At 42.6% G+C, this 288,358-nt stretch overlaps 1 protein-coding gene and 1 long non-coding RNA gene across 2 annotated transcripts; one reads left to right on the top strand and one right to left on the bottom strand.

The window, feature by feature from the left end:
- Nucleotides 1-76,910: 76,910 nt before the first annotated feature.
- On the bottom strand, nucleotides 76,911-285,325 carry FAM207A (family with sequence similarity 207 member A). The gene is made up of 6 exons (XM_030209306.1): nucleotides 285,117-285,325; nucleotides 274,876-274,984; nucleotides 151,522-151,590; nucleotides 107,959-108,121; nucleotides 88,389-88,457; nucleotides 76,911-77,126 (listed from the first exon to the last, which is right to left on the bottom strand). Exons 1-6 carry the CDS (start codon nucleotides 285,297-285,299, stop codon nucleotides 77,000-77,002), a joined length of 720 nt encoding a protein of 239 aa, XP_030065166.1. The 5' UTR covers nucleotides 285,300-285,325; the 3' UTR covers nucleotides 76,911-76,999.
- LOC115474026 lies at nucleotides 267,764-285,497 on the top strand. Its single transcript, XR_003942798.1, has 3 exons — nucleotides 267,764-268,128; nucleotides 268,879-268,881; nucleotides 285,487-285,497. It is a non-coding gene; the product is annotated as an uncharacterized LOC115474026 (long non-coding RNA).
- Nucleotides 285,498-288,358: the final 2,861 nt, after the last annotated feature.

Genomic DNA, 288,358 nt, shown 5'->3' with positions numbered 1-288,358 from the left:
GTAGCTCAGTTCAGGTCTTGCCACAACATTAGGCCAATTCAAAACATTACATTTTTCTTTTTCAGCAATTCTGTAAGGAATGTTGTCTTGCTCTGTGACTCACTTTCAGCTTAGTTTCAGCCCACAGACGGATGGTCTAATATTCTATTCAAGAGGTTTCTGATATAAAATCTGTATCTGAATAGAACTGACTTTGGAAAAAGGCACAAGCTAAATGCATACATACATAAATAAAATAAAACAGAATTCATGTCTTCATCAAAGTGGCAGCCACCTATGTCTTGATGCTACCATGCAACCCTACACCATGATACCTCTACACCAAAACTGGTAGGATGAGGTTCTTACTTTGGAAGGCAGTGTTTAATTTTTGCCGAACAAAACATTGTCATTATAACTGAAAAGTTCAGGTTTATGACTATTTTTTTCCAGAGAACATTATTCTGTTCTGCCAATGTGAATATCAGCAGAATTATCCAGATAATTAGCACTGGAGAATGCTAGTTATCCCACTAGCAGCACTGCTACTTCTATAACCTAGCTTTGAATACGAGGCTCTTAAATTTCCTACAAAATAAAATGAAAATCAGAGTAAAAAGGGGAACAAGTTGATGAATTTGCAGTAGCCAACAGCTTAGTCATTTGAAATAAAGGCTCCAGTACTGTTGCTTCAAGATCCACTGACAATTAAAATATATTCACTCCTTCAGAGTAATTCATTTTTTATAAATTGGGGGGGGGGGGGGGATAATTATATAAAGTAGGGGCTAATATTCTGTATATACATGTTTAGATACTAGCATATACATGCATCTACATGCACATATATAACAAAATGCACCTAGGTGCTATTGCCTAACTACATGTCTATTTCTGGTAGTAAGCAGTTTGCAGGGGGGCATGGTCATTTATTTATTTAGATTTTGCTCACACCTTTTTCAGAAGTAGATCAAGGTGAGTTACATTCAGGTACAGTGGATATTTCTCTGTCCCAGGAGGGCTCACAATCTAAATTTGTACCTGAGGCAATGGAGGGTTACGTGACTTGCCCAAGATCACAAGGAGCAGCAGTAGGATTTGAACTGGCCACCTCTGGATTGCAAGACTGATGCTCTAACCACTAGGCCACTCCTCCACTCCTTTGTAGAGCATGGACTGAGTGCATATTTATGCACATATCTTCAGAACATAGACACAGACATTTAAACCAGTTCTAAGGCTGGTGTAAGTACTTGCCTCTAAAGGCATATATGTACATATATACGTGGTTACATTGGTATTCTGTAAAGGAATGCAGGCTCTTCTTTATAGAATGTGTGCCTGTCAGGTGCACTCTAGCCCTTGAATTCTGGATAGGTCATCCTAATTTAGGCGTGAACCCCAGATCTGCAAGTAAAATAATTAAGAACAAAAGAGTAGTCATATTGAGGCAGACTATGGACATTTCTTCCAGGAACTTGTCCAAACTTTTTTTAATCCCAGATACACTAACTGCTGTTACCGCATCCTCCAGCAAAGAGTTCCAGAGCTTTTCATTGAGTGAAAAAATATTTCCTCCTACTTGTTTTAAAAGTATTTCCATGTAACTTCCATGAGTGTCCCCTAGCCTTTGCACTTTTGTAACAAGTAAAAAAATCGATTTACTTCTACTCGTTCTACACCACTCAGGATTTTGTCGCCCCCATCCATCTCTTTTCCAAGCTGAAGAGCCCTAACCTCTTTAGCTTTTCCTCATATGAGAGGAGTTCCATCCCCTTTATCATTTTGGTTACTCTTCTTTGAACCTTTTCTATTTCTGCTACATCTTTTTTGAGGTACGACAACCAGAACTGAACGCAGTAGTCAAGGTGAGGTCGCACCATGGAATGATACAGAGGCATTATAGTATCTTTAGTCTTATTCAACATCCCTTTCCTAATTAATCAATTAGGCAGTAACAATTATTGGAGTTAACAAGATAATTGGTAGTAATTAGAAGTTACACGTGGATCTGCCCTATTCGATAACATGTGTGCCTAATTTTCATAGCGAGCAAGTCCAGAAATTAGGCACAATGTTACAGAATACCTGCATTTATAAACCTAACTCTCATTAGTTGGGTGTCAGCATTTATACCAGCCTTTGGCAGACGTAAATGTACTCAATCAAAGTTACATGTGAAAGGCCAGATTCTATAAATGGTGCCAAAAAACCCGCGCTTGGTGGTATTTATAAACCTTGCCTAAAGTTAGGTGTGATTTATAGATTACGTGTAGCAGTCGTCCGATGACTAAAATTTGGATGCAACCATTTATGCCAACTAAAACCTGGTGCCCAGGTCTTATTTAGGTGCGGATCGGGTACATTCTGTAACAGTGCGTGTAATTTTTAGGAACGCCCACAACTTGCCCATGCCCCTCCCATAAGCCATGCCCCTTCTGTGATCCGCATATTAGAATTTATGCGACCACTTTACAGAATACGCTTAGAAAACTGCACATGTAAATTCTAATTAGTACCAATGAGTGCCGATAATTACTCGCTATTGGCCAATTACTGGCGCTAATTAGCTTGAAAAAACAAGTTGTGTGCACACGAAACTTTACTTGCCATTTATAGAATCTGGGAGGAAATTTGTACTAAGCTAGTATCCTATAAAGAACACTCCACACAGAGCACCCTTTACAGAAAACCATCTTAATGCAGATCATCCCAGCTCCTAACTCTGGGTGCCGTGTACTGAATTTCCCCATAGGTGCCTTATATAAACACACTGCTCTAGAATTACTCCTTTTCTGTCTACGCTTAGCTCTCAACAAAGATGTCTAATTAAGGTCAGACAGCACTATGCCTCCTTTTAAAATGATTATATTTATATTCTCAATCAATTCTGTTTATTATAGAGTATGTAATTACACCTCCTTTGATAAGCATAGTAAACAGTGTCTTAATTATTTCCATCACCACCGCTGCACAGCTGCTCAAGTATACATGGGGCTGCTGCTTCCATGTTAACTGTGGTTATCAAGGTTTTTTTTTTATTTAAAATTGTAAAATGTGGCAGGGAAAGCAAATAGAGACTGATCTGTAAGCCATTCTCCTTATTGGGTTTCGGCCGCAGGAGCTGATATTTCTCATAAACACAGAGATGTAACTCAGATGTACTTTAGTTGTTTATTTTGAGATCTGGGTTGTTACTGACTGGCACAGTTGTGGAGTATCTTCTTACTGATTAGAACATTTGCATTCCTTTCCAATCAGCTTAATGCAATTCATTTCATTTGTTCTCAGGATGGACGTGTGTGTGTGTGTGTGTGTGTGTGTACATTTCGAGGTTACTCAGCCAATTTTCCTTTTTTTTTACAGCTACTGCATCCTTTTCTGTTTAACCTGGTACAAGACTACTTCTTCTACTGCCTTTTCCCCACCATGCATCCATCACACCTATTATTTTGGGGTTTTCCATTTTTACTCTTTCCAACCCAACAGAATGGTGCAAAGGAATTATACATAAGGGTTAAAAATGATTGTCTGCAGACAAAATGACTCATAAAACTTAACCCTAGAACGCATGACTTTAAAAATATACATATTAACGTCCATGCACATAATGTAGAAAAACACACTTAAATAACTTTCACAAGTTTATTTCAAAATTGCTCAATAAAATATGAATAGTGGACAACATTTTAATTATAATTTTTCACAGAAAACACCAAAAAATCTTTTTTTTCCCAAATTTCATGCAAAGACATGAAAACACACAAAAATGCATAGAAATCTATAGCAAACTAGCTGCAGCTACATTTTTATTCTAACTTTCTTTTCTATTATATTAGTCTTCCAAACAATTCTGACATGTTATTTTTTCAGAAGAGTGTTCTTTGCAAACAGTTTCCTTACAAGTGGAACAATATCGCTCAGTTTTCCTCTCTATGTTTCTTGGACACATGAAACAACGCTTTCGTTTTCTTTCTCCTGGCTCTGGAGTAATCTGAAACTGTACGCCACACCGTTTCATTGCTTCTTTAGTTTTCTTTGGCAAGCATTTCAAGTCGCTTCGCTCTATCATGTGAGGTATTACAAGTTCATGACAAAGGTCCTTCAAGAATAAGCGTCTCCTGTCCTTCCTCTGTGCATGAAATTCAGGATGAGTTTCTGTATAAATAATGAATGAATTTAGGGCTGCTACATCAAGCATATTTGAAAATAGTACTACAGGCCATCGTTTTGTTTGCCTCTTACACGAATATTCTCCCACCATCTCATCCATTTTATCTACACCTCCTTTTGTTGCATTGTAATGCAGGATGATTTCTGGTTTCAATTTTTGGTTATTGCTGTCAACACTGCAATCATGATGCATGGTACTGAGTAAAATTACAGATTTCTCCTTCTTTGCCTTGTAAGATACCAAAGTCGCTTTGTTATTGAATCCAAAGACACTCTCATAAAGTGCTCGCTGACGATTGTGTTTGAGTGCTGCTGGAATTTCTCGTCTGTTTTGCTTTATAGTACCAACAAGTGTAATAGCTTTTGCAAGCAGAAAATTGCCTAGTTCAACATTGGTGAAATAATTGTCCATGGTGATGTTTCTACCTGAATTGAATATTGGAACAGCAAGAGTTTTGACTATTTCAGACCCCAGATCCTTCTGTACTGGTGCACCAACCTCTTTGCCACAGTAGATTACGCCATTTATGCCATAATAATTTGCAGAATCACACATCCAGAAGATTTTTATACCGTACTTGGCTGGCTTGCTGGGCATGTATTGTATGAATTTGCAGCGTCCTCTGAACGGTACAAGTTGCTCATCTACAGTAACATTAGTACTAGGATTGTAAAGTTTTGTGCAATTTTTGATAAATATGTTCCAGATATAACTGATAGGGGCTAATTTGTCTGTTTCAAACCTCGCTGCACGAGTTCGCTTATCATCAAAGCGAATGATCCTTCTAATTTCCTCATATCTGCCCACTGACATTGTCGCCTTATAGTGTGGATCAGAAAGTGGGTCCAGAAATAATTCTCGTATTGGGACATCATACGATTTTTGACTCCCTGCCAGCAGGAAAAGTCCAATATATGCATAAAGTTCCTCTTTTGAGATATTTTTCCAGGACTTATTTTTTGCTGAAGCGATACGTCTTCCTTCTAGGTTTGAACATAATAGGACCTCTTCTGCAATATTGTCAGAAAAATAAGTACAGAATACATCTTTAGGGGTAAAGTAACTGGGACTTCCCACAGCTCCTTGAGCCTGTCTCACAATATTGTGTATTGGAGTACGTCCGACTAATGTAGGATTACTGTCCCAAAAAACATTCGTTTTGGATGTTCTACTTATCACTTCTTGAGGATCCACTAGATTCACTTCTTCATCATCAGAAGAATCACTGGATGAGGATGTTTGATTAGCTGGTGGCAGATATTCTTCATCAGACAAAGATAGTTCACTTTCATCATCGCTTTGAAACATAATCGCTTCAATCTCTTGGTCAGTCAGACACTTGGAGGAAGACTGTGCCATTGCTGACTAGATGTTAGAAAATGAAACAGATTTCCTCTCAACAGCTTATCTTATCACAGGTCCTTCAGCAATTAGCTCACAGTGTATACTGTCCTCAGTGTTCAGAGGACCTGAGGTGATGTCATGGCCTTATCACTCCCTCCAAAAATCACATGACATCCTCACATGTTATTATCCACACCCTGGCCCCTCCACCAGCATTACTGAGTACAAATAAAGTAACTTGAGACACAAACACTTCTGAGAACATGATAAAAACAGCGGGGGCCTAAAAGGCCCCCAATTCGTACAGATGTAGTTTTCACCAAACAAGCATTGTTACACCATAATGCCTATGAAAAAAAATTATATGAACAACTGGATATTATCAACAATGACATACTTGAGTAATACCTTGAGTTTCAAAATTCTAACTAAAGTAATTTTGCAGATAATAGCAAAAATGTAAGCATGGGGGCCTAAAAGGCCCCCAATATGCGTTCTAGGGTTAATGGAATGAGTCCAAATGTGGTGTGGGGGAAAAATCATGGAAAAGAAACTTTGAGTTCAGAATTGGGTCAGATTGAACATAAGAACATAAGAGTAGCCATACTGGGTCAGACCAATGGTCCATCTATCCCAGTACCCTGTTTTCCAAACAGTGGCCAAGCCAGGTCACAAGTACCTGGCAGAAACCCAAATCGTGGTAACACTCTATACTACAATTCCCAGGGAAAGCAGTTGCTTCCCATGTCTGTCTCAATAGCAGACTGTGGACTTTTCCTCCTGGAATTTGTCCAAACCTTTTTTAAACCCAGATACACTAACCACTGTTACCACCTCCTCCAGCAAAGAGTTCCAGAGCTTAACTATTCATTGAGTGAACAGATATTTCTTCCTATTTGTTTTAAAAGTATTTCCATGTAACTTCTTTGACTGTCCCCTAGTCTTTGTACTTTTGGAATGAGTAAAAAATTGATTTACTTCTACTCGTTCTACACCACTCAGGATTTTGTAGACCTCAATCATATCTCCCCTCATCTGTCTGTTTTCCAAATTGAAGAGCCCTAAGCTCTTTAGCCTTTCCTCATAAGAGAGGAGTTCCATCCTCTTTAAGTAGTAGTAGTAGTAGTAGTCACTCTTCTTTGAACCTTTTCTAATCCTTCTGTATCTTTTTTTGAGATACGGCGACCAGAACTGAATGCAATTTTCAAGGTGTGGATGCACCATGGAGTGATACAAAGGCATTATAGTATTTTCGGTCTTATTCACTTTCCCTTTTCTAATAATTCCTAGCATCCTGTTTGCTTTTTTGGCCACCGCCACACACTGAGCAGAAGATTTCAGCGTATTATCTACAATAACACCCAGATCTTTTTCTTGAGTGCTGACCCCTGAAGGTGGACCCTAGCATCAGGTAACTGTGATTTGGATTATTCTTTCCAATTTGCATCACCTTGCATTTGTCCACATTAAATTTCATCTGCCATTCGGACGCCCAGTCTTCCAATTTCCTAAGATGTTCCTGCAATGTTTTACAGTCCACACGTGTTTTAACAACCTTGACTAGTTTTGAATCATCTGCAAATTTGATCACCTCACTCGTCGTTCCGATTACCATATCATTTATAAATATGTTAAATAGTACCGGTCCCAGTACAGATCCCTGCGGCACTTCACTGTTCACTCTCCTCCATTGAGATTGGGTCATTTCCTGGTCACACACCCACACGGAGGCAACACAGATACATGCACACACAACCACCCCCATAGATACATACACCTACCCACAGACAAACTCTACAACAGATGGAGACCCACATTTACGTAAACACATACACAAAGAGAGAGTCACAGAAACACTCATAGACATAAAAATACATACAACGTACAGATACACATTCACACATACAGTGGGGGAAATAAGTATTTGATCCCTTGCTGATTTTGTAAGTTTGCCCACTGACAAAGACATGAGCAGCCCATAATTGAAGGGTAGGTTATTGGTAACAGTGAGAGATAGCACATCACAAATTAAATCCGGAAAATCACATTGTGGAAAGTATATGAATTTATTTGCATTCTGCAGAGGGAAATAAGTATTTGATCCCCCACCAACCAGTAAGAGATCTGGCCCCTACAGACCAGGTAGATGCTCCAAATCAACTCGTTACCTGCATGACAGACAGCTGTCGGCAATGGTCACCTGTATGAAAGACACCTGTCCACAGACTCAGTGAATCAGTCAGACTCTAACCTCTACAAAATGGCCAAGAGCAAGGAGCTGTCTAAGGATGTCAGGGACAAGATCATACACCTGCACAAGGCTGGAATGGGCTACAAAACCATCAGTAAGACGCTGGGCGAGAAGGAGACAACTGTTGGTGCCATAGTAAGAAAATGGAAGAAGTACAAAATGACTGTCAATCGACAAAGATCTGGGGCTCCACGCAAAATCTCACCTCGTGGGGTATCCTTGATCATGAGGAAGGTTAGAAATCAGCCTACAACTACAAGGGGGGAACTTGTCAATGATCTCAAGGCAGCTGGGACCACTGTCACCACGAAAACCATTGGTAACACATTACGACATAACGGATTGCAATCCTGCAGTGCACGCAAGGTCCCCCTGCTCCGGAAGGCACATGTGACGGCCCGTCTGAAGTTTGCCAGTGAACACCTGGATGATGCCGAGAGTGATTGGGAGAAGGTGCTGTGGTCAGATGAGACAAAAATTGAGCTCTTTGGCATGAACTCAACTCGCAGTGTTTGGAGGAAGAGAAATGCTGCCTATGACCCAAAGAACACCGTCCCCACTGTCAAGCATGGAGGCGGAAATGTTATGTTTTGGGGGTGTTTCTCTGCTAAGGGCACAGGACTACTTCACCGCATCAATGGGAGAATGGATGGGGCCATGTACCGTACAATTCTGAGTGACAACCTCCTTCCCTCCGCCAGGGCCTTAAAAATGAGTCGTGGCTGGGTCTTCCAGCACGACAATGACCCAAAACATACAGCCAAGGCAACAAAGGAGTGGCTCAGGAAGAAGCACATTAGGGTCATGGAGTGGCCTAGCCAGTCACCAGACCTTAATCCCATTGAAAACTTATGGAGGGAGCTGAAGCTGCGAGTTGCCAAGCGACAGCCCAGAACTCTTAATGATTTAGAGATGATCTGCAAAGAGGAGTGGACCAAAATTCCTCCTGACATGTGTGCAAACCTCATCATCAACTACAGAAGACGTCTGACCGCTGTGCTTGCCAACAAGGGTTTTGCCACCAAGTATTAGGTCTTGTTTGCCAGAGGGATCAAATACTTATTTCCCTCTGCAGAATGCAAATAAATTCATATACTTTCCACAATGTGATTTTCCGGATTTAATTTGTGATGTGCTATCTCTCACTGTTACCAATAACCTACCCTTCAATTATGGGCTGCTCATGTCTTTGTCAGTGGGCAAACTTACAAAATCAGCAAGGGATCAAATACTTATTTCCCCCACTGTATATACATACATTCAGTGTTGGGTACAATTATTTTGACAAAGATTTCAAATCAAAATCACTAAGTTTCAAAAAATATTGAAATCAATATCAGTAAGTCAATTGTGATTTCATATCGAAATGCATCGATAAACGATTTCAAATTAAAAATTGGCAGAGCAAGGTACTACTATTAAATTTAATTGACACAGGACAGGATTATAGGCAAATCCATCAATACAGATAACCATTGACGTGTGAATTACAAGTCCATATATGGCAACAAAATATAAATAGGATTTAAGGACTTTGGTAGCTTAAGCTCAAGTTTAGACCTCATCAGTGTTATTGACCATCACAGTAATAAATCCATGAATCCTAAGATTAAATTAATATCCATCAGCAAATTATGTTTGATTTAATAACTGAAAAAGATACAATATCACTTGAATATGTGATTTTAAATCTTAAAACAAAATCAGGCTGAGTAATTTCAAACAAAAATAAAAAATCATACAAAATGTTATTAAATTGTCATTCCCATTTACTTGATTTGAAATCAAACCCAACACTGCATATACTAGATACAGACAAGCACACACAGATAAACATGCAAAGACGGATACATACATGAATACACCCAGAAACATATATACACAGATGAACACACACAAGCAAAAGGGTTAGAAATAATTCCATAAAATATACTCCATATGCTCTCCCCACTGCAAAAATAGTTACCACACCCCTATCTTTCTGAATATTGTGATTCTGATGTGTATTTAATTAATTTGTTGTAAATTCTACTGTGAATCCTAGTGACTGAAATCATCTATCCGTCTTTATAGTTGCTACTAGTAACTGAACTGTGTAGTGTTTGAGTACTGCTTCATTCAAAACATCACTCCTCTTTTCTCCTCAAGGTCAGAGACACACAAAGGCAAAACAGGTACACACAGAGGGGTTGGAGGGTGCACATGCTTTCCTCCCTACCCCACCCTTTTTATTTTTTCCAACCCAAATGAATGTTGGAAAGAAGTTATATAAAAGTGAGTCTAAAGGTCCGACTTTCCAAGTAATGTATGCATATAGAAATACATAAGGAGCAGGGCATATGTAGAGAGAGGTGCAGCTGTCACTCCCAGTTTGTTTGTTTACTCATGTATTTATACACCACCTAAACTAAGGGGTCCTTTTACTAAGGTACGCTGAAAAATGGCCTGTGCTGGTATAGACGCGTGTATTGGATGCGCGCAGGTCCATTTTTCAGCGTACTACCTGCAAAAAAGGCCTTTTTTGGGGGGCCAAAAATGGACATGTCCATATTGTGCCTGTGACTAACTGCCACCCATTGACTTAGCGGTAAAGTCTCATGCATTAACCGGGCAGTAATAGTCAGCGTGCGTACACTGCCGATTATTGCCCAGTTAGTGCCGCGTGCCAGAAATTTTTGGTGAGCACTGGTTCAACAATTGTTAGGTAAATAACAATGAAGATACACTAGCCCAGTGGGCAAACATGTTGTCTCCTATTTCACTCTTCACACCGATATGAAAATTAGGTAATTGGCAGCTCTAAGAAAAATGAAAGAATGAATCCATTATTCAGTTCAAACAAAAGCATAAAGGAGGAGGTTCTTTACATGGTGCCTAAAAAAACATCATAGTAACATAGTAACATAGTAGATGACGGCAGAAAAAGACCTGCACGGTCCATCCAGTCTGCCCAAGAAATGTGCCACTTTTTTGTGTATACCTTACCTTGATTTGTACCTGTCTTTTTCAGGGCACAGACCGTACAAGTCTGCCCAACACTATCCCCGCCTCCCAACCACCAGCCCTGCCTCCCACTACCGGCTCTGTTATCCAATCTCGGCTAAGCTCCTGAGGATCCATTTCTTCTGAACAGGTCGGTGCTGAAATCAATGTATACTAAGCATATTCTGTAATCGGTGCCTAGATTTAGGTGCTGATTATAGAATACGCTTAGTTGATATCTCAAAGCCTAAAACTACATGCATGCATTTACACCAGTGAAAATGTGACGTAAATCCTGGTGCATAGATTTACATGCACTGGGCCATATTCTATAACTATGTGCATAAATTTCAGAATGCCCATAAGCATGCCCTTTTTTGCCTGCGTGTATTAGAAGCTTGATGCACTTCGTTACAGAATACGCTTAGCAAGTTGTGCATGTAAATTATAACCAGTGCCAATTAGTGCTCAGTATTGCTTGTTAAGAGCTGTTATCAACACTGATTAACTTGTTAAGCCAATTAAGTTATGCAAGTTGTTATAAAATCTGCACTGATTTCAGCACGGATCTCTAGATGCATTATATAGAATCCGGGGTAAGATTCTAAGGATGATACATGAAGTTACCACAAGCCTAACTGCAGGATTACTGAGGGTTATATGCTCACGTTGTTTGTCGAGCAATGCAGAGAGGGGTTGAGCATGGGGGTTAACTCCTGTGGAAGACATGGTAACACATTGTATTAAAAAATGTATGGTAAATGAGGCCATTAAGTATTCCGTGGCAATGAGGAGAAGGAAAAAGTGGTTTTTGACATGTGGACAATGCAAGACATTTTTTGGCCAGGTCTGTGGCAGCGTAGAAGGGTTAGTGAAGAGGATTTCATACCAGTTTTTGAGATTTAATGGCCAGTTGTGTCATCTTCTGCAACTGGAAAGAAGTGCCTGCAACTTTAAAAGACTGACAAGCATGTGTCTGAACAAAAATGAAAGTGCCAGCACACTTCGGCTCCTGCTCTTCCACACACACATATCAGCCTCGCAAAAACTGTATTTGGAAGAAATTTTTGCAAGGCTGATATTTATGGGTGGATGAACAGGAGGCAATGTGCATTGGCAGGCTTTCCATGATTAGCGCAAAGGTTCTGTGCAAATAAAGGATTAAATTCATTAAATGGCTACCAAATTTGTGTGTCAAAAAAATTCATGCACAGCGCTATTCTATAAACGGCACTCCGCGTTGCACTCTGTTTATAGCGATAGAGTAGTGCTTAGTGGCCATTTCTGTGCCAAATTTTGGGCATGAGGATTTACACCAACTGAAACCTGGTGTGTAAATTAAGTATGGATCCCCAGTATTCAGTAATACTGTGCACATCTTTAATGAACGCCCCTTCCATAGCCACACCCCCTTGAGTTGTGCACTAAAATATGCACGTAGACCTTTATAGAATAGTGCTTAGCGAGATGTGCATGCAAATCCAAACTTTTGTCAAGTAATGCCACTAATTGATAGCACCCAATTATTGGTGCTAATTGGCTTGTTAGCCAATTTAGTTGTGCACACATTTCAGAATAGTGTTAAATTTTGAGCATGTATGCCATTTATAGAATCTAGGGAGAAGTGTGCATGTCATTTGCTTTCTGCAAAGCACAGAATTAAGTTCACAGTAGAAACCACGTGCTCAGCCATCTGCACGTGGCTCTACCACGTAGCTTTCTCCATCAGCCCTCATCTCTGAGGAGAGGTGAGTGCTTAAATAATTTTGAAAGCTCCTGCTCCTTTCCACCAGTAAAAAATCAAAGTAGATCAGCCATTACTGTACTGATTCTTATCAAAACCCCATAGAAGAAGATCACTAATGCATACGTAAGGGAGTTCTCATTTCCCCCCTTCCCACTAGGTTTCTTTGTTGTGATTTCCTTGTGTAGATGGCAGCCTGTCTCCCCAAAGGGAAAGCTGTGCCTGAGACCTTTGTGTGGTATCTCCTCCCTCACAAGATTTGTATGTTAAGAGGAGTGTTTCATGTGGTATGTCCAAGGGGGATGCACCTTATGAATAAGATAAGGGAGTGAAACAAAAAGTCTCAGATGGGAGGGTTTACTGTCTTTCTGAAGCTCCAACGTGACTGGTAACCAAGGAGGGTGGGGGTAATAGTATACCACTGGAAACAGGACAACGTGCTTGATGGACCTTTGGTCTGACCCAGTCAGTCAATTCTTATAAGGGTCCAGCTTCAGCATTCGGTTCTGCTGGGAGGGCAGCAGAAACCTGAACCTTACAGTGAAGGGGCAGTAATCTTTGCTTGGCTATCACTGGTGAGAACAGCTCAGGTAACCATAGTGTTTCTATCACAGAGGCAGTAGAGATGAGAAAGAACATGCTGAGGAACTTAGGAAGGAATTATTCTGTATCCCCAAAGGTAATGAGAATGAACACTACCGGAAGAGCCAGAAGAGGAAGAAGAATACCATAAGAACGAGAAGGAAGAAGGAGAGCGAGGTGGCTGGAACTCAGTCATTAAAGATAAAGGAAAAGATTCAGATGACCCTACAGTGTTTTGCTTAGAAGATTTTTTTTTTTTTTGAACTTATCCCATTTTACTCACAGGCTGGCCTGGACAGTGGACTGCCTGAGGGGTGACAGAACTGGAGCAGCATAAAAGAATGATAGTTTCCATAAAGGCAGGGTAGAGCCAGAGGTTTGCCCCTGCTCCACAATGCAGGCCTCTTGAAATTAAAAGGCATTGAGTATATCTACAGTCTTTTTCTTTCCCACAAATTAGTTTGAAATGCATTCCATTTTCATTTCAAACATGTTCATGCAAATGCATTTGAAGTTCTCATGGAATGTATTTTCAAATTATACTGGGTAAGATTATCCTGCAGCATAAACAACCTAAGTATGATGTCAGGGATGGAGATTGTTAAAGAGAGAGAATGTTCCACAATGATTGTTAAAAGGAGAGAATGTTCCACAATGAAATGAAATGCATTTTGTTCTAGTAAAGTGTATAATATACTGTACTGAGACACAATAATAGAAGACCTAGAAATATTACTCAGAGGAAGCACTGACACCAAAGAAAAAATTTGGGGGGGGACTCTGGATAGTGTCTGAACCTTTAATATTGGGCACAGAATTTATGCTCTAAATTAGTATTCATAAAAGATGTGGCATACTGGGTAATGAATTTGAGGTGGCCTAATCGAAGAATGGTTGGCTACCAGGGGCATATTGAACATTTGGCAGTAGGGGGCCCCCTCTCTGCTAGCTTCAGTCTAGTTTAATCATTTTTGATAAATGGTTAGGGGCAGTGGCTTAGCCAGCAATTGTTTTAACAATCTCCCCCACCCCCCTGCGCTGCCCCCCCCCCCACAACACGCCACCCTGTCTCCCCTACTCCCACCTTAAAATCCTCTCTGCTACAGTCTATACCCAGGCAGCAGCAGCAGCACACATAGGCTGCCTGTGGCCTACAGCAGGACCTCCACCCTGATTTGTCCCACCCCTTCTGACACAACTTCCTGTTTTGTGAAGAGCGGGATGGTCCAGAGAGGAAGTCCTGGTGCAGGCTGTAGGTAGTCTATGAGTGCCACTGCCACTGCCCAGGTGAAGACTGCAGCTGAGAGGATTTTAAGGTGGGGGCAGTGCAGGGAGTGCATATGCAACAAACACACCTAGTTTAAATATGCCACTGTTCAGGGGCCCATGACCTGTAGTGCCTAGAGGCCTTGATCCTTGTCAGTCTAACCCTGGTGGGAACTATGCATTTTTCTCTGCCCCCTGCTCCCCCCCTCCATTCAACATAAAAATTCAGGGCCCAATATTCAGAGAATTTATGCTCCTACCTTTGAAAGTCATGCTCATAAATTAGCCTCTTTGAAGGGCTGAGTGTATAACCTTGTACTCAAAATGTCACTGAACTCTTAAATTTAGGAACATAAAAAGTGGGTGACAACAGGAGTAGATCGAAGGCATTGAAAAGAATTTAGCTCAGCTCTGATTTTCAGCATTAGACTCATAAATCTAAGCAAACTTTAAACTCATGAATTAGGATGAATTTTCACATGAAAAGTAATTCTAAGTTTGGCTGAAAATAGGTCTCAAATTTAGGAGGCTAACTTAGGAGCATAAATTTAATTGGTCAGTACCCTAGCTTCTGGGGATCCCTAAACCCCGAAATACTATAAAAATTATGTGAGATGTAAATAGATCTCTATAAAGACCACCTGTCCAAACATATAGCAGAGATCATACGAAAATAATAAGTATTGCTTTATATTTTAAATATTTCAAGTAATAATTAAAGGAGGAAAAAAGACCTCAAAGAGCCTCAATACAAGACTTGCGTTTGTCTTGTCAATTGTAATAGGCTTCCCTTTTTACTATCATCGGTCTTTAAAAAAATTCTCCTTCTATATATCAATTGTGCTCAAGTGTCCATTTTAGAAAACAATATTTGCTGCTCAAATGCAACTTCATTAAATCAATACTTATTTTTTCACCCAACGGGGCCCATTTGACCATTCAAGCAGGCTTCCTCAGGGGTAATGATGCATGGAAAATTTCAAATAATTGAACATCACAGATTTCAATATGCTGCTGCTGCTGTCAAAAGGATGGCGGCGCTATCTCAAGCCGATGCAAGCACTCCACCAAGCCAGGGGCTTAGCTATGGGGGGCCACAGGGGCCTGGGCCCCTGCAAATTATGTCCGGACCCCTGGTTTGGCTGGTGGGGGTCGCCAGACAAAGCCTTCTTCAGTAACGCCCGTCTCCGGTGCAGCCACGTTCCTGCCCTGCTCTTCTTTCTTCTTGCTCCTCCTGTCCTGTGCACCCTGACACTCCTCAGTTTCACGTAAAGGAGCGTCAGCGTGCACAGGACAGGAGGAGCAAGAAGAAAGAAGAGAAGGGCAGAAAAGTTGCTGCGCCGGAGACCGGCACTGAAAAAGGCTTCAGCTGGTGGGGGTTGGGGACCCCCGCCAGCAAAGGTATTTGCGAGGCAAGGGGGTGCGAGGAGGCACGAGGTGGTGGTGGGGGGGGGGGGGAGGTGAAGCGAAGTGTGGCGATGGGGTGGGCGTGGCGGCACTCAAAATGTGCCCCCAACCCGGGCTCTGGCCCCCTCCCACCATTAGGTCTGGCTATGCCCCTGCTCCAAGCATGCTCAGATTCATACATGCTTACTTGATGTGCAAGAACTGAGCATTGTAGGGTAGAGATGTTTTCAGCTGCTGGAGCTTGGGGATATCACCAGCTACCCAGAACTGCAATGATGCTGAGAGGGTCTGAGACAAAAGTAGCAGGCTCAAGTCCACCCATGACTATGCCTCTCATTAAAGAATGTGCTATCAAGTCATGTAGGGGTCTTATGCCATGAAAAGCTCCATCTACAGTCAATGAGACATGTTTGATGTTCAGGCTTTTATCTACATTGAGCATCATTATGGCTCTGCTTCTCCTACTGACTCACCTTGTGAAAGCCACATTTTTTAGGTCTAACTTTGATTGTAAGTTCACTCAGACAGGGAAATAACTCACCCTAAGCTTGGATTTGGTAAAGGTAATTTAAATCTAAAAATCTCAGATCCTTTGGATATTTTCATATCAGCTCTAGTATTCGGATGCCTTATTGCATGTTACTCTTTATTTTAAACCTTGATTTTCGACTCCCTTCAACAGACAGCAGCTTAGGAACTCCACAAACTCTTGCTGGCTGGAAGAAGGCCCTTCTCTAAGGCGCATTCTTAGGGGTCCTTTTACTAAGGTGCACTGAAAAATGGGCTGCGCTAGTGTAGGTGCATGTTTTGGGCGCACGCAGATCCGTTTTTCAGTGTGCCTGTAAAAAAGGCCTTTTTTTAAAGTTTTGCCAAAAATGGACAAGCGGCAAAATAAAAATTGGCGCGTATCCATTTTGGGTCTGAGACCTTACCGCCACCCATTGACTTAGCGGTAAGGTCTCACACAGTAATCCTCTACGCATGTAGAATAATGATTACTGCCCGGTTTCTGCTGCGTGTAAGAAAATAAAAATTATTTTCCGGCGCGTGTAGCGGACGCGAGTAAAAACGAAATTACTACACGGGCAACGCAGTGGCTGGGAGGTAACTCCAAATTGACACATGTAGGACGTGCTTATGCGCCTACACGGCTTAGTAATAGGGCCCCTTAGTACTGCTTCTTGGTCAGTAGGGATCATCACAGCAATGGAAGCCATCTTTCTTTTTGTCCTGTGCCAACTCTATCTAAAATCACAAGAATGAAATGCATGGGTTGCATAGAGTAGCTGTGCACTATCCAAACCTCTGAAGCTTTGCAACCCCTAACAACATAAAAATCACATCTAGGAAGAAATGGGCAAAATATTATTTCTGGTGCGAGATCATGTTGACAGAGGTGCATTGCTTTCCTGGCAGAGTACCTCACCTCTGCCTAGAAATTTGTCTCTACCCTGGTTCATTCCACAGTCATCTTACTCTGTATACTTGACTGTCCTTGGTTGCATTAAACAGGTGTAAGATTATATAAATACATTAAATAAGGCTCATGTACTATGTGTGGGTTAAGAATACAACATGTACTGTCAGTTTTACTGATTGCAGTGCTGTTAACTCATATCTGCTACATCCCATTGAACTCAGGCTCCGGCCTGAAAGCAGCACCAGCCAGCTGCTCAGGCCCGCACTGGTGAAGCAGGAGTTCTCAAAAACCAGTCCTTTTATTTAAATAATTCTCTTCCTAAGAACCTCTCAACAGTCCAACATGTAAACTTTAGCTATCTCTGAAAGGCAGGTGCAATCACACAGCAGCACTTCCCTTCCCAGCCAGTCAAATAACAACTGAGGCACTTTCTGCTGGACAAACACTGGCCCCTTTCCACAGCTGGTTCCGATAAAGAAAGCAGTCACATAGAGCCTGAGGATTTAGTGCCAAGAAATGTTTCCATTTTCCTCATTGTAGTTCCCTTTCATGCTCTGCAGATGCAACTGTGCTTACCACATTTAAGATTTTATATAAACAAATGGAGAATAACCCTTGTGCTAATAAAACAAGGCCAGTTGAATGGCCTGGTAACTCCTACATGGCACAGCAAACAGGAAACCTAAATTGGACAGTCAACCCCAGATTCTATATAGCGCACCTAGAGATCTGAGCCAAAATCCAAGCGGATGCTATAACCACGTATGTAACTTAACAAGCTGAGCGTTGATAACAGCACTTAAGCAATAATGCGCACTAATTGGCAGTAATTAGAATTTACGTGCACAACTCACTAAGCGTATTCTGTAACGATGTGTGCCAAACTTCTAATGTGCAGGCAAAAAGGGGCATGGTTATGGGTGTGGAAATGGGCATTTTGTGGACATTCTGAAATTTACGCACGTAGTTATAGAATATGGCCCAGTGTGCACAAATCTATGCGCTGGGATTTATGGCACATTTTCACTGGTGTAAATGGATGCATATACTTTTAGGCATTGAGACATCAACTAAGCATATTCTATATACATAATAACGTGGAGGGGAATAATCAAACGTCGCTGGCGAAATAGGTCGCCGGCGATCTATTTTGACGGCGGCACAACAGCTGGCCGGAACCGTGTTTTCAAAAAAGATGGCCGGCCATCTTTTTTTTTCGATAATATGGTGTGCGCCGGCAAAATGCCTTGGATTTCGCCGGGTTTGAGATCGCCAGTTTTGTTTTTCCACGATAATGGAAAAAACTGCCAGCGATCTCAAACCCGGCGAAATCCAAGGCATTTGGCCATGGGAAGAGCCAGCATTTGTAGTGCAATGGTCCCCCTCACATGCCAGGACACCAACCGGGCACCCTAGGGGGCACTTCAAACATCTTTTATAAACAACCAAATTAGCTTCCAGGTGCATAGCACCCTTCCCTTGTGTGCTGAGTCCCCCAAATCCCCCCCAAAACCCACTGCCCACAAGTGTGCACCATTACCCTAGCCCTAAGGGCTGAAGGGGGGCACCTACATGTGGGTACAGTGGGTTTTAGGGGGTTTGTGAGGGCTCAACATTACCCACCACAAGTGGAACAGGTAGGGGGGGGGGGATGGGCCTGGCTCTGCCTTTCTGCAGTCCACTGCAACCAACAACAACTGTTCCAGGGAACCTGCATACTGCTGTCAGGGTGCTGGGTATGACATTTGAGGCTGGCATACAGGCTGGCAAAAAAGGTTTGTATTTTAATAATTTTAGTGTGGGAGGGGGTTGGCGACCACTGGGGGAGTAAGGGGAGGTCATCCCCCATTCCCTCCGGTGGTCATCTGGTCAGTTGGGGCACATTTTTGAGGCTTGGTCGTGAAAATAAAAGGACCAAGTAAACCCGGCGAAATACTGCTTATCGCCGGGTTTTATTTTTCCATTATCCGCGAAAGCCGGCCATCTGGTAGCCACGCCCAAGCCTGCCCATGTCCCGCCTTCGCTTCGCCGCCAACACGCCCCTTTGAACTTTCGCCGGCGAGGCGAAGGGAAAGTGGCAAAGCTATCACAAATGTAGCTTTCGATTATACGGTTTTTGCCGCTTTTGAGAAATCGCCGGCCATATCCCGATTTGTGTCGGGAAATAGCCGATGATTACTTTTGATTATAAGCTGGATAGTAACATAGTAGATGACGGCAGAAAAAGACCTGCACGGTCCATCCAGTCTGCCCAACAAGAAAAACTCATATGTGATACTTTATGTGTATACCCGACTTTGATTTGTATCTGTCATTTTCAGGGCACAGACCGTAGAAGTCTGCCCCACCTCCCAACCACTAGCCCCGCTTCCCACCACCCAATCTCGGCTAAGCTTCTGAGGATCCTACCGTTTTCATCTCCACCACCTCCTGACATTTTTCTTGAGTCTGCCTCCCTTCAATCTCATTTCATGTCCTCTCGTTCTACCGCCTTCCCATCTCCGGAAAAGGTTCGTTTGCGGATTAATACCTTTCAAATATTTGAACTTCTGTATCATATCACCCCTGTTTCTCCTTTCCTCCAGGGTATACATGTTCAGGTCAGCAAGTCTCTCCTCATACGTCTTGTAACACAAATCCCATACCATTTTTGTAGCTTTTCTTTGCACCGCTTCAATTCTTTTTACATCCTTAGCAAGATACGGCCTCCAAAACTGAACACAATACTCCAGATGGGGCCTCACCAACGACTTATACAGGGGCATCAACACCTTCTTTCTTCTGCTGGTCACACCTCTCTCTATACAGCCTAGCGACCTTCTAGCTGCGGCCACCGCCTTGTCACACTGTTTTGTCGCCTTCAGATCCTCAGATTCTCAGATACTATCACCCCAAGATCCCTCTCCCAGTCTGTGCATATCACACTCTCACCGCCTAACACATATGTCTCCCGTGGATTTCTATTCCCTAACTGCATCACTTTGCATTTCTTCGCATTGAATTTTAATTGCCAAACCTTAGACCATTCTTCTAGCTTCCGCAGATCCTTTTTCATGTTTTCCACTCCCTCCCAGGTGTCCACTCTGTTACAAATCTTAGTATTATCCGCAAAAAGGCAAACTTTACCTTCTAACCCTTCTGTGCCTACATCTAAACACCACTTATAGAATATGCTTAGTAGGCACTGATATCCATGCCAATTTTGTAGGCGTCATATGTAGACTCTCCTCAATGCCTAAAGCTGACTGCTGATAGCATTCATAGGACTTTATTCAATAAGTACTTTTTGCATAAGCACAGAATGGGCAAAAATGCTTTTTTGGGAACTGCCCCTCCCAATAATCCTTATGGAAAGAAAAAGCCAGGCACCATTCTTACAATGACTCGTAGCTTCTGCCAGAGCAGCTTAGAAAATAAAGGGCCCGATATTCAAAGGATTTATGCTCCTAAATTTGAGAGCTATGCTCATAAATTGGTCTCATTGAAAATTGAGCAGGATTGAGTTCATAAATTTTTACTCAAATTTCACTGAACTCTTAAATTTAAGAGCATAAAAACTGGTTGGTAACAGGGGCAATTTAGTGCGGAGAAATGAAGGTAGGAGCTTAGCACTGATTTTCAGCATTAGGTTCATAAATCTAGGCAAATGAATGTCAGCCTAAATCTATGAGCATAACTTTAAAGCTCCTAAATGAAGATGAATTTTCAGCTGAAAAGTTATGTCCTTAACTTTGGCTGAAAATACGATACAAATTTAGGAGCTCAGCATTTTTTTGAATATTGGGCCTAAAGAGGGAGATTCTATATATGATATCTAAAACATCTGCGCTGAAATCAGTGCCGACTAACTTCTAATGTGCAGGCAAAAAGGGGCGTATTCTATAATTGGTATTCTATAATTGGTACCTAGATTTAAGCACCTGATCATAGAATATGCTTAGTTGATATTTCAGCGCCTAAATCTACGGCATCCATTTATACCAATGAAAACATGATGGAAATCCCGATAACGAAGATTTAGGTGCAGTGGGCCATAATTCTATAAGTAGGCATGTAAATTTCAATACGCGCATGAAACACCCATTTCCCTGCCCATAACCACGCTCCTTTCTTGCCTGCATGCTTTAGAAGTTTGGCGCACACATCATTACAGAATGTGCTTAGCAATTTGTGTGCCTAAATTCTAATCAGTGCCAATTATTGCACATTATTGCTTGTTAACTGCTGTTATCAGTGCTCATTAGCTTATTAAGCCAATTGATTTGCGAGCATTGTTATAGAACCTGTGCCGATTTTGGCGCGAATATCTTGGCACGCTATATAGAATCCAGGGGAAAGTGTATATTGCTGCAAACTGCTCTCGTGCTCTGTTTTTGTAGTATTTAGTCTATGCTGAAACAGGATTAAGTGAGGAACACATACGGAACATCACTAATGAATTCTTTCCAACCCTTCTGCATGTGTATACATATTTATGTGTAACAGTATGTGCACGTGAATCTGTTTTCTCAGCGTTTCCAACTTGAGGGACAACTACTACTAATACTACTACTATTTAGCATTTCTATAGCGCTACAAGGCATACGCAGCGCTGCACAAACATAGAAGAAAGACAGTCCCTGCTCAAAGAGCTTACAATCTAATAGACAAAAAATAAATAAAGTAAGCAAATCAAATCAATTAATGTGACCGGGAAGGAAGAGAGGAGGGTAGGTGGAGGCGAGTGGTTACGAGTCAAAAGCAATGTTAAAGAGGTGGGCTTTCAGTCTAGATTTAAAGGTGGCCAAGGATGGGGCAAGACGTAGGGGCTCAGGAAGTTTATTCCAGGCGTAGGGTGCAGCGAGACAGAAGGCGCGAAGTCTGGAGTTGGCAGTAGTGGAGAAGGGAACAGATAAGAAGGATTTATCCATGGAGCGGAGTGCACGGGAAGGGGTGTAGGGAAGGACGAGTGTGGAGAGATACTGGGGAGCAGCAGAGTGAATACATTTATAGGTTAGTAGAAGAAGTTTGAACAGGATGCGAAAACGGATAGGGAGCCAGTGAAGGGTCTTGAGGAGAGGGGTAGTATGAGTAAAGCGACCCTGGCGGAAGACGAGACGGGCAGCAGAGTTTTGAACCGACTGGAGAGGGGAGAGGTGACTAAGTGGGAGGCCAGCAAGAAGCAGATTGCAGTAGTCTAAACGAGAGGTGACAAGGGTGTGGATGAGGGTTTTGGTAGAGTGCTCGGAAAGAAAGGGGCGGATTTTACGGATGTTGTAAAGAAAGAAACGACAGGTCTTGGCGGTCTGCTGGATATGAGCAGAGAAGGAGAGAGAAGAGTCAAAGATGACCCCAAGGTTTCGAGCTGAGGAGACAGGGAGAATGAGAGAGCCATCAACAGAAATAGAAAACGGGGGGAGCGGGGAGGTGGGTTTGGGGGGGGAAAATGAGAAGCTCGGTTTTGGTCATATTTAATTTCAGGTGGCGTTGAGACATCCAGGCAGCAATGTCAGACAAGCACACTGAAACTTTGGTTTGGATGCAAGGTGAGATATCAGGGGTAGAAAGGTAGATTTGGGAGTCATCAGCATAGAGATGGTAGGAAAAGCCATGGAATGAGATTAATGAACCAAGGGAAGAAGTGTAGATAGAAAAGAGGAGGGGACCAAGAACAGAACCCTGAGGTACGCCGACAGGCAGAGGGATAGAGGTAGAAGAGGATCCACCAGAGTGAACACTAAAGGTGCGGAGGGAGAGGTAGGAAGAGAACCAGGAAAGGACAGAGTCCTGGAATCCAAGTGAGGACAGGGTATCGAGAAGTATGCTGTGATCGACAGTGTCAAAAGCAGCGGAAAGATCAAGAAGAATGAGGATGGAATATTGACCTCTGGATTTAGCCAGTAATAGGTCATTGGAGACTTTAGTAAGCGCAGTTTCGGTTGAGTGGAGAGGGCGAAACCCAGATTGTAGTGGGTCAAGAATAGCATGTGAGGAGAGAAAATCAAGGCAGCGGCGGTGAACAGCACGCTCAAGTAATTTGGAGAGAAAAGGAAGGAGGGAGATGGGTCGGTAATTAGAGGGACAAGTAGGGACAAGGGATGGAAGGTTTGAATGAAGCAGTTCCTAAATATTTTAAAGGATGGATTTTACAGTCTGACCATAAGGTGCCATCATCCAAACGAAGTAGTTACTGCCATGCTTCGCCTCAATTAGGAGATAGCGTAAATATTAACCAGTAACAAACTACTTGGTTCAGTCGCTAGGTGTCACTGTATATAACAACCAGTAATAAAGATTTTTGGCAGTGGTCCTCACTAATTTTTAAATTGGGCCACTTTGAATCCAAATGAGCTGAAGGAGAACAACTAAATATTTTCCTATATGGGGTTGCAATCCTGCTGACCAGTGTATGTTAGTAACATCCATCCTCACTACACCGTGTCTCTCTCAAAAGCTCACCTTTACCTAGGCTTATGCCACGAGTTTCTCTCTATCAAACCTCTCCACCCTATACCTATCTACCACCAGTCTCTCTCTCTCTCTCTCTCTCTCTCTCTCTCTCTCTCTCAAATTGCTGTCCAACCATTTTCTTTCAGCCCCCACTTTGCAATGAAAACAAAAGTTTATCCATCCTTATTGCTCTCCATCAATCCTCCATTCCTCATGTATCTCCCTCACCCAGTCTCTGAATCCATGCTTTTCCCCTCAGTCCTCAGCATTCTATCACCAAACCAAGTTCTGTTCTCCCATCCTTTCCATATCTGCCTAAAACTATACCCTGCCCAGTTTGGCATATCTCTGATTATATAGCTCCTATGCTGCAAAGAGAGACCTCATGAGTGACCTGAGGGTTGGCCTGGACAGAACTCATCAGGCATAACCATAAAATTCATTGAAATTTTCATATTAATGCAGACCAAATGCATTACCTCTATCAGATCCCAGATATGTCAAGGGTGGCCTGATTTGCCACCCAAATGAGTGAGATAATAGGCCAATCAATGAAGTTTGTTCTCATGGAAAGGGCAGCCGCAAAGAGGACTTTTGGGGTATAAATTTGGCATGGTCTAAGGCCTGAGGAAGGGTTGCTGGCTACACTTTTTGATGCTTACACAATATTAGAAATAACTAGCAGCTAGCAAAATACCACACCTTGGTAACAGACAGACCCTCTACAAATATAAAACAAGGTAGTAGAAAGCAGTAATAGAGAGATAAAGGCAAAAAATAAAAGTCTCAAATCAGACCCTGCATGTATGGCAACATTAGAGACACAGAGGCTTATTTGAAAGATATATTTCCCAAAAGTGACATATTCCAATAAATTCAGAATATAAATTTTTCTACCATTGTTGCGGAGCATTTTATTTTTCCATTCCCTTTCATCTTGTGGTTTCTTTTCTGCTTTTCTAAGTGTTTCATAACTATCTTTCCAGGATCTTCTGACCATTCAACATTTCTTCCCTTTCTATGTCCACCATCCATATTCCCTCTGTGTCCCTATCTCTCCTAGCCAGTAGCTTCCCTCTGTTCCCCTGTCTCTATCCTCTCCCTGTGTCCCTATCCATCCCAATGTGTCCAGCAATGTCCTTCTGTGTTCAGCATTGCCCCTCTGTGTCCAGCATTGCTTCTGTGTCCATGTCTCTATGCACCCTCCCATTCCAGCATATCTTCTCCACGTCTCCGTCTTTCCTCATATCCAGCATAGCTTCTCTGTCTCTATGCTCCTTTCTCATGCAGCATCTCTGTCCCACCCCAAAGCCAGCATCTCTCTTGCTCTCTCCCCTCTCCCCCCTCAAGCTGGCATCTTTCATGCTATCTTTCATGCTCCGCCCCCCCCCCCAGCTGGCATCTCTCACATAATCCCCCATCTCTTCCCCCCCCCTCCGAGCCAGTATCTCTCCCCATTTCTTCTCTTGTCCCTCCTAAAGGCTGGTCCCTCCATCGCATGTCTTGGCTCTATTTGAGTCCAACTCCCTCCCCCCTTGTGTCCAGAATTTCTCTATTTTCCTGCCATCCTCCCTCCCTCCCTCCCTCCCTCCCTCCTTCCCATAAACTCTCTGCAGGTCTTGCATTTCCTTCTACACTCCCCCTCCCCCCCCACAGGTCCTGAAAACTCGCATGCCTTCGCTGGTGATTAATGCAGGCTGCCTCCCAGTCCTGAGGCCTTCCTTTAGCTATGTCTCACCTGTGCGGCAACAGGAAGTTGCCATCAGAAGCAGGAGATGACAAAGGGAAGGTCCCTGGGTCTGCCAAAGTCTGCCTACATTAATCGCCAGTGAAGACAACAAGTTTGTTGACCGGGGGAGGAAATGCTGGCCCACAGACAGTGAGTGGGAGACAGGTTGAGAGACAGAAAAATGCTGGTCCCGCAGAAGGAAGGAGGGAGGAAGGGAGGGAGGCAGAAAGACAGAAAAATGCTGAACCTGTAGAAGCTGCCATTGGAGGAAGTATGCGATGACACAGGGATGGCCCTGGGCTGGTTGAAGTTCACCTGCATAAATTGCAAGTGCAGACAAGTAAAGTTGTAGGATGTGGGAGAGGCGGAGAGACAGAGAAATGCTGGACTTGCGGAGAGTGAGGAAGTGGGAGGGAGGGAGGGAAGGAGTGAGGGAAGCGGAGAGAGAGAAATGCTGGAACAGTGGAGATTAGGAAGGAGGGAGGCAGAGAGGCACAGAAGAGGTGGGGCTTGGCCTTCAGCCACATCTGCTCGTGGCATGCCGAATCAGTGAAAGACATATTGCAGTAGCCCAGGATGACAATTCTTATATCTTATGGGATAGAATCTACTTAAGATTACAAAATGGTTTAATGGCCCACACACAACAGAACATTTTGACAGATTTTAGAGATTCTAGGATGACTCCTACATCCACAGAAATGCATATTTACTGTAGGTGTTCCTGCCTATGCTGGAATACACACACCAGCTGAGCATCTTATAATCAAGAACTCAAGCTGCTGCTATTCTGAGAATATAGCATCTGCTCACAGCCACAAAATGTCTCTTTTTTTTTTACTGTCTTCCTATCTAAAAACATCACAAGATCTTGCTGAAAATAACCCTGTACTTGTGTTTATTTTACACCATTTATTCCTGGGAAAACCATCCAAAGGAGTGTACAAGCTTCCAAATGAGTTGCGTTAAAACAGAAATGACAAAACAGAGAAACCAACGTCCAGTACATACAGCATAAACAGAACCAAAAACAAATGACCTGCTGCCTGAAAGGAGTAATCTAAGGAAATACTTCTTTAATGAAAAGGTGATGACTGCGTGGAACAGCCTCCCAGTGGAGGTGAGGGAGACGAAGAGTATCTGAAATCAACAAAGCATGGGACCAGCACATAGGATCTCTAGGAAGAGGAAGAGATAGTAGATGGTATGGATAAGCAGACTTGATGGGCCATGTAGTCTTTATCTGCCATTATTTTCCATGTTTCTGTTATGTCTATTTTAGGCCTGGCAACTTATCCCTCAATCAGAACCAACCTCTCTTGGGCTAGGGTACGACAAGACTTCATTTGACACTAGCCAAAGAGTTTTTGCCCTATTCTATATCCTCTCTCAGGAGGTCTTTTACAAAGTGTCGGTAAGCCCAACGCGGGCATACTGAATGCTAAATCGGGACTACTGCCGGGACTACACGCATTTCTGGGGAAAAAGAAAACTCCAGGAAATGGCTTGCGTGGTGGCAATGGGTAGCGGTAAGGGCTCCCCGCTGCATGGCCAGAAGGTAAAAGTTCTCTTACCGCATATCCACATTTGTCTGGGGGCTTTTTACTTGCTGTGGTAAAAAGGGCCCTGGTGCGCGGGAAAAACAGCTCCCGCCGCTAGCATAGGGCCCTTTTTTCCGCAGCTTGGTAAAAAGACCCCTCAACTTACTCAACCCAGTTGTTACAGCAACCGTTTTTATCTGGGGCCCTGCACCAGAGCTCCTTCTAAAACCATGCAGTCACATGGCTTACATATGAATACTAGGTGTTGCCTTTGTAGCATCTTTAGTCTTCTGACGTGGAAATCAAAGGACCTCCGATCGTGGGCCAGGCTTAGCATTAATATGCACCAACAGGCAATTTTTAGAAGTACATGTATTAGCACATTTCAGACTGTGCAAGATTTTCAAAGTAGAAATGCGTGTTTATTTTCACTTTAAGATTACCTCAGAAAAACCATGTAAACCTGCCAAAAGGCAGTTTGATTTTCATAGGGAAGACATTAGTTGGGTGCTGCCATGCCAGTAGAATACTCACTAGTTGATGAGAACAACAGAGGGCCATATGAATTGACTAGATTGGGCCTAATTTGAAAAATATATAGCAAGACAGATTGAAATGAATTTGTGGTTTCCTAATTGATTCTAAAGGAGGCAGTTGGCTGTAATCTATACTTGATTCAGGTACAAAGTTATTTTTAGTATTTTTGCTAAAATAAAAGTGTGGCCATCATCTTCCAATATTGAATTTTAATTAACTGAACTCATTTGATTTTAGACAGTGTGGTGACAGGAATGACCAGGAGCATAGCATTAGAGGGGTGCAAACAGGGCAACTGCCCTGACCCCCTGAAGGATGACTCAATCCTGTCTATAAGAAGACAAAGCCTGCCAATGAATTTTGGTGCCCCTATGAAATTGCTGCGCTGGTAGCCCATGTTTACTTCAGGAAATTATTTATACAGGCTATTGTTGTTGGTAAAAGCATATGTATTCAGGCTACATGCATGTGCTTTTACCCACAAGGTAGAATTGAAGGGTTATTTCCAAAACCTGCTAAGTCCACTTCTAGCAAAAAAAAAAAAAAAAAAAGAGCTATAGTTTTGTATGGATAAAGGATATTGTTATCTACCAATGTAATTAATTGTTGAGATGAAAAGTTCAAGAGGATGTTAATTCCAAAACCAGTTAAGTTTTCTACATTGTAGCAGGACATGCAGTAACCAATATAGTGGAATGCCAGTTTTGTCACATGTAGTGACATATTTGGATAAACAGGCAACAGTTTAAGGGCCCTGTTTACTAAGGTGCTTTAGCATTTTTAACGTGCCTACAATTAGCGTGCGTGCTAACCGTGTAGGTGCCTATAGGGATATTGTAGGCACGTACACAGTTAACGCGTGTACATGTACACGTGGCTTAGTAAACAAGGCCCTTAATCTTAGTTCAATATTTTTTTAATATGTTGCACCTAATATTATCAGCCGGATTCTATAAATGGTGCGCAACTTTACACGCAAAATTGCATGCTGTTCTGAGATGTGTGCACAACTAAATTGGATGAGCCAATTAGCACCAATAATTGGGTGCTAACAATCAATTATTGGTGCTAATTGGCAGCAATTTGCATGCACATCTTGCTATGTGCCTTTCTATAAAGATCTGTACGCAAATTTTATAGCATGCAGTTCAGAAGGGGTGTGGCCATGGGAGGGGCATGGGCGGGTCAGGGTGTTGCTTAATGATGCGTGCAGTATTACTGAATAACGGAGATCCACTCCAGGATTTATACCAGGTTTCAGTTGGTGTAAATCCTCATGTCCAAAGTTTGGTGTGAAAATCGGCTGTAAGAGCTATTCTATAAATGGCGTGAAACTCAGAGCGCTGTTTATAGAATAGCGCTCCACATGGATTTTTTTCAGTGCCAAAATCTGGGTGCTATTTACTGAATCTAGTCCTATAAGATTCGATTTCAAGACTGGTATAGAAGAAAATGAATAGGTTTCTCTAAAATGCAACACTTTTTTTTTTTAACATATTGTAACTGGGTCACCCTTCCAGGTGTGACCAAGGCTGTCCCTGCTTAGCTTTGTCTGACTCTCGTGTGCTGGGCTCTCCTGTACACCTCACGGTTAAGACCGGCTTCTTCCCACTCGGTCTCTCCCTCCGTTGATCAGAGTCAGTATAGCTCCTAGTTTCTTTCTTTACCCTCTTCCAAAGACTTTCACACACTCAAAGTTCTTAGAAAAATCTTAGGCTTTATTGTTCAAGTTCTTCAAACAGAGTATTAGTTTTGACTTAAATTAGTTCCTCCAGCATGGATAGTTCAACTTATCATTAACAGTCATCATTTCCAACATAGTTCAGTCCCTCCTTCAGCATGTATAATTCAGCTTATTATTAACAGTCCTTATTTCCAGCACAGTTCAGTCCTATTTTCCACATGACAGTTGCTGGCTCTGCTTACCAACACAACCTAACCCACAGCACTATCTTTTATCAGCAGACAGTTTCTGGGTTAGTTGTTTCCACCAGCCTCCTCTCCACTGGCTCACTTTAGCCTCCCCCAACATCCACAGTCTTGGCAATACAGAGGCCACAAAAGCGTTTACCTTTTCCCCACGAGTCTGAGCCAAACCAGCCACCTCCATACACTCATCCCTCTCTTCCTCCCCCACTTCCTCTTTATTGCATTCCATCTCTTCCTCCTCCCTAATTTCCCTCAGCTGTTCCTCATCCCCTGGCTCAGAACTCATCTCCCAATCATTCACTTCCCCCTCCCCCTCCTGCGAGTCCAACTGACCCTGCAATGGCTTCTGGGGAGTGTAGTTTTTCCCCTGAACTAGAGATTTCACCGCTGGTTTGGCCACCAGAGGGCAAGCTGCTCGCTTAGCAGGTCAGAATGAGGAAGGATGCTATTAAAGGAACAACCACCCCCCTTTCTTCGTCCCAGTACTATAGAGTGCTCACAATATATAACACTTAACTCATGCAAGATTTTAAACAACATTCATAATTATGTTCTAGCTTTTTGAGAGGTCCTTTTACTAACGTGCACCAAAAAGTCGCCTCGGTTAGTGTCATGCGGTAGAAAAGAAAAAATATTTTCTGCCGCGCGTATCAGAAGCTCGTAAAAAATAGAATTACCGCCCTGGGCTCACGATAGTAGTTCTGAATTGATGCCTGTTGGACACGCGTAGGCGCCTATGCGCCTTAGTACAAGGGCCCCTGAATGCAGGAAATTAAAAATATTTATGTTTATATGAAAAATGGATTTTTCTCTGATGCAACTAAAATAGACTTACCGGGTTTGGGAAATAAGCCCTTGAATTGTAATTGTATACAAGGAAAACAGAGCACAAGGAAAGCAAAAGATTTTGAATTGTTAAATAATTTTATGCAAGCCCATTTCTATGGGTAAAGCACTGCTTTACCTGTGGAAACGGCTTTTAAAATTACCTTATAAAGTGAGCAAGCAGAACAATTAGGAATGTGCATTCATAGTGTACATCTGGTTCATTTATGCACCTAAAAAATAAAAGCCAGTTCAGAATCAATTTAATACATGTTTACTATGAATTAATTCTTGTATTCAGTTTCTACATTTTAAAAACTCTTACCACGTGTTTAAAATTGTATTAATAATAAAGGGGCCCTTTACCAAGTGGCAGTAAAAAGTGGCCCACAGTAGTTTTGGCATGTGGGATTGCAGTATACCAGGCCACCTTTTTACCGCAAAGGGAAAAAGGCATTTTTTTTGTTGCACTAATATCAAAATTAGCATGCGGCAATTTACTGCCTGAGCAGTTTAGGAAGTGATAAGGGCTCATGCTCTAAACTTGCAGTAATCAGGCAGCGCTCAGCAATGTGCCTGCACTGCGCAATTACCGCTGGGAATGCCTACTCCCCACCCCTGTGCTAGAAAATAAAAATGATTTTTTAATGCGGAAAATGGCACGTGGCAAACTCTGAACTACCACCCAGTGGTAGTGTTGTTTTGCCACACGCTACCCACGCAGTTGCCCTACCACCGCTTGATAAAAAGGACCCAAAGCTTGGAATGAACCCAAACATCGAATGAAAATTGGGGAAAAAGTCTAAAAACATGCAGAAAATGAACCAAATATACATCCCTAATGTCAATCATGATGTCAGTGTAGATGCTCATATCTTCTATGAGAGAAGTGGGAAATAGGATCTAGAAGTATTCATTGTTTAATATGTATATTCGATGACATATAAAAGTGAAAAAGTGAAGACTGTTTTCTCTTAGCTGGAATTGCATTTAAGCAGTATATTATGTAATCATCCTTCATACCAACAGAGAAATATCTACAGGAGATCAAAAGAGCTTTTACATAATTACATATAATAAGTTAAACAGCTGTAATCATATGGTTTTCAATTTCCAATTAGCAAAAGAAACATTTTCCCTTCATATCTGGGAACTTTTTATTATCTAGATGACAATACATGGGCATATTCTACTCTGCAGAGATGCCACCCACAGATTTTTGGTCCTAAACATTCGTAGGCCTTGCTGAATAGCGACCTCTAAGGCTATGAAGAACATCATGGATCTTGCTTACATTCATGATTCTATACCAAAAAAATCTGAAAGGAAGTGTTCAAGCTAAAACCAACAAACAAGCAGAGAGAGGGTCCAAAGTACAAAATAAAGTCCAGAAAACTTAAGAAGCACCAAGAGCCTTCAAAATCAGGACACAATTCCTTTAACGGTATGACTTGAAAAACAATCTTCCATTGATGACTCGACACTGTTTGATCGATTGAACCAAGGGAAGGTTTTAGCTTTGAACGCACTGAGAGACAACTCAGTAAAGTGAATGGGAGAAAGTTCTGTTGCTGCACGTTGATTCCATTAGATGTCACTTTACATTTGACCCCTGACACAGGTGCTGTGCGCTGAAACACGGCCTATGTTGGGTCATCAATGGAAGATTGTTTTTCAAGTCATATCATTAAAGGAATTGTGTTCCAATTTTGAAGGCTCTTGGTGCTTCTTTTTGTTTTCAAGCTAAAGCCCAACTACCACTTCCTAATTAAAAAAAAAAAACTATTTCAGTGAATGGAGAAAAAGACCTCAGTACCTCCACACAGCCATACTAAATCCTTAGGCTTAAGTGTGGATTATAGCACCATGGTAGGCCTGAAAAAAACTCCATATGAGCCTCAGTCCTTATAAAGAACCAAAATGTAATAAAGGTCCATAAACTGATGATCAAAATGTTCTGGTACAAAATGTGTGTGAACACGAATGATGTGAACAAATTTAAATCTACTTTTCATAGAAGGTATGGAAGTTTAAAAGTTCATACTTATACTTATTTGCATAAACTCTCTATTCACTTATCTGTGAAAGGCCATCTCCAATTCTTGTAAATGTTTCACCCATTCAGAGCTGCTTCAGAGCAAATCTGCCTCAACAATAGCACTTACATTCTGGAGCTTAAACCCATATAGAAGTACAATCAATGCTGGATGCTACAAAATATATGTATATAAAATAAACCCTACAGAGAAAATTTAAAACAAAAAAAAAAAAAACATAGGACATATCTTTTTGCAAACCAAAGAGAAAAACATAAGGGTAAAGGGAAGGGGGATGAGATTTGATATACTGTCTTTCTGTGGTTACAATCAAAACTGCTTGTTACCATTGACAATTTTAGTAAAATAGTTCAGTCAGTGGTCTATCCTCTATTGTAATGGGTTGCTAAAAGGTATTATAGGAGGTTCATTAAGATCTTTACAAATTGCTCAAAATTCAGTAGATCAGGGGTGGATCATGTTACGATCACGTGACTCCCATCTTATAGCCCTTTCATTGGCTTCCTGTGAAATTTCTAATTGAATTCAAAATTTTGCTGTTAGTTTTTAAAATCATGAATGGTTGTATTTCCCTGACACTTGGCACCACTCTTAGACAATATCAACCTGCTCGCTCCCTAAAATCTTCTCAGAAACAGTTACTTGAAGTGCCATCATTTAAGCAGGTGAGTTTAGAAGAATATAGATCTTCTGCATTTTATGTGGCTGGCCCTAAATTATGGAATGCGTTACCTTTGGAGCTTCGTTTAATGCATGACATTGCCCTATTTAAAATAGATTTAAAGACCTATTTGTTTACTCGAGCATATGGATTATTACAGGAATGATACTGTTTGTTTTATAGTTTGGATAAGTTCGTATTAATCAGCAATCAAGTATGATTTTGCTTTGTTATTATTTATTGTTTGTTGATTCAGATTTTATTATGTATGTTTTTTGTTTCCCCGCTTAGATTGTATTAGATACAATGGGTTAAAAATAAAGTTTTATTATTATATACAGGTACGTATTTTGTACCTGGGGAAATGGAAGGTTAAGGGGCTCCTTTCATAAAGCCACGCAAGCAATTCCAGTGCGGCAAATGCGACCAAGCCCATAGGAATTGAATGGGCTTAATTGCATTTGACACACTGGAATTGAAAGCACGGCTTTCTAAAAGGAGTCCTAAGTCACAAGGACCTGCATTGGGAATTGAACCCAATTCCTCTGGTTTTCAGCCAACTGCACTACCATTAGGGTAGATATTCAGCTGGCAATGGTGAGTGGTTGTTTTAGTTGCTATCCCCTGATATTCAATGTCAGGCCTCACCAGGCAGCGGAATTCAATATCCAGATTTGTGCAGCTGGCTATGCAGTTAAGTGGCGGAGTGGCCTAGTGGTTAGAGCACCGGTCTTGCAATCCAGAGGTGACCAGTTCAAATCCCACTGCTGCTCTTTGTGATCTTGGGTAAGTCACTTAACCCTCCATTGCCTTAGGTACAAACTTAGATTGCAAGCACTCCTGGGACAGAGAAATATCCAGTGTACCTGAATGTAACTCACCTTGAGCTACTACTGAAAAAGGTGTGACCAAAATCTAAATAAATAAATACAATATTCAGCACTTAACTGCCTAAGCAACACCGCACAAAGAGGCCCTTTTACTAAGCTGTGGTAGTGTGGGCACATGTTTTGGGCATGCGCTGGGCCATTTTCTTACCGTGGCTGGGAAAATGGGTTTTTTTAAATGGGCTGGGAAACTAGCACATGTCTATTTATGGCCTGAGCCCTTATTGCCACCCATTGACCTAGCGGTAAGGGCTCACGCGCTACCCACGTAGTATCCATGCGGTGCACGCCAACTGCTCATTACCACTGGGAACGCCCCACAGTAGAAAATGGAAAATCATTTTCTACCATGGGATTCGTCGCATGCCAAACTCAGAATTACCTTTGGGCGCACGCACTAGCCCAGCAGTAGTGCCGATTTGGCACTCGCTACCCATGTGTTAGCCCTCCCGCACCTTAGTAAAACGGCCCCTTAAATTGGACTGACTTTTATGCTGTCTGATTTGGCTATTTAACTTCAGCGGTTAAGTGCTGAATATCGGCACTTAACCCTGTAAGTGCCAACTCTGTCCCCGGACCACCCACAAAACAGCCAGCTTTAAATTTAGCAGTCTGTGGTGATATTCAGCGGCACCAACTGGTTAAGAGCTGATGAATATCCTTGGATAACCCCACACAGGTGATTTAACCAGCCAGGAGCCTTTCCTGGCCACTTAAATTGCTTTGAATATCAACCCCAAAGATGATATTTCTGGCAAGTTAAAAAAAAATCTACCACAAAGAATAAACAAAAACCTGTCACAAATTTCTGAAATAAAAGAACTGTGTGAAGCTACTATCTTTCAAAACAACCCCCCCCCCCCCTCAGGATTTATAAAGTTAACCTGGAAGAATTGAAGTGACAAACTCATTTTGTCTCCAGTATTATCTTTTCACGTTTATTCCCTCAGGTAATGCCTGAACTACTTATGTACATAAGAAGTTCTGAAAATGTGGAGCGCCTCCAGCAATATTGTGCCTTCAGGAAGCTTCACCTCTCATATCCTTGGGGAAATCCTGCAGGTATGATAAAGGATTCCACTCACCATGAAGAAGCCTGGTTATCTAAGTGCTCATTAAAATGATGGATAACTGTGTCAAATGGATGACAGAAAGAATTTTCAGCTTGCCTGCTCCAAAGAGGAAAAGTGCTACAGGTAGAAGAAGAAAGAGGAAAAAGAAATCATTATAGCTTTTCCAGCAGTTATTAATATCAGCAGTGCTTTTTGATGCTTAGCGCAGCCCAATGAAGTGTCTCGGGCATATTATTTGCCTGTTCATATTGACTAACGGACTGTTTGGGATATGGATAGACAGTGAAAGTGCATGCACTGATAGCAGAGACTGTTTAAGTTGGACTATTCAGAAGCAAGGCCACTGTTGCAATATCTGTGGGGCCCTTTTAGTAAGCCACGTAGGCGCCTACGTGCGTCCTACACGTGTCAATTTTGAACTACCGTGTGGCCCGGGAGGTAATTTCATTTTTTACGTGCGTCCACTAAGCACACTGGAAAATTTATTTTCTGGCGCGCTGCGCTAACTGGGCAGTAATTGGAATTGTATGCACGTAGACCATTACCGCCCAGTTAACACGTGAGACCTACCGCTAGGTCAATGGGTGGCAGTAAGGTCTCAGGCTCAAAATGGAGGCGCGCCAATTTTTATTTTGCTGCATGTCCATTTTGCCCCCTCCCCAAAAGGCCTTTTTTGCGGGTGCACTGAAAAATGGACCTACGCGCACCCAATACATGCGTCTACATCAGCGTAGGCCACTTTTCAGCGCACCTTAGTAAAAGGACCCCACAATTTGCTCACTCATACTTAGGACATGAGAGGTCATTCTGGAAAGGTTAGTCGGCCTTTACAACTGTAATAAAGTAGTTGACATGTGTAAGCAGTGATTTTAGAGAAGCTGCTTTTTATGGGGTGAATTCTATATATGGCGCCAATAAAAGCGCTATTCTATAAGCTACACTTAAAGCTAGGCACGGTTTATAGAACAGCACTTATGTCTGGGAATCACGCCTAACTTTAGGCGTGGCCATTTACACCAACTGAAACATGCAAATGAACACGCCTACAATAGGCACATATCTCCCTCATTCTATATCAATGCTTGTAAATGTTAGGAATGCCCCTGTTCCACCCATGACCCTTCTATTTCCACACCCCCTTTTTAAACCCTTGCTTAAATTCACATGCGTATATCCCAATTAAATCTAACTAGCGCCAACAATTGCTTGTTAGAAATCCAACTATTGGCGCTAATTAGCTCATTATTCAATTAATTTGCGCACAAAAGTTTTAGCGACATTTATAGAATTAGTATTATATGCAAAACTTATCTTAATAGTGTCGGGGACCAGAACAACCCCCCCCCCCCACCCCACCCCAGCTGACACTATTAACAAGACAGCATTTTAAGCATCTTTTAAAATATCTGGAAATATTTGAAAAACAAATGATAAAAAAGAAGACCGGTTATGACTTTGGAGAGTTGGTTGAGATGGTACAAAGTCTCTAGCCATCGTACCTCTCTGCTGAGGTCTTCAAAAAAAAAGCTTTTTGAATACTGATAACATAAGCCAGTTATTATTATTTGCATTTTGATGATGTGAGCTTATGTTTTAACATACTAGCCACAGTTGCTGTTTTCTATAACTTTAGACATGGCCATTTGCGGCAACTGAAACGTGACGTAAATGTGCACGCCAGGGACGTAGCTACGTGGGGCCACGAGGGCATGGGTCCCCATAGATTTGACCCTGGCCCCCCTGTCAACGACCCTCTCGACCCCCCTCCCGCCACCAACCTCTCCCGCCGCCGCCATCGGGTACCTTTGCTGGCAGGGGACCCCAACCTCCGCCAGCCGAAGTCCTCTTCTCCGGTGCGGCCGCGTTGCTGGCTGATCTGCAAGGCTTCATTCTGTTTCTGTGAGTCTCACGTCCTGCACATTGTACCCTCCCCACCGTCGCCTAATTTTGCTGGCGGGGGACCCCAACCCCCGCCAGCCAAGGTCCTCTTCTTCCTTCATTCTGTTTCTGAGTCTGACGTCCTGCAGATCAGCCAGCAATGCGGCCGCACTGGAGAAGAGGACTTCGGCTGGTGGGGATTGGGGTCCCCCGCCACCAAAGGTACCCGAGGGTGACGGCGGGGGAGGGTTGGTGGCGGTGGGAAGGGGGGGTCGAAAAGGTTGGCACCGGGGAGGGGTCAAAGTTGTTGGCGGCGGGGGAGGAGGGTCAAAAATGGGGGGGTGGCAGCGCCGGGGGGGGGGCTAAAATGTGCCCCCTCATCTCGGGCTCTGGACCCCCCTCCTGCCGAAGTCTGGCTATGCCCCTGCTGCACGCCTACATTAGGCACGTATCCGCCCTTATTCTATAACAATGTGTGTTATTTTAGGAACTCCCCCATTATGCCCATGATCCTCCCATTTCCATGCCCTTTTTTCAGATTGTGCGTAAATTTTAGGCACAGATCCCATACCTAAATTTAGATGCATAAATGCCAATTAAATCTAATTAGTGCCAATAATTGCTTGTTAAAAAGCCAATTGGTGCTAATTAGCCCATTATTCCATTAAATTGCACATACAAATTGGGTGCAAGTGCCATTTTTGGCAACATATAATTATGGGGACAGAGGGGAATTCTATAAATGGCACTCATAAATGGGCAAGCAATCTTTTATAGAAAAGCACTTAGGGTCCTGTTTACTAAGCCGTGCTAGCATTTTTAGCGCACACTAAACACTAGAGTCTTCCATTTGGGTAACTTAGTGTTTAGCGCGTGCCAAAAATGTTAATGTGCCCTTAGCGCTGATTCCTGTGCCCATCTCTGGGCGTCAGACTTACACTTGCTGAAATCTGGTGTAAATCTCGGCACTCAAGTTGGACGCAGAGATCCATTATTCTCTAGCACAGTGTACAATTTTTTAGAACACCCCTGATCTGATCATGCCCCTCCCATGGCCACGCCCCCTTCTGGGTGCCACACTATGGGATTTAGGTGCCCAGCATTATAGTGTGCAGTCAGATGTGCGCTCAGTCCTAATCGGTTCCAGTTAACATCAATAATTGGTTGTTTGCATCCAATTATTGCTCGTTAATAGTTCATTAGCCAATTAAGTTACAGGTGCATCTTAGAAGTGCGTACAAATTTGGGCACCATATATAGAATTTGGGAGATATCTTTACGTGTGTTAGTCCCAATTAAATCTCATTAATACCACTAGTTCCAATTATCAGCACTAATTGGCTCGTTCTTCTATTAAGTTGTATGTGCAAATCAGGAATGCGTCTAAATTTGCATGCGCAATTTTTGACAACCTTTATAGAATCAGGGGGATAGAGCGCAATTTTGTAACAACGTACTATGTGGAGCTTATTCTAAAAAGGAAAGGGGGAAATGGGGGTGCCTACCTCCTCTGGCTCCGTGAACTCCACTCCCCGTCAGCCGACGCTTGAAAGTTTTGGAATTCAGAAATTAGAGCTGCAGACGCCCACAAAGGATAGTCTCGAGGTTGGATCGTCGGACTGCAGCATTGAAGGGGCTTCGCTAAGCCCACCTTCACTTACTGCCCCTCCACGACCCGGATCTAGTTTGCCTGCTGTAGGTTCACAGCGCGACGGGCAGACCAATGTGTCTAGTGAATCGGCAGTGAGAGGAGGACCTACAACAGTACTAACCCCAGAGATGACTACAACCCAGAAAGACAGGGTGGAAAATCCCATCTACGCTGGCGGAGTGGTGTCTACGTCCAAGGATTTTCAAGGAGTTGTGAAACCAGCAGTAATTACTCTTGAGAGCCTATGGGACGCCATCCAGGGAATGAACAGAAACCTAATCCAGGTAACTGATGTATTAAAAGAGGATCTTCTTTCTGTTAAATCTATCCAAGTTCTTACGGCTTCTCAAGCTCAAAAAAATGAAGAAAAAATTGGAACTTTAGATGGTGAAATAAACGTTTTGCATAGTCTAACAAGTTCAATAATTAAAGATAAGGAGATTCTGGTAAAAAAAAGTTGAGTACCTTGACAATCAAGCAAGAAGGAATAATCTAAGACTTCTTAATTTCCCTAAGGTATCTTTAATACCTCCTATAGATATGTTAAAGAGATATTTCGAAGAGGTCTTGAACATTCCTAAAGAAAGTTTGCCTCCAATTGTCAAGGCTCAATATATTTATGGGATAAAATCTACAACGCCAGAACCACCTTCTGATTTAAATATCACCGCTTTTTTGGAGAATTCCCTTGAGATTGTGATGCAAAGACTGACTTTGTTAGTTTCCTTTGCTTTTGAAGTCGATAGAAACAATATATTTTGTCTATATTTTAAAAAAATGCAAACCAGTTTTGGGGGTGGGGGGGGATACAGATTTATCCAGACTTAAATAAAGACACTCAGAAGAGAAGGCGAGAGTTTTTGGTCTTAAAGCCAAGGGTTCTTGCCTTAGGAGGGATGTATGTATTGAAATATCCGTGTAGATGCTTAGTAACAATCGAAAATGTAAGTTATGTATTTTTGGATCTCAAGAAATTGGCTGAACTTATAATAGCCAAGGAGAAGGGAAATGTTCAACCCTGAATGGCCACATAGGAAATATGCTGTATGTTCCTGCTAGTGGGTGAATAACGCTCTCCTCTTTGATTGATTGATTGCTTTATTTCTTATATGTTTTCTATATCTTGTTCCCCAATTATTGTGGTCAATATGTGTATGATTTAAATATGGATGAATAATATTTCTGTTTGTAAATTAATCCTTAATCCTACATTTATATAAATATGAATGTATAATTTTGAAAAATTAATAAAGACATATTAACGGCACTGAATTTACATTTGGAAATGTAACCTTTTCTATGTTAGTGAAAAAATCAGTTTAAAGGTAAGAACTAAAAGCTAGGAACTGTAAAAATAGGGCTAAATATATTCTCCTGTTTACGGGGAGAGGAAGAAATGTATAAATCTCTTCGGCTTGTAACCTTGGAATCATCATTGATTCCTCTCTCTCCTTCTCTACGCATATTCAACAAATCGCCAAAACCTGTCGCTTCTTTATCTACAATATTAGCAAAATTCGCCCCTTGCTTTCTAAATACGTTGCCAGAACCCTTATCCACACCCTTGTCACCTCTCGCTTGGACTATTACAATTTACTTCTCACTGGTCTTCCGCTCAGCCATCTCTCTCTTCTCCAATCTGTCAAAAATTCTGCGGCATGATTTATTTTCCGCCAGAATCATTATACCCACAATAGCCCACTCCTCAAGTCACTTCACTGGTTCCCTGTCCGCTTCCGCATTCAGTTTAAACTTCTCGTACTGACCTTTAAATGCATCCACTCTGCAGCCCCTCATTACCTCTCCACTCTCATCTCTCCCTACATTCCTCCCCGTGAACTCCGCTCACTGGACAAATCTCTCTTGTCGTCCCCCTTCTCCTCCACTGCTAACTCCAGGCTTCGCTCCTTTTCTCTCGCGGCACCTTATGCCTGGAATAGACTTCCTGAACCTATTCGTCTAGCTCCATCTCCACCTGTTTTCAAATCTATGCTGAAAACCCACCTTTTCACTGCTGCTTTTAGCTCCTAGCCACAATTGCCCTCCCCTTGTCCCTTCCTTCCTTCTCACCCATTACTTCCCTCACCTGTAACTGTCTTGTCTGTCTGTATTATTTAGATTGTAAGCTCTTTTGAGTAGGGACTGTCTCTTTGTATCAGTTGTTCAGCGCTGCATGCATCTGGTAGCGCTATACAAATGCTAATAATAATAATAAGGTCAAAATAAAAGATCAAGGGGCCCTTTTACTAAGATGCTTAGGCGCCTATGCACGTACAACACGTGTCAAATTAGAACTACCGCCCAGCTACCGCGTGCCCCTGGCGGTAATTCTAGTTTCTACGTGAGTCCAATACGTGCGGCAGAAAATAATTTCTATTTTTTACCACGTAGCACTAACCGAGCGGTAATCGGCAGTGTACGCGCAATGGTGATTACCGCCTGGTTAACGCATTAGACCTTACTGCTAAGTCAATGGGTGGCGGTAAGGTCTGAGGCCCAAAATGGACATGCACTGATTTTTATTTTGCCGCAAGTTCATTTTCAGCAAAAAAGGCCTTTTTTGCAGATGCGCTGAAAAATGGACCTGCGCACATCCAATACATACGTCTATATCAGCGCAGGCCATTTTTCAGCGCACCTTAATAAAAGGACCCCCAAGATAGAAGGAGATAAAATGCTAAAGAAACGTACATAAATAAGGTATTAGACGCATGAGAGATTCAGAGAAAAAGACATTTCTATTTTAATTGTGGTAGTAGTGAGTAAAAGTTATCATTACTGGATGGCCATTGGATACTTTCTGATCATAGTTAACTCCCCAATGATCAGTTGTCCATCAGTTATCATGACCTTGACTGTAGCTAACAATCTCAGTAAAAAGGCCATGACACTGCTTGAATTTAAAACATTCTTGAACCAGTTAAGGCCTTTTTACTTAGAAAAACAATATATTCTGAGCTGCTAGCACTTTACTCCCTTGGATATCTTTGGTGTCAGCATTTTCAGCACATCAGAATCCCTTTAGTGTCCTTGAGATGTTATTATATCACCAGAAAAATTACTGGAATGTTTCAAAAACAGTGCTTAGAAAAAAAAAGTATTGATTCTAAGCTAGTCTACTTAGAGGTAACAATTTTCTACTGATGGAACGGGGCCCTATGGATTCATAACCAAGTTTATGCTCCTCTCACTGGTAGACTGTGAATGACTGAATGATGGATAGATTGAATGGTTTGGTATGGTGTATCCTTCTACCAATGGCCACAATGGTGTAATCCTGGCTGTTGGTTAGAGACCTGAGAGAAGCCCGAGTATGATGGGTTTTGTCCTGAAATATCGAGTACTCTGGGTTCCGAAATATGACATTGTTTTGGATGCAAGAAAAATGGCTGAAGGTCAAATGAAAGTTATTTACAAGAACAGTTTTTCAGCAAGTTATTTATTTAGATTTTGCTCACACCTTTTTCAGTAGTAGCTCAGGGTGAGTTACATTCAGGTACACTGGATATTTCTCTGTCCCAGGAGGGCTCACAATCTAAGGTTGCACCTGAGGCAATGGAGGGTTAAGTGACTTGCCCAAGATCACAAGGAGCAGCAGTGGGACTTGAACTGGCCACCTCTGGATTGCAAGACCGGTGCTCTAACCACTAGGCCACTCCAAGTTAAATTTCAAACTGTGTCCGACTGCCAGAAGTGTTGGGGACAGCCTTACAAGCACTAATAACAAGTGGTGGAGTATGCAGTGATTCTCAACCCAGTCCCCAGGACACTCCTAGCTAGACCAGTTTGCAGGATAATCACAATGAATATGCATGAGATAGATCTGCATACAAAGAAGGCAGTGCATACAAATCTTTCTCATGTATATTTATTGAGGATATCCTAAAAACCCAACTGACTGGGTTTGCCTCAAAGACTGAGTTGAGAACCACTAGTCTAAGGGTTAGCAGACTGGGCTAAGAACCAGGGGAACCCAGTTCAACCCCCACTGTGGCCCATCATTTAACCCTCCATTGCCTCAAGTACAAACATAGATTGTGAACCTACTAAAGGCAGGAAAAATACCTATTGTATCTGAATGTAACGTGCCTTGGAAAAAGATCGAGTTAAATACTAAATAAATAAAGTATCTTCTAATATAATAAAACGCACCCTCAACGTTCTGAGGACAACGTTCTGTGAAGCCATGAAGCCACCTGACGTCACTCCCAGGCTGAAGGGTTCGTGGATTCGTGGTGTGAAGCCTTCAAGCCAGCCAGCCGTCTCTGTCCCGCCCTCACGTCAAACCAAACAAATCCGGAAGCGAAGCGTCAGGGAAGGAGGCGGCGCTCCCGACGTCTAGCCTTCCCTTCGCTGTGTTCCGCCTTTGGCGGAACACAGCGAAGGGAAAGCTAGACGTCGGGAGCGCCGCCTCCTTCCCTGACGCTTCGCTGCACGAACCGCCACGGAGGTAAAGTTAAAAAGAAGAAGAAAAAAAAAAGGGATGCATGGATGCGAAGGGGGGGGGGCATGGATGCGAAGGGGGGGGCATGCATGCGAAGGGGGGGGGGGAGAAGATGGCGGGCCAGGCTGGGACATGGGAGAGAGAGGAGCATGGATGCGAGGGGGGGTCATGGAAGGGAGAGAGGGGACTTGCTGGAAAAGGATGAATGGAGGCGGCAGGGGACAGAGGAGCATGGATTGGGAGGGCAGGGCTCAGGGAGAGAGGGGAATTACTGGAAATGGATGAATGGAGGGGGCAGGGGATAGAGGAGCATGGATGGGCATGGATTGGAAGGGCAGGACTCAGGGAGAGGGGAATTGCTGGATAGGGATGAATGGAGGGGACAGATGGGCATGGATGGATATGGATTGCAGGGCAGGCCTCAGGGAGAGAGGGCAATTGCTGGATAGGGAAAAATGGAGGGGCCAGGTGACAGAGGAGCATGGATGGGCATGGATTGGAAGGGCAGGACTCAGGGAGAGGGGAATTGCTGGATAGGGATGAATGGAGGGGACAGATGGGCATGGATGGATATGGATTGCAGGGCAGGCCTCAGGCAGAGAGGGGAAATGCTGGATAGGGAAAAATGGAGGGGCCAGGTGACAGAGGAGCATGGATGGGCATGGATTGGAAGGGCAGGACTCAGGGAGAGGGGAATTGCTGGATAGGGATGAATGGAGGGGACAGATGGGCATGGATGGATATGGATTGCAGGGCAGGCCTCAGGCAGAGAGGGGAAATGCTGGATAGGGATGAATGGAGGGGACAGATGGGCATGGATAGATATGGATTGCAGGGCAGGCCTCAGGGAGAGAGGGCAATTGCTGGATAGGGAAAAATGGAGGGGCCAGGTGACAGAGGGGCATGGATTGGAAGGGCAGGACTCAGGAAGAGGGGAATTGCTGGATAGGGATGAATGGAGGGGACAGATGGGCATGGATGGATATGGATTGCAGGGCAGGCCTCAGGCAGAGAGGGGAAATGCTGGAAAGGGATGAATGGAGGGGCCAGGTGACAGAGAAACATGGATGGCCATGGATTGGGAGGGCAGGCTCAGGGAGAGAGGGGAATTGCTGGAAAAGGATGAATGGAGGGGGCAGGGGACAGATGGCCATGGATTGGGAGGGCACGGCTCACACTCTCTCTCTCATATACAATGTCTTTCTGACTCTCACTCTCACACACTCTGTCTCACACTGTATCACATTCACTCTCTATGTGCCACACAGTCACTCACACACTCGCTTGGTCTCATACACTCACTCTCACAGAGAATCTGTGTCTCACACACACTCTCTCTCTCGCCCACACACACACACTCTCTCTCACACTGTGTCTCACATACACACTTGCACACACTCTCATTCTCACACACACACTCTCTCACAAACACACTCACACCCAGACTCACTCTCTCTCTCACACACTCACACTTTCACTCTGACTCTCAAACAGTCACTCTCACATACACTCTCCCAAACATACACACTCCGAGGAAAACCTTGCTAGCGCCCGTTTCATTTGAGTCAGAAACGGGCCTTTTTTACTAGTAGATAATAAAAAGACACACTTTTAAAAAGAATGTGACTAAGCTTGACCAGCGGCGTTCCTAGCCTGGCTGACACCCGGGGTGGATTGCAGATGCACCCTCCCCTGGGGTGCAGCGCGACCCCCCCCCCCCAGGTGTATTTTTACCTGCTAGGGGGGTGCCACGCGCCTGTTAGCTCCGAGTCCGCTCATTCCCTCCCTGCTGCTCCCTCTGCCCCGGAACAGGAAGTAACCTGTTCCGCGCAGAGGGAACAACAGGGAGGGAACGAGCGGACTCGGAGCCAACAGGCGCGCGGCACCCCCCCAGCGGCGTGCACCCGGGGCGGACTGCCCCCCCTTGGTACGCCACTGAGCTTGACTAAAACAAAAGACACATAGATGCTCAGATTCTCCGCATGTTTATAGTAAACAAGAGAATCTGGGTATTCCCTAGGAGATACCACCTACTCTGAGATTTTCACACATTAGCCCTCAAGTACTGGGAAGAATGTTATTTGTGAGGATAACTAAAGGTCAAGCACTGCTGACTTCTGAAGTACATAAGAACATAAGCATTTGCCATACTGGGACAGACCAAAGGTCCTTCAAGCCCAGCATCCTGTTTCTAACAGTAGCCAACCCAGGTCACAAGTACCAGGCAAGACCCCAAAACAGCACAATACATTTTATGGAGCTTATCCTAGAAATAAGCAGTGGATTTTCCTCAAGGCCATGTTAATAATGGCTTATGAATTTTTCTTTTAGGAAGTTAGCCAAACCTTTTTTAAACCCCGCTAAGCTAACTGCTTTTACAACATTCTCTGGCAACGCATTCCAGAATTTAATTACACATTGAGTGAAGAAATAGATTCTCTGATTCGTTTTAAAATTACTACTTTGTAGCTTCACTGCATTTACCCTAGTCCTAGTATTTTTGGAAAGAGTAAACTAGCGATTCACGTCTAGCTGTTCCACTCCACTCCCTGTAATCAGAATATTCCTGGATCAGAGCACCTGACCTGCAAAGAACCATGTAACTAGCTGAGCCCATCAAGATCGAGAACCAGAAAGAACTAGTCTCAACGTTTTCAACTATATGATCAGGTTACCACACAACATATGACCTCAGAGTCTATAAGTTAACGAGAAAATTATATATATTTATTCTCATTCTCTCTCATTCACACACTTTCTGGTTCTTCACCTGGGAAGAAAGCAAGACCTTCTGTTTCCACCCTACCATCCACTCTGCAAGCAAGAAAACCTTCATTATGACAAGCTACAAGATCACCACTTACTTCCCCCCTGCAAGGAAGAAAGCATCACTGCAACCTCACGAGCTTACCACTCGCTAAAACGGAAGTACTGCTGAGCTACTGCAGCAGCTCAGTGGTAGTTCCCATCCCCAGCATGCGCCATTTCCGATGCTAGAAAAATATTTTTATTTTTGTAGTGCCAGTGTGTACCCAGTGGTAATTGGGCAGTGCCACAAACTGCCTGGCTACCGCTGGGATAGCACAGGAGCCCTTACCACCACCTCAATGGGTGGCGGTAAGTGCTCCCACCTAAAATGGGTGCATAGCAAGTGCTTGCTGCACATCCATTTCTTTTTTAAAAGCTCTGCTTTTTACCTGCTGCAGTAAGAGGGGGCCTCAGCACACGTCAAAAACATGTGCGGACACCAGCGCAGGCCCCCCTTTTGCCACAGCTTCGTAAAAGGATCCCCTTGAGTATTGTGTTCAGCTCTGGTCAGCATATCTCAAAAAAGATATAGCGGAATTTGAAAGGGGTCAAAGAAGAGCGACCAGAATGATGAAAGTGATGGACTTTCTCTCATATGAGGAAAGTAAAGAGGTTAGGGCTCTTCAGCTTGGAAAGAGACGGCTGAAGGGAGATATGATTAAGATCTACAAAATCCTGAGTGGCGTAGAACGAGTAGAAGTGAATCGATTTTTCACTCTTTCAAAAACTACAACTACAAAGACACTCAATGAAGTTACGTGGAAACACTTTTAAAACAAATAGGAGGAAATATTTTTTCACTGAACGAATAGTTAAGCTCTGGAACTCTTTGCCGGAGGATGTGGTAACAGTGGTTAGCATATCTTGATTTTAAAAAGGATTTGGACAAGTTCCTGGAGGAAAAGTCTACAGTCTGTTATTGAGATGAACATGGGGAAAGCCACTGTTTGCCCTGGGATTGGTAGCATGGAATGTTGCTGCTAATTGAATTTCTGCCAAGTACTTGTGACCTGGATTGGTCACTGTTGGAAATAGGATACTGGGCTAGATGGACCATTGGTCTGACCCAGTATGGAAAACAAAGACCTATCTCTAGAAACTCTAGAGAAATACAGTACACTGACCAGCAACAAAAAGATGAAAGAACATCCTTAATCAGAATGTAATAGTCTAACAATACTTGCTGCTTATAATGAGTTCACCCTAATCCAGTGTAAAAGAATTTAGGATTTAACATAGAAACATAGAAAATGATGGCAAAGACCATGTAGCGTATCCAGTCTGCTCATCCATACCAACTACTAATCTCTACTATCCCTTCATCAACCTTAGAGATCATCTGTGTTTGTCAATCCAGAGCTTCCTTTCAATGAAGAGGTGCATTTATGTCAATGAGGTATCTAAATGTCTCTATCATATCTCCTCTTTTCCAAATTAGATATACTGAGATCCTTAAGGCTCTCCCATTCACGTCACAATGACGACCACTGACTCTTTTAGTAGCTGCCCTCTGGACCAATTCCATCCTGGTTATATCTTTTTGAAGGTGCAGTCTCTAGAATTGTGCACAGTACTCTAAATGAGGTCTCACCAGAGAGTTATATAGAGAAACTATCATTTCCATTTTGCTGCTGGCCATTCCTTCTCCCTATGCACCCCAGCATGCTTCTGGCTTTTGCCATCACTCTGTCTACTTGTTTGCCACCTTAAGATCATCAGAACTTCTCCCCCTATACTGTAGAATTCCCTTGGGTTGTTATACCCCAAATGAACAAGTCTGCATGTTTCAGCATGAAATCTTAATTGCCAAACTCTAGATCATTCTTCAAGTTTCACTAGATACCTTCTCTTGTTATCCACCCCATCCTGAGTGTCTACCTATTGTAGATTTTGATATTGCTTACAAAAATGTTAAAGAACTGGATCAAAGACCAATCCCTGTGGCACACCCCTGGTAGAACCTTTTTCCTCAGAGTGAACTCCATTTACCACTAACATTTTTCACCTTTTACTCAGTTTCTAATCCAGTCATTTTAGGACCCATACTAAGGACACCCAGTTTATCTACAAGTTGCCTATGCAGGACAGTGTCAAAGGTTGAGTACACTACATCTAGCACTCTCCCTCAATCTAACTCTCTGGTCATCTAGTCAAAGAAATTCATCAGATTTGTAAAACCATGTTGTCTCAGGTCCTGCAATCTACTGGATTGCAGAAAACATGCAATCTTCTGTTTTAGAAGCATTTTAATTACTTGCTGATCACAGAGGTCAAACTAACTGCCTTGTGGAGAAGGACCACATCTGCCCTTCTCCAGTCTTCTAGGACCACTTCCACTTCTAAGGAAGCATTGAAAAGGTTAGAAAACTGAGCCACCAGAATTTCTCTAAGTTCCTTCACTAGCCTGAGATGCATCCCATCCTGCCCCATCACTTTGTCTACCTTTAGTTTAACTAGCTCTTCACAAAGTCTTCTTAATAACTGTTCATGATTTACCTCGCTTCCTTTCCTGTTTGTGTTGGTGTTCAGTGGTCCAACTCCTGGTCCTTCATCTGTAAACACAGAGCAGAAATATTTCTTAAACAACTCTACTTTGCCCTCATCAGCTTCTACATGTTCCTCCTCTTCACCTTTGAGTCTCTCAATGCTACTTTGGCATTCTTCCAATCACTAAATACTGTATCTAAAAAAAAATGTCCTCCCCCCATTTTACTGACTATTTTCTCTTCCATTTGCATATTTGCTTTCCTGACTACTAGCTTCTCTTAGCTTTTTTTCTCTTTCTGCAATTTCTTATAGTTTACGGAAGCTAATCTCTTTTTCCATACCTTTTCAGTGGCTTCTTTTGAGAACGAAAGTGGCTTCCTTTTCCTCTTATTTATTATTTACTTACTTTCCTAATGAAAAAGGTTACCTTAAAATAATTCCTTTCAGTTTTACCCACTGCATTTCTACTTCCCCCTGGAGAAACTTAAGTTTGTATCCTGCTCTTGTGAGCTATTCTTCCTTCAACAAATCAGTATAACTTTTGGAAGTTATTCACAAATGCTTTATTAGCATTTTTTAAATAGAAAGTTCTAGAAGGCTTTGATGTATATGCTGTGCATGGCCTTGAAATTGGATGTGTTCCCCACAAAAGAATAAATCTGCTTTCAAGGTGGTAAGTTGAAATAATAGAGATACCAATTATGCTTACTTCAACGGACTCATGTGCATCAGTCCATTTCACATTAGCTTGACCTTTAGAGTGAATTCAGGTCAAACACCTTAGCAATGATCTTGCATTTTTTTGGCTGTAATTTATATTATCCAAAGTGCATTGAAATATTCTAACTTCTATTAGGGTCTACTGGTGGTAGTACAGCTCTCCTCATATGATTTATGTATATCAGGCTTGTCCAACCTTTTCCTTCGGGGGCCACATTTGGAGGGACCAAAACACGCACCATCGTATTTTGTCACACGTTTCATCAAATAGTGACAAAATATGACAGTGCATCACCCCTCCCCAGCTTTCATCCAGTCTTGCTCTTGTTCAATTAACCCCCTCCCCAGCCTTCACCTAGTCTTGCTCTTGTTACCCGCCCCTCAGCCTTCACTCATGTAACCTCCCCATCATTCACCCAGTTTCTTTTCCCTCACTTGGTGTCAGCTGCAGAAGAAACAGTGGGATTCCTGCTTCCTCATCACAACTTGGCTCTCTGCAAGCTTTAGCCAAGCTGTGTCGGAAGTTCAGGTTGGTCTTGCAGTTTCAGTTCTTGCGAGACTTGAAACTGTGAGATCAACCCAAACTTCCAGCACTGTAACTCATGCTTACAGAGATCTGAGTTGCGGTGGGGAAGCAGAATCCTGCTGTAAGCATCACAAAAATTGCTAAGCTTCAGAGGGCCAGAAAAAAGCACTTGGTGGGCCAGGATTTGGCCCGCGGGCCGTAGGATGGATATGCCTGATGTATATCATGTGTGAGAAGCACAGCAGCTATGGGCTCTAATGATGACACTGCATTAACCTCCTTCTTCTATAAAGTTGCATGCTGAACTTTGTGGCTAGTGCATAAAGTTGTGCATGCAATTTATAGAATAGGGTCAGTTATGCATGTAACTTAATTAGCTAACAAGCTGCTAATTGATGTTAATTGGCAATAGGCAGTAATTAACAGTTACATGCATAATTGCCCCTAATCGTCTTTAACTACTGATGCTTTTGCCCAGAGCTTTGCAGGTAAGGTTCTTAAAATCACTCATGTGCACTTCCATCCTCCTGAGGTTCTCATACTAATCCTTCCACAGTACCTTTGTCTCCTCCTTTCCCTCCTTCTTCTACTGCTCCTGCTTTAGATTCTTCGTGGTCTAACTTCAATCTACAATCCAGCCTCGACATCTTTAAATCTTTTAAATCCCTAAAAAAGTCACATTGTATGTGTCACGTTTTCCAAAACGCAGGAACTAGGATTGTGAGCCCTTGGGCCACTGCCGAGGAGCGGCAGTGGCAGGCAAAACTACTCCACACAGGGATAAAGTAGAACTCTGACAGGGCCAGCTAGACTTCACCTGCACTTGACCACCGTTCCTCAGGAGTTGAGCCCCTGGGTGCAGGTGGCTGGCAGGACTTGCCGGACAGGCCGGAACTGGATACCAGCAGGATACACTCAGGGACTAGAGCACACAGGGAGGCTAGGCAGAATACTAGACTAGGACTCTCAGACAAGGGACAGAACTGAAAGCTGCAAGCAGCCACTGAAACAGGGAACAAACACTGGTAGACAAGAGACAGAAATGAAAGCTGCCAGGCAGCCACTGAACAAGAAACACAGACAACCTAGAACTAGATAAAGACATACAAACAAGAAACAAGACTGGGAAACAAGCAATAAAGTACAAGAAGCTACACAAAGACTAAACTAGAATCCAGCAAGAATACAGACTATAAACTGGACTAGGCAGAAGTGCAGCAAGCACCAACAAACCAGGGCCTTAGGTGAATCAAAGACAAAGCAGAGAGTTTCTAAATGGCTAATAAGCCCAGCAGCAGCTGAGATTCAGCTGCAGCAATCACCAGGCAGCTACGGGTGCTGTGCAGGCTCAAACAAGCCAAGCAAGTCTGGCAGGCCGGAAGATCCGGACTGGACTGGGCTGAAGTCTGGAACGGGAAACAGCACACAGACAATCCAATGCAGCCAGCACACAGAGACAGAACTAACTCAGGAAGACCAGACAGAAGCCAGCTTAGAAGCTGACCGCCAGAAATAAGGTAAGTCTGAGGGGGGTCATGACCACAGATGTGACAGTATGCTTGACCCCCCCCCCCCCCCCCCCCACACCTCCATCTTGATTATTTAATCCTAAGCATAAACTACTTCCTTTGATCTCCTATATGATTAGAAATAGTCCCTACCCCATGGAAAACCTCAGCTGTTCATCCAGTTCTAAAAAAACCCTCACTTGACAAGTTAGAACTGTCGAATTAGAGGCCGATCTCACATATACCTTTTCTTTTAAAACTATTGGACAAGATGGTGTTTCTCCAACTTGCTGATCATACAGAAGCATCCAATACCCTGTACCCTATGCAATCCTGTTTTTGACTGGGTCACTCTACTGAACCATTCTAGCATCCCTTCCGAATGACATTCATATAGCCTGTAAGCCTATCTCTGTGGAACGCATTGCCTTTTGCTCTTTGTACTGAGTAATCCTACCAAAGTTTCAAGGTTGCTCTGAAAACTCAATTATTTGCCATAGCTTTTTCTACTGAGCCCTACGTTGGTGGTGGCTGGCCGGCAGCCGTTTGCTCCTTATCTGAGCTTCTCTTTATTTACTAGCTCTGCTAATTTCTCTTTATCTTTTGACGTTGGAGTTGTTTCCCATTGTTTTTGTAGTTTGATTGTAAAGGCGGTAATCGGCAGTGGCGTAGCTATGAGTGGGCCTGGGTGGGCTCAGGCCCACCTTGTCTGGTCTCCTCAACACACTTCCAGGGTGGTCATGTGGCTCCCCTCGTTTCTTTCCCCAGATCTGGTCCGGCAACTCCCTCTCTTCACTACCTCACCATGTTTGCGAGTGGCAGCAGCAATACATATCCGCTGGCAGCGCTGGTCCTTACAGGCTTCCCTCTGCTGCATCACACCCTTGCTGACGCCACTTCCTGTTTCCTGTGGCAGGAGTCCTAGGATGCAGCAAAGGGAAGCCTGCAGAGACCAGCGCTGCCAGTGGATGTGTGTTATTGCTGCCACCCACAAACATGGAGGTACACTGGGGAAGGGGGGTTGCCGCATCGCAGGTGGGGGAAAATACTGGGTCCAGGGTGGAAGAGAGATGCAGGATTAAGGGGGAGGGGTTTCGAAGGCCCACCCAAAATAACAGTGGGCCTGCCTAAAATAACCGGTCTGGCTACACCGCTACTAGTTGGTATTCTATAATCTGCACACACAAATTCCAGAGAATGCAACCGCAAAAGAGGTGGACCTGGGAGGGGCAGGGACAGGTCATGGGCATGCCTAGCATTAAGCATGTGGATTATACAATACTTTCATTTATTTATTTAGATTTTGCTCACACCTTTTTCAGTAGCAGCTCAAGGTGACTTACATTCAGGTACAGTGGATATTTCTCTGTCCCAGGAGGGCTCACAATCTAGGTTTGTACCTGAGACAATGGAGGGTTAGGCGACTTGCCCAGGATCACAAGGAGCAGCAGTGGGATTTGAACTGGCCACCTCTGGATTGCAAGACCAGTGCTCTAACCACTAGGCTACTGCTCCATTTGGCTGGCATAAGTGCTCACTGCCAAAGTTAGGCGTTTAAATGAAGATTTATGCTAGCATTCTATAATAGTGATTGTGTGCACAATTGCTGTTATAGAATCCACACTTAAGGTGCAGCTTCCTGGCACTCAACTTTAGGCAACCTTTTGAGAATTAACTTCTAAGTGGTCACTGAAAGAAGCTCAGAGAGGGGAGAGCTCAAGCCAGGTAGATGTGAATTCCAAGATAAATAGGACATCCTCATGGGACACTTGATTTCCCAGCAAAGGTTATTTATGCTTTTCCTGTCAGGATGAGTAATGAATCAATGCTTTTTAGTATAGATTAAAATATGAGAAATAAAGATCTCTAGCTAAGCGTGGGGGAGAGCAGAACTATCCTCAGAATGTTAAAAGCAGTTTGTTTTTAGAAAAGCAGGTGGGTTGCATTGTGAATCATTCATCCAAACCACAACAGAATATATGTCTTTTTATTGTGACAACCCAAATAGTCCAAACAAGCAGCTGCAGAAAATGTGGAATTCTGCAAAGAATTCAATTTAAGGTACTGACAATTATACATCAGGTTTTGTTTGCTGAAGCAGGTTGTGACTGTTTACCATCCAAGGCATGCACTGAGATCAGAGACTGCTATGCGACTCTCGACCGATGTACTTATGCAGCTACGTTATATACATACACAAGCCTCGGCTGTTGTTCCCGCTGGAATCTTATTGTGGAATGCATTGTCTGGTTAGCTTTGGCAATGTGCTAATAGGTCACAATTCAGAAAGTTGTTGAAAACGCAACTGTTTGTATCTGTGTTTTTATAATTTTATGAAGATAGAATTTTAGTGTGGATTGTCTTGTTTGTATATGCATTCGTATTAAGTATGATGTAAATGGTTTTTTGTACACCACCTACAGCATCACAAGGCGAGAGAGTTCTTTCTTCTTAAACCTAATGGAAATCTACAGCAATCATCTGTAAAGCAGCAGAATTACCCACAATAACAAAAGTATCAATTTGTCCTTTTCTCTAGACTTTCTTCTTGCCTGTTTACTTTCCCTTATGCCAAAGGCATTGTATTAACTCTTTCATATTCAGATAATTAAAACTGCATCCCACACCCCAAACCTTTAGGCTACTTTAAGGGATTATTTTTTTAATTCATGTCGCATGCATTAGGGCTCATTGACCTCCTGTTCAAAGTTTAAACACTTAAATGACCTCAAAACCCATCACTGGGCCATAGAAGCAATTATTCACAAACACAAACTGCCTGATATTTAAAACCATTTAATTGGCCAGGAACAGCTCCTGGCTGGTTAAACGACACTTAACCGGCTATCCAGCAATATTCAGCGGGAGATCTCCTGCTGAATATTGCCGGTTAGTGCTTAGCAGATAGCTGGTTATATCGCACAATATAACTGGTTATCCACTAATATTCAGTGTATCATTGGCTACGTTTGGTAGCCAAATTAGGCCACCAAAATAGATATTTCTTTGGCCAGTTTAAACTTAACCAGCTAGCGCTGAATATCAGCTTGGCCAGTTATGTTTCAACTGGCCAAAAATAAACTGGATATTCAATGCCAGTCATCGGAAACAGCCCGGCATTGAATACCCGGGTTCAGTGCCGACTTCGGGAGGCAGCCTGGTTAAGTCCCGCAGTCTGAATATCGGGCCCAAAGACTGCATACCCTGTTAGGGTTTTAGGAACACAAATTACTTATGGCTGGGTTTTTAAACAAAGGTGCTAAGTTATTTTGAATACAATTTTAAAATAATATTTTAAATTATTTAGGGATGTGCATGGCCAATAAAAAAAAACACTTTGAAGAATCTTTATTTCAACAAAGCTTTTGTGATTTTCATGGTTTTGTGGTATGTGAATTTTATTTCCCCACGCATTTGTGTTTCTTTGTGTATACAGTATGCACACAAGAACATTTTTGCATATGCAATCAATTGTACACATTAATTTGTAGGTATACCTATGTACAAGCAATTTGCATGCTCTTTAACCGAATGCACATTTACAAATGCACATCTGCATGGAATGTCTCATGTGAACGATAACACTTTTGGCCTTTCAGTAGCGTATGCCGCTCTCTGGCAGGGAAGACAGCTCAGTGTTAACAATATTTCAAATTCGCTTTGCACTAAAAAACAAAAACAACCAGATTATTATCATCACATTGAAAGAAGAAAAGAATAAACTTTTTGGCAAATGTAGAGAGCCCTAACCAGTCCGTCGGGGGTTGGAGGGGAGGGTCTGTCGGATATGCCGGATGGTTGGATTAGCAAAAGTTGGATAATCAAGACTGTACTGTATGTACAACCATTTCTAACTGCATATCCTTTTTTTTTTTTTTTTAAAGTAGTTCTTATTCCATTTGACAGACCATTTTACATTCTGTTTCAGCTTAAAAAGAGGGGTCGATATTCAGATGCCAACAGTGAGCATTTTTTTTAGCCACCTCCATCGATGAATGCTGGCATTTAGCCACCTGAACTCACGGGCTGCCTACAAAATATCTAGCTTTGAGTTTAGTAGTCTGTGAGTCTGCTAATGGGTGGGAAAATGTGGGATATAAATGTTACAAATAAATAAATAACTAAAATATTCAGCAGCATTAACCAGTTAAGTGCTTCTGAATAGCAGTGGATACTCCAGAACATTGAATTTAACTTGCCGGGGGGGGGGGGGGGGGGGGGGATTGGGACTTGATGTACCGCCTTTCTGTGGTTTTTGCAACTACATTTAAAGCAGTTTACACGAGTGGAGTAGCCTAGTGGTTAGTGCAGCAGACTTTGATCCTGGGGAACTGGGTTTGATTCCCACTGCAGCTCCTTGTGACCTTGGGCAAGTCACTTAACCCTCCATTGCCCTGGGTACTGTAAGGGGTTACTGAGAAGACGGCCTCAAGGAAAGTGAGAGCAGCCCTGGAGAGAGATTAAAAGACATTTGCAAATCCCTTATAAATGAGGAACGCGCCCTCTGGTGGTCAAGAGACCGATTAGAATAAGGGATGAGCCTAAGAACCACGATTCCCACAATGCACCTGACCCAATACAGGACTCACAGGCAGTGGAGGGGGAGGAGCAGGATTGGGAGATGGACTCTAATCAGGGTGATGAAGAGCAGCTGAGGGGGTAGAAGAGATGGAATGGAATAAAAGGGCGGAGAATGAGGAGGAGAGTATGGAGGTGGCTGCATTTGCACAGACTGCTGGTGCTAAGGTGAGGAGTTTCTTGGCTAAGGTATTTCCTCAACTGTCTGGAAGGGGGAAGACAGAATTGATGCAGCTGGGAAGAAACCTGTGGCAGCAAGTGATTAAGAAGGTTAAGGGTACGAGAAGTTAAATACTGTGCGTTGTAAGGGACTGATGTTTAACCTGATGATTAGTGACTAACTAAGAAGATGGTGTTAGAGGTCATTGGTCTATGCTCAGCAAATTAACAGGAAATCTCTGTCTGGCATTGTGAACGTGAAACTTGTCAAAGACTTTAAAGTGAGATCGTTGTACTGTGTTGCTGAAGTCACTACAACTGAACTGATGTAAATAAAAGTGAACCCCTTTATTATAAGACTGCTGGAGTTTCTGTCCGTTTGTTGGGATTATCATTAAATGGCAAGCTAAAGGAGCAATCACTCAAGGAAGCTGTGGCTGAAGGGGCAGAGAACTGAAATTAACCGTTGCTGCGAGGGAGAAAGATCAGCATTGAAGCATATCTGCTAAGCAGGGTCAACCTGGGCCAAAGAGCGGAAGGGGGACCTGCTGACAGTACCAAAACTTAGACTGTGAGCCCTCTAGGGACAGAGAAAGTACCTGCAAGTGTACAACACTGCATACATCTAGTAGCGCTATAAAAATGATTAGTAGTAGTATATACAGGTACTTATTTGTACCTGGGGCAATGGAGGGTTAGGTGACTTGTCCAGAGACATAAGGAGCTGTTTCTAGCTGGTTAAATTGATCTGAATATTGACCCCAGAGGGTCTAGGGTGAATGCAACAAGTACCTCAGACTGAGCCATGACACTTCATGATGGTGGTAGCACTATTTAAAGTGACTGAAAAACAATTGAGGGTAATCCTGTTGAAAGAAAGAACGTTCAGAAAGGAACAAAGAAGAAATCTTTACTAGATGGAGAAGAATGACCAGTATAGATTCGCAAACGACAGAGCTCAGGTGCAACTATGTTAACAGTTTCAAGGCAAATCCAAGAAAACAGGAGGAGCCTCCACGGAGAATCAAAGCAAAACAGCAAAAGTAGAGGCTGACAAATGTGCAAACCAATAGGGAGATAATATCAAGAAACAGTTTATTCAGAATATTCTTGCTTGCTGATCGGTTGGCTGTTTCTTTGTTCTCTCTGTGGATCAACTTGTTTTTATAATCACATGTATGCATAAAGGATTTATTCAAGCCAATCAGCTTCTTCTCAGAGAAAGTTGCTTGTGACCCCTGAGGCAGGCGCTTTGGTGCTGAAACACGGACCGTGTCGGGTCCTTGATATGAATATTCAGAATAAACTGTTTCTTGATATTATCTCCCTATTGGTTTGCACATTTGTCAGCTTCTACTTTTACAGGTTCAAGGCACCATTAGAGATATATCTGGGGCTCAAGACATACTTATTTGCTTTGGAATGTAGAAATATCAATTCCTGTTTATGATATGAGAAAACATATGGTGGCAAAATGTAAGAGTACCTAGACACACAGGGTGAATAATGAGACTATTGTCATTTGTAACCATATTCATCAAAATGTATGTGGATCTGGTCTTAGGTACAAGCCGTAAATACAGTTCCCACAAGACAATCCTTCAGCGAAATTAAGTATTAATACTATTAGTGAGCTGAAATAATCTAATCTAACTTAATCACCCTAAATCGTTGCATTTTCACACGATACCAAGTTAGAAAAGTGGAGAAAAAGACCTCAGTAGTCACCGCGTGGCAGCAGATCAAATAATGTACTCAATGCCCGCATTTTTAAGACTCCATTATTATCATTGGTCAAAAAAACTCCACTTGTTCTTATAGTCAATCATTGATAACTCCAAATAAATGTGGGTTAGTTGTGACTAGTTTCCAGTATTACATAGAATCTAAATAATGTCATAGCTTTACATCTACATCATGTAAAGTTCCACGTTAGGAGTCACAGACCAAAAAAGGAATCTAGGTGTCGTCGTTGATGATACGTTGAAACCTTCTGCTCAGTGTGCTGCTGAGGCTAAGAAAGCAAATAGAATGTTAGGTATTATTAGGAAAGGAATGGAAAACAAAAATGAGGATGTTATAGTGCCTTTGTATCGCTCCATGGTGCGACCGCACCTCGAATATTGTGTTCAATTCTGGTCGCCGCATCTCAAAAAAGATATAGTGCAATTAGAAAAGGTGCAGAGAAGGGTGACGAAAATGATAAAGGGGATGGGACGACTTCCCTATGAGGAAAGGCTAAAGCGGCTAGGGCTCTTCAGCTTGGAGAAAAGGTGGCTGAGGGGAGATATGATAGAGGTCTATAAAATAATTAGTGGAGTTGAACGGGTAGATGTGAAGTGTTTGTTTACGCTTTCCAAAAATACTAGGACCAGGGGGGCATGCGATGAAGCTACAATGTAGTAAATTTAAAACGAATCGGAGAAAATTTTTCTTCACTCAACATGTAATCAAACTCTGGAATTCGTTGCCAGAGAATGTGGTAAAGGCGGTTAGCTTAGCAGAGTTTAAAAAAGGTTTGGAGGGCTTCCTAAAGGAAAAGTCCATAGACCGTTATTAAATGGACTTGGGGAAAATCCACTATTTCTGTGATAAGCAATATAAAATGTTTTGTACTTTTTGGAATCTTGCCAGGTATTTGTGACCTGGATTGGCCACTGTTGGAAACAGGATGCTGGGCTTGATGGACCTTTGGTCTTTCCCAGTATGGCAATACTTATGTACTTATCTGCCCAACGGGGCTCTCCGTTTCACTCTGTGGTTGAGCTTCCTCAGGAGGCCAACTAATAGCAAGTCACAATACCTTACGAAATGGCATCCACTTTTGCTATGACACCGGCAGTGAAAAGTGTTCTGTTCGCCAATTGTCCTGATCTAACACTAGCAGCGTCCATTCAACTCTGTTCTACCTTAGTCCCTTTAGTCCAGACTGTAAAGATATTAGGGGTGCTTCTGGATTCTTCGCTCTCATTCCTCCCACAAATCTCCACTGTAGTTCACCATTCATTTTTCAAGTTTCGTCTGATATGCTCTATTAAAACTCTACTTCATCCATCAGCAATTAACATCCTTATACATTCCCTAGTAATCAGTTAGCTTGATTACTGTAATGCTTTGTACAAAGGCCTCCATGTTAAGAATCTACATCGCTTGCAATTAGTCCAAAATACAGCTATGAAACTAATCTCAGGTCACTGTAAATTTGATCATGTTACCCCACTTCTAAAAGTAGCACACTGGCTCCTGATATTTCATCATATAACTTACACGTTGCTGTTGCTTGTCTATAAGATCAACCTGGCTGGTGAACCAGTCTATTTCTCTCGCCTCTTTAACCCCTACTGTCCCTCACACACACTCCGGTTTTCACAGCAGAATCTACTTATTTTTCCAGCTTTTCGTGAACTTAGGCACATCACTACATGACAATCCATATTCTCCGTACAAGTCGCCGCTCTTTGGAATGGACTACCAATTAACTTACAATTGCCATCTTCCCTGCAATCTTTTAAGACTGACTTGAAAACTTTTCTATTTTCAGATGCCTATAATTAGTCCTGTCCTTCCATGCTCTTTGGGAGTGGTGGTGCCCTGGAGGACACATTACCCTCCCCACCTTGAGCTTCCCTCGTGCTTTTCTGTTTAAATTGTAACTCACCCCCTCCTTCCCTGTTCTGCTGTTTCCCTTTCTCCTCTTTGTCCTTTCTTTTTTTTTTTTTTTTTTTTAATTTTATTTAGATTTTGCTCACACCTTTTTCAGTAGTAGCTCAAGGTTAGTTACATTCAGGTACTCTGGATATTTCTCTGTCCCAGGAGGGCTTACAATCTAAGTTTGTACCTGAGGCAATGGAGGGTTAAATGACTTGCCCAAGCCTTTAATAAACTTGAAACTTGCATTGTTATGCTGCTAACAAAATTTAAGTTATGTCAAGCTGTATCTGCTGTATACTGTCTTTGCTGAATCTCTTCATAAAGGTAGTTAATAAATCTGAATAAATATGTATAAAATATTTTATAAAGTCTTATGCTATGATTAGAATCAATGAGTATGAAGAAGCAGCAATTGCTTGCTAACTACACAAACATCTGCTTGCTGAAATGAGAAAATAAAAACCTTATAATTCCTGTCATCTGGAAATTTGCAGTTCATTTCTTTCATAGTTTAAAAGGGCACTTACGTCTTCCCGAACTAATTCTCAGTGCAAGAGCTGGAAGCTATTATTTATTCTGCTATCAATAAAGCACTGTGTGAAAGTTTTATATCTTCATGATGTGCCAAATGTGCCTTTGCAATTAAATAAGAATTCACATTAAAAAAGCACAACCCAGCTGTGAGTGTTATCAAGAAGCAAAGCAGGCAATGGTTAAAAAAAAAAATCACACTGGTGGCTGAAGTTAAAGCAGCAATTAGGCGAAACACCACTTTCCAGGTGTGTTTTGCAAAAGGCAAAATACCACCTATTGTTGAGGGTCAGTCTGTCTGTCTTTCTGTTTGTTCATTCCTCCACATCTATAACTAACTTTGCATACTTGCATGTGCAAACAGATGCCAGGAAGAGAGGAGACAGCAACACTAGAAGCATCAGGGCAGTCCCTGCCACCTGAACAAAGCATGGAGGCCACAGCACAAACAGGAGGAGGAGGAGCAGGGCACGCAGCAGCACAACTTGGGACTCAGGGGTGGGGAGGAATTTCTATAAATGGTGCTCAAAAATTGGTACTGGAAAAAATGATAGAATTGCTCTTAGTGCTGATTTTCATGCCTAATTTTTGGTGCCAGTCTTAACGCCTGCTAAAACTTGGTGTAAATGCTGGTGCCCACGTTAGGCACACTGAGGTAGCATTCTGTGAAAATACGAGTAATTGTTTGGAATGCCTCTGATATGCTCATGCCCCCCATGGTCACATTCTCTTTTGAGTTCTGCACTGTTAGAATTAGGCACCATCCCTTATTTATTTATTTATTTGTATCCCACATTTTCCCACCTATTTGTAGGCTCAATGTGGCTTACATTGTTCCGTCATGGCAATCGCCAATTCCCGAATGAGAGATACAAGTGGTATTACATTAAAGATCATGATTGACATGGTAGATTAAGCAGTCAAGTATAAAGAGTTCATATTCGGAATAAGAGATAAAGTGGTATTGCGTTAAAGTTCATTCGTGGTAGAGTAGACCTTGGTAGTCAAGCATAGAGAGTTAGGTTTTATCCAGTTCAGGCTTGAGTTTTGTTGTCTGGTGATTAGGATGGATCGTTGTGGCATGTCTTGTTGAACAGGCTGGTCTTCAGTGATCTCCGAAAGTTGGTTAGGTCGCGCATTTTTTTCACGGCGAGTGGTAATGCATTCCATAGCTGCGTGCTTATGTAGGAGAAGCTGGATGCATGTGTTAATTTGTATTTTAGTCCTTTGCAGCTGTAGTAGTGGAGATTCAGGAATATGCATGCTGATCTTTTAGTGTTCCTGGGTGGTAAGTCTATGAGGTCTGACATGTAGACCGGGGCCTCTCCGTAAATGATTTTATGAACCAGAGTGCAGATTTTGAATGTAATACGTTAAGTGGGAGCAAGTATAGTTTTTCTCTTAGGGGTTTGGCACTTTCGTATTTCGTTTTTCCGAATATGAGTCTGGCTGCTGTGTTTTGGGCTGTTTGGAGCTTCTTGATGATTTGTTCTTTACATCCGGCGTAGAGTGCATTGCAGTAATCTAGGTGACTTAGCACCATTGATTGTACCAGGCTGCAAAATATTTCCCTTGGGAAGAAAGGTTTTACTCTTTTGAGTTTCCACATTGGAACATTTTCTTTGTTGTATTTTTTGCATGGCTTTCTAGTGTGAGATTTCGGTCAATTGTAACTCCAAGTATTTTCAGGCTATCTGAAATAGGAAGGGTATAGTTTGGGGTGTTTATAGTGGCGGGTTTGTTCGTGTTGTGTTGTGATGAGAGAATGAGACATTGTGTTTTTTCTGTGTTAAGTTTTAATTGAAATTTATCGGCCCATGAGTTCATGATTTGGAGGCTGTGGTTGATTTCATTAGTGATTTCTTTTAGATCATTTTTGAACGGGATATAGATCGTGACATCATCTGCGTAAATGTAAGGATTGAGGCCTTGGTTGGATAACGATTTGGCCAGAGGTATCATCATTAGGTTGAAAAGGGTCGGTGAGAGTGGTGATCCTTGGGGTACTCCGCATTCTGGTTTCCATGGAGCTGATGTATTCGAATTAGATATCACTTGGTATGTTCTTGCGGTTAGGAGGCCTTTGAACCAGCTACGAATGTTTCCTCCAATCCCAAAGTATTCTAGGATGTTTAATAATATTTTATGGCTTACCATGTCGAACACGCTAGACATGTCAAATTGTAGGAGAAGTATACTGTTACCAGTTGCAATTGCTTGTTTGAATTAAGTTAGAAGAGTGATTAGTACTGTTTCGGTGCTGTGGTTGGATCAAAATCCTGATTGAGATTTGAGTAGTATTGAGAATTTAAGTAGTCGGTAAGCTGCTTGGTTACCATACTTTCCAATAGTTTGGTTGTCAGAGGGATAGATGCTACCGGGCGGTAGTTGGTTATGTCACTTGTTTTTTTTCTTTGAATCCTTAGGTATTGGGGTGAGTAGAATGTTTCCTTTATCCTTTGGGAAGAGTAAGTGTTGTAACATATAGTTCAGGTGTGACGTGAGGTCTGTTATGAATTGTTGAGGGGCGGATTTTATTAAGTTATTGGGGCATATGTCCAGTTTGCAGTGGGACTTGGCAAACATATTGATCGCTTGGGTGATGGTATCATCAGAGAGTATGGTGAAGTTTGTGCAGATTCGGTCTGCTGGATATTCATCGGGGGTTGGGTCCAGACAATCAATGAATTTTTCATAGTCGGTGGTATTGAGTTGTATCGTGAGTCGTAGCTTAACAATTTTTTCATTGAAATATTTAGCAAGGTTGTCTGCTGATGGGGTGTCTATGTTGGTTGCAGTAACCGGTGTGGTATCTAATAAAAGGTTTATGCATGGCTTTGTAGTCTGGGCCTATTTTAGTGTTGTAGTATGTTCTTTTGGATTATCTGATTGCATATTTGTATTTTCTTTGCGTTTGTTTCCATGCGTTGAGTGTAAATTTGTCTTTTTATTCCATGCCTGTTCAAGCCTCCTAACTTGTGTTTTTAGTTTTTTCAGTTCTTCGTTAAACCATGGTATTGAATTGTGTAGAATAGTGCACAGCCAGATGCGTGTGCAAATTTTACTGGGTGCCGATTAACAGCAATAATTGGTTGTTAGTACCCTATTACTGACTTTAGTCAATTAATTTGCACACGCATCTCAGGAGCATGCCCAAATTCTGGCATGCAACTCTAGGTGACGTATATAGAATCCAAGGGTATCCTGATAGTGAGGTTTCAAAAGAGACCGTAGTAGATCAGGTGTCAAATAAAAATAAAAATCAGACAAAAGATTGCAAATTAATACTGTCACATACTAAGCATGATGTAAATAGGAAAAACATAGTTTGAAATGTCTATATGCGAATACCAGAAGCCTAAGAAATAAGATGAGAGAGTTAGAATATATTGCACTAAATGAAAAATTAGATATACTAGGCATCTCTGAGACCTGGTGGAAGGAGGATAACCAGTGGGACACTGTCAGACTGGGGTACAAATTATACTGTAGCGATAGGGTGGATCGAATTGGTGGAAGGGTAGCATTGTATATTAACGAGAGCCTTGAATCAAATAGATTGAAAATTCTGCAGGAAACAAAACACTTCTTGGAATCACTGTGGATTGAAATTCCATGTGCAAAGGGGTTAAAGGATAGTAATAGGAGTGTACTACCGTCCACCTGGCCAGGATGACCAGACAGATGCAGAAACATTAAAGGAAATTAGGGACGCAAACAAACTGGGCAACACGATAATAATGGGTGAGTTCAATTACCCCGATATTGACTGGGTAACTGTAACATTGGGGCACGCTAGGGAGGTAAAATTTCTTTATGAAATCAAGGACAGCTTTATGGAGCAGCTTGTACAGCAGCTGACAAGAGAAGGGAAAATTCTACACCTAGTCCTTAGTGGAGCGCATGATCTGGTGCGGGAGGTAATGGTGCTGGGGCCGCTTGATAACAGTGATCATAATATGATCGGATTTGATATTAGCTTTGAAGTAAGTATACATAGGAAATCAAATACGTTAGCGTTTAACTTTAAAATGATAAAATGAGAAGAACAGTGAAAAAAAAAACCTTAGAGGAGCGGCTGCGAGGGTCAAAAATTTACATCAGGTGTGGATACTGTTCAAAAACACCATCCTGGAAGCCCAGGCCAAATATATTCCGTGTATTAAAAAAAGAAGACGGAAGACCAAATGACAGCCGGCATGGTTAAAAAGCGAGGTGAAGGAAGCTATTAGATCTAAAAGAAAATCCTTCAGAAAATGGAAGAAGGAACTGACTGAAAATAATAAGAAACAGCATAAGGAATGTCAAGTCAAATCCAAAGCGCTGATAAGGAAGGCTAAGAGGGCCTTCGAAAAAAAGATTGCGCTGGAGGCAAAAACACAGTAAAATTTTTTTTGAGGTATATTAAAAGCAGGAAGCAGCGAAAGAATCGGTTGGACCGCTAGATGACTAATGAGTAAAAGGGGCGATCAGGGAAGACAAAGCTGTAGCGGAGAGATTAAATGAATTCTTTGTTTCGGTCTTCACCGAGGAACATTTGGGTGGGATACCGGTGCTGGAAATAGTATTTGAAGCTGATGAGTCGGAGAAACTTAATTAATTCTCTGTAAACCTGGAGGATGTAATGGGGCAGTTCTACAAACTGAAGAGTAGCAAATCTCCTGGACTGGATGGTATTCATCCCAGAGTACTGATAGAACTGAAAAATGAGCTTGCGGAGCTATTGTTAGTAATATGTAATTTATCCTTAAAGTTGAGCGTGGTATCAGAAGATTGGAGGGTGGCCAATGTAACGCCGATTTTTAAAAAAGGTTCTAGAGGAGATCTGGGAAATTATAGACCGGTGAATCTGACGTTGGTGCTGGGAAAAATGGCATTATTAACATATTCAAAAGCGTGGATTAATGAGACAAAGTCAACATGGATTTAGTGAAGGGAAATCTTGCCTCACCAATCTACTACATTCCTTTGAAGGGGTGAACAAACATGTGGATAAAGGTGAGCAGGTTGATATTGTGTATCTGGATTTTCAGAAGGCGTTTGACAAAGTACCTCATGAAAGACTCCAGAGGAAATTGGAGAGTCATGGGATAGGAGGTAGTGTTCTATTGTGGATTAAAAACTGGTTAAAAGATAGAAAACAGAGAGTAGGGTTAAATGGTCAGTATTCTCAATGTAGAAGGGTAATTAGTGGGGTTCCCCAGGGGCCTGTGCTGGGACCACTGCTTTTTAAAATATTTATAAATGACCTAGAGATGGGAGTAACTAGTGAGGTAATTAAATTTGCTGATGACACAAAGTTATTCAAAGTCATTAAATTGCGGGAGGAATGTGAAAGAGACTGGGCATCTAAATGGCAGATGCCGTTTAACGTGAGCAAGTGCAAAGTGATATATGTGGGAAAGAGGAACCCAAATTATAGCTACGTCATGCAAGGTTCCAAGTTAGGAGTCACAGACCAAGAAAGGGATCTAGGTGTCGCTGTTGATGATACGTTGAAACCTTCTGCTCAATGTTCTGCTGCGGCTAAGAAAGCAAATAGAATGTTAGGTATTATTAGGAAAGGAATGGAAAACAAAATTGAGGATGTTATAATGCCTTTGTATCGCTCCATGGTGCGACCGCACCTCCAATACTGTGTTCAAGTCTGGTCGCCACATCTCAAAAAAGATATAGTAGAATTAGAAAAGGTGCAGAGAAGGGCGACGAAAATGATAAAGGGGATGGGACGACTTCCTTATGAGGGAAGGCTAAAGCAGCTAGGGCTCTTCAGCTTGGCGAAAAGGCGGCTGAGGGGAGATATGATAGAGGTCTATAAAATAATCAGTGGAGTGGAATGGGCAGATGTGAAGCGTTTGTTTACGCTTTCCAAAAATTCTAGGACTACGGGGCATGCGATGTAGCTACAATGTAGTAAATTTAAAATGAATCGGAGAAAATGTTTCTTCACTCAACGTGTAATTAAACTCTGGAATTCGTTGCCAGAGAATGTGGTAAAGGTGGTTAGCTTAGCGGAGTTTAAAAAAGGTTTGGATGGCTTCCTAAAGGAAAAGTCCATAGACCATTATTAAATGGACTTGGGGAAAATCCACTATTTCTGGGATAAGCAGTGTAAAATGTTTTGTACTTTTTTGGAATCTTGCCAGGTATTTGTGACCTGGATTAGCCACTGTTGGAAACAGGATGCTGGGCTTGATGGACCTTTGGCCTTTCCCAATATGGCAATACTTATGTACTTATGTTTGTGACAATCCTTATAGACGTCACAGTATTTCAAACTCCTGAGGCTAAATGCAAGGGACGTGATTCCTTTAGGAATACATTATAATACACGATGGATGACATTCATACCTATGTAAGAGTTAGAAAACATTTACAGTTTTATTGGCTGTTAGATTTTTTTTTTTTTTTAAAGAGAGTACCCAAAAGCACCAAAAATGCAGACTAACACCATTGCAAGTATATGTGCCATGTATTGGCTGCCCACCATTACTGGTTTAAGTAGTCACGCCTAAAATACAGATGCATATTTGCCCTGCTACCTAGTACTCTATAAGGAAAAGTAGGCACACACTTTTCTTTGTAGAATAGGCTTCAGAAAAGCATTTTTGGCACCTAAAAATATATGCACTGTTACAGAATTACCCTCAACATGTTCCATAATGAGTCAGAAATAAAGGTCCATTGAGCCCACCATCCTGTCTTTGATAGTGGCCAATCCAGGTCTTGTTGTGTTGATGTATGCTTTATTGTCTTTTAAAAATTGAACAGGGGTACAAAATAATGCAGTTAGCAAACAATAACAGGTAAGGATCAATTATAACACTAACTAAACATTTGTTACTTCCTAAAAAGTATCTGGGGAGATCAGGACATATAATTCACTGAGCCAACAACTGCTGGGTAATTTCAAACTCCAGGCCAATCAGACCCAGTCAACTAGTTTTAAAAGTATAGTGCTCACAGTACTGTAGATTCACTTCTTCACTAAGTGAAACTAAAAGAAGGCATGCACTTTTCTATAACAGCTTTAACACATGCACTACCTGCTGGCCAAACTAGATAAATGCAGTTCAAAGTTTAATAAAGGCAATTTTACAGGTTTAAAACACACTGTTCTGTCACAGTATGCACAAATCAACATAGTGTTTAAACTTTTATGCAATTTGGGCAGAGCTGTGATATATGTGTAAAAAATAGAAATGTACATGCATAGAGTACATGAACACATTTTGACATGCATTGAAGCATGTATAAATTTGTGGAAGAACATTTGTACATTATTGGGGATAATTCTTATATATATTGTAACCGGGTCACCCTTCCAGATGGGACCAAGGCTGTCCCTGCTTAGCTTCAGCTGCTTCTCATGAGCTGAGCTCTCCTGCACACCTCCGGGATCAGACTGGCTTCCTTTCATTCAGTCTCTCCCTCCATTGGTCAGGGTCAGTATAGCCCTTAGTTTCTTTCTCCATCCGCTTCCAGAGACTTTACACACTCAAAGCTCTTATAAAAATCCAAGGCTTTATTGTTCAAGCTCTTTAAACACAGTATTAGCTGTGACTTGCATCAGTTCCTCCAACATGAATAGTTCAGCTTATTATTAACAGTCATTATTGTCACATAGTTCAATCCCTCCTTCAGCACAGATAGTTCAGCTTATCCTTAACGGTCATTATTTCCAACAAAGTTCAGTCCTATTTTCCACATGACAGTTGCTGACTCTGCTAACCCCACAGCACTATCTTTTATAAGCAGACAGTTTCTGGGTTAGTTGTTTCCACCAGCCTCCTTTCCACTGGCTCACTTTAGCCTCCCCCAACATCCACAGTCTTGGCAGTACAGAGCCCAGAAAAGCTTTTACCTTTTCTCCTTGAGTCTGAGCCAAACCAGCCACTTCCATACAATCCTCTCCTCTTTCTCCTTCCACCTCCTCTTTATTCCAATCCATCCCCTCCTCCTTCCCAAGCTCCACCAGCTGTTTCCCATCTCCAGGATCAGAACTCATCTCCCAATCAGTCATTCCTCCCTCCCCCTCCTGGGAGTTCAGCTGACCCTGCACTGGCTTCTGGGGAGTGTAGTTTCTCTCCTGAACTAAAGCTGTCTCTGTCAGTTTAGCCCCTAGAGGGCGCACCGCTCGCCTAGCTGGGCTAAATGACCAGGGATGCTGATGGCTGAAAGAACCCCTATCCCCTTTTCCCCGCAACAGCACTCCAGAGGGCTCACAATATATATATATATATATATATATATATATATATATATATATATATATTGTAGGATTATATTGTAGTGTGCTTGCTATGTTGTATCTTTGTGGTTTTTATTTAGAAAGGTGAAAAGTACTCTATTTGTGAATTTCATGCCTTGCCTATGTATTTATCTTTTTAAATTATTGCACTTGTCTGCTGACATATTCTATTCACAGCTAAAAAAGAAGTGAGCTGAGCCAGACTGACAAGGCACAAGGCTTATAAGGAAGGTTTTCATTAATGATATCACTAGTGAGCACAATGGTTCTGTGTTAGCTAGTTATATATTACAGTGCTCCATATGGCATGGGAAGAGATTTTAGTGAGAAGGAATGGATCCTCAGAAGCTTAGCGGAGATTGGGTGGCAGAGCAGGTGGTGGGAGGTGGGGCTAGTGGTTGGGAGGCAGGGATAGTGGTCAGCAGACTTCTATGGTCTGTGCCCTGAAAATGGCAGATACAAATCAAGGTCAGGAATACACATAAAGTAGCACATATGAGTTTATCTTGTTGGGCAGACCAGATGGACCGTACAGGTCTTTCTCTGCCGTCATCTACTATGTTACTATGTTAGTGTGCACATTTATATTCCCAGTGTTTTCCACAACACAAAATTAAGTTTCCCAGTTGGTGGCAGTTCTTTTCCAAGTGTTCCCTGTATGCTGGGGTGACACAAATAATTTCTTTTACCATTAAACGTGTGCAAGATCAAATTGGTTACAGCTGCCCTCAGGCAGTTTTACTGATGCACCCCCCTTTTTTTTTTTTACAAAGCTGAGCTAACAGCAGCCACTGCAGTAATGCCGACACAGCCCATTCAAAGTGAATGGGCTGTGTGGCATTACTGTGTGGCTTTGTAAAAGCTGTATGTGTGTGGGGTGTGGGGGGGGGGGGGGGGTTAGTAAGCAAAGCTGTGGTAAAAGGGGGCTTGCGCTAGCATCAGCATGTGTTTTAAAGGCTGGCCATTTTTTGGGAAAAGAAATGGCCGTGCGGTGAACCACTTACCGCACGGCCATTTCAGTGGGGAGCCCTTACTTCCACTCACTGAGATGGTGTTAAAGGCTCCTGCACTAACCCGGAGCACTGCCCGATTACCACCGGTTAAGTTCCAGTGCTACAAAAATCTAAAAAATTACTGTAGCGCTGGAAATGGCGCACACTGGGGGTAGGAACTGCCACCAGGCTCCTGCGGTAGTTCCAGATTGGCACACAGCAAGCCTGTTGCTGCACGCCAATCCTTTAGTAAAAGGGCCCCTAAGTTTCTGGCCAGAATTCGTTTTCAAAGAATAAATACTGTGCTTCCTGTTTGTGTTTTTCAATTAATAAAACAAGTTTTGCCTTGATGCATCATCTCCATACAACATAACTGGAATGGTTTCAACATCTGAATGCATTTATAAATCTATACTGAAGCTCACATCCTGTCTGACCTTAGCCAAGTCCTTCAATGATCGTACGCTTTACACCCTTGTGTTTCGATTAACATTGCTTTCAATTAACTCCACAGTTGTCCTTTCTGTCTATTTCTTGGTGGAAGCTGCATCATACATTTTTCAAATACTGAAGTTTGGAACAAAGCTGTGTGAAAAATAATACAGGAAACATAATTCGTACCTTTTAATAGAAAATTTTCAATAATGTTGCAGTTAATTCCCATGCTTTGGATGCATTTATTGTTGGAAAAGGAAAGGAAAAGGTGGTTCCTAAGTGGTCCAGAAACCTCATATATATTATCATGTTTGGATAAAATTTTGTTGATCCAATAAAAGTGCACCATCTGAAGGAAACCCAGTTTCTCCAGTAGCAGTAGATCTGCTAAAAAATGGTACTATATCAGTTTGTATGAGTATTGATATAGCTTCCAGGCTGCTCTTTCAAGTGAAATGCCACTATTATATTAAACCTTCCTTTGCTACCAGCCTTCCTTTGAAGACCTGGCTCAGAACAAGGGATGTTTGGAGGAGGGAGTCCTAGAAAGCCTCCATAAATCTTGGAGTGGGGTCTATCACCATGAAGTGGACAAAAGGGGTACTTGTTGGCCTGACTTTGTTGGAAAGGTAGAAAGCTTGACCCAGGCAGGGGTGAGGGGCAGTTTCTGGTACTGATAGGGCTTTAGAGGTGGGAGCATAAACATGGTACTGGATTTGATGGGGGAGCAAATGTTAAATTGATGGGCCTTGGTGATGGGGTTTAATGTTAGGTCTTAGCTGCAAGGACTCTTTTACAAAGGATCTGCTTACATAAGGAGTTATGCAAGTAGATGTTCTGTATCCACATACAGGCAGATTTCAATCACATCAAAAAAGAAGTGTATCACAGAACCAAAAGAATTGCTTCAAAACAAAATATTATGCTCACAGACTTCAAGATTTCAATCACAAACAGATTTTCATACATTTTTGGTTAAAAAAAATTAATCTGTGTGGGTAAAACACACATGCATACGTTTACTCACCTTTATCTAGGGAAGTAATTTTAAAGGCAGGGTTTTGGCATGCAAAACACTGTTTTAAGTGCATTAACAGGCACATATAAACTGCCTAGAGGAATATATGTACAGCAAGAAATAGGTGTAGGCGTTGCTAGAAGAGGAACTGGGAGAAAGTTGCAAGGCACACTAGGTCTATTAGATTGTAAGCTCTTTGAGCAGGGACTGTCTTTCTTCTATGTTTGTGCAGCGCTGCGTATGCCTTGTAGCGCTATAGAAATGCTAAATAGTAGTAGTAGTAGTTTTAAAAATCAGGGGCAGCCTGGACCATTTGGCCACCTGAGGCAGGGGCCTCAGATGGCACTTCAGGGAACAGCATCTCCTCCTTCCTTCCTCCACCCCGTTTCCTGAGATTTACCTTCTTTCTTCATGCTCCGAAAGCTGGCGGCGGCAGTGATTCCAATACACTGCCCTACCACCGGCACCCGCCTCTTCTCTTTACTGCGACCACCTCTCTGATGTAACTTCCTGTTTCATCAGAGGCAGCAGCAGTAGAGAAGAGGCCGGTGCCAGTAGGAGGGCAGCATATTGGAATTGCTGCCACTGCCAACTTTTGGAACATGAAGAAAGAAGGTAAACTTGGCCCAGGGGGAGGGGCAGCTGTATCTTGGTCTGGGAGGCAGTGGCAACTCAGCCCTGCCTCAGGCAGCATCTTGCCTCGGGTCACCCCTCCCTCAGGCAGCATCTTGCCTCGGGTCACCCCTGTATAAAATACCACATGCATCTGCACAAAACTACTCTTGCCTTAACTGTGTGGAAGTTTTATGTTAGTCAAAAAACGCTTTTTCTTACTGAGAAAGCTACGTACTATTCGTAAATACTCTGGAGTAGTGCCTAGTACATGCATTATTAATGTCATACCTTGACTACTGTAATTCTTTGTACATAGCAACCCCTTTGTACAACCTAAGGAAACTCCAGACCGTGCAAAACATGGCTATACAGTTAATTTATGGACTTTCTAAATCTGATAGTGCTTCTTCATTTTATCTCAGACTTCACTGGCTACCAATCAAAGCCAGAATTCTTTTTTAAATTAGCCTCCTTTCTTCTTAAAACAATACAAGGTCTGGTCCCTGCTTATCTTCTTTTCCCATTTTTGCTTTGCAGCTTTTTCTAGATGTAGGTGATGTGATACAGCTCATTTTTTCACCTTCCCTTGTCAAGGGCAAGAGGAGAATACTGCTCTTTGAAAAATCTTTGCCTGTGCAAGTTGCTAGATTATAGAAGGATATTGCTGGAATATTTTCATTTTTTTTCTTATTTTTTTTTATTTTTATTTAAAAGGAGGGTCAAAACCTCTCTCTTTAAGAAATATGTACGATAAAGCTTGATGTTACTCTTTTAACTGACAAATGTAATTCCCAGAGGATTGTTCTGGCTTCTTGATGATTGTAACCCGCTTAGAACTGAAAGGTGGGTAGCGGGAAACAAGTCATGATGTTAATGCTAAAAGTGCACAGGTTCAATCCCACTGCTGCTCCTTGTGATCTTAAGCAAGCCACGTAGGGGCCCTTTTACTAAGCCGAGTAGGCTCTTACACGCACCCAATGCGCACCAATTCAGCTACTGTGTGGCCCGGGTGGTAATTTCGTTTTTTTTATGCAAATCCACTATGCATGCCAGAAAATATATTTTATTTTCTGGCGCTTGGCAGTAATCGGCATTGTACATGCACAATTACGGCTCAGTTAACGAATGAGACCTTACCGCTAAGTCAATGGGTGACGGTAAGGTCTCAGGCTCAAAATGGATGCGCATCAATTTTTATTTTGCCATACATCCATTTTTGTCCCCCCCCCCCCCCCAAAGGCCTTTTTTGCACGTGCATTGAAAAATGGACCTATGCGCATCTAATTTATTTAACACATTTATACCCCACATTTTCCCACTAGTTGTAGGCTCAATGTGGCTTACACATAACTGTAGGTAGGCTACAGTTCAGAAAGTACAATTAAACAATGTAATAGTAAGATAGTAATCAAATATGTATCATATAAAACAGCAAAGATAATAAGATAATACAAGATAAAAGGGTCAATGAATTTTGTTGAAACCAAGAAGAGGTAATTTATGTTGAGTCTGGAAGGTAAGCCTTCTTGAACAAGGTGGTCTTCAATAATTTTCTGAAATTTAGATGATTCTGAGTTGATACATGCATTTACAACAGTGCAGGCCATTTTTCGGCGCGTATTGTTAAAAGGACCCCTTAAAGAGCAGTCTATAACCAGGTGCCCACAATTACACACCCTTTATGCATCTGAATGCAGAGAAAATTAGTACAGATGCATGTAAGTGCTACCCTCAGATTCTATATGTGCACCTAGATATCCACACTGAAATCCAGGCATATTCTATAACAATGCGCATAACTTAATTGGTTTAACAAGCTAATCAGCTTTGATAACAGCTCTTAATAATAATGAGCACTAATTGACAATTAGAATTTACGCATAAAACTCACTAAGCACATTCCTGAGTTTCTGAACGTAACTCACCTAAAGCTACTATTAAAAAAAGCATTAGCTAAATCTAAACTCTTCTCTTTCTACGATAAGTTCAATGCATGTGCCTGTGTCTCTTCACTGTCTAGGTGCCATATTTTAAAATTTACTTCTTTGTTCACATCTCACATAGAGGACAAAGTAACCCAAGACAGGGTCAATTAAGAGGAACATGAGCATGTTTCATATCCACTGTTATTCTTCTGATGGCATATACAGGCTGTTTAAAAATATTCATGTCACTGTCTTCCATGATCACAGAACAGCATAATGAAAAATACAGGGAAATGCAAGTAGCTGATTAGATTCCTAAATTCTTAAAAACTACAAACTTATTAGTTTTTGGAACTAGCAGAAATGATTTATTTCTTCTGAGTTCAAACTCTTTATTGTCAAAACATAAACAATCGACATAAAATAAAATCCCAACGAACCAGTTTATACATCAAATGGATTTGGCAATGTCCTCATACATCAATCAAAGACTTCAGCCATTTAAATGATAACAACAACAACAATGATCCAAAGAAGACCAAACTTTTTTAAATGCTGGAAGACTCCGTCTCTTGACTGTGGCAACTTCTCCATATTTCCTCGTAAGACATACGACATTCCACCAGGCAGTCACCCTTAAAGCACTATTATTTCTAAGAATGTTAATGAGTTTTACAGTCTGATATTCCAGCATTCTGACTGAAACACTGGATTGGATTGTTTTTACTGTAGCAGAGGCTGTGTAATGTTCTAAACCATTTTCACGCATCAGTAGGATTTTATAACGTTAGGTCATGCCTAAAAGGACATGCAGTGCTTCTATGACAGCTGTGCTCAGGGTGAAGTTTGGGCAGAATCACAATTTGAGGGCATTTTATAAAATAGACGCAAGCGCCGCACCTGCTCACACACAAGTGTCATGTCTGCGTCTTCAATCTAGGCCCAAATTCTGCAGGATGTGTGTTAGCATTTTACAAAGACACACAGAGGGGCATTTTCAATATGACGTCTAAGTCCGACTTAGATGTTTTGCACAAAATGTCCAAAATCCAAATAGGAGAGGAGGCCATTTTTACAAAAAAGAAAAAAAAAACATTTTTTTTTTTTTTTTAAATACTGTTTCAAACAAGGTTTTGTGCTTTGGAAATTTTGTTTTTTGGTCCATTTTCAGAAAAAAAAATGAATAACTGCAAAATGTAGAGATTCATGCCATTGGGATGTAGGAGGAGCCAGCATTTTTAGTAGACTGGTCCTCCAGACATCCCAGGAGAGCAATGGGGCACCCTAGAGGGCACTTCATAAAAATGCTCATAGGTACACATCTCACCATTGCTTCCTTATCTTGTCCCCTGAGCCCTCCAAAAACCACCGTTCTCCACTGTACATCACCACAATAGCCTTTATTGGTGAAGGGGGCACAGTTTCTATCACAAGTGTGACAGGTAGAGAGAGATAGGGACCTGGGACCTGGGACCTGGGTCCCCCCCCCCCCCCCACTATGTACTGCACCAACCACTACACTACTCCAGGGACCTGCATGCTTCTCTAATCGACCCGACTTTAACATCTGAGGCTGTCATAGAGGCTGGTAAGGCATATTTTTATTCACCTTTCTGGGAGGTGGTAAGTGACCACTAGGGGGGGTATTAGTGGGTCACCCTTCATTCCCTCCAGTGGTCATTTAGGGCACCTTTTTGTGCCTTATTCGTTCTGAAAACAGGTCTCGTTTTGTTCTATTTTGGCTGTAAAACATCCAAGTATTAGGCACACCCTAATCTCGCCTTCAAAATGCCCCTCAACACTCCCCCTTGTGATTTGGACACACTGCAGGCAAATTGCATAGATAAACGTCTGCAAAATAGGTTTTGAAAAATGTCCAAATGGTGCTTTATGACACCTTTTCAACGGTTTTCTCTTTATTTATTTTTATTTTTTTCTGTTATTATTTATTAGTTTTAAGTATAACATCCATCCAAATTCATTACAAAATACAATATAACTTCCAATCCATAAGAAAAACCATATAATAAATCTGAAGTATACAACAGGTAATCAAAAATGGAAGAAATACAAAAATAAATGATAATTTGGAGGGAAAAACTAAGGACAGAGGGGAAAATTAAGAAAGGGAAGAAAGGGGAAAAGGGGATCAGATTATTGTGCTCAGATGACTAACTAGCATTATTTGATTCCAAATATTGCTGCAATGTTAACCCAACTTTGTTATTAGACATCTGGAAATGACCAGTATAGGCTGTACAATATTTATGAATTAGTAAAACATTATTCCACCAAAAATGTATGTTAAGTTGTGAATTATTCTTCTAGTTGGATAGAATATATTTGAGAGTTATTGCTATCAATGTGTCAAAAAGTTTAGAATCATACCCATCCAGAGAGTGATCCAATGTTATTGAACCAAATAGTATCTTTGTAGGGGTTAGAATTTCAGTGAAATTAAATACAGATGAGATAATCTGCCATACTTGGGACCAAAAACGATTAGTATAATAGCATTCAAAGATCAAATGGAGAAGAGTACCTTGATGTTCATTACATGACCAACATAAATTATCTTTCAACAAACCTGCAACCTTCATTTTTTTGAGGCGTCCATAAGACTCTATGATGTAGAAAAAAAAGCGATTGAAGGAAGGTTGAGGAAGCAATGGGTTTGCTTGTTTTAGCCCAAAAAGTATTCCATTGATGGTTAGTAAATGAACATTGCAAGTCAGATTCCCATATTGAACGCAGACCTATCTTTTCCTTTAAAGTGAACGGTTTTCTCTTTAAAATGAGCTCCATAGGCATCTATGTGTCAATAAAATCGGCAAAAAATAGACACCTTTGTTAAAAAAAAAAAAGGGGGACAATTTTATAAGACAGGCACTAAAATTCACGCACCCATTATGCTTAAATGTTTTAAATAATGGCAATTTATGCATGTATGTGTGTACCTACGCAAATAGATACCAGAATTCTGCCCAAGCGTTATTCTTCAAATCGCTGTTTAACTCACATAGTGCAATTTAGTAAGAGGGGGGTATACACAGGGGCAGCGCACACACTTACACAAGTAAATTACAGAATACTATCATTTACAAATTTAGCAATGCCAGCGCTTCCCAAGCCCAGTCCTGGAGTACCCCTTGCCAGTCAGGTTTTCAGGATATCCACAATGAATATACATGAACTTGATTTGCATATACTGCTGATTGGTAAGGGTTATTCGTATTCCTGGCCCAGACTTAGGAAACACTGATCCAGTGGCTCCCAAACCTGGTCCTGGAGGCACCCCAGCCAGTCAGGTTTTCAGAATATCCACAATGAATATTCATGAGATAGATCTGCATGCACTGCCTCCACTGCATGCAAATTTATCTCATGAATATTCATTGTGGATATCCCGAAAACCTGACTGGCTGGGGTGCCTCCAGGATTAGGTTTGGGAAGCACTGCATTGATCTATCCCATTAGGTGTTAACACTTACATCAGCTCTAAGGTTAGTGTAACTGCTCACGCCTAAAAGTTAAAGCAAAAAGAAAACCGCACCAAGGGCCAGTGTTTATCTCAACCTTGAAGGCCCTTGGTGCGGCTTTCTTTTTGCTTCTGTATTGTATACTTCAATTCTCTCTGTGTTGCTGTCATGACTAAATATTAAGCATGAATATATTCAGATTTCTATAAAGAAAAAGAGGCGCCTATGTTCCTTTAAAGAATAAGCTCCTACCAGGTGCCCTGTTATAGAATGACCTTCCACCTGACCATCCATAAAATGAAAATGCAGACACAATGCTGTACCAGTCCCAGGCCCACAACTAAGCATAAACTCTCACAGTAGCCAGAGAGAGGTGCCTTGCTGAGGTACCATAAGCCAAGATAAGTGTTCACAAAACATGGCAGGTTTTCTACGACTTCAGATGAAGGGGATTGTTTTACTATTTCATTTTACATAGAGTAAATTGAAGTTTTGCTTTGTCACCCTTTTCCGTGCCGTAGCTTGCTTAGGTGGCGTTTCCCTCCTCTTCCTCTTTCATTCTCTTGGCGAGATGCTCTCCAATGGCTGCTAGGGGATTAGCTTTGTATGAAGGGTTTACAATGACTTCACGAAACCTGGACACCTCCTCTTCTCTGCAAAATAGCATCAGAAAACAAATACAAAGTTGAAAGTATGTTAGAAGAAAGAAAAGGATAATAAAGGGGGAGGGGTGGCCTCAGCAAGAGCTTCTAAGAGCAAAAAGTAAGAGATACAAGGCAACATTGTGAAACACTTATATGAATGCAAAATAATAGACGCAAAATGAAACACTTTGGATGCATTACTTGCCTTTTCCACATTCAAGTTCAAGGCAAGTTACATATTCAGGCACGAGTGATTTCCTTGTCTAAACTGGCTTTTAATCTAGTTGTACCTGAGGCAAAGGTGAAGAAGCAGCCCAAGCAGCCACCACTACTGTTGTGCTGTTAGATTACTATGTTCATATTGGCAGTAAGTGGGGATAAGGAATGATGCGCTGGCTGGCAACAATGGTACTAGTACTGGTACTGATGCTGCTCATCCTAACCCTATCTTCTTTGCTAGAAACCAAAGTCATAGTAACTACAGGCGATGCAGGGCGCCACTCAAAGTTGGTTAAGCCATGGCTCTATGACTTATCTCATTCTTAGGCCTATGTAGCCTATGTAGTCTGCCCAGTTATGTTGTTCCTCACTGCAAAGATATATCCCAGCTGCCAGCCAGGGAGTATGATTGCTTGTAAGAGCCTTTTCCTTAAACAGGACAAGTTTGTGGAATAGAGGAGTAGCTTAATGGTTACAGCAGCTGGCTGAGAACCAGGGAAGCCTGGTTCAAATCCCACTATTGCTCTTTATGATCTTGGGCAAGTCACCTAACCCTCCCACAGCCTCAGGTACAAGCCCTCTGTGGACAGGAATAATATCTACTATACCTAAATGCAACTCACCTTGAGCTACAACTGAAAAAGGTGTGAGCCAAATCCAAACTCCTACCTCCATCTTCCTCATTTGCACTTTATCATCTTGGACAAATGAGTATACAAGACTACCTTCAGCACTTCTCCCTTCTCTGGTCTATCCACAAAGTTTTACAATGATCACGATAGCTATCAACCCTAGCAAGACCATAGTTTGAAAATACAGTTTCCTCGCTCTCCTACGCAGCTTGCTAGACAGACCTGGCTATGTGAGTTTCCACTAGGAAGCCAACTGCATGGTTGATAGTGCTTCCAGTAGGAGATCTAAGACTTCACATTACCTATTTTGTCCCACTTAAAAAACTTAAACATGGGCTGTGAGGTTCTGCATCTTCTAGCACTTCACTTTTTACTTCTAAGGATCCTTTGTGCATATACCATGCTCTCAAGGTTTGCTATTGCTTTATCCTCTGCCACCTTCTCCATGAGGACACTGTAAGCAACCACACTTTCCAACAAATATTTTCTAAGGTTGCTCCTGACTTTTCCTCCTCAGGGCTTCATATCATTGCTCCATTACAGTCCAAAACTATAAAGAAGGCTGCTGCCTGACAGAACTTTTATGGCTGACTTATCTGTAAAGACAGATTTATTGCAGGAATATACACAGCAATGTGACCGAGCCTGGTTAGGAATCCTAAATCAATCCAGGGCACAGAGCCTTAACAATTTGAGCCTAGAGCAAAGTTTAAACAGTCATGTTTACAACAGCATTCAAAAAAAAAAAAAAGAGAGAATAACTAGAAAGGAGGAAAGCCAAATGTAGCAATCTAAATGCAACCATGTCTTAAGTGAATAATTTGGTGACATGCTTTTTGACATCAAAAGCACATAAACATTTCCAAACATGAAAAAGGGCAATATAAGCACTGTGTAAGTCAGCCAAGCTTTGAAATTCCAGTAAATAATCAACTCCATATAAACTAATGCTTCAGTCTTGTTGGCTGCAACCCTTTTATTTATTTAAATTCCCTTTTTTCTATACCACTCATTTCCACATTAGGGCCACAGAGCAAGTGTACAAGTGTTGTAATATAATAATGCAAAATTACATAAAAATACATTCAAATAGCCATGCTTTACTGGAAACACCGAAGATCCTCCATATTCTTCAATTAAGTTACATTGTAGAATACTTGAACTGGATGGAATGCAAGACCCTACATAGGAAAAGGCACTCCGGTTTGTCTCCATCAGTTTTATACTCTGCTGTGATGAGTGCAATGTGCACATCAGTACTTATTTTTGATATTTGTATGCTTAGAGATTCTAGAGTTATGCCATGAAAATTTAAATTTTAAATTCTTTGGGAAACAAGAAGCCAATAATTCAGCACAGGATTAATGTGCTCATGGATAGTAGTCTTGGATATCAAACAGGTATCATTCAGGCATACAGTCATTTTGCTTATTCCTTTGCCAGCCTCTGACTCTTGATGGACTAATTATGATTGTGCATGCCTTGGATAGAGACATGGAAAGATCCAAGTTTGTATACCGCAAGTATTGCGTCCTCAAGATTTATCCAGGCCCAAATTATGTTAGATCCCCCAAGGTCGTGGCAATAATCTTTACACCTTGCAAACTACTGGACCACAAGTCTTGGGTCCAAGTGAAAGATATACGGGTTTACCCAGCCGCAGAACCAGATGTTACCAGCCCAACCATCTCAAGACCAGCCACTTCCTTCAGCAGGCCAGCAGTGACTGTCACTTCTACTGATTCCTTATCCAAGTTGCTGTGAAAATCCAGCCCTGTTAGATCTTTCAGATCGCCGTCCAGATTCTTCAGAGCTTCCACCGCCTCAACCACGATCGATGAAAGAATTCAGAACCAACTTGAGATTTACTGTTGCTGTTTATGGACATTATAGATTCATATTTTGTTTTATTTTCAGTTTAACAGTAATCCTGTCTATATATTGAAAAGGTTTTATTTTTATTTTCCTATTATTTCCTTTATTGTTCTTATTGTTTTTCTAAGAGTTTCCCCTGTTATGTCTGTTTATGTAATTCAAATTGATATTGCTTCAATCAGGATAACACCAAAACCTATAATACTATGGTATAACAGAGTAGATATTTATAGACTCGGTTGCATATCTTTCTGTAGGTTTGGCTAAGCTCCAAGTGGGGTAAGGGATATATAAAATGCTTCCCAGGTTCCCAAGTTATTATGTCAAGATCCATGTATGGCCCTTCTTAGTATACATTTTCCTAGGTTCTCTTCCCATACAGTTTCATAATCATTCCAACCAGCTTAGGGATTCTGGACATCTGCAATCTAAGACGGCCTACAATCAGAGTACTAGTCGTATGTTTGTTGAGTCCATAACAATGCTCAATCGAAACTGCAATTCCTTCCCAACACCACTGAGACAGAGCAAGTCTCAAGAGGGGTGACATCATGATTAAGGCTAAGAGGGTAATGAAGAAATATAATCATGTAACCAATACAAATGTATAATCAGCATATAATTAGTACATAACCTATGTATTAATTAGCTTGATGATTGTTAGCAATATATATATACATATGTAAGAGTATGATTAAACTTGCGTATTAATAGGTTAAAAGATATTGCCTTTGTAATTATAGTTTGTTGCTCAATCGCAGATATGGGTTAGCCCCAAGAGGGGTTAGAATAAGACAGAGATGATATCTATGTTGTGATCAGGATTCCAAAATCTTTGCCATACCAGCTTTAAATCAGACTCTCTAAATAGATAGCTTTACAGGATACCTTCTGGAATAGATGGTACCATGCAAGACAACCCTGGTGTCACCCTATGAGATAGGGTGAAGAGGGGAATGTTAATATGTGTCACAACTTGAGACCCATCCACTGGAATAGTGATGGGCCGAGTTCTATAACCTAAGCTGCTGAAAAGCACTGACTAGGCCTGAAAATCTGATGATGGCCTTGTAGCTGAGTACCTGCGGAAGCAGGACCACTTGGCAAGCCTTATTAGGATCTAGTGTGACATTCAAATACAGTGTAAGGGCCAAGATGGAGGAATTGATGGCAAAAATAGTAAGAAGTTTGGTTCATAAGATGGAGTCTGCTTTTGTAAAGATGGCATCTTGGTTTATGAGATATGAATACTAATCTCCGTATATTAGGAAAGATGTTTACAACTCAGGAAATGAGTTATGAAGAAATAGGTTAAAGGAGGGGGGAAGGAGGGAGAAGATGGGCACCTGATCTGCAGTTAAGCAAACTGTCAGAAAGTATGATTCACAGATGAAAAAAAAAATGTGTCCCCATTGAATTGAATGGACAGTAGATGGTTTATAAGGTCTGCAAATCTAGGCGGAGTTTGGAATTTTCCCCAACTCTACCCAGAGGGCAGAACTACGGTCGGTCCACCTGAGAATCTGACTGATGAGTGTGCCAGATTGAAGTTCCAATTGGTGAGAATAAAGATTATTTCTAACCCTGCTCTCCTAGTCTATGTCTATATTTCTTGAATGCCTATCTGTTTCTCTGAATACCCCTACACAAATAGGGTTCACATAAGTAAGGAAGCTCTTACTCCTTAGTGCATTATGTGGGAGAATAGATGCCCTAAGATACACTTAGGCACCAGGAGTCAGAAAGCCGAGGTCCTGGGGAACAGACTTAAAATGAGCCTTCTGAAACCCACTCTTCATCTCCGTGGGCATGGGTCCCCTGGAGGTCTTGAGAGGGGTAATTAAAACAGCACCCACTGGAATCTTGCCAAACAGCACTTAGGAGAGCCCATCAGCAAGGAATGAAAGTAATTAGCCACAAGGTAATAATAGGGTGGATCACTGTAATCAGATCGTCCTGAAACAAGCAAGCTCCTTATCCTCCAAAACTGGAAGGAAGTGGACTATTTATTTGAGGAATTATAGTTGAATGACAAGCAATAACCCCCATCCTCTTTGCCACATACATGATATTTTGCAAACAAACCTCTGGGCAGATATTCAAAGCCCCCTTCAGCAGTCTGCAGTTATATGTCAGCCCCCAGAATCCTTCTCCCATCCCTCAGCCCCTGATGTCAGCCTCAAGCTCCAGCTTCAGCTCTAGGGCAATAGTTTGGAGACCCTGGCACACAGAGCAACAATGTTGTAATTCTCCTCTCCCTCTTCCACATGATGCAACATTTCTACCTCCCTCACCCAGTGGTCTAGTATTTCTCCCTTTCATCCTGTAACATCCTCCCTCCACCTCCCAATTCAGCATTTCTCTCTCTTCACCCCGTTTTTCAGCATCTTTCCCTTCCTCCCTTCCATCCTGGGTCCAACACCTCTTTCTGTCTACATCTCTCCCCACTTCCCTTCTGCCCCAGCGTCTGGCATTTCTTCCTGTTCTCCCCCTCCTCCACAGTCCGGAATGTCTCTCTCCATTCCCCTCTGCCCTTGATCTGGCATCTCTCCCTTACTCTCGAACCACTCCCCTCCTCGTGACTACCTTGAAATCTGTCTTTACACTAGATGTTGCCAGCAGTGTCAGGGCTTCTCTAAGACTACCTGTGGCCTCCCCCAAAGCTTTCCCTCTGATGTGTCTCACTCAGACAGAAATAGGAAGTTGCATCAGAGGGGGGTAGGACGTGTCAGAGAAAAGGCTCTGGAGTAGGCCACAGGCAATAGTGGTAAACTCCCAGTGACCTTTAGCATAAAGACATTTCAGGGTAGATTTGGGAGGCGGAGACAGTCTGAGAGAAAGGGAAAGATGCCAGGTCATGGGCAAGGTGGAGGGGAGGAGAGATACTGGATTATGGTGGGAAAGCTGAGTGGTGACTTGGCAGGCCAGCAGGTCACCCCTATCAATGGGCAGCCCTGGGCTTTTTGCTAGGCCTGCTTAATGGTAGCTATGCCCCTGGTTAGTGTCAGTCTTTTACAAAAAGCTCTGCAATTTTGTTCCTCTTGGCTCCCTCTCTAGTCAAATGACCTTCTTGTGTTACATGGTAAATCTGCTCTCTCAACAATACCTTTTACCAAGGGGCATATGAGGATGGTGCCCCTGGGAGAAAACCACAAGCACCTATTCAAACTTTTTGAACCAAGAAAGTATCAACAGTCCCTCACTTTCATAAGTACTACAGAAGCGAAATGTATTTTATTAGTAAAAAGGTTTCTTTATAGTATTATTTATTTGCATTTTGATTGCCCTTCAGAAGTCTTTGCTCCAGAGACACATGCTGGAACTAGCATTGTGGTGGTGAGATTTGGAATGCCAGCCATTGCAAAATTTCATTTTAAAATACTTGAACTGGATGGAAATACAAACCAAAAGGAAATGAGAATTAGCCCTCCACCCACTGAACCAATAATTTTCTCAAGAACTGGAAAAGGTAGAGCTGAAACATTCCATATGTACTATTAAGTCTGTGGTTTCTTGTTCTAATAGCAATATGTGGCAAATTAAGGTCATACAGGGAAAGTCTGCAAGTTGTTTTTCTTACACTGTTCTGAAAAGCACATACAAAGGGTAATGTTATAAGGGGGTGAATACTTTAAGTGCTAAAGTACATACCCACTTTTGCAGTATTTTAGTCATTTACAAGTGGATGTGGCTACATATGAGCGTAAATAACTTAATAAAGTAGTCACTGGCGCATGAGTGCATGCTTTGAAATGATGGCATGTGCTTTTGCCGGTGGGAATGCACAGGGGTGGAAAGAGTACAAGTTTGCGGATATAGGACTAGCCCAATCACTAAGCAAAATTAGGCAGTTACCTAGGAGAGAAGCTTCTGAGGGGCGACAATGAGCAACAACAGTGAAAGCAAAACAATAGGTTCTGACAGCCAAACAAACTCAAAGCCATTACCCAATAGTTTTAAATATAGAGAGGGTGAGTACTGTTCAACAGAATAGGGAAGGGACTCGGGACAACCAAACCAGGCAGGACTCTAGAGGTAGATGGATAAAAATCTTTACTACCAAAGACCAGATACAATGCTGGCGCATTTGTGGCGGTACTCTGACGCCGTATGCGGTTATTTGTATCGATTATAGTATTATTGGCTTCATGCCTTTTATAGTGAATGTAGACGTTGAGAGGTAAATACAGTTACTCTGATTCCTGAAGCAGGCATATTATTGGCCTAACACGGGACCGTGTCGAGTCCATTGTATCTGGTCTTTAGTAATAAAGATTTTTAACCTTCTACACCTCTGGAGTCCTGCCTGGTTTGGTTGTCCTGTGTCCCTTCCCTACTCTGTTGGACAATATTCTTCCCGTAGGGAATCCTTCCTTGTGTTTTGGAAGAGTGTTCTGTCCCCCGACAGCCTTATACTACTTCAGTGATTCCCAAACCTAGAGAAGTGGAAGCGCAGTGGTCCAAGCTGAAGACTGCTATAAATACGGCGACTGATCTTTACACAAAGAAAGTAAACAAAAACAAGGGAAACAGGAAGCCTATATAGTTCTCCAATAAAGTGGCTGAAAAAATAAGGGCAAAAGAGGCTTCGCTTAAGAACTACAGAAGAATACAACAAGAGGATCACAGAAAAGATTACCGGATTAAACTCAAAGAAGCGAAGAGAGAAATATGGCTAGCAAAAGCATGGGAAGAAAAAATGGCTAAACATGTAAAGAGAGGTGACAAGACCTTTTTTAGATATATTGGGGAAAGGAGAAAAAATAGGAATAGAATTACAAGATTGAAAGATACTGAAAATAGCTATATGGAGAGTGATGAGGATAAAGCAAATGTGCTAAACAAATATTTCTCTTCAGAAGAAAATCCTGGAGAAGGACTGCGGTTGGTTGCGAGGGAATATCTTGGAATGGAGTGGATATTACGCCATTCACGGAAGAAAGCTTTTCCTACCATCTCTATGCTGATGACTCCCAAATCTACCTTTCTACCCCTGATATCTCACCTTGCATCCAAACCAAAGTTTCAGCGTGCTTGTCTGACATTGCTGTCTGGATGTCTCAATGCCACCTGAAATTAAACATGACCAAAACAGAGCTTCTCATTTTTCCCCCCAAACCCACCTCCCCACTCCCCCCGTTTTCTATTTCTGTTGATGGCTCTCTCATTCTCCCCAAGGCTCGAAACCTTGGGGTCATCTTTGACTCTTCTCTCTCCTTCTCTGCTCATATCCAGCAGATCGCCAAGACCTGTTGTTTCTTTCTTTACAACGTCCGTAAAATCCGCCCCTTTCTTTCCGAGCACTCTACCAAAACCCTCATCCACACCCTTGTCACCTCTCGTTTAGACTACTGCAATCTGCTTCTTGCTGGCCTCCCACTTAGTCACCTCTCCCCTCTCCAATCGGTTCAAAACTCTGCTGCCTGTCTTGTCTTCTGCCAGGGTTGCTTTACTCATACTACCCTTCTCCTCAAGTCGCTTCACTGGCTCCCTATCCATTTTCGCATCCTGTTCAAACTTCTTCTACTAACCTATAAATGTACTCACTCTGCTGCTCCCCAGTATCTCTCCACACTCGTCCTTCCCTACACCCCTTCCCGTGCACTCCACTCCATGGATAAATCCTTCTTATCTGTTCCCTTTCTCCACTACTGCCAACTCCAGACTTCGCGCCTTCTGTCTCGCTGCACCCTACGCCTGGAATAAACTTCCTGAGCCCCTACATCTTGCCCCATCCTTGGCCACCTTTAAATCTAGACTTAAAGCCCACCTCTTTAACATTGCTTTTGACTCGTAACCACTCGCCTCCACCTACCCTCCTCTCCTCCTTCCTGTACACATTAATTGATTTGCTTACTTTATTTTTTGTCTATTAGATTGTAAGCTCTTTGAGCAGGGACTGTCTTCTATGTTTGTGCAGCGCTGCGTATGCCTTGTAGCGCTATAGAAATGCTAAATAGTAGTAGTAGTAGTAGCTTGAAAATCTGAAAGTGGACAAAGCTATGGGGCTGGATGGGAAACATCCCAGGATACTGAGGGAGCTAAGTGAAGTCCTGGCAGGACCTCTTAAGGATTTATTTAATAGATCTTTAGAGATGGGAGAGGTTCTGCAGGATTGGAGATGATGTGGCCCCTCTTCACAAAAGCGGAGACTGGGAAGAAGTGGGAAACTACAGGCCAGTAAGTCTCATGTCGGTGGTAGGAAAAATAATGGAGTTGCTGCTGAAGGAAAGGATAGCTGACTTTCTAGAATCCAACGGGTTACAGGATCTGAGGCAACATGGCTTTACCAAAGGAAAATCCTGCCAAATGAAACTGATTGACTTCTTTGACTGGGTGACCAAAGAACTGGACGAAGGATGTGCACTAGATGTTATCTACTGAGATTTCAGCAAAGCCTTTGATATGGTCCCTTGCAGAAGACATGTGAATAAGCTGAGAGGGCTGAACTTGGGACCCAAAGTGGTGATTTGGATTGGAAACTGGTTGACAGTTGGCAGAGGGTGGTGGTAAATGGAATCTGCTTGGAGGAAAGGAAAGTGAGTAGTGGAGTGCCTCAAGGGTTGGTGCTTGGGCCGATTCTTTTTAATATATTTGTGATTGACATTGCTGAAGGGTTAGAAGGAAAAGTTTGCCATTTTGTGGATTACACAAAGATAGCCAACAGAGCAGATACCATGAGATAGGATCTCTAAAAGTTGGAAGAATGGTCAAGGGTCTGGCAGTTAAAATTTAAGAAACAAACTGATCACAGGAAACTAAACATAAAGAAAATATTAAATAAACCATATATAATATAAATACAATATTAATGATAAATAACAAGCAAGGAAGCAAAAGCGTTTACAAGAAACAAACTGATATCATGCACGTTTATTTATAATAAAATTTAATATACACTATTAAACCCCCTCATACATATAAACCATATATTTGAAACAGGAATGAAATCCCCCAAATTGTCACTTTGAATGGGCTGTGTCGGCACTGCTGCGCAGCTTAGTAAACAGGGTGGGAGGTAAATGTTTCTAAAACAGTAGCATGCACTTCAGAAACCAACAAGGCTGAAAGGAGCGTGAGTAACTAATGGCATAATTGTAAACAAGCAAAAACATCAGAGGGCAATAATCCATAATTTGCACATAATGAAACAAAGGAACAAGGTTTGGCCTCTACTGTAAGAACCTGATATAAGAAGGCTAAGCCTTTAGTACGACAGGATTTAATGACAGCAGTTGTAAGCCCCAGGGAAAAGGCACCATTACCTTGAAAAGACAATTGGGAGGCCAACACCAGGTTAAGCGCGTGGGCTTATATATGGGATATTTATGAAAGTAACTTGCAGAAGGACTGGCCCACATGTGAAACACATGGCTATGATGGTAGGGTCTACAAAAAAAAAAGTTGTGAAGCATTAAAAGGAGTTAGAATGCTTTACAAAAATTTTTGTTGCAGTCTTCTTATGATGTCTGTGATAATGCCTCAATACAAGAAATCTGTAGGTCAGCGACTTGGTTTTCCTCATATGTGTTTACAAAGCATTATTGTTTAGATAATTTTGAATTTGCAGGGGACTACTTTTGGGTCTTTAGTTTTAAAAGATTTCTAATTTTTAGGATGCTTAAGTTATGTTGCTGTATTCCCTTCGTTTAAAAAAAATCAGCTTGTTATGGCTCAACAGTACTTTTGAATTTGTACATTGTTGGATTGTTGCAAATATGTTAATAAATTTGGGTTCTTCAACTTGCCTCGTCCTCCTCCTCCTTATTTTACAGGTTGCTGGGAGTCTGGAATGTATAAGGTGCAACCCTCAGCTTGAGGAGTCATCAATCTTGCGGCTTTAAGATCCTCTAGAGAAAATGAAGTTGCTTACCTATAACGCTTGTCTTCCGTGGACAGAAGAATCCTAAGTCACACTCGTCCACCCAATCCCTCCCTAGTTGAAGTCCCCCAAGACTATTTATGCTTGGGACAGACTAATGACCTTAACGAAGGGGGATTCTATGGAGGTAAGTGTATGTGGGAAGGAAGCTTCATTTAAAATGGTAGCTAGGAGATGAGTTCCGACTGTGCTAACATAGATGACATCATCATCAGTATGGCTTAGAATTCCTTCTGTCCATGGAGAACAAGCATTACAGGTAAGCAACTTCTTTTCCTTGAAGTTTTATTGTTCATTTTATTCTTTTCCTTGACTTTCTAAATATACAAGCTGAACAGAGAAAAAGGCAAAAACAAGACAGCTGAAATCTGAATTTCATCACAGCAACTAACCTCAAACTAATTATAGAAAACTCAGTCCAAAAGATTAAAAAGCAATTGCCAGGTATTCCTCTACGTGTGTAAAGAATGTTCTAGATATGGCTAAATGAAATAAGGAGTCACCATACATGTGGTCGGCATATCTGTGCAAGGGCATAATCTCTCTCCTGAATATAGTGTGCATATTTTTTTTTATCAATCAAAACCCGAGAACTCAGAAAATGAAAGTTAAGCTGATGCAGGCATTGCTCTAGCTGAAATGGTTTCTCAGCTAAGTACTCACAGGAGTTTGCGTTTCTGAGCAGGCTTCATCTGGCTGTAGTCCGTTGGTAAGGCCTTCTTCTTCACATTGCTATTAAAAAAAATGGAGGGTACAAAGTTTTATAAATGCTAATTTTACTGTTAGCTCTTTCGTCCCTTACAATGAGTGAAACTCACTCCTGACTGCATTTGAAACAACAAAAGATCTGTTATACTGGAGGCACAAAGACTACTAGTTATTGAATTGTTACATAAAAGCACTCCTATGATTAGACAAGTACTGCCGAGTTTCCTTATGTTGCTCAGCTCCTGTACCTTATTTGATAAGACATCTTTCTGAATATATATATTTTTAAAAAGAAACAAAAAATACAAAACTAAACTGATCAGGCATCTAGATGGTTCAGAGAGGTACCAGAGCTTTACACTCCTGGGTTTCAACCCAGGCAAGATCAGTAATGAACGTACAAATAAATTTGTGGTTTCACTCCAGTATCTACTGGCTGGGGGCCACTTTAAAATCATAGCTGGTTCCACTGTAATTAGCATATGTGTTAGCAAATCTCAGTAGACAGTCAAAACACAGGAGCACAGAAACTACCCTCTAATCTACAGAGCTGATTCCTCTAGGTGTCTAGTACAACTTTTAAGGATAGCCTAGGAGCTATGGGGAAGCCAACATGGCCTGCCTGCACAAAGGGTATTCATTTTATGTTTATACAATAATTTAACACGTTCTACTTTTTCTGCACAACAACCTCATATGTAAAAATAAAAAAAGCACAAACTACTAAAATTTTTATTTTGTAATGCTACAAATAACTCTGATGCCCCATTTTATTTATTGTATTTATTTATTTATTGCATTTGTATCCCACATTTTCCCACCTCTTTGCAGGCTCAATATGGCTTACAATACATCATGAATGGTGGAAATATATAAAAAAATAGACATTTAGTATTCTCCGAGGACAAGCAGGCTGCTTGTTCTCACTGATGGGTGACGTCCACGGCAGCCCCTCCAATCGGAATCTTCACTAGCAAAAGCCTTTGCTAGCCCTTGCGCGCCGATGCGCACCGCGCATGCGTGGCCGTCTTCCCGCCCAAAACCGGCTCGTGCCGGCCAGTCTTCTTTTGTCCGCGCTCAGTACGGTCGTGTTTACGCTGTTTGCGCCCTTAAGTCGACCTCGCGCGTCTTTTTTCACTTTCGCTACTAAAAAAAAAAAAAAAACAGCATTTCGGAAGGAGACCTTTTCGGTCTTTTTTCCCTTCCTGTATTTCGAGTTTTTGCTCCGTTAAGTTTTCTTTGTCGTCGGGGTAGGCCCTTTTGTGGCCTCGGGTCGAAGTTTTTTCTTCCCCTCTTTTGTGGTGCCATCTTCGCCATTACGAGTTTTGATCTCGCCGGCGCGATTTTTCCGCCCATAACATCGAAGTCTCCCAGCGGCTTCAAGTAGTGCACCCAGTGTGCCCGGGTAATCTCGCTCACTGATAGACACGCGTCGTGTCTTCAGTGTCTGGGGGCTGGGCACCGCCCGCAGGCCTGTAGTCTGTGCGCTCTTTTACAAAAGCGGACTCAGGTAGCGAGATTGGCCCAGTGGAACGTTTGGTTCTCGGGCTCTTCGTCGGCATCGGCACCGGGAGTATCGAGTGCATCGACGTCGCCAGCATCCAGACCTTCGTCCTCGGCCGCGACTGCATCGAGTGCATCAAGGCATCGACCCTCTGCATCGGGGCTGAGACATCGGAAGGCTGCGTCGGCGTCGGTGGTACCGGGACCTCCACGTCTGCTGATGTCGTCGGACGGTGGTGCTTCATCTGGAGTGCAGGTGAGGGCTGTCCATTCCCCTGCTGGTGGCGGTGAGCCTTCGGGTGGGTCTCCCCCTACCCTGAGGGCTCCTGCGGTACAGCCCCCCCGAGACTGACCTTCTTTGGCCTCGGCCCCGAGGAAGCAACGGTTGGATTCTACGTCCTCCTCATCGGTGCCGGGAAGCTCCGGTGACATGCTTCGTTCCAAAAAGTCGAAGAAGCATCGACACCGGTCCCCTTCCCGTATCGGCACCGAGAGCTCTGGGTCGCCGAGGGAGTCGGCACCCAGTAGGCATCGGCACCGAGAGGACCACTCACCCTCTGTTCAGGAGGTGTCGATGCGCTCCACTATAGACAGCCCGGAACAGCCTCCACGCCCGGAACAGACTCTGACATCGACACCTGCATCGGCTTCCATGTCTTTCTCCACAGCCGCTCTGCACGAGAGTCTCCGGGCTGTCCTCCCAGAGATCCTGGGAGAGCTGTTGCGCCCTTCCCCTCCGGTACCGGGGGTGCTTGCGCCACCGGTACCGTCGAGTGAGGCGCCAGCTGGCCCCTTGCCCGGGGTGAGGTCTCCGACATCGGTGCCGCTTGCGGTACCGACTGCGGTCGCCTCCTAGGAAGGCTCCCCGACGACGTCGGCGGAGGGAGCTTCGCCGGTGCGGGCAAGGGAGTCTACCTCTCAACGCTCCCACCGTGGCCGTGGTTCCACGGAGTCGAGCCGGGCATGGCTTCAGACACAGGTCCGTGAACTTGTGTCTGATACCGATGGTGAGGCCTCGTGGGAGGAGGAGGAGGACATCAGATATTTCTCTGACGAGGAGTCTGATGGCCTGCCTTCTGATCCCACTCCCTTCTCCTGAAAGGCAGCTTTCTCCTCCCGAGAGTCTGTCTTTTGCGGCCTTTGTCCGGGAGATGTCTACGGCCATCCCCTTCCCGGTGGTTGTGGAGGACGAGCCCAGGGCTGAAATGTTTGAGCTCCTGGACTATCCTTCTCCACCTAAGGAAGCGTCCACAGTACCCATGCATCATGTCCTAAAAAAGACATTGCTGGCGAACTGGACCAAGCCATTAAGTAATCCCCACATTCCCAAGAAGATCGAGTCCCAGTACCGGATCCATGGGGACCCAGAGCTGATGCGCACTCAGTTGCCTCACGACTCTGGAGTTGTGGATTTGGCCCTAAAGAAGGCTAAGAGTTCTAGGGAGCATGCTTCGGCGCCCCCGGGCAAGGACTCTAGAACCTTAGACTCCTTTGGGAGGAAGGTCTACCATTCTTCTATGCTCGTGGCCAAATTCCAGTCTTACCAGCTCTACACGAGCATACACATGCGGAACAATGTGCGGCAGTTGGCGGGCTTGGTGGACAAGCTCCCCCCTGAGCAAGCCAAGCCATTTCAGGAGGTGGTCAGGCAGCTGAAGGCGTGCAGAAAATTCCTGGCCAGAGGGGTGTATGACACCTTTGATGTTGCGTCCAGGGCCGCTGCTCAAGGTGTGGTGATGCGAAGACTCTCATGGCTGCGTGCCTCCGACCTGGAGAATAGAATCCAGCAGCGGATTGCGGACTCGCCTTGCCGTGCGGATAATATTTTTGGAGAAAAAGTCGAACAGGTGGTAGAGCAGCTCCACCAGCGGGATACCGCTTTCGACAAGTTCTCCCGCCGGCAGCCTTCAGCTTCTACCTCTACAGGTAGAAGATTTTTTAGGGGAAGGAGGACTGTTCCCTACTCTTCTGGTAAGTGTAGGTACAATCCTCCTTCTCGACAGCCTGCGGCCCAGGCTAAGCCCCAGCGCGCTCGCTCTCGTCAGCAGCGTGCACCTCAGCAAGGCCCCTCGGCTCCCCAGCAAAAGCCAGGGACGAGCTTTTGACTGGCTCCAGCAGAGCATAGCCGACATCCAAGTGTCAGTGCCGGGCGACCTGCCGGTCGGAGGGAGGTTGAAAGTTTTTCACCAAAGGTGGCTTCTCATAACCTCCGATCAGTGGGTTCTCCAAATAGTCCGGCAAGGATACACCCTCAATTTGGCTTCAAAACCTCCAAATTGTCCACCGGGAGCTCAATCTTACAGCTTCCAACACAAGCAGGTACTTGCAGAGGAACTCTCCGCCCTTCTCAGCGCCAATGCGGTAGAGCCCGTGCCATCCGGGCAGGAAGGGCTGGGATTCTATTCCAGGTACTTCCTTGTGGAAAAGAAAACAGGGGGGATGCGTCCCATCCTAGACCTAAGGGCCCTGAACAAATATCTGGTCAAAGAAAAGTTCAGGATGCTTTCCCTGGGCACCCTTCTCCCCATGATTCAGGAAAACGATTAGCTATGCTCTCTGGACTTGAAGGACGCCTACACACACATCCCGATACTGCCAGCTCACAGACAGTATCTGCGATTTCGGCTGAGCACACGTCACTTCCAGTACTGTGTGCTACCCTTTGGGCTCGCCTCTGCGCCCAGAGTGTTCACGAAGTGCTTGGCTGTAGTAGCAGCGGCACTTCGCAGGCTGGGGGTACAAGTGTTCCCATATCTCGACGATTGGCTGGTGAAGAGCACATCCGAGGCAGGAGCTCTACAGTCCATGCAGATGACTATTCGCCTCCTGGAGCTACTGGAGTTTGTGATAAATTATCCAAAGTCCCAACTTCTCCCAGTGCAGAAACTCGAATTCATAGGAGCTCTGCTGGATTCTCGGACGGCTTGTGCCTATCTCCCAGAGGCGAGAGCCAACAACTTGTTGTCCCTCGTCTCGCGGGTACGAGCGTCCCAGCAGATCACAGCTCGGCAGATGTTGAGATTGCTGGGCCACATGGCCTCCACAGTTCATGTGACTCCCATGGCCCGCCTTCACATGAGATCTGCTCAATGGACCCTAGCTTCCCAGTGGTTTCAGGCCGCTGGGGATCTAGAAGACGTGGTGATCCACCTGTCCACGAGTTTTCTCAAATCCCTGTATTGGTGGACGATTTGGTCCAATTTGACTCTGGGACGTCCTTTCCAAATTCCTCAGCCACAAAAAGTGCTGACTACGGATGCGTCTCTCCTGGGGTGGGGAGCTCATGTCGATGGGCTGCACACCCAGGGAAGCTGGTCCCTCCAGGAACGCGATCTGCAGATCAATCTCCTGGAGTTACGAGCGGTCTGGAACGCTCTGAAGGCTTTCAGGGATCGGCTGTCCCACCAAATTATCCAAATTCAGACAGACAACCAGGTTGCCATGTATTACATCAACAAGCAGGGGGGCACCGGATCTCGCCCCCTGTGTCAGGAAGCCGTCAGCATGTGGCTCTGGGCTCGCCGTCACGGCATGGTGCTCCAAGCCACATATCTGGCAGGCGTAAACAACAGTCTGGCCGACAGGCTGAGCAGGATTATGCAACCTCACGAGTGGTCGCTCAATTCCCGAGTGGTGCGCCGGATCTTCCAAGTGTGGGGCACCCCCTTGGTAGATCTCTTTGCATCTCGAGCCAACCACAAAGTCCCTCAGTTCTGTTCCAGGCTTCAGGCCCACGGCAGACTGGCATCGGATGTCTTCCTCCTGGACTGGGGGAAGGGTCTGCTGTATGCTTATCCTCCCATACCTCTGGTGGGGAAGACTTTGTTGAAACTCAAGCAAGACCGAGGCACCATGATTCCGATTGCTCCTTTTTGGCCGCGTCAGATCTGGTTCCCTCTTCTTCTGGAGTTGTCCTCCGAAGAACCATGGAGATTGGAGTGTTTTCTGACCCTCATCACACAGGACGAAGGAGCGCTTCTGCATCCCAACCTCCAGTCTCTGGCTCTCACGGCCTGGATGTTGAGAGCATAGACTTTGCCTCTTTGGGTCTGTCAGAGGGTGTCTCCCGCATCTTGCTTGCTTCCAGGAAAAATTCCACTAAGAGGAGTTACTTCTTTCTATGGAGGAGGTTTGCCATCTGGTGTGACAGCAAGGCCCTAGATCCTCGCTCTTGTCCTACACAGACCCTGCTTGAATACCTTCTGCACTTGTCTGAGTCTGGTCTCAAGACCAACTCTGTAAGGGTTCACCTTAGCGCAATTAGTGCATACCATTACCGTGTGGAAGGTAAGCCGATCTCAGGACAGCCTTTAGTTGTTCGCTTCATGAGAGGTTTGCTTTTGTCAAAGCCCCCTGTCAAACCTCCTACAGTGTCATGGGATCTCAATGTCGTTCTCACCCAGCTGATGAAACCTCCTTTTGAGCCACTGAACTCCTGCCATCTGAAGTACTTGACCTGGAAGGTCATTTTCTTGGTGGCAGTTACTTCAGCTCGTAGAGTCAGTGAGCTTCAGGCCCTGGTAGCCCAGGCCCCTTACACCAAATTTCATCATAACAGAGTAGTCCTCCGCACTCATCCTAAGTTCTTGCCAAAGGTTGTGTCGGAGTTCCATCTGAACCAGTCAATTGTCTTGCCAACATTCTTTCCCCGTCCTCATTCCTGCCCTGCTGAACGTCAGCTGCACACATTGGACTGCAAGAGAGCATTGGCCTTCTATCTGGAGCGGACACAGCCCAACAGACAGTCCGCCCAATTGTTTGTTTCTTTTGATCCCAACAGGAGGGGAGTGGCTGTGGGGAAACGCACCATATCCAATTGGCTAGCAGATTGCATTTCCTTCACTTACGCCCAGGCGGGGCTGGCTCTTGAGGGTCATGTCACGGCTCATAATGTTAGAGCCATGGCAGCGTCGGTAGCCCACTTGAAGTCAGCCACTATTGAAGAGATTTGCAAAGCTGCGACGTGGTCATCTGTTCACACATTCACATCTCATTACTGCCTGCAGTCGGTTCGGGCAGTCAGTGCTTCAGAATCTGTTCGGGGTTTAGAATCCAACTCCATCCCCCTAGGCCCATGTTTATTCTGTTCCAGGCTACACTCTCTGTTAGTTGGATAAGTTGTTAGGTCAATCTCAGTTATGTCCTCGCCGTTGCGAGGCCCAATTGACCATGGTTGTTGTTTTGAGTGAGCCTGGGGGCTAGGGATACCCCATCAGTGAGAACAAGCAGCCTGCTTGTCCTCGGAGAAAGCGAATGCTACATACCTGTAGAAGGTATTCTCCGAGGACAGCAGGCTGATTGTTCTCACAAACCCGCTCGCCTCCCCTTTTGGAGTTGTGTCTTCCCTTCTCTTTGTCTTGCTACATATGAGACTGGCCGGCACGAGCCGGTTTCGGGCGGGAAGACGGCCGCGCATGCGCGGTGCGCATCGGCGCGCGAGGGCTAGCAAAGGCTTTTGCTAGTGAAGATTCCGATTGGAGGGGCTGCCGTGGACGTCACCCATCAGTGAGAACAATCAGCCTGCTGTCCTCGGAGAATACCTTCTACAGGTATGTAGCATTCACTTTACAGAAAGATCTTGGTTTCTCTCTCTCTTGCTGGGTTTAAATTTTTTGTAAGAATATAAGAACTGCTGTACCAGATCAGCTCAAATGTCCACTGAACCCAGAATCCTGTCACCAAATAAGTACCTGGCAAGATCCCAGAGACTAGATACATTCCTTATTGCTCATAACCAGAGAAGTCCGAATATTTAGTAATTTTTTTAATAGCAGCATTATAATAAACAATTGCTTAGGAACGTCATCATACACCAATGATACATCAACTTAAATGCCAAAAAACAAAGTAGGGGTGAGACAAAAAAAACTTCCGGCAAAACAAGTATGAAAACATTCTTTTATTAACAAAGCACCAACAGTTGAAAAGACCAAACACGGGGCCTTGTTTCGGCGGAGAGCCTCCTGCTTCAGGGGTCACAAGTGCTCTATCAGATATGTTTTCAAGAAACAGGATGTAATTGAATAAAAACCCAAATCTAGCATCAACGATAAAGTACAACTGGAATGAAAAGGAAACTGATAGCATAAAAAATTAGGTAGCTAAAGTGTTTTCATACTTGTTTTGCTGGACGTCTTTTGGCCCACCCTTACTTTCTTTTTTGGCATTTCTTACGTAGGGGTTTCTTTTCTCCTTTATGGTTGGTATTTGGTACATCAATTTAAATGCCATGATCTATAAATTCCCCCAATAATATATTAGTTCTTTGTTTAGGCAAATGTAAGAAATTGGTATCCCTTATTTTTCATTCAAATAACATTGTGGTTAGTGGGGGGATGGAAGAGATGTAATAGCAGCAGCGGCGGCGGCAGACTGCTTGGGGTGGAGGGGTGATGGGATGAGGGGTGATAGAAGTGGGCTAAATGAAATTTGAAGTGTGAGGACTGTGACTAGGGTTTGCCTAGAATTCTCAAGGGTTGCCTCAAAACTGAAATAAGAAGATAGTTACATTAGGTTAGTAATTGTTTAACGAAAAGGAGTTGCTGCCTAACGTTCAGAGCAGCAAGTTGGGCAACTAAGGAAGCCAGGTTCAAATTCAGCTGCCACTCCTTGTGACCTTGCACAAGTCACTTTGCCCTTCATAGTCTAAGGTACAAAATTAGGGGCCCCTTTTACCACACTGCAGTAAAAAGTGGCCATAGCATGTTCTCACATAAGTCATTCCCACGCAATAAGGCCATTTCTACTGTCGGGGTAAAATGGCCAATTTTTCTATTTTCCATATTAATGGCCACACACGAATTTTCCCATTAGTGCATGGCCATTAGCGTGTGACCCCTACCGCCACCTACTTTGCAGGCAGTAGGGACACACTACCTAACACTAATCAGAGAACGCCCACTCTCCGCCCCCAGAACTAAAGCGTGTGCACATCCAAAAATTACCACAGAATGCCTCAGTGCGCTCCATGGTAAGCCATTTTTTGCAGCAGAAAACATGCCTTAATACTTACCACAGCTTTGTGAAAAGGCCCTTTAGATTGTCCCCTGGAGACAGGGAAACACCTATTGAGATACTACTGAAAAAGGTGTGAACCAAATGCAAATAAAATAATGAATTATAATTAAACTATCTTTCTTTAGTGCTGTGATGACCAGGGCTCACTCTGCTTGTTGTAAATATAGACTATCGGCTGCCCTTGCAAAGCGCATTTGTTACCGTTCTGCTGCACAAGGTAAGATGTCCTTGTCAGAACGCTCAGTGACTCAGCTGATCAAATGAAACCCCCCACCAGGTGTCCAAGGATATTTCAGAGTCCTGTTATCAGTCATCAGCCTATTCATAATCTCTGCTTTGGTGTGAAAGAAACCCCCCGCAGTCAAAACATTATGGAAGTACACCAGGTGTGAAGGAGGGTAGGGGAGAGGACAAAATATTATCCACACAAAGACATTCCATTTCAATTGATCAGTTGGCTCTTTGATTTGCTTTTCTGACAATTTTTGCCAAAATGGTCATGTTTTACGCTGGTTGCGTGTCTACCGGAATACTGATTGCTTATCGGGCCTTTGTTCTGAGACTCATTTATTGACTGTAAATGATACAATGGTCTATAGGCAACTGATAATTTAAAATAAATTTGTTCTCCAGCAGATGAAAAGTATTCTGTCTAAGTAGCATTATTGCCCCTGTTAACACTTTTTGCCAGACAGCATCTTTGCATGACTTGTACCCATCCTGCTACATTGCAGGTTATAATTTAATATTGATCCTTTTACTCTCCTTAACCCCCCCCCCCCCCCCCAAAATCTAGACAGATTATAATTTGAGAGAGAACACACACCACCCTTAAAATGCAACATATCAGTACAGTAGAAAACCTTGATTAATATAGACTAAACCAACAATCTTGATTAATATAGACTAAAGCAAGAAAAAAAAATAAGGCTTCAAATAGCTAAGGACTTTGAAAAGACATTCTGCCACATTGCTAGAGTTCATTTTCCCTAGTGCATAACCCTGGCCATTATATTATACAAATATCATCATAGTAAATATTAGTCTGTAATGCACTGTGTGCTTCTAAATCCTTTAGGGCCCCATTTACTAAGCTATGCTAAGGGCACACTAGCATTTTTAGAATGCGCTAATTACCATGCACTAAATGCTAAATCGCCCACAGGAACATATGAGCAACTACAGCGTTTAGCGCACTCTAATTTTAGCACGCGCTAAAACGCTTGCACACCTTAGTAAACAGGTCCCTTAGTATTGCTCATAATGAGCAAAACCCAAAATACTACCATTAGTATCATCATACGTTAGGTGACCAGAAAAAAAGTGAAAAAATAAAAAGATGTAGAAAGCATCTGTTGTGTTTTCTTTAATGTATCCATCAATTTGACATATGTGAATTATAAAACCCATGTTTGCCAACATTGCAAATCAAAGAATACAGTGGAATCTTCAGAGAGAACTGATTTTTCTAGGGTTATGTGGGGTGATTTTCAGTATAGTTCGGTTTCTTTTTGCTCTTTTCTTCATTTGTTGATGGTTATTTGTTATTTATTTATAAATTTTTTAGCCTGCCCAACTAAAAATCTAGGTGGGTAACAAAAACATACATAATCCACTCACATAACATTAAAAAAACAACTTAAAACAAGGGTCTAAAGTTACCCTTAGCAAACTTCTTAATCTCTGAATGTCCTGAATGGACACATCAAGGCCATGGGCTGGTGTTGCCACTGAGGGAAGCAGTTAAATGAAAGGAGGGAAAAGTCCACTGCTGCGGCGGAGGAATGTGTGAAAAGGCCCAGGCTCCTGACTACCTCCATTGGGGAGGGGGATTATTAGGTTTTCAAAGGGGGGATAGGGGACTGGTTGGCATCAGATGTAGACAAGGGCAGATGACTTCCTAAAACACTACTTTACTGGATACCAGGAGCTCTTCTGAATGGTACTCTGCATTTACCATAGGACACTAGAGACAAAGGGCCAGATGCACTAAACTTAACGAGCCATTAACGAGCTGGCATGTACTAAATACTTCTCCGAGCCATTTTCCGACGACGGTAGCAGCTAACGAAAACGGAATGCAGATGAGCAAATTGTGTAGAAACCCTATTGTAATGAAATGCACTAACCTTTTCTGATTGCCTTAACGCTGGAAAATCTAACGAGAGGTCTGTACCTCTCGTTGGGACTGCGCGGGATTGAAAAACTTCTATAAAAGTAACTAAGTGCTCGTCAGGGACGTCGTTTATGGACATCCTTCACTCAAAAGAACAACAACAACAAAAAAAAACGCTCCACTTCAAAAAAGATGTCCTTTTTGGCCGTCACCCCCCCCCCCCCCCCCCCCCGCAATAATAAAAACGTCCTCCTCCATGGCGTGCTGCAAGAAGGCTCCGATCCTAGGAGAGTGCAGTTGAGGACGCCCATCGAAAAAGACGTCCTTTTTGGCCATCATTCCCCCCCCCCCCCCCCCGGCAATAATAAAAACGTCCTATTTGGACGTGCTTCACTCAGCTGAGAGACATGGAAGTCTCTAAGCCAATCACAACGCGTTTAGCCCAGTAATTTTGTGTGTTCCACATATTTGTGTTTCATCAATAATAGCAGATTCACTGCTCTTCAGTTTCAAGGAGAACCCGTGGAAGTCCTTTTCAAAAAGGCTACAAGTGAGCAATTGCGGGTCTGACATTGTAATTGCATTCTATTAGAACTTAGTGGTAAATCACTGAAGCTAAATGATATTCAGCCCAATTTAAATCTGTTTGAATGCATTACTTCTAAATCAGGTTGTGGTAGTGGTGGTGGAGTGCGGTTCACAGCAAGCTTTCCAGGGATCATGGTAAATTTAATATTCAAAAAGAGAAATGGCCATTATAGCGTCAGACATTAAAGTATTCTACTGAATGGAATTATTTTCCATTTTTCGCTTTGTTCACTAATCACCATGAACCAGTGTGATTTGTTCCAAACCTGACATACAAGCCATTATCTGAGGGGAAACTATTGTTCTAAGGTTGCAGTGAAAGATGAATGCCCTGTAAGCATATCAATGCTTTATACTGCTTATGAATGGAAGCCTTGTTTTATTATGTTTTTCCTGCCTTCATTCATCATACATACGAATAAAAATCCCTTACAGCAATACTCAGTACCCAGCAGGGCACCATATTCTCACAGTGTCAAATCTATTAATAGTCTTTACCAATATCTAAAGTATTTCCAATCATGTGTGCCACAATTATGAAATGGTCTGTTAATTATATATATTTATACATACACATACATGGATCTTGAATCTGAATGCTTAACTCCCTTAGCTTTCTATCATCAAATTATAAATTAAGCTAAATCTGTTATCCAGCCATCATTATGGCTCTAGGCAAATTAAACAAAAACCCATAAAATGCAATAATCAAAAATAATTAACACATATAAAATTAAAGCTACAATAAACAGGCATTTCCCATTCCGTATGAATAAGCTGTTTATCTATTTACTTTCAAGTTGGCTGCATTAATTTAAAAAGCCAAGCCACTATGGGAAGCTTTATTTTTCAGTTTGAAGATAGGCTCAGAACGCAGCTACTGGGCAACTGTTACAGAAACACACATTCAATGGGCCAGTGGTTATCTTCTACACATTCTAGTAGTAGGAGACTGGTTTAAGTTGCTGTTGGGTTAACTGAGCATTCAGTACTGAAGCAGCATTCATAATGTATAGGTGTGTAAGATGCTGGATAAGAAAGGTGTTTGGGGGGAGGAGGTATGATGTGGAACAGGGGCTGTGTTATGTACTGTTGTCATAGGGTAATTGGCCACAGCTTAGCAGCAGCTCCTGAGAAGTGCACTCTACTCTCCTAATCTCAAAGGCTCATGGCAGTATCTGGTCTATGTACTGGAATGGGAAGTGATAGGACTTATGCACAGACCCTACGCATGATGGCAACTTGCGGCCTACTCACCTACTGTCATTTTTCTTTGACAATTGTTATATTTCCACTGAATGAAACAACAGATAACCATCACTAGGCCTATCTAGTGCCTGGTGCAATGCCACAGACCAAAGTTATCACCTGCTTTCCCATCTCTTTTTTACAACTATGGATCCTTTGTACTTACCCAATATTTTAATTCCTTTTTTTTCTGTCTTCACCACCTCCTCTTGGAGGCTATTTCTTGAATTTACTAACCTTTCCACGAAGACAATTTCTAATATTGTTCTTGAGTCTGCCCCCTCATAACCTCATAGCGTGATATCTTGTTCTAGAGCTGTCTTTCCTCTGAAAAAGATTGTTCTTTTGCATTATTTATACTTTTGAATGCTTCTATAATAATTTTCATCTCTCCTTAGCTCCAGAAGGCTCATAAGTCTTATCTCATAGGATTTTGGTAGACACTCTGCATCATTTTCACCATGTACTACTACTACTACTACTTAACATTTCTAGAGCGCTACTAGGGTTACGCAGCGCTGTACAATTTAACAAAGAGAGACAGTCCCTGCTCAAAGAGCTTACAATCTAATAGACAAGTGAACGGTCGGTCCGATAGGGGCAGTCAAATTGGGGCAGTCTGGATTCACTGAACGGTAAGGGTTAGGTGCCGAACACAGCATTGTATACAAATTCACCCATTAGGCTCTGCTGCTGGTCATCCAACATTGAGTACTGATAGCTTATTGAATTAAGCTTAAAATCTTAGCTCTAATCTTTCAAGTGTTACACTTGAACTTTTTCTAGATTTCCTCTTCCTGAAAGTTTTAACACATTTAGGTGAACGAGGCTCCCCAGGGCATTCGAGAACCATGCTTGAGCATGATTCCATCATATAAGGGGATGGGGATGGGATTTGAAATACTGCCTTTTTGTAGTTACAATCAAAGAAGTTTACATATTTTATACAGGGGAAATCAAACCCAGTTCTCCTGGTTCTCAGGCCACTGCACTAACCATTAGGCTACTCCTCCACTCCACTGGGTACCAGTGTTTACCTCATAGAAACATGACGGCAGATAAAGGCCATATGACCCATCCAGTCTGCCCATCCTCTGTAACCCCTAATTCTTCCTGTTCCAAAGCGATCCCACATGCTTATCCCATGCCTTTTTAAATTCTGGAACAGTCCTCGACTCCACCACCTCCACCGGGAGGCCATTCCATGCCTCCACCACCCTTTCTGTGAAAGAATACTTCCTTAGGTTACTCCTAAGCCTATTCCCTCTTAACTTTGCCATATGCCCCCTCATTCCAGAGCTCTCTTTCATTTGAAAAAGGCTCTCTTCCTGTACATAAATGTTGAGATATTTAAAAGTTTCTATCATGTCTCCTCTCTCTCTCCTCTCTTCCAGCATATACATGTTGAGGTACCTAAGTCCCTGTAATTTCTTTGTTGTTGTTGTTACATTTGTACCCTGCGCTTTCCCACTCATGGCAGGCTCAATGCGGCTTACATGGGGCAATGGAGGGTTAAGTGACTTGCCCAGAGTCACAAGGAGCTGCCTGTGCCTGAAGTGGGAATCGAACTCAGTTCCTCAGTTCCCCAGGACCAAAGTCCACCACCCTAACCACTAGGACACTCCTCCACTCCATTCAAGACCGCTTACTAATTTCGTAGCCGCCCTCTGGACCGACTCCATCCTGTTTATATCTTTCCATAGGTGCAGTCTCCAGAACTGCACGCATTACTCCAAATGAGGCCTCACCAGAGACTTATACAACGGCACTATCACTTCCTTTTTCCTGCTGGTCATGCTTCTCTTTATGCACCCAAGTATCCTTCTGGCTTTGGCCATCGCTTTTTCTGTTTGAAAGCTTTAAGGTTGTCAGACACAATCACCCCCAAGTCCCTATCTTCCTTTGCACACTGAAGCACTACACCCCCTATACTGTACCGTTCCCTCGGATTTTTGCGACCCAAGTGCATGAGCTTGCATTTTTGGGGACTAAACCTTAGTTGCCAAATATCGGTCCATTCCTCTAGCTTCGCTAGATCCTTCCTTATGTCATTCACACCCTACAGGGTGTCCACCCTGTTTCAGAGTTTAGTATCATCCGCAAAGCGACAAACCTTACCAGACAGCCCTTCCGCAATATCGCTCACAAAGACGTTAAAAAAGAGTCAGCCATAGGACCGATCCCTGCGGTACTCCACCGACATCCTTTTCGTCAGCGCAAGCTCCATTTACCACCACCCTCTGTCTCCTACCATTCAACCAGTTTTTTACCCAATCAGTTATTCTAGGTCCCACACTGAGGGCACTCAATTTATTTATCAGTCGCCTGTGCGGAACCGTGTCAAAGGCTTTGCTGAAATCCAAGTATACCACATCAAACGCCCCTCCCACATCCAACTGTTTGGTCACCCAGTCGAAGAAGACAGTCAGATTGGTCTGACACGACATTCCACTAGTGAAGCCATGCTGCCTCGGGCCCCGCATTCCATGTAGTTCAAGAAATGTCACAATCCTCCTCTTTAGAAGTGTTTCCATTAGTTTACTCACCACCGAGGTCAGACTGACAGGTCTGTAATTCCCAACCTCCTCCTTACTTCTACTCTTGTGCAAGGGAACCACATCCACCCTTCTCCAGTCCACTGGGACCACTCCAGTTTCTAAGGAAGCATTGAAGAGGTCCGTCAGCGTTGAAGAAGTCCGTCATGTTGATACTCTGCTGCATCTCACTGGCTGGCAACAGATCACATGTGTCTTGCTTCTGGATGGTGGAGTGGAGGAATAGATTAATGAAGTGGGCTGTGAACCAGGGGACCTTATTTCCAATTTCTCTTTCAACTTTCCTTACAAATGAACAATGGAAAAACCTTTCAGATCCTCTCTCCACTTCTGTCCTGGGCCTGTCAGTACTTGGACTCTGGAGCTCAGCACCCACACAGTCAGTGTGGCAGAAAGGAGGCAAAAGGCAAGTTTCTTTCCAGTCTTTTCCTTTTAATAACTCTGTGAACTCAAACTCCTCCCCTGGCTTTCAACTTGGGAGCCAGCTAGAAAACGCCTTAGCTTTATACTTCATACTTCTATACAGCTGCAAGGGCAAGTGGTACCCTTGCTTATCAATTAGTATACAATGCAATACCAAGAGAAAATGATGAGTCTTCTTCAAACAACAGGGCACCTCATGATCACGGGGATCACACTTACAAGATCAATACAAAATCCAACATCCATGTCCCATATCGTGTCTGCTCATTTTGATGTTTATATGGATTAGTAGAGAACTTTGGTGATAAAAAAGTTATTGCTCAAAAAAATCCAGCCTATCAGTCCTCATTGGATTTTGAGTCTTAACCATGTTCACTCCACATAGATTACCCTGATGCCTTCTTGAAAGCCCACTGCTTTTTCCCTTGTAACTCGTCCTCCACTTAGAATTCCCCAGTGTCAGATGTATCATACCACTGAGTGATGGCTGGCAATAGTATTCATGGAGGTGGGGAGGTATCTATAGAATCCTCAACCCCAGATGACTCAAGGAGTAGAAACTGGCCTAAGAATTGAACCAGGTTCCCTGTATGATGGTGTACAGGAGTAGAAACTGGCCTAAGAATTGAACCAGGTTCCCTGTATGATGGTGTACAACACTATCATAAGGTAAGAAGTCCTTACATATGTCTGACTAATTCTCTTCTCAAATCTTCAGCCTCTTTTTGAGGTCTGTAGCATTAAACTGGTGAACATATTAGCGCCATCTCTCAAATCCAAGATCCATAGTACCTCCTTCCTTTCCCCATATCCCCTGCACTTCAGTTGCGACTGCAACCCTTGCAAGTCTGGCGACCTTCACAGCTATTTTTCTGAAGTGCGGCACACATGGGGCACAATTTCAAGGGGGCAACATAGGTTTAACTCTCAGGAAATTTAGGGTTCCAAGACAGAACCAATAAAACTGGAGGCCCAGGGCACCAAAATCCACACTATCTTCACATCCTCTTCCCCAAATAAAACAATCCAAATCAGATATTATTCTGAACCAATGATTTACTGCAAGTCTTAAGGGGTGAATAACAAAATCCAATAATGGCATAGTAGAGAAATAGCAAACAGAGTTTAACCTACTCCTGGACTCAATCCCTTCTCCTTTCTCCAAAGAATACTTTGTAGAGCAGAGCTGAATTCAGATGGGGTCACTCTTCTGGCTGCCAGGTCCTCCTTGCCCAGATCCAGGGTACATCAACTGTATCATCTCCTATTCTTCCAGATCAGTGGCTCCTTGGTGCTCTCTTATACTCCACAGATACCTTCTTCCTCCTTTCTTCATGCACTTATCCTACAGCAGTGGCTCACTGGCTTATCCAGCCAAACTTCCCTAGGCGTGCTGGGTCAACTCTCCCCAGCAGTGCACATCTGTAGTACAGTAGACCTGGCCAGCCAAAGACGTTTCCTCCTTCTTTAAAGTACAATGACAAGGAGAGCCAAAGACAAAAATTAAAGTGGGGTTGGGGTTTTATATCAGTCCCAGTTTCTCTTCAAAAGCGTTCTCCTGTCACCATTATTTCCTTGGTCTCTCAACCTCGTTCTGGAAATTGCAGGAGTATGACCAGGATACAATATAATACTTCAGTGGAGCCATTAGAGGTCTCTGCCATCTAAGCAATGCAGAACCCTAGGGGGGTCTCTACACTTTAATATTTCTTTACAAAATGATCTGCTCCTCTTCTGTTTCCCACCTAATCTGATCTTCCTAAACAGCTTATATCCCAGTGAAGAGACTCAGACCACATCTTTATGATATCTAAATTTTCCTCAGCCATTATGAATTTCAAGTCTGCAATTTTGTTGCTTAGACAATGTGTGTACATATAGCCAGGGCACACATACAAATCAAGAAAACGTGTGTATGTGTGGGAGGGAAGAGAACCTATGCAGCTGTATATGGAGCAACCTCTGAGGACAGTCTGATTTATATGACAATCCCCATCAGCATGAGAGAGATTTTTTGGTATTCCCACTCTTCTACCTCTCCCCTGTCTCCTGCAGCTGATTGGTTTTATATCGCTCAGGAGAACAAATGAGAGGCATAGCGCAAGATATTGGCACAGAGCAGACGTGGAGAGAGGCTGAAAGTCAGGAGGAAAGTGGGGAAGTCAAGAAAAAACAGAGAAAGCAAGCAAAAGCAGCAAAGAGAAGGAAAGGGGGAAGAGAGAAAGGAGAAAAGGAATGGTGAAGAGGAGAGGCAGTGTAGTAAAAAAAAAAACAGCGGGATTGTACAGGTGTAGTAGTAGAGAAGATTAGAAGAAGCACGGAATATATGAGGAAGAGAGGAGTAGTGATGGAAATGAGTTCAGCAGGGGGTAAGGAATATAGCAAAAAGGGGATGGGAAGAGATGGCAGTAGGGACGAGAGAGGAAAGAGAATAGGAGGAGAATCAGCAGAATAATGAGGAAAGGGAAGATCAGCTGAGGGAAAGTATTTAGGAGAAAGGAAAAAGAGTGCACTAGAGAGCAGGAAAGAAGGGTATGGAAGGGAGAGCTGCAGAGTGTAGGAATTTAGTAAAGTGGGAACAGGAACTAAAGTGGAGAAGGATGACCACAACAGAGGAGAGAGAATGGAAGACTAGAGTAGCTGCATCTCTTCAGTATGGGAGAAGAGTGAGTCTGTATCAGCTGCTGGGAGAAGATGGAAATGAGGAGAGTTTGGGGAAGAAAATTTAACTGAAGGGATGATGGACCGGAGGCAGGGAAGAAAGGGAGATGATGAAGCTGGCTGAGGTGGCAATGAACTTACTGTACCACTATACCTCATCTTTTGAAAGTGGACCCTCATAAGGAGGAATTGAAAACCACTGTTCTGAGATGCCACTGTGCACAGAAGCAGTTCTAGAGCAAAACAGAGCAATGAAATGGTGGCGGTCGGAACTCATCCCTCATCCTCACCTCAAAAACATTCTTCTGTGGTTGCTGCATACATTGTAGGTGGCAAATACATGCCCTTTTTAAATAAAATACATTATCTGTATTTAACAAAAGAAAACTCAGCAACTCATGATTGGTATTCCAAATCTCCTAGATTTTCTCTTGATGTTTGAGATGGTGAATTTAGCAATACTGATCTACTCCTTTGTTCTGGTAGCACCTAGCCCAGGGAAGAGGATCTGGGCACCTGATCTTATTGAGTCACTATGCCCAACTGTTCTGGTGAGAGGAAACAGTTTGGAGAACAGGCCTGTCCTGCTCAGTGGCTTAACTGAGTAGAGACAGCAGTCACAAAGGATGATGCATGTGAGCCAACATACTCAAAGGTCCTCATTTGCCCTGCCCCATACCTATGCAGGAGACAGGGCCATTGCACTGGAAGAGCAATTTAGGAATTTTCTTTGGACTATAGTTCATGTTTTTATATTACAGATATACATGGATATGGATTACAATAGAACCTGTATGGTTAATTCCATTCCCCATCATGCTGACTGGTCATTCAAAACTGAACTACCACAGATTTCTCAAGATGGTCCTGAAGTATCCCCTAGCTAGTCTGGTTTTCAGGATATCCACAATGACTCAGCATAAAATGGAGGTAATGCATGCAAATATCTCTCATGCATATTCATTGTGGATGTCCTGTACGCCAGATTGGCTAGGGGGTACCCCAAGACCACCTTGAGAAACATTGCCATTGGTCATCATTTAATGCTTGTCTTTTTCCTCTTCACCCACCTCCATTACTTCATTTTTCCTGGTGATAAAGATCTCAGCTCTTTCAGAAACCAGTACAACTGCTCACCTGAGATGTTTTTAAGAGGGGTTGGCTTTCTTGAGAAAATTCACAGAAAAAAATCATTTGATAAAACACACGCTAGTTTTATGAACCCCTAGATCTGAAGCAGCATGCTGGGCTCTTCTACAGTATCACAGTTTAGCATAAATAGAATTTACTGCTCTACAATGGAAGTGAATGCACTTGTAAAATTTGAAATCCCATTTCCTGTTTTGGCCTTAAGTCAGAGGGCCACGCACTACAATGGCATGTTCTGTGGCACCTGCTGCACCACCACACTTACGTTTTCTGTCGTTTCCTGGCATCTCTTGGCTTGCCGATAGTAATCAGCTCCGAAAGTTCTGGCAGAGCGTCTACCAGTGGCTGCATGTCTCCCACTACTGGTGTAGCTTTCCGTTTCGCCTGGGCTTTCTGTTTCTGATGGGCGAGCTTCAGAGCATCTATTTCTGGGTCAGACAAAAGATAGACGGAAATTACCAGTTAGTATTTTGATACCTGATGAAAGAGCAACATGACAAAAGTTTTAAGTCCAGCTGTGTTCCTGGGCAAAATGACTTAACAGCAAAACATATAATAAGCTAGTAGAAAGCCTGTCACTGTTCTTTCTCTAGCTGTGTTTTCAGATCCTAATAGAAGCCCTTGTTGACATTGAAGTGTGTAGCTGGCAAAATGAGTCACTTTGTAATAAGAGAGTTGTCAGCTTTTGAACTGCATCAGTCATGAAAATAAGGGGGCAGAGCAGAATTGAGGTATATTTGCCGACAAGTCTTCTTCTGGATCACATCTTCAAGAATCAGGTTGCAACAACTAAAGTCTGAATCATAATCGTGAATGCAGGGATGGACTCATCCATTTAAATGCTGGAAAAGAGTCCATGGATAACAGCTAGTTAGGAGGGCTGGATGAATACCATTTACACAAGTCTGAATTTGGAAAGAGACTGGGGCGCCTGAAAAGGTAACTATCTCATTCTTATGTTGAGGAATTTTGTGAAAACATATCTCCGAGGCCATAAGATACATGTCCAAGGCACAGTTTAAGAATACTTTGGGGGAAGCAGTAAATTCATTATCAGATGTCTAACTGCTATGTTTTTATTTTTTATTTATTTTATTTGAGGGTGCTTGATGTATGGCCTGAATGCACAAAGTGCCACTAGGTGGTTTACAATAAATATATCATAAAGCTTGAAAACAAATGCAGCAATTAAAGGACAGTAAGAAAAATTAAATTGGAGGCAAACAGAAGAAAATAGGAACAGAGATAGGAAACAGTGGAGTGGAAGGAGCGCATGCGTATTTTATAAAATATGCATATACATCACAATTCTGCCCCTGCTCTGCTCAAACTATACCCCCAGAATGCCTGTGTGTATATTCCGCCCAATTGTCAAAGCAAATTAAGCAGGAAGGAGAGGCTCTTTATCAATGCTTTACATCTAACTTGACAGCACTTAAGTTGCTTTTTTCTTCATCTGGGTCCTTTTTCCATTCATTGAAGGATATCCTTTTGGTTCTAAAAGCCTCTTTTACTTCACCTTTTAACCATTCTTGCTGTCATTCTCTCTTCTTTCCATCATTGTAAATATGTGGAATGCATCCGGTCTGGGCTTCCAAGCTGATATTTTTAAACAATGTTCATGTCTGATTTACTGTCCTAACCTTTGCAGCTGATCCTTTTAGCTTCTTCTTAACCATTTTCCTCATTTTTATCATAGTCACCCTTTTTGAAAATTGAATGCTGCTACAGATTTTCTTTGTGGCTTCACTCCAGATATTAGCTCTAATTTGATCATGTTTATGATCACCATTTCCCAGCAGACCCAACACTATTATCTCTCATGCTGTTGGGCCAGTAATGGTGTCATATGGTCAAATGTTTGCCCAATGGAGAAAACTAATGTCACGGCTCTCGCTATGACTTGCGCCCTGACTCACCTCCCGACGCTGTGGGGATGTTGCAGTTGGTTCCGTGCTGGCTCTCCAGAGCTCCTCTGGGCAGCGTCTCAGTGTCCTTCAGGCGGCGGCCCGCTCTGGTGTCTCAGCCTGGGGTGCCGGTCCTGCTAGGGCACCCATGCTGGAAATCCTCTTTTGTTGATCCAGTGACGAGAGTCATTGGGGAACGACTTCCTGTGACGTTGTCAGTGATGCCCTTGATACGAGCATTCCAGACTCTGCTGTGATGCCTTTGTAATGAGGTCTTTTTCCTTGTCTTGTGTTTCAGCTCCTGCTTTGTTCCTGTTCCAGCATTGTCTTGTTTCCAGACCTTGGACCTAGCCTGGCTACCCTGGGACCCAGCCTTGCCCTGCCTTGTCTCTGTGTTCCTGCCAAGCTCCAGTCCTGCCTTGTCTCTGTGTTCCTGCCAAGCTCCAGTCCTGCCTTGTCTCCAAGTTCCTGCCAAGATCCAGCCCTGCCTGGTCTCCGAGTTCCTGCCAAGATGCCCTGCCTGGTCTCCGAGTTCCTGCCAAGCTCCAGCCCTGCCTGGTCTCTGTGTTCCTGCCAAACTCCAACCCTGCCTTGCCTCCGAGTTCCTACTTAGCTCCAGCCCTGCCTTGTCTCCAAGTTCCTGCCAATACTCTGTGTTCCTGCCGGGCTCCAACCCTGCCCTGCCCCCAGACTTTGCCTGGCCTTGGACTTTTGTTCCTGCCCCATCTAGTGCTATCTTGCCTGTCCTTGCTTTCCTTCTTGTCTTGCTTTGCCTTTAGCATCTAGTTCTAGTCTTGTCTGTCTTGCTCTTTGTCTTGTCCGGTCTAGATCCAGTTCTTGCCTTGCCTGTCTGGACCCAGTTCTAGCCTAGTTCCTTGTCTTGCCATGCCCTGCATGGGTTCCAATTCTAGCCCTGTTGCCTTGCTTTTCCTTGACTCGTCTGGATCTGGCTCCTGTCTTGCCTTGTCCTAGCTTAGTCTTGCCTTGCCTTACCTTGCCCTGTCCCGCCTTGGTTCTTGTCTGGGTCCTCCTTGCCTTGTGCAAGCCCAGGGGACTTGTCTTTGGCTGTGGTCCAAGGGCTCACCTTCCCTGAGATTGTGACATAAATTTATTATTTATTTAGATTTTGCTCACACCTTTTTCAGTAGTAGCTCAAGTTGAGTTACATTCAGGTACACTGGATATTTCCCTGTTCCAGGAGGGCTCACAATCTAAGTTTGTACCTGAGGCAATGGAGGGTTAAGTGACTTGCCCAAGATCACAAGGAGCAGTGGGATTTGAACCGGCCACCTCTGGATTGCAAGACTGGTGCTCTAACCACTAGGCCACTCCTCCATTCCAAGGCAGTATTCCATTACATTACAGTAATCTAATCTAGAAATTACAAAAAGCATGAAGAATGCAAAGCCCTGAAAAATTCAGATGATGTGTAATAGATCGCAAGCAACCTTTAACCATGAAGACATACTACTACTACATTTCTATAGCGCTACAAGGCGTACGCAGCGCTGCACAAACATAGAAGAAAGACAGTCCCTGCTCAAAGAGCTTTCAAATCAAAGACATCTAGTTTTGGAATGACGGTCATTTCTGCTCCCTCTAAGACAGAGAAATAATGTAACCCTTTTCTGCCCAGGTTTGGAAGACTGCACCCTGAAGACCAGGGAGGAAATCCTGACTCCCTCAAATGCATAGAAGGGCAGAGACTGTTCAAGACCACTGATATGTATTGTGTATGGCTTTGCAAGCTTTGTATTCTGTGGAGAAGAGAATGCTAGATCTGATCCATTCTAGTAGGGCGGCTGCCTTTGCATACAGAATAAATGCCAAATCCAAGGAGGCCACCCAAGCGCTTGTAATTGTCTGGGCATAAAAACAGAAGTGCTATACAGCAAATCTACCACACAGTGAACTACAGAAGCCAGGCTATAAAGCTGAATGTCTGGCAACGTTAATTTACCTTCCATATAATCCACGCTTAATACCTTAATGAGCCTTGTTTTTTGCTATTCCACAGGAATTTAGCAAGCAATTTATTATATTTAAGGATCTCTCTTTTATGTATAACAATTGAACTTACTGTAGCACAAAATGCCAGGGGGACATTCAATTGTTTTGAACAACTGTATTTTACTACTTAATGCTAAAGGCAAGTTCTTACACAGTTGTTTAGTTTTGGCTAGGAGGGGACTGAAGATATGATTGTAAGTTTTAGATGATCCCTATGGATATGAATATTCAAGTACTGGAATTGGTCTTGAGCTCAACAAAAGGAAACGATACCATTGCCAGCAACATTGGAGTCTCCACCCCCCCCCCCCCCCCACCCTCTATTTCTTTTTATCTTTAGTGAGGAAAAGTCCCCAAATGCTGAAATCTCCTCAATGCCACTAACAATGAAGACTGCGGAGTGTGAGACTTAATAAAAGATCGTTAGCAAATGCACTCAGCTTAACCTCCTCATTCCCTATAGCATCTCTGTGATCTTAGCCTTATACAGAAACAGAAGAGGGGATCGGAGCATCACTATTGTGCACCCCACTTAAGTTCAAATGCTTGTATAGCTTGCCAGTTACATAAATCAGATAAGATCTCACTGTAAAGAATTTTTATCCAGTTAAGTGTGCCTCCCTCAATGCTGAATTTCTGAAATGCAAAGAATATCAGTACGAACTACCCTGTTAATTGCCGTTTGAGCATCAAAACTGACTAAAGTTAATGGAGTACTTTTTGTCTTCCTGAACTTTATGGCTACCATCAATTTATGTATGTTAGTTGCAGAAGTATGTTTCTGCACAAAACCCGTTTGTTCCACAGATATTAACTGAGGTATAAATAGCGGTCCATATTTTTTTTACACTACTTTCATGTCATAGTTTAATAATGATATTGAGCAGAACAAGGAGAGATCCAATATGTCCTTACCAGTTTCATGATATTACTGTGATAATAGCTGTCTGAAGCTCCTTAGGAAATTTGTCTAATGCTAGTACCTCAGACTACATATCTCTTAAGTGGGGCGCTAACTATCCAATGAGCATTTTATAATACTTAGCCTTACATCCCCCCGGACCTGGAGATTTATAAGTTTTACTCACTTTTATCTGTGCTTTGGGGGGGGGGGGGGGGGAAGAGTTATCAAGGCGCATAAAAAATTTGTCTTTTAGATAACACGATGCCATGCTAGGGAGAAGTTGCTGAAAACAGCCTCTCATGCTACCTTCTTCAAATTCCTGTTTATAGCAATTGCATTTTTTAGATATAGTGGAATCAGAAAAGGTTCAAAGAAGAGCAGTCAAGATGATAAAGGGGATGGAATGCCTCCCATATGAGGAAAGGCTAAAGAGGTTAGAGCTCTTCAGCTTGGAAGACAGACTGCTGAGGTAGGATATGATTGAGGTCTATAAAATCCTGAGTGGTGTAGAATGGGTAAAAGTGAATCGATTTTTCACTCTTTCAAAAAGTATAAAGATTAGGGGACACTCAATGAAATTACATGGAAGTACTTTTAAAACAAAATAGGAGGAAATATTTTTTCACTCAAAGAATAATTAAACTCTGGAACTTGCTGCCGGAGGATGTAGTAGCAGTGGTTAGCATATCTGGGTTTAAAAAAAGGTTTTGACAAGTTCCTGGAAGAAAAGACCATAGTGTGTTATTGAGATGGACATGGGGGAAGCCACTGCTTGCCCTGGGATTGGTAGCATGGAATGTTGCTACTAATTGGGTTTCTGCCAGGTACTTGTGACCTGGATCGGCCACTGTTGGAAACAGGATACTGGGCTAGATGGATCATTGGTCTGACCCAATATGGCTATGGATGGAGGTCTAAAGGGAAATATCTATTTGGAGGGCTAAGAACTTCCATGTATCATGTCAAAGAATAGTGATATGTTAAATTCTCCAATTGCTCCTGAAGTAGAATGGGTGATTAAACAAAGTCCTTAGCAAACACACCTGACCAAGATAGATAGCTTTTGAGTCAAATGTTACAAGTTCCTAGGTGAGGAGGTAATTGGACCCCTAACTAAAGTATTTAATCAGGTGGTGGACAAAGAGACTTTACCGGAGCACCTTAATTTAGCCAAATTATAGTGTTGCCGAAACCAGGTCGTGACCCCATGCTTCCTGAGTCCTATCATCTGATCTCCTTACTAAATTATAAGGTAAAGTTCAAGGTGAAGATCATGGCATCAATTGGAGCGGATGCTGCCCTCAGTTGTCCACGAGACGCAAATAGGTTTTGTTAGATATCAAATCACAGCATCAAAATGTGAGGAATTAAAAAAAAAAAACCTTATTGCAAAAATAAACAAAATATAGAATAAGGGCAGCAAAAATAAACAATGTCAACACAAGCAACATAGCTTAGAATTCCCCCCCCCCCCCCCCATTCCCCCAACTCTTTTCTCCTGAGAGGGCTCCTTCCTGGATCCTGAGCATGAGACAGTTCCCTAAGATGCTACAATGTATGTGTGTGAGGAAACTTTTTGACGCCACTGGAATATAGAGGTAGTTCTCCGCAATCTTTGGTGTTAGTTTCGATGCAGAAAAGGCATTTAACCGTACATTGGGACTTTCTATTTGCTACACTGGGAAGATATGGTATTACTGGTTGTGTTATGTCTCTGTTCAAAGCCCTATACACTTCACCTAAGGCTACGTTAATGGTGAATGGCCTAAGGTCAACTAATATCCCCCATATGTCGTGGGACTAGACAGGGGTTCCCTCTGTCACCTGTGCTTTTTGTTATTACTTTAGACCAGCTGATATGTGACATTCATTCTAATCCAGACATACAGGGTTTTCAAATAGGAACTCAAACTTATAAATTAGCGACATTCGCCAATGATATTTGAGTGCACTGACTAGCCCTCATGGCTCCCTGGATGCCCTTTTAGAGACTAGTAGGGAATATAGGGACTATGCAGGTCTTCAACTGATTCTTGTGAAGTCTGAGACCATGCAGTCCGAATTAGTGAAAAGAGCTTGGGGAGGGGCATTCCCTTTCCAATGGGCATTCCATTCATTTAAATATTTGGAGATCCAACTAGCTATCTCTACTAATAAGATGTGGAGGGGCATTTTTGATATGACGTCTAAGTCCGACTTTAGACGTTTTGCAAAAAACATCCAAAATCTGAATAAGAAAGAAGTTCATGTTCCAAAAAGAAAAATGTTATCTTTTGTTTAGAAAATACTGTTTCTAACAAGGTTTTGGGCTTTGGACGTTTTGTTTTTTGGTCCATTTTCAAAACAAAAACGTCCACGTGAAAAACGTAGAAAATCAAGCCATTGGGATGTAGGAAGGGCCAGAAGTTTTAGTAGACTGGTCTCCCAGACATCCCAGGAGTTAAATGGGACACCCTAGTGGACTTAAAAACATGCTCCCAGGCACACATCTCATCATTGCTCCTTTATCTTGTCTGCTGAGCCCCCCAAAACCCACTGCCCACAGCTGTACACAATAGCCCTTATGGGTGAAAGGGGCACCTATATATGGGTACAATGGGTTTCTGGTGAGTTTTGGAGGGCTTACAGTTTCCACCACAAATGTGACAGGTGGAGGGAGATAGGGACCAGAGTCCCGCAAGCCAGGGTGCACTACACTGACCACTACACTACTCCATGGACCTGCATGCTGCTCTAATAGACCTGGCTCTAACATCTGAAGCTGTCATAGAGGTTGCTAAATCATATTTCTATTCACATTTGTGGGGGTGGTAGGGAGTCAGTGACTACTGGGGGAGGGGGATGGGGGGCCACCCCTAATTCCCTCCAGTGGTCATCTGATTATTTAGGGCACCCTTTTGTGCCTTGTTATAAAAACAGGTCTAGCTCAAAACAACTTAGTTTTGGTCCTGGACAGTTTTGTTTTGTTCCATTATGGCTGAAAAACGTCCAAATGTTAGGAATGCCCAGATTCTGCTTTTAACATGCTCGTGACACTCCCCCTTGTGATTTGAACGCATTCTGATGGACTTCATAGAAAACCATCTAAAAATTGGTTTTGGAAATACCAATTTGGACGTTCTTGTGAGAAAAATGTCCAAATGCAGAATTATGCCACTTTTTGGACGTTTTTCTCTTTTGAAAATGAGCTCCATATTCTATTAACATTGTCAAACTGTTAGCAGCCACCAAGAGGCAATTAAACAACTGGAGAGATTTACCCCTATCCTTAGCGGGTAGAATTAGCCTTATTTGTATGATCATTTTCCCCAAATGGCCCTATGTGCTGTAAACTCTGCTGCTTCAACTGCTGCAGTAAGATTTGAGATGCCCCAATCAGCTATTTTCTAAATTTTACTGGGCAAAAAGAAAATCCAAACTGAAATTCTTAGTGGCCAATTGGTCACATTGGGTAATGGCCCCCCCCCCCCTAATATGTGCTTATATAATTATGCATGCTTTTTGAGAAACCTTTCATAGTCAGTGTTATACCCCACTAGCAGTGGCATAGCTACATGGGGCCAGGGGGGGCCTTGGCCCACGCAGATTTGGCCCTGGACCCCCCTGCCAACGACCCTCTCAAACCCCCCTCCCACCGCCAACCCTCCCCCGCCGTGGCCTACCTTTGCTGGCAGGGGACCCCAATCCCTGCCAGCTGAGGACCTCTTCTTCCCACAAAGGCTTTGCTCTGTTTCTGATGTCCTCACAGACTCACAGAAACAGAACGAAGGCTGATCTGCAAGGCTTCGTTCTGTTCTGCGAGTCTGACGTCCTGCACGTACAACGTGCAGGATGTCAGAAACAGAGCAAAGCCTTGCGCGGGAAGAAGAGGACCTCAGCTGGTGGGGATTGGGGTCCCCCGCCAGCAAAGGTAGGTGATGATGGCGGGGGAGGGTTGGCGGCGGCGGGGGGGGGGGGGGGGGTTGAGAGGGTCGGTGGCGGGAAGGTCGTCAAAGTTGGTGGTGGTGGTGGCGGCGGCGGGGTCAGCAATGGCGGGGGGGGGGGGGGGGGGCTAAAATGTGCCCCCTCACCTCGGGCTCTGGACCCACTTCCCGCCGAAGTCTGGCTACACCCCTGCCCACTAGCACTAGAAAAAGCTTACTATGCCCTTATAATTTTTTTTTCTTTATTGCAGGCTCTGAGTAATAAACTTCCCTATCAGCTAGGTTGTAGTATTCTGCTGTACCCTAAGAGAGGCACGGAGGATGCTCATTCAAAAAGTAGGAGGAGATCCTCTCACTACTGACCTGCTTCTTATAAGGAGAAATGTAGCATTTGAAGCGGGTCAGGATAACACAGCTTTTCTGGCATGGGAGGAGGCACGTTTGATAATGCTAGAACATCTTATTACTGAGGATGTTAACTTTTGAGGAGCTTCAACATCGTGCAGAGAAACAGATTTGCAACATTATGGGATCCTTTTACAAAGGCGCGCTAGCGTTTTTAGCGCACGCTAAATATATGCACATGCTAATCGTTAGAGATGCCCATATATTTCTATGGACGTCTCTAGCGTTTAGCGCTCGCTAATCATTAACGTGCACTAAAACCGCTAGCTCGCCTTTGTAAAAGACCCCCTATGTGCGATCCCTACATTGGAGCCTCGTAGCTCTCTGTATAGGGGACAAATTGAGAACTTTTTTTCAATGAGGTTTCGGGGAGAGTTGTTTCAATAACAGATTTGTACAAAGCGCTATGCTAGCGATATGGGGGAGGATAAGAGGCATTGGGAACAAAACCGCAGTAAAGGCATGGGTGATTGGGTGATGCTGAACAATAGGTATTCCAGGGCTAACACTGACTTAAGGGAATGCTACTTTCGTACTCTTCGTAGAGCATATTTTACTTAATCACAGTTATACAAGTCAGGCAGAAGACTGTCCCCTATACTTGGGCTTTGAAAATAATTTCATTTCGTTCATTTTGGGCTTGCCCCCCCCCCCCCCAAAAAAAAACAATTTTGGACTCCGATAGTTAGGTACATGACTATTGTTTTAGGATGTACATTTACATTACACTTCTATAACGCTAAACCTCACAGTTCTAAGCGGTGCACAATAATCAAGAGGCCAGGACAATCCCTGGGAATTACATAGAACCGAAAAATAACAATAACTTCCAGTTCTAAACTTCTCACTTCTCCCAACACATATCTCCTGTATAAACATGTTTTACTCTTCTTTCTAAATGTAATATACTGTGGGGGAACTACATAAAATTTACCAAAATCCTTCCAAAACCTTGCTGCTTGAAAAGCTCATGATTTCCCAAAAATTGCTAATCACTTCTTTCCCTTAGCCAAAGAAAAGATAAACAACATCATTTTACCCACTCTCCTAAGTCTTGAAACAGCACTAAAACAAAAATGAGATACAAAAAAAAAAAAAAGCTGGAAGCAAACCTTGTAATACTTTAAATAGAAAACAAACATGTTAAAAGATGTAATATCAGTAATTCACCAGATCATTTAATACTGAATAAAACAGGAACCTGTACAGGGAAAGCTAAAAGAGGTACACTTCTACTTCGTAAAATGTATCTTGTAGCAAGGAAATGTATTTTACAATCATGGACTGCTTCTGAGTCTCCTGCATACTGGAAATGGAGGAATCAACTGTACTACTCCTCGTTTCGAAGGCACGGGAGGTTCGAGGTGCTCCCAGACGTAAAAAAAAGTTTTCTGATCATCTGGGCTTGTTATAGTCAAAATATGACATCAAAGGAAGAGGTGTCTTTTATTAAATAAGTTATAGTACAATTTGATTAGCAGCCTAGTAATGTGATTGTTACCTAGTATTTGATCCTTTCATTGTGGGAGAGGATATTTTTTTTTGAGGGGGGGGATGGGAGTTGGGGGGGGGACTTTTTCTTTGGATCTTAATCAGTAGTCGCTGATAGCCATATGAGCACGGGCTGAAAGGTGACAGTAGATTTTCTTTATTTTTTAATTATTTATTTATTCATTTTCTTTCTTTAAACAAGTATTCCACTTGACAGGAAATACAGATAAGTAACAATAAATAAGAGGAAAAAAATTACAATTAGTAACAGTTACACTTCTTTAGACCACAGAGTTGGAGGGGGACCAGTCTTTAGAAAAACAAATGTACAATAAGGTATATATGTTAATGAAATAAGGCTTAGAACGTTTCCCTTATCCTAAATACAAATTATGGTCCACATTGGAAATTAACGGATAACCCAATTTCTTCAAACTTATAAATGCCTTTAGCTGCTCAGGTTGATAAAAAATATATTTTAAGCCCAAGTACTTAATAACATATTTGCATGGGTAATTAAGATAGTAAGAAATCCCTAATGCTAATGTTTCTGTTCTCATTAAGAGGAATAATTTCCTTCTTTCTTGTGTCTGTTTAGTAATGTCCAGATACATCCATACTTTCTTTCCTCGAAACAAAGAATGCAATTTTTTGAAGTAGATACATTTAACAGCTTCTAAGTCCTGTTGGAAAATAAATGAAACTATAAGCGTTGCTCTCTCTGAATCCGCATTTAAAGTTGTTTCCAGTATTTCAGAGATATTTAACTCTTCTTCTCTATTTTCTCGAGGAGAGGCTTCCAAAAGATTTTCCAAAGGTTTTTTACTTTGTATATAATATATTTTGTTTAATGGGGGAATAGTTTCTGGGGTAAAGTTTAATACTTCTTGAAAGCTTCAAATGGCTCTATCCCCATAGTTTTAGGAAAATTCAAAAACCTTAGGTTCAACCTTCAGTTATAATTTTCTATCTGTTCAAGTCTACGTTGCATTGAAAGATTGTCTTTTATCACCGAGGTTGAAATTCCTTGAAGTTGAGAGACATCTTGTTTAAGAGCATTTGTTTGTTCATTAGTTTCTTGTTTAGTAGTGTTAAAGGAGAGAGTAAGATTATCAACCGTACTCACGAGCTCAGTGATTTCTCTAGCTGATCTGGCAACCGTCATATCCACCCTCTGGAGAGCTTCCCAAATGCTTTCCAGAGTCAGCGCTGCTGGCTTTTGTAGTGGAGCTAAACGCTCAGCCTGGGACTCCACAGATTCCAGGCCTCCTTTAGAACTTGTCTCGTTCAGTCCCCGATCGGAGGGCCCGTCTTCACCGATTTCCGAATCTGGCGGGTCCCGCCTAAGGATATGGTCTTGGGGCAGAGGCGGCGGATGAACCTCCGGAGGGGAGAGTGACACTTCTAGCCCCAAGTCTCCCAGTATCTCCTCATCCATGGAAACAGCAGGGCCCCTCTCGGTGAGTAGTATAGGTGGCCTCGTGGCGAACCGCTCGATAGTTGGTTGGTGCAAGGAGGACGCTCTAGCAGTTGAGGAAACTGCTTTAACTATCCCCTTACATTTTGTATGGGGCATCTTAGAAATTGGGGAAAAAGTCTAATCAACAAACTTCAAGAGAGCTTAGCCATCAAACCTCAGCGTGCCGCCACCTTGACACGCCACCCCAGGCTCTGGACAACCCCTCCAACAGTAGATTTTCAATGTTTTTAGGGAGGGAGGAAGGGGGTGGTTTAGTCTGGTAGGGGATGATGTAACTTGTACTATATTTGGCTATTTGTTTTGTTTATGGATATAAACTAATAAAATGTTTTAAACTAAAACACTGCCTTTTACTGCACCTTGATTTACCACAATCAAACTGTTTCAATATCAGGTTTGTACAAAGCGCTATGCTAGCGATATGGGGGAGGTTAAGAGGCATTGGGAACAAAACCGCAGTAAAGGCCTGCATCTTATAATATTTCACAAAGAAAAAAACAGACTTGTCTTTCCTTCTCCCACCAACCTTTAAGACTGACTGCTTTCATCTGCCTCTTGGTGTTCTTTGCCAGTCTAAACAGAGACCCACCCACTAATAGTAAAAACTGAAAATCTGCACTCTTTACTCCCTCACCCCACCCCAATTGCTCATAATAGATTCAAAAGAAAACCTTTGTCTTTTAAAGGTAGTTGGTGTCCTGCTCTAGAAATTCTCTGGAGTCACAGTCCTGAACTACTGGGCTGGGGGAAATCCTGTTGTCTCTTCATTTGTTCAAGGGCTGTTTCTGACTCCAATGGCAACAGGACACCCTTCCCCTCTGGGGCTCTAGACAGTAGCTTATCTCTTTCCAAGGCCCCGTTGCTCAAAAGTAAACATGGCCACTAGAGGCCATTAGCGCTGTACTAGCACCTACATTTACCTGTGCTAAATGTTCAGAGGAGTCTAGTGCGGGAAACGAGCGCGCCAGGCACTAGTGCAGCTAGCATGCAAAATTAGGTAATTTTGTATTCCTTCCCAATGCTCAAAAAAAAGCACCCCCCCCCCCCCCAAAAAAAAACCTTCCTTACCGATGTAAAAAAAATAACACCAGGTCGGAGCAGGTATTAGGGTGTTGGAAGAAAGGATTTTTCATGATTCTCATGCTTCTCTCATGATTCTTTCTGCAAAATTTGCTAGCTCTGATTGCTTTTGGAAGCAGAAAGAAGCCTGTGAAAACTCTTAAGCGCTGGTTGTGAAAAACAGCAGACCCAAGCGAAAGCACACACTGGCGTCTGTTTCCTGTGTCTAAATAAGTGTGCAAGCTAAAAAAATAAATAAATTAAAACCTCTTATTTTTAGGCCGCAGAAAACAGACGCTTCACATTCAGGTTTTACCAGGCGCATGTGTACAGGAGCTGAGTTTATCGTGGAATTCTTCTGCGCATGTGCCAGCACAGTCCTCCTGCTGAATTCCCTAATGCTCGATGCTATGAGTGCGCATATATCTCAATAGCGTTGAGCATTAGGGTGTTGTTCTTCTGTGCTGTTCTGGCGGTATTTTTATGGCACTATTTGGAACAGCGCCGGAGTTTTGAGCATCAGGGCTCAAGGGAATTGTTGCTCCTCCTCTTTCCAACCGAGAGGTAAGCCTCTGGAATCAGCCTGACATATTAGGGGCAGGTCTGGCTTTGCTGCATTACATGTGTCAGCCTCTCCCCTCTCCTAGTCCCTAAACGTATAGTTCTTGGGAACTCTGTTTTACCTCTTAAAGTGACAGGGAACTTTCTTTGTCACCTCTGGCTACTACTTAGTCTTCCTGTCAGGGCTAGGTCCTGTTTCATATCACACAAGGTTCCCCCAAAGAAAGTCATAATGCACTGAGTCAAAGATCACCATTTTCCCTGAATTGGATATTGTCAAATGTGTGGGAAATTGCATTGTGAACCTCACATTCTGTAAAATAGTTCTGTATACAGTAGGAAAAACCTTTTTTTTCTTTACTTAGCTATTAGAGCAGTAGAACAGTCCCGAAAAATTAATGTTTTCATTGCATAGATTATGGTGCTTTCTGTAAGGGTTGTAAAATCTGTTCCTTTTGTTTGAAACTGAGTAGCCATGCAGTCATCACATGGGGCATTCTGGATCCACTGGCTTCTGGCCTATTCTGTACATATTCTACTTGCAGCCACCAGCCCTAGTTACCAAGGTAACAGGAGTCCAGCAGCACTGGTAAAGTCGACTTGTCCACCAACTCTAATATCCCTATGAAGTGCAGGTTGTTTTGGCATGATCTATTTTCTAGGTCTTTGATTTCACTTTCCAATCCCCTTCTTGCTGATTTATGCAATGCGACCTGTTTTTTTATATTGCATGCTTCTCTGTCTTCCATTGATGATACTTATTTTTTGACTAGCTTTCAGAGGCCAAAACCTTCTTCCTGAGGTCTGGACACTTTAATGACCTGAGAAAGGCTGTTTTTGGACTCTGGGAGCTAATAAAAAAAATTTATTTAGATGAATAAAAAGGTATCATCTTATTTTATGTTTTTTTTTGTTTTAATTTGTTTTATGTATTAACCCTTGAAGTGGACTAACAACTACTGTATTACTTCAACTTCACCCTAAAATAAAATTCTTTTTTCTACCTTTGTTGTCTTGTCATTTATGGGCCTTTTTTTACTAAAGGTTGTTAAGTATTTATCGAGCAGTTAGTGTACGCAAACAGGCTATTGCAGGAACATGTTGAAGTGCGTTGCGGTATTTTGGCTGTTTGCGCTCAGTAACCTGCGCATTACCACTTTTTGAAAACTATTTTTCGGAGAGGGCGGGTCATGGACATTTTTCGGAGAGGGCGGGTTTTCCCACATTATCCAGCTAGTGTGTTATGAGTAGCATGCACTAGCTGGATAATGCAGAAGCACTTAGATGGTAAGTGCTCACATGTTCATTTTTTTTCAGGTTCCATGCACATTTGGAAACATTAATGCATGACCTGTCAAAAAAACCCAAAAACCTAAAAAGTGCTCCATGAGATCTGGGCTTAACGTATGGGAAAGCCCTTATCAGTGCTTTGCATTTGACTTGCCATTCCTAATGCTTAGGCACGGTTTATACAATAGTGCTTTAGTCCCAGGGTTAGGTACGGATGCAAATATCCCGGCTAAATTTACATGCAGAACCCCCTTACTCTATAATTGCATATGTAACCCACAACCACGCCCATGATCCTCCCATTTCCATGCCCCCTTTTTTGGGACACATGTCAAATTTAGACGTGGATCATGCGCCTAAATTTATGCGTGTACATATTAATGGATTCCAATTAGCATCAATAATTGCTTGTTAAAAGCCAATCATTGGCACTAATTGGTTATTTAATTAAATTGTGTGCGCAAATTGGGTGTGTGCCCAAATTTGTGCGTGTAATTTTTGGCAACTTTTACAGAACTAGGGAGCTAATGCAACAACTATTGGGGCATGCCCAGCATGTTCCTTTGCAGGTCCCATGTTAGCAGTTGTATTAGCGCCCGGTAATCAGCCTGCAGTTAACACGGAGTCACTTACGAGGTAGTAAGTTGTCCCATGTTAATAGTGCATTACTTGCTTAGTATGCGGTGAGTGTGGCACATTTTAATTGCTATACATTCTCCATGACCATGCCCCACCTAGCTCCACCCACTAACACAAATTTCCCTTTACGCACAACTTACCCAGGGACTCTATATATGGCGCCCTAATTTCTGTGCAGAAATCAAAGCGTATTCTATAACAATGCACATAACATAATTGGTTAACTAGCTAATCAGTGCTGTTAATTGGATGTTAATCAATTATCAGTACTAGTTGGCATTAAGATTTACGTGCACAACTCGCTAAACATATTCTGTAAGGTGGTGTGCCTAAATTCTAATTCACATAGTTGAAAAGGGGACATTGCCATGGGCGTGGCATGGACGTTTCTAAAAATCTAAGCGCATTGTTATAGAATACACCCCACTCGCCCACAGGTTCTATATAGTGCGCCTAGAGATCAGTGCTGAAATCAGCACGGATTCTATAACAATGTGCTTAATTTAACAAGCTGAGTGCTGACAACAGCACTTAATAAGCAAAAATGAGCACTAATGGGCACAGATTAGAATTTAGGTGCACAACTCGCTAAACGTATTCTGTCGATGTGTACCGATCTTCTAATGCATGCAGGCAAAAAGGGGTATGGTTATGGGTAGGGAAATGGGCGTTTTGTGGGCATTCCGAAATTTACACGCCTAGTTATAGAATATGGCCCAGTGCGCCTAAATCTATGTGCTGGGATTTACGCCACATTTTCATTGGTGTAAATGGATGCATGTAATTTAGGCGCTGAAATATCAACTAAGCGTAATCTATAATCGGTGCCTAAATCTAGGCATCAATTATAGAATACTCTTAGTCAGCACTGATTTTTTAGGAGCCATATATAGAACCTCCCCCTCTGCACCTAATTTATACCAAGTAAAACAAGATACAAATCAAGGTCAGGTATACATATAAAGTAGCGCATATGAGTTTATCTTGTTGGGCAGACTGGATGGACCGTACAGGTCTTTTTCTGCCGTCACTTACTATGTTACTATATATGTATAAATGGCTGTGATTACATTTAGTCACGTGGAGAGACACTTGGCATTATTCTATATACTGTGTGGAAAGTTAAGCCTATTCTATAAAATTTAGGTGTACTTTACAGAATACGCCTAGGCATATTTTTCGTCTGCGTGGAACTTTCAGGCTTCATATATAAAATCTAGCCTTTAGTGTGTGGTAATCTTAAAAGTACTGCAAAAGCTGTTATGTGCTGAACCATGTGTTAACAACCTAACTCACTTTAGTAAAAGGCCCCCCAAAATTCATTAAAAAATGCATATGTACACAATTGTTTCAAAGCTAGATAAATTATACACAATTTGTCAATGCCACAATTGTAAAATAACAAAGTAGATCCATTCTGTAAAGCATGGTTACAAATTTGATTAGAGAGACAACAACCTATTTCCAAATGACAATGGCATTCTCACCTGAAAATCATGTGATCTTACTATGTCTACCATCATGGAGGAGTGGCCTAGTGGTTAGGGTGGTGAACTTTGGTCCTGAGGAACTGAGTTCAAATCCCACTTCAGGCACAGGCAGCTCCTTGTGACTCTGGGCAAGTCACTTAACCCTCCATTGCCCCTTGTAAGCTGCATTGAGCCTGCCATGAATGGGAAAGCGCAGGGTACAAAAGTAACAAAAATAAATATTCATTTCATTATTAAAAACAATGGACAATTTCATAATGTCTAACAACCCCAATACAAATTAAAACTCTGAGTGTTATAATTAATGAACGATTACTAGTGCTAGTTAATAGTAAATCACTACTATACTGTTCATTCTGGCTTTCCTCTTTCTTCTTCCCCCTTTCCCCCAAATAATATACATAAAGGGGCACTTTTACAAAGGCGCAGTACGATCTACAAGTGCGTAGCACGTGCCAAAATGAGACTACCAGCCAGGCTAGAACGCACCCCTGGCGGTAATTTTGGATTTGGCACACGCCCGTAACACATGGACAAATTATTTTTTATTTCCTATCATACATGGCGTTTCTGGCATTAATCGGCAGTTGGCACGCGCCAATCGGTCACCGCGCGTGGTTTTAAGGGCTCAGGCAGTAAATAGGCCTATGGGAAAAAAGCCCTTTTTCCCACATGCGGTAAAAAGCGGCCGAGCACGTGCCAAAAAGACATGCTCAACTACCACAGCCCACATTTTACTGCGGCTTAGTAAAAGGACCCAAAGCTTGTTTTAACTTGTCCTCATGCATAAGAAGGTGTTTTCCACAACTGCCCTTTCAAACAGGGCATTTTGCCCATGCGTAAGAAGTCACTTCTAAAATCAATCTTTGGTCTTTCATGTATATTGTTCAAGTACAAAGATTAGTTTAAAAATCACATCTGTGCCTTAGGGCATCAATGACCACTGATGCAGCCACCACAACCACACACACACACATTTGAACTATGATCAGTGATACATAAAAGCTTCTAACACAAGGTGTCTAGACATCAATTTGACTCAGACATAAAATAAGATGGGAGCACTATTACACTCCAAATAAAGCTGGTGGGGGCTGGCGAAATCAGATCCTCAACAGTCTCTGACTCTAACCACAAGAATTCTGCACATTAACCCATTTGTATTAAGGCACTCAGAACAGAAACAATAATATAGTTACTACAGCTGTGGATGAATCAAGTTAACACACACAATTAACTTGTAAATTTTTTTGTGTGATTAAACAGCGAAAATGAGAAGTACCATCACAGCTGAAGGAAGGCTTTAAGGCCAGCGGAGGAAGCCTGCTTGCATCACAGATGCTGCCCACGACCCAGGCAAGTACAGCTAAGTGAGGCCAGTTAACTCAAGATTAAAATTTTTTAATTGTGACATTAATCATGATAACATTTTTTACTCATCCAACAGCTCTAACAGATACAGAGGCTTATTTTCAAAGCACTTAGCCTCCCAAAGTTCCATAGAAACCTATGGAACTTAGCCTCCCAAAGTGCTTTGAAAATATGCCTCATAGTCTGTCAAGTTGTAGACTGCAGCCAGAGTCAAAACAAAGCACAAACTATTTTTAAAAAGGCAGGAAACCATATCCCTACAACAAGAAATCCTCAAGCACGTTCACAGCCATAGAAACCTGTGCAAAGCAAATAATGAATTTACAACAATCCTGTCTGCACCCAGCAATCCACCTGTGAGATGGTAAAGCTATCCTGAAATTTTTTGAGATCTGATACCTCTTCAAGGGGTCCTTTTACTAAGGTGCGCTGAAAAATGACCTGCGCTAGTGTAGGCGCATGTTTTGGACGCGCCCAGATCCATTTTTCAGTGCACCTGTAAAAAAATACTTTTTAAAATTTTGGCCAAAAATGGACATGCAGCAAAATGAAAATTGGCGCGCATCCTTACTGCTACCCATTGACAGCGTAAGGTTTCATACGTTAACCGGGCGGTAATGGTCTAATCGCGTAGAATGCCTTTTACCGCCTGGTTAGTGCCGCATACTGGAAAATAAAAATGATCTTCTGACGCACATAGAAAATGAAATTACAATCTAGGCCACGTGTTGGCCGGGCGGTAATTCCAAAATGACATGCGTTGGACATGCGTAGGTGCCTACGCAGCTTAGTAAATGGGCCCCCAAAAGCCTTATTGGAATCGTTAAGCACAACCCACAGCGTGGGAGGATAAACCGTAGTGAGTATTCAGTTGCTTTACTTATGGTGGCATCACCAGGAGCGGTTTGTGCTGTTGCAACATTGTTTTATTCAGGTCTGGAAGGATCAACAGTCTATTACCAGATGAGCTCAGAGCTTTGCTGCTTGAAGGATGGCAAGAGTATGCAGATATTTCAAAACTCTACCACAATAGGTCTCGAACATTTGGCTTTTGCCACTATGCACAATGGTGCCCCTATGTACTCTCTCCAGCTTCAATGGTCGATCAAAGAAGATCTCTAGAAACCATGACAGTAACTGCTCTATGAATGTAATCATATCAGAACCCTCCGCATTTCTGGAAGACCAAGGATTTGAAGATTGCTACCTTGGAACAAGACCTGGAAGGCTTAAATAATCGCAGTGGTCAAATCAATTTCTTTTTAACATTCCGCTGCAAGTGTTCTAATTTCTCAGCCTTTGTTGCCAATTACTGCTCCACCATCACTATGAAGAATCATATTTTCCATTTGCTGTTTCATGTAAACAATTTCTTCCTTCACTAGCAGTATCACTATTAGTTAGCAAGTCCTTAAGTCTCTTACATGAGCACGGAGCTATGGAATGCATTACCTACAGACTTGAAAGCAATCAACGAAACAACTATCTTTCAAAAATCTCTGAAGACATTCTTCTTCAACAGGGCCTACAGTGAGAACCTATAGCCCCACTAAGTCACCTCACCAATCCACTCAATGATGAACATCCACTGTCTATAACTACCCTAATCAATCTCTTCCTTCTTCTTTCTTCCCTTCCTTAATCGACACAAATTACTAACTGTATTTAATATCCAGAAATGACAATGTTAATCAAATCTATGTAAGCCATATTGAGCCTGCAAATAGGTGGGGGAATGTGGGATACAAATGCAATAAATAAAATAATTGTCCATAGAAATAGAGTATCTCTGCTTCAGGCTGATGCAAGGCCTTCTGCAGGTGCTAGTGATCTGATGTAGGTCTTTTTATTCCCAGCAGTGAGGCTGCAGAAAACTAACTTGACCAGTGTAATATTCACCATACTAATCAGTTCTATTCAAAAATTCCATAGGGAAAAAGTAGACTCTAATGCAGAGTTCAAGTTAAATTGTGAAAAAAACAAAAATGTTGTGACTTGGTCGTTTGGACCCTTCTCAGTATACTCAACAGTTCACTATTGACAATAACACTTTTTCTCTTGAATTTTCTTCTAAAATTTTGGGTGTAGAATTGGAAGGGTTGTTAACTTTTATCACTTATGTACATACTTAAGTGCATAAGTATTGCCATACTGGGAAAGACCAAAGGTCCATCAAGCCCAGCATCCTATTTCCAACAGTGGCCAATCCAAGTCACAAATACCTGGCAAGATCCCAAAAAGTACAAAACATTTTATACTGCTTATCCCAGAAATAGATTGTAACTAGATTGTAAGCTCTGTCGAGCAGGGAGTGTCTCTTCATGTTCAAGTGTACAGTGCTGCGTATGTCTAGTAGCGCTATAGAAATGATAAGTAGTAGTAGTAAATAGTAGATTTTCCCCAAGTCCATTTAATAATGGTCTATGGACTTTTCCTTTAGGAAGCCATCCAAACCTTTTTTTTAAACCCCGCTAAGCTAATCACCTTTACCACATTCTGTGGCAACGAATTCCAGAGTTTAATTACACGTTGAGTGAAGAAAAAGTTTATCCGATTCTTTTTAAATTTACTACATTGTAGATTCATCGCATGCCCCTAGTCCTAGTATTTTTGGAAAGCGTAAACAGACACTTCACATCTACCCGTTCAAATCCATTCATTATTTTATAGACCTCTATCATATCTCCCCTCAGCAGCCTTTTCTCCAAGCTGAAGAGCCCTAGCCACTTTAGCCTTTCCTCATAGGTTAACGCGCGAGACCTTACTGCTAAGTCAATGGGTGGCAGTAAGATCTCAGGCCCAAAATGGACATGCGCTGAGTTTTATTTTGCCGCACATCCATTTTCGGCAAAAAAGGGCCTTTTTTGCAGGTGCACTGAAAAATGGACCTGCGCACGTCCAGTACACGTGTCTACAACAGTGCAGGCTTTTTTTCAGCGTAACCCTAAGTGCTCATTGTTCTAACACAATACATAAAAAATCTATCTGTATTCTTCCCCCTTCATGCACTCATCTCAGCATGATGGAAATGAAATTCTAATTAGAGAAGACGTGGCTGCCAGGTATTGAGAAGAAAAAAAAAAAAAAAAGGACAGCTTTATTACCTCCAAGTTAGCTCTGTACTGCCTGAAATTTTTAAACCTACATACAATACAGCATAACATATTGAGACAGAAAAGTGATCATTTTTTTCCCACAAAAGCAATGATGTAAACAGATGTTTGCCATGATGGAAAATTTAATTAGACATTTCTAGCTCTATGTTCATTAAAGATTAACAGTTTTTATTTTAAAACAGCGGAGGATGTTGAAAATTTCCATTCTTGAAGGTTTTTTTTGGCTCTTTTTTTCCCCTTTTGTCTTATAAAATGATACATCTTGTCAGGTTTGCATCGGTGCATGCAGAATTTCTATTAAAATCTGTGATGCATATTTTCAGACAGTGTAGAAATGAGGTGTATACCATTGTGTTATAGCATGTCTGCTGGGATGGCTGTAATGGTTCTTCCTGCACTTATATAAGCCAGAGACACCCTTGGGGGTGGGGGTGGGGGTGGGGGGGAAATTCTATAAATGGTGCTCAAAAATTGGTGCCAGACTAAGCACCACTCTATAAAAAGCGATCCGGGCAAATTCCTACAGCTAAAGTTCAGTGCCAGAATTTACACCAGTTGAAAACTGGTAAAATATTGGTGCCCATCTCATGGCAGTTCAGCGCATAAATGATGCTATTCTATAATATTGAATGCAAATTTTTGAAATGCTGCCCATGCCACTCCCCTGGCCATGCCCCCGACTGCGTTGCACACTGTGGGATTTAGGAGCTCTCTGTTATAAAATAGTGTATAGGCAGATGCGTGTGCAAATCCAAATTAGTGTCAATTAACTTCAATAATTAAGGCCAATTAATTAGGAGTTAATGGCTCATTAAGTAATTTAGTTGCATGTGCATCTTGGATTCACATCAAATTTTGGTGCAATATATAGAATCTGTAGACTACAGTGTGTGTGGTGGATTCTGGATTGCTGTGTGGATTTCGCTGTGAACTGTGGTTGTCTGCTTAAGGCTTGTTTTTTGGCCTAATTCCCTTGAGATTTAAATTAGTGTCTTGGGTGAAGTGTGAGTAATAATCAGGAGGTTCTACCTGTTCCTCTGCCTGACAGGAAGAATGAATTGAGGACGTGAACCCCAAGCCGGTGGGAAAAGAGAGAGAGGCATCAACCAGGAGCTCAGCTACTGGAGAAGATTCCCTTCTTAACAGAATCTGTATGGAATAGAATTCTTGAATGGAGAGACTGAAGTATGACCAGAAGGGAAAAGGTTTGTCCAATAACATAGTAACATAGTAGATGACAGCAGAAAAAAGACCTGCACGGTCCATCCAGTCTGCCCAACAAGACAACTCATGTGTATACCCTACTTTGATTTGTACCTGTGCTCTTCAGGGCACAGACCGTATAAGTCTGCCCAGCACTATCCCCACCTCCCAAACACCAGCACCCCCCCCCCCCCCCAACCACCGGCTCTGGCACAGACCGTATAAGTCTGCCCAGCACTATCCCCGCCTCCCACCACCGGCTCTGGCACAGACCGTATAAGTCTGCCCAGCACTATCCCTGCCTCCCACCACCGGCTCTGGCACAGACCGTATAAGTCTGCCCAGCACTATCCCCGGCTCCCAACCACCAGCCCCGCCTCCCACCACTGGCTCTGGCACAGACAAGGTGTGACGGGGTTTATAAAACATTGCCCCTCACCCTTAAGAAAAGTCCCTCTCTAAATAGTCTGAGCCACCTTAAAAGCACTGATCCTACCACAAGAGGAAGTGAGCTGGGAGGGGCGGAGTCAATACCAGGGAGTTTAAAAGACAGGGCCAGCTGAGGTTAAAGAGGAACAGGTAAGGAAGAACTGAAATCCAAGTCTATGCCTTTGTGGGGGAGGGGGGGCAGCGGCAATCCGCCCTGGGTGGCAGCCGATCAAGGAACACAACTGTGTAGAAGTGAATAAACTTGCTCAGCACCCACAGAACAACTGCCTTCCAATATTTATTGAAAGGGATCACAGACACAGATAAAGGTTGGGAGAAGTATGCTCTACAGTGTTTATCCAAGGGCATAAGAACATAAGAGTAGCTATACTGGGTCAGACCAATGGTCCATCTAGCCCAGTATCCTCTTTTCCAAACAGTGGCCAAGCCAGGTCACAAGTACCTGACAGAAACCCAAATCGTGGCAACACTCCATACTACAAATCCTAGGGCAAGCAGTTGCTTCCCATATCTGTCTCAATAGCGGACTATGGACTTTTCCTCCAGGAATTTGTCCAAACCTTTTAAAAACCCAGATACACTAACCGCTGTTACCACCTCCTCCGGTAAAGAGTTCTAGAGTTTAACTACTTGTTGAGTGAAAAAATATTTCCTCCTCTTCCGTCTTTGTACTTTTGGAACGAGTAAAAAAATCGATTCACTTCTACTCGTTCTACACCACTCAGGATTTATAGACCTCGGTACAAGGGCAATTCTACAACTGTGCACCTCCAATAGGCACACTGAGGACATGTATCAACCCAAACTGAATGGACAGACTGCTTTAGTCTTTATCTGCTATGTTACTAGCAATAATTCAAAACTGATATACATCTGGATAGGATGGGATATGGTGTACGAACCTGCAAATAAGAAAATCAAGGACAGTAATTTGGTTTCAGGGTATATTAGCAGCTTTTAGACACTTGAAAAGTGATTGCCTGAATACAAATAGCTTATGAAATCTCAGTATTTTGAATTCTGTATAACAGCTATGTTAGAAATTGTGGCTAAGGTAGTGTGATTACTTATTTATTCCATGTTAATTCTTATTTTTCTGTTTTTGAGAAGAGTGAAATGTGTCATCTTTGTTATTAAAGGCCTCTTACTAATCTATGAAAAATATTCCTGGGCTAGTTTATCTACAAGATCCAAATGAACTCTTGAAATCATATACATCTGCTAGATACACTTTGCATGACATTTCTTGCATGTTCCTGGTTGTGGTGACATCTGGGAAATGAAAAAATAAAACATTTCCCCTTTGAACGATGATGGCCAAATTTAAAGGGCCTAAATTTGAGGTCCTTAGACCCCTCTCCTCCTTCCCCTTTTCTCCGATCCCTGTTATCTAGTGGGTATAAGTTGACATGATCCCTTTGGATCCCTATCCCCTGGGGGTGGGGCAATATGTAATGTAATATGGTTCTTGTATCCCGCTAACTCCCACAAAACAGTGATCCAAAGCAGGTAACAAAAATGAATGCAATAAAACAATTAGACTTATAACTTCTTAAGTAGGTAAGTCTTCAGATTCTTACAAAAACAGATAATAGCATGAAGAAGCCTGAAGATCCAAAGGAAGGGAAAGCCAAATATGTACTGCCTGATAACAGAAAGAATAAGTTTTCTTATATCTAACAGCAGAGAATAAGTGAAAAATTAAGTGGTATTGGTCTCTAGTCCTTAAAAAGCTGCTGCCAGAAGGAAAAGACAGTAGTCAATAAAGGTATTCTGGAGAGGACCCTTCAAACATCTTAAATACTAAACAGGCCAATTTAAGAGAATATGGGCCTGTATAGGGAGCCAATGAAGAGTGCAATAGTAGCAATGTGAAATGTTGTCATGTGAAATATTAACTTGGTGACAGTATTCTGGAGAATCTGGAGCTTGGCCCATAACCTAATAATGAGTCACAGGTAAAGGCTATTGCAATGATCTAAATGAGATAACACACATATCTGAACCAGACTAGCAAAATGTGTTTTGTCAAAATGACGACAAACATTACGTAATTGACGGAGTTTAAAAACCCCTATTTGGTCTATATGATTTACTTGTGTTTAAAGGGAAACTATAGGAACAGCTACAGCTGAAAGCAAGCAGATTGCTAAGAGCTGCAGGATCACCTAGTCCATGACCGATGAAACCTTCCAGAGGTACAACACATTTCTGTAGCCTATTGAGCAGAAAATGATAAGTACCACTTTAAAAAAACTGTTCTATACTTACTTATAATTGTATAAAATGAGTACATAAACTCAATGGAAACCAGAATAGCTCTGCCTGGAAGGTGCCTGATTGGGTCACAGGTTCAAGGATAGTGTGTACCTGATTGGGGTGGGGGGAAGGAACCAAGCTGGGAGATCGAGTAAGAAATCTAATTGGATGGGTACAACATTTTTTGAAGGCAGAAAAAAGGTGCCCACCAGAGGGTTGAAAAAAATGCCCTATTTCCGTGGGGGAGGGGGACAAGAGTAGGGCAATCCCAGATTATTGTATTTAAGGGATGGGGCTTTGTGGGGGTGAGGTGGAGTATCTTTGTATATTTATGCCCCACATCAAAGCTAGGGGTGGGGTTGGGGGGAGGGATCAGGCATCCTAAATCCTAATAAATAAAATAAGCAATAATGATCAGAGGTGTTTTTAAAGGAAATCTTTTAATTCATTTATGAAATGAGGGGAAGGATTGGGGTAGCAGGCTGTGTAAATCTTGCTGCTGCCATGTTAAAGGCTTCTTTTTCTTTGCAGCTCTGGAAAATACAACTATGCCTCCAGAGGTGTAGTGTTTTCCTGGCATTAATGAGCCGCATTAAATGAGTTTGCAATGTCACAGCTCATTAGTAGTACATTTAAATAAGTTTATATGTGAGCACATTTGGTGTGAAAGTTTACTACTATAAACGAGGTAAATCCATAAAATAGGTGCTAACATTTGCATGCCAGCTATGAACATAAATGTTTAGAATACTAATATATAAGCAGATATGTGTGCACTTTGGACAAAAAATAGCCTGCAATTTGGTAGCTTTGTGAGTTTCCAGATTTTGTGCTTTTTGTTTTGTTTTGGGGTTTTTTCATAAGAAGTACACTTCTGCAGTCATTTCACACTTTAGTAAATGACTGCCTATGTGAACATAGTAACATAGTAGATGACGGCAGAAAAAGTCCTGCACGGTCCATCCAGTCTGCCCAACAAGATAAACTCATATGTGCTACTTTTTGTGTATACCCTACCTTGATTTGTACCTGTCCTCTTCAGGGCACAGACCGTATAAGTCTGCCCAGCACTATCCCTGCCTCCCAACCACCAGCCCCGCCTCCTACCACCGGCTCTGTCACCCAATCTCGGCTAAGCTCCTGAGGATCCATTCCTTCTGAACAGGATTCCTTTATGTTTATCCCACGCATGTTTGAATTCTGTTACCGTTTTCATTTCCACCACCTCCCACGGGAGGGCATTCTAAGCATCCACTACTCTCTCTGTGAAGAAATACTTCCTGACATTATTCTTTAGTCTGCCCCCCCTTCAATCTCATTTCATGTCCTCTAGTTCTACCGCCTTCCCCTCTCTGGAAAAGGTTCGTTTGCTGATTAATACCTTTCAAATATTTGAACGTCTGTATCATATCACCCCTGTTTCTCCTTTCCTCCAGGGTATACATGTTCAGGTCAACAAGTCTTTCCTCATACGTCTTGTAACGCAAATCCCTTACCATTCTCGTAGCTTTTCTTTGCACCGCTTCCATTTTTTTTTTAACATCCTTCGCAAGATACGGCCTCCAAAACTGAACACAATACTCCAGGTGGGGCCTCACCAACATCTTATACAGGGGTATTAAAACCTCTTTTCTTCTGCTGGTCACACCTCTCTCTATACAGCCTAGCAATCTTCTAGCTACGGCCACCGCTTTGTCACACTGTTTCGTCGCCTTCAGGTCCTCAGATACTATCACCCCAAGATCCCTCTCCCCGTCCGTACCCTATCAGACTCTCCCCGCCTAACACATACGTCTCCCTTGGATTTCTACTCCCTAAATGCATCACTTTGCATTTCTTCGCATTGAATTTTAATTGCCAAATGTTAGACCATTCTTCTAGCTTCCGCAGATCTTTTTTCATGTTTTCCACTCCCTCCGGGGTGTCCACTCTGTTGCATATCTTGGTGTCATCCGCAAAAAGGCAAACTTTACCTTGTAACCCTTCAGCAATGTCACTCACAAATATATTGAATAGAATCGGCCCCAGCACCGATCCCGGAGGCACTCCACTACTCACCTTTCCCTCCTCTGAGCGAACTCCATTTACCACCACCCTCTGGCGTCTGCCTGTTAACCAGTTCCTAATCCAGTTCAGCACTTCGGGTCCTATCTTTAGCCTGTCTAGTTTATTCAAGAGCCTCCTGTGGGGAACTGTGTCAAAAGCTTTGCTGGAACCTAAGTAGATTACGTCCATAGCACGTCCTTGATTTAATTCTCCGGTCACCCAGTCAAAGAATTCAATGAGATTCATGTGAAGGGTAAGGAAGCTGCCATCTAGGGGCACAGTAGTCAATGTAGGTTCTGCTAAGAACAGTCTAAAATTTGCTTCATGCAATATAAATACATTTCTCTCTCTCTCCGTACATTGGCTGATCATTCTCTTCTAAAACGAATCTCACTGCACAGAGAGTCGTCCTCAGAATATGTTAAGAAAATATGACACTGGTTTTCTTCTTTTTCTCCCTGTTTCAACAGAGTTGAAATTTTCACACAAAGCGGTTACTAAATTCTGTGTATGCTGTACAGTCAGGGTCAGGGGTGTGGGAGCTAGAAACATGTGGGAAAGTCAACTCACTAAATCTTCAGCCATGCAAGTACACAGAAGTCCCAGAGGAATACAAATATCTGAGCAGCAGCTGGTGCATTACTGTAAGTGTTACTGTCGTTCCTTCCTTTCAAGTTCTAAATGTTCACTAATTACTGACAAGTAGTAAAACTGATGATAGACAGAAAAATAAAAACACAAATATTTCAGGGTGTTATCCTACTGACGATATATTTGTTGCTCAGCTGCAAAGCAGAACTATAACAAAATCTGTCTGGAAAACAGGCTATACACACTCACATTGACACACAGGAGAAAACCTTTATGACCTCCAAAACACTGTGCTGGACAGCTCGATGGGGGGGGGGGGGGGGGGGGGGGGGGGACAATCAGCACCAACTTTTTAAATTATTGTATTCATTTGTATAGTACATAAAGCTCTAAGGGGTCCTTTTACTAAGCTGTGGGAAAAAAGGCCCTGCGCTAGTGATGGGGGCTGTTTTTCCTGCGTGCAAGGGCCCTTTTTACCGCAGTGGGTAAAAAGAGCCCATGCACACATGGCCATGCAGTAACAGAACTCTTACCGCATAGCCATGTGATAGGGAGCCCTTACCATCACCACGCTGATAAGGGCTCCTGCGCTAACTTGGCGGTAACCCGGCAGCACTGAGTTACCGCTGTGCAAGCCATTACCAGGGGTTTTCTTCCCCCCCCCCCCTCGAAATGGCACGCACTCGGGGTGGGACTACTGACGGTGGCTGCGTTGGGCCAGCAATAGTCCCGGAAGAGTGACTGGTAATCCCATGTTGGGCTTACTGCCCTTCTGTAAAAGGGCTCCTAAATGATTCAAAACAGCCAACATAAAAGCGTATAAAAACAAACAAACATTATAAAACCCAAGCAAAACATAATCATTAAATAACAAAGCAAATGCGAAGACACAAAAACAACCTCTTCCAAAACCCCCCAAAAACTATTACTTAACGAGGCTCTGGAAAATAACTAGGTTTTAAAGTATTTGTGTCCTGAAGATCATCCGACATCAGATTTCACAAGTAAAGACCGAGTTTCAACAAGAGAGGTCTGTGACAAGTGCTGAGTAAACAACTGACCACTGAAGATCTAAGCTGACAGACAGGTTCATAAGACCTAAGCCTATCTGACAAAATACTGCAGAGCCAAACTGTTTAAAGCCTTAAACACAAAGGATTAAAAAAAATTGCAGCCAAAGCTCTTCAAAGGGCCAACTAATATAGCCCAATAATTTAAGCCCCATCAATAAACGAGCCATAGTGTTTTGTACACTTGGATGTACATTCATTAGTCCACCCTAAAAATTTTAGTCCCTGCTAAATTGATTTAAGGAACACTAAGGGGGTAAGTTATCAAGGTTCAGTAAAAGATCACCTACTACTGCATTTTTGTTTCCCATGGGATTCAGGAACTTGCTGTATTCTCAGTCCTACAGATTGCTGAATCCCCTTTTAAAGGAATAATGCTGCTTGAGAGCCACCTCACAAGTAGTGTTATTCCAGCAGCTCCCAGGCCAACTGAGTAGCCCCCCCCCAGGTCAAGGCCCACCCACCCCCACTCCTCCACAAAGTCTAAGACCTCCTACTCCTAAGGTGGCCCTCACCTCTTCTAAGGGTTGCCTTTAGAACAGTGGTGGTCCATAGGGAGTCTTCGGGCAGTAACAATGCCCAGTCTGGTGCCAGCTGCAAAATGGTACAATTACCACTAGGGGTTATGTGTCCTTATATTGAAATACGACCCCTAGCAGTAGTTGCATGAGACTACCACTAGGGGTGTCATTTTGTAGCATGCACCAACTGAGTAGGAGAGACAGGGCATCACTCCTGCCCATTCCTGGACCACCAATGTTCTAAAGGTAGCCCTTAGAGGGGGCAAGGGTTACCTTAGGAGTGGTTGTGGGCAGAGCTTGACCCAGGGAGGGGGGGGAACAGCAGGCCACTGTTTTGCTCCCAGGCAATGAAATAACCCTAGGAAAAAGCTGGGGTTATTTTACTGTCATGTTTTGGCCCTAACGTGACTTGCTGTGTATTACCACTAGTCGTATTAGGGTATCTGCATAGTATTGAGATACAAAGCATGGATTTGTATGTTTTGCATCTCATTATTACTTAATCCATGGCGACTTAAATATTGCCACAATAATTTCTGCAAAAACTTCACTAGCTACCAGTACAATACAGGACTAAATTTAAAACTCTATGTCTGATATTCAAGGCCTTTAAATGAAATGGCCCAGAGTACTTGGAGGTGTGTAAATGGAGATCCTGTTCTTCAAGGCCAATAAGGCCCTCCCCAAGGAGTATCTCTAACCACACCCTCTCCAAAGCCAAATGACATCAAATGATGTGACACCCGCCAGCGAGCCTTCTCCGGACTAGCCCCCACACTCTGGAATGCTCTCCCTGAAAGGCTTCGCTTAACACAAGACTATATCTACTTCAGGAAGCAAGTGAAAGCTTGGCTCTTCAACCAGGCCTTTAATGGAAGAGGTAACTAACTTGCTAGTCACAAACACACACACACACACACATAAGGAATGACAGACTGCACATACTATAGGGAGACATCCTGAAAACCCAGTCTGGTTGACTGTGCCCCAAAGACTGGGTTGAAAACCCTTGCTATAGAGGGAGATGTTTATCCACTCCTACCCTGAGATAATATTCAAGCACCTTTCTGACCCCCTTATTTTCTTACTCCTGTTACTCTGTATGTATGTGCCATCTTTGCTTACACCTTATGCTGTCTATTAAAATGTTTTATTGCGTATTGTGTTGGCATTGTAATGGACAGAATTTGATCTTTTCTTTACTTATAAAAATACAGACAGCACATTTTTTGTCTTGTAGGAAAACAAAAGTCACAAGTTTTGTGTACTTCCCCTATTCCAGACTGATCTAAGAACCCTGACAAGTCTAGGCTATCCACCAATAAGCCTGATGAATTCTGATCCCTATCCATGGGTTGAGATCATCTTGTTGGAATGAAGTAACGTTACTAGTAGGAGGCAACACCTCCATTGGTATATTCAAAACCTCATAGAAATACCTCTTGAACAAGTTTACAGAAGTACAGAAGTACAGAAAACTTGGGAATGACTTGCAGAAGTTTCAAAGTTCTCCAGTTTACGGCAGATATTCATTTTGTCTCTGAAATAACTCATAGTGGGCCTCCTGCATCTGAGCGACCTTTCCTTCCCAGCATGGTTAATTGTTTTTCTCAGGTCTGTGCCCCTAGCCTTTGAGTCTGTATTTACTTATATGTGTCAACAGTAAGCAACATAAAGAGACAAAAGACTGCTGTAAAACGGACACTGCATCCCAAAAATTGCAACACAAAACTATAGTTGATTTTTTAAGCTTACCAGCACATCAAAGGAATGCTGCAACCTTGCCTCAGGGTGAACCCCTTGCTCTCCACCAGTTCTTCCCCACGGTGAAATCATGCTGGAGTATCATTCCACACTCCTTAAAGCCATTGGCAGGTTCTGCTCCAGCACTTGATCCTTTACACCAGCCAAAGTGCCCCCCCCCCTCAGATTTTGTCATCCTGGAACCTGACAGGGCCCCAGCACCGAGTGATCTGAGCATGGAGGAACACCCTCTCTTGGAGTAGAAAGAGCAACATTATTGTATGGCCTTAAAGTGTTTCTAAATTCAGCAGTCCCAATTCTCATCCCAAGATCAGAGCAAATTTCTGCGATTCCAACTCAAGTAAATCGGCCTTTAGTGCTGAAAAACTAATTTGCACTGGAAAGCTGTCGTGGGTTCTGACAGTCCCACATATATTTTAGCTTTCTGCTTTCCTATACCATGGAGCATAATCAGAACCAAAAGCAGAGAACAATCTAGCCTCTCCTCAAAACATTGTCTTAGATCTCCTTAGTTTTTGTATTCTGACTTACTGGTTTGGTTATTTCTGGTCAAGATGGTTTTATGGGCTAAAATGTGTGAAAATGTAATAAAAATAAAGTTAAAACAATTCTTGCACATATATATACTTTTTGGCTTAGCAGTTTCCTCATGCTTCTTTGGGAAACCAGCTCATTCAGACTACATCTCCATTCACAACTACTCAAGGGTTCTTTCCATTTCATACCCAATCATAGCCAAAGGCCACACAATATGGCTCCTTCTGGAACCTGCTACATGCACATTCCAAGTCTGTCCAAAAGCCTACTGTTCAATACTTGCTCCAAGTATGAAAACTCAGCAAGTTTTTCATACACTATATCAGGTTCATTTTGGTTTGCAATAAAGTGGGCTGTAAAGGCGCTCTTCGGTTGTCTAGCAGAATGTCAAAATGTATGCTACTGAAATCATCAGAACAGTTATAACAAGTTGAAATCTTGCTTCCCAAAACAATCCTTGTATAGTATTTGCTAAACCAGTAATACTCTGCCATGACAACTCCCTTTATAACAATCAAGATTTTTGTCTGAATCTATTCATCACAAAAAAGGATCATTGTATTAGTTGCCCAAAGGCATGAAACTCTGGCAAACGACAAAGTCTGTTTCAATATATGTCAATGATAGTAAGAAGCATTAACTAAACATTCCACTTTTATGACATGACTACTCTGGAATAAATACAACCAGAAGTCATTGGGTTTGACTTATCAAAGGTTTTTCCCATAAGCACAAGATGGGAAAAAATCTTTGATCAATCAGCTTGGAATACCCTCCCGCGGGAGGTGGTGGAAATGAAAACGGTAACAGAATTCAAGCACGCGTGGGATAAACAAAGGAATCCTGTTCAGAAAGAATAGATCCTAAGGAGCTTAGCCGAGATTGGGTGGCACAGCCGGTGGCGGGAGGCGGGGCTAGTGCTGGGCAGACTTATACGGTCAGTGCCAGAGCTGGTGGTGGGAGGCGGGGCTGGTGGTTGGGAGGCGGGGATAGTGCTGGGCAGACTTACACGGTCTCTGCCCTGAAAAGGACAGGTACAAATCAAGGTAAGGTATACACAAAAAGTAGCACATATGAGTTTATCTTGTTGGGCAGACTGGATGGACCATGCAGGTCTTTTTCTGCCGTCATCTACTATGTTACTTGATGGACCTTGGTCTGTCTCAGTATGGTAATTCTTATGTTACCTTTCACAGCATTCACTTTACTCGTATCAAGCACTGTACATTCACCATGCATCTCTCAATCCCTGCCACCATGCACAGTTCCCTCTAAGCTGAGTGAGAGTTCGCCAATTGCATTGCTGCCAGTGTGGGGTGGTGGTTCAATATTCTGTTTTCAATTGCTAGGGACAGGCAGGTTCCCTGGAGTCCTGCAAAGCTTGCCTATCCCTGCTATTGAAAATGTGATCATGAAACAGCACCACCCACTGGCAGGACTGTAGGTGGAGGACTCCCGTTCAGCTTAGAGGGAATAGTGCCACCACAGTCTCATTACTTTCTTCCATACATCAATACAGAGCAGCAAATCTAAGGACACTTGAGCCATATTTAATTACAGTCAAGGGCTTAATCTGTACTGGCACTTTAGACCTTCTGCACTGCTTACACTGTCCTTCTACACTGGTTGAACTCTGATATTGTTATATTAAACTGTATACGGCTGCTGGTTACTTTAATATTTCTACTGGCTATTCAGTATGAAAGTATTAGAGACAGGCCTCAGAACTTCAAAATCTCTGATTTAAATCTGATTGTACATTGCTAAGCAGATATCTTTGCTAAAGGGTGGTCTTGGCTATTGCAGATTTTCTGGACTTGGTATAAATTAGACATTATCTGTGGCAGCTCTATTTAATTTTCTTTCGATGTTTTCAGTGCTAGCCCTCTCCTCCTTTAATATACCCATACCTGCAGGGGTCACTGGTCTTGTATACAGGAATTCTTATAGAAGGGGTGTTGTAAGGGGTTTTTTATTATATATAGGATTAAAGATTGGTTTCATACTAAACACACATCTTTGATACTTTATTTGGGATCTGTCCACCCTGTCCATCAGCCCTCCCACCCATTCCAAGGCTGGCACTTCCTACACTGCCTGCCTAATCCACTACCTATCCCTGTCAATTACTTCAACCTAATGTGCAGCCTATTTTGCGAGAACATCATTACTAATTGACATTTTTAAGTGGTCTACTTTCTATCGGGTGCTCCGTGTGATATATGTAAAAAGAAGGTTTCTTTCTTGAATTGTTATATTGCTAGTTTATGCTATTAAAAGTATAGAAATTAATGTAAGGGATTACTTTAGTTTATCCCTCTTCCTTTACAAAACTTGCTCATCAGCTTGATTTAAGGCTTTTTTTTTTTTTACCTCCACTTCAAACAGGAGGAAGCAAACAAATTATACTCTTTATATAGACTCAACATAGAACTATTCTGCCTCTAGCACTACTCAGATTGTTAGAAGCGTTTGATATTTGTTGGAAGAAAAATCAAAGTCGTCACTGAAGTCACATTTTAGCTACTTATTAAAAGTACAATTTTATTTCTGGGAGCTCTAATTAGTAAATTATTTAATCTTTGAATTAAGCGAACAAAGTGAACACACCACCACTACATATATCAGATACATAAAATACATTTCTAAAGCCCAAAAGGATAAGATAAACCACAGAATACCCCAATAACAGGTGAGGAAACAAGCAGAACTATACACAGGGAATCAGGACAGGTTTTTAGATGTTACATAAAAGTAGCTAGCTACTTCTTTTAATGTACAGAACAGCTGAAAAAAACGTTTGGACTTTGGCAGGTCTTTCTCTCTTTTCTATCAGCGGATACAAAAACTCCTACAGCAGAAGTATGGCTAGGAAGCATCATGCCACTCAAGCTGCTGTCCCCATTACAGCTTCTGCCTCTGTCCAGACTGAAGCTCTCAAGTCGCCACCCGAGTTCCTAGATGCATTTTATATACAAAAACCCATGGAGTCGGGCGCTTTATGCAGGAGGAAGGGGACGACTTGTTTTTTGGTCAGACTGAATTTTGTTAATGGCCAAATTGAGCCTGAACAACTATTTTGATGCTGGAGTTTCTACGGATTCAGATAAGTGGCATATTATAGGGCTCATTTACGAAGTGCTTAGACATACAAAGTACAATAGTAACCTGGTACTTTGTGTGTCTAAGTACCTATATATATATATATATATATATATATATATATATATATATACATACATACACACACACACATACATACATATACATACATACAAACACAGTACAATCCGCTTAAGTGCAAGGGTCTGGGACCAAAGAAATTCATGCAATTAACCGGAGCGTCCACTTAACCGTTGTGACCCAAAGAAGCTCGACATCTGATAAACATACGTACACTACTGTTTATTATTATACGTACAATATACAGTCTCCGTTAACTGACGTTAGGCTTGCTTACTTGAAGTAATCAGTTATAGTCCTCTGTACACTACTGGGTCTGCGAGTTCCATAGACTACGTCTGCCAGACGGTAAAAACGGTCATAGCACTGACATCCAGTGGCCTCCAGATAGGCCCGCACGGTGTTGAGACTCTCCAGCGCTCTTGCAAAAGTGACAGGAGGAGGTTGTTGAATTTCATCAACATGTGCCTCGCTGCTCATTTCAGCATCTGGTTTCATCATCAGCCGTTGTTGCCTGCGTGTAGGCTCATATAGCAACATCTGTGCTGTTGTCAGCTGTTTGTAGATCGTAATCAACAGCTACATAGCGATGAAACTACTCTTCAGTAACACCGGCTGGGATGTCAATAACCTGTTCATCTGACGCGTTTGCAACAGCTGCATCGGTTTTGTCCCTCTCCACATCCTTAACAAAGCTTGCCCGCTTGTAGCAATTCACAATGGTTGCCTGTGTAACATGATTCCAGGCTTCTTTCTGCATATGTAGGGAATCCAACAGTGACAGATTACGAGCCAGTTCATCAGCACGTTTATCCTTGCCAGACTGGCCATCCATAATGCTCATCAGACGACGTAGCACAAGAGCCCGATAATGTTGTTTGAAATTGGCAATTATGCCCTGATCCACAGGTTGGATCAGAGAGGTAGTGTTTGGTGGCAGGAAGACCACCTTGACGTTAGACAGCCTGATATCATCACTGTGTGCAGCACAATTATCACAAAGCAACAAAATCTGACACTTTTGTGCCTGCATTCTAGTGTCTAACTTCTTTAGCCACTTCTTCCAAATTTCCCCAGTTTTATTTTGTTTGATTTCTATTGATAACCTTAAGAGTGGACTAACACGGCTACCACACTCCTCTACCCCAGTCATCCACGAATTTGCGTTAGCCTCGTATGACACAGGAAGTCGCTTAACATTCTTGAAGCAACAGGGCTGTTTGCTCTTTCCAATGACGAGTGGTTCCAACGTCTCACTCCCATCCATATTGCAGCAAAGGAGGATCGTCAGTCGGTCCTTCAACGTTTTACCTCTTGTAGTTTCGGCTTGTTTGAATGCAAGTGTTCCACCAGGAATCGCTCGCCAGTAGAGACCGTTTTTGTCAGCATTGAAAATATCACGCGGTGCAAACTCGTTCAAGATGGTAGGAAGAACTGAAACAACCCAATTTTCAGCACCAAAGTCATCAGCGTCTTGTTTTTCACCATGCTGTTTCTTGAATTTTATGTTGTTCCTCTCCTTCCATCTTTCCAACCATCCAACAGTGGCTTTGAATTCAGTTAGTCCAAGACTTTCAGCTAGCTGGTTAGCTTTCTCCTTAAGCAGTGGACCACTGACAGGAAACTGTCTGCTCCTGACTTGAGAAAACCAACGAAGAAGAGCAGCTTCTACCTCCTCAGCTTTTCCTGCCCATTTTTGTTTCCGGTGTGGATTTGTATTGTTTTGTCAGTCATCCAGAAGCTGGTCTTTCTGCTTCAAGATACGTGAAATTTGACTGGGACTGACACCATATTCTTTAGCAATAGATGCTTGACTTTGTTTGTTTTCTAATTTTTTAAGTACTTCTATTAGTTCAGTCAGTGTTAAAGTCTTACAGTTGCACGATGACGACCCCAGTGTACATTATTTCGCTTATTCTGCCTGTGGCAGTTAAAGGGGCAGTACATTTGAAATCTCATTGGTTGTCACATGCCAATCGGCTTCCATATTCCATGCACGCACTTATGCGGAGTCTTTCCTGCAGAGAAGCGGTCTTAAACCATGCATATAAGCAAATCTTGTACTTATCAGTGGTGCACTAAACCGGTTTGTTGCCATAGAAATTGATGGTGCCAAAAACGGGACCAAAGTAATATAGAGAGAGAGAAAGAGAAAGAGAAAGAGAGAGAGAGAGAGAGAGAGAGAGAGAAAGAGAGAGAGAGAGCGAGCACTCTGTTGGATAAGCGCATGCTCTGTTTAACTGCATACCGTACTTCGGTCCCGTTTTTGGCGCCATCAATTTCTATGGGGACAAACTGATCAGGCTTGGGCTTTTTCAACAAGGGTCTAATTTCTGCCTGTTATAGTGTTCATTGAATCAGGAGCAGTACAATGTGCAATAAAGCCCATTTTCCCTTATGCAGTTGTGAATGAACTGTAACACTGGCCACCATCGGAATTAAGTGGGCATGTATGCTAACATTTGAACACTAAAATTAAGTGGAGATTGTGTTTAAAATTTGATTTAAGTTATGAATAATAATCCACATTTTTATATATGTAGGTTTTTATGGCAATGATTATAAGCAAATGAGAGTGATGAAAGTGGTGCCGATTTCACCTTCTGAGGCTTTTCCTTCTGCTTCACACGTGGTAATTAAGATTAGTAGTGACACAGCTTTAGTAAAGTAGTTTTGTTCATTTTTTTTGGTATTGAACTTCACTCCTCTAACCTCTGGCTTGTGTTTAAGGCTGAACATAAATAAGAGGACCTCAGAGAGGTATTGTTAATGGATTTAATTGCCACAATTCTATCTCCCAATCTTTAAGTAAGGATGTGGGATAAAAGTTTAACAGAAAAGTTGGATAAGGTCTGAAGTTTGTGATGCCCCTTCATAAGTTCCATTGCTCTCTTGGCCTTATCTCCAAAGAGATTACTAATAGTGCATGACACGTAAACAAACCTTCCATTTACATCTTCTCTGAAGCCTAAAGGATGCATCTATAAAAGTCAATAGGCATCAGTGGCCATGGCAGAGGTACTGTGTGAGTCTCAAAAGCATTCTAGATTATGTGGACCAGATGCTTCTGACACTCCCTCAGTTGTCTCCATCAAGTTACAGAGATTTGCCTCTTTCTTGAGGGAGAAACTGGGTGAACTACTGGGCCAATGCTAGGATTGTGTGCAAATATTGCATCATGTAGACTTGGTAAGATGTTATATGGGACTAGAGAACAGTTATAATGCTTTTTACCTAAAAAAAAAAAAAAGGTGCGAGTCTGATAACCTTTTCTAGGGACATCAGAGTGATTTTTGTTTTCTTCTGGGCTCTTTTAAGAGCTGATTCAACCACTACACTTTGGCTTGTTAACTGAAAACTATCAGTTCCATCATCTGTCCACCTTCTTAACAGTAAATACTGTGTGGAGTTTCCCCACATCATCTTCTATACATCCTGAAAGAGAGTGGAGGAATGCTGCTGCCAGTGCTTTAAAGGCAATCAGATAGTTAAAGAGGCAAAGGGGTAGCATGCTGAGCTCATCTTCAACTTACAACTCAAGGGGTATGGACTTAGCCACATTCTCTACAGAAGTTGGTATCGACATATCTTGAAGGGAAGAATCTGTTCCATGCTTGTTGTGGAGATGACCCTGAGGAAAGTCTGAAGCACCAACCTTCTTGCCCTAGAGGATGAGCCTCTCGTCAACACTTGGCTGTTTTGGATGGTGCAGGTCCTACTGTACCTTCATGTTCTTGAAGACGTGTCAAAGAGGCACACAAATACTTCAAGGGACCCCTTGCTAGGATACAGGCAGCAACTATAGATGGTGCCCCTCCTTGCTGGAGGGGGAACCCTAACCACTAACTGAGAACCGAGTCCAGAGAACTATATAAAGATTAGTTTATTCTTTACCATACCTTCATAGCATATGAACTATCCATGAGAAAACAAGACAAAGAAGGCACCATCAGCAATTACAAGGTCCAAAAAACCAAGGCAAAGAGGAACATATGGCAGATAAGGGCTGTTACAGCCCAATAAAGCACAAAAATAGGCAACAAAGAAACAATGAACTAGTAGGGACATAACCAGAGACGTGGAAGAAATATCATTTCAAATTTGGGTTCTCTCACACTGGGCCTATCAGAACACACAAGCATGTAAGCATGCAGTATATGAATCGGTCACCAGTAAGCTGGCTTGAATACAATCCCCAGGAGACCAAATAGCTACCTTTGGGACAAGATCAACCCATGCCTGACAGCATTGGCACCAGTCCTTTTCAATTCCACACCTGAGTGCCCAAAGTCTTGGTATCATCTTGAAAGGAGAAGATGAGACTTGTCTTGGTTCCTAGCACTGTCTTCTATATGAGGAACCAAAGAGGGCACCAGTGCTTCATGTGGCCCCTGGGGCTTTGCATAGAACCTTCAGTGTCAACTTCAAGGAACTGAACTTGTGCCTTTGGCAAGGTAGATGAGGAGCTTAATTTTCCAGGATGCATTTTTGTGCAGATACTGCAACCCAAAGGGTCACAGCCTTGCTCCAAACATGTGTAACAAACTTTGATGATGATCTATAAGGGACACCTTCTGTTTGTATTTAGGTCAAAACTTGAAAATCCAATATGAGGAAAAATAATGTTGTGAAATGAAACTTTTTTTGGCAACTGAAGACTCAAAAACTTAGACAAATGAACTGCTTGGTGAAGCCCCAATGACGAGAAGAAAAAAACTCATGTGCAAACTTGGCAGATGACAAAAGAAAAACTTGGAAAGGGTTTTAAAAGCAACCTTGAAAAAGGCAATTACCAGACAGCAGCTGAGCCACTGAGTAAAACATTGAAAAACCAAAGACCTCAGTGCTTCTAATGTCTCCAACAGACAGAAGAAAACTGAGGAAATCCATGGGGCCACTGCAGCGCAGGAACTCTGCTTATGTGGGAAAAACCTTAACATTTTTCCAGAAAGTTCTGGAATGATCAGTCATTTGGTGCAAAGTACAGTCACATAAATCACTTGCCTTCAGAGAACAATAAACATTTTGCTCTGACAAGAATGTTAGCCACATGGTGATAGAAAAGCTGCCCAGACATGATTCTACTTCCAGTATTTGAGATGGAAGCTTCATCAAGCTGCATATCTAGGTGAGCGACTAGAGGAGACAGATTCCTTATACTCTCTGATATTGATCTTTTCCTCTCAGATGGGCCAAATATCTTTGTTGCAGCCCTCTGAATAAGTTTTTCGACTATTATGTGGATGGCAAATGTTAATGGGGTAATTTTGATATCAGGCTGCATAAACTTTGTACCAGTTCTCAAAGGGAAGCATGAATTTACGTTCCCTTGAAAAATAGTCCTAGGAAAAGATTATCACAGAGATATGTATCTGCTTTTTCTGTAGGTATTTTCCCATTCGAAAAAATACACACAGATTTGAAAATGTAATCCATGCAAGTTATTTCCCTTCCTCCACCTACTTATTCTTTGCTACTTATTCTTTGCTTGGCAATAGTATGTGTGTTGCTCATCTCCAAATGTATTTCTACCGACATAATGAAGGAGCAATTTTCAAAAGGCTAATTTACTCAGGTAAAGCTGCATTTCCATAGGTAAATGGCTTCTATTAAAAGCAGACAATCCACATTCTTATTTCTGATGTAGCATTACATGATTGTAGAAAGGAATGACTACATCTGATTAGCATATTCTGAAAAATTAATGGGCCCTTTTAATAAAGTGCGTTAAGTTTTGGGTTTACACATTTTAGCACAGGATTTGAATGCATGGCAAGCCAAAAACTAACGCTGTATCAAGAAGTAGCATTATTAGTATTTTTTTAAATTGCAGGTCATGCATTAATATTCAAATTTGCACACAGTACCTTCTGGGAGTTAATGCGGGGCACTTACCACCTCCTTTTACAAAGCTGTGGTAAAAAGTGGCCTGAGGTAGTGTAGGCACGTCTTTTTGGTGCACGCTGGGCCACTTTTTACCATGGCTGGGAAAAAAGGCCATTTTTTAATGGGCCAGGAAATGGGTGTGCGCAAAAGTTAAAACTAGCGTGCGCCTATTTATGGCCTGAGCCCTTACCACCAGCCATTGACCTAGCGGCAACCATGTAGCACACGCCAACATGGCCACACTGCTGATTACCGCCGGGAATGCACCCCGTGGTACAAAATAGAAAAATATTTTCTACCACGTGATTTGGCAGGCTAAACTCGGAATTACCGTTGGGCACACGTGCTACCCCAGTGGTAGTTCCGATTTGGCGCACGCTACCCGTGTGTTACGTCTTCCTGCGGCTTTGGAAAAAGGCCCCCAAGTGCTCCCATGTTAACTCTGTGTTAGCCAGTAAGGACCAGATTCAATATATGGTGACTAAAAAGAACCAGCACTGAAAAAAAAAAACAGCACTTAGCACTATTCTATAAACCTCACCTAAAGTTAGGCGCAGTTTACAAAATATACGTAGCGCCTGTCCCTGTGACTACAATTTAGCCGCGACCATTTACCCAACTAATACCTGGTGTAAATGCCCACGCCTAATTTAGGAGCGGATCTGGCATATTCTGTAACAGTGTGCATAATTCCTAGGAATACCCGCAACCCACCCATGTCCTTCCCATGGCCACACCACCTTTTGAGATCTGTGTATTAGAATTTACCCACAGCACTTTACAGAATATGTTTAGAAAGTTGCACAAGTAAATTCTAATTAGTGCCAATTAGTGCTGAAAATTGCTTGTTAGAGGCCAATTATCAATGCTGATTAGCTTGTTAAATAATTAAGTTGTGTGCACAACTTTACTTGTCATATATAGAATCTGGGGGTTAGTGCGCAGTAAGTAACATGCTAACTGGCTAATGCTTCCATATCCACTCTCTGCACATGCCACACCCTGATGGAAAAGTCCTGAAAAACTTGGTAACGCATGGTTTAATGTGCAGTAACAGGCAAACTACCACAAAACTAGTTAACATGGTTACGTAGTAGCTAGTTTCCAGGCATTAACCATGTGTTAAGTGCTTAGCATACTTTAGTAAAAGGGCCTCATAAGAGAAGTCACTTTTATTTTGTATTTCCCCTAGAGCACTGTTTTCATAATTTTCTTATTAGAAGTCTAGCAGCACTGGCATTAGCACGGAATGAACTTGGTCTAAGTTCACGGACGCTATTTATTTAACATATTTCTATTACGTACAATTCTACAACTCTCAGTGGATCAAAGAATAACATACATAATAGGGACCAGTCAGTGAGAAATAACAGATCTGGGATTTGAACTGACTCATAGAAACATAGAACATGACGGCAGATAAAGGCCATAAGGCCCATCCAGTCATCTTTCTACTTCTGCTTTTTTTCATTTTGCTACACAGTACATACTATTTTTGGAAGGAGGGAGTTCTCTAATAAAGGTGTTTTATTAAAATATCCCCTCACTCCTAAACATAGAAAAATGTAGGCAGATAAAGACCATATGGCCTATCCAGTCTGCCTATCCATGCATCTATTCTCCCTATCACTCCCTTGAAGATCCTATGCACTTGTCCCAATCTCTCTTGAATTTAGATACTGTTTTTGTTCCTACCGTTTCCAGTGGGAGGCCATTCCAAAAATTCACCACCCTTTTTAAGAAAAAGTATTTCCTCAGATTACTTAGGAGTCCCCTTTCACTCTCATCCTATGTCCCCTTGTTCCAGAGCTTCTTTTCAACTGAAAGAGGCTCGTCTCCTGTGCATTTATGCCACATAGGTATTTAAATGTCTATCATATTACCTCCTTCCCACCTTTCTTCCAAAGTATACATATATTTTGTGTTGATTGAGTCTGGAATTTTCTTTTGAGTCAGTTAGCGAGGGCCATGGTCCCCACCCATCACAACCTCTTTATTTTATACTTTATCTATCTTTTCTGTATATCTTCTGGGACAAAACCTCACCCTACTGAAAGAGGGGGTAAATGACGGACCTTGTGAGCACACATCAAGAACGGTCTTGTTTCTGAATATTGAAAGGTTATGGTCACATGACCAGAGCGGTCTGCACCTTTAATTTTCCACTACAGGTGGTGGTGTTGTTGTCGTTTGTTTCTATGATATATTTGGGATTTGCATTTATTCTACTATAAGTATTTCTGAACTTATGATGTATTATAGTACCTATTGTGTTCTCACACACTTGAATATTTCTACTGGTAGAAAAGCATGTAATGAGCCTAAAGGCTAGATCAGAAGACCTCTGTAGAATATTTGAGTATTTAAGTTGTGAGTTTGAATATGGAATGAAATGACATGGCATGGCATCTGTGATATGTTTCCCTTTTTACTTCCCCTCCCTATAGGCAGAAAGGCATTCCTTCAGTGAACCCTTCAATACTGCTATAAGACCTTTTAGAAATACTTAGGAAGCATATGAACAGCAGCCCTTCTGCAGGGTTTGAACACATCACTGTACAAAGTATTTAGACCGTCAGTTCAACCACCACATGACAAGTCAGGTGTGCCACAGAGTAACCAGCATCTGAGGCCACCCCACCGACATCACTTATACAAGGTTAATTACTTACTCTGCAGCCATTTCTCCCGTCTAAGCTTCATTTTCTCTTTCTTTGGCAAAAGAGGTTTCTCGATCACGCCTAAAAGAAAAAAATATATAAAATTAAGAAAATGGTTCCCAACTCACAAAATTATGAAGCATTAGGGGTAAGACACATTGGGGCCCTTTTACTAAAGCTTACACCGAGGACAGCTGTATGCATCCTTTATGAATTTTTTTTTTTAATGCAACATTTTCCTCCTGGTTCTTTAGGCATCACCCAGAACTAGGACTAAGATCTGGAGCCATGAAACTTCATCTGCAACAGTGACTGGCTTTTTTCTACTATTTTTTGGATTCCATCTCAATTTACCTTAGTTCAATGCTTCTCAATCCAGTCAGTTGGGTTTTCAGGATACCCACATGCATTGCCTCCTGGTATACAAATCTCTCTCATGCATATTCACCGAGGATATCCTGAAAACCTGACTGGGTTGTGACATACTGCCTTAGACTAATCCAAACTGGGACAAATGATGAAACTAGCAGCAGTTTAGCCAAGAAAATGCCCTGATTTGGTTATTTGTGAGTGCAGTGTGCTTGAATGTCCCATTTTATTTACATAGTCAATTTCATATTTATGTATGTTGTTAAAATGTTTCTTTGAGGCTTTGGTGTTCCTCTTTGGTATCGACATACTAGTTTTTAGCTCATGACCAATGTGCTATGATTTAAGGCAATCATCTAATGCACACAGAGAAAGTCAAACCTGATTATGGACAAGGCAGCTTGTACTAAAGCCCAATAAGAGCAGAAAACACCTTCCTCCAAAAAAAAAACCTGAACAAAGGGCCCTTACTAAGCCGCGTTAAAACCCGTTAGCGTTTTTAACGTGCGTTAACCATGTACGCATGTTAATTGCTTATGTTTGATTTACTCTTACGGTACACTGCCCTGAGTGAATTCTTTCAAAAAGGCGGTAAATAAATCAATAAATAAACCGTGTACATGCCTACAATATCCCTATACGTGCCTACAGGGTTAATGCACGTGCTAATTGTAGGTGTGTTAAAAACTCTAACACGCCTTAAAAAACAGGACCCTAAGTTAAACTTTTATAAGAATCCTGGTTTAGGTTGAAACTGAAAAATGGTTATGATTTATTTATAACCTTCCTTTCTCAAGGTGAAGTACAAAAAAACATACCTATTAAATATAAAAACTCACAAAAACAAAAACATAATAGAAAAGGGCCTACAAAAGGAACACTACAAAAAAAGGCAATAAAATTAAAACATTAAGGGGTCCTTTTTACTAAGGTCACTAATGGATTTACTGCTGATTCTACATGTTGCACCTAGCATTCCACGCCTAAATCTAAGCATATTCCATAACAATGTGCATAATATAATTGGCTTAACAAGCCAATCAGCATTAACAGCACTTAAGAAATAAAGAGCACTAATTGGCAATAATTAGAAATTATGTGCATAACTTGCTAACAGTATGCTGTAATGAACTGCATCTAAATTCAAAAGCGTGCAGATCAAAAGGGGCGTGATTATGGGCTGGGAAATGGGCATTTTGTGGGCGTTCCTAAATTTAGATGCAATGTTTTGGAATATGGCCCAGTCCGCATAAATCTACGTCACATTTTCGTTGGTGTAAATGGATGCATATAGTTTTAGGCGCTGGGATATCAACTAAGCCTATTCTATATACCACAGCTAAATCTTATAGAACACTCTTAGGCGAAAATGATTTCCATGCGGATTTTCCAGGTGCCATATACAGAATATCCTCCTTAGTGTAAACTAACAAATCCGTATGCATTAAGTGCCATACAGCCCATAGGTATACAATGGGCTGTGCGACATTTAGCGTCCACTAATCCTGTTAGTGTGCCTTAGTAAAGGGACCTCTAAATTACAAGTGCAACAACTGCAATATGAATGATATTATAGGTGCCTCTCCCTAGTCTGTACTATACTATACATTGCTAGAGGCTTGTATCCCACCAAACCCCTTAAGAAAAGGGAAAGGGAAATGGGACTTGATATACTGCCTTTCTGAGGTTTTTGCAACTACATTCAAAGCGGTTTACATATAGTCAGGTACTTATTTTGTACCAGGGGCAATGGATGGTTAAGTGACTTGCCCTGAGTCACAAGGAGCTGCAGTGGGAATCAAACTCAGTTCCCCAGGATCAAAGTCCACTGCACTAACCACTAGGCTACTCCTCCACTCCGGTGAAGACTGGTAACAAAAACGACCCATGCATAATAATACAAGTCCAAAAAGAAAAAAACAAACTTATACAAATCAATCTCCTAAATTCGCAGAACATACTTTTCAAAAAAGATAAGTTTTCAGTTTATTATGAAACAACAAATAAGAAAAAGAACGCTGAATATTCTGTGGAAGAAGATTCCCAAATTCTAATGGCACGGAAAACTAAAGACTGACCATATGCCAGCTGAAACAAATGCCCTTTCAACACTCTCTCTATCAGATTGTGTCCTAATCCTCAATGGAAAGTGATTCCACTCTCAAAATCCAGCAAAAAAAAGTACACTTTTCTGTATCAGCAAAACAAATACACAAGAATATATATACTACATAAAGGTATATATTTTAAAATTCATACTGCCCTAACTACTCAATATCAAAAGAATCCTTATAAAGCTATTGGTATGGTATTATTTTCCATCACTTTGCACTCAGCTTTGTTCTTTAAACGTACCTATGTAGTAATAGTCCATTCTTAGGAAAGATGAGTGACTGAGTTTTGCCAAATAAAGAACTACTGTATGATTACACACTAGAAAGGGAATCTGCTGGCACTCTCAGAGCGACTCTGCATCTGGCAACCCATTATTCCATGGAAACAGGGACGAATGCTTAGTGCAGGCAGCTCTCCTCCTTGTTCCTCTATGCTACTGAAGTGTTCATGATCGATGACCAGAGTTACTTGAGACACATATCTTGATGGTTGTCATTCAACTCAATAAGTATGAGCACTGAGAAATTTGTTTAAATCAGAGCTCAAGCTGTACAACCCAATCCTTCTGCATTAACACTAAAGTTGCCGTTCTTCTTTCGGGTACATCCTCAAACACATTTTTCACATTTGTTTTGAGGAAGCACATCCTTCTCCCAAATATGGTAGCACCCCAGGAATGCTCGACTTCTCTGTGATCCTCTGCATTTATAATATTGTATATTAGAGTTCAATGATCAAGAAGCAAAAAAGGAGTTCGCTGAGTTATTCAAGCAAAGTTTTACATTTTCCACACCAGCTTTCAAAAGAAATGAAAAAAAAAAAAACCTCATGTTTGATCTCACCTAAATACATGAATAAAGTGTGGTTGTCATAGTTGTCCACTTGAATGTAAAGAAATACAAAGCAAAAAAAAAATTCATAAAGTGATATCCTACTACATATCTTGACTAGCTTTTGGGAACTAATACTGCCCCACTTGGGTTGTTCTGTTCTGAAGACTGAAAGGCTATGGCAGGGATTCTCAACCCAGTCTGGTTTAAGACATCCACAATCAATGTGCTCGAGATAAATTTGTATGTATTGCCTCTATTTTACGAAAATCTATCCATGCATATTCATTGTGGACATTCTGAAAACCTGACTGGCTGGGTGTGTCCCAAGAATTGGGTGGAGAACCCCTGAGCTATGGTCACATGACCAGAGTATTCAAAACCTGAGGCAGGGAATGCTAGTTCCCGAAAGCCAGGCAAAAAATGCATTGTTAGTCCAATAAGAAAAAAGGTGTCACCTTATGTTTTTGTAAACTTGTTTTTGTTCATCTTTATTTCTGTAGGTTTAGGTTTATTCTCTCAGAGTTTCCAAGCTACCCAATGCCAGGATTTCTGACAACCTAATCCTGAAGCATTATGGGGGATAATTCTATAAAACAGGTGTTACCATATACACGTGTTGCATGCATAAATGTTTTGAATACTATATGCCAATGTGCCTCCTAACTGCTATGCTGCAAATACATGCTTAACTTACATAGTGTATATTTGCAAGCATAGGTAGAACTTAAGCGGGGCTCCCACTTATGTGTATAACTTACAGAACATAGCCAGTTACGCAGATAGCTGCTGCACTAAGGCACTCGCACTTACACCATTTCCATAGCTGGACTAAGTGCCTGCGCCATTAGTTGTCTATCTACTTGGTTGGGCCTGGTTAGGCTGGTACTCCATCAAAGATGGTGGATACCTACTTTCCTTTATAGACTAGCAAGGGTTGAGGGTGGGCCAGTGAAAAAACAGAGCTGGACAAAGGGATATAAAATGAAAACAAGTGTTTATTTAATTAAATCTTGAGGCCTATTACATCACAGAGCCAGAAACACAAGGAAAAACGCCTTTGTAGTTCAATAAACACAGTCTTAAGCGGGCCTCTGGCTGGTAGGCCCAAAACACAATCTGGAGCTGGTGGAGCTGCCACACCCCAAACACAGCCTGTAAGTCCTTATTGGTTCTTCTCCGAGTTATGGGGTCTGGTTCCAGTTTGACCTCAGAGCAAGGCTCACAAGTCTCAAACAGGAACAAAAGGGACTTACCTCATCCAGGTCACAATCATTAAACGTCTGCTGTAGTGGCAAATGATGGGCCTTCAATTCATCCTTCCCCGGGCCTCCTTAACCTCAGTCTGGCCCTGTCCTTTATACTTCCGGTTCTGACTCCACCCTTCCCATCTCACTTCCTCCCCGGGTGGGACTAGCATTCTTAAGATGGCTCAGGCTGTCTGAGGGACTATTCTTAAGGTTGAGGATCAGTGTTCTATAAACCCCCTCACAGACTCCAAGGACACTCTTTTAGAAAACTGCCTTTTACAGGTCCTGCAGCATTGATTTCTGTGTAGAACCAGGAACTAAAAATACCACATTGCTTAAAAAAAAAAAAAAAAAGGAAGAAGATCAAAAACAGGCATGCTAAAAACCAAAGAATCCAAAAACCAGAAGGTATGCTTTAAATAAATTTTCTTTTGTTTCTACAAATGACTGGATTCTAATTTGTTATGATTATTTTTGTTATATATAGTTTTACCTCTGAAGAAGATATTTTGAAACACGGCCATCTCAGGTTTCTGTCTTGTTTGATCCAGTAAAGTTATTTATTTATTTATAGATTTTACATTTACATCCAATGACATAAATATGGGCAATATCAGAAAATAAAATACAAAGAAATTTAATTATATCCAATACTGGTATAAAAGAAAAGAAGAACATATTTTTAAATTTGTCCTCAATAAGTTGAATCAAGATACTAGGGAATATATAAGAAAAAAGGAAAAAAAACTTATAACAATAAACTAAGTTATTATAACGGGAGGGACAAAGCAGATATCCACAGCCAACGTAACAGCGCTCTAATTAGGGAGGCTAGACATCAGGAGGTTTAACACTTTCCTTCAATACTATGAATTCTAACAACTTTGAAGGAGTAAAGAATATATAGTTAACCAATTCATAAGTAACATAACATTTGCAAAGAAATTTTTAACAAAAAAGTGGCACCTAATTTTAACACTCTGCATTTATATAATAAGAATTCTTTACTCCTTGCCATGTCAGGGAAAATCTGAATCTTTTGCCCCAGGAAAATATCATTTAAATGGCGAAAATATAATCTTAAGATATTGTTTCTGTCAAGTTCAAGAGCGAACGTCACAATTAACGTTGTCCTCTCTGTAATAAGTTCCAAGGTGTTCTCAAGAAATTCAGTCAGATTTAAATTTGAAGTAGCTTGAGATTGCTCTTTTGAAGATCTCACTCCAGAGATGTATTGGGCCCGTGTTATAGGGGGATAACCCTCTATTGGAATTCCCAATATATCACCAAAATATTTTTTAAGCATATCTATTGCTGTAATTAAAGGCGATTTAGGAAAATTCAATAGTCTCAGGTTATTTTTTCGCCCATTATTTTCCAAGTATTCTAATTTTTTTTCCTGAATTTCTTTTTCCTTAATCAAAGTCACTGTTAGGTTTTCTTTTGTTTCTATGAATGACTGGATTCTAATTTGTTATGATTATTTTTGTTATATATAGTTTTACCCCTGAAGAAGATATTTTGAAACACGGCCATCTCAGGTTTCTGTCTTGTTTTTTTTAAAGCATACCTTATGGGTTGTTTTTTTTTTGATCCTTCAGTTTTTTCCTTCCCTGGGCAAATGGATTTTGCTTACCTTCCCAGGACATCTGGATGGATTCCTAGGTCCTCCTTTCTGCCACATGGTCTGGCCTCTGGTCCCCCGGCAGCCGGTACAGAGTGCCTTCAGTGGAGAGTACCAGGCGGTTTAAAGAGGGACCAGAAACACACCATTATGGTTACACAGAACAAGCCCTGCCTTATGCATTGGGAGTGCAGGATGACACAGATTTATGGCAAAGCGTTACTTACACATGTGGCCTACACAAGGAAACAGGGTATAATGCCACCACTTGAACATGGATGTGACCATGAGATACTCTGCTATTTTCCACAAGCAAGATGGTGTTATGCTGAGATATAACATCCATATCCAAAAGGATATGTAACTGTACATTTGCTGGGTAATTCAAGACATTTGTGAGTGCAGTCCCTTGCGCTGAGATTTTTTCCATATCAATCTCTAGGGGCAAAGATAAACCTCTTTTAGACTGGCATCCATGTTCACCACTGTTTTTTGTAAAATGCTATACTCAGCCTTATGTGCACACCTAGACATCTCTTTCCTCACAAATACATTTGATCTAAAATGTGGCTTCATATATATTATGATACCAAAGTTTTTTTTCTTTTCCCCAGAACAGGTTAGATATATGGCATGGTGCTAAACATCCAAGTGCTTTTTGAATACCGACTTTTAGAGAACAGAAACAGGCTTTAAGGAGGAAAATCAAAGTTCTATAAAACAACAAAACAGAGCGTCCCACCTTAAAAGGGTTATTCATAAATCTTTAACATGAATGATACCTCTGAAAATAGCCCAAATGAGCATCCTATTCATAACACCAGGTTAAATTTTTAGCATTGCTCAAACTGCTTTCTTACAATCCCTGAATTTATTCAATATACAACTTGTAAAACAAAACTCAAGATGGTTGGTTTAAAAAAAAAAAGTCTATTGAAAGAAAAACCCAACTGGCAAAATTCTAGTCATAACAGAGCGATTCGTTTTAATAAACAGCTGCAGAGCAGCCAGGGAGAATGGAAGTGCGGAAGTGCTGGTGATCTCCCAGTGAGGCAGCAATCCAGTGATTCTTGGCAGCCATTCTGAATGTATCACTAAGAGAGGATTAGGGAGAAAACCACAAAATGGCCTTGGAAATAGTTATCTTAAACTTTGTACCTATTCTTTTAATGCATATGCTTATTACACTCGCACTCCAGTTGCTGCTATCTCGTTGAACCAGATCATGGAACGTGGTCCAATGCAGATTTGCAGCCCCAGCCAAAACAACTTACAGGTACTACCTGCTTCTGGTTGGGGTGGCAAGCCAAGTTTTGGAGTGGCACCTGGCACTGTGGGTACTCCATAGCAATGCCTACGGCTATAAGGAAGGTGGTATAACACCAATTGCGTGGTAAGGTGAATCTTAGAATAAGCAAAGTTTAAAATAATTTCCGATACTGAAATTACTTTAAGTTTGAAAGGTCAACATTAATCAGCAATGTCTGTGTGTTTCATATGTTTTTTTGACCACAGGTATTCATACCCTTGACTATCCATGTTTATTCCACTTAGCCCTCCTTCAGGGCAGCTGAAGGTTAAAGAGGATGCCTTTACTATCTAGCTTTTGTGCAGCCTGTACCAAGGTACTAGACAGATACTATGCTGTGGGTGAGTATGAAGAAAAAACTAGTGTGCTGAGCAGGTCCGTGAGAATCCAGGATTCAATTAATAGCCACTCATTTTTAGTATTAAGGAAAAAATTATGATTTGCTATTTTTGAAATAGACATGAAGTAATAGTTATTACCATAGTTACATTTTTGTTTAGGGACAACTTGTATGACTCAGGGGCAATATTACACTGTGTCATACAGACCATCCAGATTTGTTTTCTGAGTCCAGCTCAGCTTTTGCTCCTTTGACCTGTTAGGACTGGAAAGAGCACCCTAGGAAACATTCAACATTGATACCTACTGACCAGGCTCACTGTATACCAGTGAGAATATAAGTATTGCCATACTGGGACAGACCAAAGGTCCATCAAGCCCAGTATCCTGTTTTCAACAGTGGACAATCCAGGTCACAAGTACCTGGCAAGATCCCAGAACAGCAAAATAGATTTTATGCTTCTTAACCTGGAACATGAAGTGGATTTTCCAGAGTCCATCTTAATAATGTTTTATGGACTTTTCTTTTAGGAAATTAAAGTGAGAGCTGCAATCTAAAGCCCTGGCCAAAGATTAATCACAGAGATGGATCCAGAGGAGAAGAGGATCATAAACTGCTTGGGAGAAAGAGGAGAAGGCACTGGATCAGTCTGCTTGCCAGAGAGACTTCCATATTCCTGGTTCCCCCATGGCTGCAAGCGGAAATGCTGTTTCAGGAGGGTAGAGTCACCCACTGATGTCACCACAGTGAGACAGGAAAGATCTATTTAGCATTCAGTTGAAAGGAGAAGGCATTAGGTTTGCCAGAGAGGTTTCTGTGTTCCTGGGTCTCTTGTGGCTGCGAGCGGAGACCCAGCCTTTCGAGAGGGCAAAACCAGACCTGAAAGCACCATAGTGAGACCTGAAAGCTCTATTAAAGATCCAGGTCTGCAGTGTGAGCTACAGGTGTGCAGCCAAAGGTGGGGGGGGGGGGGGGGGGGGGGGGGAGCGAGACCTTTTAGAATCCCTTTGAAGCCTGCAGCCATGAGCCATGGGACTCAGAATTTTTTTTTTTCTATATTACCGCTGGTTATGGACAAGCAGAAAGCTAAATCTAAGTGTCTTGAAGAGCTGTTTCAACTGAAATCAGCCCAACATATAGATATGTGGTATCTGTTAATGGAGGAGAATCTTTAGAAGGCCAATTTTCGAGCTCGACCTTGGGATTAGAAGTAATGGTTATGGTAACAGTGCTTGTACTCCGCCAACTCCCAGTCAAAGGTTCAAAGTGGATAACACTGAGTTCTGGCCAGCATATCCCTCTGCCCCCAGCAATGGTGTCAGTTAGGGAGTCTTTTACTAAAGATTAGCTCAAGTTATCTGCAGCAGGGCCCATTTTATTCCCATGGGCCATGCTGCAGATAACTCGAGCTAATCTTTAGTAAAAGACCCCCTTTGTAAGTTCAGTAATTTAGTCAATCCAGCCTCAGAGGGATAGATTTCTACAATGATTTAATTTGCTTCTGAACCATTACCTAAATCTATGTCACTGTCTCTTCTCAAGAACTAGTATTGGTTCCAGAACCTGTTTCATTCATGATCATTAGGAACGTGGCAACTAAAAGTGAACTCTTGTTGAAGAGCTCAGCTGTCCAACTCTGCGACTTTTCCAAAGATACAGTTAAGAAACTGCAGGAAATGAAGAAAACGTTCAGTGCTACTGATAATTCTGTCAAGGCACATGAATCTCAGATACAAAGCCTTCATGTCTTGGGTCTTTCTGCTATTAAAGACAGTCTTATAAGCACATCTTAAATTAGAAATGTTATGAGAGTCTCAAACTTAAAAAAGAATTTGAATTTTCTTAACTTTCCTATGAAAAGGTTACTTTCACCTTATTCTTTTGAAAAAAGGAAATTTGGGGTCTCCCGAATGTTGAGGATACTGGAATATCTAAATGTAAGGGGGACCCTGTGTATGCCTGGAGATTGTAAGGTAGGACCTCTCACATAAAGAATTTATTTAGGGCTCCTTTTACAAAGCCATGCTAGTGATTATGGTGCGGCAAATGTGACGAAGCCCATTCAATTACTATGGGCTTTGTCGCCATGTGGGAATTGCTAGTGTGGCTTTGTAAAAGGAGTACTTAGTTTGGGACCAAGACCAGGGCAGACAGTTGCTGGGAGGCTGTAGGCAGTCAGTTATTCTTCACACAGTTAATAAGTCAGACCACTGAATCAACTCTTTCATTAAAAAGTCTCTTGGTAAATAAATGGGACAATAACATTAGCAGAGGCAGTAAACAAGAGGAGTATTTTTGATATGACGTCTAAGTCTAACTTTGGACGTTTTGCACAAAACGTCATTTTCAAAAAAGAAAAACATCTATCTTTTTTTTTTTTTTTAATACTGTTTCAAACAAGATTCTGTGCTTTGGACATTTTGTTTTTTGGTCCATTTTTGATTAAAAAAAAAAAAAAAAAAAAAAAAGAACAAATAAGTGCAAAACGTAGAAAATCAAGCCATTGGGATGCCGGAGGAGCCAGCGTTTTTAGAAGACTGGTCTCCCAGACATCCCAGAAGTACTCTAGGGGGGGCACTTCTGTGTACTTCATAAAAATGCTCCCAGGTACACATCTCACCTTTGCTCCCTTATCTTCTCCCCTGAGCCCTCCAAAACCTACTGCCCCCCCCCCACTGTACACCACTACAATAGCCCTTATGGATGAAGGGGGCACCTATATATGGGTACAGTAGGGTTTTAGTGACTTTGGGAGGGGGTCACAGTTTCCACCACAAGTGTGACAGGTAGAGGGGGATAGGGACCCAAGTCTCCCACTCCATAGTGCACTGCACCAACCACTACACTACTCCAGGGACCTGCATGCTGCTCTAATAGACCTGGCTCTAACATCTGAGGCTGTCATAGAGGCTGGTAAGTCATATTTTTATTCACATTTTTAGGGGGTGGGAGGGGGTCATCCCTGATTCCCTCCAGTGGTCATCTGGTCATTTAGGGCACCTTTTTGTGCCTTATCTGTTATAAAAACAGGTCTAGCTCAAAACACCTTAGTTTTATTTATTTGGATTTTGCTCACACCTTTTTCAGTAGTAGCTCAAGGTGAGTTACATTCAGGTACACTGGATATTTCTCTGTCCCAGGAGGGCTCACAATCTAAGCTTGTACCTGAAGCAATAGTTTTGTTTTGTTCCATTATGGCTGAAAAACGTCTAAGTCTTAGGAACACCCAAACCCCACCCTTAACACACCCCCTTGAGATTTAGACACACTGCAGACGAACAGCATAGAAAAACGTCTGAAAAATAGGTTTTGAAAATATTGATTTGGATGTTTTTGTGAGAAAAACATACAAATTATATTTTATGCCACTTTTTAGCGTTTTTCTCTTTTGAAAATGAGCCCCAAAGTCTTTTTCTTTCTCTTGTAACCTCTCCTCCTTGTAAGAATAGTAAATATCCTCTCTTTTCTCTCCTTATAACAGAGTAGCTACTAGCATTAGTATGTTTTAAAGAAGATTATCAATTATAGTCTTTGTTATTAGAGATGTGGAGAGACTTAAAAATACTGTACAGGAGCCTCAATATTCCTAAGTAGCTTGATCCTGGTTGGAGGTGTAAGGTTCTCCACGAGGCCTGGTGATGTAAGTAGTTTGTAATTCATTCTACAGCCTCTGGAGGTGTTCTAGGAACCAAGTGATCTTTGTTGCCCTGCTGGAAATATACAGCTGATTTAAGCTTCTCCTTTACTCCTCTTGTCCTAAGAGTGGGGTGCAACAAATTCCCTGTTCCCACTGTCCCAGTCAGAGCGCATAGCTTAAGCAGCTAGTGTCACTGTAAATGCTCTTAGATTTCTCCTTATAGATGATCCTGACTAGGGTAGCCAGGTATTTCTTTCCTGGGCTTAAATGGCTAGGGTCTTTGGGCTGGATGGCTCACTCACATGTAGGTTGGGGAGGCTAAGAGCCAAAGACAAAGATTTGACTGCTTTCAATATTTTGTACCCCTAGACAGTTACTACTTAACACTTCTAAAGCGCTACTAGGGTTACGCAGCGCTGTACAGTTTAACAAAGAAGGACAGTCCCTGCTCAAAGGAGCTTACAATCTAATGGACAAAATGTGTAGTCAATCAAATTGGGGCAGTCTAGATTTCCTGAATAGAGGTATAATGGTTAGGTGCCGAAGGCGACATTGAAGAGGTGGGCTTTGAGCAAGGATTTGAAGATGGGCAGGGAGGGGGCTTGATGTATGGGCTCAGGAAGTTTATTCCAAGCATAGGGAAAGGCGAGGCAGAACGAGCAGAGCCTGGAGTTGGCGGTGGTGGAGAAGGGTACAGAGAGGAGGGATTTGTCCTGTGAGCGGAGGTTTCGGGTAGGAGCGTAAGGGGAGATAAGGGTAGAGAGGTAACAAATCTCCTTCACTCATTAAAATACTGGTCATTGGGAAAGATACTTTACTCAAGCAACTAAGTATGTTACAGCTGAGTGAAAGCATATTATTTTGGTACAGCTTCTAGGTGTCACTGTTTTTGTCCCTAAGCAGGACTCTAGAGCCTCTACATAAATGTTATTAAATATTATATAGTAGAATTATATATATAATAGTGGAGAAAGATGTTCACCAACCTGCATCTACAGATAATTTGGATTTATCAGTATTCATTGAATTATCTCAAGATGAAGGTGAGAATGATCTACTCTTTTTAGGTTTCTTTTTCTGAAACAGGCAAATTACTTAAATTAAAAACTTATTTAAACAGAAAGAAATAGCTTTTTGTGGTCAGAGAAGTATTCCCTGATGTAACTCGTTTTACATAATTATGTAGACATTCTTTTATGCAATTGAAGCCATTGTGTGCTTATTTTGGGAGTGTCTTTCTATTAGCATTTCTCATGTGAGCACTTGATAACCTTTCAGGGAAAAAATATATATTTTTGGATTTCTTACAGTCAGAGAAGTTTCTAGAGCGGAAGGTTTGATTCCTACTGCTTAAGCCTTCATTTTCTTTGATGGGTGTAGGGTTTAGCACACTGATCTTCTTTATTTTTGAAGCAGGGGCCACGTTGGCAAAAAAGACAAGTATGAGAACCAAGATCAGTGCTGGGTAAAGTGGTTGGTGCCAAAGTAGTTCCTCTCCAACGATGTAGTCAATCCAGCTGCTCAGGCACACTTAGAGCAATATGTGTAAGTACACATGGAATTGATTCTCCAGACTTACTCTCTCCAACACATCTTGTCTTCCCAACGCTGATTTTTCCTAATGCTCTCTTCTCTCAATACACATTCTCCCCAACTCCATCCTAGTCTTAATTCTCACCAATCTCTCATTCCAGTCAGCTGCCATAATTCTATCCCCAACCACTCCAACCCACCCACCCCACTCTGACCTCTGGGACAGTTGCTATGTTTCCTTCCAACATCATATGGCTCTTCTCAGTAAGCTTGTTCCACATCATGTCCAAACTTCTTGATTGTTTATACAGGCTTGCAATAAGTTCATAAGTTGTATAACTCAAACTCACTGAGATATGCAAAGTCCTGAAGAATTGTTCTGGAGACAGTGCAAACAGAAAGCCTCTGCACAAGGTGAAGAAAGTATTGAGAGAAGAGAATTAGGAAGCCACACTGTCCCCCCCAGTCCTTGCAATGAACAGCACAGGGTTTGCATATTATATTGTTAGGGGAATGGTACGATTACCACCTTTCTGTGGTTTTTGCAACTGCATTCAAAGCAGTTTACATATTATATACAGGTACTTATTTTGTACCCTTGGGCAATGGAGGGTTAAGTGACTTGCCCAGAGTCACAAGAAGCTGCAGTGGGGATCGAACCCAGTTCCCCAAGATCAAAGTCCACTGCACTAACCACTAGGCTAAGTGTGAAAATACGAATTCTAATCTTTAACTTGGGTTAGTTTTTCTTTTAAGATGGTTTTAGCCTTTCCATAATGTGACTGAACAACAGGTTTTGTTTTTGCTTTTCTATGTTTTATATTTTTCTAAATTTCTTTATTTGTTTAGAACTGTGATGTAACCTCAGTGGAGGCTGCCTCCAATAGTGCCTGAAGAAACTACTCAATCAAAGAAACTGCTTTTAAACTGGTTGACTTAATTAGGAACCAATTTTTTTTTATTTTTTAATTATGATATCTTTCAACAATTTCTTCTGTGTCTGACTTTGGTTTTGAAACATTATTTTCCCCAGGTGCTTTGTATTCTTTGCCAGAACCTAATTTAGCTGTTGAAAACCACTGCAAGAAAGCTTAAAGGTATAACTACAATTTGGAATTGTACACCTGATACTGTATTTGTCTGAATAAAACTTTTGATTGACACTTCTGGAACACTTCTTCATTGGTCACCTCCGCCTTTTCTGATCTCTCATGCTGCGATTTGTGGAAGTGCTCAGTTTTTTCCTTTTTTTGGACATAGCAGGTACCCTCTATGCACTCAAGGAGGAACATTCTAAAGTCCCTGGCTCCCAATCTAACCCCTTTTTAAATAATATGAGATAAGGGGAGGCCAGACGTCTGTCAGCCACTGGGAAGGGGGAGATCCCTCCTCATTTTGGAGGGGTATACTGTATTCAGGGCCCTGCTACAAGGACCCAGGGTCTTCTTTCCTCCAAAGGTTGTTGGTACATCAGGCATTATACCATTTCTCTTATTATTATTTGAAGTCACCATTACAGGTTTAGCGGCCTGTATGTTCTTTGCATTCTGAAACTACTACTGTGACTTGCTTGTAGTTCCTGATTTATGATCTTTCTTGTTGGAAGAGACTAGGGAGCTCATTTTCAAAGCACTTAGACTTTCAAAGTTCCATAGGTTATGTAACTTCGTAAGTCTAAGTACTTTGAAAATATGCCTCTATGCGAAGTACTTTCTTTATCACCGCACCCATGGAGTAGAATTATATACCTATGACATTGTGGTTGTTAAAAGATGTTTCAACATTTAAATGAGCATTAAAATGTCATCTGTTCAGAGTGGCATATGGAACAGTCCTTTGATAAACTGGCTTTTTTGGCTGTATTTTTTTCTGTTTCAATTTGTATGTTGTTTTCTTTTGGTTTTTTATTTTCACATATTTATATTTTATTGAATCCTGCCTTGGGTAAAGGGATATAAATAATAAAATTCTAAAGAAGTTTGGGGAGCAGGAGTGCTGTGCAGCCTGGGGTTCTCTAGCAAAGAAACCTACCTAAAAGTCTGCAGTACACCCACAAGTCAGCTAGGCCTGACCCAGCCATGTACTGAAACAAAGGGAAAGGACACAAAGATCCAAGGGGATCTGGACTGTAAAGGTCAGCCTGCTGTATCCAGTACCACAGGAATCCAGTACAGAGGAATGAAGTGACTCAGGGTAAAGCTGCCAGGCAGAGTAAGGTAAAATTATGTATCATACCTGATAATTTTCTTTCCATTAATCCTAGCTGATCAATCCATAGACTGGTGGGTTGTGTCCATCTACCAACAGGTGGAGATAGAGAGCAATTCTTTTGCCTCCCTATATGTGGTCATGTGCTGCTGGAAACTCCTCAGTATGTCGATATCAAAGCTCCATCCGCAGGACTCAGCACTTAGAGAATTACACCCACAAAGGGACACTCTGCCCAGCTCACCACCGCCGAAACGGGGGAGGGGAATTAACCCAGCTCATCCCCACACAAGTGGGGGAGGGGAATCCGTCCAGCTCATCCCCGCGGAGCGGGGGAGGGACACCACACCCGCCGATGCGGGGGGATCTGGCTTATCCTGCAACCGCAACCGCGGAAGGAGCTGACTGACCATAACACCGCCGAAGCGGGAGGGGTACAAAGCTGCCCTATAGCTGCACGAAGTGGGAGGGAGCGCCGGCAGAATTTAGGTCTCAATCCAGCCCCGTAAAACGGAGGGGAGAGGAATGCAGCAGCTCACTGTAACACAAAATCGTCTCAACTCCTGAAGAATCCAATTGAAAAAACTTGAACACGAAGTCCTCCTGAACAGGAACTGAAGACTAAACTTGAATGTGAAATGCAACCAGAATATAAACAGTACAGATATCTGGGAGGGGCTATGGATTGATCAGCTATGATTAATGGAAAGAAAATTATCAGGTATGATACATAATTTTACCTTCCATATCATCATGCTGATCAATTCATAGACTGGTGGGATGTACCGAAGCAGTACTCACCCAGGGCGGGACACAGAAATCCCTGACCGCAACACTGAAGCTCCAAACCGGGCCTCCGCCCGAGCAGCCACAGTCAAGCGGTAATGTCTGGAGAAGGTATGAGCCAATGCCCAAGTTGCCGCCCTACAAATCTCTTCCAAGGAGACGGACTCGGCCTCTGCCATCGAGGCCGCCTGTGCTCTAGAGGAGTGAACCTTCAGCTGGATAGGCGGCACCTTCCCTGCGGCCACATAAGCCGCTGCAATGGCTTCCTTGACCCATCATGCCACTGTAGGCTTGGCAGCCTGCAGACCCTTATGAGGACCTGCGAACAGCACAAACAGATGACCCGACTTCCGGCATCATTGGTCACTTCCAAGTATCTGATGATGACTCGTCTCACATCTAAATATTTGAGAGCAGAGTACTCCTCTGGGTAGTCCTCCCTACGAAAGGAGGGTAGACAGAGCTGCTGATTCACATGGAAGCGAGGACCAATCTTGGGCAGGAAGGAAGGCACTGTGCGAATAGACACTCCTGCCTCAGAGAATTGCAGAAAGGGCTCTCGACATGATAGCGCCTGGAGCTCGGAAACTCTTCTGGCTGAATTGATAGCCACAAAAAGACTGCTTTCAACGTCAATCCTTTCAGAGATGCCCTCGACAAGGGTTCACAAGGCGGCTTCTGCAAGGCTCTTAGCACCAGATTGAGATTCCACGCAGGTACCACTACGTGCAGAGGGGGGCGCAGGAGAATAACTCTTGAGAAAGCGCACCACATCTGGCTGAAATGCCAGGGAAACACCCTTCAGGTGACCCCTGAAGCAAGCAAGAGCCGCTACCTGGACCTTAAGGGAACGGAGCAACAGGCCTTTTTCCAGACCTTCTTGCAGGAACGCCAACACTGATGAAATTGGAGCAGTGAAGGGAGAAGGTGAGCCTGCCTCACACCACGATGCAAAGGTACGCCAAACCCTGGCGTAATCAGTAGAAGTAGAGCGCTTCCTCGCTCTCAGCCTAGTGGCGATGACCTTGTCTGAGAAGCTCTGCTTGCTCCGACGCTGCCGCTCAATAGCCAGGCCGTAAGACCAAAGGGGGAGGGATCCTCCATCACCACGGGACCCTAATGCAACAGGCCCCGCTCCGCTGGCATCTGCAGAGGTCCGTCCACTGAGAGTCTGATCAAGTCCGCATACCAGGGATGTCTGGACCAATCCGGACTCACCAGGATTATCCGGCCCGGATGCTTTGCCACCCGGCCTAGCACCCTGCCTAACATGGGCCAAGGCGGGAACACAAAGAGGAGCTCCTGTGTCGGCCACTGTGGGAGAAGAGCATCTACTCCCAGAGATCGAGGGTCCCGTCCTCTGCTGAAAAAGCGCGGCACTTGGCAATTGGCTGAAGACGCCATCAGATCTAGGCTCGGCTGGCCCCAGCGCTTCGTGATGTCCAAGAACGCCTGAGCAATATTCATGACTCCCGCAATGTGGGCCGCCGACAGCTGTTCCAGGTTGCTTCCACCCACAGGCATAGCTTCATGGCCTCCTTGGCTAGAGGGGCGCTCCTGGTACCTCCCTGGCGATTGACATAGGCCACAGCCGTGGCATTGTCCGACAGGACCCGTACTGGCTTCAGCACCAGGCCCGGGAGAAACTCCAAAGGCGCCAACCGAATGGCTCTGAGTTCCGGGAGGTTGATAGACCACTCTGCCTCCACAGGGGACCAAAGCCCCTGCGCTGTCCTTCCCAAGCAGTGGGCTCCCCAGCCCCACAAAGAGGCGTCCGCCGTGACGAAAACCCACTCCGGGGTCACAAGAGGCATTCCTGCGGACGGCTTGTCTGACCTCAGGCACCAGCTCAGCGCCTTGCGCACCGCTGGATCCAAGGGAAGGCGCACAGCGTAATCCTCCGAAGCTGGAGTCCATCGCTGCAGCAGAGAGAACTGTATAGGTCTCATATGGGCCATGACCCAGGGCACTACTTTCATCGTGGCCGTCATAGAACCCAACAGCTGCCCATAGTCCCGAGCCCGAAGAGAAGAAGCAGCTAGGAACTTGTCCACCTGAGCCTGAAGCTTGACAATCCGATTGTCTGGCAGGAACACTCTGCCCACTTGGGGGTCGAATCGAACTCCCAGATACTCCAGGGACTGAGTCGGGCGCAGCTGGCTTTTCTCCCACTTGATGATCCACCTCAGGGAGCTCAAGAGAGCAAGCACCCGGTCTGAAGCCCTGCCGCACTCTGTATAAGAGAGGCCGCGGATCAACCAGTTGTCCAGATAAGGATGGACTTGTACTCCTTTCTTGCTTAGGAAGGCCGCGATGACCACCATAACTTGGAGAAGGTCCGCGGAGCAGTAGCCAACCCGAAAGGGAGGGCTCTGAACTGGGAGAGTCCTCAGAACTGCAAAACGCGGAAAGCATTGATGAGGAGGCCAGATGGGAATATGCAAGTAAGCTTCCTTGAGGTCCAAGGATGCCAGGAACTCCCCTGCCTGCACTGCCGCTATAACAGAGCGGAGAGTCTCCATCCGGAAGTGCCGAACTTCCAAGGCCCGATGGACCCCTTTGAGGTCGAGGATAGGCCGGACAAAACCTCCTTTCTTAGGTACCACAAAGTAAATGGAGTAACGTCCCTTGCCAGGGTAATCTTCTGGCACCGGAACGACCGCACCCAGGAGGATCAGATTGTCCAAAGTCTGCTGCACTGCCACAGCTTGACCGGAGACTTGCAGGGAGAGTGCACAAACCCGATTCTTAAGGGTCGGCAGAACTCTAGCTTGTAGCCGTCTCTGATGACTTCCAGCACTCAAGCGTCTGAAGTTACCCTGGTCCACACGCCCAAAAACGAGGATAGGCGTCCTCCAATCTGCTCTGGGCCATGGACCAGCGCCCCGTCATTGGGTACGAGACCCTGGGGGAGGACCGGAGGAGGCACCTCCGGGACGGCGGTCTCTGCGAAAGGAATGCTGCTTGGGGGAGAAATTCCTTTTGATGGAAGAGGGGGCAGAGGAGCTCGACTTGCCCGGGCAATACCGACGGGCTTCCTGAAACCGTCCTTTGGAGGAACCGGGGTGGGCATCACTGGCCCGAGCCCTGAGCTCTGGTAACCTCTTGCCCTTAGACGTGCTGAGATCGGTCACAATCTTGTCCAGCTCGACCCCAAAGAGCAGCTTGCCTTTAAAAGGCAACTTAGCCAGGCAATACTTAGAGGCGTGGTCAGCAGACCAATGCTTCAGCCAAAGCCACCGCCGTGCAGACACTGTCTGAGCCATACCTTTAGCCGAGGCTCTCAAGACATCATAAAGCCAGCCTGCCAAGTAGGCCAAGCCCGATTCCAGGGCTGGCCAATCAGCCCTCAAGGAAGGATCCGAGGGGGAAGCCCGCTGCGCAAGCGTAAGGCACGCCCTGGCCACATAGAAGCCACAAATTGAGGCCTGTAAACTTAAAGCAGCCGCCTCAAAGGACGACTTTAAAGCCACCTCCAAACTCCTGTCTTGGGCGTCCTTTAGGGCCATGCCACCTTCCACCGGCAACGCCGTTTTCTTAGTCACCGCAGTGATTAAAGAATCCACGGTAGGCCCAAGAAAGGCCTCCCGTTCACCTTCAGGCAGAGGATAGAGGCGGGACATAGCCCTAGCCACTTTAAGGCTCGCTTCTGGGAAATCCCATTGAGCCGAAATCAAGGTGTGCATTCATGCACGTGGAAGGTTCTAGGCGGGCGCTTAGTCCCCCGCATAATGGCAGAGCCAACAGAGGCTGAGGGAGAGACGTCCTCCGGAGAGGAACTCTTCAAAATGCTCATGGCCTGCACTAACAGGTTGGGCAAATCCTCTGAGCGAAAGATCCGTGCTGCAGAGGGGTCATCCGTCTCCTCCAAGGAATCCCCAAAGGACCGTTGGGAGAACTCAGATACGCTGCCCTCATCTACATCAGAAGAGACCGAGTCCTCTAGGGCCCGGAAGTCTACCCGAGGGCGCTTGCTTCCGGAGGCCTCAGCCCCTTGATCAGAGGGGGGAGCCGGGGCAGCGTTTATCATAAGAAAAGCCTGATGCAGCAGCAAAATGAACTCAGGGGAGAAACTCCCTAGACTGCGCACTTCTGCCGCCTGGTCCACGGCCCTAGACGCGCCCTCAACCGGCGCTCGCAAAGGCGGGGGAGGAACATGCTGCGCATCCAAAATGGCGTCCGGCTCGAAACTCCAAGAAGGAGCCGCGCGGGAAGAACGGCGCTTACACTGGCCGCTTTCTGCCGTCACCCGAATCAAGGGCGACCATAGCATTAACGTCTCCCAGCTCGAGGGCGGCCCAAGAAGAAGCCGTCCGAGCAGAGTGGCCAGTCAACATGGAGTGGGCGAGCAGCGGGGGATGGACGCTTATGGCGGGAAAAACCGCCGCACCGAAGGAAGAACCGGGACACTGACCGGACTCCAAACTGATGTCCAACAAAGGCAATTCAGGCTTTGAAAACCCCCGCATCCCCGCTAGACGCACACACGCGGTCTGGGGAGCGAATCTTCGCGCTCTCGCCCTCCGACACCATAAGCCACGTGGAGACCGAACGGGGAACCCCCTGCCCGCTATAAAAAGGTAAAATTACCTGCTTCTCGCTCCGAGCTGTAACGAACTGGTGTCCCAGTGAGCAGCTGCAATAAACGCTGATATCAACGTTGAAAATAAACGCCCTTAAAGGATGTTCAATATATATATATATTTTTTTTTAACGGAGCCAGCGGGAGGGGGGGAGAAAAGGAGGGACCTGGCACCACCAGGTTTGCACTTGCTCAAGAAGAGCCCTCAACCCCAGGAACTCAACAAAACCTAAAGATTAGGCTTGGAGACCTAGCCAGAGCTGCTGCTATGTGTGACCACCACCTGCTGAGATAGAGAACATACTGAGGAGTTTCCGGCAGCACATGACCACATATAGGGAGGCAAAAGGATTGCTCTCTATCTCCACCTGCTGGTAGATGGACACAACCCACCAGTCTATGGATTGATCAGCATGATGATATGGAAAGAAGAAATTCTCTCAGAAGCTGAGTGGGGAGCTGTTACGCACGTACATCCTTACTTCGCCTCTGACAGAACCTGCTGCTGAAGTGAAAGAGACCTGTCTTCCAGGTGCATCTCTCACCTGCTCCAGGGCTATATTTTGATACTTTAGTGTTTTTATTATCTGCCTTTTTGGGAATAGAGCAGATGCTCCCCATTTTCCTATCACCATCTAAGGGATATACCTCTTGATTGTATTATGTACTAGACTTCTACAAATCTAAATTTTGTAACTGCCTTTTTAGCAATATGTAAGCCACATTGAACCTGCCATACGGTGGGAAAATGTGGGATACAAATACAATAAATAAATAAATTGTTCAGGAAATTTAAGAAATAGGAGGTACTTCGTGTCCAGAGCTAATTATTATACACTGAGGATGTTTCTCTCAAATATATGGGTACCCAAATTTCTATAGCCTCTAACTTAAGGAGGACCGATTCAAACTGAGAGGAGTGATGTGCCCACAGGTTAACAGAGATGAAGAGAAGTGTGTTGTGAAGACGAGGCTTCTCCTCCCACTCTCCAGCAGGCCTCACTGGCCTCTGGCTCCCGAGCAGGACTCCAGCCAGTCTCTTCCCAACATCCAGGGTTGCCAGGTGGAAAAATTTTTTCTCACCCAATCCCGCACAAGAAACAGCCCAAAACCCGCCCAAACACAAACCCCGCCCCTGACACCCCCACCCCCGCGGTCATCAACCCCGCCCCCGCCGTCACCGGCCCCGCCTCCCCCGTCACCGGCCACGCCTCCCCCGTCATCGGCCCCGCCCAAAACGTCACTAACCCCGCCCCCCGCGGCCGAAAAAAAACCCGCCCTGAAGCCCAAAAACCAGCCCAAAAAACCGCAACCCGCCGCGGGCAAAAATTTCCCGCGGCGGGTCGCGGAAAACCGCCCACCTGGCAACACTGCCAACATCCTGAACACTCCAACCTCAAGATCCTGGGCCCTTTTTTCACTCAGGGTGAGCTCCAGGGAATATGCAGATTAGATGCAAATTACTCAAGTTCAATACAGCATATTCATCAATCAGCTCTATATTCCAGCACCCTGGGGCACACTCCTTCCAGCTTAAAACACTTTCCTTCTTCCAGCTTAAAACATTATCACAAGCTTCAAACACGTTCACAGATCTTCCCACTGAGCCTCATACCCATAGACACCTGGGCTCAGTGCTAGCAGCCTTCTGTCCTCCAGTCCCTGGCTGCTAGTTCCTTGGTCTTCTTACACAGTTCTATATACAACAGCTTAACACAACAGTCTCTCTAGAGCCCAGCCAGTACCTTCAGGGAATCCTCTTTCCTCAGCTGCCAGCTCTCCAGTTCCTTTCTCTTCTCCTTCTCAACCTCAGGCAGGTATAAAATGGGTGACTAGCTTCTACACCCCTTTAGGCTCTTCCCCCTAAATCCAGGCAGTACCCAGCCCATAACAACCCTCACCTGTTTCCAACCCAGGACTCTCCCAGGTCCTAGCGATCTCCATCTGGACCTTCCCCTACTGGATCCCTCTAGTGACTCATCCCAAGTATAAGCATTTCCCCCCATTCCTATGGGAACAGCACCACCTAGTGGCCTACCCAGGATAGGACAGCCCCTTATTCTTCACAGTGTCTAAGGACTTTGAACTCCATAATCCACTTTGTTTTTTTATATGATTTTTTTCTTATTTATGACATTTACATCCCGCATTAGCCCGAGTAGAACTCAGGTTCAATGTGGCTTGCATAATTAGAAAAGCATGAGCATGCTCAAAATTAGAGAATAACACGGGGACGGGGACAAACTTTGTCCCTGTGTCATTTTTACTTTGAAGCCTGTTAATGAATTGGACTGTTATTTAAGTTTGAGTAATGCAGACAACGATATTTTGATTTTTTGGAAAAACAAGCAAACATTCTGGCCACAACTAGCAAAATTTGAATGGGGGGGGTGGGGGGGGGGGGAAATCCTGTACATCCTGCTACCAGCACATCTTCTAAGAAGACATCTTCCATTGCAGGAAGAACTGTGGCAGGAGAGCTAGCCTGAATACTGAGATTGTTGATGACTTCTTATTCATACACAGATTAAAAAATGCTTGGGTAGTAGAAATCAGTTACTGTTGGGGTTGGAAAGGTAGAGGGTGGTGGTGAGGAGGGTTATAGCTGCTTGCTATTATTATTGTTTTCTATTTGTAATTTATACACAATAGTAGCACAGCATATTGTTCCTTTTTATACTTTTGTAAAAAGATTCAAATATAAAAATCATAATTGTTCGAGGCTTTCTGCAGATGAGGCCAGAGTCCACCGGGACGGGGACAAACTTTGTCCCCGTGTCATTCTCTATTCAAAACTACTACTACTACTACTTATCATTTCCAAAAGCGCTACTAGACGTACGCAGCGCTGTACACTTGAACATGAAGAGACAGTCCCTGCTCGACAGAACTTACAATCTATTTAGGACAGACAGAACAAACGAGATAAGGGAATATTAAAGTGAGTATGATAAAATAAGGGTTCTGAACAAAGTGAATAAGGGTTAGGAGTTAAAAGCAGCATCAAAAAGGTGGGCTTTTAGCTTAGATTTGAAGATGGCCAGAGATGGAGCTTGACGTACCAGCTCAGGAAGTCTATTCCAGGCATATGGTGCAGCAAGATAAAAGGAACGGAGTCTGGAGTTAGCAGTGGAGGAGAAGGGTGCAGATAACAGAGATTTATCCAGTGAATGGAGTTCCTGGGGAGGAATGTAGGGAACTTCTCCTGGGCTTCTCCTGGCAGTAGAAGCCCATTTAATTAAACCTTTAGAACCCAGTAATGTGTTGGATACAAGGGATGACAGAATTCATGCAGGGACTAAGAATTTGTGTGTTGAATGTACATGTATACAAACATTTTTGCTCGATATATGGGCCACATTAACTGATAATTTTCATTTCTCTAGCCCTATGATGTATAAATATATATTACTTAATGATCAGTGTTTTCAGGACACTTTAAAAAAAACATGATTGTAAATTACATCATATAAAGTTAGACTAGTAAAACTTGAGTTAGGAACAGATGTAATTAAATACTTGGGGCCCTGTTTACTAAGGTGCGCTAGCATTTTTATAATGTGCACAAAATTAGCACGCGCTCTGTAGATGCCTATAGGAATATTGTGGGCGTCTACACAGCGCAAGCTAATGGTTATTGCGAGCTAAAAATGCTAATGCTCCTCTAGCGCGGCTTAGTAAACAGGGCCCACAGCGATTTAAGCTAGATAATTGAAATATGGAGGAAAAAGGTAAAGGCCTAGGATTAACTGGGATAAGTAGGAGGTGGGATGAGGTAAAAATTAATGCCATGAATTTGAGAAGAGTGCTTATTTCCTTAAAGGCTAGACTGAAGAAGTGAGTCTTCAACAGACTTTGGAATAACAAATAATCGTCGGTGCATTTGATGGTTTTAGGTAAGGAGTTCCAAATTTTAGTGTCTTGATATGAAAAGTTAGCAGTATACCTTGCAGGCGTCATTTGTCTTTAAATGGTCAACTAGATCCATACAATACCTGGGGGTACAGATTCCTGCGGCTCAGTCGGAATTGTTCTCAGCTAATTACCCGATATTGCAGAAAGAGATTTATAGAGACTTGGACAGATGGTCCCTTATCGGACTCTCCTGGTTGGGCCGGATAGCGGCAATTAAGATGAACATCTTGCCTCGGCTAATGTATCTTTTTCAGGTCCTTCCCCTGAAGGTACCCCGGGCTTATCTGTCTAATTTGCAGGACCGCCTGATGCGGTTTATTTGGAATCAAAAGAGACCCCGCTTGGCACGGGCAATTCTGTATAGGAATAAAAACCAAGGAGGTCTATCAGTGCCGAATCTGTGTTGGTACTATTGGGCGGCACAGGCTAGATCGGCGGTAGAGTGGTTCAGAGGGGAAGATCATAAGCTTTGGGTACAATTGGAACAATCCATGGTGGGATCCCGTAAGCTGGGTCATTTGATGTGGCTACCCAACAAATATAGAGGGCGGGTTGAGTGCTTTCCACCAGCGGTACAAGCCACCTTTTATTATTGGGATCGGATGTTTATTGATCGGCAACCGCCTGTCTCGGGCCTGGCGCCCATAGTTGACAACCCGTTGTTTGACCCGAGTGTGGGGAACCCCGTGTTGGTACGCTGGGCTGAAGCCGGACTAGACATGATGGGCCAATTGCATGTAGGAGGAGAGGTGGTTTCCTTTGAGGCTTTGAGGGATGATTTTGGGTTGCGGCAAAGTGACTTTTACGTTTATTTACAATTGAGACATTTTCTGAAAGGGTCTGTTTATGTAACTTGTCTTAAGAGGGAAACGCACCCAATGGAAGAAGTATGTGTGCGATATCACAGTACACGGGGGATGATCACCTATCTTTATGCAGTGTTAGCCGGGCACCAAAAGCCATCTTTGTTACATAGGAGAAAGTGGGAGCAGGAATTGGGTTTCACCCTAACGGATGAAAAGTGGTTACAGCTGGAAAAGGGGACAATGCGTGCAGCGAGGTCAATACCTATGAAAGAGAATGCAATTAAGGTCTTCTTCCGCTGGTATCTTACTCCGGCGCGCTTGCACCATATGTTTGGGCAGGTCTCAGATAGATGTTGGAGGAGATGTGACGCTATAGGTACAATGGGCCATATATGGTGGACCTGCCCAAAGGCTAGAGCGTATTGGAGAGCAGTCCAGGCGCGCCTTCAAAGATGGATAGGGGGACCTGTACGGTGGCATCCATTAATATATATATTGGGACAGCGACCAGTAGGCCTCAAAGAACATGAATGGCTTCTGACAAGGGGAGCCTTGCAGACAGCCAGAGCGAATCTGGCTCAGAGTTGGAAGTCTCCATTGGTACCACCATTAACACGCTGGCTTACCAAGTTACGATACGTGTGCGAGATGGAGAGATTGATTGCAGTTAAAGCCCAGGTTCTGCCTAAGTGGGAGAGAATATGGGCCCCTTTTTTGAATGCTGAGTAGGGGTATTGTCACCGGAGCGTCTCTAAAACAGGGCTTCATAGTTGGACACGGGGAGTGGGAGAAGGGGGGGGGGGGTTGGAGGGATGGGTTGGTTTGGATGGGAGGGAGAGTTTTTTGTACAAAAATGAAAAAGTTGAAGTTACTTAAAGAGTTCAGTTTGTTCTGATACAAATTCAGATCATAGTTTACCTTTGTATTCCTATTACCGCTATAATTTTGAAATGTTTCTCGCTGTTACTATTTTGTCATGTATCTGAATAAGTACAATAAAGACTTCTAAAAATTAAAAAAAAAAAAAAAGTTAGCAGTATGGATTGTTTTTATAGATTGCTTTCTTACAATTCGGGAAATGTAGGATAAGATATTCTCTAGATGATTTAGAGGCATTACGTGAGGGTAATTCAATGAGGTTGTTCATGTACATTGGGGCCGAACCATACAAAATTTTGAATGAAGGTACATAGCTTGAATGATATTCTATCTTTTATTGGCAGCCAATGCAAGTCGTAGAGAAGGGGGGCTGCTTTGGTGAAGTGAGGTAGTTTGAATGAGATGTGCGGCAGTATTTTGAGTGGTTTGTATTTTTTTAAAGTCCTGCGTAAATAGACAAAGTATTCAAATTTTGTTAGGACTAGGGATTGAACTAGGGTACGGAAGACTGATTTTGTGAAGAATGGTTTTAGTCTCCTCAGTTTCCATAATGAATTGAAGACACTTGAGACCACTTTGGAAATTTGGATATCTAGAGTGAGGAATTGGTCAATTGTGACTCCTAAGATTTTCATAGTTGTGTCAATGGTGATATGTGATGTTCTCAATGGTAAATTATTTAAGATTTATAGCATGATGAGGATTGGTAACTATCAAGAATTTAGTTTTATTGGTGTTGAGTTTTAATTTGAAATTGGATGCTCTAGATTCTATTAGAGAGATACCTAATATTTTTCTCCAGTAAATTGCCTAGTGGAATCAACATGATGTTAAATAGGATGGGGGACTATGGAGATCCCTGGGGCCCTCCACAAACAGGGGATCATGCTGATAAAATTGTGCCTAATTGTTTCAATTAGTATGGTCACTCCTTTCTGCCCCTGGATCCAACATCTCCTTCCTTCTTCCTCCCTCCTGGGCAGTATCTCTCCTTCCCTCTCCTCCACCCTCAAATCCAACATTGTTCCCTCTCTCCCCATTTGTCCACTCTCTCTCTCTTGTTCCCTTGCATTCCAAGTCTAACATCTCTCCACTCCCTGCAGCATCTCTCCAGCTCCCCCTCCCCTCTTCCACCATGTCCAACATTTCTCCCTCATTCCTCTCTCCCATGTACAGAATCGCTCCCTCCTAGGTCCAACATTCCTGCCTCTCTTGCCCTTCACCCCCTCCCCGTGCAGCATCTCTCCTATTCTACCCTAAATCCAACAATTATCCCTCTCACCTCATATCCACCAATTATCCCTCTCATCTACCCACACCGTGCAGCATCTCTCCTTTTCTTGTTCCCCTCCACCCCCAACAATTTTCCTTTTCCTGTCCCCATGCAGGATCTTTTTCTCTCTCCCTCCCCTCCACTCCCATGCTCAACAATTTTCCCTCTCCTACCCTCCATTCAGCATCTCTCCTTTTCTCTCTCCCCTCCACCCCCCCATGCTCAACAATTTTCCCTCTACTCCCCCCATGCATCATCTCTCCCTCCCCTCTTCCCCCATGCCCAATAATTTTCCCTCTCTCCTACTCCTCCCCCTTGTGTAGCATCTTTCAAAGGGCCGCAAACAGTGTACAAGAATTGTTATCGCTGCTGCCGGCTGATGCTGAAACCTTCCTTCTGCCACGTTCTTCCCTGGAAATTGATCAGAGTTGGGAGAGAAGCAGGAAAGGGAAGGCTTCAGGGTCAGCCAGCAACAGCAGTGATTCTTACATGCTGCCAGTGACCCTTTAAACAGGCGCTGAGGAACATAAAAAGAAGCGTGAGCCTAGCTCGCTCCCTAATGCCAGTGTTGGCAAGTGTTCGCCACTGCTGGGTGGGCCTGAGCCCAAACTGGGTGGGTCCAGGTGACCACAGTGCAGTTGAAGGTCATTTGCCTCAACATGCGTTTGGTTTATTGTGCACTAGATTCTTTATTTAAATGAATGACAGACCTGTGGCATTGCTAGACCTGCTATTTTGGGTCGGCCCTTCCAAAACTCCCTCCCTCCACCCCTTTCTTGCATCTCTCTCTCCCTCTTCTATACCCCTGGATCCAGCATCTTCTCCTTCACGCTATCTCAGAACAGTAACCAGCAGCAAAAGTGATCCATATCCACTGCCTGCGCTAGCTCCACTGGCTTCCCTCTGCGACATCCCACCTATAAAGAAACAGGAAATGACATCAACAAGGGCAGGATGTGGCACAGGAATGCCAGTGGGGCTGGCGCAGGCAATGGATATGAATCGCCACATTTTGCTGATACCTTGTTTGAGTTGGACACCTTCATCCAAACAAGACCGGAGAAACCATCTGGACCCTCTTCTTATGTAGAGGTCTACATGGGAGCACAGCTTGAAGGAGACCGGGCTGGGAGACATCAAGAATCCACTGACACATATTGCAGAGATCTGTACAGCAGTGAAGGTCCTTTCACTGCCTAAAAGCCTAGCCAGTCTGTTGGTGGCCAGCCTGGATCTGAAAGTGATGACAGAACTTCCCACCAATGAGGAAACAGAAAGTGACGCCAGCAAGGCCCACCCATTTTGTAGGCAGTGACCTCCCCTGCCCAGTTCTGGGATGTACAGTGTGGTTTCCCTACCATATAAGGGAGAAACTCCCAGTGCATCCATGCTTATATTTTCACGTTATTAGCGTTAATCATTGGGATGTTAATTCCCTATTTTTTAGAGCGCTGTTTTGGAACAGAGCGTGGAATTGATCATTGGCCTACTAGTTCTTTAGAGGGCAGGGAAAATTGAGGAATCTTTGTTGTGTGGTATTTTATTAAGTTTATGTGCATTATACAAGCATTTTAGGACTGTGAACCACTTGATAATTTGGTAATGATTAGTAGTAGATCAAGTAAATCAAATCAAAAAATTGTCTTCTGTCTCTTGATACCCCTCCCTGAAATAAGATTTCTTTTCTTCCTCCCAACCTCATGGATGCCTCTTGCCTTCTTCTCTTTTCCTATCCTATCACTGCTTCCTAATTCCGCCATCCTACCCTCTTATTACACTGCATCCCATCTTCTACCTCCATCCTTCTGTTCCTCTTACCCAACATTCCTTCTCCATTTCCTTCCTCTGAGATCACCTCTCCCTTTCTACCACCTGGATCCCTTTCCTTATTCACTATCCCCCTATTCCAATCCCCTCTGCAAATCCTTATCCCCTTAAAAATAAGACCCAATAAATTAAAAGGATACACAAGAAATGGCAGAACATAACTATTTTTAGTAAGTAAAAAAATTAATATGCCAATAAATGCAAATTTATAAAAGCATGCCATGTAACTGCCATAGATTTAGGAAACATATCACAGAATCTTCAAAACTCTGCCACAGGGAACTGTGAGCTATGGGCAAAGTGAAGGATGTATACAGGGAAAAATGTAGTTAGAGGAACAGGTTCAGCAAGCAAAGAAATACAGTGATTAGAGGCATATGGGAAAATGAGAAGTTAAAGAACCAAGACAAAATATAAGCATATGGGGGGGGGGGGGGGGAGGTTGAATACCTATGAGAAAAGGAATGAAGAGATTAATGCAGAGGGAATGCAGGGTGTCTGCAAATCTCTGATTTGTGATGTCAAGAGGAATTTCAGGTTATGGCTGCCATGGACACTCTTACAAACACATGTCATGGGAAATTCAGTATGTTGACCTATTACACTAATCATAACAGTTTCTGTAATGAATTTCCATGGGTAATTTTTAACCAGTTCCATTTCCTATTGAAAGCCAAAGAAGAATCAAATACCCTAGCCAAAATAAGCAATATAAAAATAAATCCAAAAGGACAAAGCAACTCCCCCCCCCCCCCCCCCCCCCACTCTTTACACAGAGTAGGAGCACACTGCAACTCACTGTGATCTTGGGCAAGTCACTTAACCCTCTGTTGCCTCAGGTACAAACTCAAATTGTGAGCCCTCCAGGGACAGAAAAAATACCTGAATTGCACCTAAATGTACACTGCTTCAATAGCTTTCAAACTTGCAGGCAGTATATATGAAATAAAAAAAAAAAAAAGGAAGAAGAATAGCCTTACTGGGTCAGATCCAGTGACCCAGTATCCTGCTGCCAACAGTGGCCAATCCAGGTCACAAGTACCTGGCAGAAACACAATTAGTAGCAGCATTCCATGCTACCAATCCCAGGGCAAGCAATGGCTTCCCTATGTCCATCTCAACAACAGACTATGGACAAAAGACTACAGGAATTCTGTTAGACGTGGACCCAACTCTATAATAATCTGATCAAAACAAAGTCATAGGACAATGCCACTTATGCTGAAGGCAGAATAAGCAGGCAGAGAAGATGTTTTCATATGCCAGTAGGAACCATAAATGATCCTTCAGAGATATAGTTGTTGGAGGTGACTGAATAAAAATACTACAAGTGCCATAAAACCTACTGGAAATTAACAAGACAATGACCTCAAGTCCTCCTTGGGTTTTAAATCTTCCCCAGATAAGGGTCAACTGGAGAAAAAAAATATCAACTTACTGAATGGGCTTAGCTGTTTGACTTAATATTGTATACTGCTTCAGTGTGAATTACTACTAATTTCTAAAGCACCTCTAGGCATATACAGCACTGTACAAACACATATGCCTATGTTTACTAAGGTGCGCTATAGGTGCATTAGCGTTATTAACATGCATGTGTTAAACGCTAATGCATCCGTAGAAATTATAGGCGTGTTAACGTTTAATGTGCCTTAGCTTTAAAAGTGCATTAAAATCGCTAACACACCTTAGTAAACATAGCCCTTAGTCCTTTCTCCATAGAGCTTTTAATCTGCTCAATACATGACTAAGATGAGAGTGAGTTTTTAGTCTGGTTTGAATATGGGCAAGAGATCCATGGAAATACCCACAGAGCTGGTATGCATCTCAAACTAATAAGAAAACACGTGGAATATCTATTTTGATCTCTAAAGATCTTTGAATTAAGGTGCTACAAATTCTCGCAGATCCAAATGGCAGTTACTTAGCCCCCTGGGTAGAAATTACAGTGAGATATATAATTCGGTATCTATTTATGCTCCTAATGAAGGCCAAGGAGAATTTTACAAATTTGTGTAAACCAGCTGCATATAATAAAAAATGTAAACAACGTTGTACCACAGAAAGGCGGTACATTAAATCCATGACCCTTTATCCTTTAGCCCTTCACCGATGCAAGCAAAACCCTCCCCGTGATAAAGAGCACACCTTGAGTCAATCTGTATGGTCACCAGTAGTTGGCATCAACTTGACAGCCATTAATCAAATCAATCACACTGAGCTTATTGGGTATGCCAGCTGGACAAGATACTCGCTGTATAAGGTATATTTGTATTTTCAATGTGCAAAGCACACAATGCATGTGTTTAACTCCTGTAAAACTCACTCAGCGTTAAACTCTGTTGTACATTTCAGTTTAGGTATGGGAACATGATTAAACTGATACTTTTTGGTTTTGCTGTTCACATCAGCCAGCTGTTTTATTACTCAGTATCTGCTCACCGAGAGGTGAAGTTTTGTTGATACAGACCTTGAATCTGTATGAGTTAAATTACACTGTTTCAGTGTTTATAAAACAGAATCGGATGCACTGCAAATATTTCCCTTGACTATATTTTATGGGATTAATACTACATATCATGCACACTAATTTCACTGTCTACTACATTTTCAAAGCTGTTCTTTCTCTCTCCACTGTGCTTTCTGCTAATTTTTGTCCTTTTTCTAGTTTATATGTTGACAAACGTAAGTAGTGCTTTATTAAATGTGTATGGTATACCCTCACCAGTTAAAAGAACACTAACACCCCCCTCCCCCCTCTACTAAGCTACGCTACCAGCTATCAATGCGCTAATGCCAACACTGCCCATTCACTTTGAATGGGCTGTGTAGGCACTGCCACGCAGGTTAGTAAAAAAAAGGGGGGGGGGGGTAACTTTACAGTGCTTACATTCAGAAAGAACCTAAGGGCCCTTTTACTAAAGGGTTTCTGCAGAGCAATGCAGAAATACCGTCAGCCCACTGCAGCCACTAGTGGAAGCTCCACCTCAGTGCACGGCATTTCCAGTGCTGACAGAATTTTTTAAAAAATTACCACCGCAGGGGGTTGCCCAGTGGTAATCAGGCAGCGCATAACCGCTGAGTTAGCACGGGAGGCCTTACTGCCCCTTAATGGGCGGTGGTAAGTGCTCCTCCTGAAATGACCACGCAGGAAGTGCGAACTTACTGAACGGCCATTTATTTTTTCCACCTTTTTACCCACTGCGGCAAAAGGGGATTAATGCGTGCGGCAAAAACTCACGCTGCTACTAGCGCAGGGTCCCTTTTACCACAGCTTAGTAAAAGGGGCCCCCAAGATAGCTTATTAATATTTTTATAGTAAACACATCTGTTTCAAAATGGGCAGAGAGCAAAATACAATGAGACTTATTGGGTCTAATTTTTGGTGCCATATAATTTTCATGGGACCTTTTTCATCTCAATCTTGCAACTTAACGGTGATCCAGGAAGGCAATATGCTACACTACAGTGCTGGCTTCATTTAAAATCTTTTTGTTGGTTGTTTTAAATGGGCTGAATATTTGGCAGAACATTTTAGCATAAGCGTTCTGCTGCTCTTTTGAGGTATGGGATTTCATTACTGGAGGTGACTGGAATGTTTTAATTCCTGCTTAGATAGAGCTGGCGGCACTGCAAAAATAGGCCCCACTAGGGGATTAGCAGATGTTTCAGCTAAAGGATACTTGAACGCAGCTGCAATCAAGTTACCATTTCTTTTTCTCTGTCATAAAACTTGTAGTATGATATACATTTTATGTGTGCAATCTTGACTATGAATATGGTGGATTTGTGTAACACTCTGTACCACATTACTTCCATCAAACCACTCTGCTCTAGATTTGATGTTTCAAAATCTTGAAATTTAAAAGAAAACAAAAGTTTTAACCATTTGATTCTAGTTGGCCAAAATTTAACAAGTCTCTAAATTAATTTATTCCTCCTTTAAACTGGGAAAAATTGAAGGAAGTGCTTGGGGCAATATCATAGTTCATAATAGTTATATTCCATGTAAATGTAATATTGCTAGCGTAGTACTTCCCTGTATCTGGTAAGGGTTCACATGATGGGTCTATATTTGATATTTTGTTTATGGCTTTGTAAACCTTGTCTGTTATTTACTGTTAGTGACATTGAACTTGAGAAAGACAGAACTACTCTGGCTCTCAAAACAAAAATTTGTTTCTTTACCTGCTGAACATTATCTTCGGTAAACTATAATTAATTTGAAACAATATAAAACCAGTACAAAAAAAACACAGTTGCTAAATTTCAACAATCCCAAGGTACCAAGATAGACACAGTTTAGAGGTCAAGGAGCAAAGATTTCAGCATACAACTTCTTATTTCACTTGAGTAAAGATGCAAGAAAACCAACTTCCCTTGGCTGGAACTGCTCTTTTTATAGACCTGGCAGAAATCCTTCTCTCCCACAGTCAAATTAAGAAAGTACCTGACTGCGCTCCTGGATGAGTCTCTCTATCCTGCCACCCAGCGTATGATAATAAATTATATATTATTTGATTAGCATAAGATTATTATATTTCCTTTTTTTTTTTACCTTACCTTTTTGTCTCTATGTCCCCTTCCCTATTATTTTTTTCTCTTTTGAAATTATTAACCACTTAGATATACTGATGATTTTGTGGTATGGCAAATAAAAGTTGATGAATGAAGTCTGTACATCTTTCCTAAAACCAAAATATAGAGAAGGAGGGCACTTTGCTCTCTGAAGCCTGGACAGCTTCAGCTTTACCCAGCTTGTCACGATCAGAGGTTTCAACCAAATCCTTAGGGAGCACCTGGCCAGTCAGGTTTTCAGGATATCCACAATGAATATGCATTGCCTTCTTAGTATGCAAATCTCCCTCATGCATATTCATTGTGAATATCCTGAAAACCCAATTTGCCAAGTGGGCCTAGAGGATGAGTGCCCTAGTGAGCCCTGACGCTATTTAAAGAAACCTGGCTTAGAAGAACCGACCCTGGGGGAATAAACACATTACTCAAACTAGTAGAGTTTCCCATTGCTGGAAACTTCCTCAATTTAATGGTTGGCAACCCCTAGCATCTATACATAAGAGACCCATATCTTTACTTGTTAGGAGCCAGAGTGTAAAACATAAATCACAACACACTGTAGGTTCCTCATGTTGAAATTTATTTAGCGACCCTTTTACTAAAGTTTAGCATGTGCTAAATGCTAAGAAACTCATTTTATACCTATGGGCTTCTTAGCATTCAGCACATGTTAATTCCGTTATGAGGAGTTTTAGTAAAAGGGCCCCTTAGTCACTAGGTCAAAACTTTCTGATAATAAAGTGGTCCTGTTGCTAAGGTGCACTAAAACTTTTGCCTGCGGTAGTGTAAGTGCATGTTTTGGGTGCATGCAGAATCATTTTTCAGAGCACCTGCATAAAAACGCCTTTTTAAAATTTTTATCAAAATCCAAAGTGGTTTCACGATGTATTACTGTATGGCTGTTCTTATGAACTTCTTCTGAGATAATGTACAATCTATTTTTCATACAACTCTATTTTTAACCACAATTGTCTAGAAAGTGGATCCACAAAAGACTTTAAACTTTATGGCAATTTAAAAGATTTTAAAGAGACGAGAATTCTTAGAGCGGGAAAATGCCTCTGTTCGTCAGTGGACTGAATCTCTTTCAACTTAACAGACTCGCTGAACTGACTCTTCATTGGCAAAAAACCCCCAATATGCTTGCTTGTTTCTCTTTTCATTTTTTATTTCTTATTTTGATTTTTGATTTTTTAATATTGGAAGCAGATCAAGCTGAAAGCAAAAAAGACCCCAAATTTTACTTATCTTCAGGTCCCAACCAGCCTACGGGTCCCATTTTGCCTTTGTATCTACGTCAGCTTCGTCAGGGAAAAACTTTGTTGTTCAGATTATACTTCCAACATGTCTTGTAAGTGTCCTTTCCTGTATCGTTGTTACTTCTCTTCAGTATCCCTCTTCCTTGTTATTGGTGGAACGAAGATGGAGATTCTCACTGTTTCTCCTATCTGGTGAAGGAATGGCTTAATGGTTAGTGCAGCTGTTGATATCCTGGGGAATCGGGTTCAATTCCCTCTGCAGTTCTGTGTGACTCTGGGCAAGTCACTTAGTCCTCCATTGTCCCAAGTACTCTACTTAAATTGTGAGCCCATTAGGGACAGTGCAAGTACCTGTACAATTGTATGTAAACTACCTCAACTTGTGCTCAACAGAAGTGGTATATTTATTTATGTATTTATTTATTCATTCATTCATTCTTATATCTCACAATTATCCAAAAACAAGTTTCAGTTCAATGTGGCTTACACTGATTATATATCAAATTAATAAATGATAAATGGCTTTTTGTGCCACAGCACAGGACTATAACATCTTTCCTCAAGAGAAGAATCTGCAATTACTACTCAGGTTTAACATAAGTTGCTGACAAATTTCTGGTATCATGTCTGGACACTAAAGAGGCTTTTGAGAGGTTGTCTAGATTGAAATTTATGTAACATATATCAAGGAGAAGTAATTTCCCACTAATGTTACCACGTGGATTTACTTCTGTCCTTACTTTTTTAAATCTAACATCTGGCCCATGTACTTAAACATCTACAAATTCTGGCTTATACCAATCATTTGCAGACAATGTACTATTTCATTTTTGATTAATGTACATAAAAGTTTGCTCCAACACTTCTCCAAGTTGTCCATCTGGAAATAAGATTAACTATTTAAAACCTGAGCCATTTTGGATGGCTCCCAGGATTCCTATCCCTTTTTGTCACCCAGGCCTTAAAATAGTTTTAATGGAATCAAGAGATTTGGGGCTTAACATGATATTGAATCTGGAAGGCTTCTATAAAACAAATGCTCCTGTTATAATAAAGAAGCTGAATGATAGGAATAAATGGATGCCTCTCCCCATATCTTCAATGGGAAGAATTTGCTGAAAACGATGGTCTTCTTGAGGCTTCTTTACATGTTCTTATGTGCAATGTTCCATGAGGTGTTTGCTGAGATCTGGGGTAATGTGTGCGTGCATTAAATTCACTCCTTTATAGCTATCACAGGATTGTATTGAGATTGATTTTCCTAGTTCAGAGCTTCAGTGGTCAGTGGCTAGTCTAACTTGCTTGCACTGCAAAATAGACCCTGACATATCACAACGACATGTTTCTTTAGAGAGGCATCTGTTGGAAGAGTTGTGTGCAATATGATATCTTTTTCTTAAATTATTTATAGGTTTCATTTTTACATTCACATTACATAAATGCATTGAAATATGGAAAACAAAATTAGAGAAACTTTCTTTTAAATTTAGTAAGGAAACAAACTAATAGCTTTGTCCACAATATTTTTGACAAGATACTAAGAAATAATAATATATAAAGTAATTCTAAATAATTTCAAACTAAGAGAGGGAATGCAAAACGTCTGCAAGTGATTTTCAGCATTTAAACTGTTGGTGCGTCCAGGCTACGAGCAACACCCCCTCTTTAGATTTATAAATTCCTGCATTTTTGGGGGGTCAAAAAGACATAATTAATTGAATTTAAGGATACTAAACATCTACAGGCAAATTTTAGAAGAAAAGTTCCATCCAGGGCGAGAATTCTTGGTTTCAAGTCCATGAATTGCAGCCGTCTTCTTTTTTGAGTTTCCTTATTCAAGTCAGGAAATATTTGTATTTTAGCACCAAGAAATTGTGCAGAGATATATCTAAAGTATGCAATATGATATCTTAAGATTTGTTGGACTAGATTCTATTATCATGCCTAAAAAATCAGAACTAAAACAAAATACGTCTAGGTGTATTCTATAAAGTACGCCTAAATGTAGGCGTACTTCATAGAATAAACCTAAATTTCCATGCGGTTTATAGAATACGCTGAGCGCCCGTCCACACAACTAAATTTAGTCAGGGACAGTTACGTCAAGTAAAACTTGGTGTAAATGCCGACACCTAATTTAGGCGTGGACTAGATGTATTCTATAATGTGCATAGATTTTAGAAAGGCCCATGATCCGCCCATGCCACACCCCCTTTTCAACCATCCAACTTAGAATTTACGCACATTACGTTATAGAATACGCTTAGATCTGCGTGTAAATTCAAATGCAATTAGTGTCAGTAATTGCTTGTGGCAATTAGCACCGACTGACTTGTTACCTAATTAAGTTGCATATGCGAATCCAGAATACAAGTGGATTTGCACACGAAATTTATGTCGCGCTATATAGAATCCAGGGGACAAAGCCTGAATTTTCTTCCAACACTTCTTGGGAATAATTCTAATTTTTCTTCTGTCACTTTCTTACTTGACAATAGCAGGTGCAGGCTGATCTTATTTCTGGGCTGGCAATGACAGGGTAGTAGCCTTAAATCTTTTCAGGATTTAGCTGCCAAATTCAATATAACTAGACACATGCCCTAGGTGGCCAATCTTCAAAGCCTTATTATAATGAACGGCTTCTATCCATGGAAAATGCCTCACTGAAATCTGCTCTCTCCTCACTATGGCTGAACAGAACAGATGCTTGTACCTGCATGCAGGTGGGAAAGGAGTAAAGGTCAGCGAGTGAAAAGAAAAGCACACACAATGCTAATTTTAAAACACCCACAGACACGTCTGCATCTGCTTCAAAAATTAAACAAAAATAAAATGCACAAATCTATTTTGGTCCTAGGAAACCAGTAGCCCTCCACCAGCTATATTTCTAAAGACAATCCACCTGCAGGTCTAACCAGTTTTCTTAAAGAGAGGCTGGAAGAAGGCAGAAGCAGAAAAATAGCCAATGTTTAGCGTTTTCTGCTGACAAGCCATCCTCCAGACCAACACTGATGCCCAACCCCACAAATCTTTTACTTTTGAAAAAGATTTTATTTCAAGCCTGATCGAGGTGGCAGCAGCATAAGGTGGCTCGCAGGGCTGGGAATAGAGTCTTTGTGTTCTGCCCTCCCTGGCCCTGCAGTTATCACAGTCCTCTGTGGAGGAGTCAGGACCTGGGAGAAGAGAACACAGAGGGTCCATCCCCAGCAGCCCAAAGCAGAAAGGGGCTGAGAGCAGCAGCAACACAGAAGACTGTAGTGATGGCAGGGAAGTGAAAGGCTCTGAATGAGAGATAAGCTTGAGAGACCAGTAAGAGGACTGATCTGGACAGGCTGGGGTAGGTGAGAGAGAGAGAGAGAGAGAAAGATTATTGGGAATAGGTTGGGAGAACAGCAAGAGAATGGAAATTAAGCTGAGAGAGCCTAGTGAGGACTAACTACTAGAAGGGGATGGAATGGAAAGTATGCTTATTCAGGAAGTGGTGCATTTTGGCGATCTTACGTCTGGGGGAGGGAATGAGGAGATAGACTGTGTATTTTATTTCATTTATTTTATTTGTTGCATTTGTACCCCACATTTTCCCACCTATTTGCAGGCTCAGTGTGGCTTTACATGGTATCATAAAGGCATTCGCCAAGTCAGTTGATAAATACAAGGTTATATAGTGGTCGAATGAGGTAGGTGTGAATCAGGCACCATGAGGGTCGAAAGGAATAAAGATTGTATATTGTCCAGTATGATCATTGGTTATGCTGTGTTGCTGGGTGTGGGGATTTACGTTGGATCGGTGGGGTAGGCCTTTTTGAACAGATTGGTTTTTAGTGATTTCTTGAAGTTTAGGTGGTCATGGATTGTTTTCACAGCTTTTGGGAGTGCATTCCATAGTTGTGCGCTTATGTAGTTGAAGCTGGATGCGTAAGTTGTTTTGTATTTAAGTCCTTTGCAATTTGGGTAATGTAGGCTTAGGTATGATCATGATGATCCGATTCTATTTCTGGTTGGGAGATCTATGAGGTCTATCATGTATCCTGGGACTACGCCGTAGATAATTTTGTGGACCAAAGTGCAGATCTTGAAGATGATCCGTTCTTTGATTGGGAGCCAGTGCAGCTTTGCTCGAAGGGGTTTAGCGCTTTCGAATTGTGTTTTGCTATATATCAGCCTGGCTGCTGTGTTTTGGGCAGTCTGGAGTTTTTTGTGAGTTGTTCTTTACATCCCGCATAGATTCCGTTGCAGTAGGTCTGCATGGCTTAGGACCATTGATTGTATTAGGTTTCAAAAAGTTTCCCTCGGGAAGAAAGGTTTTATTCGTTTGAGTTTCCACATTGAATAGAACATTTTCTTTATAACGGAGTTTACTTGGCTCTCGAGAGTAAGGTTGCAGTCGATTGTGACTCTGAGTATTTTTAGGCTGTCTGAGGTAGGGAGGGTGTGTCCTGGGGTATTTATGGTTGTGGGTTTGTACTTGTTATGTTGAGATGAGAGGATGAGGCAGTGTGTTTCAGTGTTCAGTTTCAGTTGGAATGAGTTTGCCCAAGAGTCCATGATGTTCACGTCATCACTGATTTCATTAGATATTTCTGTAATGTCTGAAGGGAATGTAGATTGTAACATCTGCATAGATGAACAGGTTGAGGCCTCAATTGGATAATGACTTTGCCAGTGGGATCATCATCATCATGTTGAAGAGTATTGGTGATAGTGGTGATCCTTGAGGTACTCCACAGGCTGCTTTCCACGGTGGTGATATGTTTGAGTTTGATTTTACTTGGTATGTTCTGCTGGTTAGAAAACCCTTGATCCAATTAAGTACATTTCCATCAATCCCGAAGTGGCCAAGGAGTCTTAGTAATATATTGTGGTACCATGTCGAATGCGCTCGATATGTCGAATTGGAGGAGTATGCTTTTACCTGTGGCTATTTCCTGCTTGAATTTGGCCAAGAGAGTGACTAGGACAGTTTCAGTACTATGGTGGGAGCGGAATCCTGATTGTGAGTCATGTAGTATTGAGAACTTGTCCATGTATTCCGTAAGCTGTTTGATCACTAAGCTCTCCATCAGTTTTACTACTAGTGGGATAGACGTAACTAGATGGTAATTTGTGAGATCGTTTGTGTTTTTCTTGGTGTCTTTTGGTATTGGGGTGAGTAGGATGTTACCATATTCCTCGGGGAAGAGACCTTGTTGTAGCATGAAGTTTAGGTAGGATGTGAGGTCTTCTGTGAAGTGGTCGGGGGTGGATTTGAGTAGATGACTGGGACATGTATCCAGTTTGCAGTGGGTGTTGGCGAAGCTATGAGTCACTTGTGTAACTGATTCAGTGGTGAGGAGATTGAATGTTGACCCGATACGGTCAGCTGGGTATCCACCAGGGATTAGGTCCAGGTCGTTGAAGAAATTTTCGATGTCAGTGTTGTGATGAGGAAGTGTGCTGTGTAATTTTATTATTTTTTCGTTAAAGTAATTAGCTAGTTTGTCTGCGGGTGCGATGTCTGTGTTGGTTGTGGTGATAGGGGTGGTGTCTAGTAACTTGTTTATGAGTTGAAATAGTTTCTTCAGATCTTTGTAATTGTCACGATTGTGGTCGTGACCCCTCTCAGACTCACCTTATTTCCTGCGGTCAGCTTCTGAGCTGGCTTCTGTCTGTTCTACCTGAGTTAGTTCTGTCTCTGTGTGCTGGCTGCTTCCAGCATGGCTCTGATTACTCCACTATACTGCACCTGTGTGTGTTAAGCCTCTCTGTGCTTCAGTATGCTTTCTGCCTGTATCTTTGTGTTCCTCTTGCCCTCTGGTGGCCAGAACCGGTGGCTGCCATAGACTTTGCAGACTTTCTTTCTGGTCCAGTCCAGATTTTCCAGCCCTCCAGACTTGGTTTGAAGTTTGGCAGCTAGCCTCACCCGTAGCAGCCTCATGATTCCTGCAGCTGAGTTTCAGCTGTTGATGGGTTTATTACCACCTGGAACCTTCTGAGTTTGCCTTTGCATCATCTAAGGTCCCTGGTTTGTTGGGGCTTTGTTGCACTTCTGCCTAGTCTGGTTTCTTGTACTGTTACTTGTCTGATTCTAGTTAGTCTGTGTGTAGTTTAGCTTAGGTTTATTTGCTTATTTCCCTAGTCTTGTTTCTGGTCTGCATTCCTTGTCTAGTTTCTGTTTGTCTATGTCTCTTGCTTAGTGGCTGCTCTGCAGCTTTCAGTCCTGTCTCTTGTCTGTATTTGTACCCTGTTTTAGTGGCTGCTCTGCAGCTTTCAGTCCTGTCTCTTGTCTGTCAGTATTTGTACCCTGTTTCAGTGGCTGTGTGGCAGCTTTCAGTTCCTGTCCTTTAGCTTGTCCATTTCCTGCTTTGTGTAGTATTGTCTGTCTGTGAGTCCTAGCCCAGTTTCCTGCCTTGCTGCCCATGTATATTCCTTTCCCCTCTGACCCTCAGTCCCTGTTCAGCCTAGTTGGTATCCAGTGCCTGCCCTGTCCGGTAAGTCCTGCCGGCCACCTGCACCCAGGGGCTCAACTCCTGGGGAAGGGTGGTCAAGCGCAGGTGAAGTCTAGCTGTTTTTGTAAGAGTTCTGCCTTGTCTCTGGTGTGGGGTGGTTTTGCCTGCCACTGCCGCTCCTCGGCAGTGGCTCAAGGGCTCACGAACCTAGTTTCTGCCTTGAAAACGTGACAGTAATCCGGTCCTAGTTTAGTTTTGTAGTAGGACATTTTGGTTTGACTTATTGCATATTTGTATTTTCTATGTATTTGTTTCCATGCATTAAGTGTATGTTCATCTTTTATTTTTTTCCATGCTCGTTCAAGTTTCCTGGATTGTGTTTTGAGTTTTTTTAATTCGTCATTGAACCATGGTATCGAGTTTTATCTTCTTGATATTCTTGTCTTTAAGGGTGCTAGTAGGAAGGTTGTTCCAGGCATAGGCTGAAAAGAAGACCAGCGAGACCTGAAGTGGTCCACAACCTTGTGAACTGACCATCTGAAGAAAGTACCTGTTAGTTCAGCTCTACCAGCCAGACAGACTGTAATCCTGCATGCTGCAGAGAGCCTGTGCTGTTTCCTAAGACAGGGACTCGCTGTGGAAAACAGCTGGAGTCTAAAGGGAAAAACCTGTGTCCACTTCATCTGAGAGACCACCTAGAGTCGGCTCGGTGAGGATTACAGAGATTTATTTCCTATAGTTGGGGATTAGCTAGTGGGTTCTTACCTCAGCAAAGGCGGGTTAGTCAGAACTTTGTGATCAGGAAGATGTGCTGCTAACTGTATTACTTCATGACCTAGTCAGTATTACTAATCAGGATTGTGTAATAACCTAGTAACCAGTGATATCAGTGTTTTAGTTAGACAATACATTCTACAGTTGCTTATCAGCATAAGGGAGTTACATTTGTACAGCTGAGCTGTAGTGTAGGGTGTATTATTCTATTTTCTTACCTATATAATAAATTAATATATTTCACAGCAGTGACTTTACTTTTATTCCAGTTCTCTCTAACAGAAGAAAAGTTCTGGTGTAGGCCCAGAACAGCCAGGTTCCTTTATAATATATAACCCCTGGACAGAGCTAGGAAGTTGGTTTAGCCAGACTCCTGTAAACGGAACCTGGGAATTACTCATTGGGTAGCTTTGCCCAGAAGAGTTATTCATCTATAATAGGCCTGGAACAACCTTCCTGAGTCCTTACGCCAAGCCCCCTCCCTGCCCATCTTCAAGTCTTTGCTCAAAGCCCACCTCTTCAATGCTGCCTTCGGCACCTAACTCTCACCTATCAGGAAATCCAGACTGCCCCAATTTGACTACCCCTATCGGACTGACTGTCTTTAGATTGTATGCTCTTTGAGCAGGGACTGTCCTTTATGTTAAATTGTACAGCGCTGCGTAACCCTAGTAGCGCTTTAGAAATGTTAAATAGTAGTAGTAGTAGTAGTAGTAAGAGTGCTAGTAGTAGTAGTAGTAGTATTTTGTTTAGTACGCTTCTGCATCTAGCCTCCCTTCTTCCACCACTTTAGAGATAGGTTCAGTTTGTAGTGGTCGGTCCAAGATGTTTCTGGAATGTGTCTGGGAGTCCCTCAGTATTTGTCAAGTCTGACCATTCCTTATAACCCTACACGATTACTGTGATCCCTAAATTTCCACTGTTTGGTAGTTCCAGACACAACAATTAGAATCTACCCAACAATGTGCTCTCCTTTTTGTGGCTCCTACTCATTGGAATAATTTGCCTCACTCAATGGGAAGGAGGGGGGATTGTTCAAAAGCTTTAAAACTCAATCTCTTTTTAAACAAGCATTTGAGGAAACTATGGGTTAGATACCTGTGAGCGCTCAGGTAAATCGGTTGTTGTCTAACTGTTGAAATTATTTTACTTAGGTACTGTGTGTTTTGAAGCATGTGTTTTGCTCTGGCCTGTCACTTTCAATAGAGGATTTTTTAAAAATCTTTATTGTAAACTGTACACCGCATTTGGCTGCTTTATCAGTATAACAAATGAAACAAATTGTAAAACAGGGGAGGTGGTGTGTTTAACAAGAATACTTGGGGCTCCTGAGAACCAGGGAAAAGAGGACAGAGGACCAGTCTGGAAAAGAAATCTGCTTACTTTTCAAAAGGTTTCTTACTACTAAAATTATTTTGCATATCAGTAACTTTAAAAACTGCCTAGTTTTCTATCTTTGTTTAACTTTTTTTTTTTTAATTGTCTAACAGCTTGTCCATGTAGATGTTGTGGCTCTATAGAAAAGTACCTAGCGTTTCAACTTATGATTAATCTATTGCTGTAATAGAAAGTGAGAAAGGCAAGGACAAATCAAACTCTGGCATACACATAAAGGGGAAAGGGAAATGGGACTTGATATACCGCCTTTCTGAGGTTTTTGAAACTTCATTCAAAGCAGTTTACATATATTCAGGTACTTATTTTGTACCAGGGGCAATGGAGGGTTAAGTGACTTGCCCAGAGTCACAAGGAGCTGCAGTGGGAATCGAACTCAGTCCCCCAGGATCAAAGTCCACTGCACTAACCATTAGGCTACTTAAACTCATTTTAAAGGGTATGTGATACTTTATCTTGTTGGGCAGACTGGATGGACCATACAGGTCTTTATCTGCCGTCATTTACTGTGTTACCCAGTTTACAGTCCTTATTAAACAAGATTTCAGCCCAGATAGTTATAAGGTGCCCAGGAGTATCTACCTGAAAAATTCAAACATATAGTTTATTATTGGTTTTTATTTCAGTAATTAAATAATTTCATGGTCTATACAAAATTTGTCACTTAAATCCCTTCATGGTCTATACAAAATTTGTCACTAAAATCCCTCCTACACACTCTTCAGAGCTTGCCTTCCTTAAGGTACATATTCAGTAGGAGTAGGCAAAATGAAGAAGTGATCTACAAACACTAGAAAACTGTTGAACGCTTAATTGTTCACTTTTGATGCAAAGTGCAGCAATGCATTTGAGGGTGCAAAAGCCCAAGGAAGATACGACAGGCGAGGCTGAGGTACACAGAGCAGGAGAAATATCTTGAGGCGACAGCGTCTGAGGATCTCAAGTTGGTAAAACAATGTAACAAGTCAGTGGCCAAAACCAGAAGGCTGCTAGACTCACTTTATTCCCTTCCCGAACACACCAAATTTTGCAATTATTGTGCAAAATTCTGCTCAGTGCCAGCAACAGCAGGTCTCTCCCTCCACAGAGATCATGTGGCAGGAGGGGGAGGAGGAAGAGAACTGCTGAACACTGAGTGTCACTTCCTCCTCCTCTGTCAGTTTAGACCAGAATGTTTATTTGAACTACAGGTGTCCCACGGTTTATATAAGCAGTCGAGTATAAACTACCAAAGGAGGAGGAGGAAGTGACCCAATGTACAGTGGTTCATTTTCTCCTCTTGCATGATCTCTGCAGGAGCACAATGGGCGGGGGAGAGAGGAGGGTAAAGAAATGTGAATGTACCATTAGGGAAGGTGGGAGAGGCTAGAGCTTGAAGATGGAAATAGGAGGAAATTTTGGGCCTTAGGCTGGGGAAATTCTGTGCAAAAACACTACAAATAAACAGCGCTGAATTTTGTGGACTTCTCCCAGGAGTATCACTTGGTATAGTGTTGAGTTCTGGAGTCTACATCTTGCCAAGGACATAAAGAAGCTAGAATCATTTCACAGAAAAGTAACTAAAACAGTAAGATGGCTCCAAAAGAAGACATATGCAACGAGAGACTGGGTATAACTATATATATCCTAGAACAATGCTTTTCAACTGGTAGCGCTATAGCAATTAGTAGTAGTAGTGTGCTACTGAGAACTGACCAGTGAGCTATAAGACTTGTACCTGAAGACCCCCCCCCACCCCCTGTAAACAGAGAAGTAGCAGAAAGAAAATAGAAGCTTGGGCCCATGGAGCCCATGCATGTGCTCAGTCTCTACTACTCCCACCTCCTTCAGCCTAAGTTGTGGAGAAGATGGGACCAGAAAAGACTGAGCACACACCTAGGCTCTGAGGCCCTGTACTTCTCTTTTGCACCTCTGCATCCTCATGCTTGACTAGCAGAATCAGAAAACGAGGTGAGGGGAGATGAGAAGAGATACTGGACATAGAGGAGATGAAAGAGAAGATTAGAGTAGATACTGGGAGGTGGGTAAGAAGAGATGAGGGGAGTTGCTGGCCAAGAGGAAGAAGAGATGGACATGGTATGGGGAGATGAAAAGATATAAATGGAGAGGAGGAGGAATGAAATTTAGTAGATCGAGAGGCAGAAAAATAAATGGAAGAAAGCTGAGAATGAGAGTTAAATTTTGGAGATGAGCAAGTCAAGATAGGAGGAAAAAAATGAAATGGCGAATGAACAGAAGACTTTAGACAGTGAGTTAAGAAGATAGAAGAATCAGAGCCTGGGACCAATATGATTAGAAAAATGAAGCCACTCAAAACTAGAAAATAATTTTATTTTCCATTTAGTGATTGGAAATATGGAAGTTTGTAAACCGACATCAGCTATCTTTATATTTTGCACAGTAGAGGAAGAAATAGATCTCTATTTCTCTGACATTGTGTCCATGAAGTTGCTCTGCCTAGGGCACATCTTTGTTGGGTCCTTTACACCAGGGGTGTAGCTACGTGGGGCCACGGAGGCAGATTTGGCCCTGGCCCCCCTGCCGCCACTTTTGACCCCCTTTTCGACCCCCACCAACCCTCCCCCGCTGCCAGGTACCTCTGCTGGCGGGGGTCCTCAACTCCCGCCAGCCAACGGCAGCAGGGGAGGGGCGCCAGGGGGAGGGGGCTAAAATGTGCCTCCCTCCCGCCAAAGTCTGGCTACACCCCTGCTTTACACACACATCCCCCATCTCAGACACACCCAATGTATAACTAGCCCACACACCCAACTGCACTTCCTTTGGGTTTTTTTTTTTTTTTTTTTTTTTTTTTAATTTAGTCCCCTGTCCTAATGTGGTCTAATTCAATGAGACATAATATTTCAGTTGCTTTGTATGTTTTTTCCTGTAAACATACTTATTTTAATGCATGAAGCATTCTGTATTTGTTCATGAATAAAACAAAATTTGCCTGTTCATTTCTTCTTCATTCCTCCTTATATTTGAATTTTGAAAGTACTACATACAAATCTGCGAGCAGTCTGGATTTTTGGACTTCGACTGTAGTGGGGTTCCCCCCCCCCCCCTCCCCTTCCCCCAAACAAGCTCTGAGGAGCATTACAGATCAGCACTTACTGGCAAGATTTGAGCAAATTTCTAATATCCCAAGGATCTGTTTTGGAAGTTAGCCATCAGCCTCATTTAAACTTGTCAATAAGGTCACCAATACAAAAGTAAACCAACACAATCAGAGTTAACCCATGACACTAATGTATGCCATCATTTCCTGAGTGGTTTGATTTATTGGGCTGGTCTCTAACACAGAGAAATATGCAACAGGAACATGAATCATTGATACTGTGCATATGGTCTATCCTCAGCATGTCCCAAGCTGATATTTGACTCTGAAAAAAAAACTCAAACCATAGACATTAAGCAGTATTGTTGCTGGTAGGGAGGAAGTCTTGTGACAGCTATGTCCATACAGAACCTAAACTAAATTAAGTTCACTTCAGTTATCAAGGTCTTTGGTGAGTGTATCAGGGGTGCAGTGATCACCTAGTGCTTTCAGCCCTCACCGGTCTGGTTTAGTGATATCCTCACTGATTCAATACCTATTTTTACTAGTCCTTGTCTACACTACACTTGGTGAGATTGGATACGAAAGATGAAATAAACAAAAAAAAAAACAAAGAATGGTGTTCTTTTCACTTACTTGGACTGTACACCTCCTTGCTATGATCATAAGAAAGAATTAAGTTTAATAAACCACCAATCGGAAGCATCCTCAATAGTTAACCTGGTTTTCATCAAGTAATCTGTAATCCACTTATGAACCTTATTATATAGCCTATCTTACCTTAAAACTTTTAAGCCACTTGAACTTTACTAGGTAACTTGTTTTACCTTAAATAAATTGTGATCCACTTTTGAACCTTACTATGTAACCAGTTTTAATTAAAATAACCCACACCATAGGCACTGACTCTGTGGGTGTTCGAGCACCCTCAATATTTTGGGACCCAACCAGAACGCATCGGAACTATGGCTGCCAGCCGCGGCAGCAATATTGTAGTTGTACTTCCCAGAGTCCCCCACTTGGCCCGAAGATAAAAAAACAAAACAAAAAACAACCAGAGCTGATGCCTGCCGCCAGCAACAGCACAGCTAATAGACAAATGGTAAGAAGCGGACCACAATCTTCCTCTCCCCAGCACCCACCCACTGCCTGCCTCGCTACCTCCCTGACTGCAAATAAAGAGAAACCGAATGTGGAGACATAGAGCTGTGCGCACCGCTGCTGCCTCTGTAGTTGGTCCTCCCCAAACAGGAACTTACATCATAGGGGGCGGGACAAGCAGAGCCAACAGTGGCACAGCAGTCACAGCTCAATAGCTCCGCCTGCAGTATCTCTTTATTTGCAGTCAGGGAGGCAGCAACTTGAGCAAATCAGTAAGCAAAGGAGTGAGCGGGTGGGCAATGGGGTTCAGAAGCACACAGGTGGAGGTGCCCATGAGTGAGTGACTGTCCATGGTGGGGAAGAAAAAAAAAAGTGATGGGATGATGCTGGAGGTGGGTGAAGACAGAAGAGTGAAGATGGATAGTGAGGTGAAGGGGGAGACAGAGTCAAGAGCAATGCTGGATAGTGAGGGAGGAGAGAGGGGGCAATGCTAGATGGTAGGGGAGAGAGAGGGGCAATGCTAGATGGTAGAGGAAGAGGGCAGATCTGGATGGTGAGGGGAGAGAAACAGAGGGGGCAATGTTGGATGAGTGTGATGATGGAACTGCGGAAGAAAAAGACAGAGAGTGAAAGACAGAGGGGTGATCGAGATCGGGAGGCGGGGCTGGTGGTTGGGAGGCGAGGATAGTGCTGGGCAGACTTATACGGTCTGTGCCAGAGCCGGTGGTGGGAGGCGGGACTGGTGGTTGGGAGGCAGGGATAGTGCTGGGCAGACTTATACGGTCTGTGCCAGAGCCGGTGGTGGGAGGCGGGACTGGTGGTTGGGAGGCAGGGATAGTGCTGGGCAGACTTATACGGCCTGTGCCCTGAAGAGCAAAGGTACAAATCAAAGTAGGGTATACACAAAAAGTAGCACATATGAGTTATCTTGTTGGGCAGACTGGATGGACCGTGCAGGTCTTTTTCTGCCGTCATCTACTATGTTACTATGTGATGTTGCAAGGCGAGGAAGAGAGAGAGTGAAAGACAGAGGGGTGATGTTGGATTGGGGGGGGGGGGGGGGAACAGAGAGGAGATGTTGCAAGGCGAGAGAGAAAGCAAGAGAAGATGATGCATGGTGGGAGGAGAGGGACAGGAGATCCTTGAATGCAAACTAAGACTTTTTTTTGTGGCGGCAGGCGGAGGGAAAATATTGGGTTGCACTCAGCATCCCCAATCATTTTGAAATGTTGGCTCCTATGACCCACAATGAAACTACCCCAGGTGGGAAAATGTAGGGGTACAAGTGCAATCAATAAATAAATCAACAACTAAGATAATCAATAGGAGGAAACCCTAAGATGTTACAATGAAATATATTTTCAGTTGCTTTGTATGTTTTTCCTGTAAATATACTTATCTTAATGCATGAAGCATTCTGTATTTGTTCATGAATAAATGAACTAATCCTGGTTTTCCCTGCCATGCCTGTGCAGTCAAAGGGGGAAGGTAAAAGATCTTAAGTTTCATATATCTCCTAGAACAGGTATGTTTTTAAGATACTCTTATATGAAGGAAATTGGTAACTGATGATGAACCAGAGCAACTCCAACACTTGGAGTTGGACAGGATTGTGCATAGATTTCTTTGACCCTGCCTAAGATGTGACCATGATCAACCAAGCAGTCAAGAAGGGAAACCAAACCACCCCCGTTTTGTGATGAAATATTGAGAACTGATAAACACTGCATGAACACATGTGCAGACAACCAGATCAAAGAGAATTGATATTGGAATCCGAGATGCATCCCACCACAGGAAGGCTCATGCGGGCGGGGGCATCCCCGAGATTTAGAGGACAGAGTCTACAGAGCTGTCAAGTTACCCATTCCAGGAGGGAGACTTTTTGGCCAGGCCTGGTTTTAAACTTGTATCCCAAAACAGTGTAGTAGTTGTAGTCCACGATTCTATCCACTGAAATCAATGCTGCAGGTCCCATAATGCACCAGGATGAGGCTGGCAGTAATACAGGACCAGCCAAAATATCTGCCTCTTGCCATCAGTAACTTGGCAACGCTGAGTATCGCCTTTATTGAAGAAAGATAGTACAGCCCAAAGAAACAGTATTGAATTTTCAAGTGAAAGGGACAGACTAGAGCCAGAGTTGCAGTTAAGACAGAGGTAGAATCAGAAAGGTAGACTATGGTGATAGGTGAAGCAAAGAGTAACAGGGAAGGGTAAGGAGGTAGGGTGCTGGATTGAGTGTTTACACTGTTATCATGCAATGGTTTATTAAGGACTTACTTTATTATCTCCCCACTCTCACACACACAAAAGAGTGAACAGCTATAGTAGTGTTTCCCAAGTCAGTCCTGGAGTATTTTTTTTTTTTTTTTTTTGTTACATTTGTACCACGCGCTTTCCCACTCACGGCAGGCTCAATGCGGCAGGCAATGGAGGGTTAAGTGACTTGCCCAGAGTCACAAGGAGCTGCCTATGCCGGAATCAAACTCAGTTCCTCAGTTCCCCAGGACCAAAGTCCACCACCCTAACCACTAGGCCACTCCTCCACTCCCCTTGCAAGTCTGGTTTTCAGGATATCCACAATAAACATGCATTAGATTGATTTCCATACACTGCCTCTATCATATGCAGATCTTTCATGCATATTCATTGCACATATCCTGAAACCTTGACTGGCATGGGGGTACTCCAGGACCGACTTAGGAAATACTGATATACAGTAAATCAGGACCTAAAGGAGCTGTTGAAAATCTTACAGGGCCTCTGCCCTGGCTCTACAACATTGGTGGGACAATGGGGTGAAGACAGTGAGAGGTCATGGCTGCTGACTCAGATTAAAAGAAAGTTCCATTATATCTAATTCAGTGGAGACAGGCAGCCTAATAGATTAATTTTATATAAAAAATTTTCAGAGCTGATAACAGTTTAAATCTCCCCCCCCCCCCCAACAAATCTGTGGAATACAGCAATATCTCTGCTTCTACTTGATATCTTTTAACACAGTGATTTCTAAACCTGTTTTAGGGGAACTCTGGTCTGTTAGGTTTTTGGGATATCCACAATGAATATGAATGAGATGATTTGCATACCAGTATATGTAAATCAATCTCATGCGTATTTATTATGGATATCCTGAAATTTGACTGGCTGGGGTTCCCCCAGGGTAGGTTTATGAATCAACTGCTGTACCCTTTCAAATTAAACCACATATCAATCATAAGTACATAAGTATTGCCATACTGGGAAAGACCAAAGGTCCATCAAGCCCAGCATCCTGTTTGCAACAGTGGCCAATCCAGGTCACAAATACCTGGCAAGATCCCCAAAAAGCACAAAACATTCTATACTGCTTATCCCAGAAATAGTGGATTTTCCCCAAGTCCATTTAATAAAGGTCTATGGACTTTACCTTTAGGAAGCCGGCCAAACCTTTTTAAAACTCCACTAAGCTAACCACCTTTACCACATTTTTTGGCAACGAATTCCAGAGTTTAATTACACGTTGAGTGAAGAAACATTTTCTCCGATTTGTTTTAAATTTACTACATTGTAGCTTCATCACATGCCCCCTAGTCCTAGTATTTTTGGAAAGCGTAACAGACGCTTCACATCTGCCCGTTCAACTCCACTCATTATTTTATAGACCTCTATCATATCTCCCCTCAGCCGCCTTTTCTCCAAGCTGAACAGCACTAGCAGCTTCAGCCTTTCCTCATAGGGAAGTCGTCCCTTCCCCTTTATCACTTTCATCGCCCTTCTCTGCACCTTTTCTAATTCTACTATATCTTTCTTGAGATGCGGTGACCAGAATTGAACACAATATTCGAGGTGAGGTCGTACCATGGAGCAATACAAAGACATTATAACATCCTCATTTTTGTTTTCCATTCCTTTCCTAATAATACCTAACATTCTATTTGCTTTTCTTAGCCGTAGCAGCACACTGAACAGAAGGTTTCAACATATCAACGACGACACCTAGATCCCTTTCTTGGTCGGCGACTCCTAACGTGGAACCTTGCATGACATAGCTATAATTCAGGTTCCTCTTTCACACATGCATCACTTTGCACTTGCGCACATTAAACATCATCTGCCATTTAGACGCCCAGTCTCCCAGTCTCGTAAAGTCCTCTCGTAATTTTTCACAATCCTCCTGCGATTTAACGACTTTGAATAACTGCACATTAAACATCATCTGCCATTTAGACGCCCAGTCTCCCAGTCTCGTAAAGTCCTCTCGTAATTTTTCACAATCCTCCTGCGATTTAACGACTTTGAATAACTGTGTCATCAGCAAATTTAATTACCTCACTAATTATGCCCATCTCTAGGTCATTTATAAATATGTTAAAAAGCAGTGGTCCCAGCACAGACCCCTGGAGAACCCCACTAACTACCCTTCTCCATTGACAATACTGACCATTTAACCCTACTTTTTGTTTTCTATCTTTTAACCAGTTTTTAATCCACCATAGAACACTACCTCCTATCCCATGACTCTCCAATTTCCTCTGGAGTCTTTCATGAGGTACTTTGTCAAACGCCTTCTGAAAATCCAGATACACAATATCAACCTGCTCACCTTTATCCACGTTTGTTCACCCCTTCAAAGAAATGTAGTAGATTGGTGACGCAACATTTCCTTCACTAAATCCATGTTGACTTTGTCTCATTAATTCATGCTTTTGAATATGCTCTGTAATTTTGTTCTTAATAAAAGTCTCTACCATTTTGCCCGGCACCGACATCAGACTCACTGGTCTATAATTTCCTGGATCTCCTCTGGAACCTTTTTTAAAAATCGGCATTACATTGGCCACCCTCCAATCTTCCGGTACCACGCTCGATTTTAAGGATAAATTACATATTTCTAACAATAGCTCCGCAAGTTCATTTTTCAGTTCCTTCAGTACTCTGGGATAAATACCATCCAGTCCAGGAGATTTGCTACTCTTCAGTTTGTAGAACTGCCCCATTACATCCTACAGGTTTACAGAGAATTCATTAAGTTTCTCCGACTCGTCAGCTTCGAATACCATTTCTGTCACCCTCGGTGAAGGCCGAAGCAAAGAATTCATTTAATCTCTCTGCTACGGCTTTGTCTTCCCTGATCACCCCTTTTACTCCTCAGCCATCTAGCGGTCCAATCGATTCTTTTGCCAGCTTCCTGCTTTAAATATACCTAAAAAAAATTTTTACCATGTGTTTTTGCCTTCAACGCAATCTTTTTTTCGAAGTCCCTCTTAGCCTTCCTTATCAGCGCTTTGCATTCGACTTGACATTCCTAATGCTGTTTCTTATTATTTACAGTCGGTTCCTTCTTCCATTTTCTGAAAGATTTTCTTTTAGCTCTAATAGCTTCCTTCACCTCACTTTTTAACCACGCCGGCTGTCGTTTGGTCTTCTGTTCTCCTTTTTTAATACGTGGAATATATTTGGCCTGGGCTTCCAGGATGGTGTTTTTGAACAGCATCCACGCCTGATGTAAATTTTTGACCCTTGCAGCCGCTCCTCTAAGTTTTTTTTCACCGTTCTCCTCATTTTATCATAGTCTCCTTTTTAAAAGTTAAACACTAACATATTTGATTTCCTATGTATACTTCAAAGTTAATATCAAATCCGGTCATATCACTGTTATCAAGCGGCCCCAGCACCATTACCTCCCACATCAGATCATGTACTCCACTAAGGACTAGGTCTAGAATTTTTCCATCTCTCATCGGCTCCTGTACCAGCTGCTCCATAAAGCTGTCCTTGATTTCATCAAGGAATTTTACCTCCCTAGCGTGCCCCGATGTTACATTTACCCAGTCAATATCAGGGTACTTGAAATCACCCATTATTATTGTGTTGCCCAATTTGTTTGCGTCCCTAATTTCTTTTAACATTTCTGCATCTGTCTGTTCATCCTGGCCAGGCGGACGGTAGTATACTCCTATCAATATCCTTTTCCCCTTTACACATGGAATTTCAATCCACAGTGATTCCAAGAAGTGTTTTGTTTCCTGCATAAATTTTCAATCTATTTGATTCAAGGCTTTCCTTAATATACAATGCTACCCCTCCACCAATTCGATCCGCCCTATCACTAAGCCCCTCAGGCCGAAGACCCTCTTCTAATAATTAGAAGAGGGGCTTCAGCCTGATGAACCTTACACCACTCATATTCTATTAGCTGCTGCATACCCTTCCTCTCTACTGCTCACTTTTCTACTGCAAAGATTACCTCTTCTACAAAATTAAAAAAAATAAATCCAACTTTGGGTTAAACCTGTCAAATACTGTATTCCAGTTCTGCACAAGCTATGCATTGCAACTCTGTATCTGTCCATGATGATGCATGACAATCAAATCCAAAGGATATTCAGAATTACTTCTCCAATCAGTGCCTACCAAGCACGATTACAATGAAAGAATAAAATTACTTTAGTTTATTGTACCCTCCCCCCAATCCTTCCCTAGGATTTATGTGATGTTCTGGTGTGCAGACAAATCCTGGGTAATACGATTCAGCTTTTGGCTGCAGTAACTGGAAAAGCAGACAAAATGAACCTAAAAGAAAGATTTGTTGTTTTTCATACTGCACCACACTTTTGCTCTTACATGGAAGAGAGATCATATAGCACCTAATTGAGGCATCAGATTAGGCTCCAGAAAAGAGATCAGTAAACGCTACATTATTTTTAGGCATATTTCTAATTTCTTTTGCATTACCCTGAAAAAAATTTGGTCTGTATTTACTTTATGTATATTTAGTTAGTTATATTTTAGAGTGATCCTCCCAAAAGGCTCTGGGGGTGGTTTACAACTACTACTACTTATTTCTAAAGCGCTACTAGACGTACACAGCGCTGTACACTTGAACATGAAGAGACAGTCCTTGATCGACAGAGCTTACAATCTAATTAGGACAAACAGGACAAACAAGAGATTAATAAAGTGAGGATGATAAAATAAGGGTTCTGAACAAGTGAATAAGGGTTAGGAGTTAAAAGCAGCATCAAGAAGGTGGGTTTTTTAGCCTAGATTTGAAGACGGCCAGAGATGGAGCTTGACGTACCAGCTCAGGAAGTCTATTCCAGGCATACGGTGCAGCAAGATAAAAGGAACAGAGTCTGGAGTTAGCAGTGGAGGAGAAGGTTGCAGATAAGAGAGATTTACCCAGTGAATGGAGTTCCCGGGGAGGAATGTAGGAAGAGATGAGAGTGGAGAGGTACTGAGGAGCTGCAGAGTGAATGCACTTATAGGTCAATAAGAGGAGTTTGAACTGTATGTGGAAACAGATAGGAAGCCAGTGAAGTGACTTGAGGAGAGGGCTAATATGAGCTTAACGACACTGGCGGAATATTAGTCGTGCAACAGAATTTTGAACAGATTGAAGAGGAGAGAGATGGCTAAGTGTACAAAAGCAAGGGTTCTTCATCGAGTGGACAGAAGCAACCTCTAGTGGTACTAATCAGGGCCAGCGTTTGGGGGGGGGAGGGCAAACAGGGCAGGTACCCTGGGCCCTACAGCTCCAGGGGGCCCAGTGGTTCAGGCATCTCTTCCCCTTCTCTCCACCACAGTCCATCTCCTCCTCCCTTCTCGATCTTCTTTAAAAAGGTATTTCCCTTCTCAGAGGGTCCCCAGTGCAGCAGCCATTCTCACAAGCTGCCTGTGGCTGCCTCAAAGCTTTCTCTCTCCCCCATGATCCACCCCCCTCTGATGCAGTTGCCTGATTGCACCTGGGCGGATCGCAGCAGAGGGAAAGCTTCGAGTCAGTTGAAGGCAGCTTGTGAAGATGGCTGCCACACCGGGGCCCCTCTGAGAAGGGAAATAAAACTTTTAAAGAAGACTGGAAGTTGAGGGGAAGAGAGGGAGATGGACTGAGGTAGGGAGAAAGGGAAGAGACCGCATAGTAGCAATGCAGGTGGGGAGATCAGGGGAGAGGGGATCAGGAAATCCTCAATTTCTGCCCTGGGACTCACCATGTCTAAAACTGGCCCTGGCTCTAATAACTGAACTTTGATTGGAAATACCCCCCACTGTCTCTGGAACAAGGAGAGGGCTCTCCAGACCAGTGAAAACAGTGGGAGGAAACCCTCAGAAGGAAACTGACTGGAATAAAAACTCCAGTTCTGTCTGTAATCTTTGGCTTCTGCTTTCTTGGCCATCACATCACACAGCAAGAAGGTGGTGTTCGGGCAGCCCAGCCTCTGAACCAGAAGGAGAGCAACAAGGCTGTTGTGCTACCTTCAGGTGTAAACCGAAAGAAGGAACCAGCCCACCACCACTCGTAAGAATGAAGTTAAAGAGTTAAGACATAGGAGTAACTGGAGAAATACCTGCAGATCCTGGTCCTGAGAAGCAAAAGGGGACTGAGAAACAGTAGTCACCGAGATCAACAAAGATTAAGAAACTTACAGAGGAGCTCTCATCTGGGCAATCACTACAATTCAGAGGGAAGAATCTTATGACAATTGCACCAGGGTCCCTAAAGAGAGTATAGAGCCCTACAGTCACAAATAAGACTAAGTGATTGGGTAGGTATGTATGTATGTATGTATGTAGCTTGTATGTATGAACATACAAGCGTTGCCAAACTAGGACAGACCAAAGGTCCATCAAGCCCAGGATCCTGTTTCCAACAGTGGCTAATACAGGTCACAAGTACCTGTCAAGATGTTCCCAAATCCATTTTAATAATGAGTTATAGACTTTTCTTTTAGGAAATTATCCAAGCTTTTAAAACCCTGCTAAGCTAATTGCTTTTACCATGTTCTCTGGCAATGAATTCCAGTGTTTAATTACACGTTAAGTGAAAAAAAAAACTCTCCAGTTTGTTTTAAATTTACTACTTAGTAGCTTCATTGCATACCCCTGGGTCCTAGTATTTTGGAAAGAGTAAATAAGCAATTCATGTTTACCGGTTCCACTCCGCTCAGTATTTTATATCTCCTTTTAGCCGTCTCTTCTCCAAGCTGAAGAACCTTAGCTGCTTTAGCCTTTCCTTATAGGGAAATCATCCCATCCCCTTTATCATTTTTGTCACCTTTCTCTGTACCTTTCTATATCTTTTTTGAGATGCGATGATCAGAATTGCACACAGTATTCGAATTATGGTCATACCATAGAACAATACAAAGGTATTATAACATTCTCATTTTTGCTTTCCATTCCTTTCCTAATAATTCCTAACATTCTATTTGCTTTCTTAGCTACCTCTGCACGATGAGCAGAGGGTTTCAACATATTGACGCTAACACCTAGATCCTTTTCCTAGGCAGAGACTCTTAATGTGGAATCTTGCATCACATAGGTATAGTTTGGGTTCCTCTTTCCCATATGCATCACTTTGCACTTGGTCAAATGAAACATCATCTGCCATTTGGATGTCCAGTCTCCCAGTCTTGTAAGGTCCTCTTGCAATTTTTCACAATCCTTTTGTGATTTAACAACTTTGAATAACTGTGACAAAAGCAAATTTAGTTACCTCACTAGTTATTTCCATCTCTAGATCATTTAGAAATGTGTTAAAAGCAATGGTCACAGCACAGAACCTTCTCCATTGAGAATACTGATCATTTAACCCTACTCTCTGTTTTCTATGTTTTAACCAGTTTTTAATCCACTATAAGACATTACCTCCTAACCCATGACTTTCTAATTGCCTCAGGAGTCTTTCATGAGGTACTTTGTCAAATGCTTTTTGAAAATCCAGATACACAATATCGACAAGCTCACCTTTATTCACATGTTTGATCACCCCTTCAAAGAAATGTAGTCGATTGGCGAGGCAAGATTTCGCTTGACTAAATCCATGTTAGCTTGGTCTCATTAATCCATGCTTATGTATATGCTCTGTAATTTTGTTCTTTATAATAGTCTCTACCATTTTGCCCAGCCCCAACGTCAGGCTCACCAATCTATATTTTCCCAGATCACTTCTGGAAGCCCTTTTAAAAATATGCCTTTGACTATACCATTATTGTTGAGATTTTGTCCCATTACTTACAAATTTTAATTTTAAGGAAATCCATTTGGTTCAGAACCCAATTTCTGGCCTAGACTAAATTACTGTGTGCCAGAGGAATGTGCGGTTGAGTGAAACAACCCCCAGTGAATGCTGGTCCCAATCTGGACCCACCAACAAAGTTAATATATTGTAACCGACTAAGGCTTATCTGGGCAAAAAGCAAGATAACAGTAAAATAGACAAAAACACAATAGCACATTTTATAAAATCAGATTAAACAAAATGTGCAAATGCTGATTGTTTACAGTAACATGGTTTAATAGTTTAGTGAGGCCCTGCTTTTTCTTCATAATCTCCAAAGGAAGTCAGTTCCAAATTATGGGACCTTTATAGAAAAAAAGCTCATCGCCTGGTCACTCTGCCTTGTCGAGGATACATATGTCTTTCAGTGGGGGGTGGGAGGCAGGTTTCAGATGATTTAAGACTCAGGCCCAGATGCATCAACCAAACGTAAAAAAATCTAAAACGTAAAAGTGCTTACTGAATTTGAAAAAACGAAGAATGCACCAAAAAAACAAGTCGCACATGTTCGGTGTGGTATTGTAAAGTACAATGCATTATGGATTCGTAATCCCCGTCGGTAATCGGCCCCTAAAACATGCGCAGAGCAGCCAAGCGTAATGCTGGCTGCTCTGCGCATGCCACAAACGTCAACACAAACGTATTAAACCTACGTAGGTTGCTTACATCATATGGGGGCGTGCGAGGGTTTAGCTCTGTGATCCTAGCAGGAGAGCATAGTTGAAGATGTCCTCAAGACTCCAAAAAGGACGTCCTTCATAAACCCCCTTTTCTAACAAAAGACCTCTTTCACTGTGATCCCCTTTAGCTCCGCAGAGAGACCTGGGCCCGCCCCCAGCTGAGGGAAACAGAGGAAGGGAGGGGGACCTGGGCAGCTTAAAGTTGTTTACAGAACGGGGAAATTGGCTTCAGAGGAGAGCAGAGTGTTAATTTTCAAAGCTGTGGGAGAAGAAGAAATAGAGAGAGAGGAAGGGAGGGGGGCCGTGGCTGCTACAGTTTTGAGTTTTCTTTAGATTTTTTTTTTTTTTTTTTAATACAGGGGGGAGCAAGGTCATCCATACAGGACGCTCCTGACGAGCGCCTTTTCAATTTTATGCAGGGGGAAGCAGGGAGCCACGTGTTTGTGTGGGTTTTTTTATTTTCAAACATGCCAGCTTGGATTTTTATGCTGCAGGGAGAAGCGGGGAGCAGTGTCTGTATGACAGCTCAGGCCTTAACGATAGGTCTGACTTCACGTTAAATATATCACGGTAAATGATTCGTTGCAATCGTCGGTATGGTTAGTGCATTGCAAATTGTTCACATTTCAACTTGAAGTGACTCGTTTGCATTCCGTTTTCGTTAGCTGCTAGCGTCGTCGGAAAACGGCCTTTAATGCATGCTACGGTTGAAAATTTCTTTGTTAAAGGGTCGTTAAAGTTTTGTGCATCTGGGCCTCAGTGCTAGGTTGACATGATTGTAAACATCTAGAAAAAAACTTGACTGTACTACATAGCTTCAATGGCCAAACGTTACTCATTCCATTAACAGGGCGGGGTTTCTCTGGAAGTTTCAACTAAACTAGATGGGAAAATATCAATTTTCAGATCCAGTTACTATGAGAGATTCTGCATAGCTTTAAACATATGAAAACAGTAAAATTCTATTTAAACATTCAGGCAAATTATATCAGTGCCTATAAAAATGTAGGACAAAAGGTTGACATTTCAGTTATGTTAATCTCGGATGTATTCACCAAGTACAAAGCTGCAGGAAAACAAAAATGTATGTATAGCAGCACAGCCGTTTTACAAAAACACATTAAAGAAAAATAAAAGAGGCATCACTTGGAGCTTTGTTCATGTAAGTAGCAGATTTTAATAAACTGCATGTCCAAGGGGAGCCAATTAAGGAGCTGAATTCTAAAATCCAAACTGTTTGCTTTCTGGAGGTGGGTTGGAACATGAAAGGTAAGAACAATTTCTCTCTGAATCAGTCCTTCAAACCCCCAGTGCAAATGTTCCGTATAACTTGGAGCGGATGTAAATGCCCATAGGGACATTTTTTAAATATGTGTACTGCTGTTGTAAAATAGAATACACACATACAGTTTTAAAGTCTACCCAAATCCCACCAACAACACAATACCCTCTTAAGAACATAAGAGTAGCCATACTGGGTCAGACCAATGGTCCATCTAGCCCAAAGTGGCCAAACCAGGTCACAAGTACCTAGAAGAAACCCAAATCGTGGCAACACTCCATACTACAAATCCCAGGGCAAGCAGTTGATTCCCATATCTGTGTCAATAGCAGACTATGGACTTTTCCTCCAGGAATTTGTCCAAACCTTTTTTAAACCCAGATATGCTAATCGCTGTTACTATCTCCTCCGGCAAATAGTTCCAGAGCTTAACTATTCGTTGAGTGAAAAAATATTTCCTCCTATTTGTTGTAAAAGTATTTCCATATAACTTCCTCGAGTGTCCCCTAGTTCTTGAACAAAGGCATAGTATTTTCAGTCTTATTCACCATCCCTTCCCTAATAATTCCTAGCATCCTGTTTGCTTTTTTGGGCTGCTGCAGCACACTGAGAAGCTTTCAGCATATTATCTACGACAGCCCGATCTTTTTCTTGAGTGCTGACCCCCAAGGTGGACCCTAGCATCAGGTAACTGTGATTCAGATTATTCTTTCCAATGTGCATCACTTTGCATTTGTCCACATTAAATTTCATCTGCCATTTGGATGCCCAGTCTTCCAATTTCTTAAAATCTTCCTGCAATATTTCATAATCCGCACCTGTTTTAACAACCTTTAATAATTTTGCATCATCTGCAAATTTGATCACCTCACACGTTGTTCCAATTTCCATATCGTTTATAAATGTGTTAAATAGTACCGGCCCCAGTACAGATCCCTGCCACACTCCACTGTTTACCCTCCTCCATTGAGAGAAATGACCCTACCCCTCTGATGTCTGTCCAATAACCAAGTCCAACCCCTACCCTCTGATGTCTGTCCAATAACCAATTCCTAATCAACACCAGAACCTCGCCTCCTATCCCATGAGTCTTTAATTTTCTAAGGAGTCTCTCATGAGGAACTTTATCAAAAGCTTTCTGAAAATCTAGATACACTACATCAACCTGCTCACCTTTATCCACATGTTTATTCAAACCTTCAAAGAAATGAAGCAAATTGGTGAGGACTTCCCTTGGCTGAACCCATGTTGATTCTGTCTCATTAAACCATGTCTGTCTACGTGTTCTATAAATTTTATTCTTTATAATAGTTTCCACTATTTTGCCTGGCACCGATATCAGGCTTACCGGTGTATAATTTCCCAGATCACCCCTAGAACCATTTTTAAAAATCGCTGTCACATTGGTCACCCTCCAATCTTATTTATTTGTTACATTTATATCCCACATTTTCCCACCTATTTGCAGGTTCAATGTGGCTTACAAGTACCGTAAAGGCATTTGCCATTTCAGTTGATAACAAATACAAGATTGTGTTGAGGTCAGATGAGGTAGAAGTGAATCAGGCGTCATGGGGTCGAGGGGAAAGAGGAAAGTAAATTGACCAGTACAAACATTGATTATGTTGTGTTGCTGGGTGTGAGGATTTATGTTGGAACGGTGGGATAAGCTTTTTTGAACAGGTGGGTTTTTAATGATTTCCTGAAGTTTAGGTGGTCATGTATTGTTTTCACTGTATATGGGAGTCCATTCCATAGTTGTGTGCTTTTGTAGGAGAAGTTAGATGCATAAATTGTTTTGTATTTTAGCCCTTTACAGTTTGGGTAATGTAGGTTTAGGTAATGTTGATCCAAGCCTGTTTCTTGTTGGTAGATCTATAAGGTCTGTCATGTATCCTGGGATTATGCCGTAGATGATTTTGTGGACCAAAGTGCAGATTTTGAAGATGATCTGTTCTTTGACTGGGAGCCAGTGCAGCTTTTCTCGAAGGGATTTAGCGCTTTCGAATCGTGTTTTACCATATATCAGTCTGGCTGCTGTGTTTTCTGGAGTTTTTTTTTGTGAGTTGTTCTTTGCATCCCGCATAGATTCAGTTGCAATAATCTGCATGGCTTAAGACCATTGATTGTGTTAGTTTACAAAAGGTATCCCTCGGGAAGAAAGGTTTTATTCGTTTGAGTTTCCACATTGAGTGGCACATTTTCTTTATTACAGTTTTTACTTGGTTCTCGGAGTGAGGTTGCGGTCGATTGTGACTCCGAGTATTTTTAGGCTGTCTGAAATAAGGACTGTGTGTCCTGGGGTGTTTATGGTTGTGGGTTTGTAGTTGTTATGTTGAGATGAGAGGATAAGGCAGTGTGTTTTTTCAGTGTTCAGTTTCAGTTGGAATGAGTTTGCCCAAGAATCCATGATGTTCAGGCCATCATTGATTTCATTGGTTATTTCAGTCAAGGCATGTCTGAAGGGATGTAGATTGTAACATCATCTGCATAGATGAATGGGTTAAGGCCTCGATTGGATAAGGATTTTGCCTTCAAGTACTACGGACGATTTTAACAGGTTACATATTACTAACAGTAGATCAGCAATTTCATGCTTGAGTTCTTAGTACCCTTGGATGTATGCCATCCGTTCCAGGTGATTTACTACTCTTTAATTTGTTAATTTGGCTCAGTACATCTTCCAGGTTCACAAAGATTTCTTTCAATTCCTCCGCATCATCACCCTTGAAAACCATTTCTAGTACAGGCAGATCTCTTACATCTTCTTCCATAAAGACAGAAGCAAAGAATTCAGTTTCTCCGCTATGGCCTTGTCCTCCCTGCACACCCCTTTTGTTCCTTTGTGATCTAATCTGTATTTGTTGCCTGCATACAAGTGACCAGTGTTCTCTATGAATGTCTACGAGAAACCTTTATGGTGGTTTTTCAGAGGGGTAGGAACTTGGGGGAGCTCTCTTTCTCAAAGGTTACCAGCTCCTCTACTGTTGATCTTGTAGGACATGAAAAATATGGAAATGTTAACTGGTTTAGCTCCACTATAGAGGGCTTTCGAAGGACATGTGATATTTCAGCTAGACATACCACCTGCACATCCTTGTATGTAGTATACTTGATTGTTTGCCCTTGCCAACTGGTGTACGCAGGCAGAATTAAACATATAACTCAGCTGTGTCTAAATGAACATAAGAGCAGACATCTAATTCATAACCCATTGGAAGGGAAAGAAACTTTCTAGATGAGCTCCAGAACCAGAGACAGACCATACCCATTGGGCTTAGTATTCATACCAGTATCAGTTTCTTTCAAAAAAGTATTGTACAGTTAGCTAAGGCTCTATTCTATTCAGGAAGTCAGAGACCTCGAGCTGCTCTGTTAAAATATTAGCTTTTGACTTGTGAATGTTCTCACAGCTTGTAGAACAATAGGAGGTCTCACTAGACCAGCAAGGTAATGGTAGGAGGCAGTCCATTTTAGGAAGAAAAGTGGTATATAGCCCCATTCTATTTATGGTACAATAGCCAAGGAAACTAGAACCAAAGGCAAAATTTAGAGCTAGGGGACAGATCTTTGGATAGGCCAGCCAAGAGGAGTAGAGAAATAGTGAGTACTGACAAGGTTGCTGAGGCTTCTGAACTTGCTCTAAAGGTATAAGCTGGAATAGGGAGCAAAAACAAAATAAGTGAGGTGGACTCAAGGAGGATATCAAACTATTTAAAAAAGTCTAATACTAAAAAGCATAAAAGCGACCCAACCCGGCCGTGTTTCGGCACAAAGGCCTGCCTCATGGGTCAAATGGATCTTTTGTGTTGTGATGACAAAACTTAACTTACAGAAGGGAAAGGGAAGGGAAATGGGACATGATATACCGCCTTTCTGAGGCTTTTTTGCAACTACATTCAAAGCGGTTTACATATATCCAGGTACTTATTTTGTGTCTGCAAAACCACTGTAAAATCCACCTTGGAAAATATTCGCTGTAATGCAAACAATGACTTGCCGGCGAGACCGGTGATGTAATCAATGCATTACAGCAAATATTTTCCACTGTGGATTATACAGCAGTTTGGCAGACAGGATTTTGCCATATTCTCTACGTTAAGTTTTGTCATCACAGCACAAAAGATCCCTTTGACCCCTGAGGCAGGCCCTTGTGCCGAAACACGGCAGGGTTAGGTTGCTTTTATGCTTTTTAGTATTAAAGACATTTATATTTCAATATCCTGCTTGAGTACACCTCACTTGTTTTGGTTTTTCTGCTCACATTTGCATGAGGGACTCTTCCTCCTCTTTTTTTCTCCTAGTTGGAATTCAGAACCAGTCCACCACCATGTCTAAGGAGAAGGACTGAAGGAGTTCAGAGAAACAGGAAAAATAACAGCAGATCTTACTCCTGAGAAGCTGGGAGGGGGGAGGAGAGGGATCATAGAAGATATCCCTGCACAAGAGTGGTGTTCCCATCTCAGGGTAAACCAATTATGAAGGGGCAACAAATTAAGAGAGTTGACGGTCTCCATTGGGGTGAGAGTCTTGGAAACAAGTAAGAGACTAAGGGGGAGACGTTATGAACATGGGCTACCATTAAAACATGTTATTTTACTGTTAACCCCAGTAATTAGTAACTAGGTCTCATTGTGTAAAATATGACCTGTAGTAAAGCACAAGTTAGTGGTAAAGAACCACGTCTTAATGGTAGCCCATGTTGATAACTATGCCCCTAAGTGCTGCTATTATTTTTGCCTCTGCTTGAAATTGTTTCTGTTGAGAGTTTTTTTTCCCCCTTTAGCTTAAGACTTTCTTTTAAATAAACTTTTGGTTCAGAACCTCAGATTCTGGTCTGGACTGAATTATTGAGTACCACTGGAAAGTGTGGATTTGTGTCTCAATAAATTTCCAGCGAGTACTGGTCCTGACCTTGACCCACAAATAAGCTTATAAATTTTATTAATATAACCACTTCATACTAATCCAGGCAAAAAAGGTTTTACAGTATTACCACACAAACATTTCCCCAGTAAATAATCTTTTGTGGGAATCCCCACCCCAAAATATTCTTTGTTTCCTTCTTTCAAGATTTTGCTTGTATTTGGAGACCAGATTGTTGTAGTCTTATAAGCTCATGAACATTTTGTTTGCTTGGTTCTTTAACTTGGAAACATGACCTGGTGTTTCACACTCTAAACATATCCAGAAAGTTATGAAAAAGTGTAAAAAAATGAATTTGCTAAATTCTCATGTTGAACTACCTTTGCAACGATCACTACAAGTAGACGCTGTCCTAATCCCAGAAAACTCAAGCTCCTACAGAAATACTTCAGTTTATGTATTGATACCCAGTGTATGCATTTCTGTAATACAGTGGTATGCAAGATCATGATCAGACTGCCGGCACCTCAGTGGTCTGTAACACTGTGACAGCCTTAATTAACAGCATGGATTACAAAAGCGAATGCTACATACCTGTAGAAGGTATTCTCCGAGGACAGCAGGCTGATTGTTCTCACTGATGGGTGACGTCCACGGCAGCCCCTCCAATCGGAAACTTCTCTAGCAAAGTCCTTTGCTAGTCCTCGCGCGCCCGCGCGCACCGCGCATGCGCGGCCGTCTTCCCGCCCGAAACCGGCTCGAGCCGGCCAGTCCAGTATGTAGCAAGACAATACACTTCAAGGGAAGACACAACTCCAACGGGGAGGCGGGCGGGTTTGTGAGAACAATCAGCCTGCTGTCCTCGGAGAATACCTTCTACAGGTATGTAGCATTCGCTTTCTCCGAGGACAAGCAGGCTGCTTGTTCTCACTGATGGGGTATCCCTAGCCCCCAGGCTCACTCAAAACAACAACCATGGTCAATTGGGTCTCGCAACGGCGAGGACATAACTGAGATTGACCTAAAAAATTTACCAACTAACTGAGAGTGCAGCCTGGAACAGAACAAACAGGGCCCTCGGGGGGTGGAGTTGGATCCTAAAGCCCAAACAGGTTCTGAAGAACTGACTGCCCGAACCGACTGTCGCGTCGGGTATCCTGCTGCAGGCAGTAATGAGATGTGAATGTGTGGACAGATGACCACGTCGCAGCTTTGCAAATTTCTTCAATGGAGGCTGACTTCAAGTGGGCTACCGACGCAGCCATGGCTCTAACATTATGAGCCGTGACATGACCCTCAAGAGCCAGCCCCGCCTGGGCGTAAGTGAAGGAAATGCAATCTGCTAGCCAATTGGATATGGTGCGTTTCCCTACAGCCACTCCCCTCCTATTGGGATCAAAAGAAACAAACAATTGGGCGGACTGTCTGTGGGGCTGTGTCCGCTCCAGGTAGAAGGCCAATGCTCTCTTGCAGTCCAATGTGTGCAGCTGACGTTCAGCAGGGCAGGAATGAGGACGGGGAAAGAATGTTGGCAAGACAATTGACTGGTTCAGATGGAACTCCGACACGACCTTTGGCAAGAACTTAGGGTGAGTGCGGAGGACTACTCTGTTATGATGAAATTTGGTGTAAGGGGCCTGGGCTACCAGGGCCTGAAGCTCACTGACTCTACGAGCTGAAGTAACTGCCACCAAGAAAATGACCTTCCAGGTCAAGTACTTCAGATGGCAGGAATTCAGTGGCTCAAAAGGAGGTTTCATCAGCTGGGTGAGAACGACATTGAGATCCCATGACACTGTAGGAGGCTTGACAGGGGGCTTTGACAAAAGCAAACCTCTCATGAAGCGAACAACTAAAGGCTGTCCTGAGATCGGCTTACCTTCCACATGGTAATGGTATGCACTGATTGCGCTAAGGTGAACTCTTACAGAGTTGGTCTTGAGACCAGACTCAGACAAGTGCAGAAGGTATTCAAGCAGGGTCTGTGTAGGACAAGAGCGAGGAGCTAGGGCCTTGCTGTCACACCAGACGGCAAACCTCCTCCACAGAAAGAAGTAACTCCTCTTAGTGGAATCTTTCCTGGAAGCAAGCAAGACGCGGGAGACACCCTCTGACAGACCCAAAGAGGCAAAGTCTACGCTCTCAACATCCAGGCCGTGAGAGCCAGGGACCGGAGGCTGGGATGCAGAAGAGCCCCTTCGTCCTGCGTGATGAGGGTCGGAAAACACTCCAATCTCCACGGTTCTTCGGAGGATAACTCCAGAAGAAGAGGGAACCAGATCTGACGCGGCCAAAAAGGAGCAATCAGAATCATGGTGCCTCGGTCTTGCTTGAGTTTCAACAAAGTCTTCCCCACCAGAGGAATGGGAGGATAAGCATACAGCAGGCCCTCCCCCCAATCCAGGAGGAAGGCATCCGATGCCAGTCTGCCGGGGGCCTGAAGCCTGGAACAGAACTGAGGGACTTTGTGGTTCACTCGAGATGCGAAGAGATCCACCAAGGGGGTGCCCCACGCTTGGAAGATCTGGCGCACCACTCTGGAGTTGAGCGACCACTCGTGAGGTTGCATAATCCGGCTCAGTCTGTCGGCCAGACTGTTGTTTACGCCTGCCAGATATGTGGCTTGGAGCACCATGCCGAGACGGCGAGCCCAGAGCCACATGCTGACGGCTTCCTGACACAGGGGGCGAGATCCGGTGCCCCCCTGCTTGTTGACATAGTACATGGCAACCTGGTTGTCTGTCTGAATTTGGAGGGACAGCCGATCTCTGAAAGCCTTCAGAGCGTTCCAGATCGCTTGCAACTCCAGGAGATTGATCTGTAGACCGCGTTCCTGGAGGGACCAGCTTCCTTGGGTGTGAAGCCCATCGACATGAGCTCCCCATCCCAGGAGAGACGCATCCGTTGTCAGCACTTTTTGTGGCTGAGGAATTTGGAAAGGACGTCCCAGAGTCAAATTGGACCAGATTGTCCACCAATACAGGGATTCGAGAAAACTCGTGGACAGGTGGATCACGTCTTCTAGACCCCCAGCAGCCTGATACCACTGGGAGGCTAGGGTCCATTGAGCAGATCTCATGTGAAGACGGGCCATGGGAGTCACATGAACTGTGGAGGCCATGTGGCCCAGCAATCTCAACATCTGCCGAGCTGTGATCTGCTGGGACGCTCGCACCCGCGAGACGAGGGACAACAAGTTGTTGGCCCTCGTCTCTGGGAGATAGGCGCGAGCCGTCCGAGAATCCAGCAGAGCTCCTATGAATTCGAGTTTCTGCACTGGGAGAAGATGGGACTTTGGATAATTTATCACAAACCCCAGTAGCTCCAGGAGGCGAATAGTCATCTGCATGGACTGCAGGGCTCCTGCCTCGGATGTGTTCTTCACCAGCCAATCGTCGAGATATGGGAACACGTGCACCCCCAGCCTGCGAAGTGCCGCTGCTACCACAGCTAGGCACTTTGTGAACACCCTGGGCGCAGAGGCGAGCCCAAAGGGTAGCACACAGTACTGGAAGTGGCGTGTGCCCAACTGAAATCGCAGATACTGTCTGTGAGCTGGCAGTATCGGGATGTGTGTGTAGGCATCCTTCAAGTCCAGAGAGCATAGCCAATCGTTTTGCTGAATCATGGGGAGAAGGGTGCCCAGGGAAAGCATCCTGAACTTTTCTTTTACGAGATATTTGTTCAGGGCCCTTAGGTCTAGGATGGGACGCATCCCCCCTGTTTTCTTTTCCACAAGGAAGTACCTGGAATAGAATCCCAGCCCTTCTTGCCCGGATGGCACGGGCTCGACCGCATTGGCGCTGAGAAGGGCGGAGAGTTCCTCTGCAAGTACCTGCCTGTGCTGGAAGCTGTAAGACTGAGCTCCCGGTGGACAATTTGGAGGTTTTGAGGCCAAATTGAGGGTGTATCCTTGCCGGACTATTTGAAGAACCCACTGGTCGGAGGTTATGAGAGGCCACCTTTGGTGAAAAGCTTTCAACCTCCCCCCGACTGGCAGGTCGCCCGGCACTGACACTTGGATGTCGGCTATGCTCTGCTGGAGCCAGTCAAAAGCTCGCCCCTTGCTTTTGCTGGGGAGCCGTGGGGCCTTGCTGAGGCGCACGCTGCTGACGAGAGCGAGCGCGCTGGGGCTTAGCCTGGGCCGCAGGCTGTCGAGGAGGAGGATTGTACCTACGCTTACCAGAAGCATAGGGAACAGTCTTCCTTCCCCAAAAAAATCTTCTACCTGTAGAGGTAGATGCTGAAGGCTGCCGGCGGGAGAACTTGTCGAATGCGGTGTCCCGCTGGTGGAGATGCTCTACCACCTGTTCGACCTTCTCTCCAAAAATGTTATCCGCACGGCAAGGCGAGTCCGCAATCCGCTGCTGGAGTCTATTCTCCAGGTCGGCGGCACGCAGCCATGAGAGCCTGCGCATCACCACACCTTGAGCAGCGGCCCTGGACGCAACATCAAAGGTGTCATACACCCCTCTGGCCAGGAATTTTCTGCACGCCTTCAGCTGCCTGACCACCTCCTGAAAAGGCTTGGCCTGCTCAGGGGGAAGAGCATCAACCAAGCCCGCCAACTGCCGCACATTGTTCCGCATATGTATGCTCGTGTAGAGCTGGTACGACTGAATTTTGGCCACGAGCATAGAAGAATGGTAGGCCTTCCTCCCAAAGGAGTCTAAGGTTCTAGGGTCTTTGCCCGGGGGCGCCGAAGCATGCTCCCTAGAACTCTTAGCCTTCTTTAGGGCCAAATCCACAACTCCAGAGTCATGAGGCAACTGGGTGCGCATCAGCTCTGGGTCCCCATGGATCCGGTACTGGGACTCGATCTTCTTGGGAATGTGGGGATTACTTAGTGGCTTGGTCCAGTTCGCAAGCAATGTCTTTTTTAGGACATGGTGCAAGGGAACAGTGGACGCTTCCTTAGGTGGAGAAGGATAGTCCAGGAGCTCAAACATTTCAGCCCTGGGCTCGTCCTCCACAACCACCGGGAAGGGGATGGCCGTAGACATCTCCCGGACAAAGGAAGCGAAAGACAGACTCTCAGGAGGAGAAAGCTGCCTTTCAGGAGAGGGAATAGGATCAGAAGGAAGACCCTCAGACTCCTCGTCTGAGAAATATCTGGGGTCTTCCTCTTCCTCCCACGAGGCCTCACCCTCGGTGTCAGACACAAGTTCACGAACCTGTGTCTGCAACCTCGCCCGGCTCGACTCCGTGGAGCCACGTCCACGATGGGGGCGTCGAGAGGTAGACTCCCTCGCCCGCATCGGCGAAGCTCCCTCCGCCGACGTAGTCGGGGAGCCCTCCTGGGAGGTGGCCGCAGTCGGGGACCTCACCCCGGGCGATGGGCCAGCCGGCGCCACGCTCGACGGTACCGGAGGCGCAAGCACCGCCGGTACCGGAGGGGAAGGGCGCAACAGCTCTCCCAGAATCTCTGGGAGAACGGCCCGGAGGCTCTCGTTCAGAGCGGCTGCAGAGAAAGGCAAAGAGGTCGATGCAGGCGTCGACGTCAGAACCTGTTCCGGGCGAGGAGGCTGTTCCGGGCTGTCCAGAGTGGAGCGCATTGACACCTCCTGAACAGAGGGTGAGCGGTCCTCTCGGTGCCGATGCCTGCTGGGTGCCGACTCCCTCGGCGACCCAGAGCTCTCGGTGCCGACGCGGGGAAGCGACCGGTGTCGATGCTTCTTCGACTTCTTCCGAAGCATGTCACCGGAGCTCCCCGGCACCGACGAGGAGGACGTAGAATCCAGCCGTCGCTTCCTCGGGGCCGAGGCCGAAGGAGGTCGGTCTCGGGGGGGCTGTTACCGCAGGAGCCCTCAGGTAGGAGGAGACCCACCCGAAGGCTCACCGCCACCAGCAGGGGAATGGACAGCCCTCACCTGCACTCCTGACGATGCACCACCGTCCGACGACATCAGCAGACGAGGTCCCGGTACCACCGACGTCGATGCAGTCGCCCGATACCTTGGCGCCGATGCAGAGGCCCGATGCCTCGATGCACTCGATACAGTGGCGGCCGAGGAAGATGGTCTGGACGCTGACGACGTCGATGCACTCGAAGATCCCGGTGCCGATGCCGACGAAGAGCCCAAGAACAACACGTTCCACTGGGCTAATCTCGCTACCTGAGTCCGCCTTTGAAGCAGGGAACACAGACTACAGTTCTGAGGGCGGTGCTCGGCCCCCAGACACTGAAGACACGACGAGTGTCTATCAGTGAGCGAGATTACCCGGGCGCACTGGGTGCACTTCTTGAAGCCGCTGGAAGGTTTCGATGTCATGGGCGGAAAAATCACGCCGGCGAAATCAAAATCCGAAATGACGGAAAAAGAGCACCAAAAAATTTAGAAGGGAGAAAATCTCGACCGAGGCCGAAAAGAGGCCTACCCCGACGACGAAAGAAAACTTATCGGGGCAAAAAGCTGGAAGTACGGGAAGGGGTGGTCTGAAACCCGGGGGGGGGGGGGGGGTTTCCGAAGCACTTCCCAACACTTTAAAGACTTTTTCCGAAGAAAAAACACGTCAAAAATAAATTTGGACGCGCGAGGTCGACTTTCCGGGGCTCGACACGGCGAAACACGACCGTACCGAGTGCGGACAAAAGAAGACTGGCCGGCTCGAGCCGGTTTCGGGCGGGAAGACGGCCGCGCGGGCGCGCGAGGACTAGCAAAGGACTTTGCTAGAGAAGTTTCCGATTGGAGGGGCTGCCGTGGACGTCACCCATCAGTGAGAACAAGCAGCCTGCTTGTCCTCGGAGAAAATTCCATTACATATTGTGATAGGGCTAAGCACAGTGATTCCAGTCAAGGGCAGGCGGGTCCTGAACTACCTTACCCAGAGCTCCCCAGGAGGCTGAAGGGATGCAGCTCAGAAAAAGGGATGCCATTGAAGTCAGTCACCAGCAGGGGGCCACTGAAAGATGAAGCACAATTCCCTTGGGTACTAATCAGTACAAGATACCTCCCAGCTGCGAGGGGGGAGGGGAGCTTGAGTCCTTGAGAATGGTGAGCAGCAGTGTTGCCAGGTGGGCGGTTTTACCGCCCAATTGGGCGGTTTTCCGCGACCCGCTGCGGGAAATTTTTGCCCGCGGCGGGTTGCGGTTTTTTGGGCTGGTTTTTGGGCTTCAGGGCGGTTTTTTGGGCGGCTTTTTCGGCCGCGGGGGGCGGGGTTAGTGACTTTTTGGGCGGGGTTAGTGACGTTTTGGGTGGGGTTAGTGATGTTTTGGGCGGGGGCCGATGACGTGGGAGGCGGGGCCGATGACGGGGGAGGCGGGGCCGGTGACGGCGGGGGTGTCAGGGGCGGGGTTTGAGTTTGGGCGGGTTTTGGGCGGTTTTTGTGCTGGATTGGGTGGGAAAAAATTTTTCCACCTGGCAACACTGGTGAGCAGTGAAGAGAGAGGGGGAGAGTGGAAGGAGGGAGCAGAGCCCATGGACTGTATAGAGGAAGGGAGAGAGTTCCCTAGTGAATGGCCCTTGCTCAGAGGATCCGGCCAATATGGACTGGGAGGCAAACACCTAAAAGATAACCTTTTCAGCACTGGCTGGCAGAGTGTGGGTGGTTACAGAGGTTAATACTGTGAAGAGGGTGGTGCTCTGCTAGTCCTGCAGTGTGCAGGACCATTACAGTGTTTTGGTGAAAGACAGACACTTTACTTTGAACTTTTGCATTAGTGTTTGATGAAATAAGTGAACTGAACACTTTGGCCTATATTTTTTCCTTTTTCTGGAGGGTGTGGATTGCACTTCAGCTGACTGGTGGAACTGTGCTGAGCTGAAGTGATGAACTGAGTAGGGCTTTTTTTTTTTTTCTTTCTTTCTTTACAATTGAACTAAGCCGGCCAGCACCTTGCTCAGGAGGAGCTGGTAACCGAGGAGGTTGGAGGTTTTTTTTTTCCTTTTTGTGGATTTTGCTTCAAAACCAAGTTAGATTACAGTGTGGTGTTGAACTAGATCTGGAAATGAGAGCAGTGATGCTTAACCTGATCTAGAGGGAAGCCTGGGACTGCTAGAAACCATTCCCTGACCTGTGAGCTGAAGGAAAGACTTCACAATATATATTTCACAAAACTAGAATAAGGAAAAAAGTATGGCATGTTAGTTGTAGTGCTTTCTGTTTATCTTAAATTGCAATATCTTCCTTTGCCTTAAACAACATGTCCAGTTTAAAAGCAACACACAAAAAAAAATGCCAGACATTCCTAAACTCTTAACACACCACATTCTTTAAAAGGTAACAAAAACATTCTAAAATAAAACAAAGATTGTTTCTCATTACAAACTACAAATCAGATACAGAATGCCACTCCTTCTTCCCAGATCATTTATGTTCCCGTTATTAGATGCCAAATCAAGAGTTATAAACAGGCAATAAACACATAAACATATATCCTAATGGGACTGCAACAGGCACCTTTCGGTGGAAGTCCCTGTCTGTTTTCTGAGCCACAAATCCTGCTAAGCACATTTACAGCATTAATATACCCCTTAAGAAAGGCAGAATGCCAGCACAAAATGTGTGTCCAATTTAGGAAATACTGGGCCCACTTTGAGACTAGTGCTGACAGTATTATCTATAAACAATGGACTGCTGCCTGCTCAATAGGCTTAATCACTGATGTGTATGCACAGCCGTGCCATTTCTTTTTAAACTTATAAATTTTATTTAAAAAAAATACATACAGAACAAATACATAAATCTGATATGACCTGAGAAACTAGTCCACGAGCCTCTGTAAGAAAATGTCTTAACTGAGAGCCAGCACTATATACACATACTACATCTACTTAAGGTCTCCAATCTTCATTTTGTCTACCTAGAAACTTCCATTATATGGTTCTACATCTTGATCCGCTGGAAGGAGAAGAAACAGGGTGAAATCATGGACCTTCAGCCATAGCATTCAGTGGAAACGCAAAACTTGTTAGCTTTTGATACTGCTCTAGCATATATGTATTTGCTGAGCCAGATTCAAAACAGTGAGCACTGAAGATGCAGATACAATTCCAACCTTACGTTTATTCAGCACTTGATTTACCGCAGTTTCTGAATGACAGGTCACAGAGGTTCACAACAGGTAAAATAAAAACATAGCAAAAAAGAACGCCATTAAAATAAGAAAGACTCACACAACCCAAGAAATGAGAGCATACACACCAAAGTAAGCCTAACATAGTCACTATGCATCAGGCTGATCCATTACCTGAAACGCCAAACATGAAAATGCATTTTCAACTGGGCCTTAAACTTTGGAAGTGACACCTCCAAACAAATAAACTCCCTTGTTTATTAAGCCATGAGGTAATGCCAACACAGCCCAGTCAAAATGAATGGGCTGTGTTGGCATTAGCGCATGGCAGCCACTAGAATGGCTTAGTAAACAGGGGGGAAAATGAGGATCATTCACACAATTTTGGGGCAAAAAATAGAAGGCTAATGCCTGGTGGACTTGTAGTGAGCCTGTTTAGAAGGAACGACTTGATAAGCATCCAAAGAGCTGAGACGGGACATTTAAGTCTACCCCGTGACACAGACTCTCAGCGTGAATTTGTTAATTGCTGGGACTAGGAAAGTTCTACATGTACATGGTCTTTCTAAAGACCAATACATTACTCCAAGTGTTCATTGCCTTTTCTTATTTTTAACATCAGATTCCTGAAGCAGGCATCGTGCACGCCGAAACACAGTTGCCGTGTCGAGCTTTGAAGTTTTTATATACATTTTAAGGAATAAACTGGACTGTTTGAACCAGTGGTTTGTCTAGTTGTCCTTCATTTCCCACTTCTGGACTTCACCCGTTGCACAAGAAACCCACATTTGCATATGCTGTAAGTACTGCACTTAGACTAGTTTATATCTGAGGGCAGGAAACTTTTCTATACTAAAGGGGTTTTCTCCTACAAGCAAGAGTCCAGGGGAGTTTCCCTTTTTGGAAATAAAGAAATCTTAGCCCTTGAAAAGAAATTGTAGAATGAATAAAAAAAAAAAAAAGGATACTAGAGCTCAACAGAATGCAATAGGCATAATGCTCTTACCTCTTATTCAGCACAGATACCACACTCAGGCATAGCATTGGGTGAATGTCTTCATAAAGGCGGTTAATAAATCCCAATAAATACATAAATAAAAATCATATTGATTGTACTGTATAATAGGCAAAACTATCCCATAACTACCTAGATCAAAGGCCACTAAGAAAAGGGAAACTGATCCCGATTAGATGACTATCAGTTTAGGCCAGGGGTTCTCAACCCAGTCCGTGGGACACATCAAGCTAGTTAAGTTTTCAGGATACCCACAATGAATACACATGAGAGAGATTTCCATACAGTGGAGGCAAGTACATGCACGTTTCTCATATGCATATTCACTATGGATATCTTGAAAACTAGACTGGCTTGGCATGCTCCCAAGAACTGAGTTGAGAACTCTTGATTTAGTCTAAGATGATTAAGATGCACACAATAGCTTTAGAAAATAATACCAACTATGATTAGTTAAGAATACCTTTCACAAAATGGCTTGAAAAAAAATACATTACAAGGTCGAACAAAAAGTGTCTATTTATATGGATAATTCTAACAACTATAATTAGTGTCTCAACAGTTAATAAAATATTCTAACTAAAAATTAACAATATATTTCTAGGACCCTTCACCCTAGAATTTATAGAACTCATACTCAGTTTATTAATTCGCATCCATGCCAGAAATGGCAAGCTTAACGGGAATATGTAAATGACCTGGAGAACCATCAATATTAGCCACTCAAAATCAAATGAGCAGGTAGCAAGGTAATCTTTGGGGTACTGTAGTATAATATGAGTTCTAGAAGTCCCCAGGGAAAATACAAGGAATGAATTTAGCTAACTTAGATCTGTGGGAGAAGTCCAAGGAGGAGACTAACTACATTTATATTACTCATCTGCTTCAAATACCTTTGCCAGGACTACGATGAATATCTACTAGCACACACTTCGTAAATATTAATTTTGTTACCATGAACATCTCTTCCAAAAAAAAATAATAATAATAATTTACAAGCCATTTATTGACATTTGTTTGTCAAAACTACACAATTGCATAACGTAGTAAATGACAGCAGACAAGTCCAGTCTGCCCGACCAGTCTGTTCAGAAAGGCAGCCAGGGTTGTACCAGCAACTGTACAGCTACTCCACTCCACTGCCACCTCATTTGGCTTTAGGATTGTAACAGACACCCAGTGCAGTCTCCCTCTGTACTTTTCTTTAAAAGTGTGAAAGTTGTTTAAGTATTACTGTGAGTGGAAATGTCCTATGTTTATTCTATCTTTATGTCAGACTCTGTCCCACACCATTTTGAATTCTTTCACCAACGCCCAAGCAGGGCTGGGTTGTAAAAGTAAAAATATTTTGTTACATTACTTTTTTGGTGGTAGTGGTGGTGGGGGGGTTGGTTTGGTTATTTTTGCCTATAAAAAGTTACAAGTATGAAGTACCATGTCCCTTTTGCAACTAATTATTTTCCTTGTGTACACTTACTTTGCAACGAAGTACTCATGTTAAAAAGTATGTTTCCCCAAAAATTACTGTATACAAACCAGAGGTGCACCCCCCCTCCATCCATGTTTCTCTCCCCAACTTACCCTCACAGCATAGAGACCGAGGCCTTGTGATTGGCAGCAGCCACAAGGGTGAGAATGGTGAATGAGGATCAAGTTCAACAAACTGAAGAGAATGGAAATAGTCGCTGTCTTCAGCTTCTGTGTGTGTGACTGCTGCTCTGCCAGAAATGCCCCCCCCCCCCGAAAAAAAAACAGGAAGTTGACGTCAGAGGAGGTAAAGTCGGCAGCCACGCACATAGAGGCCAAGGCGCTGGCCCTATGGCCAGCAGCAGCAGTGTGTGTGTGTGGGGTGGGGGGGGGGTGACAATGGTGAATGATGATCAAGTTAAAAATAAGCCCAAGAGAATAGAAATAGTCACTATCTTCAGCCTCCTTGATATGGACAGAAGGTGGAGTCAGCCACACAGAGAAAAAATACGTTTTACTTTATAATCAGAAAGTATTTTTTATCTTAGTACTTTTACTTAAGTAATTTCTGGACCTATTTACCAGGACCTTAATCATGGGTGGGCCCAGGCACACCCACTTTTGACCAAGACCTGCCCAGAAATGGTGCACCCTGACCACCCACAATCCAACATCCCCCTGGCTGGTTTGCTCCCATCCCCGTCCCAAAGATCCAGCACTTCTGTTTTTTCCTTCTTCCCTCACTTCTGCTGTGGTGCTTCCAACTTACAGAACTGGCACTGCCCAGCAGCGAGTCATACAAGCCAGCTCCTTCTCTTTGCCGCATCTCACCCTTCTCTGATATAACTTCCTATTTAGAGTGGGACATAGCAGAGGGAAGGAGCTGGCCTGTGTGAATCACTGCAGGGCAGTGCCAATACTGTAAGTTTAAAGCACCACAGTAGAAGTGAAGGAAAGGAAAAAAAAACAGAGGTGCCAGACCCACAGGACGGGGTTGGAAGCAGATGGAAGAGAGGGTGCTGGACCCACGGGGGAGGGGGGAAGCTGGCTGGCTAGAAAGAGGAAACTTTGTCCTGTGGTGGGAGGAGGCTGGAGGGGAGGGGAAGAAAAGGGAAGGGATAAAATGCTAAACAAGAGGATAAAAGTTACAAGGAGTCAAATGCTAAACCCATAGCAGAAGCGAAAAAGAGGAGGGCGGGCAGGGAAGAGATATACTGAACATAGGGAAAGATAGGGACACAGGGAAGGTAGATAGATGGCAGGCATAGAGATAAAAGAAATGTCAAATGGACAGGAGACCCTAGCGAGTGAGTTAAGACAGAGGGAAACAGAAACCAGAACCTGGGACCAACATGATTTGAAAAATAAAATGACCAGACGACGAAAAATAAAAAATAATTTTTATTTTCTATTTTGTGATTAGAATGTCAGATTTGAAATGTACATCCTGCCAGATCTGGCGTTAATATGGCTGGTGCACAGGGCACAAATTTGGGAAGGACCCCAAACTCCACTACCAGGCTGCACCTTCTTTAGCGTCCAGCAGGCTTGAGTCTCTCTGGCCAGGGAACCAAGAGAAACACCAACCCTGGCAAGTGCCATCTTTCTGTTTTGCACAGTACAGGAAGAAATGCATCTTTCTATTTCTCTAGTATACTACACACAAGGTCCGGCTTCTTGGAATTTCAGCTTAATTTATGTTTATATTTGTGGTCACCTATTCTGTATTTAGCATTTGTGTTTTATGTGTGTGAACAAAGGTATTCTGTTAGAATTTTCTGTATAGCATTCTGTAGTAATTTGCCTTGTTCCGTTTTCCCAATAAAAGCATTGATATTTTAGGGCCTCACTAATATTTAGGGCCCTAAAATGTAGGTAGCATTGTTGTTTTGGAAGTTAGTACTGGCACAATAGATTTGATCTAGGTTCTGAATGACTTGTATTTACTTTACACTATGCCTGTTATTGAGGTTACACTAGAAACAAAAATATGGGAAATCTTTCTAGCTCTACATCCACTGTCGGGGGAAGGCCAGGGGTTCTGTGGATGCAGATGTATTTGGCTTCAATACCATATAAAAGGCAGAGTTTCCCAAAGTACGAGTCAAGACACCAAATGGGGTCACAACTTGAGTGGGCTCTCCACAGGTGCATCATTATTCTGCATCTTCAGGGGGGGGGGTCACACAATTTTAATTTGGCCACTATTATGGGGTCATGGCGACAAAAAAATTGACAAGCACTGATATAGGGGAAGCATGTGTGTTTGGGGACCATAGTTCAATGGGGACTAACAGTGCAGTCTCAGACTTCCCCTAGCTTCAGTGTGGCTTGCAGCCACTGAAGCCTGCACTTCTACCCTCATTGAAGTTATTGGGATTCGGGGTGGGGTAGGGGTGCATCAGGTGGTGGGTGTTTCTCTTTAAAAAAAAAGTTAGCAACCCTAGTGCCCACCCATCCAACCTGTTGACTCATCCAAAAATTGTCTTCTGGCTATTGCTACTTTTTACTTAAGTACTTCAGAACCCAATACTTGTACTTTTTACTTAAGTAATTTTAAAAAGTAATGACAACAGCCCTGGTTGCAAATTATTCAACACAGACACTATACAGGTCAATGAGAAATGGATGAGCGTAATCCAAAATATTGAAGTGATTGTCAGAATTTAAGAAAGCATGGGACAAACATATGGATCCCTTAGAAACAGGAACAGTTAGTGGTAACTGAGGATGGGCTAACTGACCTTCAAATAAAAGTACAGTTTTTACCTGTCTTGCCATGTGTGGCTATTTTGTTATACCTGACCTGAATGACAAACCTGAATGGCAAACTATGCCAATTGTATTGAGAAACTGGCTAAGAACAAATGGTCCAAATCACAGAGTGATCCCTTGGCATAATCCTACATTTAAAATTCATAACGTCCTCATTTTTGAGGGAAGTGGAATATACGGGCATTATATGCATTGGAGATTTCTTCTCAAAATGTTTTTTCTTGAACTTCAGCTACAATTCCAGTAAAATCAATCATTTTTTAAATGCAGACAAACTTTAGCACTGCATTTCAACATGGCTCCCCCTTAGAATCCTTTTCCTCTGCTATACCAGATAGTCCAGGTACAAGTTAAATTTATGTTTCATGTAGTTTCTGAATTTATGTTATGCAAAGACTCTTCAAGTTGTGTGGGTACAAAAAAAAAAACCACGGGACAAAGTCTATGTGGTTCACAGAGTACTGGTAAAGAGATATTTGGAACCAGGAGTAGGGGATAACACAATGACTTCCAGCAGCAGATGAGAACACACTTATTCGGCAAGCACTAGAGAAGAGACCAGACACGAGACAGTGTTTCGACATATAAAACTGTCTCCCTCAGGGGTCACAAGCACTGTACATTAAAAAGAAAAAACACATAAATACAGCAAGTAAAACACTAAAACTAATATGAAAAGGGATCAATAAAAGAGTATGACCAAATGATGTGAAAAACACAAAGAACAAAACAGAGGATTCAACGCACAAATCACAGTCCAAACACAGAAGAAAGTACCAAGAGCCTTCAAAAAATGGGACAAGTCCTTTTATTCCTCAATGGAGATCAGCCTTGTACATCAATGACCCAACAAGGGCCGTATTTCGGTGCACAGTGCCTTCTTCAGGGGTCATTTAATATCAAAAATCCAATGTGAACATGCCCAACATCCAACGCCATGTTGGGATTTTCTGAGTAGTGTTGGGACATGGTCCTACTTCTTGCCAATAATTTGGATGTTGGGAGAAGGACGTCCATCTTCCGATTTATGTCGAAAGATGGACGTCCTTCTCTTTCAAAAATGAGCCCAATAGTAATGAGACAGGATCAGTGGAAGGCGTAAGCGTTTTGGACAGTTAGAAAACATTCATGTGTCAGTTGCACAATGGGAGTCTGTTATAGTTCGCTGTAGAACTTTCTGAAGATATGTGTTTTCAGTTCTTTTCTGAAGTGGAGATAGTTGTCCATAGTTCTTATGGTTTTAGGGATTAGGTTCCACTTGGAGCCCAGGTAGTCAAATCCTGCTGTGCAGATTGATTTCTAGATTATATTTCTATATTTGGGTAGGTAAAGTAGGAGATATTCTCTAGTTCCTGGTGTCATATTTCTGGGTCATAGGTCAATCAGATCTTGCGTGTATTCAGGGGTCAAGCCGAACAGTATTTTGAAAATGATTGCTCCAGATTTGAAAATGAGTGTTTTTTGGGGGGAGCCAATGTAATGCGAAGGGGTGTGGCTCTTTCATATTTCATTTTTTTTTTAAAGATTAGTCTTGCTGCCATATTTTGAACAAGGTCTATAACATTTTCAGCACGCTTTCCTTAAAACCAACAAATGCTGCGTAATTGGGATAATATTAGGGATTGTACTATTAAGCGGAATGTCTTTCTGGGGAAAAACAAATCTCTGATCCTTCTCAATTTCCATAGCATTTTGAAGCACTTTGCTGTCACAGCTGAAGCCTGGTCTTCAAATGATAGATAATTGAGAATAATTCCCAGTATTTTAGTTTTGGTTCTATGGGGTATGTAGTTTTGTCTTTTGTGAATTGTTGGTTGGATGTGTTGTTTTATGGACTGGATAAAACCAGGCATTTAGTTTCAGTTTAAATGTTTTAGCCCAGTTTTCCATGAGGTTGAGGCTCTCTTATCTTGTCCGCTATCTGAGATGTTGTCCCTGAAAGGTATGTAGATGGTGAAGTCATCGGCATATATATAATATATGGGTTTAGTCCCATTTTTTCAAGTTTCTTTCCGAGTGGTGCCAATTCTGTGTTGAATAGTATGGGTGATATAGGGGAGCCTTGTGGGACCCCGCAGTCTGGGGTCCATGCGTTAGAAAGTTGGTTGGCCATCTTCACTATGCATGACCTTGATCTTGGGAATCCATTGATCCAAGCTGCTACTGTGCTGCTGATTCCCATGTTGTCCAGTACAGTCATTAGTGTTGTATGGTCTACTATGTCAAACGAACTAGACATGTCAAATTGTAGTAGTATTATATTTCAGTATTTGGCTCTTTTTCTGTTTTGGGTCATTGTGAACAAATACTTGGCCCCATGTCTTTGGTGTTTGAATCCATTAAACTTATTCAAGGTTAGCACTTGAGGTTGTTGGCCACGTACCATATATGAACTTTCGGGGGGGGGGGGGGGGGAATACCAATATGAATCAGATGATTCTCCTTCATATGAGCATTTACTTATTTACTTTAACTCTGTTGCCCATCCTATACAGGCTTTGGGTGGGATTCAGCATCATAGGTTCTACTGCATTGTACTTTAGGTCAATAAGCCCACAATAGCCTCTCTTTATTCATATCAATAGACTAGCAGACATTCTGCCATCTCTAGCCACAGAGGTTCTAATGGTCAACTAAACAGTCAGCCATTTGCTCAGTGGTTTACGGTTGATGGAATCTGGTCTGCATTACTACAAACAATTATCAAATGGTTCTATTTCACAAAGGCTTCTATTTGTGAAAGTGCGATAAGGTTTTGCAGTTACCATGTATTAATTGCTAAAATTAATGCAGAGCAGCTGCAACATCCTCTGCAGTAAACAGGAGCACTCCCAGCATTTTGCCATTTGGTTAACACAAAAGAAATTGTTTTACCTCACATTAACAGAATAGCAGATAACACAAAGTTGTGGCATTAAGTGCTCCATGCTATCTGCTTCAACAGTTAATACGCAACCCATCCAGGCTCCGGCTTCACCAGTCCCACACACCTTCAAGCAGCAGAGAATTCTATTTAAATTGCCATATCAGATTCGACACACTAGCTGGGTAATATTTCACAAGAGTTGATGAGGCACAGGCTACACACAAATATACTCCTAGCTGCCAAATGCTAGAAACTTGCCTTCAAATCACAATACTTTAAGAAGCACCATGCTGACGAACACCCCCAAGAGCAGGGAGTCATTTATCTACTACCAGAGCTTAAGTGAAGCAGTGACGAGGATATGAAAGCTCTTAGCATAAATCATTCTGACCCCTTTTCCTTTAAAAGCTACATTTTTATTCAAGGACATATACATTAAAAAAAAAAAGTACAAACATCAGGTACAATGTAGGATGAATTATATCAACCATTTAAGAGAAAAAAACAGCAGAAATGAAGATGAGGATGTTTCTAAATAAGTCATAACTGTACAAAACTTCTGAAGTCTCAAGCCATCTCAACTTGTAACCACCTCATCTGGCAGCCTTCAAGAGATCATTGCACGTCAAGGAATATATTAGAATATAGAAGGCTGAAGATGGGCCATTTTCTTTGCATTTGTCATTGTTCGGCATTATGCACTCTTCCTAAATGGGTTTCCCTTTTCATCTGCCATCAAATCCTTGAAAAGCCTTGACTTTGTTGCCACTTAAGTAAAACAAGACACTGCAACAGAAGCCAAGAAAAATGTTTTAAAAAAAAAAAGTAAATATACTGTATTCGGACCTAACACTATTATAAAAACTTGCTATAAAGCAAAGCTCAAAAGCCCATTATTCAGTTTGACAAAAACAAGAGAGGCTATGTGACATGGTTTCAAAAGAGTGCGTTATGATATTAAAAAGTTTAAAATTTAATGATCTGATATACTGCAAATCATTAGTATTGTCTAAGTGGTGCACATTAAAATACAAGAAAATACATGCAAATATACTGATTTCTCTCAAGAGACCTCTAATCACTGTGGGCTCTTGCTAGAAAATGCTCATATCTAGCAAGTCAATGCATTAGCAAACGTGTTAATGATTATATACATTTTTTAAAGTAGTTTTTAAATGTTAAAATGCAGGGTTTTTTTTAATTTGCTTTCTCAACTGTCTTTTCAATTTGAAAGACTATATGTATGTACTGCACCATATATAGCTGATGAGCTACTATACATGTGGAAAGCCCGACTCTTTAGATGGCTTTCTTGCCAAAGTGCAATAGCAGCCCTGTATCCTTACCAGGAATACTAGGGGGGGGGGGGAAAAAAAAAAAAACTCTACCCATAGCCACTCCAATCACCACTGATGAGTGCGAGAACTCGACCTTGTTAAAACCTGGAGTTGGTTTACCTTATATTTTAAAGTCCCATCTTCTTGGAAACAGGCTGTACAAAGTAAATATGCCACATAATGAAACTGCTGATCCTTTAATGTCACGAACTAGGAGTGCCACTGTAGCCTCATGTGCCTCTATGAAATAGAAGGCTGAACAGGATACCTCCCTTTACCTTCTTCTATAAAAACTTTTGGATAAAAAAAGATCTTCATATGGAGGCTGATTTCTTGAAAGTGGCAGAGAGGGCCAGAAGGAATTCCTGTGGACTGGTCTTCTGATCACATATCTATTGACAGTCTTTCATTTAAGAAAGATAGATATAGTAAAAGGCATGTAGTAAGGAGTGTGATGGTCTTGGCTCTAAGTCTGAGAAAGACAGAAAAAAAAGACTACAGGATTGTGAGAAAACAACATTCCTCAACGATGCTGTAGGCATGGAAGACTCATCCTGCCTCTGAGGCTAAGCGGTATCTAGTGATCTCCTTGGGTGATTGGACTTTTGAAGTCACTGTGCCAGGCGGTAGAAGGTTCAACTCGTGCCCACAGAGCTTACTTTTGCACAAATGAGACCCTCTTTTTATCCTTCTGAGGTTAAACAGCCTTCTCTCACTTCATAATGGAAATGACTAAGACAATCCCTCTGAGTTAGAGGAGACATATGGGAACAATTGATTACAAATTCTATTTTCAAAAAATGGTTTGGAAAACTAAATACAACTAAATTCCCTGTTTTGGTTTATAGAACAATTGATTACATTAATTCTCATTCTGATACCTATGTGTATCGAAAATTCTGGCACATTTTGGGCAAGGTCTAAACCAGCTTCTGTCTAAGTTAGTCCTCGAGGACTGCAAACAGGCAAGATTTTCAGTATACTCCTAATACACTGCAGCTCTCTCTCTCATGTATATTCATTAGGAGGTCCATTTAATAAGTGCGTGGGAAAAACCCATGCAAGACCACATTTTACTGTAAGCCCATTTTTACTGCAGCAGTAAAATGGTCGATTTTCGTATTTTTGTAGGTAATAGAAAAAAAAAGAAAAAAATAAGATGCCTTTTTATTGGACTAAATACATTTTTGATTAGCTTTCAAAGGCAATACATTCTTCAGATCAGAAATTAGAAAATGTTGACAAATACAAGAATATAAAAATTAAACATAAAAGCATTCCCAATGAGTCTCACAGGGAAAGGTAGGGAGGGGTGGGATGAGAAAGAGATAGATGGATGACCAGAGTGTGACAAAACAGTATAATTTTATGGTTTATAATGTAATATCTTTAGTCCTATCTGGTAGGTGTTAATATAAGTCATCATTTTTACTTTAAAGATCTTACATGCCTGGATGGTCTTAAAATTTCCTTTTAGTATTTTCACCATAAAATTATTGATGCAGAGCTCTACCATGTGCTAATGCTGCCATTAGTGTGTGACCATTTTAAAAAAAAAAGGGGCATGTGCACGTACCGAAACCTATTTTGTAGGTGGCAAGGGCTCATGTGCTAATCCTATGCTAACCAGTTAGCATGTGGTAATATAACTGCGCCAAGTAGCACAGGAATGCTCGCTCTCTGCCACCCAAACACACCCCTTTCAAAAAAAAATGTTTTTAAGTATTTTTTTGGAACTTACTGCAGGACGCCTGAGCTATTTTAACCTGCAGTGAACACGTGTAAGTACTTACTGCACTTTAGTAAAAGGGCACCTACGGCAGCTGGGTGCTTGTATCCTTCAGAATCAAGCTTGAAGAAGCCTGGTCTAAACCCTCACTTTGCAGGTACGTGTAACAAAAAAAAAAAATTTAGAAGCAAAATAAAAGAAATTGAAGGTACAGTTCAACAAAAAATGTGAGGGGAAAAAAAAAAAAAAAGGGTTTCAGGAGAGCTTTTGCTTCCATTTGACTGAGTGGAACAAAGTAAACTGAGGAGATGAGACTGCAGCATGCAGGAAAGTCCACTCACACACTCAACTTTGAGCTCTGCAAAACTAGGCCCATCCCTGTATATTCAATGACATCACCCATATGTAATTGACTCAGTCCTGCTTGTCAATAGAACGTGTCTAGCTAGCTAGAAAACATCTAAATGTACCATTTATATACACCTAAGAATAGAAACTCTTACTCTGTAGTCAGTACACAAGTTAAATACACTCACATAACGAAAAAGTTTACTGCCTAGGGAAACTTCACACCAGGATCTCGTCTCAATCTTTTCTTTTTTTTTTTTTTTTTTTAATTCTTATATACCACCTACAAAGCTATGAAAACAGTGTACATTCAGGTATGGGTGTGAGGAGGGGGCGTCTAGAAGTCCAGAACAGGAAAAGGCTTCCAGTTACAGCAGCAACTCTATATGAGAAACAATACACACACACCAACCCCCCCTGATTTTATAAATCTGCACAAACTAATTTATGCTCATCACAAAAGTTGTATATGAAAGTTACAGAACTTTAGTCAATAATCAGTGGTTAATTGACGCCGAGTAATAATTGGCACTAGTTAGCAGTAACACATTTAACTGCAATTAGGTGATATTCTACAAAATGTGTGCACAAAATTCATAGCGTACAGCTGCAAGGAGATGGGGCAGGTCATGGACATGCCTAGCGCTTAAGCACACGAGTTACTGGATGCTAGCAGTTACGCACCTAACTTCCTGCAGTTAGGTGCAATGATTTATACCAACCATTGTGCTATCTGAGTGCATTTGCCTATATAGAATTTGCACTTAGTACACTTCATCCTGGTACCTAAGTTTCGGTGATTTATATAGACTTAACCACTCCTCCCCCAAGTGTTTAAAAGGAGTTTAGAAAGCCCCAATGTTAATGCTTCAAAAAAATCATGAAGGATCTAAGTACAATCCTCTACTAAAGTCCCTTTCAGCAGTGTGGTATAAATCACACTATGGAATAAATGACAGGTCCTAATTACTAAAGAAAACCTGGCAACCTAAAATGAAGTGTGAGGGAAGAAAGTGAGCCGCCTCCCTGTCTGGGAACAATAAAATGTTTCTTTGCATAAATATAAGTTTAAACTGAATAGGAAAAAAAGGCTCAAGATTTCGAAATACAATTTTAGTAGGCATCTCTCTTTAGAGCTACTACTTTTTGATACCAAGGCATTAATTCGACATCTACCATATGTTGGTGTCCCCAGTACTAAATTACACTTCTGTCTGTCCACTATAAAATGATATTTGTCCATTTAGAGAGAAGGATGTGTTCACAATAAACTGAAGTGGACTAAGATTACAGCCCACATCCAAAAGTACAATGCCTCATGCCACCACAAATATGGCTGCCAAGCACCTTCAAAGCAGACCTTCAGAATCCTAGGTATTTCGACACTGCACAGACACAGCCAAGAATGTCAACTGAACGCTCGTGTACATCATTTCTGGATAATGTTTACGTTGGAACAAAGGACAGAATTGGTAAATCCTCTACAGACTTTGGCAACAATAAAAGAATGACTTACTTATATGTATATCCAAGGAGGAGGAGGAAAATACAATTACGCATCCACAATTTTACTCAATTTGTAGTGACACGCCTAATGAAACTAATTTGCTTTCCTAGAGGGGGACTGCAGGCCACTTCAGAACAGAAAGGGATCAGCAGAGCCAAGCTGGGACTGTGATAGTCTAGCACCAGCTGTTGTCTTCTCCCAAATACTGGCTAACCCTCAGGGAAAAATGGGGAGAACCAATCGCTGCTTAGGAGACAGGAGAGATGTAGTGGGTCCAATCAGTACCTGGCTTTCACTGTTCCAAAACTGCCTTGCCAGAGCTGCTTCCTGCCATGCTGTTTTGTAGCACTGTGTGCACAGCCCAAAGGTTTGTTTCATGCTCATTTAAAACAAATTTTCCCCAATTTTCAGATATACTTGTGTGCTTTTAACCTGTTAGTTTAAGCATGCATTATTCATGTATATGGGGGTTAATTCATAGGTGAATGCGCATAAATATTTAGGCACCCAAATGAACTGAATGCAGATTTATGAAGGTACACACCTAGAAACAGACTAAAGAAGCTGACCTGGAGCACCTGAGTTTAGATTATAGAAACAAGAAATGGGTAGATTAGCAAAGAGAATGGCATGAAGTGAGGGAAAACCAACAGCAGGAAGCAAGAAAACAAGCAAAGGGAGAGCACAGTGGGAGGAGGAAGGGGATACCACGCATGTACACCAGCCATACATGGTAGACAAAATAAGGGGATCATTCTACAACTGGGTGCCTGCATTTATATGCAACTTGAATGTAAATATAGAGAATACTAGCATTTTTGCAAGTGCCTAAGAGGTGACAGGACTACTAAGTACTATTCTGTAAGATTATGCATAAGTGGCATAGCATGTAAATGCAAGGGGGTGTTCACATAGATGGAGCAAGGGAGGGGCTGCCACTTATGCACGTAAGTTACAGTTATGCATGCATCTACTGCACTTAAGCAACTACAGTCTCACCAGGTCTACAGTCAGTGTAACCGTAGTCATGCCAGGTGTGACAATATTCTATGATGGAAGCTGGTCTAGGCTCTTATTGTGTAGCATCAGGGTGCAGGAAACACCCACTTATAAAACTGCCACCAAAGTGGGCCATTCTGTAACAGGGTGACTAGAAATGGGCATCCAGAGGGCGCATGGTAGGAGCCTATTGTATAAAAAGGAACTTAGGTGCTTATGTTCCTTTAGAAAATACTAAAGGAACATACTGGGTATTAATTGTACCTAACAATTAGGTGCAATCACTTACCTCAGCCATAGAATTAGTCTAAGTGGTAACATCTAAGTGTTGCAGGGACATGTGTAACATATTGTATACTGGAAGTCATACATGCAAGTAGGAATCCTGCCTATGTCCCACCCCTTGCAAACACACTTAAGGCACTCATTTTCTTTTTTTTTTTTATAATAAATTTTATTAAAGTTTTCTCAGCAGATGGACATCTCAAAGTAGTCAAAAAATGTTCATCTGTTGAAAACGTCCCAATTGCGATTCTCAAAAGGCAGAATTTGGACATTTCACACTACAGTTTGTCTAAATAGCAAAGGAACATGTTGGAGGTATGTATGGGGCAGGACTAGGGAGCGCCCAAAATTAGGATGTCTTTGCACGATAATGGAACAGGAAGAAATGTCCAAGGCAAAAATAATGTTTTTTTATCTAGACCTGTTTCAATCATGTCCACAGTACAAAAAGGTACCCTGATTGAGAAGCTGACCACTGGAGGGTTGACAGCATGACACCTTAATCTCCCAGTGGTTGCTGACCCCTTCCCACCCCCCTAACTAAAAGGGTCAATGGAAACCAGGCTCTATGACAGGAATGGCCACAATAGCTGAAGCAAATATTACAAGTGTAAGGTATAGCCTAGTGGTCAATGCAGTGGACTTTGGGTGTTCCTCCCACTAACTTTTTTTCAGTACAACTTTGTGAGCTCTCCTATAACACAGAAATACTTACTGTACCTGAATGTATAAGACATCTGCAAAAAGTGATGGTTATTGTAGTGGTGCACCTTTAGATACAGTAGGCTTTTTTTATTATCTGTTCCTGGAGAGCTCACAACAGAAATAAATTAAGGTGGGATTTGTAGCTGGGTCCTGTTTTGAAGTCCACTGCACTGACCACTAGGCATCCCCCCTGACATGCAGGGATGTCTCTGTGGCCATTTCTGTACAAAATTACGCCAGATGTTTCTGTGCCTTCTAAGCGTTCATATTTTGGACATTTCATTTTGAAAAATGGCTGCTCATTTTGGACGTTTTCAGTGCAAGAACGTCCTTCTCACATATTTTCAAACAGGAAATCCCAACATTTTTCCTGTTCAAAAGGGGCTGTGAAGTTATTTTCCCACACCACAAAGCTAGAAGCAGAAAGATAGGACCAGCAAGCAACACAGGGATTTCATACCTATGGCATCGGCCAGCCACAAAATCCTCTAGCACATTCCAGTCACCCAGCTTTGGACTATTTCTACCTGTTCAACTACCTCCCCCCCCCCCCCCCCCCCCCCCACCTGCAATACAACTACCTCTCCTCAGATCTCCACCTCCCACAGCCTCCAGATTAAGAAGTCTCTGTATCTTGAAGTAGCATCTCTGAACACCTATCTATGAGTAAATGGTCTGTGATTTATTCAATAAAAAGAGACTTCATAAAAATAATAGAGACTTCAGGTGATTTGATGTGCCAGGGTTGCACTCCATGATATTGGAGCTTCTAGTTACCAAGTTCCAAGAAATTTCCCTTGAAAATATACCCATGCTGCCTGGGATCATAAGTTATCTGCAAACATGGAACTATGTAAGGAGACAGTTTAGTGTTAGACATTTTCAGATTGACTCTCTCAAGAAACAGGCAGCATAACAGGGAGGAGGTGACAAAGCTGTGCAGTATCAAGAGCAATGAGGACTGTATTGATGGAATTTTCCATCTTTGACACCTCATTTACCCCATCATGTTTAAAAAATAAAAAGCACACACTTTTCCTCATTTTGATTTTTTTCTCTGCAAGTCCCAAAGGTGTGCAGCTACCTACTCACTGCACAAGTATTATATTTATCACAATTGTATTAAAAAAAAGCAATTACTTTTGCATAATTGTCTTTTCAGTGCATAATTCCCTGTGATATAGCTGTTTACTTGAATCATTCATATGTTAAGAGAAACACTTTCTAATCAAACTTCAAATTTCCTGAAGCGTATGTGCCAATAGCGGACAAAGCTACGACAAGTAACATTTTTGGCAGTAATAAAATAAGGGAAAAGAATTAACTCAAATAAGGGAGATAATGTTCTGTAGATAAGCAACCCACCTATCAAAACAAGATGTGTTCTCTTTCTGAAAGAAAAAAAATTACACAACTCTTGACTACCTTAAGAGACCTACTTATGTAATGAGTTTCTCTTGATGGGCAGACTAGATGGACCGTACGGGTCTTTATCTGCTGTCATCTACTATGTAATGTTATGTTACTATTTATCATTTCTATAGTGATATTAAGAGTTAGAGAAACATAACACTGTAGAAAGAAAGACCTCTGTTCAACTCCACTTGCAATCTACCAATAAACACATTCGGGTCAAAACAGACTTTTGAAACATTAAGAAACTAGTAAAAAAGGCCCGTTTCTGACACAAATGAAACGGGCGCTAGCAAGGTTTTCCTCGGAGTGTGTATGTTTGGGAGAGTGTATGTGAGAGTGACTGTGTGAGAGTCAGAGTGAAAGTGTGAGTGTGTGTGTGTGAGAGAGAGAGAGTGAGTCTAGGTGTGAGTGTGAGAATGAGTGTGTGTGCAAGTGTGTATGTGAGACACAGTGTGAGAGAGAGTGTGTGTGTGTGCGAGAGAGAGAGTGTGTGTGAGATACAGATTCTCTGTGAGAGTGAGTGTATGAGACCAAGCGAGTGTGTGAGTGACTGTGTGGCACATAGAGAGTGAATGTGATACAGTGTGAGACAGAGTGTGTGAGCGTGAGAGTCAGAAAGACATTGTATATGAGAGAGAGGGAGTGTGAGCCCTGCCCTCCCAATCCATGCCCATCTGTCCCCTGCCCCCTCCATTCATCCTTTTCCAGCAATGCCCCTCTCTCCCTGAGCCCTGCCCTCCCAATCCATGCCCATCTGTCACCTGCCCCCTCCATTCATCCCTATCCAGCAATTCCCCTCTCTCCCTGAGCCCTGCAATCCATATCCATCCATGGCCATCTGTCCCCTCCATTCATCCCTATCCAGCAATTCCCCTCTCTCCCTGAGCCCTGCCCTCCCAATCCATGCCCATCCATGCTCCTCTGTCACCTGCCCCCTCCATTCATCCCTATCCAGCAATTCCCCTCTCTCCCTGAGCCCTGCCCTGCAATCCATATCCATCCATGGCCATCTATCCCCTCCATTCATCCCTATCCAGCAATTCCCCTCTCTCCCTGAGCCCTGCCCTCCCAATCCATGCCCATCCATGCTCCTCTTTCCCCTGCCCCCTCCATTCATCCCTTTCCAGCAATTCCCCTCTCTCCCTGAGCCCTGCCCTCCCAATCCATGCTCCTCTTTCCCCTGCCCCCTCCATTCATCCCTTTCCAGCAATTCCCCTCTCTCCCTGAGCCCTGTCCTCCCAATCCATGCCCATCCATGCTCCTCTGTCACCTGGCCCCTCCATTTTTCCCTATCCAGCATTTCCCCTCTCTGCCTGAGGCCTGCCCTGCAATCCATATCCATCCATGCCCATCTGTCCCCTCCATTCATCCCTATCCAGCAATTCCCCTCTCCCTGAGTCCTGCCCTTCCAATCTATGCCCATCCATGCTCATCTGTCACCTGGCCCCTCCATTTTCCCTATCCAGCAATTGCCCTCTCTCCCTGAGGCCTGCCCTGCAATCCATATCCATCCATGCCCATCTGTCCCCTCTATTCATCCCTATCCAGCAATTTCCCTCTCTCCCTGAGTCCTGCCCTCCCAATCCATGCCCATCCATGCTCCTCTGTCCCCTGCCCCCTCCATTCATCCCTTTCCAGCAATTCCCCTCTCTCCCTGAGCCCTGCCCTCCCAATCCATGCCCCTCTGTCCCCTGCCCCCTCCATTCATCCCTTTCCAGCAATTCCCCTCTCTCCCTGAGCCCTGCCCTTCCAATCCATGCCCATCCATGCTCCTCTGTCCCCTGCCCCCTCCATTCATCCTTTTCCAGCAATTCCCCTCTCTCCCTTCCATGACCCCCCCTCGCATCCATGCTCCTCTCTCTCCCATGTCCCAGCCTGGCCCGCCCTCTTCTCCCCCCCCTTCGCATCCATGCTGTCGTTTCTCCCCTGCCCTCCCGCTCCCCATTGTTCAACTTTACTGCCCACCCTCTTCTCTCCCCCCAACATCCCTCTCTCTAGATAGATAGATAGATAGATAGATAGATAGATAGATAGATAGATAGATAGATAGATAGATATATTAAAACCTGAGAGGAAGAAGTTGCAGCACTCTAAGCTGACTGAGATGAGTGAAAGGATACAGTTTTGCTTGTAGTTTCTTTGGAAAGGAAGGGGCAAATTTTGGTGATAAGTTTTAGCAGTGCTTTGGATGTGTGTAGAAGAAAACAGCGACACTGAAGATACCAAGGTTATACACCAGAGGACTGGGAGAATGGCAGCTATAGTGAAAGTGGATTTAGAGTAAATCTAGATGGTTCAAACAGAACCTCTTAGGCTTTAGATGGTGGTAGGACATCCATGTTGCAACGTCAGGCAAGCAAGGAGAGGTTTAGGGCTGGACTTATGGTGTAGAGAGCTGGGTCTGGAAGTTGCCAGCATGAAGACTGTACTGAAAGCCATGGAAGAGATGAGAGAACTAGGGCAACAAGTACAGAGAAAGAAGATAGCCCAGAATAGACAGTGCTGAGCAAAAGAGTGGCCTGGCATGTGCAAATTTGTTTTTCTATGAGCAACAAGTTTTAAAAAAAAAAAACACCAATTTTTGAGCGCCAGTATTAGCAATGCATTTCTGCATACAGCACCAAAAAAAACAAAACATTTCTGACCATGTAAAATCTGTGAGCGAAGCTCTTAAATGTATGAGCAATTGCTCATCCACTCCGCTTAGAAGGAACATTGGTCCTGAAGTACAACTTCAATTGTGTGTCGCTTGATATAGAAGAGACAAATACTTGTACCGGGTGATAACTAATTTTAACTTTAAGAGTAAAAATTCAAAAGGGAACTAATGTTAGCTTCCTCTCTCTCCAAGTCCACTTCCTAACATAAATTGTTGGTTACCTGAGAAAACTAAATACATAAGTAAATTTCAGGGGGATCTTGATTGGTTAATACCTTTTTTTGTAGCAATTTAAATTTTACAGGTAGTAAAATAAACTTGTCATGAAATACAGAGAAAGTAATATAAAGAAAATCATCACAATCAGGTCATTCAGTTCACTCTTAGACCACAAATTGAGGGGGAGTGGGATAAAACAAGGAGATCAATTATCTATTGAAAACATTTTACAAAAGATAACTGCTTAACCCTGAATATCCCCACTGGTTATTCCTTTAAATCATTAGTCCCCATCGGTCCACTGGATAGTTTGTTCATATCTAAAAAGGTGCGCAGTTGATTTGGTTCATTGATAACGCTTCCTGGGCAATAAATGTTTTCTAACACTTGCTAGGATATGCTAACAAAAACGATGCACCTAGTTTCCTTGTTTCCTCTCTTAATGCCAGAAATTGTTTCCTTCTATCTTGCTTAGCCTTAGTCACGTCTGGAAAAATCCATATTCTTTGACCACAAAAAGGTAATGAAGCGAACTTGAAGTATAATCTCATCACAGTTAAGTCCTGCTCAAATACAAACGAAGCAATAAGCGTCCCTCTAATAGATACTTCTGACAATGAATCTTCCAGCAACGCAGACAGATCTTGATTCTCTGATCCAATTCCCATTGATTGAGGCAAATTCCCACCATTCAGAGGTTCCACTCCCTTTTGAGCAACAGTTGTTAAATAATATATTTTATTACATGGGGGAATAGCTGAAAGAGGAATTTTCAAATTTTCTGTTAAATATTTTTTGAAGACATCTGTAGGAGTCATGCCTGAAGCTCTAGGAAAGTTCACCAATTTTAAGGTTAAACATCTATTATAATTCTCCATTTGTTCAATTTTCCGGTGGATTAAGAGATTCTCTCTTACCAGAGCGTCCGTTGTTGATTTCATAACTTTAACCTCTTCCTGTAGAACTTCGTGAAGTTTCAGTTTTAACATTCTCAAAGGATTCAGATAAACTATCCATTACTCACAAGTAAAGTTGTATCCTGAGCAGACTTAGTTACTGCTACCATTAGATCCTGAAGCACCTTCCAGATAGAAACCTCCACGGGAGACAAAACTCCACGCTGACTTCCTCTGTGGGTTTAGGAGTAGCACTGCTGATTTGAGTTTTGCTGCTAACGACCTCCGTTTCAGCATGTACTCCTGACTCACTCCTATACTTCGCAGGACATGGAGGCAGGTTGATTTCCGGGTGCGAGTTGTTTCCAAGCCCAAAAGAAACTGACACTCCTTCATAGGTGCTCAACACAGAACTCGCTAACCCGGCAGTTTATGGGCAACTCATCGCGTAGCAGTCCAAAGTTTGCTGAACAGGGGACGAAGTTCTGGCCATTGGCGGTTGGCCTTTAGCCGTCCCCTTCCTTTTTGTATGAAGCATCACTATTAAAGAAGAAATTTAGGTAAGTAGAAAACTTCAGAGTACAGCGGGGCCGCACAGCGTGCAAGCTTCAGGTCGCCATCTTGCCTCTCCCCCTGTTAATACCTTATTTTGTTGAAGTAATTTACTTGTTGACTTGTCTTTGTTGTGCCCTAGAGAATGAAATTCAAAGGAAACTATACTAGACATACCTCAAACACTTGTAGTCTGAAAGAATGTTAATAAAATAAAGTCAACATCAATGAATCTGAAAATACAATCAAATCAAAAAATATCAAGTCAACAACAGGACATCTAAAAAGGTATAAACTGGAAACCAAATGGATTATAATATATATATATATAAAAAATCATATGGCACAAGAACAATTAAAAACTAACAAAGTGAGACTAATAAATCTTAAATCAACCATAGACACATCCGAGGACAGTATAAAGAATATGAAGCAAAAAGAATGAAGTTAAAAAATATTTAAGGCTATGCTGTTCAAATATAAAACCTATACGTAGCACTTCCTAATGCTCTTTTATAAACTGGGGCAAAAGGGAAAAACACAAACTTACATACCTGTACCAACACTCTCTTGACCATATAAAAACGCAAGTACAGTATATTGGAATTTGCGTCAATAGTATCTCTATGAAATAAAGACATACAATATAACAATAGAAAACAATCAGGAGTGTTGTTGAATATAAATGAACGTTAGAAAGTGCCAATAGTAAACTATGGAGTATAACAGATGCTGCGGATTGTAAATAGAAAAAAAACTGCTATGCTCATGGCAAAAAATGTGAATTATCGCATTACCACTAAATAATGAATGCCAGAGGGAATAAAAAAGAGAGAATACATAACCAAGAATGTACATGATGTGAATACATAAGGCTTTAAAAAAGTGTTCACCGTCGCAAAAAAATAGTAATCTTAAGAAAAATTAATAGGTCCACCAAATAGTAAACCAAATCAATCGCAAAATGCATAAAGTACTACCTGGAAATAACAAAAGGACATGTGATGTAGTGAAGAAAAAAAGTATACAAAGGAAACTCAAATGTCAAAACTCAATTCAAAGTAAGAGTGAGGAGCCAACTCACTATAATCTAACACCACAAAAGAATGGTGGAGGAAAAGACCTCAGATGACTGCGATGTCCTTAGAATGTTGCCGTAATGTTGCTGTAATCCAATGTCACAACATTCAAACCACAGTTCACAGCTTCTATCATTGGTCAGAACCCCCCCCCCCCCCCCCAACAAAACCTACTAATCAATTTTTACAGAAAAAAATTTTTTGGTGAAAATAATTCTTTATCTATAAAAATATTGTGACATATTCAATTTGCTTTCATAGAGTTGAAGGTTGAACTTAGCTTTAGGGCGATCAGAGAGGGAGAGAGAACAAAATGGATTGTTATGCCTAGTGATTCATAATGAGGCAGCTCCCAGTGTAGTGTGCAGTTCTAATATGAGTCACTGTCCAGCCAAGAAAAATACAGACTGGAGCCCTGAGGAGCACACTGGTGAGAAGGAAGGAGTGTGACAGACTAAAGTATGTGGATATAGCATCTTTACTCTTCTCCAATGTCTGGAGAAATACAAAATAGGATTAACCACATCGGTCCCCGTGCTGTCTACACTAGCGGTGGCCAAAAAATTCTACCCACTGATTTAAGTTTGAAACTTTTTGGAGGGGGGGGGACGACGACCTGTCATTTATATTTGGAGTGTGGTAATACCTGCAGTCATCTACTTTATTACACACTAGTAAAAAAAAAAGCCCGTTTCTGACACACATGAAACGGGCGCTAGCACGGTTGTCCTCAGAGTGTGTATGTTTGTGAGAGTGAGTGAGTGTGTGTGAGACAGAGTGAAAGTGTGAGTGTGTGTGTGTGAGAGAGAGAGAGAATCTGGGTGTGAGTGTGTCTGTGAGAGAGTGTATGTGTGAGAATGAGTGTGTGCAAGTGCATATGTGAGACACAGTGTGATTGTGATTCAAACAGATTCAGTGTGTGCGTGAGAGAGAGTGTGTGTGATACTCTGATGCTCTGTGAGACTGATTGTATGAAACCAAACGAGTGTGTGAGTGATTGTGTGACACAAAGAGTGAATGTGATACACTGAGACAGAGTGTGTGAGAGAGACAGAAAGACATTGTCTGTGAGAGAGAGTGTGTGTGTGACAGAGATACCACCCTCCCTCTCTCTCTCTCTGTCGTCAGGCCGACCCCTCTATCTTTGTGGTGTTTGAGATTCCCGCCACTGCACCCAATTGGTGTGCGAGATTGTGTGGGGGGTGGGGTGGGTAGAGGGGGTTCAGGAAGCGTTGCCAGATGAGATAGTGAGTGTGTGTGTGTGTGGGGGGGGGGGGGGTTTTAGGAAGCGCTACCAGATGAGAGAGTGTATGTGTGATTGGGGGGGGGGGGGTGTGTTGGTTCAGGAAGCACTTGCAGAAGAGAGAGTGAGTGTGCGTGGGGCGGGGGAGGGTTGAGTTAGCGGGGCCAAATGATAGTGAGTGAGTAGGTGTGTATGGGGGTTTTAGGAACGGCTGCCAGATTAGCGAGTGTGTGTGTGGGTGGGGCAGGGGTTTCAGGAAGCGCTGCCAGATGAGAGAGTGTGAGTGTGTGTACGGGGTTTCAGGATGTGCTGCCAGATATGAGAGAGTGGTTTTGGGGGGAAGGGGGTTCAGGAAGCGCTGCCTGAGTGAGAGAGTGTGGGTGTGTGTGTGTTAGGGTTTTCAGCAGGGAAGAAGAGGGGTGTGGGGGGTGGGGTATGGAAGCGCTGGCAGTTGAGTGAGTGTGTGTATGTGTGTGATTGTGGGTTAATTGTGCGTTTCCACATGAGAGTGAGTGTGTGTGGTGGGGTTCAGGAAGCACTGCCAGATGAGAGAGAGAGTGAGTGTGTGTGTGTGTGTGTGTGTGTTGGAGGGGGGGGGGGGTTCAAGAAGTGTTGCAAAATGAGAGTATGAGTGTGTGGGGGGGGGGGGGGAGGGGTTTCAGTAATCGCTGCCAGATGAGAGAGAGAGTGTGTGTGTTTTTTTTGGGGGGGGTTGCCAGATGTGTGAGTGAGTGTGTGTGGGGGGAGGGCATGGATTCCAGGAAGCATTGCCAGATGAGAGAGTATGTGTGTGTGTGTGGGGGGGGGGGGGGGGGGGGCGTTGAGGAACTGTGGCCAAATGAGAGTGAGTAAGTGTGGGGGGGGGGCAGGAACGGCTGCTACTTGAGTGAGAGTGTGTGTAGGCGGGGGGGGGCAGGGTTTTCTGTAAGCGCTGGCAGATGAGAGAATGAGTGTGTGTATAGTGGTGGGGGGGTTTGCCAGATGCTTGAGTGGGTGGGGGTGGGGGCAGGGATTTCAGGAAGTGCTGCCAGATGAGAGAGAGAGTGTGTGTGTGTGTTGTGGGGGGTGCGTTGATGAACTGTGGCCAATTGATAGTGAGTAAGGTTTTGGTTTTTTTTTTGGGTGGTGTTTTCTGGAACTGCTGCCAGATGAGTGTTTGATTGTGTGTGGGGTGTAGGGGCTGGGGTTTCATGTAGCGCTGCCAGTTGTGATAGTGTGTGTTTGTTTTATATTTCATTTTGTGGGGGGGTGATTGTATTATGCTGAAGATCGAAGTATGCGGAGGCTGCTTTCTGGGGTTGTTTGTTTTGTGCCGTCTCCGCTTCCTCCGCGTGATGGAGCCGCCACCGCCGCGCGTTGCCCCCCTCTCTCGCCGCCATCCCACCCTACCATGTCGTAGTTTTGCTGGCGGGGGACCCAAAATCCCGCCAGCATATGTGTTTGTCGTGTGCTGTGCTGATTCCCACTTGATCTTCAGCATTGCTAACCTGTGCAGGGCGGGGTTATGTGCGTCTGACGTCCTGCACGTGCAGGACGTCAGACGCACAGAAGCCCTGCCTGCAGAGGCTAGTAATGCTGAAGATCACGCCAGAGTCTGAATTCAGGTCGTTATTTTGCGGGGTTCTGGTTCTCCGGTGGCAAAGCTACGCGTCGGTGGGTGGGTAGGGGTGGGTGTTGCTTTATGTGGATTTGTTTGCGGGGTTTTTTTTTTTTCAGGATTTTCGTTGGTGGCATGGGGGGGGGGAGCGGGTGGCACGTTGTTGCACCAGCAGCATGTGTAAGGGGGGGGGGGTTGTTTTTTGGGGTTTGTCATGGGTGGTGGCGGTGCGGGGGTGGGTGTTTCACATCCTGGGGGAGGAGTAGGGAAACACTGCTCCCCCTGCTTGGTTTTGTTTCTTTTGTTGAGTTTTACTTTTTTCATACACTCCCTGAATGTTCTTGTTGCCAAGGTTCTGAACTCAGAGCAGAATGTTAAAGGGTTTTTTGACGTCATTATGTTTTACGCGAGGGCGGGGCACAGAGTCATAGTGGGATGGCTTCACCACCATGAAGTTACGAACCCTTTATCGTTGTGCTATGAGTTCAGAACCTTTGTCCTCAGAACGTTCAGGGTGCGTTTTATTATAGTAGATTGGGTGGGGGAAAATAAGGTTCCCGTCTATTGATGTCCCTTATTTGGTGTTCAATGTATCTATTTATCACTACACCCATTTTAAAGCAGGCTCATTCCCTTTCAAGAATATTTCTCTCAAACCTGTGGCTTATTAGTGATACCAAGCACTGTATGCAGTATATATGTGCTAGAAGACTGAAATCAAACTTTGACTCTGCTATCATTTAAAAGAAATAAATGCTTAAAAAAAAAAAAAGTAAAAACTCCTCAACTCTTGCACCTGCCCCCCCCCCCCCCAATCTGTCTGCTCCAAACTTACATGCATCTTGCAGGTAAACATTTTAGTTCCCTAGGCTATAGCTTAATTTTATACATTTCAACCCAGCGGCCTTAGTTTGCTAGGATGTTTTGCTTGCTGATATTATAATTACTATGATAGAGGGGCCCATTTTCAAAGCACTTAAACTTACAAAGTTTACACATGTAACCTATGGAACTTTTAAGTCTAAGTGCTTTGAAAATGAGCCCCTTAGTTTCCTTATTTCCATGTTTACCTTGCAATTCTAATTGGGTATTGTGCTGATTAAGTTTATCATCATAGCTACCATTGCATCATCATTCGTGTGAACGTCTTCAAAAAAGTTGCTCAATATATCTTAAAACAATAAATATTACAATACACTATTGTAGCATGAAAAGCCATCACTGTTAGGAGACAGGAAACCAATTATTTGAAACGAAAGAAACACCATTAGAGGATAAAGTTACACAAAAAGTCAACATCCTTGTAACTGTAGATGTGAAGGCCCCTATGGCTTTCCTGAAATTATATTGTGTATAAATAGCAGCAATAGGAGGGAGTTGGTGGAGGAGGGAGGTGGTACTGTATGTAGGTGTCAAAATGCTTCAGGGAATGATTAATGGAATATTATATTACTTCTGCACTAATGGAACTAGGAAAAAAATAAATCAATTGTTAATTGACTTTCCCGTTAATGACATCCAGATACCAGGCTCGGTTTCATTAAGATCAACCAGCATTTTGATTCAGAGAAACATTTGTGAAGATAGGACAATGCATTAGTACCACATATAACACTGCAAAAATACACATATAGGCATGTAATTTTCTGTACAAATGTATTAAATTTTATCTAATTAGCTCTTAAGACTCTGCTCAGCCAGCAAGTCAATACAAAGATTACAATTCAAAACTTCTTACACAAACCAAAATCTAATAGTTAATACATTACATAAAAATATACTGTATTAAACCCACAAAATCTGCTAAACAATTTACACTTTGGTATCCCAAAACAACAATGACTAATCTCATGTAATAATCTAATGATAGAGTCTTGATAAATTAAACCCCTCAACTGTCAAACAGCTGAATATGGGGGCCTTTTCAATACCACTTGCATTTTTAACTCACAGTAAAAATCAGCTGGTGGTAAACGCTAAGACGCCCATAAGAATATAACGGTCATTTCAGCGTTTGCCACCAGCTGATTTTTACCGTGACCTAAAAACACTAGTGCAGCTTTGTAAGAGACCCCCTAAAAACCTATAAAAGACTCAGAACATCTCCAAATTGAGACGTTTTTCTTGCTTCTTTCTGCATATTTTATTGCTTGGCTGTGCCTAGCATTACGTTTTTATTATAAACTGCTTTATCCTTGGTTCTGTTAAGCGGCATATAAAGTTAATAAAATCAAGTGTTACCTGTAATCCTCTGCTATACATACTGCTTTATTCACTTGCTTCTTTACTAGCTGGATATATACCCGATTTAAAAAAAAAAAAGGGGGGGGGGAATACTTGATTTGTCTAATACAGAAATCTAAACTTTTTCCCTAGCTATCTGGTCCTCCTGCTACACTATAGTCTTTGGTTATACTGCTGATCATATGTGGCTATTCCCTTTATAATAAAGGCTTTTAATAAATATAGGATTAGAAGAGTCATGTGATGCATCGAGGGAGATGGCTGTGTGTGTCTGTCTCTCTGGGGTCCCTCCCTTCCTTTGCCCTTCAGAGCAGTTCGTCTTCTCTGACCCTGGTTTTTTTGAGGAAAATTGGCAGATCCAATTCTGAAGTCCGTTTCGTTGTAACAACAGGTGTCGACATTGCAGGATAAGCTGAATCTCGAGCGCACTCCCTGAAGGATCTAGAACACCGCGTGTGGAAGCAAACAGAACACCTTGATTTAGAGAACCGCTCCTGGAGGAGCACTCTTAGAATTGTGGGCATTCCCGAGTCAGTTACTGAGCGCAATTTGGGCAAATTGTTGGAAGCATGGGTTATTAAAGAATTTGCACTCTGACAGCATGGGTGCCCTGTGATTGGAGCATGCTCACAGGCTAGGCCGCCTGCAACCTGATCGCCATAGACCTCGCGTGGTCATAGTGAAAGTGCACAATTATATGCACAAAGCTTCCACAAAAACGCACTTCATTAAAATATGAGGATGCTCCGATCCTCAATTTCCAAAATTACTCATTAGCACTCACCCCATTTGTGCTATGTGCAAAGATAAAGGTTTGAGGTTTATGTTGCTGTACCCAGCATTATTTCAAATACTCATTCCAGGACAATAGAAAACATTTGACTCACCACTCAGATAAGCATGTTTCTTATATGCATGCGATGTCCACCTTGTGACATTTTAAAGCTGTTAAAACGAAATCCCCCTACATTCCATGTGAGAATTCTAGTAGATTGTGAACTCATATGTTATCCAAGAGAATTATCACTATAAAGGTTTTTTCCAACTTATTTCTAGACCCAAACACCCATCCTCACCCAGATCCAGTTATTTGCCCTCCATTGGGACAGTAATCATACAGCCACATTAATTCTAATCCTGACCACATGGAAGTGGGGGCTATAAACACTAAAATATAAGTTGGTATGAAATATATACAAACTATACCGATAGGAAAACAAACAAATTTATACCTCTTAACTCAATTATACATTGTTAGCAGCATAACGGATCTTGGATCTATAGTTTGAACTCTCTGCGGCACAATTTAAAGCCCATGTTCTCTCACCACGGAGGCTGACAAAATTGTCTTTATATTGGGAATTACAATACAAATTGTATTGCGTCTCTTTGTACCTCCAAGGCGTACTTTCCACATGGGCCTGTCCTCCACAGGTTTATGTCCAAAATGTAATTCTCCTGGAACTACCTTGGGACACATGTTCTGCTCTATCTGAAAACACCAACTTTTTGGATCTCTTTGTTGAAATATATCTGACACAATAACCCTAATTTCCTCTTTGGCCTCCCTTGTCTTGTCTCTTCTACTCTGCATGGATATAAGGCATTTGTTTCCCGCTCATTTATCATTGCTAAATCTTATGGCTATGTGGTGGAGTTCTCACATGATTGGGCTCGTGTGCATAGAGCGCCTGGACATTCAAGACATTTCGTCCCCGGTAGGGAAAGGTTTTCAGTGCTGCTTAACGTGTGATCTATATGCTTTTATAATGAATGCACATATCTCATGACCTAGGGAAGTTTGTGGGAGGGGGAGGATGTCAAAACCATACTGTAAAGTGATCAGTGCTGCTCAAGTGGGTGCCAACCCAGACATTAGACATATGTTCTCCATTTGTGAGTACTAAATCCAGCAATGACCTTTCCTTGTTTGATTGGTTGGTTGGTTCCTTCACCAGTTGTTTAACCATGCAACTTGTAGGGCATTCACTGTTTTTCTTATTTACAGATGGGCCTATATAACATGCTTTGAAGTGAAACCAATCTCTGATCCTATGTTTCAATTATGTTCAAAAAGGAACAGCATATATTCATGTAAAAACATACAACATTATAGTGAAGGAGCTTGCCCAGGAGAGGAGTCTCTTTCAATTGAAAGAAAGCTCTGGAATGAGAGGATATAGGATGACTGTGAAAAGGGACCGACTCAGGAGCAACCTGAGGAAATACTTCATGGAAAGGGTGGGGAATGCATGGAACATCCTCCTAGTGGAGGTGATGGAGACAAAGGCTATCTAAATTCAAGCAAACTTGGGACAAGTACATGGGATTTCTAAGGGAGAGGAAGTGATAGATAGCATGGATTTGCAGACAGGATAGGCCATATGGTCTTCCTGCCTTCATTTTTCTCTGTTTCTAACCAGGAAATACTTTTTCACAGAGATAGATGGTGGTGAACGCCTGGAATACCCTTCCGGTTGTGATGGTAAGGGACAAAAAGTGATGGAATTCAAACACACGAGATAAACAGAAGAACCCTATCTAGAAAGAGGATAAAAAAAGCAAAACAAATAGCCTTAGCACTTTAAAGATGGCGTAAGAGGGGTGTAACGTGCACAGTTCAGCAACTACAACTCTGGCTGTCTTGTTGGGCAGACTGTCTGGGCCATACTTAATCTGCCATCACTTACTAGGTTACAATATATGGACAAACATGTTGCCCACTGAACCCCATCCAGTTGCAAGAGACCAACTTTGCATGGATTTGAAATACAAGACTGTATAGTGTTTGATCATATAATTAACTTCAGTATGCAAGCTTGTATCCAGGGTGTAGAGTCCAGTAGTTTTCATCTCAGCAACACAGTGCTGTAGAAACACACAGCTAATTTTTGATCAGCTTAAACTGTACACAGAACCAACAACTGCAGTGCTTTACAAACGGTACCATCTGAGAAAATATTGTTTAATCAGGGGCCCAAAAGTAAAGATGTCTGTTGTCTTGCCTATTTTAAATCATCAGCTTGGATTTTTTTTAACACAAAATTATAAAAAGTTCCATCAGCAGCAAGAAATGAAATTAACACTACTTGCTGATGGCATTTTGCTGTTTTTTTTTTGGAGACCCTGAATACTACTTTGATGGGCATATTGGAAAACACATTCAATTTTGTCAGGCTCAATTTAAAATAGCCCGAACCTGTGAACCTGATTGGAGAACTGGACAATATTCGTTTTGCACTGAAATGGACCACCACATGTATTTTAAATATTTAGGGGACGCTCATCTGGGGACAACTGAGCAAAATCTTTGATCTAAATATTATGATACTGCTTCAAAAATGGAAAATTGCTTCAATATGGAAAGTCTTTCTAGCTGGCACAGACACTTTCAAGTGCAGCTCATTGAAGTGGTCATTTTACCCAAATGATTGTGTGCCATAGATGTTGCCTTTGGCGACTAAAAGTAATGACATTCCAATAAAAAACAAAAAATCATATTGTGTTGCATCTGGAAAGAGAAAAAACCCAGGAGATTTTGTATCATTTCCCCATTGATACATTCCACTGTTCTATTTTCCCAAATGATATTTTGATTTTCAAAACTCCTCACTATGTAACCATAACAGTAATGTAACAAATTGTATTTCCATCATTAACAATGTATTGTAAGCCACACTGAGGCCGCAAAGAGGTGGGAAAATGTGGGATACAAATGCAATAAAATAAATAAATAAATAAATAAATAAATACCAACAATCCAATTTACAGGGAACCAGTTATATTTTTCAAATACAAAAATGCTACTATGCAGCAAGCTTGCTTTGCTATAAAAAGGAACTGGCATGTTAATTTTACAGTGTATTAGAGAGAGAAATTGTTTAAATCTGTGTGTTTCAAATACATGTTTTATGTATGGACAGTGGTATTGCTGTATACAGCTATACAGGACATCTGAATTCCATTCCTGGGTTAAAATACTGATCCCTGGACCGACTACTACACCAAAGGGTTGAAAACGCTGCCCCTATAATATTTCAGACATTGCTAAAGGGCGACACCTAGAGGCCAGAGTCCATGCTAGCCAGGTTCTGGATGGAGCTATGGTTTGCGACCCTAGTCAAAGGATGCTGCTATGATGAGTTGAGAAGAGAGGGGGGATATAAAAATTAAATGAAAAAAACCCTAAAGTTATAAAGGCAGGGTCACAGCCTCTAGTCCTATATAATTCATTCCAACTGAGCTGCAAATGCAAAAAGTAGAGGGAGGAGAAGAAAATTGTTGGGCCATTAAAAATGTTTTGTTCTTCATACCAAAAGCTTGACCTCCCCCCCCCCCCCCCCCCCCCCCCCCCCCACCACACTTCATATCAAAAGTTTCATTTAGATGGGTTTGTACAACACAGAAAATTTAGATTAGGTTATGACCTAATCAACCTACATTTTGCCAAAAATGAGTAACTACCTAGTCCGCTCAGCAGGATTTCTGAAAATTTAAGAACCCATTGAGGACAATTTGTATCCTCTCAAAATGTACAAACTAGTTTGGTTTGGGAAAATAAATGTTTACACTTTCCTGCAAGTAAGGCAATAAAGTCTCCATTGAGAGCTGAAAAATGCTCTCGTAAATTTTCCTTTTGCAAACTAATCACTAGCCCTTCCTCAGCAAAATCTTTATAATAGTGATTAGTACACATCTCTCAAGACTATATACTACAGGTCAATGTGAACATAAACCTCTCAATGGACATGCCAAGAAAGTGTTTCATCCAGTTTTAACCTATTAACCTATGTGGAGACTGCGGCGCATTAGGTTTTGTCTCACCAGAGAGCTCTTCCGCACACTTGTTCACTGGTTAGTTCTCTCTCACCTTGAGTACTGCAGCGGGATTTACGCAGGCTGCCAGGAGCAACTACTGCGAAAGTTCCAGACTGCCCAGAACACTGCTGCAAGACTCATCCTGGGCAAATCGCGCATGGTTCCCGCGCAACCTCTACGTCTCAATCTGCACTGGCTCCCAGTTAGAGAGCGAATCGCTTTCAAGCTCTGCACCTTAACGCATAAAATTATTTACGGTCTAGCTCCGGAATACATGACTCCTTTAATAGACCTCCCATCTAGAAATGCCATCAACACAGCTCGCACCTATCTCCAACTTCATTATCCGTCTTGCCGGGGTGTCAAATACAAGCTTCTTTTTGCTTCTACTTTTCACTACTCCAGCCCGAAGACTTGGAATGCTTTACCTCTGAAACTAAAATTTCAATCTGATCATCACCTTTTCAAGAAGATGTTGAAAACGTTCCTTTTTGAAAAAAAACTTACTCCATTAGTAATTCTGCTTATTAGTCACCCTAATTGTTGTTAGTGTTCTCTCCTTATTCTGCTGTAAAATTCATGTGTGGTACTTCTCTACTTTTGTAATTCATGTAAGCCACATTGTGCCTGCATTTGTGGGTAACTGTGGGGTATAAATGAACCATAAACAAACAAATAAATAGCTAGCTAGCACAATGCTAAGGGACCCTTTTACTAAGACATAGTAAATCACTAATGTGTGCTTACCACAGGTTAAAAAGGCACTAGCACAGGACATGCTCAGGCATCCCGCTATAGTTTTGGGATCGGTGTGCTATCCCCAAGCTAAAAAAATAGATTTTATTTTTTTTTAGCGTGAGTGGTGTGTTTAGAGGCAGAGAGTAGACATGCACTGTGCTAATTGGTTAGCGGTGGGGTGGGGGGGGGGGGGATTGGTGCAGCAGCCCTTACGGCATACAAAATAGGTTCAAATAAAGGCTCCAGTGCTAATGGCCATGTGCTAGTTGGGGAAATTAGAACATGGCCATTAATGAAAAAAAAAATTGCGGCCATTTTACAGCTACACTAAAAGTGGCCTCGGTGCACAGGAAACCCACACACTAAAAATAGTGCAAGCCATTTTTTAGTGCAGCTTAGTAAGAGGGCCCCTAAATAACTATTTAAAAATCCTGTCCAGAATGTATATAAACCCTATTTAAGCTATAAAATCAGTCCAGTCCATGTCTAAACATGCAAAAGAGATTGGGGTATTTTCATTTGCTGTATTTGGTTCTGTAAGAAGATTTCTAAATTTCTCAAAAAGGATTAGAGGATATATATATATATATATATATAGTAACTGGATTCAGGTAGCCAAAGAAGTGCAGCTGTGCATTCTGAAGTGCACAGATAAAATATGTCCCACCAGTGGCAGGGCTAAGCTGTTTTGCCAGAGAGCATGTCTAGTTGCCAAAATAAATGATCAACAGGCTGGATACCCTCCCGCTCCATGAAACATCGTGGAAAATTCTAAGTCTCTGCACGGCTGCTATGGAAAAGCTGTTTGTAAGAGATGAGATGGAAAAAAAAAAAAGCTACAGCAAAATAGGGACTGCTTAGCATCCTCTCTCAGGAAAAGGGGCATATGTACTTTTGTGCACTGCAGATGCTTAGGAAAAATGTGTTCCCCATACTGTCTGGCGAACCCCTAGGCTACTCACAACTAGACCCACAAGGAACAATTTCTACATTTATATCGTGCAACCCCAAACTAGGCTGCCCAAAATGGTTTCATAGCACTGAGAAACACACACAAGTTCCTTATATAATCAGAAGCATGGGCGTAGTTTGACTCTACACCCTTTCTGATGTTTTGGTGCCACCTCAGTAAGGCCAACACATAATCTCTCCACTGCAAAAAAACACTATTCACAAATTTGTGCAAAAACTGAAGAATTATATACAAAACACACTCATAACCTTGCCAAACCATAACAGCACTAATTCCAAGGACAGGACGAGCTACAACCGTATGCGTGGAAATGCAGCACTGTAATTACACCAGGCTCTAACACACCAGTACACTACCTAGTGACAAAAAAAACAAAAAGGGCTGCAAATACTACACACTAGCAGAATATTGCACCTTGATCACGCATGAAAACACATGACACAACAGATATGACACACGGAACTAGAAATTAAAATGAAAGCAAAATACTGAACTGGAAAGTTAAGAAGTCAGACTCTGCATGCAGCAAATACTAGAAAAATTGCAACTTACATGCAAAATCTCACAGATGCACATTTCCAAAAGCTGACATATTCCAATTAATAAATTCTGAATAAAATACTTTCTACCTTTGTCTGATCATTTAGTTTTTCTATTCGCTTTGGTCCCAGTGTCTTCTGTTTTATGCAGGGTCTTCTTTCCATTTGATATTTTTTCACTCACCATGTCCACCATCCTCCTGTATCCTTATGCGTCCTGTTTACCATCTGTAGCCCTGTCCCTATCCTTCCTCCAATTTCAGCATCTGCCCTCAAAGTGTTCCGATCCAGCCCTTAAATTCAGCAGTTTCCCCTCCATCCATGTCCAGCATTTCTCCTCTCTCCCTTCCTCTCCATCCGTGTGCATCTCCTTCGTCTTTCCTTCCCCTCCATCCTTGTCCAACATTTCTCCTCTTCCCTGCCCTCCACTCCATCCATGTCCAGCATTTCTCCTCTCCCCTCCATCCATGTACATCTCTTTCCTGACTTCCCTCGCCTCCATCCATCCATGTCCAGCAACTCTCCATTCTCCCCTGCCCTCTCCTCCATCCATCCATATCCAGCAAAATTTCCTCTCTCCCCTGCATCCATCCATGTCCAGCGATTTCTCTTCTCTCCCCCTGCCTTCCCCTCCATTCATGTGCATCTCCTTCCTGTCTTCCCTCCCCTCCATCCATGTGCATCTCTTTCCTGACTTCCCTCCCCTCCATCCATCCATGTCCAGCAACTCTCCATTCTCCCCCTGCCCTCCCCTCCATCCATATCCAGCAAATGTCCTCTTTCCCCTGCCCCCTCCACCCATGTCCAGCAATTCTCCTCACTCCTCTGCCCTCCCCTCCATGTCCAGCGATTACTCCTCTCCCCTGCCTTCCCCTCCCCTCCATGTCCAGCGATTACTCCTCTCCCCTGCCTTCCCCTCCCCTCCATGTCCAGCGATTCTCCTCTGCCCCTGCCCTCCCCTCCAAGTCCAGTGATTTTGCCCCTGCCCTCCCCTCCAAGTCCAGTGATTTTGCCTCTCTCCCAGGCTCCCCCCCTCCATGTCCAGCAATTCTCCTCTGCCCTCCCCCTTATCCACATCCAACGATTCTCCTTTGCCCCCCCCCCAATGTCCCCTCCATGTCTATTGGCTTCCCCAGCTCCCCCTTTTCAGTCTCCTTCAGTTCCAACCCAGCCCCACCTGCCCGCCCTCAGCTCCCCGACAGCCCCCCTCCTCAGTTCCTTCCTGTCCCCCCTGCGTTTAAACTTTTTATCTTCAGTTGCAGCGACGGCAGTGAAGAAAACAGCACAGCAGGCTCGCCTCCAGCCTTTCTTCCCTCACAGTGTCCCGCCTTCGCAGAAACAGGAAATACATCACAGGAAGGTGGGACACTGAGTGAGGGAAGGGAAAAGCTGGAAGCGAGTCCGCTGTGCTGTTTTCTTCACTGCCGTCGCTGCGAAAGAAAATAAAAGGTTTAAACACACGGGGGGGGGGGGAGGAACGGAGAGGAGGGCTGTCGAGGAGCTGAGGGAGGGAAGGAGGGACCGAGGGCTGCTTGCAACGTTGCGCCGGCCCTGCATTTGGGGGGGGGGGCAATGCCTCCCTCAAACTACGCCCATGATCAAAGTGTAGGACAGCAGTGGTTCTCAACCAGTCCTCAGAACACAACTTGCCACTCTGGCGTTCAAGATTTCTGCAATAAAATACGCATGAGATACATTATATGCAAATCTACGTAGCGCATAGATTTCTCTCACACATACATTGTGGATATCCTGAAAGCCTGGATGGCTGTGTCCTGAGAACTGCTACAACAGAGGGAATAAAACTCAAATGAAGCAGGAAACCTGCAATGCTCTGATTTGTCTCCAAAAGCTTGTCCTTTGGATTAAAATGTACTGCTCATACAGTAAGCAGTGGCGTAGCAAGGACTGAATAGGCCCTGAGCAGAAAAATTGAGATGGGCCCCCAAAAGAACGCACATTTCCCAAAGCTGACATATTACTATTAATTTCAGAAAAAAAGTACTTTTCTCCTACCTTTGTTGTCTGAGCATTGCTTTGGTCCTAGTGTGTCTTCTACTTCTCTTCAGTGTCTCTGGTTCTTTTAACATTTCTTCTATGTCCAGCATTTATCATTTGTGTGTCCCTATTCATTCTGTCCAGCACCTCCCCTGTGTTCCTGTCCTTCCCCTCCCCCATGTTCAGTATCTCTTCTGTGCCCAATATTCCCCCCCCCCCCTGTGTTCCTGTCCCTCACCATGTCCAGCTTCCCTTCATCCTGCCCCCCCTACCTTCCATGGTCTGATCTCTCCCAGTCTCTCCCTAGACCAGTTTCTGATCCCTCCCCCTTCCACCGCAGTCCAGCAACTGTCCCCTCCTTTGTGCCAGGTCTCTCTTCCCTTCCCCTTTGCTCCAGGTCTTTCTGCCCCACCCCCACCAGCCAGTTCGGCATGTTTTCATCCCTGCCTGCTCCCCCTGCTCCCCATCCCATGCGCAGGTCTGGCATATTTCCCTTCCTGTCCCCCTCTCATCCCTCCCACAGCTGCGTGGGTCCAACATCTTTCCAGTTCTCCACACACAGCAGAAACAGCATTGTACAAGCAGGGCCTTTCCTGTGTGCTTCCTGCCTCTGATAGAACTTACTGTGGGCAGGATGTGCACATGAGGGCAGGTTTCAGTGCTCTCTGCCACACGTGGACATTTGGCAGCAGAAGATCTGGTGCGATGTTGGACCCAGGCGTGGGGGGGAGGGGGGGAAGGAGGTGGCCCATACTATTGGGCAAACCTGAGCATTTTTCGGGGGCTCACTCAATTGTACCTACGCTCCTGACAGCAAAGCAACAAATAGGGAGGAAGTAGATGTAAATCTATATTCATTGTAAAGAGCTCATCTCACTGGGCTCCACTGCGCACCCTGTTTATAAAATTCTGCTACTGGTATACAAAACCCACCAATCTGGTGAACTGACCTCTCTTTCCCAGTTACTAATTCCTTACATAACTAGAGACCCCTTCGATCATTTTCCCCAAAATCTGTTGATTATACCATTTTTTTTTTTTTTTTTGCAAAATCATACATGAACACACCAGGAAAACAGTTCTCAGTACAGAGCCCTGAACACTGGAACAAATTACTACAATTCGTCATCAAGCCTCCCTTCAAAAATTTAAAGCAAAGCTCAAAAAAAAAAAAAAAAAGAAAAACTTCTGTTCAGACACATATTCCTAATTCTCCATGTATACTCCAGTCTACTCATTGACCGTGAACAATGAACCTGACTGTACAGTCCTAAAGCACTTCCTCCCCCTTCCCCCCCTTTCCTATCCATATTGTAGTTCTGCCCTTTTCCCCTCTTGAGTCATGTGTTGTCACCATAGATATATGTAATACTATTTTGATATAACTAGTATAAGCCACATGCCTTGATAGGCGGGATAGCAAATCCTCAATAAACTTTAAATTTCACTTGCAAGAGTTTTCAAAGACCACCACACAGATCCTACAAGGACAGTCTTCCCTTAAGACCCTGTCATGGGTCAAGCAGCAGGGCAGCTACAGTAAGAGCCCATGTGCTCTCCAGAGCAAGTTCCTTTCCAGTCTCAACCAGGTGTCCCAGTTTCAAGGCTCCTACATTCACATTTAGCACTTTTAACAACAACACTGTTTCAGTGTCTATTTGCACACAGAGGACTGGAAAAATGTCTAATGGATCCTGGTGATTCATATTATAATTGCCTCAATATTTAGTAGATTGGTGAACCAATAAAAAATTTAAAAAAAATCAGAAGAATGCTTATTTTTACAGTCTTTTAATTAGTTCTTCATTTAATATCTGAATATACACTGCTTCAATAGCTTTCAGGCACACAGGCAGTATTATAAAGAAATTAAAATTATTTTAAGTAGGCTCCCCTGTCAAAGTCTGCAGTCTTCCTCGTTTTGCTACAGTCTGAATAATTGATAACTGGGTTTGGCTGCAGGTTGTGATAATTAGTCTAATTGATTCTACCCCTATTAGTTTGAGCTTTGTGTCTTGAGCAGCTGACCTTCAGATAAATAGCAGTTTATGCCGCACATCAGAGCCCCAGTATCCTGTTTCCTCACACAGTCAGGATCAATAACTCCACGGCATACTGTAGTACGCATTCTTCAAACACAAACCACCATTATTCCCTACCAAAAAACTCAACAGTGACAGGATTGGTGAGGGGGAGGATGTTAAGGGCTATGCTCATTGTAGATCATCAGGTGGGCAAAACACAATTTTTAGATGTATAGACCACAAACATGGCTAAATCCTGATTTTAGAAAGCTGATATATACACGTCTAAATCATGAACAAATGTATCTGGCAAGGGGATGTGCTCTGGGTGGGAACTAGGGTGGGGGGAAGGGGAAAAAAAACCCCCATACATTCTCTATTTCAGAAACGGAATGCCAGGTTTTGTTTTGTTTTTTAGGGGGTACCGAGTACCGGCACATTTTCCATTGTCTGCTAAAATTGACACACGGTCCCCAAGTTTTAATGAAAGAGCTGAGGCTCTACACACCAATTCTGCGACTGGTTGCAGGGGGCCTGGCTACTGTGAGGTGGGTCTCAGTGATCACCCCACCCCTGAAAGGTGGCCCGGTATTAGAGTACAGCACCTTTTTCGATAGAAAAAAAAAAAAAAAAAAGCACTGGAGAATGCACATTTATGCCTGGCCAACAGAGATTTATGCCTACTGCTAGGGACATCTACATTTATGTTGTAGATGGGTTAAAGGCTTAATCCCCCAGTGTTCTTGCTGAACTTTAGAACAGGCTCTACATTGGCAGATCTTTTTCTAACAACAGAAGTGACATCCCAATCTGGACATCTCAATTCCAATTTGTACATCCTTTCTAAAATGCCACTCAATTGTGTCCTGACCCATGCAGTGTACCCAAACAAAGTATCCTCACCACCCATTACAATCTAAACGATACGCTGACTAAATTCCACAGATTTTATCTAACCTGTATTTTCATCTACTGAAGTGCTCATGCTCAATATCAGATCTCAGTTTTATGTTTCCAAATCTATATGCTAACACAGAATAAGGTTATGCATTCCCTTGTAAAATCTCATAAGCGAAAACACTCATGTTGCAGCTCGATTTTTTTTTTCTTAAGCAGAATGAATTTCATGAAAATAAAAATTACCTAGAATGAAAAAGAAGAGAAAGGAGGACGATATTTTTTAATAGTACAAAAAACTAAGCTTTGAAAGAAAGGACATGAGAAAATGACTTGGCTTTATTTTGGCATCTCTTCGTGGCGCAACATGAAACATGAAGAAAAGTGAACCTCTAAGTTAAAGAAAAACTGGCACCTATGCCTAAATCCCTATTTTCTCTTTAGGTACAATGGACTCCACTCTACACCCACTGTGTAAATCTTGCTTTATTTCCAATCCACCAGAAGTTGCAAAAAATTATACAAAATGGGTTGAGAATACCTGCTTATCTTGGGGGCAAAATAACTCTCTACAAATTTAAACAGAGAGAATGAAACTTAGCATGTGGGGAAAACCAGTATAAAGTCACAAGTTCAAAATTAACCCAACTGCCCCACCAACCCACAGCTACTCCAACCACCAAAACTAATCCCCCCACCCCACAAATTGCCCCATCCCCACAACTACCCTGACATGTCATGAGAAAGGCCAGATTAAGCCATTGGCAAACTATGCACATACTTTGTGCTCACAATTTAAAAGAGCCCTGTGTGATGGCAATCCTAACTATGGATTCCAACTAGCTATTTTCAGATGGCCTGGCCAGTATTTCAAAGTCCTGGCCAGCTGCCGGCAGAGCCTCAAAACCAGAAGCAGAACAGCAGGGGTTTTTTTTATTCCACAAGTGCCAGTATGAGGTTCATTTTCAAAACATTTAGACGTAAAAAAGTTCCATAGGCTACTATGGAACTTTGTAAGTCTAAGTGCTTTGAAAATATGCCTATATATCTATCCCTCCCTCCCCTGTGTGCAGCATCTCTCCCATTGCCCTTCCCCCCACAGTCCATCCAGCCTCTCTCTCCCCCCTTACACCCCCCAGGGCCCTGAAAAGTGCTTTGACTGTCTAGTCGCATCCCATCTACTATGGTAAAGATTTCTTATTCTATATGGGTAGGACGCAGATGAGGGACAGCCCCGCAGCCAGCCAGGAGCCACTTGCCTGAATCACTGAGGCTGCCAATCGTCAAAACACTTTTTGGGAAACAAGGGATAAAGAGGGAGGGGGAGACTACACATGAAAGAGCATAAGATGCTGATCTGCCGAGTGGGGGATGGAAAGAAAGATGCTGGATCCATGGGGGGGGGGGTCGAGGGGAGAGACCCTGGACCCATGAAGGGAGGACGGAGGAGATACCAGACCATGGGAGGGGGGCAGGGAAGAGGACAGATGCTGAACATAGCGGGGGAGGGGGAAGATGATAGGGACCGGGTTAGAGAGAGAAATGCTGGACAGGACAGATAAGGAAGATGAATGGTGGACATGGAAAGAGGTTTTATTTTTATTTTTAACTTTTATCTTTATTAGAATTTCAATTACATATCCAATACTGAAAATCGGAGGAAAAACAAATGAGACTCTAAACAAAAATCAAACAAATATCAAATGGAGAAGAGCCCAATGTAAATTTACAAATATGTATGGTCACAATGAAATTAGAATTAAAACAAGGAAAAAGACCTCGAAACACCCTGAAGCTTAATGCAATTTTGGCGTCTAAGAGTTGTCTCTTTCATCATTGGTCTAAAAAACCTCGTGATACAGATTTTGTACCTCTTTATTAACAACTTTATTATTTAAATTTTATCCTCTCTTTAAAACAAAAATTGTTTTGAAATTTTCTGTTCACACTCTTATTGGTGTTCACTTAACACTCAATTTTGCAGCACAATGGTCATGAAAATAATTTCTTATTTCATGATAATTCAAATTTTCAGTTAAGTCGAGCACTTAACTGACACCCAACGGTGGCCAAACCCGTTTCACTCAACGGCTTCATCAGGGGTTGTGTTTCGACAGCTTCAATGATAGAAAAGGTGGTCTTATTTATTTTCGTGACAATCGACGTGACCATGTGCCGACTTTTTTCATTGTTCTACTAGAGTGAAAATTGAATTATGAAATAAATTATTTTCATGACCGTTGTGCTGAAAAATTGAGTGTTGTCAAGTGAACACCAATAACAGTGTGGACAGAAAATTTCAAAACAATTTTTGCGTTTTAAAGAAAGCTGACAAGTCGGAGAAGCTGAATGAATTCTCTATAAACCTGGAGGATGTAATGGGGCAGTTCTACAAATTCAAGAGTAGCAAAGATATAATGGAATTAAAAAAGGTAGAGAGAAGGGTGACGAAAATGATAAAGGGGATGTCCGGGACGACTTCCCTATGAGGAAAGGCTAAAGCGGATAGGGCTCTTCAGCTTGGAGAAAAGGGGCCGCGGGGACATATGACAGAGGTCTATAAAATAATGAGGAGTTGAATGGGTAGATGTGAGGCGTTTGTTTACACTTTCCAAAAATACTAGGACTAGGGGGCATGCGATGAAGTTACAATGTAGTAAATTTAAAACGAATCAAGAGAAAATTTTTCACTCAACGTGTAATTAAACTCTGAAATTCATTGCCAGAGAATGTGGTAAAGGCGGTTAGCTTAGCAGAGTTTAAAAAAGGTTTGGACGGCTTCCTAAAGGAAAAGTCCATAGTCAGTTATTAAATGGACTTGGGGAGAATCCACTATTTCTGGGATAAGCAGTATAAATGTTTTGTACTTTTTTGGGATCTTGCCAGGTATTTGTGACCTGGATTGGCCACTGTTAGCAACGAATTCCAGAGTTTAATTACACGTTGAGTGAAGAAAAATTTTCTTCGATTAGTTTTAAATTTACTACATTGTAGCTTCATCGCATGCCCCCTAATCCTAGTATTTTTGGAAAGCGTGAACAGACGCTTCACATCTACCCGTTCAACTCCACTCATTTCATAGACCTCTATCATATCTCCCCTCAGCCACCTTTTCTCCAAGCTGAAGAGCCCTAGCCACTTTAGCCTTTCCTCATAGGGAAGTCGTCCCATCCCCTTTACTACTTACAATGTCAACACAATACATAATAGAACATATAGATAGGTAAGAGTAAGAGGAGTTAGAAAGTAAGGTGACTAATTTAAAGAAAGGTGCACATGTCAAAGATGGTGTACATGAAGTCCGAGATGGTTAAATATCTCAAGAAAAACAGGTACGGGGTGGGGAACATTTTTGTATTGTAAAAAAGATCGGAAAGTTTTGAAGTTTCATCCATTTACTTCTTATGTTTGGGCAGAAGGGACTGTTCTTTCGCTGGATTGTCTCCTTTTACTCTGTTCTACATCTCAATATGTATGTCACAGCGTTGATGTTTGCGATATAATGTATAATGCCTCTCAAGCCTAAACTGTTAATAAAGACCAAAAAAAAAAAAAAAAAAGAGAAAACAGGTACACAAAAGTAAGAAAGAAGTGTGCACTCTTATTCTTAATCTCCCATGCCAAGAAATATGACCAAGTTACCCATCTTCTGATGGAACAAAATTTGCTTACAATCCCATACCAACTTCTGCTCAAAATCCTTTTCATTTCTCAATTTTTTTTTTAATTGCAGCCTGCCTCCCTTTCTCTCAATCTCACTGATAACCTCACTAACCTCACTCACCTTCACAATCACTTCATTCAGCCCAATACAGCCTCCTTGAAATACCTTAATATTCTTTTGAACTGCCCTGCGAGGGAGTGCATAGTATAGCGACAGGTGTCCCTAAGAACACTCCTTCACTGAAGATTCAGGTTAGCCACCTTTACAGCCGGTGGCAATTTAGCTGCCTGAAAGCAGGTGGTGCTAAACTGCCAAAGCAGGTCCTGAGTCAGAAAGGTGGGGCTCAGAGGGAAGGAAGGTTAAATGCCCTGAGAGAGTGTAGAACCAGTGAGGCCCAGAGGCAAGGGATCCCCTGGTGGGAGGCTCTAAGAGAAGGAATTCTCCCTAAACTGTTGGCTGGGCTGCAGTACTTGTGGGGGAGTCCAAAGGAAGCAAGACCTGGCCCTAGCTTAGAGGTTTACATGAGAAAGAAACGAAGCCTGCAAAGGTAAATCACTGATTGTAACTACAGAAAGGAAGGATATCAAGTCCCATCCCATCCCCTATCTAAAACAAGTTTTCTAATAAAATTCCAGATGAAATCTCTTGATAGAAAATAAGGCTAGATTTGATTCCTTTTTAGGATTAGTCATGCAAAGGTTTCACCAAATCCTGATTAGTCTACAGCACCATTTTGGACAGGTCATAGAAGACTTTAAAAAAAAAAAAAGGGAAGAGTCCATTAGCATTGCTTGAACATCACCCACTGCCCTTAGTGCAGGGATTCACAGCAGGAAATCTATATTTTAACCTGTCAAAGAAAGCTAAGTATCTTGTTATCCAATTAGTTACTGAAAAGTAGTTTTAAATACTTTGTAAAAGTTGTTCAATGTCTTGGTATGTGTTCATGAGCATAGTCATTACCTGCTACACTGCTCCATCTGCATTACCATATGTTAGCTGGAGCAAGCCTCCCCTCTAGTGGGTTAAATGTGAATCAGCTTCCATGAGCTTTAACAAAAACAAACCTCTGAATTGCAACAGGAATTGTAACAGAAGACAGATTCCAGTTGCAAAAGAATCCCAAGTCCAAGCTCACATTCTATTGCACAAGTAACCATCAACCCAGCTAAAACAAATGCAGATTGTGGAGTGAGTCCCCTTCTGATCAGGTCCAACATAACAGCCATACTGGGTCAGATCAATGGTCCATCTAACCCAGTATCCTGCTTCCAGCAGTGGCCAATCCGGGTCACAAAGTACCTGGCAGAAACACAATAGCACCATTCTACGCTACCAATCCCAGGGCAAGCAGTGGCTTCCCCCATGTCCATCTCAATAGCAGACTGTGGACTATTCCTCCAAGAACTTGTCCAAACCTTTTTTAAAACCCAGATACACTAACTGCCGTTAAATCCTCTGGCAACGAGTTCCAGAGCTTAACAGTTCTTTGAGTGAATAAACATTTCCTCCTATAAAAGTATTTCTATGCAATCTCATTGAGTGTCCCCTAGTCTCTATTATTTGAATGACAGTAAAACCGATTCACCTCCATCCATTCCACTCAGGATTTTGTAGACCTTAATCATATTCCCCCTCCCCCCCCAGCCATCTCTTTTCCAAGCTGAAGAACCCTAACCTCTAGTCTTTCCTCATACGGGAGCAGTTCCACCTCCCTCTATCATTGTGGCTGCTCTTTGAGCCTTTTCTAATTCCACTATATCTTTTTTTGAGATACTGTGACCAGAATTGAACACAATACTCAAGGTGAGATCGAACCATGAAGTGATACAGGGGCATTATAATGTTTTTGGTCTTATTTTGCATTCATCTACTAATAATTTCTAGCATACTGTTTGCTTTTCTGGCCACTGCCACACACTGGGCAGAAGATTTCAGTGTATTGTCTACAATGACACCTAGGTCATTTTCTTGAGGGCTGACTCCTAAAGTGGACCCTAGCATTAGATAACTCTGATTCAAATTATTCTTCCCAATGTGCATCACTTTGCATTTGTCTACATTAAATTTCATCTACTATTTGAATGCCCAGTCTTCCAGTTTAAGGACTTTCTGCAATTCTTCCCAATCCATATGCATTTTGACAACTTTTTGAATAGTTTTGTGTCATAGACAAATTTAAGATTTGAGTCATCTGCAAATTTAATCATCTCACTTGTTCCAATTTCCAGATCATTTATAAATGCTAACACTGGTCTCAGTCAAATCCCTGTGGCACTCCACTACTCACCCTCCTCCATTGAGAAAAATGGCCATTTACTCCTACCCCTTTGTTTTCTTCCAATAACCAATTCCTAATCCACAACAGAACATTACCTCCTATGCCATGACTCTTTTCTTAAGAGTCTCATGAGGAAATGTGCCAAAAGCTTTCTGAAAATCTAGATATACCACATCAACCAGCTCAACTTTACCCACATTTATTCACGCCTTCAAAGAAATGAAGCAAGTTGGTGAGGAAAGACCTCCCATAGCTGAATGGATGCTGACTCTGTCCTATTAAACAGTGTTTGTCTATGTTTTCTGTAATTTTACACTTTATAGTTGTTTCCACTATTTTGCCCAGCACAGAAATCTGGCTTACCAGTCAGTAATTACTCGGATCACATCTGGAACCCTTTAAAAAGAAAATTTAAAAAAATTTGACATCACATTGGCCACCCCTCCAGTCCTCAGGTACTACAGATCACTAGCAGCAGATCAGCAATTTCATGTTTGAGTTCTTTCAATATCCTGGCGTATATACCATCCTGTCCAGGTGATTTGTCACTCTAACTTGTCAATTTGGCTCAATACATCTTCCAAGTTCACAAATATTTCTTTCAGTTCCTCTGCATCATCACCCCTGAAAACCATTTCCGGTACAGGTAGATCTCTTACACCTTCTTCCATAAAGACTGAAGCAAAGAATTCATTCAATCTCTATTCTATAGCCTTGTCCTCCCTGAGCTCTCCTCTTACTCATTCCTGATCTAACGGTCCCATAGATTCCCTCACAGGCTTCCTGCTTTTGATATACCTGAAAAAAAGTTACTATGAGTTCATCTCCGCAGAAGGTTTTTCTTCATATTCTCCTTTAGCTTTATGAATGCTTTGCATCTGGCTTGACAGTGCTTATGTTGCTTCTTATGTTCTTCATTCAGATCCTTAATAATAATGATTTAAAAAAAAAAAAAACACACCACTGCTCCTTCATGTGCATCTATGATCCCTTTACCCTTATCAATTCTTTTGGGCTAGTGGTTTCCCAAGTGCTGGGTAAACTTAGCACTATTTATAGCTTGGTCAAAGGGACTAACATACAATGATATTTCCCCTCCACTATGAGATCCTCTTCCACAGACTTCACATGGGAATTTCCTACATAGCACCTTTTCTCCTTTCGTCAAGCCCTATTTAGTGTTTTCCCCTCTTTCACTACTCTTATGCTTTGCGGTCAGACAGAAGGGTGGATAAAACCTCAAACTTGAAGGAAGCTTATTCACAAGTCGAGGTTGTGCATGGGGACATTATCTGGATTCCAACCCCAGTCAATTCTTTTCCATCTCTGCACAATCTACATCATATTGTTACCATCCCCTCAGTCTTCTCTCATCCCCATACCCAACCTGCATTTAAGAGATCTCGTCAAAATTTAAAACAAAATAGACATAACTTAAATATGCAGGAAAAACATTTTACACAAACAAAGAAAATATCACTTCAAACTGCGTAAAAGTAAACATCTACAAAGCCAGAACTCAGTTCATTCTACAACTGGAGAAAAAAAAACACACACACACACACCCAACACACATTCTGATGGCTGGTGGCAGGAATTTCAAGCATGGAACAGGCAACATGTTTTGGCCCTACATGGGACCTGTTGACAGTAGGTAGTAAGAGATGAGCAGAATTCCTTGTATAAGCTCAATATGTATGTATCCACTCTGATTCACTGAAGCTATTTCTTGGCTCTTGAATAAGTCTCCAAAATAAATAATCCGCCTCCAATTCTTGTTGTTTTGGATGTTTTGTTAGCAGTTTGGCAACTGACTGCACCTCGATTACAGCTTGATCTGCTGTCAGTGTTCACAGTCTGTTTATGGCACTGTTCTGCACTTTGATTCATATCTAAATAACCCTTTAGCCTTGGATCCAGCAATGTTGCTACAAGTGTGTAACTGTAAAATAGCATTCCAGGTGATCTGCAAGAGATTCTTTAAGGATGCTACTGCATGACTGACTCAGTTTGCAATGCCAGATAGTGTTTCAACTGATATTTTGTTGGGACCACCAGATAGTGAAGACTTATCTTTCAACAGTTCCTTTGTAGCCCTGTCAAATGATTCTAATACCAAAACTTCTGCCAGCAGGGAAATCAATTGCACACAATTTGGTCAGGAACTGCTTGTTTGCACCTGGTTCAGTGGCAACTGAATGCAGCTCCCCCATATTCTCTGGCCACACATTTCAATGTCAGTAGAATGCTGTTCCACAGAGTTGACATCCACTGCTTAAGCATTTTCTTCAGTGAACAGATGACTTGTTAACTTAGGGCCCGTTTACTAAGCCGTGCTAGAGGTGCGTTAGCATTTTTATCGTGCGCTGTATAGGCGCCCACAAAATTCCTATGGGCGCCTACACTACGAACGCTAATTTTGTGCACATGCTAAAAACACTAGTGCACCTTAGTAAACAGGGCCCTTAGTGAGTGTAACCACCTCCTCGCATAATGCTATAAGCTCGCTTACCTTACTTGGGAGGTCAGTTGGATCAACTTCAGTGATTATGACCTACACAACCTATCCAGACATCTCGAAATGCTGCTTTCAAATTAGCTGCATTATCAATCACATAAATGAGACTAGCTTGGTGGAGATTATACTGTGCCAAAATGAAGCAAATCAACAAATATTCTCACCAGTTTATCAGTGGTCTCCTTCACTGCTAAAACTGCTGAACACATGCACTAGTTCATCAAGGTGTGCTCCTCAATTTTTGTTTCTATTTATTTTTTTTTAGCTGAAGTGTTGGTGTCACGTTCCCAAGCTGAAATCTGCACATGGACATATCGGGTCCCCATTCACTTCCAATCCATACTCTACTGTCCCTGCAGTAATAATGACATTTGTATCCCCATCCCTGGGCACACCTGTATTCACAAGAATTACATAGTCCCAATGGCTGAGCCCCAAGACCAACACTTCTCCCAGCAAGCCAAAAGAAATAAATGCTGCCACCCAGAGGTCTTACACAGGCTTAAGCAGAACCATTACAGCCATCCCCACAAGGGCTGTAGTAGCAAAATAGTTTACACTACCTCGATATGCTCTGATGCCAGGAAAACAATGCACTATTAAGGGGTCAATATCCAAACAATTTAAACAGCCAGAAGAGGCTCCTGGCCATTTAAATCACTTGTCTGGGGCTAACCGGGTATACCCAGTGGAACTTAACCGGATAGTGCCACTGAATATACCTGGTTAGCGACTAAGCCGAAGCTGGCTATTTTGTGGGTGGTCAGGGGCGTAGTCAGCATTTATCCAGTTAAGTGTCAGTACTCAGCACAGCCAGTTATGTTAATCAGATAAATAGGTCTACATAAAACTGTCCTGTCTTTATCGAGCTTGAGTTGAATATTGCACTTAAGCAGATAGCTGGATAACAGTTATGTACACCTGGATATTCAATGCCAGTGCCCAGACATGGCCCACATTAAGCCACCCTTTTACAAAGGTGCTGTAGGATCTATGCTCGTGCAGTGCATACCAAACCAAGACTACCGCCAGGCTAGCACACCCCCCTGGAGGTAATTTTGGATTTGGCACACGTCCATACTGCTGGGAATTTTTTTTTTTTTTAATTTCCTACCGTGCATGGCAGTTCTGGCGTTAATCAGTAGTTGGCAAGTGCCAACCGGTCACTACACGTGTGAGCTCTTACCGCTAGATCAATGGGTGGTGTTAAGGGCTCAGGCTGTAAATAGGCACACGCTAGTTTCAATTTTACCGCAGGCCCTTTTCCAAGCCTATTGATTAAAAAACGCCCTTTTCCCCCCAGATGCGGTAAAAACTGGCCCAGTGCAGACCAAAAACACACGCCCACACTATAGCAGGCCATGTTTTGCCACGGCTTAGTAAAAGGAGTCCTGAATATCCAAGGATACTGCCAGTGGCAGTCAAAAAACGCTGGCCGCCGCTGGCTGAATATTGACCCCTCATGGTTTCAAAGGGGGTTTCTTAGAGGAAATGAAAAATATTTGCCCTCTATGTGCATAAAGGTTTAATATGGTAACGTCTCACATTATATACATGAAGCCAAGTTTTCAGCCTGGCACTAATCTGTGGAATTTATACAGATATTTATCTACATAAAGTTTATATTCTAGACAGATAGTGGCGATTGTCAGCCATATAATTGCACTTCACAAACAGCTGTAGTCTTATGGATGAGATATCAAAGGAAAATTTGATGTGATTGTTCAATGGTGGCATTTGTACAGATAATGCAACTGAACATATATGTTCAATAGAGAACAGCTGACTCACCACTATCTGTACAGTTTCCAGCCCACCATAAATCCCGCACAAAATTAAAAACTAGCAATATAGTATTTTTTTGGTGGGGAAGGGGGGGGCAAATTATGCTGTCTACATCCACAGCTGGTGGTAGTTCATAAAACAAAACAAACAAAAAAAAAAAAAAAAAAGAGAGACACTCAGCAGAAACTGTTCCGTTAAACAAAAAAAGAAAAAAACCACCAACTGCCTTGTTTTACAAATACATCAGTTACTAGTAAAATCTTCAAAAGCACATTTAGGGCCTCTTATCAAGCCGCGCTAGCAACTCCCAGTACGGCAATGCCGACAAAGCCCTCTCACTTTGAATGGGCTCTGTCGACATTGCCACACGGGAACCACTAGCGCAGCTTGATAAGAGGCCCATTTCACTCTCCACACTGCTCAGAGTACCTTACCTTTTTTAGCAGAGATGCTGCTTTTGCTGTCTGTATCCAATTTCTGTACTAAAGCTACAGGGTCAATTTTTGTAGTAGAAAAGATGTCTGAAGACAGGAAAGTCCAGTCCTGTGCCACAGAAAGAAAAAAAACAATAAAACTGAAACTGGGTACAGTGTCATTTAACTTGATATTTTCAAATAAATTATTGACCCTGAACTTGCACTAACAAATACCAACATTCACAATACATAACATGGTGAAAATCAGGGGACTTGCCAGGCCCCACTTTTAAAATTTATCCCACGTGGTGGTGACCATCTCTGGGAAAGAAACAAAAAAAAAATGAGGTTTTAAGAAATTCTATTAGAGCACACAATTTCATTAAATGGTCTAAACCACATCCTTTTATGTGAAACAAATTTTAAAAAATTTAAAAAAATTACAGAAGTTCAAATGTAACTTTTGCAAACTGCCTGGGGGGGGGGGGGGGGGACAGGAACGGTCATTCTCAACATTTTGGACCTGCTACTTTAGTCATCTTTTCCCAGAAACTGTCATAAATGTCTCCAAGCTTTTAATGTAAGGCTTAACTTATTCTGTCACCACCATTAGACATGCATGTAAAACTGCAAAACCTCCCATGCCCAAGTAGCAACACACTCAGTAACTATACATTATTAAGGCAACAATGTTCCCATAATAGTAACTATAGATAGATAGATAGAGAGTGTGTGTCATGGCATTATTCCTCATCTTCAGAAAAACACACAGAAATTCACTGACACATTACTAATACACTTCAAAAGAGGGAGATTTTTGGAAAGCAGGATAATTTTATAAAGTATTTTCACACAAATATACAGATTTAGGCATGTAAATGGGCTCTTAGATCATGCCTAGAAATGCACACGGTGGAAGTCAATACAAACTTGTACAGCAGGCATGCTTGGGGTGGAGTCAGAGTGGCATTTGGGGATGGGAAAGCATACTGATTCCCTCACTAACCCCCCCCCCCCCTCCTTTCTCTCTATTTAAAAATACACACTTTCCTTTTTTTTCCCTCTCTCCTCCTTTTCCTTCAATCTTTTTCCTCTTCCCTCCCCATCTCCCTCCTGTCCCCTTTTCCTTTGTGTTTTAAAAGGTGAATCATAAAATGGAAATATCTTTAACAAGCTTCACAATAAACTTTTACCGAAGTAAAGAAAATATACGCCAATTATTTACTTTAAGGCTCTTTCATTAAGTTGCGCGAGACACTTAACATAGCTTAAAATGGTGTATCACGGGCCAGACTCAGGGGATCGTGGTAACTACCAAATCTGCACATGCTATCCATGCACTAAAATATTTTTAATTTTTGTTGAGAGGGGCATGCCAGGGAGTAGAGCGTTCCTACAGTAACCAGTTAGCTCTGCTATATTACTGTGTACTACTAACTGGTTAAACGCAGGAATACTGTGCGAGTCCATACTGCCTGCAAAATGGATGGCAGTAATGTTAACACTGTATTTTTTTTTTTTAAATGGCCACATTCTACTGCCAACATTAGCACATGGCCATTAATAGAAAAAAAATGGAAAAATACCACCATTTTTACGGCTGCAGTAAAAATGGCCTTAGTGTGCGGGAAAGTCCACTTTTTTTTCTTAACCACAGCTTTGTAAAGAACCCCCTTTGATAAGAGTATTTTGTAAAAAAAAAAAAGATCACTTGAATATTTGTAAATAGTGCCTGCATTAGTTTAATTTAAAAAACACACAAACACTACTGAAATGCAGTTCCCTTAAAATAACTGTAGTAGCTTAAGATTTATAAATAATTTATACGCATTCAAATAGGGTAAAAAAAGAAGGCAGACTTTCCCCACATGTCTTTAGTTAGATCTGGGTTTTCCCTGAACTGGAATACATGCTATGCAAATTCTGCAATGATTCAATAGAAATCAAACAAAATAAAACATGGAAAAGAAAATAAGATGATACCTTTTTTATTGGACATAACTTAATACATTTCTTGATTAGCTTTCGAAGGTTGCCCTTCTTCGTCAGATCGGAAATAAGCAAATGTGCTAGCTGACAGTGTATATAAGTGAAAACATTCAAGCATTACTATGACAGTCTGACAGGGTGGGAGGATGGGGGTGGGTCGGAGGTATGCATGGGGACATCAAAGCATATCATTGATATTCTAACAGGATGGGTGTGGATAATTGAGGGGTGGGGTGATCAACAGAGAAATACAGCTTTATGGTTTATAATGGGCTAGGAACCCCAGATCCTTGTTAAGTCCTTTCTGTTGGGTGTTAAAATATTCAATCATTCTGACTTCAAAGGTCTTACATTCTTGTATGGTTTTAAAGTTACCTTTCAGGATTCTCACTGTGAAGTCACTGGTACAGTGTCCTGGTCCTGTAAAATGTTGACCAACAGGCATGGGAACCCTACTGGCACCAGTATTGCTCATGTGATGCAATGATTCAAAAAGTGAATCATAAAATGGAAAGGGGTGAACAAACATGCGAGTAAAGGTGAGCCGGTTGATATTGTCTATCTGGATTTTCAGAAGGCATTTGACAAAGTACCTCATGAAAGACTCCAGAGGAAAGTGGAGAATCATGGGATAGGAGGTAGTGTGTCCTATTGTGGATTAAAAACTGGTTAAAGGATAGAAAACAGAGTAGGGTTAAATGGGCAGTATTCTCAATGGAGAAGGGTAGTTAGTGGGGTTCCCCAGGGGTCTGTGCTGGGACTACTGCTTTTTAACATATTTATAAATGACCTAGAAATGGGAGTGAGGTAATTAAATTTGCTGATGACACAAAGTCATTTAAAGTTGTTAAATCACAGGAGGATTGTGAAAAATTACAAGAGGACCTTATGAGTGGAGGAGTGGCCTAGTGGTTAGAGCACCAGTCTTGCAATCCAGAGGTGGCCGGTTCAAATCCCACTGCTGCTCCTTGTGATCTTGGACAAGTCACTTAACCCTCCATTGCTTCAGGTACAAGCTTAGATTGTGAGCCCTCCTGGGACAGAGAAATATCTAGTGTACCTGAATGTAACTCACCTTGAGCTACTACTGAAAAAGGTGTGAGCAAAATCTAAATAAATAAAATAAATATGAGGCTGGGAGACTGAGCATCTAAATGGCAGATGACATTTAATGTGAGCAAGTGCAAAGTGATGCATGTGGGAAAGAGGAACCCGAATTATAGCTACATCATGCAAGGTTCCACGTTAGAAGTCACAGACCAAGAAAGGGATCTAGGTGTTGTCGTTGATGATACGTTGAAACCTTCTGCTCAGTGTGCTGCTGCGGCTAAGGAAGCAAATAGAATGTTAGGTATTATTAGGAAAGGAATGGAAAACAAAAATGAGGATGTTATAATGCCTTTATATCGCTCCATGGTGCGACTGCACCTCGAATATTGTGTTCAATTCTGGTCGCCGCATCTCAAAAAAAAAAAAAAAAAAAAAAAAAAAGATATAAAGGAATTAGAAAAGGTACAGAGAAGGGCAACGAAAACGATAAAGGGGATGGGACGACTTCCCTATGAGGAAAGGCTAAAGTGGCTAGGGCTCTTCAGCTTGGAGAAAAGGCAGCTGAGGGGAGATATGATAGAGGTCTATAAATGAGTGGAGTTCAATGGGTAGATGTGAAGCGTCTGTTCACGCTTTCCAAAAATACTAGGACCAGGGGGCATGCGATAAATCTGTTGATAAAGCGAGTTGTACATGTTAGAAAATACCACTGCTGTATTGTATTTTGCTGGTTGGTTTCTTGTTGAATAAAAAGGATTTAAACATAAAACGAATCGGAGAAACTTTTTCTTCACTCAACATGTAATTTAACTCAGGAATTCGTTACCAGAGTGTGGGGTAAAGGTCAGAGTTTAAAAAAAAAAAAAGGTTTGGATAGCTTCCTAACAGAAAAGTCCATACACCATTATTAAATGGACTTGGGGAAAATCCACTGCTTATTTCTGGGATAAGCAGTATAAAATGTTTTGTACTTTTTTGGGATCTTGCCAGGTATTTTTGACCTGGATTGGCCACTGTTGGAAACAGGATGCTGAGCTTGATGGACCTTTGGTCTTTCCCAGTATGGCAACACTTATGTACTTATGTAGGCAAATCAAATCGCCCTACTCATTTACCGTTCTCCAGGAGCTTGGTCCAAGGCAGAACCACTACTTGTAGAGAATCTATCTAACCCCTTTTTAAACTCCGTCAAGCTAACCGCCCGTACCACGTTCTCCGGCAACGAATTCCAGAGTCTAATTACACGTTAGGTGAAGAAAAATTTTCTCCGATTCGTTTTAAATTTACCACACTGTAGCTTCAACTCATGCCCTCTAGTCCTAGTATTTTTGGATAGCGTGAACAGTCGCTTCACATCCACCCGATCCATTCCACTCATTATTTTATACACTTCTATCATATCTCCCCTCAGCCGTCTCTTCTCCAAGCTGAAAAGCCCTAGCCTTCTCAGCCTCTCTTCATAGGAAAGTCGTCCCATCCCCACTATCATTTTCGTCGCCCTTCGCTGTACCTTTTCCAATTCTACTATATCTTTTTTGAGATACGGAGACCAGTACTGAACACAATACTCCAGGTGCGGTCGCACCATGGAGCGATACAACGGCATTATAACATCCGCACACCTGGACTCCATACCCTTCCTAATAACACCCAATATTCTATTCGCTTTCCTAGCCGCAGCAGCACACTGAGCAGAAGGTTTCAGCGTATCATCGACGACGACACCCAGATCCCTTTCTTGATCCGTAACTCCTAACGCGGAACCTTGCAAGACGTAGCTATAATGCGGGTTCCTCTTACCCACATGCATCACTTTGCACTTGTCAACATTGAACTTCATCTGCCACTTGCACGCCCATTCTCCCAGTCTCGCAAGGTCCTCCTGTAATCGTTCACATTCCTCCTGCGACTTGACGACCCTGAATAATTTTGTGTCATCGGCGAATTTAATTACCTCACTAGTTATTCCCATCTCTAGGTCATTTATAAATACATTAAAAAGCAACGGACCCAGCACAGACCCCTGCGGGACCCCACTAACTACCCTCCTCCACTGAGAATACTGGCCACGCAATCCTACTCTCTGCTTCCTATCTTTCAACCAGTTCTTAATCCATAATAATACCCTACCTCCGATTCCATGACTCTGCAATTTCTTCAGGAGTCTTTCGTGCGGCACTTTGTCAAACGCCTTCTGAAAATCCAGATATACAATATCAACCGGCTCCCCATTGTCCACATGTTTGCTTACCCCCTCAAAAAAATGCATTAGATTGGTGAGGCAAGACTTCCCTTCACTAAATCCGTGCTGACTTTGTCTCATCAGTCCATGTTTTTGTATATGCTCTGCAATTTTATTCTTAATAATAGCCTCCACCATCTTGCCCGGCACCGACGTCAGACTCACCGGTCTATAATTTCCCGGATCTCCTCTGGAACCCTTCTTAAAAATCGGAGTAACATTGGCTACCCTCCAGTCTTCCGGTACTACACTCGATTTTAGGGACAGATTGCATATTTCTAACAGTAGCTCCGCAAGTTCATTTTTTAGTTCTATTAATACTCTGGGATGAATACCATCAGGTCCCGGTGATTTACTACTCTTCAGCTTGCTGAACTGACCCATTACATCCTCCAAGGTTACAGAGAATTTGTTTAGTTTCTCCGACTCCCCCACTTCAAATATTCTTTCCGGCACCGGTGTCCCCCCCAAATCCTCCTCGGTGAAGACCGAAGCAAAGAATTCATTTAATTTCTCCGCTACGGCTTTGTCCTCCTTGATCGCCCCTTTAACACCATTTTCGTCCAGCGGCCCAACCGACTCTTTGGCCGGTTTCCTGCTTTTAATGTATCTAAAAAAATTTTTACTATGTATTTTTGCTTCCAACGCTAATTTCTTCTCAAAGTCCTTTTTTGCCCTCCTTATCTCCGCTTTGCATTTGGCTTGGCATTCCTTATGATCTATCCTGTTACTTTCAGTTGGTTCTCTTCTCCACTTTCTGAAGGATTGTTTTTTGGCTCTAATGATTTCCTTTATCTTACTGTTTAGCCACGCCGGCTGACGTTTAGTCTTTTTTCCCTTTTTTCTAATACGTGGAATATATTTGTCCTGAACCTCCAGGATGGTGTTTTTAAACAGCATCCACGCCTGATGCAAGTTTTTTACTCTGCGAGCTGCTCCTTTCAGTCTTTTTTTCACCAAAACTGAGAATCTTCTCAACCACTAACAGCTGAGGATGTAAGATCAATACTGTTGAAATGCTCCCGAGTCAACTACTCCCTGGACCAATGCCCAAAATATCTACTCAAATCCATCCCTATGGAAGCAGTAAAGTGGTTACTCAATCTCAATGAGCTGTTAAAAACTGGCTCTCTTGCTCCCGATATGGGCAAAATTATTCTCACTCCACTACTGAAGGGATCTGGGCTAAATGTAACAGTCTGCAAACTAACCAACTTTCCAACTACTGGTCTACCAGGATCTCCCCTCTCACCAATCCTGTTCAACCTCTTTATGTCATCCCCTGCCTCAACACACCTTGTACTTAATGAACTACTATTATCCTACACGGATGTTACCAATAACAGCATCAAATAAAGATCCAACTCAGTCTGTAGTGAATGGTAATACTACTGTTAGCACCTGGGCCCTGACCAATAAACTGAAACCGAATGCACAAAAAAACAAGGTCCACTGTTCTGAAATCAGGGAACCGAGGTCCCATCATCAATATCTTTGTCCAATGGTCAAAGCTTTACAGTCAAATCTGAAACCAGAGTATTAGGAGTCTTGCTTGATTCTTCACTCCCTTTCTCTTCCCATATCAATCAGCTATGGAAGAAAACACTATACAAAATGAGACGGCTATGTCTAGTCAGACCATTCTTCAACCAAAATGCCTTCACACTAGTCCAAATGTTAATCCTATCTAACTTGGATTACTGTAATGTTCCATTTCTTGGTATTAAGTGTCAATATCAGAAAAAACTGCAAATCATACAGAATACGGAAGACTAATATACAGATTAAATAGATATACTGGTGTTTCAACTCATCTAAACATACTGCACTAGCTTCCCATAGCAGAAAGACTCAGGTTCAAAGCTGCTTGTTTAGTTTTTCAAATCTTACAGGGCTTCACCTCTGAACTGCTGACTTAAGACCGCTTCACTATATCAATCCGGTCCAGTCTAACAGACTGAAACAACAACTAATGCCAGCATCACCATTCAAAAGACTAATTCTAAATCAGAAGATTTTCAGCTATTCCCCATACTTGGAGTCAAAATATGGAACTCCACTTAGTCCCATCAAAACAGAAAACAGCCAGCTCAACTTCAGAAGAGGCTAATAACCTCTCTTCCCAAAGACTGCTTCATAATAATGCATCATGACTTCTACTTTCTAGTATCATCCATTACCCTTTCCTTTAATGTTTTTAGTCTCGTGCATTACAGCAATGGTCTCTAATGTTTCTCATACCTCACTATCTGTTTTTGTCTCACCTAGAATGTAAACCGCACTGAACCCTGGAAAGGGGATATTAGCGGTATACAAGAATTGAATTGATGCACACATTAACATGCATTAATACGATTAATGCATTAAAATTTTAACATGCATTAAAAACTAACACAATAGCCTCCTGTTTATTAAGCTGCGCTAGCAGCTGCCATGTGCTACACAGCCTAGTTTTAATGGGCTGTATTGGCACTGCCGCGCAGCTTAGTAAACAGGGGCATAAGTGTTCAGCCCTAGGAAAGATACACACTTCTATAGACTTGCTGCATCCAACATTGCTTACTCTCACCAACTGGCGAGAGAGCGCATTTGAGAAATTTCCCCAGGAAGCAGCGGTATGGTTCCACAAAACGGTGGCCAGCAGCACAGCTGCCAAGTCATGCCAAGTTATGCCAGTGATTGATGCAGCAGAATTATTTAAGTGATTAAAACAACCTGCATTGTCTGAGGCTTTTTTCCTCCCCATTTTTCAGATTATTTTGAATGTTTGAATAAGCAGATGATATAGCTAACAAAAGAGCTGAACATGATTACAGTGAAGTGAGATATTTATATTGATAATTCAAAAACAGAGCTTGTGCAAATTTAACAGCCACATATGGTTGCTGGAAGATGTTGAACGCATAGGTTTTATTGGGGGGGGGGGGGGGGGGGTGCCACAACTGATCAGGTCCAAAAACACACCACTGTGTAGGGATACTGTTAATTCTTTTGCCCTTCCCAACCCAATAGAATGTTCCACACACAGAGAGGGAGAGAAGAAGTGAAGGCCACACAAAGATGAGAAAATATTCTTTTTTATTACTTACCAAGCAAGAAAACAAACTACAGTTCTTTTCTCATGGGAGAGTTATAACAAAGCTGCACAGGAGTGCTGTCTCTGAGTACTTCTCCAATTTGGTCTTGCCAGCTATCAGTTTTTATGATTCTTCAATCATTATACAGCTCAAAAAGTTCATTAGCATTAGTTTCGACCACAATGTTGCTAATTATTAGTGTTGACCACTGATCAAGATTATTAGGCAGGGCTAGTGCTGCATCATACTGATTAGCATGTTCCATTTCACCAGCAACCAATTATCTATGTTCCAGACCTGATAATAGAAAACGTCCCCTTTTTACCACATTCTTTAGAAAACACCTGGCATGGAAAATTGCTTCATGTCCTTTCTGCAAGCCTGTCACAAGAGCTCATGAGCCTCTGGGTCACACAGAGGATATGATTTTTAGGTCTGGCTGACAGCTTCAGGCCTCTTGACCTATTTTTGGACAGGCCTAGGTATGCTCATTATATACAATACTCAGTCCCCTAGATTTTATATACTCACCCAAGTTTAGGCATGGAGCCCAGATCCACATGCAAACTAGTTAATTACCTAATTGATAACTGGTGTTATACACAGATCTGCCCTATGCACCTAAATCTTATGGTGTGCAACCCAAAAGGAGGCATGGGCTGGTCAGGAGCATTCACAGAATTTAAGCACAATGTCATAGCAACGCCCAAGTTGGGTGCCAGCAGTATACCAGGATTTAGCAGGCCTAAATCTAGCACTCAGAGTTAGGCATTAGAATCATGCAAAGGATGCTCTGCACAAAGGGGCTCTTTTACTAGAGTTGCCATGTGACAGCCTGGAACTACCAACTGCCCAACACAGCCACCAGCTGTAGTTCCGCCTCGTGTGCACCATTTCCAGTGCTATGGAAAATAATTCTGCATTTTCTCGCACAGCGCTAACCCGGCGGTAATTGGTGCTGCCAAATTACCACCAGGTCATCGAAGGAGCTCTTACCGCCACCTCAATGGGTGGCAGTAAGTATTCCTCCCCTCCCACGGCCATATAATAAGAATAATCTTTCCATATGGTCATGTCTTTTTTAGGGGCTTTTACCTGCTGTGGTAAAAAGTGCCCTGGGGCAGGGCAAAAACAGCCCCCACTGCAGGGCCCTTTTAACCACAGCTTAGTAAAAGGAACAGAGTACCCTCTGCAGATCACTAGTTTACTGCAAACCTTCTCAAATTCTCCCCCACCACCACCACCAAGCATATCTAACCTCAACATAAAAAAACATTCCTTTATACATAAGGTGTCTATTTGGAGGGTCCCTTCCCCCCCCCCCCCCCAAAAAAAAAAACCCATAAAAAATATGTAACTACAATTGAAAAATTCAGTTGCAATGATTGACCTATCTGAATTATTTTCTTTTCACTTAATAAAACCAGATCTAAAACATTAATATTACCACAACACATGCTATGTATCATAGCCAAAACAGGACAAGCCACTGGGACTACATAGCACATAGCTCCGGCATCAGTTGCTACGGTATGGGGGGGGGGGGGGGGGGGGGGGGGGGGGAAGGAAGACAGACTGAATGAATGAATAAAACCAATCAACCCTTCCCTTCCAGTTCCAAACAAAAAGATATTCCATTATCCCTGCGTGTATTTTTTTTTTCAGCTTCTAAATGCTGTGATTTTTTTATGTGCTTGGAAGCATTTCATCTTAACACACTGTCTCGGACCTACACTGGCGCAATAGTGTGCGGCGGAAAAGACTTGCAAAGGCAGTCAAAACACTGCTGTTAATGTGGTAAGCAAACATCCGTTAGATTTGCGGGATCCGTAGGATCTGAGTTTTACCCGGACCCCAGTAGAAAAGCAGGGAAACTACCGCCCTCCTCCGACGTCACCCACCTTCCCACCAACCGGCTCCTTCCATCCGGTGGATCCCGGCAGACACACATCCATGGCGGCAACGTTAATTCTAACTGCATCGCTGGAACGGGGTTCTGGAGTTCCTGTATCCACCAGCGGTTCCCTCGGCCGGACGGCAACCTGGTGCAAGCGCTGCCTGCCACGTTTAATCTTCCCTACCATGCTGGCCACCAGCTGAAAATAGCGCATGCGCAGCCACCTCTAAGAATAAATACCAGTACGGTAACGGTTCCCTCTGGGAACACCAGCTGGATTTCAAGGGTTCCGCGTCCGAGCAAGTGATGCACAGTTTCAGCATTCTGTATAGTTTTGCTGCAGCCACTCAATTTACACTAAGATGTGGTTGTAGCGCGAAGAGGAAAACAAAACAAAATCAAGCTTCCCAGCTGCTGGTCCGTAATTGGGTTTAGTGCCTACAAGTTTGACACCTTTTAAGGCCACCCATAAAGTTTATTGGATAGATTGCTGGCTGGTGAAAATCAATGCTGGAGAATTTAATTAAAAAATGTGAGAACAAAATATGTTTCATTGAGTGCCCTAATCAATTTTCTATTTTTATGAACCAAAAAAACATATTAAAAGAAATTAATGTTTTCATCCATATAACACCCATGCAAGGAGATAGAACGGAGAGGAACTGAGTATCACATGAGAAAATATATTTTTACTTTGTCACATAATAACCAATGAAATCAATGCCAGAAATAACCAATGAAATCAATGATGGTCTGACCATCATGAACTCATGGGCAAATTCATTCCAACTGAACACTGAAAAAACACACTGCCTCATCCTCTCATCTCAACATAACAAGTACAAACCCACCACCATAAACACCCTAGAACACACCCTCCCTACCTCAGACACCTTAAAATTACTCGGCGTCACAATCAACCGCAACCTTACTCTTGAGAACCAAGTAAACTCCATAATAAAGAAAATGTTCAACTCAACGTGGAAACTTAAACAAATAAAACCTTTCTTCCCAAGGGAAACCTTTCAAAACCTAATACAATCAATGGTCTTAAGCCATGCAGATTACTACAATGCTATCTATGCGGGATGTAAAGAACAACTTGCAAAAAAACTCCAGACCGCCCAAAACACAGCTGCCAGGTTGATATTTGGTAAATCACGCTTCAAAAGTGCTAAACCCCTCCGAGAAAAGCTGCACTGGCTCCCAATCAAAGAACGTATCATCTTCAAAATCTGTACCTTTGTCCACAAAATTATCTACGGCGTAGTCCCAGGATACATGATAGACCTCATAGATCTACCAACCAGAAATAGAAGTGGATCATCATGTTCATACCTAAACTTGCATTACCCAAATTGTAAAGGACTTAAATACAAAACAACTCATGCATCCAGCTTCTCCTACTGTATGTAAGTGCACAACTATGGAATGGACTCCCAAAAGCTGTAAAAACAATCCACAACCATCTAAACTTCAGAAAATCACTGAAAACCGATCTCTTCAAAAAGGCTTACCCACTGACCCAACATAACTCCCAACACCCAGCAACACAGCACAACCAATGATCGTAATGGACAATATACAATCTTCATCCCCTTTCAACCTTCAAGGTGCCTGACACACATCTACCTCATTCAACCACTATACAACCTATATTTGATATCTATCGACTGATGAACACCTTTATGGTATTAAGTAAGCCACATTGAGCCTGCAAATAGGTGGGAAAATGTGGGGTACAAATTTAACAAATAAAATAAAATAAAAAAATAGTAAACAAAACAACAATAATAACAAACTGGATCATGTCAGAAAACCTCGATCTACTTTTCATCAACGAAAGCTGGATCCACGATCAAAAGGATCCCATAATCCTTGACCTATGCCCCCCAGGATACAAAATCACTCATTGGACCAGAAAGGAAAAGAGAGGCGGAGGCATAGCACTAATTTACCGCTTCCACTTCACCACCGAAACCACTGCCGAGTCCATAACAACCCAACTTGAAATTGCCTCAATCAGAATTCACATCAAATCCCTGCTTGATCACCTAAACTGTGTCGTGTTCTACAGACCACCTGGCAATTGGAACGAAAGCCAACCTAATTTCATGGACTTCATCTCTAACATTTGTGTAACCAACTCGAACACAATAATACTGGGTGACATTAACCTCCACCTAGAAGACCCAAATTCTACCAACGCACGAGAATGCAAGGAATTCCTCCACTCATGGGATCTCAAAAAGCCACACATGCAAGCCACCCACATTAAAGGGCATACACTGGACCTCCTCTCACACAAACTGTCCACAGATCACACCATACTAGTAACAGATATCAAATGGTTAGAAACACCTTGGACCGATCACTACAAACTAAACATCCCTATACTGGCAGAAGAAGGGATCATACCGTACACAAGAACATACTACCTACAGCACAAGAGGTCAAATAGACCCAAAAGTATTTTGGCAACAGATATATGACAATGAATGGAAAGCACGAACGGACTCCATACACTACCTCTCTGACTGGGACGAAAGATGCAGAAACATACTAGACAAAATAGCACCCTTAAGAATAAGAACAACAAGAAGACAAAACTCGATCCCATGGTTCAATGACGAACTAAAAAAACTCAAAACTCAAACCAGGAAACTCGAACGAGCATGGAAAAAAATAAAAGATGAACACACACACACACATGGAAACAAACACAAAGAAAATACAAATATGCAATAAGACAGACCAAAAGGTCCTATTATAAAACTAAAATAGGATTGGTGGAAATATACTTAGTTGGATCAAAGGTTTCCTAACCACCAGAACATACCAAGTAAAATCAAATACAAACATTTCACCACCGTGGAAAGTAGACTGTGGAGTACCTCAAGGATCACCATTATCACCAATACTCTTCAACATAATACAAAATCAATATATGCATCTAGCTTCTCCTACACCTACAGGCAAATATGGAATGCATTACCAAATGCCATAAAAACAACGCACGACTTGGCAACCTTCCGGAAATTACTAAAGACTAACCTGTTCAAAGAAACTTATCATAAAGATCCTTCATAAATGAACTGACACCAAAACTTTTACCAGAACAAGTTATCATTGATCTCTTTCTATTTGTTTACTATAATCACAATGTCATTATTGAACGTTACATACTACCCTTGTCCTCTTATACCTGAAATGATTTGTATATCTATTTACTTCTAATTTAGTTTA

The sequence above is a fragment of the Microcaecilia unicolor genome, chromosome 7 (genome assembly GCF_901765095.1).
Source record: "Microcaecilia unicolor chromosome 7, aMicUni1.1, whole genome shotgun sequence".
In the NCBI taxonomy this organism is placed as follows: domain Eukaryota; kingdom Metazoa; phylum Chordata; class Amphibia; order Gymnophiona; family Siphonopidae; genus Microcaecilia; species Microcaecilia unicolor.
This window is presented reverse-complemented; position numbering and strand designations above follow the sequence as displayed.

Bases quoted from the DNA above. Each gene is read 5' to 3' on its own strand.
- FAM207A (XM_030209306.1), bottom strand. From the start codon at position 285,299: ATGGTAGGGAAGATTAAACGTGGCAGGCAGCGCTTGCACCAGGTTGCC. The intron at 88,458-107,958 runs GTAAGTGTGGTG...TTTTTTTAATAG, and splicing joins GCCAGGAAACGACAGAAAAC to CAATGTGAAGAAGAAGGCCT. The intron at 77,127-88,388 runs GTGAGTACTTAG...GCTATTTTGCAG, and splicing joins GCTCAGAAACGCAAACTCCT to AGAAGAGGAGGTGTCCAGGT.